General features: G+C 43.8%; 1 protein-coding gene, 3 long non-coding RNA genes and 1 pseudogene across 16 annotated transcripts; 3 read left to right on the forward strand and 2 right to left on the reverse strand.

Moving 5' to 3' along the window:
• The first annotated feature begins 21,449 nt into the window (after positions 1-21,449).
• FOXN3 (forkhead box N3) lies at positions 21,450-216,663 on the forward strand. Of its 7 annotated transcripts, none has more exons than XM_081862924.1 (7): positions 21,450-21,472; positions 71,229-71,785; positions 112,412-112,548; positions 142,671-142,735; positions 189,428-189,493; positions 198,980-199,088; positions 211,378-216,663. In XM_081862924.1, exons 2-7 carry the CDS (start codon positions 71,243-71,245, stop codon positions 211,934-211,936), a joined length of 1,479 nt encoding a protein of 492 aa, XP_081719050.1. In that variant the 5' UTR covers positions 21,450-21,472; positions 71,229-71,242; the 3' UTR covers positions 211,937-216,663. The 7 variants fall into 7 exon arrangements, with proteins under 7 accessions (XP_081719050.1, XP_081719048.1, XP_081719049.1 ...); XM_081862922.1 differs by lacking the exon at positions 21,450-21,472 and adding an exon at positions 50,818-51,267; XM_081862923.1 differs by lacking the exon at positions 21,450-21,472 and adding an exon at positions 65,454-65,858.
• LOC309345125 lies at positions 34,861-53,509 on the reverse strand. The gene is made up of 3 exons (XR_014158009.1): positions 52,660-53,509; positions 39,005-39,166; positions 34,861-34,981 (listed from the first exon to the last, which is right to left on the reverse strand). It is a non-coding gene; the product is annotated as an uncharacterized lncRNA (long non-coding RNA).
• LOC309344327 (lysosomal enzyme trafficking factor pseudogene) lies at positions 81,358-113,354 on the reverse strand (annotated as a pseudogene). 6 transcript variants are annotated; one of them, XR_014161674.1, is made up of 3 exons: positions 86,487-86,522; positions 85,890-86,099; positions 81,358-82,966 (listed from the first exon to the last, which is right to left on the reverse strand). The product of XR_014161674.1 is annotated as a lysosomal enzyme trafficking factor pseudogene (transcript). The 6 variants fall into 6 exon arrangements; XR_014161685.1 differs by having other exon boundaries at positions 85,884-86,099; XR_014161696.1 differs by having other exon boundaries at positions 85,890-86,094; positions 86,487-86,508.
• LOC309345437 lies at positions 86,667-88,195 on the forward strand. Its single transcript, XR_014158233.1, has 3 exons — positions 86,667-87,633; positions 88,012-88,076; positions 88,108-88,195. It is a non-coding gene; the product is annotated as an uncharacterized lncRNA (long non-coding RNA).
• A 1,472-nt stretch (positions 216,664-218,135) lies between the features above and the next one.
• Positions 218,136-220,628, forward strand: LOC309344974. Its single transcript, XR_014157960.1, has 2 exons — positions 218,136-219,002; positions 219,034-220,628. It is a non-coding gene; the product is annotated as an uncharacterized lncRNA (long non-coding RNA).
• The last annotated feature ends 67,730 nt before the right edge of the window (positions 220,629-288,358 follow it).

Genomic DNA, 288,358 nt, shown 5'->3' on the forward strand with positions numbered 1-288,358 from the left:
GTTGCAGCCCCGGGGCTCAATGTGAGCTCATCAAAGTCAATGAGGGCCTCCGGTGCATATAGAATGGATCATTGATCCACTGATAGGCTGGAAAAAACATATTTGTAATGTAGCAGACAATTGGTGCCTGGCTGGAGCTCACTATTCCCACATTAGCAGCAATCTGTTTTCAGAATCAGCGGCTAGGTCCACAAGCACGAAAGCTGCGTAAAGTATTATAATGAGGAACCAGGGAAATGCTTGAAATTTGCAGCATGGCTCTGCTTTTGTGAGTGTGAAACTTTTCAGACATGCACATAAGGAAGACAGGAAGGGAATGTCATTGGTCTACGAGCAGCTGATCTCGACATTGACTTTTAACCCTTTACTTATTTATTTGAAAAATGTTTATACAGCCTTGCAATTAATAATAATAAAAATAATAAAAATTCTGGGTGGTTTGCAATAACAAATAAAGGCACAATAAGGCAGTAATATCTAGTGCTAGAAACTCACAGCAGGGTGAAAACAAACAAACCTGGCAAACAAAAAACAAGGTATTTGCATAGCAAAGGTATTGATATAGATGCCTACTATTAAACAGCACCAGACCTGCCGTTAAGCAGAGATTTGGGGGTGATGAAAAGGCAGCAGATTGTTGCTTTTAATTTATTATGAAATTATTCACAGGGAGAATAATAATAATAATAATAATAATAATTTATTATTTATACCCCACCCATCTGGCTGGGCTTCCCCAGCCACTCTGGGTGGCTTCCAACAAAATATTAAAATACAGTAATGCATCAAACATTAAAAGCTTCCCTAAACAGGGCTGCCTTCAGATGTCTTCTAAAAGTCTGGTAGTTGTTGTTCTCTTTGACATCTGGTGGGAGGGTGTTCTACAGGGCAGGTGCCACTACTGAGAAGGCCCTCTGCCTGGTTCCCTGTAACTTGGCTTCTCGCAGTGAGGGAACCGCCAGAAGGCCCTCGGCACTGGACTTCAGTGTCCGGGTAGAACAATGGGGGTGGAGATGCTCCTTCAGATATACAGGACCAAGGCTCTTTTCTGGCTCAAATGCCAAAATCATTTGGCCAGCTTTGGATACTAGGCCACTTTGCTTGGGAAGGAAGAGGCACCATTTGCTGTTCCGCCTTAGACAGCAAAACATCGTGGCTCTGAGTGCCAGACAAGCCTCCCTGGGGAGAAGAGTTCAAAAAGCAGGGTGCCACAACTGAAAAGGCTCAGCCCCCATTGCCTTCTGCCTAGTTTCAGATGAGGGGGTTGCTCTGAGGCAGAACTCTGAAGAAGATCTTAATGTACAGGCAAGTGGAGTATCTGAGTCCTATGATGCTCCCTTGAGTATTGTTGTTGGGAACCGTCTATACTAGCAGAAGGTCTGGCTATCTGAATTCCCCTTGGGAATTCTTCTCTTTCTGTAAGGCAGTACTGTACCTGGACAGTGGGTCTGCTTAATTTTGGCCTGACTCTGCATACATGCAGAGATATATACTTGAGCTCCAACAGGGCCAGCCCAAGACATTTTGGCACCTGAGGCAGACCCCAGAAGGGAATCTCCCTCCCTGCTGGGGAAGGAGGAGTGAGGGACAATCTACATCCGGAACAAGGAGGAAAGAAAGATTGACAAGAGGATCTACTCCTGTGGATTCTGCTGCCTGAGGCAGTCCTCAGTTTGTCTTATGGGTGGGCCGGCCTTGAACTCCAACTTCTTGTTGCTTTAGAAAGGCAGTTTTGGCTAGGGAGAATTTGGAGCAAATAAGATTGGGGTGTGAGGCATGAATAATCATTTCCTTTCCCATCACATATTTGTTCTCAATCCACCCCCAGCATTCCCTTCTCCCCAGAGCCAAAACCATATTTGTAATAGAAACAAGAAAATTAAATACTCCCCCCCCCAGCAGCTGCTGTCTACCCCACAACTAGGCAGTAAGTTCCCCAGCGATGTCTGCATTGGTGTAATGTATTGTGTCAGCATTTACGTAGCAAGTCTAGTATGCAAAGGGATTTACAGGCTTCCTCTGGTTCACCCTCCAAACAACCTTATTAGGCTGGCATCCTTCCTTTTGAAGGACAGTGACTTTCCCAAGGTCAGCCAGAGACATATGGAAGGGGGAGAACATGAAGCCACTGGATGCCCGGTCCCACACGCCATTCATTGCACTGTCGATAGAGTCCAGATCCCACAAATGCTGCCCATAACAGCAAAATGTGGTAACTAATTTCTGTCAGGTTCTCAGAGCAGTTGTTAAAATTTTATGTTTTTTTACCGTAAGCAGTACAAAAGCACTTTTGTGAGGAAAAAATGCTGGCTTTGACCAGCCCATGCAGCTCACCATAATGCTCACCATGCCATAATATTGACAGCAGCGTAACCGCCTAGCTAGATTAGACAGGTAGGACTTCCTTGTCACTGAGGTGCAATACTTATGCAGAGCCCTAAATACTGGGTAAGTAGCACCGGAAGGTTAAATTGTCTTATTGGCGCATAAAGAAGAGGCATTGTGTCTCTTTCCCCCACCTCGAGATTTTACTAACTACTCTTCTGCATGGTAGAACAAGGGATTGTTTGGGGCCATTAATCTCATTAATGACCGCCTATCCCTACCAGTTGTCTTCGGAATGAATCGCGTCTGTGTTTTATGGCGTATTCGTTTGTTATCTTAATGATCCCTGCACTTCGTAGAGAGGAGCACAGTAGATTTTCATCTTATTTTAATCCATCAAAATCAAGTTAGTTGCGGCTGATGGGAGGGGCGCGAGGAATCTAATGGTTGTGCCCGGATATGTCATCTCCGAGCTGAAAGTTTGCCGGTTGCCTGGCAACCTTCTTAGAGGAAGATAGATGTCCTGCCATTGGTTCCTTTTTTAGCTGAGGCAGAATATATTAGTGTTACTGTTCCGCCACAGACAAAGGGAACAGCAGACTGAGCTTAGCTCGCAGGGGCTGTTAAACGCTCCTCAATAGTTGCCTCCAGTTTCGGGATTAGATGAAATGGGTTTTTATTCTGTCCTTGTTAAAGCTGTTAATTTACTTGACTTCATAATGCCAGTTTGCTAACAATGGCTTAAACCTTATTCATATCACTTTATGTGCAAGTCTGCGCTCCCTCAGGGAAATGGAGATTCTTAAATGTGCTCTGATTTAGAATATATATTTTAATACAAATGCCTTGTCTCCATAAATAAGACCAGAGGTTTCATATTTAACCCACCAACACTTATCTTTGCAGGAATGTTCTCCGATGATAGAAATCGGTACAACAACGCGTGTTTTTTCCCTCTACTCTGTGTATGTTTCTGGGAAATGGATCAAAGTTTGCAGAATATTTTCTTTAGGGCCTGCTTCGTTAGCTGCTCCTAAAACAGCAGGTAAATCCAAGGGCAATAGAAGGCTACATATACACTATAGCAATAAAGCATAATTGAAGCACATTTGTCCCCCTCAAGAAAATTGAGGGGACTGTAGAAATGGTAACTCTTTGAGTACCCAGTACCCAGAATTCTTTTAGGATGTGTCTCAAATGTGCTTTAAAGGTATAGTGTGTACACAGTTAAGTCTCCCCATGTGGGTTAGCAGCCTAAGAAAATATAGACATCAACTTTCAAAGGACTGTGGCTCTCCAGCTCAGAGTTGCCATCAGTCTCATCAGTCCCAGCCAGTGTGGCCAACAGTCAAGGATGATGGGAGTTGTAGTAGTGGTTCAGCAACATCTGGTGGGCAGCTGGTTAGCCAGAATCTCCTTCCTTGTAACTTGAAGTCATTGGTTCAGGTCCTAGCCTCCTATGCTCCATCTTCCATATGACAACCCTTTTAGATATTTGAATCCTATCTCTTCTCAATCTCCACTTTTCCAGGTCAAACATACCCAACTCCCTCAACCATTCCTCATAAGGCTTGGGCTTGGCTTTCAGACCCTTTATCATGTTGGTCGCCCTTTTCTACACACGTTCAAGCTTGTCAATATCCTTCTTAAATTGTGGTGCCCAGAATTGGGCACAGTATTCCAGGTGTGGTCTGACCAAGGCGGAATAGAGTGGGACTATTACTTCCCTTGATCTAGACACCATACGTCTGTTGATGCAGCCTAAAAGACCATTAGGGTGGGGTTTTGTTTTTGTTTTTATTGCTGCTGCATCACACTTAATGTGATCCACTAAGACCCCTAGATCCTTTTCACATGTTCTATTAGAAAGCCAGGTGTTCCCCATCTTGTCACAGTCTGTCTAATTAGGGGAATTTAATGTTTCTAGATAATAATATTGGTGGGGAAGGGATACTTTGTGCTGCAGTACAGAACAGTTAAATAAGTGCTGCATTATTCTTCATCCATGTACAACATGCATGGAGACTGTCTCTCTCTCTTTTAAAAAAATATGTATGTGCTTTTCAGTGGCAAGCTGTTTATCAACTTGCTATTGAACATGTTATTTCCTAAAGCATACAGCATGTCATCCCTGATTGAAAAGCTGCTGCGCTGGCTTCTTATCCTTCACTGTTACATACATTCTTTTCAGCTTGTTTTGTTAAATCTTTCAACTGCAGGATTGATAACTTCCATCAAGCAGATAGCAGAGTTCCGTTCAATGACAATACTGTTGTTGGTGCTATTTATGGAGTGTCTGAACATTGTCTTGCAGACAAGACAGGAGTACTAGCATGCAGAGGAGAACTGTGACTGCCTTGGTGAAGCTGAAAAGATAAGGAGAGGCTTTACAAAATGGCAATACCTGTCTCCATGTGGATAGGCTTGGAAATAAATGGAGCCTGCAGCAATATGGGGCTCATTTATTTACTTATTTTTATATTTATACCCTACCTTTCCCCCAAGGAGTTCAAGATGGTGTACATTGTTCTCCTCCTCCCAATTTCATTTTCACAGCAACCCTGGAAGGTAGGTTAGGCTGAGGGTGAGTGTGCTGGTCCCGTGGGTTAACTGTGAGGTGAGGTCCGAGTCCAGTCCGAGGTTGAGGGTGCAGTATGGAGGCTGTCTGTCAAAGCTTAAGCTGGGTCCAAGGCAGGGAGTCAGGTGAGGTCAGGAGCTCCGGCAGAAAAGCAGAACAGGGTGCAGGCAGGAACAGGCTAGCAACTATGTTGCTCCTGCAACTTGGGGCTGGCTGGCTTTTATCTGCCCCGAGGCATAGGGTGGCCCCGGTCCACAGGTGACTCACCTCTCCTGGCCTGGAGGCGAGCACTCCTCCTGCGGGAACTTAGTTCCCTCTGCCTCTCTGCCCTGAGCTCTGCAGCTCAGGAGAGACTGGAGGGTTACCAGACCTAGAGGCAACCTCAGCTTCCCCTGATGGGGCTGAGAGTGGAGCACCTGCAGGCAATGAGTCCTCTGTCACCTCAGGAGCCAGAGCAGACTCAGCTGGTGTCTGCACCTGAGGATCCAGCACAGGTGAGGACCCTTCAGGCTCATGGCCCAGCCCAGCTCAGCTGGTTCTGGAGGCAGGGAATCCTGCGTAGGCTGGGATCCCTCAGGTTCAGCCTCCGGATCCCAGGCCATCACAGTGAGTGACCTTCAGGGCTGAGTAGCATCTAATTCCAGGAAAAAATAATGTGACCATCAGGCTGCATTGGTAGCATGTGAACCGGGCCTCAGTATCCACTGCTTAAGTGGATGCAAGAAATACGCTTAGGAGTTTTTACACAAGACTTAAATCAGATTTCCTGTTAAATATGTCTGTAATTCCAATGTAAAACCTGCAGAGAATGTAAATTCAGTTCCTCTTCTGTATTCTATTCTGCAGCAGAAACAATCAAACACGGCGCAAACAGCAGAAGGAAAAAAGGGGATTCAGAGTGGGCCATCTTGGGTAAAAAAAGAGTCTAAGTTTTATTGCAGCACAAATTTTTGTAGGCAACATCCAGAATACTTCTCACTCCCCCACCCGCACTTTTATACCCTGTCTTTCCTTCTCATGAAGTTCTCAAGCTGGTTCACATAAAATATTTCAAATACAAATACATCTCTATAAACACTTCAAAACAGCCATTAAAAAAATCTCACCACTCAGCCAGACCCAATTCAGGTTACTGCTGCTGACTTATCAACCCCAACATGACTTGAAGGAGAGCCTCTCCATATATCTACCAGTGCACACCTTGAGATGCTCAAGGGCAGGCATTGGCAAACTCGGCCCTCCAGATGTTTTGCGATTACAACTCCCATCATCCCTGACCACTGGTTCTGTTAGCTAGGGATGACGGGAGTTGTAGTCCCAAAACATCTGGAGGGCCGAGTTTGCCTATGCCTGTTCAAGGGACACCCTTTTTGTGGTCCCATCAGTTGGCACTGCCTGTTGTGTGATGATCTAAGAGATAGGGCCTTCTCTGTGGTGGTGACCTACTTGTGCAACTCCCTTTAATTGTGGGTGTGTCAACAACAACAACAACTTTTTTATTTATACCCTGCCCATCTGGGCGGCTTACAGCATATACAAAAACATAATAAAAACATCAAGTGTTAAAAACCTCCTGATACAGGGCTGCCTTCAGATGTCTTCTAAAAGTTGGGTAATTCTTTATCTCCTTGATATCTAAAGGGAGGATGTCACTACCGAGAAGGCCCTCTGCCAGGTTCCCTGTAACTTCACTTCTTGCAGTGAGGGAACCAGCAGAAGACCCTCGGAGGAGGACCTCAGTGTCTGGGCTGAATGATGGGGGTGGAGACGCTCCTTCAGGTATACTGGGCAGAGGCCATTTAAGGGTTTAAAGGTCAGCACCAACACTTTGAGTTGTGCTCGGAAACATACTGGGAGCCAGTGAAGATCATTTAGGACTGGTGTTATCTGGTCCTGGTGGCCACTCCCAGTCACCAGTCTAGCCTCATTGTTGAATTGCTCTCATCAGCTTAAGATATTTTTATTCATACAGGCTTTGGGGATATCATTGTCATCCTTGCGCTTCTGCTATATTGATATTACTTATATATATCTGGGTTTCCATTTACATTTATGTTCCAGTGATTATGCCAGCATTGATTTATTATTGATTTATTATCAATAAATTGAAAATAGCCCTGCCCTCTTCTTGCTGTCAAAGCTGCTCCAGGTATAACTTTACTAATCGATGGAGGGTGATCTATAAATGAGAAAATTGGTGCAGGAGCAACAAACTATGATGCAGCAGCTGCACTGCCTCTCCTAACCAAATTGCACATCCTCCTTCCTTCCCCTTTAATTCCTGAGCTTTGCGTGTGAATTCCAAGTGGAACGACCAGAGATGCTGTGCCTTCTAACAAACAGAGCTTAACACCCACGTTGCTGCACTTAAACATAAGAAACACATAAAAATTAGCAGCCTACAGTCGGCTAGAGCCGAGAGAAGCATAGGGTGTCTACAACATGGTAGCATAGGAGGGACCCTTAATTATAATTTCAACGGTTTAATGTAATATTTATGGTATTATAATGGCTGTGATAACTTGTTTAAAAATTTAAAGTAGTGAATGGAGTGGATTATGAGTGAATAATACTTCTCTGTCAAGCTCCTGTTCTATCTTGCTTGCACATTACGCAGAACTGGTCTAGATGCATGCATTTCTGTGTTAACACCAGGAATTAGGTGCAACCGCACTAAACCTACACACTCCTTCCATCGCACTGCCAGGAGTTATTTTTTATTAAGCTGTCCCTGTAGAACCTGCTGTTCTACAGGTTGCCACTATGGACAGTTTCCTTGTTTAAACATGGAAGGCAAAGGGGCAGCTGCTTCTCTACAGAAGGTGTCAGTTCTAGTTAGCCTTGTCAGGACCTACTGGATCTATGTGGTGAACCACTGAGCTGCACATAGCAGCCTTCTCACTAAAGTCCTGACTCCGCCCACTCAGGCTGGTCGTTGGTTCTTCTGAACAGGAAGGAGTATAAACGACTTCCTGTTCTGCCTGATTCTTGCTTGGGCAACGCAGTTATCCTGATATTCAGAGTGTTGATGTGTCCTTGGCTAGCTCTGCAAGTCTGCCTCCAGGATTGTACTTTGGTTGTGCCTTGTCCAGTGGCTTTTGGTTCACGGCTTGACTGCTGGACCATAGACTGCTGGGCCATAGACTGCTGTCTATGGCCCATCCCCTACAATAGTTACTGAATTTTCAGCTTCTTTCATAAGCCACCCTGAGGGCTTTTTATTTACAGGAGAGCCTATAAATGCTGGAGATAAATACCGTTTGGCCCTGAAACAGCTATCCTTCAGGGCTTTGGCATTTGTAGAGCGTATCCTCTGTAATAGCGGTCCTGAGGTCTATTCTGTTTTTGATATATCAAAGGATATATCCTTACAGTAGCTTTCCTGCTGGGATATCCCTTAAGCTAAAAGAAACACCCACATTTTTACTAAATAAATTATTAGGCATCAGTGATTTCCTGCCCTTCTGTAACAATTCAGACAGAAGCATGAAAGAAAATTGCCACAATAATGCAAAGGCCAGCAGCTTTACCTTTTTGCATCTGTTCTCCTGTTGTCATTGTTCACTTGTTGTTTCCTCAATAAAAAAAAAAGGGTGGGTGGGTGGGAGAGGTTAATGAAAATGCCAGAGGGGGGGAAGGAATGTATGAATGGAGCAGAAAGAAATATTTGAATTAATTGCACACAATCACCAATGGCCTTGATTGCACTATGTTCAGCTGAAGAAAATGAACCAGTGCATTTATTTGTTTTTATGTCTTTAATTACACAGCTGCCTTATACTGAATCAGACTGCTAGCTCATCTAGCTCAGTATTGTCTTCACTGATAAGATACCTGTTGTCTAGGGTTGCCATATTTCAAAAAGTGAAAATCCGGACACAAAAAAAGAGGCCCCCCCCCAATGAGTTTTTGAGCTACGCTCAAAACATGGGCTGCCATACACCTGGATTTTCCCAGACATTTCAGCGATTTCCTCTCAGACCACTTTTTACTAGGATTGAATGCCAGTGATGTCTGGGAAATTCCGGATGTATGGCAACCCTACTGTGGTCCCTTCCTGTGGAGTGGAGCTGAAAGTGTGTCAGACAGGATTCTTCTCCAGCCCTCCTAGGGGAGATACCATAAATTGAACTCAGGGCTTTCTGCTTGCAAAATATGTGCTCTGTTGTTAATCAATTAATTAAACTAATTCGTTGCTTTTATTACAAAAAGTCATTCAAAGCTACTTTTAACCAAAAAAGAAAGAAAGAATAACATATACATTAAAACTAGGATACAAATAATAATAATAATAATAATAATAATAATAATAATAATAATTACTATTATTATACCCATCCCATCTGACTGGGTTGCCCCAGCCACTCTGGGCAGCTTCCAACATATATAAAAACACAATAATACATTAAACATGCTGAAGGCAGTAGTTTAAACTGCTCTTTTATCAGGGAAAGGAGTGGTTTATCATTAAGTACATTCCACTACACCCTACATTAGGGATGGCTAACCTGTGGCCCTTTGGTTATGATTGTTGTGCTCAAACCACATCAGGCCCACAGTCAGGGATGATGGGAGTTGTAATCTAGCAGCATCATAAGTTAGCCGTTCCTGTTTATTTATCTGAAGCACTGTCGAAGTGGTGGTTGCAAGTGGATGGCTACAAGAAAAACACTTAGGACTATGGAGGGAAAATAAATTCAGAGAATTGTACAATGTTATGGAAGCTTCAACCTAATGACGTAATCTGTTTTCATCACTGGAAAGAAGATTGTGAATGGAGACCGAATATTGAAGGTAGTGAAACTGTGCTAAAAGGATAAAGAAAATGCTTCTGTAAGATACTTAGAGGCAGTGTTTGCTCTGGGATAGGAACCATAGGGACCATTGTTCATACTTGGAGCCCATGCTTTACACACAGAAGGTTCCACTTTCAATCCTTGGCATTGCCAGGGTGTGTATGTGTTTGTTTTAAAGGATTCTGTAGCTGACAGTGTGAAATACCTCTCTTGCTTGGGGTGCTGGAGAGCTTCTGCTAGTCACCAGAGTCATAGAAAATATAGGGTGAGATAGAAAAACAATCTGTCCTGTTATTATAAGACAGCTTCTAATGTTCCATCTGAGTTTGGGACACGAGCGCTGTATACCGTGGATTGAGAAGGAATTTGTCCTCCAGCTCAGATTAGATTGGCTGGTAATCCTGCCTACATAAAACAGAGAAATGAATTACTTGCTGTTTATGAGGCCCATAATCCCAAGATCTGTGTCAGCAAGACCCACATGCAGTCAGGCTTGGGAGGGTTTAAATTGTTTGTTTTGGAAGCAAACAACACCGGGAGCTGACACCACTGCTGCTTAGAGAAGTATACCTAGCATACTGTACAGACTTGGATATTTTTACACAGTCTCACAAGGCAAGGGGTTGTGGCCATTGGACACTTGCTGTGTTTAGAAACTGCGAACTGAGACCGGTCTATGTGGCCTCATAGAAGAACTAGAAGACTGGACCACTTGCAGTTTCTTTAACTATTAGAAGCTCCTTTCCTACATCTTGACAAGAGAGAGTTGGGAGTCTTGGAGACTAGATTCCTTATCAGTGGATATTAAGTTCCATATTCATCTTGGGTTGTCTTGTATGTGATCTGATCTGAACAAAGCATGAGTTAGGAAGATGCCATTGTATACATTTATCTGATGAAAATAGGAATGCCCTATTCAACAACTACCACAACAATACTACTATAGTACTACTACTCCAACATATATAAAAACATAATAAAACTTTAAACATTTAAAACTTCCCCACATATTCTTCAGATGTATTCTTTTATATAATTTTTTATTAGTTTTTCAACATATCATTTTCAACAATAATTAAACATACTTTCATATCTTATACCATTTTTTTTACTTCCATCAATCATATCTGAAAATTTTCCAATCTATTCACTTAATATACATTCCTTACTTTCACTATTACATTTAAATCTCATAACTAATATCTCTATTCTTTCTCTACTTTGCAATGTTTCATATATTTCTCCTTACAAAACTTCTTGTAGTCCTACTAGCGTAATTTGTTGATTACAGTTGCTCTTCAAATAGTTCGTATACTTCAGATGTATTCTAAAGGTTGTATAGTTACTGAACTACTTGGCTCAGGGGCTGCATAACTCCATACCCTCCAACATTTCTCCAATGAAAATAGGGATGTCCTAAGGAAAAGCGGGACGTTCCAGGATGAAATCAGAAAGCAGGATTACTTCTGTAAATCCGGGACTATCCCTGGAATGTCTTTTGGAGGGACATCACCCCTTGCTTGATTAAAAGCTAGCAAAATCAAATGGTGATTTAACAATTTAAAATATAGGTTGCAAAAATATTTTTGAAAATTAATGTTAGACAGGCACCCTTGCTATACTTTTTTAGATGCCAGTCCAAACTTTTATTTCAGCAAACTTATCCAGACATAGATTATAATTACAGTGGAACCTCGGGTTACATACACTTCAGGTTACATACGCTTCAGGTTACAGACTCCTCTAACCCAGAAATAGTACCTTAGGTTAAGAACTTTGCTTCAGGATGAGAACAGAAATCGTGCTCCAGCGGCGCGGCAGCAGCAGGAGGCCCCATTAGCTAAAGTGGTGCTTCAGGTTAAGAACAGTTTCAGTTTAAGAACGGACCTCCGGAACGAATTAAGTTCGTAACCTGAGGTACCACTGTATGTGCATTTGTTCTTTAAATCCTGGTTTTTATCTGTGTATTATTGATTATCTTAGATTAATTGATGTGTGTAGATATTTTATTAAGTGTGTGTGTGTGTGTGTGTGTGTGTGTACATACATACATATTCTAAATGAATGAAACATTAAAAACAACTGTAAAAAAATAAGCCCCACAATATTTCAACCATAGCAGTAAAAACTATTCCAAATCAGCAAATTAAAATCAATACAATAAAACAGCCATCTGCAAACCCAAAGCCTTCTTTAAAATGAAGTGGTGTTTTTTTAACTAGCTATTTAGTTTATAAGGGAACAGCTGGAGACAACTGATTCCAAAACAAAACCAGTTAGGTAGTTTTAAACTCTGAACTTAATGATCATAGAGGCCTCCCTTTTTTATAATGTGCAGTACTTCAAAGTGTGCTAAGACAGTGCTTCTTATTGGGGGACCTTTCTGCTTATACTGTTGAATGATGCCTTGGACTCTTGCCCCAAGGGTGGAAGAATCTGTCAAGTTCGGTTTCTCTCAGTTTCTCATTTGGCCAATCTTCAGTGCAGTTCCATATCAGTTTTTGCTTGGTTTTTCTTTTCCTAGCTAGTGAAAATTCACCAGCATTTTGCTGTTCGTTTTTCCTAATATATACACATTTTTAATGCAGTTTTGTCTAAAGCATGTATTTTTGCAGACTGTTTTCTGCAATGGAATGTGTTTTCTTTAATATATGCATTTTTCTATATGCTGCCCCCATGGCCTTTTCGGTGGCTGCTCCCGGACTTTGAATGCCCCTCCCTAGAGAAGTTAGACTGGCTCCCTCCTTGCTGTCCTTCCGCTGGCAAGAGAAAACCTTTTTGTTCCAACAGGCTTTTGGGAACTGACTCCTTTTAATGGGGAAACTTGTGCTCTGCTGTTTTTGTTGTGATTTTCCGTAAGCTTTTAATTGTGTGTGTGTGTGGTTATAATTCTATTACTGTTTAATTGTTTTTTAATTATTGGTTTCCACACAACCCCTATGTTTTTAGCTCTTCTTATTTTGTCTGGCTTGGTCATGTACACAGAATGGAAGATGGCAGGATCCCCAAGGATGTGCTTTCCAAGGCTTCAGACATCAGGCCTGTTGGCAGACCATCTCTGCCTTACAAGGATGTCTGCAAACATGACATCAAGGCTGGCAACTTTAACCCCGCTGTGTGGGAATCCCTTGCAGATGACTGGAGTGCCCAGGGACAAACAGACAGTAAGGTTGAGTATTCGCAGCAGAGGAGGAACGATTGCTGGGAGGAGCACAGAGAGAAGAAACACTATGGTGCACCTGCAGCAACAAAACCAGGTGCCTTCATCTGCCCCACCTGCAATAAAAGCTATGTCTGCCATATTGGTCTCTGCGGCCACAGCAGGTGCTGTAAGTCTCCCAAAGCACATTCTTCCATTGTCTCCCAAGACAGACAGATGCCACCATTAGGCCACCTTGAGTCCTTGGCAGGCAAAAAGGCTGTGTGTGTGCATTTGTGTGTGTAGAATATATTTTGTTGCTGCTGCTGGAGACCTTCATTACAAATTTTGGAGAAGTGCAAAGTTCAAAGGTTAGCAGTTTTTTGTTTTGGCTTGGGTACTGTTATGGGAAGTGCAGATTGGCACATGTGAACCAAACCAAATCCCCCCCCTTTCCTAGCTCCTATATCCTGCAGCAAAGTGGGAAATAGAAAGAACTGTGGGCATGTAAGCAGTGGCCATGCACTCCTTTTGCTGTTCAGATAAAAGCTGGGTTTAACACACAGTTGCCACCGGCCATGTCTAGGCTGCCTCCCAATGAATTGGCCTTTCCTCAGCCTAGAACAGACTGCTTTTTATTTGTCATTGTGGGAGATCTTTAATTGGGAACCGTAAGCCCCAGTCAAATTGAGAGAGCCCCTTTGCCTATTCAGCTTGAGCTGCCTCTTCCCAGGCTCCTCTTTAGCGGAGGAGTGCACCTGCTTTTGCATCCCACTGGCAATTGGGCTTTAACAGTTGCAATCTTTTAAATGCACTTAAGATACCAGGAGCCCTAGGAACCCATTACCACACAATCTGGCATCTCTGTAATAGTTCTGTGTTGTCTCCGAGCCAGGAATCTCAGGTTTAATTATATCATTTTGCCACTCATTAAGATTTTGAGCCTTTGAGCGTGTCGGATAAGGATTCATATTTTGCTTTCTCACAACTCGATACCATGCATATTAATTGTGAGGGTCTCATCCTGCAATTTTTTACTCATTTTTAACATGCCAAACATCTTACATACTCCAGGGGGGGTGGGAGATTTGCTAGATGTCTCTGAAAGGCAGGCAAATAAAATTTCCTCCAGACTGGATTACCTGGGGGTGCCTGAAGCATGTGGCTTTGTTGGAACTGAGTCATCCAGTATATTTACTCCAGTTGCCCACTTGTCCTTCAAGATCTGCCTGGCATTGAGCCTATTATGGATCCTCTTGTTTCATGTTTATGAACCACTGTGGGGGTTTTTCCCCCCAGCAATCACAGGAATTTCAAGTAATATAAAACTGCATTCCATCAAAATCTGATCTTTGCCTCCATCACTCTCCCTCCAGTTGTTCATTTTTCTTCGTGTTTTTAGATCACCATAGTAAGCTGTCAGCAGATATTTGTTTCATATTGCATAGTAAATGTATTTTTAGTTTTCAATACCTATTTCACCCGTGAGTATAAAAGATCAGGGTGATTCATCGGCGTCCAAGAATAAGACCACAAAGGTGCACAAAAAAGCACCGTTGCTGGAAACCGCAATAGCAAACCTGAGTCATGGGGACTTGAGAACTGGCTTGATACCTTTTCAGAAACAGATCCAGACAATAGGATTGGGAGAGTCAGATCTAGAGAGCAGATGTGATCCAAATATGCATTTATATATTCCCAGCCATTTTGCCTAAATACATGCCTTCTCGAATTTGTTTCTGAACGTATACTTATGTGCTTGCCTCCTGTTATCCTTCTTAAGCTAAATCTGTGGACCATACAACATTATCTTATATGGAGTCAGACCATTGGTCCATCTATCTCAGTAGATGACTGGCTGCAGCTCCAATGAATTCAGACAAGGGACATTCCCAGCCTATCCGGAGATGCAGGGGGATGAACCCAGAACTTCCTGCTTGCAGGGCACAAGCTCTGCCAATGAGCTCAGGAGTTTTCTCAACATCATATCAACATCACCCCTAGCAGCTTGTCACACTTCTGATTTCTGACACCTGCTTCAGTGTTTCAGGTGAATGTTCAAAGGGCATGTGTTTAAATTAGTCTCAAGTCCCAGCATCTCTGTATCTGTCTCCCTCTCTGTCACTGAAATTAAGCCCAGAGTAGAAGAGCTCTTGGCAAATTATCCCTGGAAAATCACTGCATCTGTTTTGCTTCTAGGAGAGATTTCGGGTGTGCCTTTAAAAAATAATAAAGTTATTTAAATAATAAAAATACTTATCTACTTCAACCCAAGGTATGACTGTATCAGAAATGATATGGTACTGAATACCATCTGCTGGGGAGAACAAGTTCTGCTTGTGGTCTTCCCACAGGTATCTGGTTGGTCACGCCAAGAGGAGGATGCTGGACTAGATGGGCCTTTGGCCTGATCCAGCATGACTCTTCTTATGTTCTTATCCTTGGAGAATATCGGGGGTGTTCGTAATTATGCCAGAGGTTTCATGTGGGAAATGGTGGTAGGCATCTATATACTCAGCTCCATGAATAGTCAAAAGTGGAAATAGTTAAGAAGTGCTTTGCATTTGGTGTAACCAAAGCCTTTTCTAAGGCTGTATGCTGTTTCATTGTCTGTATCAATTCCTCATCTTGCCAGTTGGCCTGCCGAATAGAAGCAGAATTTCCTCTACCTTCTTGTTTCTGATGTAAATATTTTGAAAGTTCCTGGTATATTTTTCTCAGGCACTAAAAAATAAAATAAAAAATGCTGAGAGAGATTTCTCTCTGTGTATTGCTTAGAGCAGCAAGTGTCGTAGGAGGCGGGCTGTGAAGTCTGCAGATGGAAAGCAGATTATAAAAATCCCTCGAAAGCACATGTCAAATGTGTGATGAGAATGAACCAAAATTAAACACAGTTCAGTCTGATATGAATCATTATCTGGAAGTTTAATTGGAATCAAATGATCTGCCATTGTTATTGTAACAAAGCTGGGGTGGATGGGAAGTGGCAAATAAATCGTTCTTGCTGTCCAGATTATTTGATTGGCAAGAGAGAGGGATTTCAGGAGGATGGGCTTTCCCAGGGGTGAATTCTTCTAAAACACACAAACACAAAAACCTGGTGGGAGTTACTGATATTTGAGCATTTTTATCTTTGCAGATTCCAGTATGAACTGACCTAATCCACTATTTTCCAGACTGTAGTATGCAGATTGGGATTTACTTATTTCTTTAACAATATTTATATACTGCTTGATTAAAGGAAACAGACTATTGACATAAAATAATATAATATATATAAACAATATATATTTGTGTATATATATGTGTGTGTGTGTGTGTGTGTAAATAATACATATTTACATAAAATAATATAAACCACTCAGAAGAGAATTCCAGTAAAAGCAACAGTTTTTAAAAACAAGTAGATGCCATGCAATTATCCAATTAAAGATTAAGATCAACTTTTTGGAAAAATGATATGCATAGAGAAACTACATGTCTGGGAAGACTTGCCTAAACAGAAAAAGTTTTAGAGAGGTGTTGAAAACAGGTCAGCGAAGATGCTTGCCTCTCCAGCAACTTTTGCTCTTACCGAGTGTTCCAAAGCAGTTCTTGGCTCAAGAAAGAACTACGTCTGTGCATTTTGAGAGAGGGAGTAATAGTTGCAAGGCAGATATAAGAAATTAGATATATTAAGAAAAAGTTTAATTATGATAAAAGTGTGTATTGGCAATAAGTAATATGAAATCGAAATATGGAATAGACGGGAGGTTGGGTCTTTAGTGTTAAGACCAATTTATGTTTTATTGTTTGTTAAGAAAATTATGTGTCTATGGTTATTACTTGTGTAACTTGGTATTTGTGTTTTTTCTTTTTTCTTGTGTATCAATAAAAATTTTTAAAAAGAGAGAGGGAGGGAGTGCTTTTAGAAATGAGCATTTTAGAAGGAAATGTAAATGAGACAGTGATCAGATGTGACAGTGGCGTAGCCCAGAATGCTGCAGTCTGTGGTCCATAGTTTGTGGATTGAGATGGGCACAGTGGTGTCAGGGCCTGTGGCTAATTTGTGACTTGAGAAGCATCCTTGGAACACCGAAAGTTGCCTTACACCAATTCAAACCATTGGCCCATCTATCTCAGTATTGTCTACACTGACTGGCAGCAGCTTTCTAAGGTTTCAGCCAAGAGCCTTTCCCCTGCCCTTACCTGGAAGATGCTGGGGAATGAACCTGGGACCTTTTTCATGCTGCACCCCTGAACTATGTCTCACCCCTTTTTTTAAATGATATTGTAAGTTGACTTGAAGGCTCCTTGAGGGGCCAAAAGGCAGGCTATAAAGAATTTATTAAATAATTGAATAAACAAACAAACAAACAAACAGATCAAATAACGCCAAGAGCATCTCAGTGTCCTCCCTGTCCCCACCACCTTCAAGATGTGCTTCTTGCTATCACACCTGCCTGGTCCAGCCTTTTTGTAGGAATGATGAAGTCATATATTGCCTGCCCCGAGGTGGGAGTTACTTTCCAGTTGTTTAGTCCATTGATAGTCTGGGAACATCTCACTAGGGTAAGGGTGAGGAACCTCTGCCTCTCCAGATTTTTGGGGGGAATACAACTCTCATCATCCCAGATGGTTGGCTATGTTGGCTGGGGTAGATGGGAGTTGGAGTCCATGTGGAGAGGCAAAGGTCCCTCCCCAGTGTGGTGTAGTGGTTAAGAGCGGTAGTCTCCTAATCTGGGGAACCGGGTTCACGTCTCCGCTCCTCCACATGCAGCTGCTGGGTGACCTTGGGCCAGTCACACTTCTGTGAAGTCTCTCAGCCCCACTCACCTCACAGAGTGTTTGTTGTGGGGGAGGAAGGGAAAGGAGAATGTTAGCCGCTTTGAGACTCCTTAAAGGGAGTGAAAGGCGGGATATCAAATCCAAACTCTTCTTCTTCTTCTTCTTCCCCACTCTTCTGGGCTAGAGGAACTATGTGACTGGTGAATGACCTGATACCTGCCCATGCTGGCATTGGCTTTTCTGGGGCCAGGCAATGTTAATGTGGGAAGAAACCACATCTTTGTCCGTGCTCATTTCATCCCACCATCCAGTTGTTGCTGAAGTTACTTAGGATCAGTTAATGAAAAGGCATCTCCCGTGTGGCTCTGTCACAAACATGTGAAACCTTAGCAACACCTTGATTTGTTTTGCTTTTGCAATCTCCGGGCTTCTTCCCATACTTGCCTCCTCAGCAGTTTCTAGCCCCTGCTTTCAGATTTTACTCCTGGCTTCCAGTAGTTTCTGAACTCTTTCCCCCCATGGACCACCTGAAAATTGCTGAGGGTCTTGGCAGGCCACTTAATTTTCACTCTCTCGCGGTAATATGCTGCATGATTTTTAATTGTATTCCAATTGCTTCTTTTCTTACTTATAGATTAAGAAATCTTATACGTTCTATGGAATTCAAATTGTAATAAAATATAAGAAACAAGAGAAACAATAAGAATACAATTAAAATTCAACATGAATATGCCACAAATCCTCAAACACACCTCAGAACACTCAGCAGCCCTGAGCCCGGCTTCGGCTGGAGAGGGCGGGATATAAATAAAATTCATTATTATTATTGTTGTTGTTGTTGTTGTTGTTGTTGAATGAAACAGTGGGCCATGAGCCATAGATTAGGAACTCCTCTTCTATAGCTTTGTCCTGAAATTTGCCCAGAGTTCTACGCTGTTTCCATGTTGGTCCTTTAGGACCATGAAGAACACCTTGCAGAAAGGGATTGAGGGCAGGTTCAATAAAACATATAATTTGGGGGAGCAAAGTCAGGCACCTTCAATCTGCTGCTCCTCTTAGTTCTTGGGTGCTCTCATTAAAATTGCATGTGTGTCTGTGGCACAGAGTCCTTGATGCCTATTCATTTGGAAGCAGGTAAGAGATCTCTGTTGGCAAAACATGACAAGGATTCTGGAGATGAAGCCTGTTCACAGTCACATTGTTAATGCTTGTAGCCCAACAGAGTGTCTTCCAACGTGAGTATTTTTGAGTAGTCTTTCGCTTCGGTTACTGAATCTTAAATCTTTATTTTTGTCTGTGGTTTAGAGCAGTCCCGCTTATTTTATGACCATTGAAGTGATAAAAGATTGTATTTATCCTATGATGAATGGGTCTGGTTTCACCTCATCTGATAAACTGCAGCATTTATTGAGGGGAGGGTTGAGAATGTGGAGGTTAACACAGTATAGTGTTAGGCCTGTCTTCTCCAGCCTGGTGCTCTTCAGGTATTAGGGACTACATCTCCCATCATCCCTGGTCATTGGCCATGCTGGTCAAGACTGGTGGGGGTTAGGAGTCCAAAATATTGGGAAGCCACTCGGTTGGGAAAGCCAGAATGAAGAGCAGGGATCCACCATCACTCCTCAGTCGAGCTATTTTCATCCAGATGCCCCAACGAGTAAAGAGATCATGGCTTAAGCTTTTGACAGTCAGGACCTATTTTGTTAATTCATATTGCTAAGATCCTCTCGATTTCATTGGGATGGGAGAATTGACTCCTTTGAGAGGACACATCTGGAGGGCACCACATCAGCCACCCCTGAGGTATGGTAAAAGTAAAGGGACCCCTGACCATTAGGTCCAGTCGTGGCCGACTCTGGAGTTGCGGCGCTCATCTCACTTTATTGGCTGAGGGAGCCGGCATGCAGTTTCCGGGTCTTGTGGCCAGCATGACTAAGCTGCTTCTGGCGAACCAGAGCAGTGCATGGAAACACCATTTACCTTCCCGCCGGAGCAGTACCTATTTATCTACTTGCACTTTGACGTGCTTTTGAACTGCTAGGTTGGCAGGAGCAGGGACTGAGCAATGGGAGCTCACCCCGTCGCGGGGATTTGAACCGCGACCTTCTGATCAGCAAGTCCTAGGCTCTGTGGTTTAACCCACCCGCATCCCCTGAGCGCAATATACCCATCATTCTGGGTGTTATCCTTTGTTATACTAGCACAGAAATAAGAACCCAAAAGTTACAGAGGAAGATACGCTTTTGCCTTCTCTGCACGCATAGTATGGGCAACAGCAGCTGTAGAATGCTTCCTTTTCAAGCTTCAACAGTTGCCCATGCAGAATGTCTTGCAATGGATGGCTGCTGCCATGATTGCCATATTCAGCTTCCAGGTTCACAGACAGTTATGTCACTGAATAATATCAGCTGCTGAGAGCTACAAGAGAAGGTTATTGGCTTCAGGTTTCTTTTGCAGACTTCTCAGAGGCAAACAGGGTGGCTAGACCAAGTGATTCTAGTTTGATTCTACATCACCAAACCAAAATATGAGAAATTTGAGTGACACTAATATATTTTTGTGCATGCTATGGCTCATCAGGGACGCGGGTGGCACTGTGGGTTAAACCACAGAGCCTAGGACTTGCCGATCAGAAGGTTGGCACTTCAAATCCCCACGACAGGGTGAGCTCCCATTGCTCAGTCCCTGCTCCTGCCAACCTAGCAGTTCAAAAGCACGTCAAAATGCAAGTAGATCAATAGGTACCGTTCTGGCGGGAAGGTAAACGGCGTTTCCGTGTGCTACTCTGGTTCGCCAGAAGTGGCTTAGTCATGCTGGCCACATGACCCGGAAGCTGTACGCCGGCTCCCTCGGCCTGTAAAGAGAGATGAGCGCCGCAGCCCCAGAGTCAGCTACGACTGGACCTAATGGTCAGGGGTCCCTTTACTTTTACCTATGGCTCATCAACAGAGCTACCAGGAAACTGTTAAGCAATCTGATTGATTGATTGATTGATTGATTGATTGATTGATTGATTGATTCGTTCATTCCTTCAGTCTACTGCTGTCTGGGACTGATGGGAGTTGGTGCCCAGCCACATCAGGAGGACCTAGAATTTGCAACCCCAGTGTTGGTGCTGGATCAGAGCTAGAGAGACCCAAGCTCAACTCAGCCTTGAAGCTCCCTAGGTGACCTGGGAGCAGTCACCGCCTCTCAGCCTAACATACCTTGCAGAGTTTTCCTGAGCATAAAATTGAAGATGGGGGAGATCTGTGGACCCCGATTTGATTTCCTTGAAGGGAAGGGCAGCATATAAATGCAAATTTTAAATATGTGCTCAAGGACAGAACCTGCCGCTTTCCCACTTTCCCTGCCCCATTTGTGCATCTCAGGTGCCCCAGTTAGGTCGGGCGTAATTCTTTGCAACCCATAAAATAAAATTGGTGCGCATTAAGTCTTTGGTCCCCTGCAGAAAGTGAAGTTGTTTTCAGCATCCTCCAAAGTGAAGTTTTGGCAAGGTGTAAGAGGACAGCCCTTCTGCCTCTCGGTTTAACGCCCGAGGCTTGCCTTGTTCAGTCAATGTCTACCTGCAGGTGTTGCCATATCCATATATCTATATAGTGCATTTGATAAGATGAAGGGGGGTGGGGTGGGAAGAATGAAAGCAGTCAGAGACAAAAGGAGAATGAAGATGAATGTTAGTGTTCCCCTGGGGTTCATGGCTGAAGGAATTAACACAGCTTCGCTCTCTACCCTAGCTGTGTTTGTTTCCATGGCAACAGCTACGTACATGTTTCAGACTATCTACAGTGACACAGTTGCAGAAATAGTAGCTTGCAGGTTTCTGATATCGCATCAGTGGGCAAAGAAGCACATACACTATCTTAAGTAAGTGTGAAAGAATTTTTTCTCTCTCTCCTATATACCAATCTTAAGCTCTAGATTCAAATGTCTTAAGGTTAATTTTGTGCAAGCTCGTCTCAGGGAAACAGCCCCCGGACCCTTGCAATTCCGCTTGGGCCCTGCAAACGGCATGGTCAGAGTTGAAAGTTGCAGGAGGCTGTTGAGAAGTCTGCATTGATTCGGGCAAAAACGATCAAATTGGAGTGAATGTGGCTGAATGCAGACAAGGGTAATAGCTGCGGAATGAGATGTTTAAGAAGCATTGTGGTCACGGCAAGGTTGCAGAGGGTGTTCCTTTCCGCCTCTCGCTCCCCTTTTAACTGTGTAGACAGAGATTGCAAATTTGTTGTAGCACAATAGGGGTTGGCTGCAGAATGTTGAGAGACTTCAGACTTCGTGGTTGATATTGTGGATGTTTCCATCGCAGAGCTGTCTGCAGGTTAGAACGATAGCTGTCTGCCTGATCGCTGGCTTAATTTGGGGAGATTTGGAGCCTCGTCATCCTTGAATGCTTTTGTAATTTGTGAGTCTAGGCATTAGGCAATCCTGATTTTTAAAATTATTTTGCTGCTACTCCCTTCCCCCTCCCCAGGGGAAACTGTTAACTGCTAACTGTGTGTGATTTCAGGCAAGGAAATTCTCAAATTTATATGAATGATAGAGTAAGTTTTAGCTCTGTGGATTTTAACTGTAATGCAGAGTCTGTGAAATTGAGTTGTGTTGCTGTTCCATGTGCATGGATTCTTTGAATGTCAGGATGTGCCGTACAAAACCCATGCAGCTAACTTACTGTTTTGATTTTCCAAGAAGTAGCCATAAATAAGTGGTTGGAGAAGGAACAGGCTGGTCTCTCTCTTGACGGTTCCTTCCCTCCCCTTCGCATGGAATGTAAGGGAACTGTCTCGCACAGAGTCATTAGTCACTATTTGGTCCAACTAGCTCAACACGGTCTGCATTGATTGTTAGTTGATCACTAGTGTCTAAGGCAAGAGTCTTTCCGATGGAACCTGGGACTTTCTGCATACATAGCATATGCTCTGCTATTCAGCCACAGCCCTTCCTTTGCTCTAAGCACTACTGCTAATCCGCTTCTGTTCTCCCTTCCCCTAGACACGCACAGGGCATAATCTACATGGTGCCCCTTGTTAGCCTATGAAAGTTGGCAATCCCAAGCAAATATAGTGAATGTCCAAAACCTCAGGTATATGCCAAATGCAATAGTGGCTGACGTGTGATTATTTTCAGGGGTTCCCCGAATAAATCTGGAATTGCAGGAACTGGCATATAGGAACGCTGAAATTCACTGCAACGTAAATAGGAGCCCTCAACACCCCTGTTAATGATTATCTCTGCTGTGTTAAACCGGATCATTCCAGTCAGAGGCACAATTTCTCCCAGGTCCTCCTGCTGCATTGGGAGGATGCCTCAAACTTTTAATAGGGCGCATCAATTCCTATTGAACTTCTGCTTTGCGCCTAGCAAGTTGCAGGTTTCAGTGTCACTCTAATCTCTATCCCATTCTGGTGTAGGTTGTCTGCTGTACAGTTAGTGCCATTTTATTTGTAAGCCAGCATCAGTGTATGGCCTCCACCATTTATGGTTGGCACCAGCACCCACAAAAATTAAGTCCAAATGGTGTTTGAAGAGCCTTCCAAGCTAGCTCCTAGCTCCAGTAGAGTTCCAGATTTTGCATCCATGCTGTTCTACTGGTATATAAACAGAGAGGGTGAACCATCCAACTCTATAATATCCTTTTTGAGGTGAGGCAACCAGAACTATACACAGTTTTCTAAATGCAGCTGCACCATAGATTCCTATAACAGCATTATGATACTGGCAGTATTTATTATTATTATTATTATTATTATTATTATTATTATTATTATTATTGCCCCAATGTGCAGCCCTTTATACCTGTGTACATGAAATTGCATTTGCCATTTTCCCTCTCATTCACTCGGTCTGGAGAGGTCGTTTCGGAGCTCTTCTAAACTTCTTTAAAATGTTTTTTCTAACCCCCCTTTTTTTAAGCTCTTCTGTTTTGTCAGCTGTTGTGGCTACTTATCAATAGATGAGGATATACAGTCGCAATTGAAATTATTCAACCCCCAATGCAAATTGGGTTTATTATCAAAATTTACAGACTTTCAGTTGTTTGCAATGAGCAAATCAAACAAAAGCAATCAAAATAGTTCAACGCAACGGATGCTTCAAGTGGTTTCCCCAAATTCAGCTGAAATTGCAACTTATACTGGCTTCTTCAGTCTCACTGTTATTTAAACCCCTGAACGGAATCCCTCACAACAGCACAAATACAACAGTTGTTGTCTCAAGCACACCTGATGCAACTAATCAGGGGCATCATTGCTTGCACCAGGTGTGCCTGAGCTGGAACACATGAAATACCTGAACTGGCTAGGGGTTTGCTGAGTGTCAAATTGGGCTGCATGTTAGAAATAATGGCTAAGTCAAGAGAATGGTCCAAGAAGGAAAAAGAAGAGATCATCACCCTTCACAAACAAGGAGCAGGATACAAAAAGATCGCGAAGGCACTGAATGTTCCTAGAGACACTGTTGGAAGCATAGTTCACAAGTTCAAAGTTAAAGAAGGAACAGTGGTTCAGGAAGAGCCCAATGATGACTTTTCCATTTCTGGTTCCAGAACCATGACAGGCAGTGGAGTCACATGGCTCCATTCTGCATCTGATGCCAGATCTGTAGTTGAAGTTGCTGTTGTTGTTTAGTCATTTAGTCGTGTCCGACTCTTCGTGACCCCATGGACCAGAGCATGCCAGGCACTCCTGTCTTCCACTGCCTCCTGCAGTTTGGTCAGACTCATGTTTGTAGCTTCGAGAACACTGTCCAACCATCTCGTCCTCTGTTGTCCCCTTCTCCTTGTGCCCTCAATCTTTCCCAACATCAGGGTCTTTTCCAGGGAGTCTTCTCTTCTCATGAGGTGGCCAAAATACTGGAGCCTCAGCTTCACGATCTGTCCTTCCAGTGAGCGTGGTTGAAGTAGCTCCTAATAATTTTACTGTTGGGACACAGACTATGGGGGGAAAGTTTGATTTCTTAATTCCTCGAAAGGGAACATGTAGGTATAGCACATACAGTTTGCACTGGGCGACCTTCCTGCACCTCTAAGCCTTGCACATGGCCTAAGGCCCTGAAACTTTGCATGCACTTCCGGACTTCAGGCTTGTGCTAAACATTGAACTATTACGCGGGGTTACATTGCATTGACTGCAAGCTCCATGGTTGACTTTTTGCCCTTGGAAATTCAGATCCAGCTTTTCACTTTTGCATCTGTTCAATCTCAGCCAGGAAAGCGCAAAGGAAAAACAGTTCAGCTCCTTGGTTTATTTGAGTAATTGACGCAGCCGTAGCTTGCCTTTTAGTGACTAGCCTAATAGTTTGCCTTACATTAGACTGTAGTCCATTAGTTAAATAGGAATTCTGGGGAAGATGCAGCCTTTTTATAAGGAAACGAGCAAGAGAAAAACATGCCAACACCTGAATCATTTGATTTACCAAGTTGACTATTCTAGTGCAAATCACCACAGATCCAAATATTTACTGTATATGCTCTGACTAGAATCAGAAAAATACTACTGGGATCGTAACATTTATTATTTTTTAAGAAAAAGTATATTCTGAGCCTAGGGCTTGCCGATCAGAAGGTCGCGGTTCGAATTCCCACAACGGGGTGAGCTCCTGTTGTTTGGTCCCTGCTCCTGTCCACCTAGTAGTTTGAAAGCACGTCAAAGTGCAAGTAGATAAATAGGTACCACTCTGGCAGGAAGCTAAAGGGCGTTTCCATGCGCTGCTCTGGTTTCGCCAGAAGTGGCTTAGTCATGCTGGCCACATGACCCGGAAGCTGTCTGCAGACAAACACTGGCTCCCTCGGCCAATAGAGCGAGATGAGTGTGCAACCCCAGAGTCGTCTGTGACTGGACCTAACGGTCAGGGGTACCTTTACCTTTATGGTAAGTCTATTTCACATAACTTTCCAAAGGCCTTAAAAACACAAGGCAGGCAGGCACTGTGAAGGGTTGGCTGGAGCCTCCATACCTAGGCAAGGTAGAACTGTTGTCTCAGCAATGTGCTGAGGCCTTCTGAAGGCAGGCCAGTACAGTCCTGCTGTTGGCTTAGCACCCTCTGTTGGCTTAGCACCCTCTGCTGTTGTCTTAGCACCCTTCCTTAAACGGCTGTGGATTCACCCATTGGTTCCTGTGGTGTGGAAACAATAGGGGCTGCACCAGGAGTCTGACGAGTCCAGCAAAGCACCTTATTCTAGCATGGAAGATCTGGCAGTGGAGGAAGACAGTGGTTCCTGAAGAGGCGCCTCCTGCCATCCATGGCCGTTTCTAAGCTTGAGGCCAGTTGAGGGCAGAGAACATCACATCCATTCCTCTCACACTGGCATCTGTCCACTACAGGGACTTGCTGGGAACCCATATGGAGTGAAAACCTAGACTACATGGATCAGAAGTGCTGAAACAAGAGCTCCTGATTAGCACAATCCCATCTGAACACCCCATCTCAATTTTTGGTGGAAAATTGCCACCTTTTGTTATCTAAACCACAGTGAACAGAGCCATTCTTCATCTTCTGCTTATTATAACCTACTTACAAAATGGAATTTCCATCAGCCCCAGCCAGCATGGCCAAGAGTCAGGGATAATGGGACTTTTAGTCCAAAATGTTTGGAAGGCCACAGGTTCCCTAGCTTGTAGGCTCTAAGAGAGGCACATCGCTCTCCAGTGGAGCATACACTGTCGGTAGAAGATATGCATGTCTTTCATTTAAGCTTGTCTTCCGTTAGTGATCTTTCCATTGAGAACGGCCCCTTCCCAACCCACTATGGAACACGGTGTTTGAAAACCACATCCTTAAGTCGAACGGATCAGTAACAGTTTGCTCCACAGTCGCTTGTAAAGTTTGCTTATATCAGCCACTTGGGGATGTTTCAGTCCTTGTCCTTTGATGCAGCGCCTTGGCTGTGAGTAACTTCTGCAGTGTTGCACCATAGTAAGTGGGGTGATGTGTCAGGGGTGTTTGAGCAAAGAGAATGATGCACCAATGCAAGGGTGCGATTTAAATGATCAGGATCCCATGTTACGGTTTTAAAACGAATATTCAGAATTTCAAATTGTAGAAGGGTTCTTGTCATGAATAATCCTGCATTTTAAAATGTGCAAACATGTGAAAGAGTTTAATGGGAATGGGCTGTTCATGCAGCACTTATCAGTGATCCCGTGAGCCGAGGTTCAGTTTCTAGATAGCTGCTGTGCACTGGATGATCTATGAGGAAGCTGCATGGATGACCAATTCTGGCAATAACTGTTCATATGCAGGATGCAGATACAGAACGTTCTGCTGCTATTGGCCCAAAGCTGGTGGAGTCCCGGTTGTTTGACCTCAGCAGGGCTGACACAAAATTGTGTTATTGTATTGCATCTCAGCTATTGAAGCTCACTCCATTTTAATCTTTGTTCAAAGAATGGGCCAGAGTTCATTGGTTAATGTAGAAGTCACCTGTTTCAGTAGCCAGCATTTTCATTTTAAAGGTTCAGGTTTAGGGTTGTCATGTGTCCTCTTTTTCCAGGACATGTCCTCTTTTTGAGGGGTAAAATTTCTGTCGGGTGAATTTTTTACATTTGCCAAAATGTCTCTGGCTATACTTTCTGGATGGGACATAGACATAACTGGTGGTTGAAGACCTGCTTCCTTTTTTCCCCTGCCACCCTCAGCAATATATTGCAGCTCCTATACCCTACATATAGTAGGGGTATTTAAAATCAGAGTCATCAAAGCATCCTCTTTTTTGCTCTTCAAAACATGGCAACCCTAAATAGCTGTGGAGAATTATCTCTGCCAAAGATCTTGGAGAGCTGTTTCTGGTCAAGGGAGACATACTGGATGAGACAACTGATATTCATTGGGGATGCCTACTCTTTTAAGTTACCCAAAATGCAACACCCTGGTCCATAGATTTATGAAATGTACTGGTTTCACAGACGTATATTCTAGGAAGATAACCTAAAATGGTGCGCAGTCTCCATAGATGACAGATGAGTTTGGCTTTCATTCACTACTGCCCAGTTGGCTGCCCATCCACTACTGAAGTATATCTGTATATCTGTATATATGAGTGGTACCAACGCCACTACCAAAACAACAGCAAAGAATGTGGCAGCCACAGCCATGATCACGCCAAGCAGGACTAGGCTCTGTCCTGGTTTGGAGAATGTTGGGGGATTGTCAGCACTGTGCTGAAAGGCCCTTTGAGCTCGAACTGGTCTTTCAATGGAAGGCTGAATGGAAGGAGGCCTCTGCCCTATCCAAACCCCCTCCAGCCCAGCAGATCTCAGGCTTAATTTAGGGCTGAGCTGAAAAGGGAGGCTGCATTCACACTATACATTTAAAGCACAATAGTACCGCTTTAAACAGTCATGGCTTCCCCCTAAAAATTATGGGAGCTGTAGTTTGTTAAGGGTTCTAAGAGTTATTAGGAAACTTCAATTCTCCTCACAGAGCTGCAGTTTTGAGAGTGGTTTAACAATCAATCACTCTTCTCAGGGAATTCTGCCAATTGGAGCTCTGTGGAGGTAATGAGGACCTCCTAGCAACTCTTAGCGCCGTTAATCAACTACAGCTCCCAGAATTCTCTGGGGGAAGCCATGACTGTTTAAAGTGGTACCATTGTGCTTTAAAGTGCTGGTTGTTGTTGTTGTTGTTGTTTAGTCGTGTCCTACTCTTCGTGACCCCATGGACCAGAGCACACCAGGCACTTCTGTCTTCCACTGCCTCCCGCAGTTTGGTCAAACTCATGCTGGTAGCTTCAAGAACACTATCCAACCATCTCGTCCTCTGTCGTCCCCTTCTCCTTGTGCCCTCCATCTTTCCCAACATCAAGGTCTTTTCCAGGGAGTCTTCTCTTCTCATGAGGTGGCCAAAGTATTGGAGCCTCAGCTTCAGGATCTGTCCTTCCATTGGGCACTCAGGGCTGATTTTCTTCAGAATGGAGAGGTCTGATCTTCTTGCAGTCCATGGGACTCTCAAGAGTCTCCTCCAGCAAAAATGCATCAATTCTTCGGCGATCAGCCTTCTTTATGGTCCAGCTGTATCTATTTAAAGTGCTGGTATAGTATAGCGCTTTAAATATATGGTGAGAATGTGGCCTTTTTCTTTCTCCTTCCCATGTTTAAATACACATCCCCATTTCGACAATATTTCAGGGGGACATGAAGGAGGAGAAAGCATTCAGAGAGAGGAGGAGGATGCCCTCTGACAGGAATGCAGGTACGTCACCACAGCATTCCCTGGTACTTGGCATTCCAAGAGCTGTCTTCCAGACAGTGGCCTCTTTTCAATGCTGATTAGCTGCTGTTTTGTTTGAAATTATCTCTCTCTCTTTTTTGCAGAGGAATCAGAGATTTTGCACAGAATGTTCACTTCAGAACATCCAGTCTAAATACATCTAACAACATTTGATAGCAGTAGCAGTGGTATCTAATTAATATCAACAGCGGCCATAGAAACAATTCCCTGAAAGCCACCAGCAGGAATGCTAAAGATGTATTCACAGTGATATCTCCAGTGATAATTTGGTAGCAGTGGCTCATTTCATCAATCCCTTTAATGAGGAGGTTCATTCCCCCCCCCCGGTGCCTGAGAAACAAACAGGCACAAGCCAGAACCACGTTGGTGTACCTAACCCAAGAACCATCATGTAGACCTCATTCTCGCCCGCTTAATCCCATTTCTTTTCTGAGATTTTAGCTCAAAGCACCTCCACAAATGATAGCAGTAATACATGCTGATGTGCAAAGTGGTTTTGCTGTGCCTTAAAAAAAAAATCTATCATTTATTTTTTTAGCCAGCAGTAAACTTGATAGAGCACCTTTTAACTGGAATTCTTGTTTTGCTGTGTACACTTCTTTTCCTCTTCCCCGATAAAAGGGTAAAGTGCAACCCAGGTTTCAGAGAGGGATGGATGCCTGATTAATCTGTCTGCCAGGTGCATATGGAAATAAATTAGCAAATGTTACATCTGGGATTGAACTACTGCAGAGATGATAAATTATTGCCATCTTCCATGGCTGTATTACTGAGGCATCAGTGAGTTCTCTAGTTCTCACTGAAAGGCTGATCACATAAAATCACCATGGTTCTGGAATTAAGGCAGCATTTTCGGTGGTGTAAGCAATTCTTAAAGGCTCCGAGGCCCATTTTTATTAGACTTACGATGGGCTACTGTCTGTGTGCGCATGTGCATGCACAGAAGCAAATATTTATAAACAGCCCTTCAAACTTTCTTCCTCTACAGAAGAATCTTAAACCTAGAATTTTAGCATTAACCTTGCAGTGTTTGATGTCATTTGGGGGATAGACTTGCCTGCTGCCATTAAACTCAGACCATGATTGGAGTTTCGACCCAAGGATTCTCGTGTAAGCGTGGAAGGGAAATGATGGCATGCGATCATCTTCTCTGGCATACATCTCTGCAGTGAAACGGGAAACCATTCAGTGGCTGTAAAGGTATCAGCCTGGAGAAATTGCCCACAAGCTATATTGAAGAAGTGGCATCAAGGAGAAAGCCAAGCCCCCTGTGTGGCCTCATGCAAGCCTCCCAGGGGTTGCTCATGCTCGATGGAGGGATATTGCAAGCATTCAAGTAGGGGCAACCACAAGGCAATTTGGACTGTACCCTTGTATTCACGTGTCCAATAGGAACATAGGAAGCTGCTCTATACCCAGGCAAACCATTGGCCCATCTGCCTTAGTATTCAGACACTCCAAGTGTGCCTGTTTTCCAGGGACGGTCCCGATTTTACAGAAGCCGATCCAGTTTCTGACTGGATCCCAGAATGTCCTGCTTTTCCTTAGGGCTTTCCTATTTTCATTGGAGAAATTTGGGAGGGTGTGGAGTTATGTGACCCCTGAGCCAGGGAGATAAGTAACTATACAACCTTTAGAAGACATCTGTACAGGGAAGTTTTTACATGTTTAATTGTGCTTTTATACAGTCCTGTTTTTCTAGAAAAAGAGGTGCCGGAACTCACCATGAACGTCTCCCTTGTTCTCTTATAATGGCAATGGCGCCCACTTGAGAGGTGCCAGGACTCATTTCCAGTGAGTTCTGGCTGAAAAAAGGCCCTGTTTTTATATATGTTGGAAGCTGCCCAGGGTGGCTGGGGCAACCCAGTCAGATGGGCGGGGTGTTGTTGTTGTTGTTACTATTGTTATTGAATAGGACGTCCCTATTTTCATTGGAGAAATGTTGGAGGGTATGCCGACACTGACTGACAACAGCTTGCCAGAGTTTCAGATGAGGGACACTCCCAGCCCTAGTGTCAGGCTTCAGGAAATCCTATCCCTCCTGTGGGGGGGGGCAGCCAAGAAGCAAATAACAAAAAGAGTTCTTACCAAGCCCTTTATTCAGTATTCACAGAGAGAGGTTTTGAAAAGTGCCCCTCCATTCCAGTAATGGTGTTACTCCGAGTTAAGTCCCACCCCCTCTGTCTCTCCTATTCTACATCATCTCTGCGCTGGCTGATCTGTGCTTTCTGCCTCTGAGCTTTCTGTTCTACTACTCTCAATGCACGCCAGGTCCTTGGGGGGGGGGGTCTGGCATGCTTTCAAAAGACATTGAGTCTGTCTGCTGTCTCTCCCTTAGTGCTTCTTCTTCTTCCTGCTGCTGCTGTTATCCCAATATTTCCCAGCTTCTCCCCCCCCCCCGCAGCCTCTGAACTATGACCTTCTGCAAACCACTGTTTTAAATCTATACTGTCCTCTTCTTCTTGGGAAGGTTTGGGGGGGTGGTCCCCACCATTCCTCCTCGGTCCAGTCCCTGACACCCACTTGGAGATGCCAGGGCATAAACCTGGGACTTTTTCCATGCAAAGCTGATGGTCTACTGCTGAGTGATGTCCCTTCCCCCCAAATGGATACCATCTGCCCTGTAGGAAGGAAAAGAGGGTGTTGGAGGGAGACAAAGACTACATCAAGGCCTGCTGCAGCCTGACTTACCTCTCCCTGCCACAGAGCCAAATGATACCATCTGTTCTGTTGGATGGAACATCTGAAGCCGGCTCCTGCGTTTGTGGGGCTGCTGGTTTCATTTTGCAACCACGTGGCTCTCGGTGTATCTGTTGTGCTTTATAGATGATGTTACCCACCTAGAGGACCTCGTCAAAAACCAAGTTAGTGCTTCCCCAGCTTTGGAAAAGAGGTGGGTGGGCTCTAGGACCCTGCCAGAGCCTTGTACGTCCTTCCCAAACCCCCAACACCTCACTTACCTGGCTTTGGGAAGGCAGCACAAGGGCTGGGTGGGTGTGTCAAATTTCGGGCTTGCTCCCCACCCCACACATGCAGCCCACGGGTTCCATCTTGAAGTTCTCTTGTGGCCTACTTTGTATAAAAAGTTGGGTAGCCCTGTTCTACATATCTTGTTGCTGTTGGTCTGTGACTCTTTAAGTTTTTCATACAAATAAATCAAGTCAAGCAACAAGTGTGGGTCTTTTACACTTGAGCCCTAAGTCTCATTTAATTTGATGGAGCTCTGGGTAAGTGGTTATAGGAGTGAAGCCTTAGTCCTGCCAAGTGAGCCAAAGGCATGACAATGCCATTGAATGAACAGTCCTTTGCTGTTTGGCTTGCTTGACGAGTTATAAACAGTGTGTACATGTCTGTTTCCAAATGCACAAAGAGAACAAATTAAAGGAATCACATTGTGAATGGAAGTTTCTGGTCACAGCTAATAAAAACCATTCAATAATAACTCCCTCAGTATCAGCATTTAAGTGCGCATTTAAGTTGTGCTCTGGAAGCAAAATAAACTAGCCAAGAGAAAACATTCTAATAATTTATGTGCATTTATATGTACAAAGTTATGGCCCTGCTGCAGTTTTCTTTAGCAAATGGCTTGGAATATGCAAATTGCATTTATGAGTTTTCTTCTTTTGAGTCCCTTTCTGTAGGGACGATAGGAGAGGCTAAATCAAGCTGAACTAAAATCAAAACTGAAATTTGATGCCATGTTTAGTAAGTGTGAAAGCCAATTTAACAGATTGTTCAGTGTCTGATAACAAATGAGACTCAATTTTTTGGTTCTTTTCAAAATATTTGTAGCATGTTTTATTTTGGTTTGGTTTCTTAAACTAATTTACTGTGGATACTTGTGCAATCTGTCTAGAACTACATTCAACAATATAAATGGTACAGCTTCCATCTCTATACAGAAATGGTTCAAGGTGATTCATGATAAATAGTTAACCTTAGTTGCAGGGATACAAAGCAAATTTCTTATGGAAATTATAACAAGATGAACACATAGGACTCCTTTTGTTTTTTTCAATTCCTATTTATACAGATCATCCTCTTGAGAATGGAAAATGTGAGTGCCTCTCCTTATCCCCTGGTTTGGTATATTGAAACTCTAGTGCTAATGCTTCTTTTCTGTCAGTAGGTGTCACTATTGTACTGTTTGTGCAGAAAACAGCACTACTGTATAGCAGGATCAAATAACAAAAGAAAGAGCAGGTCGCATCTGCATACAGACTCTGTGGGAGGGAGGCAAAAGTCACTCATATTCCGGATGTGAGGTCACAGTTCTTTTGTACAAATAAAGGACCCATGAGTGAATGCCAAAGGCAAACAATCACATGATAAAATATTAACTGAAAAAAGGAGTACTCAAAAGTGTGATAGGCGTTTTCAACCACATAGGTTGAAAGAGATTGGCCCTTTAATATAGAATCACCAAAGTCAAGAGGAGCACTTGGCCCTTATTGCTTCTGCAACTTGCTAGTCAGAGTAGGCGAAAAGATACTGAAGTTGGAAGGTATCTCAAATTTCATCTAGTCCAACTCCTAGCCACCACTACAGCACACCTGATAGGTGGCTATCCAACCTCTGCTTGAAAACTTCCACCAAAGGAGTGTCCATCATTTTCTGATGCAAGATTTTGAACAGCTGCTGTGGATAAGTAATGGCCATTGTGGATATTTGAAAAAGTGGTCAACACAGCGCAAGAAGGATGTGATTGTAGTGCACAAACTTGCACAAGTTCCAGTTCTTCAAGTCCAGTGAGATAAAGTAGATTCTGCATTACATTAAGAATAATTAAAATATAGTATCAAAGTACCCATCACTCGGGGTGTTTATCAAGTTTATCAAAACACGCGGTAATAACAACATATAGATGAAGGGAACATAGATGAAGGGAACGCAGTGGATGTAGTCTACCTTGATTTCAGCAAGGCATTTGACAAGGTGCCCCATGATATTCTTGTAAAGAAGCTGGTAAAATGCGGACTTGACTATGCTACCACTCAGTGGATTTGTAACTGAACCCAAAGGGTGCTCATCAATGGTTCCTCTTCATCCTGGAGAAGAGTGACTAGTGGGGTGCCACAGGGTTCTGTCTTGGGCCCGGTCTTATTCAACATCTTTATCAACGACTTGGATGATGGACTCAAGGGCATCCTGATCAAATTTGCAGATGACACCAAACTGGGAGGGGTGGCTAACACCCCAGAGGACAGGATCACACTTCAAAACGACCTTGACAGATTAGAGAACTGGGCCAAAACAAACAACATGAATTTTAATAGGGAGAAATGTAAAGTGTTGCACTTGGGCAAAAAAAATGAGAGGCACAAATACAAGATGGGTGACACCTGGCTTGAGAGCAGTACATGTGAAAAGGATCTAGGAGTCTTGGTTGACCACAAACTTGACATGAGCCAACAGTGTGACGCGGCCGCTAAAAAAGCCAATGCAATTCTGGGCTGCATCAATAGGAGTATAGCATCTAGATCAAGGGAAGTAATAGTGCCACTGTATTCTGCTCTGGTCAGACCTCACCTGGAGTACTGTGTCCAGTTCTAGGCACCACAGTTCAAGAAGGACACGGACAAACTGGAACGTGTCCAGAGGAGGGCAACCAAAATGGTCAAAGGCCTGGAAACGATGCCTTATGAGGAACGGCTAAGGGAGCTGGGCATGTTTAGCCTGGAGAAGAGGAGGTTAAGGGGTGACATGATAGCCATGTTCAAATATATAAAAGGATGTCACATAGAGGAGGGAGAAAGGTTGTTTTCTGCTGCTCCAGAGAAGCGGACACGGAGCAATGGTTCCAAACTACAAGAAAGAAGATTCCACCTAAACATTAGGAAGAACTTCCTGACAGTAAGAGCTGTTCGACAGTGGAATTTGCCAAGGAGTGTGGTGGAGTCTCCTTCTTTGGAGGTCTTTAAGCAGAGGCTTGACAACCATATGTCAGGAGTGCTCTGATGGTGTTTCCTGCTTGGCAGGGGATTGGACTCGATGGCCCTTGTGGTCTCTTCCAACTCTATGATTCTATGATATACGTCTACAGGGTTGCTGATGTTCTTACTCTTTTGCTGGAGTTCTTCCTTTGCTTGGACCTTCTCACTCTTACATTTTGCATCACTGATGAGTAGCTATAAAAATTCTGTCATGGACCTGTAAGGAAAGGATGACTTAAAGTTTATTGCTCCACCCCTAATCAGTGTTTCACCTCTTTGCTGTGGATCAGCTAAGAAAGCTAAGAAATGGCTGTGCAAATATCAGTTCCTGAGAAACAAATTGCTCTCACTTGGCGGTTATCATGGTGAAATCAAAGTGTCTGTGGCCCTGCAGATGTTGTTGGACCACCAGTCTCACCAGCTGGACCTCCGTGTCCGGGCTGAATGACACGGGTAGAAATGCTCCTTCAGGTATACAGGGCCAAGGCCATTTATGGTTCTATAACGCCAGTGTTATATGGTCCTGGCAGCTGCCGCCAGTTGTAGTTTCTGAGTCATCTTCAAAGGTAGCCCCACGTAGAGTGCATTGCAGTAGTCCAAGTGGGAGATAACCAGAGCTTGTACCACGCTGGTGAGACAGAGCACAGGCAGGTAGGGACTGATGGAGCTGCCTTGAATTTAGAATTAACCTGTGTCTCCATGGACAGCCGTGAGTCCAAAATGACCCCAAGGCTATGCACCTGGTTCTTTAGGGGCATAGAATCACTCTGAAACCCAGGAACCCTCCATTGCAGCCCTAGATACACCCCCCTCCCCAGTCATGGCACTGGAGCAAGTGGGGCAAACAGAAACCTGGCTAAGTGAGACCCCAGCATCATGTACCCTGTTTGCCCATTGCCATCACTTCATGGTAGATATCCAGCTTGGAAGTGGGCAGGGGTTGTGGGCTGGAGGGACAGCTGTTTGGATTCCAGGCCAACTTACAACTTCAGCAAAACACGATCTTTGTTGTTGGGGAAACAGGGTTGCAGGCAGCGCAGCCTCATTATATGGCGAATAATAAAATGATCTTGGAAATTACTGTCATTGAGGATAAGTATTGAAAGTAATGAAACCTGACAAATTCGAGTTTAATAGACCTTCCTCGAGATTAGCTTGATCCATTAGGCTTGCTCCCTGCCTCCCAGATAGCCTTGTGGTCGTGAAGGACTTTTGAAAATCCAAAAGTAAATTTCGCTAACGGGTGATGTTAGGGCCACCCGGCTAAGGGCCCTTGTAAAGTGAGAGGGAAGGAGATTAGCCCGACTCATCTTCTCTCCAGGAAGGAGGCCTGCAAACGTGACTTGAATTCCATTAGCCAAGGACAGAACAATAAGACTCCCAGGGATGAGCTGTAGCTTAGTGGCAGAGCCCTGCTATGGATGCTCAGGAAGCTGCCTTACATTGAGCCAGTTCATTGGTCCATCTAGCTGCAGCGAGGCTCCTCACGGGGTCTCTGCCATGGGAGCATATTCACCCAGGGCTTTTCCAGCTGCATTGGCTCCCGGTGGAGTACAGGGTCAGATTTAAGGTTCTGGTTTTGACCTTTAAAGCCCTTCATGGCCTAGGACCCTCGCACCTATGGGACCGCCTCTCCTGGTATGCCCCACAGATGACCTTAAGGTCCATATATAGCAACACCCTAGAGGTCCCGGGTCCTAAGAAAGTTAGATTAGCCTCAACCAGAGCCAGGGCCTTCTCAACACTGGCTCCAGCCTGGTGGAACGCTCTGTCTCTTGAGACCTGTGGGATCTGATTTCTTTCCTCAGGGCCTGTAAGACAGAGTTGTTCCACCTGGCCTTTGGCTTAGAATCAGTTTGATTCCCTCCCCCTCTTTCTTTTTCCTTTCTCCTCCTATGAAGAGATTGCACCCTAATGTTTTAATGTTGTATCTTAATAATTTAAATTGTATTTTAATCAACTTGTTTTTATTATTGGTTGTTAGCCGTCCTGAGCCCGGTCTTGGCTGGGAAGGGCGGGGTATAAATAAATAAATTATTATTATTATTATTATTATTATTATTACTGTCTGCTCTGACTGGCAGCAGCTCTCCAGGGTTTCAGGCAGGGAATCTTTCCCAAGCATGCTGCCAGGGCTTGAACCTTGGGCTTTCTGCATGCTGCTGAGCTGTGGTCCTTCCCATGTTCAAACCCTGACCTACCCAATTAGGTGAAACATCGTGGGCAGCAGGACTGGGAACTGGAATCCATGTCTGAGATTAGACTGACTTGTTTATTTTCCACATCAGCCAACAGCAGCAACATGGTATGGTGCTGTTTCCTTCCGTTTCTGAGCTTCTGGGCCCATTCCAGAGCTAACGTTGACCCGGCTATATAAATCGAGAAACTGGTTAACACTGAATCAGACCTTTACACCATCTATCCCAGTGTGGGGCTAGAATGACAATAGTCCTGTCCATGCATTACTTGTGTGTATGGCATTAATGTCCCATGGCAGGAGCATGGCTGCACTCCTGGCCATGCCCCTGAGATTGTACCCTTGCAGGCACGCCAACTGTAGCAGGCAGAGGTGTCATCAGCCCCCTCAGTATTCCTTAGCAGGAGATTCAGCCCCCCCAAATATTGAGGGGGCGGAGGAGGTCGAACCACTTAGCTTAGTGTGGCGCAGCTAGGCTGTGGGGACCAGCACAGACTGGTGCAAGGTTGAACCGGCCTAAGCGGCATCTCCCAACATTGCGCAGGCTGGCACAGCCTTCCACTAGGCCACATTGGTTTGGCCTGCACCGCATTGGAAGATTTGTGGCATGTATCACGTGTGTGACATGTGTGCCACACACGCCAGCGCCTGCCCCCTCCCCCAATCTTGGGGGCAACCCGGCTCCTGCGACCCTTGCCTTTGCTGTTGTATAAACATTGGGAAAGACCCTGTGTGGAGTTCCTGTGCCTCAAATAGCCGTGTGGGAGTCCTGACTGAATGGAGATCCTAAGCTCCAAATCATGAGCAGCTGTCATTTTGTTTTCAGTTCCTTTCCTAATAGTCCCTAATATGCAATTCGCCCTTTTCACAGCTGCACATCTTCAACAAGCTATCCACCACAACCCCAAAGTTTTTGCCTTGGTTAGTCACCACCAGTAATTGCATCAGTGGCGTAGCGTGGGGGGTGCAGGGGGGGCCGGCGGCACCGGGCGCAACATCGGGGGGTTAGGGTTAGGGGTAGGGTTAGGGGGCGCAAATCCAGGGTTAGGGGGCGCAAATTACTTGCCTTGCCCCGGGTGCTGACAACCCACGCTACGCCACTGAATTGCATATGTGAAGTCAGGACTTTTTTGATCCAATGCACATCCCTTTAAACTTCCTTACATTGAATTGCATTTGAATGGCCATTCAGACAACGTGGAGCAACCTGCAAACCCTTTTTCTTGTTCTTTTTACCAGCTGAGGACTATATTGTACGCCTGTTCTCTGTGTTAGTGTCCAGGAGCCATTCAAACACCTCTTGCAAAAGTGTTCTAAGATGCCGCCACAAAAGCCTTGCTAATGAGACACATAAAGCACTGAGTGTGGCTCTGATGTTCTGGGCCTGAAGTTTTAGTGAGCAGTAAATGAATCTGCAATATTTTGCCCAATGTACTGTTGGGGAAAGTTGCAAGGGAGAACTGTTTCCGTTTTCAGAGCATACTTTTCTTCCTTTGGTGAACAGACATTGCTTAATGAGTTGTGAAATCAAACACTTTGATGGCAGGAAGATCAAATTGCTGAGTCTTAATCTAGGTTTGGTAATTTGTACAAAACTGCCTTTCTTCCCATACCATCTAAAAGTGGACCTTTTCAACTATGAGAAGAGGAGGAGGGAGCCCAAGTCTTGCTGTTCCTTATTCCAAGTCCTTCAAAATGGGGATAGCCAGCTCTCTAGATGCTGTTAGACTACAACTCCCATCAGCTCTAGCCAGATAGCCAGTTGTCAGAGATTATGGGAGTTGTAATCCAGCAACGTATATGTAGGTAACCACATTGGCTATATTTGATAGCTACTTGAAACAGATATGAACATAAGCTTTTATTTTTCTTACTTCAGAAGATATGTAATATCTGAACTTTCTGGTTATGTTGTTTAGCTCTTTCCTGCTCTAACTTGTGCTAATAGATAAATTCCCATCGATTGCAGTCAAGCACGGAGAGCAGAACCAATCAATTGAAAAGTAAAGTTAAGACAACAAGTACACTTCTTTTTCCACTTACCTTAATGGAAAGCTTTCAGGCCAGATCTGTCTTTGGCGCAACAGGACTTACAATGAGCAATTTGGACCAAGGATAATCTTGGCTCTTCCCATTTTGTTTTGACCTTTTCAGACTGTTGCTGTACAGGACTGATACAATTAAACATGCTCAGTGATATCCAAGCTTGAAAAATGGAAAAGGCAAAGCTGGAGTGAATGTTATTCTTTGTTTTCATTAAGGGATTGAGTTTTTTTATAATATAGATCTGGAAACACTAGAATTGGTTCCAGATAAATGCTAAAACTTCGTTTCGCGTTCCCCGAACAAGTTACAGTTATAGATTTGGCACAGCACCAGAACATCGCTGTGTTTATGCGCAACTGTCCAGTGAGGTTAAAGTATCTTTTCTGTATGTTTATAGCTCATGACAGTTTTGAGTGAGATGTCAGCGCCTACGGATGTGCTACTCACTCATTCATCAAAAATCTGTGCAAACTGGTTGCATGATTCAACAAAAAATACACGGCCGTCCTAAAGTGCACTAAGAAGGAACAAAATATGCTTGTTTGACAATATCAAGTGTTAGTCAAGGCTCGGGGATTTCACGAAAGCTCTCGCTTTACGCAATGAGATTACCATGCAGGAACAAGAAGGGAAATAATTGCAGATTTCCCCCCCCCCCCCCGCCCTACATTGATCATGATTACAATCTTTTTCATTCACTGATGGTGGGATAAAGGAATTGGGGAGGGTGGGGTGCTGCACCTCATTTTGACTATGAGAAGACTGTGTGGATTGTTGGCTGTAGGTTGCACACAACCACACAAATAAAACCCCACAAGCTAATATGAAAGCCAAAACATTTCCCACACCAGATGGATCTATGGTTGGAATCATAGAATTGTACGAGGCACGACGTGAGAACATTGGATTGGTTGGGCTATTAAGAAGGACCATAAGATTGTTTGTGACAGCAGTCAGACTATGTTTTCAAAAAGAAAAGGAAAAGCTCTGCTGCTGTTGCTTGTCCAAATACCCTCCCCACACCTCCCAAATGCCCCCTCCCCAATTTCCAGTAATAAAAAGAAGGAATCAAAAACATTTAGCAGAGATGTAGTTAAAGATATACTAAAAAAAATAAACATCCTACAATATATTAGCCATAGGGTCGCAATGCTAAAAAAAAGAAGCCATAAAATTTACATATGCTGAGTTATGGATATAGATGCACAGGCGATGCTGGATTTCACTGCCCAGGTATGAGAAGTGATCAACATTTTCCAACATTACACCACTGAGTTGGATTTGTGGCGCTGCAGAGGGGTTATTTTGTACTTGTCAGTGCAGCACTTCAGTTTTTGGGATGTTGAGTGATAAGCCAAGCTTTTCATAAGCTTCTGTGAAGATATTTAGAATGGATTCTGTGGAAGGATGTGAGGATCCAGAACTGGCCTCCACAGTCACGGACTCATTGTTCAAACCGTGTTTATGGAAGACAATCTCACTCGGCTACAAGTGATCGCAGAAGAAGAAGAAGAAGAAGAAGAAGAAGAAGAAGAAGAAGAAAGATGCACACTTAGAAAGAAGTACTGTAATTTAAATAGAAGGGCAAAACAACTCACCATAGCGAGCCAACCTGTGTACCTGCTCACCTTGTTTTGTGAGTGCTGTTGGTGGGTCACTTCAGGGTCCCTGGTCTTCCTTCAGAAATTTGACTTGAACCAGACAGCCTGCCTTAAAATGGAGGGCTCTCCTTGGAGAGTCCAACAAATGCAGGGCATTCCTACGTAAAGGAAGACATAGGGCTGCCTGCTTAACACCTCTGCAGCTGCAGCCTGTGAAATAACAGGCTGCGCATTGTCTGGTGGTGCTTCACTGTTCATGCGCAGGCATTCTCACATATGTACCTTGTAGACAAGATGGATCATCCCGTGCCCCCCTCCTGAGGAGTGAGCGACCCAAAACACCGATCAGAAGCAGAGACCGTCTTTAGTAAATAGGGTCAGCTGGGGCCACCCCACCCAAATGGGAGGCAGCATTCATGATTTATCTACTCGTTGTTTTTTTAGATGTAAGACTTTTATCACCGTTGCAGAATATCCTAAACCACATTAACTAGTTCTGTGTGAAGCATTACCATGAATAATTGAAGTTAATCTGCACTTGTTAACAAAATGCATCAGGAGATACATTATCCATGCCTTAATTGAAGCCGTGTGCTTAGGCCTCATTCTGCAAAGTACACAGTGCCCCAAGCCCTTAGTTACCATTGAAAACTGAAAATGCTCAGCTCTTAGAAACTCAAGGCCTATGCTATTTACTAAAGTGTGTTTGTGTGTGAAAAGTGGCCTTTAATGGGCGCAAACAATATTCTTATGGGAGCCCATTTTGAATCTGCTGCAGCAACACATTGTAGATTCTTTTGACATCATCCAGTAGTCCGGCTTTATTTAGCCATGGCAACTGTGTCAAATTAACTCCCGTCTTCCAGTAGAGAGACTGCAGCTTTGTTTCTTTTTTCCTCTCAAGGGAATCATCGTTATAAGATGCATTAATAGTCACCAGAAAAAAATGGGAGGAAAATTTTGAATAAAAGTTTAGCTTTTCATATTGTTCTGATTTATTTTCTTTAAGGTGGTAGTCTACCCTTTTCAGGATGCTGAAAATTATAGAGACAGTGGTTACATACAACCCTGGACAGGGAAATTGCTCATGGCCCTTACAGTTTCCATATGATAGTCATGCAGAAGTTGGGGCGCGGCAGCCATGTGAAAGCAGGCAAATGTTACATGAAAACCTAAGAAGAAGAATAAAAAAAACTTCGCTCCCTTTCCAAGTTACAAAGCTGATAAAATAAGAGAGGTCTAAGTACCGAGAAGTACAAAATCACTTTAGAAAATGAAGACGTTTATTATAATAATGTGTGGTGGAGTATATTAAAACTGTCTCACACTTGTAAGTCTTTGGTGGGAGGAAATGTTGTTGTTATTGCCATAATGTTCCTTTTCTGTTGTGAACATGCTTTCGTGAAAAATCAATAAATCACTTCTTTTTAAATGACCAAAATAATGTTTGTCTTTTTTCATAGGGATTTGCATCTATGCTACAATGTATGTTTAAATACTTATAAGGTGGTCGTGTGCTAGGGAGATATTTTATAGATTTGAGATCAGAACTGATTTGTGATACAGTCATACCTCGGAAGTTGAATGGAATCCATTCCAGAAGTCCGTTCAGTTTCGTTCCAATCGGAAGCTGCGTTGGACATTTGGGTTCCAAAGAAAGTTTGCAAACCGGAACACTCACTTCCAGGTTTGTGGTGTTCGGGAGTCAAAATGTTTGACTCGCAAGGTGGTCAGAATCCAAGGTACGACTGTATATGTCCACAGCTGGATGGGTGATGGGTGGGACACAGCCCATGGTAGTGGCAGGTGGAGCCACTGTCACAGTTAAGAGCTGGTGAGCAACCGCTGGTCAGCCATGATGCCCATGGACAGAAAATGGAGGTGCAATCCTCTGCCTGAGTGCCGTGGTACATTATTGGACTGACCCTGTTACTGGGGTTGCACATTTGATTAGGAACTCTAGAGTGCGTGTGTATAGCCCTTTTTGCCTTCAGCCGGTTCTGTGGAGATTGTAGGCAAGCCAGATGCCTGATCTTCTGCCCTGTCCATGCATTCGGTCAGTATGTCTAGTCAAAGGTGACATTAGGACTTATTATCATGCATGACTGACATGAAGAGGTCAGATTGTGCAGCAAAATATACTCTCAGAACACTCTCTGGGGGAAATTGTGGCCAGTCTGAGGATACCAAGCCGGAAAGATCTAAATGGTCCAAATAAAGCTCTGGTTAACGGTAATGCAAGGGACAGTTGGTCCCAGATGAGAGTCCAAACCCCCACCCATATCAGTGGGCACACTCATAAAGTTCACAATGTACAGTAGATACTGTAATGATTACATAAGCAACACCTCCAACCACTAGGTGGTGCTATTCCATGTTCGTTGAGGTCAGCTAAAGTTCCATTGGCTTGGCTTGTGACTGTGTTGTAAGGACCAGATTTATTCTAGAGACTTATGTTGCTGGTTTAGATTGCAGGTCTCTAATACTCTGTTATTTCAACCAGGTATTACATTACGCTGCTTCAGTCATTACACATGCATGGAGCTCCCTTGCTGGATTGGGGCAATTCCTCAACACACACACACACACACCCTTACTTGGTACCTGCATAATACATAAAAGCCACATTAGGCAAGGTGTGTGACTAGGCACCCCTGGCAGTTGCTGGTTCCTTGGTCTGAACCAAGTTCCTCTGCAGCTTTATTCTCCTTAAATACGACCCATTTAAGCTTGAATAATATTAAGCAGCATTTTAATAGGAAGTGAGCATTTCTCTTCAGAAGCAGAGCAAGAAAGCCGGGGGGCAAAAGCGGCGGCAGGGGGTGCACGTGGATGGTGGTGGGGAAGAGATGTAATAATAATAATGGAACCAAAACTGTGTGCCTTTTACAAGAGACCTATAAAATGTAATCTTCCTCCCTGAACTCTTGCCTTTTCAAAGGATGAAGATTAGACTTGCCACTTAGCTAATGCACTTGAGAGGAATTCTAGGTTCTACCTCATTTGGAGTTTCCATCTGAAAAATTCCATGTGTAGAATTGTGTTCCTTCTTCGCATGACAAAATTGGGACCGTATAAATTGTTATGAAATATGGACAGCAGTCAAAAGATGGAACCCCACCAGGAGTGTGTTACCCATAGAAGCTAGTGGCGCGGGACGGCCACTGGAGGGTGCAGGGAAGAGGCAGTAGCTGGACGTTGTGCCTCCCGGCATCAGCTCGCCTCCCTCACCCACCTCTGCCATGCCGCGCCAAAGCAGTGCCGCGCCCGGAGCCTCCATCTGTTATGGCCACCGCAGCACAAAGCGGCCAGCTGAGCCGGGAGGCGCCACGTCCAGTCTCCACCTCTTCCCTGCTGGAGGAGCCGCCCTCTAACCGCTGCCTGCCTCCTCTAGCCCCACCAGCAGCACCGTCCTCCCTAAAAAACTCTGGGAAACATTGGGGGGGGCGCCGGAGGGAGCTTTGCACCACAGCGCTGGATATGCTTAAGATGGCCCTGAACCTCACTCCAAATAAAGCTACAATCAAACCTTTGATGGCAGCAGGTGTGCTTGTGGTATTTAAAATGGTAGCTGTTCATGGCGACCGTGTACTATGTTCAGTAACTGAGACAATATCTACCAGTTTCTGGGGGTCCTGAGTGGGTGAATACTGTTGTGCTCTTGTCCTAATTGTGGGCTTCCCTTAGCCATCTAGTTGGCCACTATGAGAGCAGTGGTCTAGATTAGGCCTTTGGTCTGACCCAATGGAGCTCCCCTTATGCTCTTCAACTAGTGTTTCTTGAAGAGAACTTACAAAGCATGAAAGAGAAACTCATCTCTCAACTCATCTCTCAAACTCAACTCGTCTCTCCAAACACTCAGGAATGGGTTGATGGATGCATCTTGGAGGGTATCCTATTGCCTGCTGTTGAATATTTATATATGTATCTCCCTTATTCTCACAACAAACAGGAGTTTAAGAATAATGTAAGAAGAGCTCTCCTATGTCTGACCCGAAATTCATCTAGTTTACACTGCAGTCCACCCTGCCCAGGTGGAATACTCAGGTGTTCTGGGGCCTGGCAAGGATTCTGTTGGCAGCATGACATGTTTGTCAGGTGGAAGGGGGAGCTCCATGCCTGGGGGGGGGGGGTTGACACTGGCATTTCCTCACAGGGTGGACTGGGTGGAAGGACAGCCCTATTCAGTCCAATGCCTCCACCCTAGCTGGCTCAAAAGGGGGTTGAATTGCAGTCTTAGCATGCTTGGTTTCTCAACGAACTGCCTCGGAAAGGCAACAGCCAAGACCTGAAGTCAGTACAGTGGTACCTCAGGTTAAGTACTTAATTCGTTCTGGAGGTTTGTACTTAACCTGAAACTGTTCTTAACCTGAAGCACCACTTTAGCTGATCGGGCCTCCCGCTGCTGCTGCGCCGCTGGAGCACAATTTCTGTTCTCATCCTGAAGCAAAGTTATTAACCTGAAGCACTATTTCTGGGTTAGCGGAGTCTGTAACCTGAAGCGTATGTAACCCGAGGTACCACTGTAATACTCATGTGCCGACCCTGTAGGGCTGTTTCCCAAACTTGGGCCTCCAACTTTTTTTTATTACAACTCCCAGTGGTCAGGGATGATGGGAATTGTAGCCCCAAAACAACTAGAGACCCAAGTTTGGGAAACAAGGCCCTTGGGTTCGCCAAACAGCAGAGCAGCCACTAAAATGGGCAACAGCAATGGAAACGTCTGGCTCTGTGCAAGCCACTTGTAGTTTCTGCTGAAGCAAAGTGACACTGAGCCTGAGTCTTTGGCACCTGGGTTGATGATAAGGGTGGGAATAACATTGTATGTTATAAGAGGCTGAGAAGGCCATTTCAGGCAGCACAGCAGGCTGTGAAACCCTAACATTCTTACTGGTTTGGAAAAGATGCTTATGTGAATGTGTCTATGACTTGAACGGCAATGGAAAACAAAAGCAAGTTGCTTTTGGCTACACTCCCCCCCCCCGAAAGATTTTGAGTAGGGTCTGGTCCCATCTCTGATCATTATAAAGAGGGGTCTCCTTACTACACTTTCTCCTTTTCATTGTAGTGAGAATATTCCTTGGCTTTCGGCCTCTGAATACCAGTTGCTAGTTAAGGAGGCAGCTGTTACACTCAGGTCCTGCTGGCAGGATTCCCATGGGCAGCTGGTTGGCCACTATCAAAACAGGATGTTGCTGGACTAGGTGAGCCTCTGGCCTGATCCAGTAGAGCTCTTTTTACATTTACTGGTTCAGCTTTACTCACTAGGGTTCAATTCTGAAGCCACATGAATACCCACCTGCCTTTCCCTGTCCTCTTGAATACATTTCATATCCAAAGATGGACATAACTCACAGGATTTTCATTGATCCTCGGTTTTTCTGATAGTGCTCACTGTGTTGGCATCACCTGTGGCCCTCAGGTCCTGCTTTTAGGCTTCCTATGGACATCTTAAAAAGCAGAGACATCACCTTGCCAACAAAGGTCTGTATAGTTAAAGCTATGGTTTTCCAAGTAGTGATGTATGGAAGTGAGAGCTGGACCATAAAGAAGGCTGATCGCCGAAGAATTGATGCTTTTGAATTATGGTGCTGGAGGAGACTCTTGAGAGTCCCATGGACTGCAAGAAGATCAAACCTATTCATTCATAAGGAAATCAGCCCTGAGTGCTCACTGGAAGGACAGATCCTGAAGCTGAGACTCCAATACTTTGGCCACCTCATGAGAAGAGAAGACTCCCTGGAAAAGAACCTGATGTTGGGAAAGATGGAGGGCACAAGGAGAAGGGGACGACAGAGGACGAGATGGTTGGACAGTGTCCTCGAAGCTACCAGCATGAATTTGACCAAACTGCGGGAGGCAGTGGAAGACAGGAATGCCTGGCGTGCTCTGGTCCATGGAGTCACGAAGAGTCAGACACGACTAAACAACAACAACAACAACATTTGTGGCAGGCCACTGTGAAAACAGGTTGTTGGTCTAGTTGGGCCTTTGGCCTGATCCAACAGGTTTTTCTTACGTTCTCATGTCTATATTCTCTTTTAATAGCAAGTACTCCAATCTTCCTGTCTTGTCTTGGGGGCATTAACACAGCAGCATGTCCCCACCAGGGAAGGTGGACGAGCTCCTCTTTATATACTGTATGAACACATTTGTGTGGGCTGAAGAGCTATCTCTGCTTCTTTGGGGATTTGTGTGAGAGTGGCGATGCCTGTGAGCTTATGGGGATGGCTGTGTATGAGAGCTAAGCTGGGAGTGCTTGTGTGTGTGTGTATAATTTTTATTCCTGCAGAAAAACAACGTCAACAACAGCCAGTGGGTCAATCGCAGTCTGTAAATTCTATTACTGTAATTGCAGTAATGGGTAATCTGCAGGGATAGGTTTGTAAGTGTGAAACAGATGCCGAGAATGGAGAAAGACGGCAACACTCCACTCAGTTGTTATTTTCCCAGCGGCTCTGTCCCTACCTTTGCGTCCCCTCCTGGCCCCACCCACTTTGCACTGGGAACCATCTTGGCTGTGAGTCCTAGAATACATGCTCCCTGCCTTGCAGGACTTTCCCCACCCGGCCATTTCAATGATTGATTGAGATGTTGTATTGGGGAAGCCTACTTTGTGCATAGGCTCTCCCTGTGGTTTAGAACAGTGAATAGCAACAGAACAGGGCTAGTCAGTTTCATGAATGAGTTATTCAGATTTGTTGGAGTCTTCCCTTGCAATCTGCTTGCGCAATTAGTCTCCATGGCACCCTAGAGCAATGGTGTTGCCCCCTGGTTGGCTGTTTGTTTGCTTCTATGATTTCTCAATTTGTCCTCAGTGCAAGGCAAGAAGCTACTTTTAGGGTGCATACAATTAAATTGATTGATATAAGCAAATTGGGGGTGGTCATTTCTTGTTTCCACTGCAAAATATTGAAATTCCCCCGATCCTTTCATGCTTCAACTGTTCACTGGATGTTCATCCTTTTGCGGAAGAAATATATCCTTAATAAACTAAAATCCTTCTGTTTGCTTTAAACTTGTTGTCTCTCAATTGCATCAAATGACCGCCATTAATGATTAACGACCAAAGGCATAGTCAAGATCCCTATTGATTTTCCCTAGAGTAATCATGATTTTATACATCTGTTTTATTGCCTTTTGTGCTTTCATGCCCATACTAAAGAATACAATGTTTGTCATCTCTTCTGATATGCAAATTGTTCCATAGTTAGGTCATTATTTAAAAACAGTTGCTCTGCGTGCCTTCATATCTGCAAAGAGAGAAACCAAAAGTGTAACTGTGGTATGTCGAGAAAGAACCATCAGAGAACCACCAGAAGCCACGCATTTAATTACTCTTCATCAGCTTTCCTTTTCATGATGCTGGCTGGGCAGGTGGGAACTGTAGTCCAACAATAAATGGAGGGCACCAGGCTGAGGGAGCCTGCTGCCTGTCTATCATCGCTCTCAACCAGTAGTGGCCCAAACAAGATGTGACTTTTTCCTTTGGCTAGAAACAGGATGACTTCAAGTCAGATCATCCATGTCATGCCAAATTTGATCCTGAGCTACGTTACGTCACCTTCTGTGGTTTTCAACAGATTTGCTTAAAAACAGGACATTGGTTCTTGGGAAAGTCCTGACCTCCTAGAAATTATGCAGATTACAAACCAGAAAGGGCCAAACACCAGCCGCCCCTCCCTCCCTGATCAGGACCATCCACCCAAGAACAGAGATTTCAAATCAACCCAAGCAGTTCAAACCTCAAGCAGAGAACAGATAAGCTGACTGAAACACACAGAAGCATAGAATTGTATAATTGGAAGGGACCCTGAGGATCGTCTAGTCCATGGGAAGGCAAAGTAAGGCCCGGGGGCCGAATGCAGCCCAATTGCCTTCTCAATCTGGCCCACGGACGGTCTGGGAATTAGTGTGTTTTTACATGAGTAGAATGTGTCCTTTTATTTAAAATGTATCTCTGGGTTATTTGTGGGGCCTGCCTGGTGTTTTTACATGAGTAGAACATGTGCTTTTATTTAAAATGCATCTCTGGGTTATTTGTGCAGCATAGGAATTCGTTCATTTGTTTTTTTCAAAATATAGTCCGGCCCCCCCACAAGGTCTGAGGGACAGTGGACCGGCCCCCTGCTGAAAAAGTTTGCTGACCCCTGTCCAACCCCCTGCAATGCAGGAATATGCAGCTGTCCCATATGGGGATTGAACCTGCAACCTTGGTGTTACCAGCACCACGCTCTAGCCAACTGGAGAATGGGTTGCCAGGCCTTCAACAGCACAGAGCTATTAGCTCAAAAATATTCAAGCACGAAACCCAAACTGCACACATGGAGCATGAAAACTACATTTTTGTCTCTAAATGGGAATCTTTTGAATACTGCTGATATAGTATATAGTATTGCAAGCTGCCTTTCATAACACAGTGGTACCTCCGGTTGCGGACGGGATCCGTTCCGGAGCTCTGGTCAGATCCTGAGGTTTCCACAACCGGAGGGACCGCTTCCGTGCATGCATGCGGCACAGTAGAGTGCTTCTGCACGTGCGGTGAAACACTTCTGGGGTTGCCGCTTTTGCAATGCGAAGTTTTCTTTACCCGACGGTAACGTAAGCTGAGGTGCTACTGTAATAGCTTGTGGACATGTGGTGGTTACTGAGCGATCCAGGCTTTAAAGATCAGAACCAGCACTTTGAACTGAGCCTGGAAACTGATGGCTAACTAATGGAATTGGGTCAGTTGGGTCCTTAACAGTTTGAGAGGCCTAAGACCTGGCTGTTTGGGACTGGGCTCCAGATCTCCTACCTTTGCCCCTCCCCTTGGAAACTTTATTTACCTTTACCTTTACAGGGAAGCATTCCTTCTGAACTAAATTTCCACTTATGCATATAAAACATCACCTGTAAAGTTGAATGCTGGGTCTGGGCCCCACATCTTTTAATCAGACCCACAAGGTATATGGATTAGCCTGCTTATAGCACGGTAGTAAGTGCTGATGTTATACATTTACATTTAACCTGGGTTATCTACTTGGTACTGCATTTCTGTCTTTACCGGGTCCCCAGCTGCTTTTGTGGCATAACCCTTGCACCTTTAATAACCCCACAGCAAGCAAAAGCTTGGCCAGAGACACTTCCCCCCAAACTACATGCTCATCTACTTAATTTGGAGCTGTTAAGCATGTCTTTAAAGTACGATGCCACTGTGAGAAGAGGATGCTAGAGGTAACGGGCCTTTAGTCTGGTTCAGTAGGGCTCTTGCAGGAATCGCGCCAGACAAAAAGGCTGGCAACCCTAGCTAGGGAGCATATTAAACGTCAGTTTTGGATTCCTGCTGTGTTGTTGTGATGGAGATTGGTTTGACGAATGGCACCCTTCCCAGATTCAACTTGTGGCAATGCAAAATGTTTTGTGGATGGCAATTCCAGAGACTTGACACTGAGATAATTAATGTTGCTATCTTGAAAAGTTGAGGTTTATGCCTCAGTATAAATATTTGCAGGAACATTTGAGATTTAGTAGCCTGACATGCAGAAGTTAAGAAGCTGAAACTTTCCCCAGAGTAGAACTGAAGTCTGGAGGCAGGCGGTGATGTTTAAGAGAGCTGAAAGTCAATTCAGAGTCCTTTGTGGGGATACATTTCTTTTGTCCCGTTTTTGGCTTTGGTCAAACAGGTTCTGTGGGTTTTTGAAGTCATTCAAAACCTGCATACCAGAAATGGGAAGAATTTATGCATCCCAAAGAGTGATCAAACCCCCTTCAACTTGGTAAAAGCGGGACAGAAACACCTCTTTCCAACCAAAGTAATGGGGAAAGATTTGCCTTTAATTCAATGGTGTTGAAGGCACAGGAGCAGGAGCAATTAAAAGTTGACAGCCCGATCATCAGAAGGAAAGACTGGAAAAGTAGTGTTTTTCTGTAGTGAATGATCTTTTTTTAAGGTATGCAGTGCAGACCTAGATATGCCTACTGACTATGAGAAGAAATTTCCACTTTGTAAAATGGCACTTATTTCCAAATGGGCCTATACAGGATTGCGGCGTCTATTTAACTTGAATTTGTTCTTTGGTTTTTATAGCTGTTAGGACCCTATTGTATATCACAATTTTATCAGCCTTTCAGCTCTTTATGAAGCGTATTTCCTTTCACAACTCAAGTTCCACAGAGTTTTAAAACTGTTGTCCTGGCTTTGTGTGTGTGTGTGTGTGTGTGTGTGTGTGTGTGTGTGCGCGCGCGCGTGCGCACATGCTTGTTTTTAAATCAAACGGCTGCTGTGGAAAGACTTAGAACTTAAAGCTTCTCCATTTGCCACCAAATGAACTAGGATCTGAACTCTGCTGGTCAGACAGGTTGTTGAATGAGGGCATGTGACACAGTTTCAAAGCAGGATTTTGCCAACACCCTTCAGCTAGATGGGAGATACTGTACAAGAATCTTGTCAGGCATAGGGCTTCAGAGGAGTTAAGACTTGTGCTGGTACACAAAGATTGCAAAATACTTTGTTACTGTTGTCTTGATTCTCTCTGGTTCACACTCTTTCAAACTCAGCTGCTTTTCTCCCTTTCTACAAATGGGGACAATGGGAATTCCAAAGTGTTATTTTATGCTCCAGTCCAAGAAGTGGATGGAAAGAGCCATATTATTACAAGCTCAGTGTGGCAGTTCCTGGTAGGTGATCGTGCCTTTTAAAATTTAAAGAATAATGCAGCAATGTGCCTAAGAGTAACAAGCAGTGCAACTATTCCCCCCCCCCTCCAATAATGGCTGAATCAGAGTGTTAGTTGTGTGTGTGGACCTTTATGAAGTGCAAATGTTAAACTTCTCTGCTTCCCTTTGCATGCTTACTCGTTAGTTTATGCGTGTTGCGTAAAACCTCTTGCAAGCTGGATATTCCTGCAGTACTTCTAAAACTTGCTCCAGAGACTGCCTAGTTATTTCTTATTCTCCGAGTATCATCTGACATTCAGTCTGTATGCAAGTCCCATTGGCTTCACGGAGGGGAGAGGCGCTGACTTATTGGAGGGTGGAATTTGGCCTTCGTTTAGTTTCATTTTTAACTTTTGCACACTTCGTCCAAGGCTGACTTGCCCAAGGTTTAACTGCAGTTTCTAAAGCTGCGTGAGCAGCTTGCCTGAACTAGCAAAAGGGGCTTGGAAACCGACGTGCGAAGTTGGGCAAAGTCCCATTTAAGCAAATGGCTTACGTCTACAGCAAGTACTCTAACATCGACTACTACGTTTCAGGATGCTAACTGCACAAACACTGCCTTTGAGTTAAACAAGTGGATGAAAATTGCTCTTATTAATGTAAAGGCCTCAGAGGGGGAAGGGACAGGAAAGGCTGTTGCTACATTTATTATCTGGGCCAGAGGGGAAAAAAGAATGCAGGATTTGTTTTTCAAAATAAATTAAAATATGATTTAATTTTTTATTGCTATGCCCTGGATTGTGCAAGTCATCATGCAAACCGTGCCAGCCTGGGTGGCATTTTAGTATAACTCTGTTTCCTCAGAGCAGAAGCAAATGTAAAAAAAGAGTAATCAAGAGCTGAAATAATTGAAAGTGACTGTCGCTGTAAGTCTATTCCTTTTGGTCGCAGTGCTTCTCATTCATCACGTGTGTATCGGTCTTCTTGCATCCGTAGAGCTGGGTTTCGTTTTAAGGTCAGCCTTCAATTTCTGGAGAATATAATTTAAAGCTATTTATAGTGCTTTGCGATTGCCTGTAATAACTAATAGGGAGAAGGGGGACGAGCAGGATGCGTGTGTGAGAAAGGCCTGCTTTCTGCGGCCGAGAAATAAATGTGCAACAGCTGTGTCTGCCTTAACTTGATTAAAGTTTTTTTTTTTTTTAAGTGTAAACATAAGAATGACTCCGGACAAAAGAGCAGGAGCGAGCCGGGCTATCTGTTGTTATTGTAAGACTCTTTGCAGGCGTTAACTCTGGCTCATCGGGAGAGCGCTAGATTTCTGTGTTTAAAGTTTACTTTGCTGTTTGTCTGGAGTGGGGTCAGTGTTGTGGTGAATAATTTATAGGCAGCCTGAATGAGCTCATTAGTCACCTTTTCAGAGTTTAAATGAGTTTGGTGGTTGTCATTACATGGGCCCTTCTGTTCAGCCGCATGGCAAAATGACAGTTTGGCAGTTGGCTTGCTTGTAGCAGGCTAGGCCGCCTCTTTTCAGCGTGGGGTTTTCTTTTGTGTCCTATTCAAACACCCCATTCTGTTGCCCAGCGCTGGTCCGGTAACTCTCAGGCTTCGGGCGTTTCTTCAGCAGAGAGCTGGTGCTTGCACTATATGGCTCCTGGGTCCTTTTATTGTAGACTCTGGTGTCCTTCTGAGTTATCCGTCATTTTCATGCAACCAGCAGTTCTGGAGAATCCTGGTGTTTTTATGAGGAGACTCCAAAGCAGCCCATCTAGGACTGAGGATGCTCAGAGGCCACACAATACTGTTTGGATGTGGGGAGAAACCGAAAACAAAGGAGGAGTATCATGGAATTGTAGAGTTGGAATGACACCAAGGTTGGAACCCCCTGAAATACAGGAATCTTCAGAAAAAATGTGGGGCTAGAAGCCATGAGCCTGAGAATAAGAGTCTCATGCTCTACCGAATGAGCTATTCCAAGGAGTGGGGTGAAGTCTCCTGAAAAAGGGCATGGCTTAGGTGGCTTGGAAGCCTGAAGGAGAACGCTCCAGAACTGCAACGTTTTGTTGTAGGCCTTGCTTGTCAAGAGAGATCGCTTTACTCTGTGACGCAAATATGGTAGCGAAAAAGAAGTAACCGGAGTGAGGTTGCCATTCTTCTTTTTGCTAACTCTTCCCTGCTGCATGCAAAAGTTTAGCAAGGGAAGCTTTTCCTGGCGTGGAGAGGAAGTGATGTGAAAAACTCCCCCCCTCCTTTTTAATATAATTTTTTATTATCATTTTCAACAGTAATTAAACATACTTTTACATCTTATTCAAAACTTCCCCTGTTAACCTACGTGTGTTATTGTTAATACTTCTGTTTCTGTATCTTTAACAAGCTTTCAACCTCAAACCTCAGACAGCTGTTTTAGTCTAGGAGTGAAAAATAATTTGCTTCGAAGTTTGCTGTTGGATTGTTTGCATGTGGAAGAGTGTGAAGAGGGGCAAGCTTAATGAGCATATCTGTTTAGATGTTTCATCTCCGATCATCACTTGATCCAAGAATTATTTTGTACACCAGGAAGCATGCAAGTAACTAGATTAATATAACAACATAAATAGAGACTGCTGGATGAGGCCAGGGGCCCATCTAGTCTATCGGGTACCTGTGGGAAACCTGCAAGCGGGGCCTGAGCTGCAGTTTCCAGCAGCTGATATTCGGAAGCATCACTGCCAGACCCAGCAGTAGGATAAATGGATTGATTGCGTTTCTCCAAAGAGTGCAAGGTGGCGTATGTGGTTGTCCTCCTCAACAACAACCCTGCGAGGTAGGTTAGGCTGAGAGGCAGTGGCTGGCTCAAGATCACTCTGTGAGGCTTAATGTGAGGCTTAAACCACAGAGCCTAGGACTTGCCGATCAGAAGGTTGGCGGTTCGAATCCCTGCGACGGAGTGAGCTCCCTTTGCTCGGTCCCTGCTCCTGCCAAACTAGCAGTTTGAAAGCACATCAATGTGCAAGTAGATAAGTAGGTACTGCTCCGGTGGGAAGGTAAACGGCATTTCTGTGGGCTTCTCTGGTTCGTGGTTCGCCAGAAGTGGCTTAGTCATGCTGGCCACATGACCTGGAAGCTGTACGCCGGCTCCCTCGGCCAATAAACTGAGATGAGCGCCGCAACCCCAGAGTCGGCCACGACTGGACCTAATGGTCAGGGCTCCCTTTACCTTTACCTTTACCTTTATCCTAGCTGCTGCTACTACTACTACTACTACTACTACTACTACTACTACTATTCATTAAATTTGTATACCAGCCTTCATCTGCAGATCCCAAGGTGGTTCACAACATAAAATGACAACATAAAACCCACAAAATACATGGTAAAAATAAGAACAACAATAACAAACCAATAAACACAAGTTAACCATGGAAAGAGCCTGGTATGAACTTTGTGATCTGGACTAAAGTTCTCAAACTTCATTTTAAAAACCCACAACCTACCGCCACCAATTTATTTTATAACCTGAATACAGTGGTGCCTCGCAAGACGAAATTAATTCGTTACGCGAGTCTCTTTGTCTTGCGGTTTTTTCGTCTTGCGAAGCACCCCGATTAGCGAATTAGCGGATTAGCGCTATTAGCGGCTTAGCGGCTATTAGTGGCTAAGCGGCTATTAGCAGCTTAGCGGCTTCAAAAAAGGGGGGGGGAAGGGAAAAAACTTGCAAGACTCGCAAGACTCGTTTTCGTCTTGCAAAGCAAGCCCATAGGGAAATTCGTCTTGCGAAGCACCTCAAAAGACGGAAAACCCTTTCTTCTAGCGAGATTTTCGTCTTGCGAGGCATTCGTCTTGCGGGGCACCACTGTACTGCAGAGATATTCCTAGTCTAAGGAAAAAACCCACCTTGTCTGTAGAGTTTTAATCCATTTTAGCGGCACTTTGAAATATATATATATATGTGTGTGTGTGTGTGTGTGTGTGTATAATTGTCCAGTAGCACCTCTTTTGATTTGCCAGCAGTTCATCAGAAACAATTGATTGGCCAGAGGCACACTTCTTGTTGTTTAGTGGTATCCAACTCTTCGTGACCCCATGGACTATCAAATGCTCACAAGTTAAATGTACGCAACTTTCGAGTGACTTGTACAGTAGTCATACCTTGGGTTGAATATGCTTCATGTTGAGCGCGTTCGAGTTGCACTCTGCGGCAACCCAGAAGTAATGGAATGCGTTACTTCCGGGTTTCGCTGCTTACGCATGTGCACTCAAAATGACGTCATGCGCAGAAGCAGCGAAAAGTGACATGTGATTGCGCAGACATGCCGTCGCTAGTTATGCTTGCTTCTGGATGCGAACAGGGCTCCGGAACGGATCCCGTTTGCATCCCAAGGTACCACAGTACTTGATGCTGAATATTTTGTCAAAAGCTTCATCTTATTTATCAGTTTACCTGAATCAAATTTGGGGAAATCTCTGCTGCTCACTGGTAGAGCATCTGCTTTGAAAGCAGAAGGTCTCCACTTCATCTCCAGGTAGGGCTGGGAGAGATCCTTGTCTGAAATCCTGGAGAGCCACTGCCAGTCAGTGTAGACACTATTAAGCTAGATGGACCAATGGACTGACTCAATATAAGGCAGCTTCCTATGTTCTTAAATGATGTCCCTCCAGAACGATGTCCCAGATTATTAAAACAAAAATTAAAACAAAAACAAAACACCCCTGTTCTTTATCAGGTTCTTGGCTAAATCTGTATGTAGGCAAACTTTTGTGTTTTGACAATAAACTTAAATCATTTTGCTGTGGCTTTGGGTTTTTTGGGGGTTGGGTTTCTTTTTATCTTTTTATCCCTTCCTTTTCCTTCCTTGCCCTTTCCATCCTGCAGCCACTTGTGTGTTTTTTCTCCACCATTCATGAATCAATATATTCTTGATTAGGTCTGTAATGTTTACTGACAGTGAACTAGAAGTATATAATTTTAGGGCAAAGTATACAGCTTTCATTATAAGTTGGGAAGTGCGTGTAACTAGAATAGCAACATCCATCAGAGCAAGTTATTATAAGGAGACTGTTTTATACAAAAACACTTTACAGCGCATTTTGTTACGTGAAAATCATTTTTCTTTTTAAAAAAATGCACACAAGCCGCAGACGTATAATTTACTCCCTCTGATTGTTGTTGACCTCATGTATACTTGCTAAAAGATTTGCTGTGATGCTCATTTTCTCAGTAAATTCAGATCTCTGTAGATTTTCCTGTATCATGGCTTAAGTGTAAGTGATAACTTGAATGGTCCTTAACGGGAAGCAGTAGGGTGACTGTATAACCTTGATTATATACTAATCTGTCCAGAAAGTTATTCAGAAACGAGCTTTCTGTCAATAAATTAGTCTGCGTCTGGTTTGTATGAGTTTCCTGAATGACTGGAAATGGATTCTTCAGGTCAATTTACAGATATTTATTATCAGTTTTCACACTACTGGGCATGCTACAGGAAAAGACATTGGGGAACATCCAAGTGCTTTATACAGGTAAGCAGTATTTTGTGTCTCTTGCTGATTATTCCGTTAGGACACATTGAGCTCCAGAGGGGGAGTAACATTCTTCTCCTCTGCTGATGTCTATGGAGTATGAAAATATATTCTTCCTGCCTGTGGGATTATCTCCCTTTAACAGTGCATGGGATTACCTTTGCAATTGCTTTAACCGTCCTATTCTTCAGATAACAAATGGTTTTATAACTGAAGTTTCACAGTGTGGTAGCCCACCCTGTGATGTTACAGTGAAGGGCTGGTAAAAAATTGTAACACATTGGGTTGTATCCAACACACACATGAGGAACAAGACTTCTTCCTCTTCTCTCCCTCTGCACTCTTAAAATCTGCTCCAGAGGGTCCTCTGCCTTCCTGGAGCAGATTTTCAGGGTGTGCAAGAGGGTTGTGGGTGATGGGGGATTTCAATTGCGGAGGTCTGCTACACTAGTGGTAAAGGTAAAGGGACCCCTGACTGTTAGGTCCAGTCGCAGACGACTCTGGGGTTGCGGCGCTCATCTCGCTCTATAGGCCAAGGGAGCTGGAGTTTGTCCACAGACAGCTTCCGGGTCATGTGGCCAGCATGACTAAGTCGCTTCTGGTGAACCAGAGCAGTGCATGGAAACGCCGTTTACCTTCCTGCCAGAGCGGTACCTATTTATCTACTTGCACTTGACGTGCTTTCAAACTGCTAGGTGGGCAGGAGCAGGGACCGAACAACAGGAGCTCACCCTGTTGCGGGGATTCGAACCGCCGACCTTCTGATCGGCAAGCCCAAGAGGTTTAGACCACAGCTAGTGGGCGATGAACCATTTTCTTCTTGGCTTTTGGCACAGCAGCAAGGAAGCGAATGGCTGGTCTCTAATGTGTTGAAGAAGAAGAAATGTACTGCTTGCTTTCCATAAGGCAAGGGAAGCAGTGACAAAGCGACACGTTTGCTATTATATACACATACCAGTTTAAAACACAGCAAGGTCTCCCCCACTCCATTTCAGGTCACACCTTGCTGTATGCATGGTGTGCTTCCACGCTGGCCGCTGTTGGTCCACACCAGTGGGTGGACAGGGGTGGGGGGTGGACAAAGGATGTCTTCCCAATACCACTTGTCTGGTTCGTTTTCTGCTACTGATCTCAACTCAGATTGAAGCCGGCTTAGGGGGGAAGTGCATCAAACCACAGTATTTCACAAGAAATTGCAGGGTAGCTCTGCATCCTGGGTAATGTTGTGTGTATAAGAATTGGGGGGGGGGGAACAGCAGTAGGACCGCACTGGAGCCAGAGTAAACGGTAATGTGTACACAGCCTTAATTTCCGTCCCTAAAGGAGGAGTAGGAAGCTCTGACCCTCTAGATGCTCTTAGGCTCTGTCTCTAGGTATGCAGCTCTATATTATGAAGTTATAATTTAATTGTAATGATTTCACTGAAAGAATCCTAGGGATGGGGAGTGGGGGGGGGGGAAATTAGTCTCCTGGGGGAAAAGCAACATGTATTAAACCCATTTAAGTTTATAGTGTGAATTTGCTCTCCAACTGTGCAATGAATCCAGGTAAAGTCTTATGGGGGTTCTGCAGGTTTCATCTTAGCCGAGATTCTTTGCTGAGGTGGAGACAAAACACCAGCCTTGTCAATTTCATTTCGCTTGTCAACCTGCTGCCAAGGTAACCTGGATAATGTCTGGAGAAGCCATTTGTCACTTTCTTTACTTCATAGCGCTGCAAGTGCACATGCACTTCAAAACCAGTAGGTGCTTGTGGCAGTCATGCTGATTGTGCTATGCAAGCGAATAATTGCATTTTCCTTGCAAAAGTATTATTATATTTGTGCAAGGGAAATGTGGTATCTGTAACACCAGCACTGCAGCAGTATGAGAACATAGCTAGGTAACTCACAGCAAGAACCAAAGAAGAAGAAGAAGAAGCTATAATGGCATGTTTATTGCACAGAATCTACCCTCCAACATTCCTCAGATGAAAACAGGGACATTTATCAATCTCCCCGACCCCCAATTTTTTATACCCCTCACAGAGCATTTTCTATCAGAAGGAGAAGTGCCATCACCACTCCATCAAAAGGACAAAGCACACACACCCTCCACCGTCCTGAGAAAGACCCCTAATCCCGATTTTATCTTATATTTTTGGTAGATTTACAAAAAGTAAAACACACGCCAATAATTTTTTTTGAGAAAGTAGCAAGATTAGACACAGACGCACAAAGCATTTAAAAAGCAAACAAACAGATCAAAACTCCTTACACTCTGTTCTGCTCCCCCTTTCTTCCTGCCCAGGGCAGCCCTGCCCTCTGCCGCACCTCAGAGCGGCGCATAACCCAGAGCTGGTAGAGGCAGCCTCTCCCCATCGTTGCCTGCTAAGAGCTGCCCAAGGGAGGAGGCCACAGAGAGGCAACGGGATGCTCCCTCAGAGTCATCCCTGCCACCACCGCCGCTCAGGACAAGTGCTGGATTTCATAGTTTCGGGACTTTCCCTGGAAAATAGGGATATTTGGAGGGTATGGAATCAGGGACTGCCTGGAAAAGCCTAGGCTGCTCTTGCTTTATTTTCGGATTCCTGCTTTCCACCCACTGACCCATTTCGGGAAATTGGGAGTAAGGAAGGGAGGGTGTGAGTACTGATGTACTTTCTGTAATGCAATTGTTTGGTTTGGATTGGATTTTGGATTTGATATCCCACTTTATCACTACTTAAAGCAGCTCACAATTTCCTTTCCCTTCCTCCCCCACAACAAACACTCTGTGAGGTGTGTGAGGCTGAGACTTCAAAGAAGAGTGGCTGGGGAAACCCAGCCAGGTGGGTGGGGTATAAATAATAAATTATTATTATTATTATTATTATTATTATTATTATGTAAGTGTGACTAGCCCAAGGTCACCCTGCAGCTGCATGTGGAGGAGCAGGGAATCAAACTCGGTTCACCAGATTACGAGTCCACCGCTCTTAACCACTACACCACACTGTGTATATTAGCCAATGCAGGCTTTACGATCAAATTATCCTTGGTATTATGTCCTGCATTTACAACAACTGACAGGAGTGTCATTGTGTGAAAGCACCCTTAGGGTAGATTAGACATGTCCCTGAGTGAAGCGCATGTGTCTTTTAGAAAGCGTTTGTACTGTATATATGTCTATGTGCCTGTAGACTGCCTGATATTTGAGAGGGAAAGGGCTGGCAATGGGGGCAGGAAACTTGGAATGTAATTGCCTCATCCAATCAAACCTGGGTGTGATTCTAAGTAGTAATTTAATCACCACTTGCAACAATTAAGATTGTAGTCCTATACACAATGACCTGGGCAGGCTAGCCTACTAAATAAACATGCATAGCATTGCACTATAACAACTACAAAGTTGGTCAGACTGATTTTATAGCGTCATCCTTCATAACTCTTCCTCTTGTGTTCTAATTTAGGTTATAGAGAACTCTCCATGGATCTCCTTAGAATCAAATGGCTGTTTTCCCCTTTAAGATCAAATGGCACAGAACTGGTTCTTGGATAAATAAGACCATTCCAGTTTCCCCTCTCCTAGCTATGTATTTGAAAGTGTGTGTATGTACTCCCTCCCGCCCCTCCTCCGCCCATCATGCCCCAGAAGAGCCGCTGTTTATTGCCACTGAAAACAGTGGTCATTAAACTGACCTACATGTTTTTTGAGACACTTGACTTTTGACATCAGTGGCAAATAGAGGGACAACGTCTCCTCTTCTGTTGATTTACCTACTTATCTCTCACTGAAAGGGCTCTCGGAGCTCTTTCGAGTGTATACATTTCTGTGGGTGGGGTTAGCATTTGGTAACTTGGGTTGCAGTCTTAAAAACAACAAAATGGCCATGAGATAAGGGGTATTTGACTTAAGAATTCAAGGTCCAGCTTTAGCTTTAGATAAACAGGCATGCTTGTAGGGCAAGCAAGGATAAAAGAACAATGGTATTTTGCTTTTTGAGGGCCATTGTTTTATTTATTAATTCCTGTTGCTAGTAGGAAGTAAGATTGGCAGAATCGCAGGGGGCGGCCTTGGGCAATGTGGGAATCTGCTGTACATTATCCAGGACAAAGTTTCAGCCACTGTTCTGGAGTTATAAGATACAGGGATACAATAATAAAGCTATGTCGTTCATAGGCTCCTGCCTATCAGAATGGTGCTATTACTCCATTAGCAAAGGGTATTTTATTTTTCTCTGTGGCCTACTAAAATCAGGATCTGTTGTCCAGATCTTTAATTAGAAGATATGCAAAAGGGAAAAGGGTTTTGTTTCAGTTATTGAGATTTATTATGAACATGTGAGTGGTTAATGAGGTTTTAGAATTGTTTTTAGCAACTGCGGGGGGGGGGGTCTAGAATACCGTTTTCTGATAAAACATCCTTCAACGTGAAATATCAGTTCTGCATGTATGTATGTGACAGGTAGGAATGCAAGGAAGATACGTGCTCTATTTTACTTTGGTTTGTACTGTTGTATGTCCATGGAGATTTATACCCATCTGAGCAAAAGCATGTAGCATATGGTCTGAAGAAGCATGTAGTGTGTGAGGACATGCAATAGTTTTCATTAGTGGTGTTTGCTTTTTCTGGCATTAAATATATGGGCACATTGCAAAACTTAAGTAGTGAAGTCCAGTCGCAGACAACTTTGGGATTGCGGCGCTCATCTTGCTTTACAGGCCGAGGGAGCCGGCGTTTGTTTTTCTGGGTCATGTGGCCAGCATGACTAAGCCGCTTCTGGCACAAAGGAACACTGAAACCAGAGTAGCAGATGGAAACGCTGTTTACCTTCCCGCCGGAGCAGTACCTATTTATCTACTTGCACTTTTTGGCATGCTTTCAAACTGCTTAGTTGGCAGGAGCTGGGACTGAACAACGGGAGCTCACCCTGTCACATACCTCTCATTAAAATAAATAGGAACTTACAATCTCAACCATGAGTACTCAGAAGTCCCACTGAATTAAATGGGGCTTACTCCCAGGTAAACAGGCTTAGTTAGGATTGCAGCCTGATTTTAGGCATTTTGCTCAAAAGCTAGTCCCACTATGTTCTATTTGAATTTACTCCAAGTAAATTATGTATGGAATTAAATTACATTACAGTCAAAAGTGCTTTATCATTGGCTAGATCCTGCCCATACTGAACAAACTCTTTCCATAAAATTCAACGAGGGCTGTGCTCACACTCTCATTTGCTGTGCGCTCACTGCATTAACAGCACCGGGTTTAATCCATGTTTACACAAGGTTATCCGAAATGCATATATATCCTGTACTTTGCTATGCAGTGCTACTTTTTCAATGTGTTGATTATCAATCCAGCTTCTTACGCACAGCAGTCCTTAAGCTGTTCCTAATTTGTCTCTATCCAAAGTGTGGAACACCTTTGCATAAAGTAAAGATGCCCCTGTTTGGTCAACATGCCCTGGTGTGTACACAAACAGAAATGAATCTGATACTAATGAAGCAGTGCTGATGTGAACAATTGTGAAATGCACCCTGAAAAAAAACAAAACTGTGCTCTAAAACACCCTAAGATGCCTATACAGTGGTACCTCGGGTTACAGACACTTCAGGTTACAGACGCTTCAGGTTACAGACTCCGCTAACCCAGAAATCGTGCTTCAGGTTAAGAACTTTGCTTCAGGACGAGAACAAAAATCACATGGCGGCGGCGCAGCAGCAGCAGAAGTGGTGGTGCTTCAGGTTAAGAACAGTTTCAGGTTAAGAACGGACCACCAAAACGAATTAAGTACTTAGCCTGAGGTACCACTGTATGTGAATAAAAGGCCTTGGTTTCTTATGGCCTTAGACCAGAGACACTTGGTAGATCCCACCCAAATTCAGGACTAAATGCCAAGGGCACGACATCATCATCACGTCACTTTTCTTACAAGGGAAGCTCAAAGCAATTTACATTAAAATAGGTTAAAAATTACAACTAAATCCTAAAAACGCAGCATTCAAATGAAAGACTAAAAATGCAGTTAAATAAAAAGGCAAGGTAAGTCCTGCAGCACTGAAAGAGGCCTTCAAATTTAGGACTCATAATTGAAACATTAGTTTTGTAGTGCAAGTTTGGGGAAATCTGGGCTAGTGAAATGCATGATGAATTCATCCTGATTGCTTTAGCCTCTGAATGGAAAGAAATGTTAATGCACAGATTAGGCTGTTGGATCCTTTTCTGGATCAGCAGTTGACTCAAGGAGGGGAGAGTCTGGGAGAGATGGGAAAAGGCTTGCTTGATTAAAATGCGCATGGGAGGTAAGATGGAGGAAGATCTCAACCTCACCTTAGATGGCTTGGATGATGATTCTGAACAGCCATGGAAAGGCTGCTGAGAAAAATACTTCCATAAAAAACCCAGAGCCTAAGTGCCTGCTGTTTTTATGCTCATAGACTGACCCTGCAGCTTGTTACGGAACCCAATTGTTGTAGAATTGCAACACTTTAATATATTGCACAAGTCATAATTGAGCAGGCACGGAATACTGTGGGAGGGGGAAAGGGATAAGAAGTGCCTACACAACTTGTAATCCTTTCTATCCATGTCAACAAGGAAGGCCAGGGCTGAAACTGACAAATAGCTGTAGCCCCATGGAGCATGCCACAAACTTGTTAAACAGACGACATCCTCAGGCAGGGGCTTGGCTCACTCCACAGTAAGGCAACTTGCCAGGTGACCCGTGACCAATTTCAGGATACTTATTAAAGGGCAGCAAATTGTCAACCTGTACACTAATACCAATTTGAGGCTTCCTGTGCTTATGTAACTAAACCCACAGCAGCAATGCACGAGAGAGTAGTGGCAGAACTTACGAAGTAAGTAACCCCAAGTACGCACAAGTTAAGGGAAAAAAGTCTGGGGGGGGGACCCCAGTAAACAGCCTGACAGTAACTCTGTGGCACAAAAGACAGAGAGAAGGGCATGGGGAGAGAGAAACCTGATAATTGAGTGGGAAGGGAGAATAGAATGGAGTGGCTGGAACAAAGTTAGAGTTACGTCTTTGTCCCTAAAAGGGGGGGAAAGAGCTATTTCATTGTACGTACCCAGGGACAGAAGACAGCTGTATCATCAGTGGATAAATCCAAGATGTTAATGTAACTGGGAATGATCACAGCTGTCCACCCCACCTTCCAAAACCGAAAAAAGGGAGAAACCTAAAGGGAGAAACCTCCAAATGGTGTCATGAGGACATGCTCTGTAGGTACAGAAAGCTGAGTGCTGGGCGGGGAGGAAGGGACCAGGCAGAGCAGGCATGGGGTGGAATGGAATGGAGTTGTTAGAATCCTAATAGAAGCATCCCACACTGGAACATTTCGTTGCAAGGTCATACTTGTTTTGTCTGTTGTTTTTCCTACCATGGTGGGCATTTCTTAAATTTTCTGCTTCCGATGCTGATATATCTTGGGACATCTCTGCTTAATTAGTTGTGCTTGCTGCGTCAGATGTTCTAACCTTCAATACATGCACAGATACAGTGGTATCTCAAGTTAAATACTTAATTCGTTCCAGAGGTCTGTTCTTAACCTGAAACTGTTCTTAACCTGAAGAACCACTTTAGCTAATGGGGCCTCTTGCTGCTGCTGCGCCGCCGGAGCACGATTTCTGTTCTCATCCTGAAGCAAAGTTCTTAACCTGAAACACTATTTCTGGGTTAGCGGAGTCTGTAACCTGAAGCGTATGTAACCTGAAGCGTATGTAACCCAAGGTACAGTACAGTGGTACCTCTGGTTGCGAATGGGGTCCATACCAGAGGCCCGTTCGTAACATGAAAAGAACGCAACCCGCGTCTGCACACGCGCGGGTCATGATTCGCAGCTTCTGCGCATGCGTGTGATGTCATTTTGCGCGTCTGCGCATGTGCGAGCTGCAAAACCTGGAAGTAACCCTTTTCGGTACTTTCGGGTCGCTGCGGGATGCAACCTGAAAAAATGTTTCATGAAGCAAATGTAACATGAGGTATGACTGTATCTGGTTCCTGTATGTGCTTACTTGGGAGCAAGGCTCAATGAACTCAGTGAGACCTTCATTGGGTGTAAACATGCCCAGGATGGAGTATTTTGCTAAAATTTCAGCACTGGTGTGTGTGGTGTGTCCTTTATTCTCCATGGTGTATGGTCATTTTGGGGAGTTTCAGCTTTCCTGATTCATTTACATTGTGGCAAACAGGTACTCTTATAGTCCATAAAATACATTTTTTTCGAGGATGGAAATTAATCCTTGGGTTGAGGAGTGAAATAGCCTTCAAGAATCACAACTGTTTCTGCTGCATTCTTTAGCTGGTCTTTTAAAGTGAGAGTTTGAGGAGACAATATATAAATAAAAGACACTGCGAGCCTATCCACGTCTACTTGGAAGTACATCCAATGGAGCTTACTCCTGGGAAAGTGGTTATAGGATTGCAGCCTGAAACACTTGAAGATTAACTGTTTACTGCGAGTTGGCAACAGAACGTATCTCTTTGCATTTCAGGCCTTTCCCCCCCCCTTCTGTTTACAGCTCTCTCACTTGCTTATAAATACATAAAATCTGCCATCTGAGAACCCTTCATACATCTGATGAAGACACTATCCCATGTAGGCTTCTGCACAATGACATTGCAATCTCCACAAGTTTACTCAGAAGCCAATCTCCCAGTTTTCAGTGGGGCTTACTCAGTGGGGCTACCAGTCAAGATGTCTCTACACTTGTGAGTCGGAGGGGGCTGTTGCAGGTTTCCCAAAGGGCATCCTCTGGCGGGCTGCTGTGGGACTAAAACAGATCGGCCTTTGGGCTGCTCCAGCACCGCTCCTCTTAATGTGACCCAAGAGAGACACAAACACCCTCTCTTCTCTGTGGTCTTCTCCCCAAGTTGAAGCCGACTTTGAAACTTGCTGCCGGCTGTCTTTTTGCTGAAGGGTTTCGAAATACAAAACTATTGACCGGTTTCCTGTTCGAGAGGGGTGAAGCTCGCGCGCGTGTGTGCGCGCATACACACAAACCACACACCCAGGCGCGCTCTCGCTCTCTCCTTTCCCTGAAGTGACTTTCAAGCCCATACCACGTAGGCTGGTGGGAAGCAGGGTGGAGGGGAGACGGAAAAGCCAGTCGGAAGAAGCGAAGGAGGTGGGCTCGTGCAACGTTTCGGACTCTCCGAGTGGTGGAGAGGAGAGCCGGGGGAAGCAGGCCAAAAGAGGCGGCGGCGGCGGCGGCAGGCAGAAGCAGCCTGAGAATTTCCTGTGAGGGGATCACAGGCCTCAGTCGGGGCAGGCGAGGAGGAGGAGGAGGAGGAGGAGGGCATGGAGCGCCCTTTGCTTTGGCGACCTCCGCCGAGGGCTGCGTGCGCCCCCCAGCTCGGCGCGCCGCGGCGCTTCCTTTCCTTGCGTTTCTCCTGCCGCGCAATTGCGCTCGCGGCGCCCTAAAGGCGAGGGACCTTCCTCTCTCTTCCTCTTCCCCCGGTCCTAGCCCAGCCCTCTCCTCCTTCCCGCTGTGGCGGCTAGTCTCGGCTGGCCCTGCCCACGTTTCTCTCTCTCTCTCTCTCTCTCCCCGCTCCCTCCCCCCCGTGGTCATGTGTTGCCTTTTTTGTTGTTTGCAGTGGAAACAATTTGGCGTTCTTCGGCTCGCTCTGACCCAAACCGCTACTCCAACCGGGAGTAGTGTAGACAGGCGGGCAGACAGAAAGGCAGGCAGGCAGGGAGGGGGGAGAGGTAGGTTAGGGGGGTGGGGGGGTAGGTAGGTAGGAGGGCGAAGCGAAGAGGGGGGGGGAATTGCAGCAGGGTCCCATGCTCCCCCCTCCCCACGGCTCCTGGCTCCCCTTCTCTCTCTCTCTCTCCCCCCCACTCGCTCCCTTCGGCCACATTGTTGGCTCCAGGCTGGGGGAGGAAGCGATGCCTCGCTCAGTCGGATGAAAAGTTTGCATAATGACCATGGAAAAGGCAGCAGTAAAAATCTAGAGCTCTTCCAAGCCCCAGGTAAGTTTGGGGATTGATCTATATTTTTTATTATTTTATTTAAAAAAATACTTGTGCGTGCTTGCTGCTGCTGCTTGTTTTGTGTGTGTCTTGCTCTGTGTGTGGATTTTTGTTTTTTGAAAATTCATGGTTCCCTTGTTGGGAAGATTGCGTAAGATTCTCTGCAATGAAATCGGCAAGAAGAAGAAGCCGGAGTGGGTTGGGGGGGGGGGAGAAGGGAGAGACACGCACGCCTGAGAAGGTGGGTCAGCCCCACAAGAAGGCAGCCAGTTAGTTCGGGATGTCTGAAAAAGCAACGTGCTGGTCGTCTTAATTTCGACTCCCCCCCCACCCCGAAACTCCCGTATGTGTTGGGCGAAGGAAAGCAGGAAGCGGATCGAGCTGAGAGTTGCAGCCACGACCCGAATATGTAATGTTGCTGCTGGAGCTGCCTGATTTCCGAAGACTGTTGGCGAATAGAGTTGGCATTGTATGGAAAGTTAGGAAGGGAGGGGGAAAATTGTGCCCAGTCGAGGAATGCTCCAACCTTTAAAAGCATTTGTGTGCTATTTTTGCCCATGGGCTTGAGAGTGGTTTATCCCTCTGTAGTGCATTTATTACCCAACTCTTTTTTAAGGCGGGGGTGGGGAGTGTTGTTCTTTATTTATCTTGTTTTAAAATCCTCTCCTTATTCTCCAGTGGAGAAAGCCAGTCTTCATATTTTTCTTTTAATCTTTCTCATATATATATTTAAAAGTTCATTTAGTTCCTGAAGTTAGTTCGTAAGTTTGTTTTGAGGAATTTTTTTTGCATTTATTATGGTGTAATGGGGGGCAGTACAAGGTTTATGACATCTGAACAGCATTGAAGGTATGTTTGCTGCAAATGGCACTTTATAGGAGCAGTTTTGCAGTCTCCTAGCAACGCCATTGATTGATTCGAATCCTGGCCAATCCGCGAGCTCCTTCTCCCCTTCAAATGTTTTTGACAAGTACAGTAGGGAGTGTAGCAAAGTGCAGCGAGAAAAATTTCCCCTGGCTGGTTGTCCTTTTAGTCTCTTCAAAATGATGCCCCCGTTGTATGTTTTTAAAAGATACACATCTGTTTGAGCCAGGCCTGTAATGTATATATCAGTCCCGAGAAGCACTAACAGTGATCTGGCTTGATTCCCGTACTCCCCGCTTCTTGTCTGATTCTGCCATGTCAGTTTTACAACCGAGAATGCGAGAGATATTGTGCCTTTCTTCTACAACAATGAAGTTTGCTTTTAGACTTGCCCCTAAGCACTGCAGCTGTGGACATATCTGATGGAGCTACTTAACTGGCAGCAGATTAAAAAATGTTTGCTTAACTGCAGCACCTCCTCTGATTCGCGTGAAGTATGAAGTGCAGGAGAGAAGAGGCTGAGAGCTGGAGTCTGACGGTGGAAAAATTGGCTGGGGTTGGGAAACATCTTTTTTTTAATGTGTTTCTGAGTCCCCCTCCACACACTCTTAAATCCAGGGCTAGGATTTCTGTCCTCTAACGTAACTTAGAGGCTACGTGATTGTCTGTCCTCGCACGGTACTGGGAACTTTTCCATGTCCTCCGTATGGAATTGTGACGCAAGGCTCCTGGATTTCAAGGTGAAGGGGAAAAAGAAGAAGTTTTGAATCCCTCCTGGAAATGGTTGTCCTCCTTTATATTAAAAACAAAACCCTGCACGTCCTTTGCAGCGTTTGCAAAACGGCGACATGTTTCGAATGTTTACAGTGGAGTTAAAACATGTAGAACCAGCTGACTAAAGCAAGGTTGTTGCTGTTGAAATGTGTATGGCCTAATGCAGCTTCAGGTTTGTTTTGTTCAAATGTGACGTTTCCCGGTAGCATATTCATTGTTTTAACAAACTATTATTAGTAGAACCTCCAAGGCGTTTACAATGTGATCCTAAATTGAGTTCAGTTGCATTCACTCCTAGTAATGCATTGCTTTGGGTTGCTGCCCCAATATCTCATGCTTTAAAGTGGCAGATGTGATGAAGTTCCCTCCGCTGTGTCTGCTATACTAAAGATAAGTGATTTGAGGATTGCAGCTTTAACTAACTTTGGTCAGTCTTGCACGCCACCGTGCAATTAAGCTTGATGCTTGAGAGCTGCAGGATTTGGAGCCCCTGTACCCGTCTCTTAAAGATATGTCACTAGTTTTTGTGTGAAAATTGGTGGTATGATATGGCCCTTTGGGAGCACGCGGGCAAGTAAGCAAATTAAACTGAAAGAGAGCAGCATGTCGTCATAGCAACAGTGCAATTAAATTATGTTGTCAGCCATGATATAATTTTCCTATTTAAAAGCTTGCTCATGGGACATGCGTTCTGTTTGTACTGAACTCATTTGGCTACACTACTCCCAACTGGAAGTGGTGAATGGGGAGGAGGGTATAAATGATGTCTTAGGGACCCACACAAAGTGTGGTATCATTTAGGGCTTATTTTTCTATGCATCCCTCTCCCACCCCCTCAATACTTGAGTACTTCGATTCATTTAAAGGGAAACATTTTCTGAAATAACTTCCCATTAAATGGTAAGTACAAATGAAAAGTTTAAATATTACTAGAGCAACAGGAATATGGAAGTGATTTCTGGGGCATAAAAATCTTTTCCACCACATTGGGGGGGAACTGGGGTATGTAATTTCCAACTTTTTGCATTTTTAAACTACTTTTAAAAAACCTAATAAGTTACATTTTTGTTTTCATTTGCTGAGCTTGGCTTTACAGAGTTTGATATTAAATAACTTGTCCCCCTAAGATTTTTAATTTTCACCTACGTCATTGTCCAATTTTATCCATTCTTTATTGCATGGTAATCTTTCTCTGCCCTCCCCATCTCTAATTACCTCTTATGTAATTATAACATTCCCTTGTTTTAAAGCATCTCTTTGACAGCATCAAAACACAATTGAAAAGTATTGTGTTGGGTGGACTGTTCTCTGAAAAGTGTAATGCAGTGTTTTAAATTAGAGGTTCTGCTAAACACTTGTTTGACTCTTTTTTTTTAAAGAGCCAAGTTTCACTTCTCAGATGCTTTTTCTTTTAAAGCAGAAAGCCTTCCTCTTAGAGTATATGTTTGCTGACCTGTATAAAAATTGTATACCACACTTCCTGTTAAAAACTTTATGCAGTGTACGTAGCATGATGTATTTCATGAGAAAAATTGCAGTTGGTGCTAGAGTAGGCAAACTTTCAGTGTGCTTCATCATACAACTTTTGCAACCATACAAAAGTTTTTGTGCTCTTAAATGAATAAAGAATAGAACAGGTACCAACTCCTTTCTTAAATAATCAAATGGTTTGCCTTAGGCCTTTGGTAGAAGTGTAGCCTGTTGGTGCTGAAGGTAGAAAGATGGCCTAGAGAGCTACAGTCCTAACCCCACTTACCTGGGAGTAAGCCCCCTTGAGTTCATTAGGACTTACTTCTGGGTTGATATGCTTTGGATTGTAAGGTGGATGCTTAATCTTGAGCGCAGAAGTCAGACTTGATGCTTATAGGTGTACTTGGAAGTTGACTTTTGGGAAAGAAAGAACTATGAAGATTTGAGTATGGATGTTTTTGTGTTACATTAATTCAAGCTTCTTTGTATATGTGTTGCAGCTTGTTTTGTTTAATACTCTGGTTTGAGATAATTAAAATGCACTAAAGCCTTGTCTATTTTTGCTTATTATTATTCTCTGGGCTCAGTATAGCAACTCTACTGATTGGTGTATGATGTCATTCTTCACTCTTTCTTCTAAGTCATGCTTATCATATCCATCGCTCACTCTTGTTTCATTTAAATTTGTTTCACTGGGGTGGAATCTCGTTTTGTGTCTCCTTGTCCCCCTCCCTTTGATCCCTGGAGCTTGATTCTTAACCCATGCTGCAGAATCCTTCTGCCCTGCTGTTTTGGAGGCAAAAAGTTGGTAGCTGCAGAGAATGAATACTTGGCTGTAAGTGTGTGTGTGTGTGTGTGTAAACATGGAGTTTTGCCTGCTTGCGCACTGAGCCAGAGAGGCTATAATTATAATGTGGCAGTGTTCGTACTGGAAGTGAAACAGCTGAACTTAATCTGAAGCAACTGGTCTTAAGCTCTCAATTTTTTGTGCTTATTACAAGCAGTAGGAGTGACATGACCAGCGATATTTGCAGTCCTCCAAGCCTAGGCATGCTTGCTCAGAAGTAAGTCCCACTGATTCCAATAGCGCTTACTTCTCAGGTAAGTGTAATGTAGGATTGCACCCTTAAGAAGGACACCTAGAATATATGATGACCTTTCCCTCCACTTTAGAGCTTTGCAGGAAGGCAAAAAGGAAGCATCTTCATTTGTATGCCAGTAATTGAAATCTCATTTCTGCTCTAACCTCTGAATCCTCCTGCTTAACAAGCCTGGATGTGTGTTTATGTTATGTGAGTCTGTCTTCTTTTTTTAAAATGTAGGATTCATAAAAGGCCAAATTGTAGACTGGGGAAAAGCTACCAGAATGTTGTGATGCCAGCTAACACTCTTTTTTAAAATTTGGATTTATTACCAGGAGTCTCTGTCTAAATGGGTCCAGTTATGCCTCCCAGTAAGAAGCCAGAAAGCTCGGGAATTAGTGTTTCCAGTGGATTGAGCCAGTGTTACCGGGATAGAGACTTATCAAAGACGCTGCACGATGATGAGGACTTAGACTTTCCTTTACCTGCCCTCCGGCTGGAAAAAGGTCCCATGGAGGATGAAGAGCTCACCAACTTGAACTGGTTACACGAGAGCAAGAACTTGCTGAAAAGTTTCGGGGACTCGGTCTTAAGAAGTGTTAGCCCAGTACAAGACCTTGATGACGACACCCCTCCGTCTCCGGCTCACGCTGACATGCCCTACGATGCCAAGCAAAACCCCAACTGCAAACCGCCCTACTCCTTTAGCTGCCTCATATTTATGGCCATTGAGGATTCTCCAACCAAACGGCTGCCTGTAAAGGATATATACAACTGGATTTTGGAACACTTTCCTTATTTTGCAAATGCCCCCACTGGATGGAAAAACTCTGTGAGGCATAATCTGTCGTTGAATAAGTGTTTTAAGAAGGTGGACAAAGACAGAAGTCAGGTGAGGTTGGAGTGATACTACTCCGTATAACCCATTTGATCTGCTGATGGTGATTTCCTATTGTTTATATTCTGCCTTTTGTTCCTTCTCTTTTATCCGCGAGAAATAGCTTCCAGTGATTCTTAAGAGGATCTTTGTTCATAAATCTAGTCATATTCTCAGTGTATTTCCCGCCCCCGCCTAATTGCTCTCACTCTTCCCATCTCACTCTTCAACTACTGGGTCCTGCTCAGGACAAACTTCTTAAAACTTATAGTTAACAGAATATAGGGCAGGCTTTTGGGATGCAAATCCTTCCAGGATGCTTTGCAAGCCAGCAGTAAAATGCATTTTTAAAAGTCATTGGGGTTATACCCCCAGGGCAGCTGGTGTAAGTTGCTTGGGGGGGGGGAGGCAGAGAGTCCAGCTGGAACAGGAGTTGATGGCCCTTGGAGAGAGCCACCCCCTGACCCTCCTGAAATGACTAAAACCATACAGAACATCCCTTCTTCAGATTTGGAGACGATGTGCTGCCTGGGGCTGATGGGAGTTGTAGTCCAAAATATCTGGAGGGTGTCAGTTTGGGAGAAGTCTGGTCTAGAACGAGTTGTCTCAATCAATCTGAGTTGAGAGCTTGACTGCCATCTACTCAGAAGTAAACCTTATTGAGTTCAGTGGGACTTTATTCTAGGTGAGTTGGTATAGGATTGCTGCCTAAGTGTAGCATTCAGGTTTGTGATTTTTTTTGAGGATCTGACAGCTGAATGACTTAAAGAGCCTTTAAGGGAATGAATCCTTGACAATTCGTAAACTTCCTAGCTCATTCACTGCCTGCGTTTGCACATCATTTGCACATGGTTCAGTGCAATGTGCACGAGCCTGGGACTATACACTGCACACTGTTCTCTCTTTCTCATATGGCCAGGAGGTTGATACCAGACAGTTTCACCCTCAGCTCCAGTAAACCACAGTCTGCCCAGTTGTCTGGACCTGGAATTGCAACTCATGCTAACTGTGATCAGGCCAAACAAGACAGTTTCAGAAACCATGGTTTGCACAAGACTTTGTGTTCACCACATCTTCTCGCATCAGACAACACAGCAAACTGCTGTCAAGCAGAAAGCAAAAGCCTCCTCCCATCCATGTTTAAAATGCAACAAACAGTCCTGTGTCTATTCTTCCCATCCTCCCATTTTTAGTTCATTGCATTCCAAGAGCCAGTATTTGTTCTTGAATAGTTCATTTTTAACGGCATTCAAATCTTTGTCTAGACAGCTGTAAGAAAGTACTGTTTTGTATAAATGCATGTTGTACATGGCTTTAAGAAAAAACCTTCCATCTTGTATCTCCATGAATAACATGAAATATTGTCCTGGGGTGGTGGTTTCCTGCTATACTAGAATCCTGGAATTGTAGAGTTGGAAGGGACCCTAAGGCTAGTCTAGTTCAACCTCCCTCAGTGCAGGAATGTGGTCCCCATTCAATTTGAAACCATACTTGACCAGACACTGCTTAGCAATGCAAATGTGCCAGCAGTTTTATTGCTGCACCACTAGGAGTACTAGATGCATGTAAACTGCAGAGGTTGGGTTGAACATGGTTCTTCACTTAGTTACTTCTATAAACATTTTTTTTGGGGGGGCGAATCTTTCCTAGACAGGTTGCATCTCTGATAATTGGAGTAAACCTTGAAAATATTTGCAGTTCCTTCCTTATTCCTGGGATCAAATGTAAAGGTTTCTGGGTGACCTTGCATCCACTTTTGTTCTTGTTATGAACTGTTGGTTTACTATGCATGTTGCCTTCTGTTACATGGGGCTTTCAGTGGTGCTTAGGCTCAGGAGAGATGAAGCCACAAGTACTCTTGTACGTACATCCAGACCAGTGTGTCTGGGGGAAAATTTCGATTGCAGAATAAAGGCTTGGCCTGTTCTTTTCTGTGCTTGAGTTGAGACATGAGGTGGGATGAGGTGAAGTTCTGGTATCTTCAAGGAGAAAGTATTTCATGTACTCAACTTCTTTGCTAGTAATATTTCAGGGAGCTTGAGCTGTGTTCTTGCTTGGGATCAAATATCCCTTTGCTTTACTTAGGAATCTTCCTTGTGCTAGGTCAGACGATTTGTCCATCAGCTTCGGGTAACGTGGCCAAGGATGAAGGCAACACCTCTCCAGAATCTCAGGAAGAGGTCTTCTTTCATAACTTTCTGCCTGAGCCTTTTAACTGGAGATGCCAGGAATTGAATGTTGGACTTTCTGCGTGAAAAGCATGCACTCTGCCATAGGGCCCTCGTCCTTCCCTATAGTTTTAGCAGCTGAGCTATATCTTAGAATCATAGACTCATAGAGTTGGAAGAGACCACAAGGGCCATCGAGTCCAACCCCCTGCCAAGCAGGAAACACCATCAGAGCACTCCTGACATATGGTTGTCAAGCCTCTGCTTAAAGACCTCCAAAGAAGGAGACTCCACCACACTCCTTGGCAGCAAATTCCACTGTCGAACAGCTCTTACTGTCAGGAAGTTCTTCCTAATGTTTAGGTGGAATTTTCTTTCTTGTAGTTTGGAACCATTGCTCCGCGTCCGCTTCTCTGGAGCAGCAGAAAACAACCTTTCTCCCTCCTCTATGTGACATCCTTTTATATATTTGAACATGGCTATCATGTCACCCCTTAACCTCCTCTTCTCCAGGCTAAACATGCCCAGCTCCCTTAGCCGTTCCTCATAAGGCATCGTTTCCAGGCCTTTGACCATTTTGGTTGCCCTCCTCTGGACACGTTCCAGTTTGTCCGTGTCCTTCTTGAACTGTGGTGCCCAGAACGGAACACAGTACTCCAGGTGAGGTCTGACCAGAGCAGAATACAGTGGCACTATTACTTCCCTTGATCTAGATGCTATACTCCTATTGATGCAGCCCAGAATTGCATTGGCTTTTTTAGCTGCCGCGTCACACTGTTGGCTCATGTCAAGTTTGTGGTCAACCAAGACTCCTAGATCCTTTTCACATGTACTGCTCTCAAGCCAGGTGTCACCCATCTTGTATTTGTGCCTCTCATTTTTTTTGCCCAAGTGCAATACTTTACATTTCTCCCTGTTAAAATTCATCTTGTTTGTTTTGGCCCAGTTCTCTAATCTGTCAAGGTCGTTTTGAAGTGTGATCCTGTCCTCTGGGGTGTTAGCCACCCCTCCCAGTTTGGTGTCATCTGCAAATTTGATCAGGATACCCTTGAGTCCATCATCCAAGTCGTTGATAAAGATGTTGAATAAGACCGGGCCCAAGACAGAACCCTGTGGCACCCCACTAGTCACTCTTCTCCAGGATGAAGAGGAACCATTGATGAGCACCCTTTGGGTTCAGTTACAAATCCACTGAGTGGTAGCATAGTCAAGTCCGCATTTTACCAGCTTCTTTACAAGAATATCATGGGGCACCTTGTCAAATGCCTTGCTGAAATCAAGGTAGGCTACATCCACTGCGTTCCCTTCATCTACCAGGCTTGTAATTCTGTCAAAAAACGAGATCAGGTTAGTCTGACATGACTTATTTTTCAGAAATCCATGCTGACTATTGGTGATCACAGTATTCCTTTCTAGGTGCTCACAGACTGTTTGCTTAATGATCTGCTCCAGAATCTTCCCTGGTATTGATGTCAGACTGACTGGGCGGTAATTTTTTGGGTCCTCTTTTTTCCCCTTTTTGAAAATAGGGACAACATTTGCCCTCCTCTTATGACTAAAGACCTTTCTTTGGACCATTGTAATGACCTGGTAACATCTTGTGGCTTCTTCTGAGACTCTTATATTTAAGTAAATAAAAATAAAAATCACTATCCCAAGAATTCTGGAATGTTGTCTCTAATCTAATCAACAACATTTTCTTTAATTATTTGGCCAGGCGTAAAATTTCCCATCCTGTTTTTTCAAAATGCTAGAAAGTAGAAATGGCATAGTGGGCATTGGGTATGCTTCCCCACCCTCTCTCAATTGCCAAAAGAGAGAAATGGTTGGATAATGCTTAGTATGTCTTCTTTTGGCAACTCCTGCAGCCAAGCTGGTGCCAAATGGGTTGCTCTGCTTTCTTTTGGACCACATCAGTGAGGCCAAGAGGGGATCTTGTAATCTGGGCAACCCAGGACCTCCATGCACATTGCCCAGGCTTTCACCCTGGGGAGATCACTTCAGTGCTGCTGACGCAGCAGTTTGACTTCACCCCCAGAAGTGCTTTCCATTGTCTCTCGAGACAGACAGGTCCCAACAACAAAATCCTATGAGCACATTTCTGTTGCGTGGATCTTTCCTTTGTATAATTTGAAAGGTGAAGGGGTTGAGGTAGCTTGCTTGCAGAATGCTAGTTGCTTATGTAGCCGTGTTAGAAGCCTGTCCTCATTTCAGTGGGAGGATGCCTCTTGCAAACAGCTGCTGAGGCAAGATTTGCCTGTGTGCAGTAAGGAGGCTTCATTTAAATCAAAGCTGATGAAATTTAGGAACTTTATTTGTTACGTAAGCAAAGTAAGTGGCAGGTAAGAGTGGCAGGACTCTCCTGGTGACTAAAATGGTCAAGAACACTCTCAAAACAATTTAAAAAACAACATTTTCTTTAATTATTTGGCCAGGCGTAAAATTTCCCATCCTGTTTTTTCAAAATGCTAGAAAGTAGAAATGGCATAGTGGGCATTGGGTATGCTTCCCCACCCTCTCTCAATTGCCAAAAGAGAGAAATGGTACCAGCTATCTCTGCAGGCCTGAAGTGATTGTTGTACAGTGGTACCTTGGGTTACATACGCTTCAGGTTACAGACACTTCAAGTTACAGACTCCGCTAACCCAGAAATAGTACCTCGGGTTAAGAACTTTGCTTCAGGATGAGAACAGAAATTGCGCAGCGGCAGCACAGCGGCAGCAGGAGGCCCCATTAGCTAAAGTGGTGCTTCAGGTTAAGAACAGTTTCAGGTTAAGAACGGACCTCCGGAATGAATTAAGTACATAACCAGCGGTACCACTGTATTACTTCAGTTTCTATGATTTGGTGTTGGTGAAGGTGCTACTGTTCAGCATTCCAGTCAACTGGCCTATGTATGTGTGCCAGGAAAAATGAGTGGTGCAAGTACAAATCCTGGTTTTGTGGCAGGGGTCATTGATGTATTGCCCTCCAGATATTTTGGATTACAACTCTCATCATCCCTAGCTATTAGCCAAGATGGCGGAGAACGAAGGAGAGTTGTAGCCTGCAAAATCTGGCAGGTACCACATCGGCTAGTCCTGATTTTCGCTTGAATGTAAAAGCATGCATCGGATATGTGTTCTTTTAACCTTCAGTTAAGAGGATAGTCCCAGAAAACCTTGATCATAAATGGTATGTGTTGTTTAACTGTGGAAGGCAGAAGGAAGTTGAACTCTGCATACAGTAGTTTTATTCTGCAGTGGTCTTTTCTCTTCAACACCTTGCTTGGCACCAAGCATCCACACATCATTCACTTGCTCATCAGAACATGAGAAGAACCTGCTGGATCAGGCCAATGGCCCATCTAGTTCAGTATCCTGTTCTCAAAGCGGTCGACCAGATGCCTGTGGGAAACCTGCAACAAGCTTCCAGCACAGAAGTAGTCTCCCGTCCTGGGGTTCCCAGCATCTAGTATTCAGAAGCATCGCTGCCTCCAGCTGTAGAGGCAGAGCATAGTCCTTCCGGCTAGCAGTAGCCATCAGTAGCCATCTCCTCCATGAATTTGTCTAATCCTCTTTTAAAGTATTCTAGATTGGTGGCCATCACTGCTTCCCCTGGGAGCGAGTTCTATAATTTAACTGTGTGAAGAAGTCCTTTCTTTTATTTGTTCCAAATATTCCAAATATTCCATCTTCATTGGATGTCCACTAGTTCTAGGGTTAGGAGAGAGGGAGACAAACTTCTCTCTACCCACTTTCTCCATGCTACCAACTTTTATCGTGTCACCTCTTACTTGCCTTTCCCCTAAACTAGAAGTCCCAGATGCTACAACCTTCTTTTATTTAACATTAACATCCCCCCAGCTCTTGGTAGGTGCTTGGTGAAAAGAGCTGATAAAGGTCTTTTAGGAGTTGCATCAGGATGCAGATAAGAGGAGGGTGGGTTCTGATGGTTTTTTTTAAAAAAAATTAAGGTGATTCAATCGTGGTTTACAACAGCAAGAAAAAAGATTAGCTCTAAACCAGGATCTGCATAGATAGATCTGGGCATAGATAGCAGTGGTTGGCTGAAACCATTTTTGATTATTGATTTCTAACCGGACAGAGCCTTTAAAAGAAGGGTACTCTCTCTGTTGTCTTTGTCCATGGAGATTTCTTGGCAGGGATATTGGAGTGGCTTGCCGGTTCCTGCTCCAGGTGGATCACGTTTGGTCAAAACTCTCCACTATGACCTGTCCATCTTGGGTGGCCCTGCACGGCATAGCTCATAGCTTCTCTGAGTTATTCAAACCCCTTCGCCACGGCAAGGGCGATCATGAAGACAGGAGTGCCTGGCGTGCTCTGGTCCATGGGGTCACGAAGAGTCAGGCATGACTAAACAACAACAACAACAACACGCTGTTTCTTTAAAAAAACAAAAACATTTTCTCAAACAGTTGAAAGGTTATCGGATGATTGTTAATTTAATTTTATGCCTAGCTGCAGAAGGATATTAGTTTGAAATTATACACACACATTCAGAGGGCAGTGTTAGAAATTAGCCAGGTGCTAGGTGCATTTTGCTACTGGCATGGGTCCAGGTATGACTACATGGAGATTTCTGGGCACCTGGTGGGCGACCACAGTTTAAAAGCCTCTCATTCCATAGACAATTCCATTTCCGTTTCCACTGTGTGTGTTTCTCCTCCCGTATTGGGACAAGTGAATTGTTGTCAGAGCAAACTACAGTCAAGCAATGTAGTTGAGATCGTAGAATTGTAGCATTGGAAGGGACCCCAAGAGTCATGTGGTCCTACCCCCTGTTAAATAGACACCTGTTGTGCCAAATGTAACCCAGGTTTAATGTGCCATTCGCCCCCTAGCTTGTATATCTGTGTTTCTAACACTGGCAGAGGGCAGGATCCTACCTCCCAGGGCAGGGGTAGCCAGCCTGGTGTCCTCCAGATATTAATGGGATCGTAACTCACTTCATATTGGGACACGGGTGGCGCTGTGGGTTAAACCACAGAGCCTAGGACCGTTGATCAGAAGGTCGACGGTTCGAATTCCCGTTGCTTGGTCCCTGCTCCTGCCAACCTAGCAGTTCGAAAACACCTCAAAGGGCAAGTAAATAAATAGGTACTGCTCCGGTGGGAAGGTAAACGGCGTTTCCATGTGCTGCTCTGGTTCACCAGAAGCAGCTTAGTCATGCTGGCCACATAACCCGGAAACTGTACACTGGCTCCCTCGGCCAATAAAGCGAGATGAGCGAGGCAACCCCAGAGTCGGCCACGACTGGACTTAATGGTCAGGGGTCCCTTTACCTAACTTACTTCATATGACCGTGGTCATGCTGGCTGGCGCTGATGGGAGTTCAGCAACATCTGGATGACACTATATTGACTACCCCTGGCTTATGGGGCAAAGAAGACATTTTGACTGAGCAGAGGGGGGAGGTTAGAAGATGCTTAAAGAAATAGGCTGGCTCTGTGCCAGCACACTCACCTTTGTGTACATACCTCAGGGGGAGGGGAAAAGAGGCTCTGTTATGCTCCAGCTCAGCCTTTGCCAACCTGATGCCCTCAAGATGTTTCCGATTACCAAACAGTATGCTTGGGGCTGATGGGAATTGTAGACCCAACACCTGGAATGTGCCAGGTTGCCAAAGACTGCTGTATTGGGATCTTCCACATGAGGAGCGCAGGAGGACACTTGCCATTAGTCATGTTTTTTTAAAAAACTTTTTCTGATTGCATTTCTGTCTTGGCACACTCAAATTAATAATGAGAAAGGCGTTTAGTTGTAGACCCATGATCTAGAATTTTTCCAGGAAGCAACTGCTGGTAGGTACAGGTAATATGTGCTAGTAATGCATATTCATAATTTGAAAACAGAGCAAATTGCAGAGCTCAGCTAGTTAGTCAGCATAAGATTACCCCCATAGGCTTAGTTGGGTACAGGATCAAAGTGAGGCACTGGAAGATTTGCCAGTTCCTTATCACTATTATCAAGCCCATTAATTGATTTATTTTCAAAGTATGGCTCATTATATTTTGTGCCATATTTGTAATGGATAAGCTGAACAGGCAGATATTCTAAGTTCATTCTTACAGTCCTCACATAATGTATTTGAGACTGGTTGACATACTCAGTTTAAAGAAATATGTATTGGTTTTACTTTAACATGTTTGGATTTATTTTAGATGGCATTTTTAACTAGGCTTTTTTTTTTTTTAAAAAAAGAATACTCTAGCCTTTTTTTTTTTTTTTAAAGGAATTAAATCCTATTTAGTTTGAGCGCAATACAGTGCTTGTGTTGCTCCTGACACCAGGATGGTTTTAGATTGCTGGTTAAATTTAACGTGGCTGTTTATGAAGATGCTTGACTGAATGTTTCTCTAGTCGTTACTTGAATGCTGTTCCCTTTCCTGGTTGTGACTTTATGCTGTGTGGTTTGAAATATGGCTTCTGTTTTATTTTGAGGTTGTGTTTTGTAAGTTGCCTTGAGTTCACTTGGAGAAAAGAAATGGAATACAGTGGTACCTCTGGTTGCGAACAGGATCCGTTCTGGAGCCCCGTTCGCAACTTGAACAGAATGCAACCCACGTCTGCGCGTCTGCGCACGCGCGGGTCGCGATTTGCGATTCGCCACTTCCGCGCATGCGCGTGATGTCATTTTGCACATCTGCGCATGCGTGAGCGGCGAAACCCGGAAGCAACCCTTTCCAGTACCTCTGTGTCGCCACGCAACCTGAAAAAACATAACCCTCAGCATTCACAACATGAGGTATGACTGTATAAGGTGCCCCCCCCAATCCCCAATAAATGGGTTGCAGTGATGTCTTTGGGTATATGTACTAATCGTGTGAAATTTGTTAATTCTCTGAGGAGGACTTTTATTTGTTACTGCTAGTGTGTAGATGGTGACTTGATGGGACAGGAACGGAAAGATACAATTACATGCATGACGAAGATTTATGTTTGAAAGTCTGCATATCCTACTAAACTGGCCCAGTAAAAGATGACATGCTGACCTTATTTGCATTTCCTATATCTTAAGTGGTCCAGAGTTGCTATAAATAACAGGCAGAGTTGTTTGTTGGGTGAGATTGGTTTTCACTGTATGCTCTTGATACCCCTTACTTAATACTGAAGTGTACATTGCAGAGAAACAGAAGATGCTACACAGCACTGTGTCTAAATAGAAGTTGCATGTATATTGCATCTTGTCCAGTTTCAATTGGTAGAGGGTGTGTTTTTCCCCACCAGTGTTTTTCTTTTTATTAAACACAGGCACACACAATAGTAGAGTTTTTCCATTGTTGCTAAATATCTGCTTTTAGCATGGAAAAATATCCATTAAATGGAAAGTGGGCGTTTTACTCCAGGTATCTTAACATCAAAGTTGCTGTCATTTTTGTTTTGGGTGTGTGTGAGTGTGTGAGTGTGTGTGTGTGTGTGTGTGTGTGTGTGTACACATGCACACACTCTGTATATATATGTCTCTCTCTATGCCTGTGATTATCTCACTTCCTAACTTATTGTAAGTGTTCCTTAAGACACACTTATTAATCAGCTCTAAAATGTCTGATTCTCCCCACTCTGCTAGTTAAGAGCCTGCTCTCTTACCCAACATGTCCAGACGACAAAAAAGTAGCCACAATTGTCTTAGACATAATGCTCATGATCTTTCCAGTCTTCTGAACAATCTCGTGTCTGCTTCCGCATCCCCTTTGCTTCGACTTCTCTGTAGTTTCAGCAGTTCCAAAAATAATCTAATTCAGTTTAAACTTTGCATTTTTTGTGAGCGTTCCACTGTGTGGTTACGATTCTTCTGGTCTTTATTACGCACGTGGACTCGTCTTCTCTTCCACAATAGAAGCAAAGTGAGTACACAACTAACTTTAAATGGAAAGCAAATGCTTGTTTAGGATTGATCATTGTTTAGAAGTTGTCTGTTTACTGGGCAGTTCCTCTATATTTGCACTCGGGGCTGTAAATCATCCACTGATCCTACTCTTGAGGGAAGCTTGAAGTTAAAAGGGGGTGTGCACAGTGAAATAAGGTTTCAAATAGGTTTTCTCCACAAAAACTTCAAGAGTGTAGAAATTCTGCATTATAAGGCAAATATAAAGAATGTCATCCTCTAGTCTCAAAGAAAGCTCAGTTATTCCGCCAAATGGAATGCAACCATACTCAAAGTCAACTTATTCGAAAAATAGAAGGTTGATGCTCTATTCAGTAGTTAACGTGAAGAAAAAGAATTTCACATTCCGTTTGTATATTCAACTGATGCAGCCAAGATCCTTCAGGTTATCTAAAAACGCTCATCAGGAAACGCAGATGGGTTTAAGTGTCAGTCAGTTGTAGTCTGCTAATTTGGTTGGAGGCCTTCGCAAATGTTTGGTGACGTTTGCAAATGACAGCCAGGCAAATAGGAATGACACAGTAGCCCACCATTTGGGGATCAGCTCTTGTATAGGAATAAAGGAAGAGGAACATTTGCAAATAAGGGATCAAGAAGATAATAGTCCACAGCCAAAAGGGTACGGACAGCAGCCGTGTTTTTAAGGAGTGCATCCAGGTCGTTTCTTCTCTCAGCTTTTCAGGAGGTTGCTGGATGTCCTCCAGTGCTAGTCTGTTGTAAGTCTCATTGATTTCAAAGACATAGTAAAATGCTGCCACACTTGATATTAAGTATAATCCCACACCAATCCATCCCATCCTCTGACGGAAGTTCATCATTCTCCATGCTTTGAACCTTCCTCCGCTGGAAAACACGGGAACGAACAGCCAGGAGGAGGGAGCGCAGGTGGCCCAACCTCTGTCACCCCGCCGCCTCTCCTGCCGAGCCGCTCTTTGAGTCCATCCCTTCCATCGCCTACCTGGGGCCTGCCCCTTTCGAGCTCTGCTTCCGGTGCCGCGCGACATGGCTGCCGTCACGTGAGGAGGCTCCAAAACCAAGACTTTCTGTGCTTCACTTCAGACTGTTTCCCCTTAACAGGCAGTGTCACCTTCACTCTTGTCCGCAAGCTGATGAGCTTGACGTCTGTAATCTTCAATACTTGCTAAATAAATAAAAGGGGAACGTATAAGAAAAGAGCTTAGGAGATGACATATTTCTGAAATCTTTTGAGAGGCTGCAGTGGATGCAAAATAGCCTTTTACAGTTCTTGTCAGCTCTGAGAATTATGGGCACTGGTTAATTGTGTTTGCTTCTCTCAGCCCCTTCCTGGCGTAAAATAAATGGTTTATCCCTAGACATCAGTGCTCTATGGAGGGATTTCAGGTGCTGTCTTTTTCCTAAGACAAATAATGTAGCCTCTACAGCAGGGGTCAGCAAACTTTTTTAGCAGGGGGCCGGTCCACTGTCCCTCAGACCTTGTGGGGGGCTGGACTATATTTTGGAGGGGGAAAATGAACGAATTCCTATGTCCTACGAATAACCCAGAGATGCATTTTAAATAAAAGGACATATTCTACTCATGTAAAAACACGCTGATTCCCAGACCATCCGGGGGCCGGATTTAGAAGGCGATTGGGCCAGATCCAGCCCCCAGGCCTTAGTTTGCCTACCCATGCACTACAGCAGCGGTTCTCAACCTGTAGGTCCCCAGATGTTGTTGGACTACAACTCCCATCTTCCCTGAGCTCTGGCCTTGCTAGCTAGGGCTTATGGGAGTTGTAGTTCAACAACATCTGGGGACCCACAGGTTGAGAAAGGGCTGCACTACAGGATCTGGAAGGCAGGAAGGGCTGTAGGCATCTCTGCTCAACCCCTCCCCCCAAAAAAAATCTTTTATACATTTAAAGCCACCTTAAAACACTAGCCTGGAAGTCGTGGGTGAGCAAGAACTGTATGCAGGTGAATGAGCAGTCAGGCAGAGGAAGGAGCCCTCCTCTTAGCTCAGCCCCATTCCTGGAGGGTGGCGTTAACATTTTCCAAGCAAAGTGCTGTATTTTGCGTGATGTATTACATCAGGTGGCACACCTCAATGATATAATTACAGTGTGGATGTAGTCATGTGTTGGATGTGTTTTCACAGGCACTCGTGAGAGAGATAAGGCGTGCAAAGCACCCAGCGGCATTCTGTCAGTGGTTCAGGCATCTAGTTGTTCGAAGGCTGCGTGCCCTTTTGTTGTGTGCAACAAATATTGAGCAAAAGAGTATATTATTAATTATTTTAAAAGGTTTCTCATTGTTTTCAACTGTTTTCACTGATAGATTTCACAATTACTATAAACCATGGCTGTTAAAGTAGTATAATGTGGTATTCCTAGTTAACAGCTTATAACCACATAAGTGAAACATGGTGATTCAAGAAATCCACTTGTACACTTCAAAGACACCAGTAGACTAAAAGAAAATAGTGTCTCCCTCTCCACACCTATATTTTGCAGTTGAGACGACTTGTTCATCTTTCTGCAGTATTCAGTTTGAATTTATGCTGCCTCTATTTTGTAAGTGTAGCTACATTGGTATAATTCATTGCCACAGATTACCATTTAATGACTTGCCTGCTGAATGAGATTTGCAGCTAGACAATCTCTTCTAATATATCCAAGAACAGATGAGAAATGTTGTCAGGCTTTGCCTACTGACAATTCAGTATCCCATGTACTAACTGTGTACTAATTTATAGCACCGTCTATGCACAAGAAGGAGGTATCAGCAAGCTTGAGGGAAACCCAAAGGTTGTAGGTGTATAAAACAACTTTAACAGGGAACCACATCTGTCCAATAAGGACGAAGCATGCCCTGTGGCCTTTGGCTGACTGCCCTGGGGGAACTGGGGGGAATGAGGCAGAAATGGAATGGAGAATCCCACGAGAGGTCATGACTCACCGGCTGGAACCCTGAACACTGCAAACTGTTGATGTGTTTTAGGTCCCGCTTGTTATCTGCATGTTCAGTATTATTTCTGCATTCACACCCATCTTCTATCACTTTATTTTAACTCCCATTTTTTTCTCCTCCCCTCCTTTTTTTTTTTTAAGTTGAAAGTAAACTTGGATGAAGGATGGGTCCTTTTTTAAAATAAATGTGTGTAGTTTTTGAATTGCTTGTTGTACAGCTTCAGATCTCTTTTAGCTTGATGCTGGGGGAAGAGCGCTGAAATGCTAACAAACACCGACCTGATGGGTGGCAGAGAAGACAATTGCTGGAAATATGGGAGGCAGCTTTTTGTTTGTGCTCGGTCAAGAACATTAAGGTCGGTCGCCGAACTCCCAGATCCTGCTGGGTTGGTGGGAAAGAGGGCAGGACTGTAACCTCAGAAGATGAACTTGTTCCAAATGCAAGTTTTGTGCAGTAGTTAATTACTAATTCACAGTTGGGGCATTTGTCTCTCTACTACTTGAAACTGATGACTCTGTTCTGGAATTGTGACCTGTGTACCAAAGAGAGGCCTCTTCTCTGTATGAGCCCATCAGAATGCAAGATTCTGTTCAGAGTTGCATCCGTAAGGGAGGTTAGATTGATAAAACAGGGCCTTCTCAGTGGCGGCACTGCTTTCTGAAACTGTGGAAAACAGAGCAAAACAATATGGCCCCATTTGAGGCGGCGAAGATATTTTTGCCCTGTGTCAGTGCACTCTGTGGTTTGGGTGTCTCTCCTAAAAGGCAACAGCCCAAATATGTGCAGTATCTTCAGGCATATGAAAATTTCAAAAATAGCATCCAAATATTGCAATGAAAGAAAATAAGTCATGGATGTAACCTCAGATAAAATAATAAAGCCAAGAGAACAATTAATTAAAAACCTTGGGTAACAGCCATGTTTTTGTCCAGACATCTGAAAGAGCAAAGTCTTCTGATGTGTATTGTCTTACATATATTTATAAATCCCATTGTTTTCAAAGGAGCTTTCAAGGAACTAAATGTGTGGTATTAAGAACAGCATTGTACATAAACAGTCTTTCAACTGGTTGTGAAACAGGGTGATAGTTGGCAAACATTGGGCACTCAGTATGACTTCTTAAATACCAGAACCTTTCTTTAGTGCTGTGGTTCATCTCTTCCCCCACTCCTGGTTTGATCAGTACACTTTTTTCTGTGGAGTAATTGTGTATGTGTGTTGATCTGTTTTCCATGTAATCCATTTATACGTTGCGTGCTTATTTCCAGCCTTCCAGACTTCACTATGATGGTTGCAGAGAGTCTTCTATTCCAATATTCTTCTCCAACAAGATACATGCTAAACTTTTATTTAGATTTATAAAAAAAAATCAGACTTGGAAAATGATGAAGTGATTTAACAACAACAAAATGAACCTATTTTTAATAAAGTAAATGTTGTGGGAATGTGTGCAGAATGAAGGCTGGGGGAGAGGGGAGCATTAGTACCATTACAAACCTCCCTGTTAACACATGTCAGCGAGTTATACACAAGCACTAAATCTTAATGGTACCACCATGAGCATAACATGGGAGGTTCCCCCCCCTTTTTATATCTCTCCTTATTGCTAGACCTACATATTCAATTGCTCAGATTTCATCCTGTTTCCTAGTGCATAGATTTGAATGCCCTAGTATGTGTCCCATTTAGTACAATCCCTTTAGCCCATGACTCTTCCTGGCTTCCCTTACCATCTGGTCCTTGGCTATGGAGAGGAATTTTTCTTGTATATGCGTCTCCCTAGCAACGAGTTTGCAGTTGATATGGAAAGTAAGCAGTTGCCCTAGCAACAGAGTTACTGATGTGGCAGATCCTCGGCTTTCAGGGTAAAGGCCTGTGACGCTTCAAATGCATTATGCAGGTCTGCTGTAATTATGGAAGTGCCCACTAGCGCTGCTGCCGATTAAGGGGACCGTGAACATCTTTTGTTGCAGCCTTTGTTTTTTTGGGAGGCATGGAGCTGGCTAAAGTATTTGCCCTTTGGGGGCCTTTGGGTAGCAAGGTGTTGGCTGCAGACCATGTGGCTTTGTGTGTGTTTATAGGAAACGGGAACGAAGTTCACCGTGAGGACATTTGTTCCCATCCTTTGCCTTACTGATGGGAGTTCCCTTCTGAGCCTATGAGGCAGAGGCTTCCAGCCATAAATTTTCTGGTGCCTTTTATTGTCTCCCTCCTCCTCCTCCTTCCTCCCGACTGTCCTTCCTATGACTTCCCCTCTTGGCTTCTGTGAACCTCCCTGCAGAAGAGGACATTCCCCTTGCCCTGGTTTATTTCTCTCCTCTCCTCTTCCATGGTATCTCATCAAGTATTTAAGCTTCTAGGAAGTGCCTCCTGCTAAATGATGGAGAATTTCGGTTCAGTAAGGGGAGGAGAACATTCCAAAGCCTGCTGAGCATTTGCTATTTGACTTCCCACCCCCAGGGAAGTCTAGCTGTATCCCATTATACAGACAAATGCTGGGATCACCCTTTCTTTACAAGAATTGGTGCTTGCAGAGAAGCTTCATTTGAATGCAGTTTTGAACACCCAAACATTAGCATCCCTTTGTGTGTACCTGCATGCAAATGGTGACACGCACCACTATCTCAAGATTTGTGGGGTGGGTGGGTGTGGTTGCTTTGAGGCTAAAACTCTAGATTCCTTCTCCTTTACTGTTACTGTTTTGAATCTGTAGTGGAGGCAATTTTCAGTAAGCGTGTTTAGGAATCTGCATTCACTATGATCAAAGAGTTTGGCAGTCCATATAGAATCCTAATGATCTGAGCTTACATTCCTAAGAAGGAAAAAGAAATCTGGTCCTAGTGATTGCTGAGCTGTGAAGTTTTGTGATATGGGCAGGTGTTTTAAAAAGGTAAAGGTAAAGGTACCCCTGCCCATACGGGCCAGTCGTGTCCGACTCTCGGGTTGCGCGCCCATCTCGCTTAAGAGGCCGGGGGCCAGCGCTGTCCGAAGACACTTCTGGGTCACGTGGCCAGCGTGACAAGCTGCATCTGGTGAACCAGCGCAGCACACGGAAACGCCGTTTACCTTCCCGCTAGTAAGCGGTCCCTATTTATCTACTTGCACCCGGGGGTGCTTTCGAACTGCTAGGTTGGCAGGCGCTGGGACCGAGCAACGGGAGTGCACCCTGCCGCGGGGATTCGAACCGCCGACCTGGCGATCGGCAAGTCCTAGGCGCTGAGGTTTTACCCACAGCGCCACCCGCGTCCCGGGCAGGTGTTTTACTTTTTGCAAAAGAAGAGAGAGTTTCAGGTAATATTCATTCAAATCTGCTGTACCAGGTGGGATTGCCATTCAAATCTGCTGTACCAGTTGCTTCTGCCTCTATAAAGTATAATTATTTCCTACATGGTGCAGGGGCAGGTGAATTGTACCACTATAAGCAAGATACTCCCATCCCCTAAAATTTGTTCAGCTGAACATGTGAAAAGTGTTACAGCAAAACCTGGATCCTCCATTTAATTTCCTAGTTCATATTTCATCAAAAGGAAGTGAATGGCTTGTTGTTTTCCTGGTGTAAATTCCAGCAGTCCTCTTGAGCTCTCCTACATCAGCATCTCAGTTGGAAAAAAAGGAAGAGATATGCTTCTCCTTAGTCCTAGCCTTTGGACCCATCAAGGGATATTAGTGCATTGAGGGGAAGGGGCATAGAGTACCTTGGTGAGCAGTCACTAGAGCTCTGCTGCACTACTTTGGGAAAGATTCTTTCTAAATTAGATCCTCTGCTCTGAGGAATTGAAAACCAAGACTCATTGCTGTAACCTTGTTTGGTTCTTAGGGAGGTCTGTTCCTTGCAGTAGACCTGGTGGAAAAAGCTATGTTTAAATCCCTGACATCATTTTATTGTTCATTGTTACCCAAGTGGCACCATTTTGCATGGTGTAAAAGTGCTTATTCCTGTGTCCTTTATCCCTTAGTTAATAATATTCTGCCAGTCAACAGAAGGCAGTTTGGCCATATCTACCAAACAGTTAGGATAATTATTTTTGTGGTGTTCTGTTGCTTACTGCTTTGATAGCTGTGCATAATAATAATAATAATAATAATAATAATAATAATTTTATTTTATATATATATTCAAACTTCAGTTGGGTTATTTGTCAAGAAGGACTATTATTATTGTTATTTTATACACACACACACACACACACACACACACACACACACACCAACCGTAGGTATGTTTGGTTTGAAATAAGTACCAAAGAGTTATGGAAGGTTTACACCCAAGCTAGTGTACAATGGACTAAGAGCTAAATCAGGTTTCTCAGATGCGTCTCTGTGTGTGTTGGCTTGCTTGATAACGGGAGGGGGTGGGAAACTTGAATACATTTTCATCGAAAAAAGAGATTAGGTAGTCATGTAAGAACAAGCTGTTTGTTCCGTCACCACAACATGGGAAGACGGTTGCATAACCTTGTTTTGGGCAATCAAGTGGGAGAGTATTGCACTGAAATCTTGTTTGCAAGAGCAGGCTGGGATGGTTATTTTTTTTAATAAAATGATTAAAATTATAACAAGTTCCTTCCCTCGTCTTACTTTGCTCTATGAATGGGTTGTGTTGCATTATACCGCTGCTATGTGCAACCCACCTAAGTATTCATTTTATATCATATCTTTCAGTCAAATTATTCTCACAGTAGCCTACATGTTGTAATAAAACATACCTCATCAAAATTCCTCAGATACACACGTGTGCGCACATCCCTTCCAATCGGGATTTGAACCTCATCATGGGACTGAACCAGACTTGGTCCCGCTGGTCAATGATCTCCAGCAGGCTAGGGACAAAGGTGAAAGCTGTTTCCTCATTCTTCTGGATCTCTCAGCAGTTTTTGATACCATTGACCATTGTAGCCTTCTGGACCGACTGGAAGGGTTGGGATCTGGGGGCACTGTTATACAGTGGTTCTGCTCCTTCCTCCTGGGCCATGTCCAGAAAGTGGTGTTGGGGGATGAGTGTTCAAACCCCTGGACTCTCACTTGTGGAGTGCCTCAGGGCTCCGTCCTCTCCTCCAAGCCTCCCCTGAAGCTGCTGGGAGAGATCATCAGGGGCTTTGGGCTGAGTGTTCACCAATATGCGGATGATACCCAGCTTTATCTCTCTTTCAAATCGGAACCAATGAAGGTCCTGTGTGAATGTCTGGAGGCAGTTGGAGGATGGATGGCGGCTAATGGATTGAGGTTGATTCCTGACAAGACAGAAGTGCTGGTTTGTTTTTTGGGGGGGGCTCCCTGGTCCTGAATGGGGTAACTGTGCTCCTGAAGGACCAGGGGCACAGCCTGGGAGTCATTCGGACTCCTAACCATCCATGGAGGTGCAGGTCAATTCTGTGAGCAGAGCAGCTCCACCTGGTATGCAAGCTGAGACCTTCCCTGCCTGCAGATTGTCTCACCAAAGTGGTGCATGCTCTGGTTATCTCCCGCTTAGATTACTGCAATGTGCTCTATGTGGGGCTACCTTTGAAGGTGACTCAGAAACTACAAGTAATCTAGAATCATAGAATAGAATCATGGAATCATAGAGTTGGAAGAGACCACAAGGGCCATCGAGTCCAACCCCCTGCCAAGCAGGAAACACCATCAGAGCACTCCTCACATATGGTTGTCAAGCCTCTGCTTAAAGACCTCCAAAGAAGGAGACTCCACCACACTCCTTGGCAGCAAATTCCACTGTCGAACAGCTCTTACTGTCAGGAAGTTCTTCCTAATGTTTAGGTGGAATCTTCTTTCTTGTAGTTTGGAACCATTGCTCCGTGTCCGCTTCTCTGGAGCAGCAGAAAACAACCTTTCTCCCTCCTCTATGTGACATCCTTTTATATATTTGAACATGGCTATCATATCACCCCTTAACCTCCTCTTCTCCAGGCTAAACATCTAGAATGCAGCAGCAAGACTGGTGACTAGGAGTGGCTGCCAGGACCATGTAACACCAGTCCTAATGGATCTTCACTGGCTCTCCGTATGTTTCTGAGCACAATTCAAAGTGTAGGTGCTGACTTTAAAAGTCCTAAACGGCCTCTGCCCAGTATACCTGAAGGAGTGTCTCCACCCCCTTCATTCAGCCTGGACACTGAGGTCCAGCTCTGAGGGCCTTCTAGCTGTTCCCTCACTGCAAGAAGCGAAGTTACAGGGAACCAGGCAGAGGGCCTTCTCGGTAGTGCTGCCCTTCCCTGTGGAACATCCTCCCTTCAGATGTCAAGGAGATAAAGAACTACATGACTTTTAGAAGACATCTGAAGGCAGCTCTGTATCGGGTAGTTTTTAATGTTTGGTGTTTTGCTATGTTTTATATACGCTGTAAGCCTCCCAGAGTGGCTGGAAAACCCAGCCAGATGGGCAGGGTATAAATAATAAAATTATTATTATCATCGCATAGGGGGTCCTCAGTAATTAGCTAATTGGGAACCACTATCTTAAGCCATAGGCATCCACATCTAGTTTGGCTCAAGTTCCAATGATCTTCCTCCTCCTTCTCTCCCCAGCCCCTTCTGCCTGGGGGAGAGGGGGGCTCAGTAGGTTTTTGTAGGAAGCATAGCAGAGAAGATCATTAATTGTTGTACAAGGTGACCTGGCAATGAAGGTCTTTTTTTCTGGTTGAGTAGCGTCAGAATGTCTTTGAGAAGGGATTGGGCAAGGGAGGTATATATTTCTTTGAGGGGGACAATGGCCTAGGAAAAATCAGTCTCTGGGTGAGATGCTCCTAGAAACTGTGTGGAGACTGTAGTCTTAATCTGCTAAAGCATCATTTAAGGTACAGAAATGAATTGATATTTACAGGACTATAGACTTATCCCTTCTTACAGTCTGTAACTTGCCAAAACTGAGGTAGGAGAACGCATATTGTAACCAAGATGTCAGTTAAAAAGAGATATTTCGTGAAATGAAACATTATCTGGAAATAATCCCGTTTCTCAAACCTTAAATTTAGGATGATGCTTGCAGTTTGTATTAAAATGAGAGATGGGGACGCAGCAGTGTTGTTGATATGACTAATCTTGGCCTTCCACACTGGCAGATATTTTTACACATCGATACTAATTTTTGCTGGTTTCACATGCTTTCTCTGCCTCTTGTGGACTAAAAATAGACTTTAAAAGAACAACAACCCGAAAAGCGTTGAGGTGTGACTTCTTAAAATGTATTGCCCAAATTAAAAAAACAAAAACCTGAGTGAGATGCTTTTTCCTTCTGTGGCAATTAAGACCCGACTTTCTTGAAACAGTCCCTGTCCAGGAGTACAAAATATGCACCCCATTTTTTTCTTTTTAAAAAGAGGATTGTCTTAAAAAAAAATTCCTGAAAGAACATCTAATTTAGCCTTCAGTTCAAGCAGTATATCTGCTTGGTATATGTACAGGCTGTAAAATAGAAAATGGATATTTCTCTTTTAAGTGGCACCTTTATTGTGGTATAGCATGGTAGATGATATTCTTATTTCAGTATCCTTAGCATTACTCTTCTTCCCATTTTTTTGTCTTAAAAGCTTTTTGATGTGTCTCTGGATAATTTTGCCTTTCAAAGCAAAACACAAGTAGTAAATCTAATTGTGTGCTTTAAAAAAATAAATACATGTGATTCCTTGTTTACTTTTTACCTGTTAGGTTTCTTTAAAAAGTTACTTATGTAAATAAAATTGTCAGCTAGTAAAACAGAACTAGGGTGTTCATAGTTTTGATTTGGCATCCTTGGAGAATGAAAAACAAGTATTTTGAATATATTTCTGCACAACCTACTGTACATGGTTTCTGGGCAGCCCATTGATTCAGTATTCCTGGAATTTCGTTGCTGTTGCTGGAGGGCTTTTTCTCTCTCCCAAGAAGGATGGCACTAAATGGACGCCAGCAATTTTTAAAGTTATGGCCAGTTATTTTCTGCAGCTTTTAAAGTAATTGCAATATATTCTTTTCCTTAACGAAACACACTGCTCTTTTAACTTTTGCATTATGACTATGACATTGCATGAGCTGCTTCCTCTTCTAAGGTACTTTCCCTAACTTTGCTCCATCCAGATCCTTTATCTCACTTCAATTTGTCTATGGTTCTCGTCAGCAGCTAAGTTTAGTGAGGGAGAAATTGGACCCCGGTCAGGGTAGAGGAATATACACCTAGGTTCATAGTTTAGGGCATCAGTTTGTGTATATATGTGTACATATGCCAAGGCTAGTTTGTCCTTGTAGACAGCTGTCCTGGTGTTTCCTTAAACACCACAGAAGTGGAGCTGTTCTTCTGCTCCTCACGTGGTTCTCTCAGTTTTGATCCGCCGCCATTCAAAAAAATGCAAGGAAGAAAGTTTGCTTGTGGTGCAAAGAAAATTTCCAGAGCCGTTTCACATAAACAGTAGAGCGGTATCCATAGTCCTCATTTTGCCCCTTGGTGGGTAAGCCGTTATTAGTGTGCAGAAGGTGTTAGGTTCAGTTCCTGACATCTCCAGGTCACGCTTGTTCAGGCGAGGGGGGAAGGCTCCTGTCTGAGACTTTGGAGAACCATTGACAGTGTTGGCAGTGCTGAGTTGAATGATCTGGTGGTCTTATGTGGCATGTGTCAAGTTTCCTGTTTAGAAGTTTATGGGTGGCATTCGCCCAACGTACCCGGTCAGAAGACGTACTGCACAAGGACTTATGCTTGTGCAACAGGGTCCCCCGCATCATGTCTCCCCCGAAATTGGCTGAGGGGGAAGCAGTCAGTGCTCTTTTCTGCGTGTTTTTCGCAAAGGACTTGTCTGCTCCCATTTTAAAAAAGAACATTTAGCAGGAATACGGTCCACTCTACACCCTTTCCAAGACCAGAACAAATGTAATTCTAATTGTGTGGTTGGCAAATCCATCTGTGTTACAGAAACGAGTCCTTCCAGTTTTCATTGGGACCACAGCTCATGGTCTCTCTCTCCCCAGCTGAAATCCTGATGAAAATTGTGCCGCAAATGGGCTGCTTAGCCTTAGGGAAAATGCTCCCTTGGGGTCGACGGGAACCTCCCTGCCCCACCAGGTTAATTGCAGTGCTGCATTGGGAGTAGGTAGGTTTGCGACTGGGGAAAACAAAACTTCTACTCTCCTTGTGCTGGGATTTTGATGTAAAGCTGTTTCTTTTTGCCTAGTATTAAATTTTAAAACACATGTATACACCCCAGGTCTGATTGCTACCCAAGCGATTAGAGTGCAGTAAGCCCACAACTTACCGTATTTTTTGCTCTATAAGACTCACTTTTTCCCTCCTAAAAAGTAAGGGAAAATGTGTGTGCATCTTATGGAGCGAATGCAGGTTGCACAGCTATCACAGAAGCCAGAACAGCAAGAGGGATTTCTGCTTTCTCTGCGCAGCGATCCCTCTTGCTGTTCTGGCTTCTGAGATTCAGAATATTTTTTTTCTTGTTTTCTTCTTCCAAAACCTAGGTGCCTCTTGTGGTCTGGTGCGTCTTGCAGAGGAAAAAATACGGTACATGGGGGTTACGTTCTGGGGATCGTGCCTAAAGTCAGAATCGCATAAAGTCGAAACACATTGGGTGGGTGCAATGACAGGTGGGATTGCCAAATTCTTTTTTCCTGGACATTCACCCCCTTTCTGACCTTTAAAAAAAATCATTTAACACACACACACACACACACACACACACACCAGCAAAAAAAAAAGCTTGTAAAGCTGAAAGTTCACAAGTTAAATGTGTATAAGTTGTGGGCTTACTGTAATGTTTAGTTTGGGAAAGGGTCATGCAACTGTTGCCCTTCTCTGGTTGGTACTGGGTGTTTGAAGACCTGATCCTGTTCCTACCTTGCACATAAAAGTCTTGATCCTAGCTGGTTCTTGTTAGATAAATGTTACACGAAAATGACAAGCCTTTCTGTGATTGCAGTTCCAGAGGAATTCAGTTATTTCCGTCAGTATGTGTGCCATTTGCCTCTGCCTGCGTTGCAAACTGTAGAGATTTAAAACACGTACAGGCTAAACCACTATTCTGTAACATACTGTTTCTGCCATTATGCCTTACCTGCTTGGTGTTGTTGGATATAAAAAAGCACGTGGCTTCAGGTGGTGAGGGGTAGGTTTAGATGTTGGCCAAGCATCACTTTCGATTGCTGATGGCTGGCGCTCTTCCCTTTTACTGAATACAGTAAAATGTCCAAATGTGTGGAGGGCATGTTATGGTATCCAGAGGAGGGGGAAGGAGAGCCAGTGTGGTGTAATGGTTAAGAGTGTTGGACTATGACCTGGGGGAGCAGAGTTCGCATCCCCCACTCAGCCTCACTCACCCCACTGGGTGACCTTGGGCCAGTCACCCTGTGAGGGTTGTTGTGAGGATGAAAGGGAGAGGAGGTGAACCATGTACACTTCCTTGAGCTCCTTGGAAGATAAAGGTGGTGTATTATGTATGTATGTATAAATAAATGAATAAATAAGAGGGCCATAGTTGTGTTGGTAAACTGTGTGCTTGTAGTAGTGCTGCCCTTGTCATAGGAATTTAGGAAAGTGCCTTATGCCAGGGCACACATCTAGCTTTGATAGCACAGTTGATTAGAGTGTGGAGCTGACAACACCAAGGTTTCAGGTTGAATTCCCCATAAGGGGCAGCTGTATATTCCTGTATTGCATGGAGTTGGATACTAGATGATCCCCAGGGTCCCTTTCAGCTCTATGATTCTATGAGTTACCCTGTTCTATGAGCCCAACATTGCCTACTCTGACTGGCAGACAGGACGCGGGTAGCGCTGTGGTCTAAACCACTTGCCGATCGGAAGGTCGGCGGTTTGAATCCCTACAACGGGGTGAGCTCCCATTGCTTGGTCCCAGCTCCTGCCAACCTAGCAGCTTGAAAGCACGCCAGTGCAAGTAGATAAGTAGGTACCGTTGCGGCAGGAAGGTAAACAGTGTTTTTGTGCGCTCTGGCACTCATCATAGTGTTCCGTTGCGCCAGAAGCGGTTTGGTCCTGCTGGCCACATGACCTGGAAAGCTGTCTGTGGACAAACGCCGGCTCCCTCGGCCTGAAGCAAGATGAGCGCTACACCCCATAGTCGCCTTTTACTGAACTTAACCATCCAGGGGTCCTTTACCTTTTACCTTAGCCTCTGACTGGCAGTGGCTCTCCAGGGTTTCGGTCAGAGGGTCTGATTGGCAATTCCTTTTTTAGAGAGCCACTTGGGAGGAGGGGAGCCTGTTGCTCTAGGATGTTCCTCTCGGATGGGGAAAGCTGGCATCCATTGAGGGTCTTGGTTTTGGTTCTCAGCAGTTCACTTGCTGCCCCCATCCCCTTATGCTAGAGTAGTGCAGAGGCCGTGGTATCGCTGCTCACTAATGCTCAGTTTGTTCACCCAGGATCAAAGAACCAGGAGTTAGTTTTCAATCAAAGGTCTAAAGCTATGAGCTGAAAAGTAGCATTTCCCCACAAAAGTAGTCCTGCTAATGCCTGCGTGCTTGCAAACCTTGCTCCTGGCTGCCACAGAAATTTTGCCTCTAGCTATTGGAACTGAAGCAGTGTCTCTCTTCCCTCAAGCTATAGCTGAGTTCTTAATTTCTTAGGCTTCGTCATAGGGAGAGCCACTGGTAGCAGAAACACTGATGTGGTTTAAAGGCATGAATATATTTATTACACCTGATGCCTTTCCCTCCAAGGAGATTAGGGTAGGGTTCAGGGTTCAAAATGATCAAGGGGGATGGATTCAGGACAGATAAAAGAAAGCACTGCTTCACGGAGCGTATCGTTAAACTACAGAACTTGCTCTCACGCATAGCTGTCAACTTACAGATTTGAAAATAAAGGACCAGCAGCCTCAAAAATAAGGGATTTTAGTCAACCAGCAGCCAAACGAAGCCTCAAGCAGTGGTTCCCACAGCGCAGCAACCTGGCAAAGGGGATGCAGCAAGAAAAACCACCGTCACCTTTCCGCTGGGAAGCGCTGAGCAAAGGCGAGTCCCCAGGCAATGCGGCTAATTTGATTGCCACAAGGCATGCAAGCTCCACCCCCCAGTCGTTCTTAGACTCCTTATTGGGTGAGCAACGCAGCCAAGCAATACAGTTGGAGCCTCCCTCCTCCCTGGCCGGCAGGGAGGGAGGGAGAGGAGCTGCTTCTTTTGAAACCCGTGAAATTTAAGGGACATCATCAATAAGGGGCAGCAATGGGACATGGCGCTGGGATAAGGGACTTTCCCCGCCAAATAAGGGACAGTTGACAGCTATGCTCTCATGGGAGCCAGTGATGGTCACCAACCTGGTTAGCTTGAAAATAGGATTGGACAAATTCATGGAGAATAAGGCTGTCAAAGGCCTACTAGCTGTGATGGCTATGCTCTGCCTCCGCCAGTAATGCTTCTGAATGCTAGCTGCTGGAAACCACAAGAGGGGAGAGTGCTTTTCTGCTTATGTCCTGCTTTGAGGGTTTCCCACAGGGATATGGTTGACCACTGTGAGATCAGGACACTGGACTAGAGAGGCCAATGGTTGTTTATCTTCACAGCAACCCTGCGAGGTAGGTTGGGAATGAGAGATAGTGGCTGGTCCATGGTCCTTGGTTGAGTGGAGATTTCAACTCGGAGCTTCCCACGCCTCAGACATTCTGACCACCACCACCACCCCAACCTGGCTTTCCAAACGATAGCCAAGCTTGTAAGACAATATGAAACTTGGCTTCAGTTTTGAAATAAGCTACAAGCTTTTATGATGCGTCAAAGTCTGTGGGGAATAGAAGTATCCAAGTGCGTCCAGGATTGTGTTCCCAGTCTAGGCCCAAAATAGCGTGTGAACTAGGTCATATTCATATTGGATATTGCTCATTTCCAATGTTTGTACTTGTCTGGTACTACTGTCCACTTTTAAAAACTTTAATTCTGCCAAACCTATATAGACTGCATCAAGGGAAGTAAGCCTAAAAGGCTTGGCTTGGTTCAGTCTCCCTTCATTCCCCTCCTAATTTTGCAAGATATATGTGTAAAAGGGACCCCTGACCATTAGGTCCAGTTGTGACCGACTCTGGGGTTGCGCGCTAATCTCGCTCTATAGGCCAAGGGAGCCGGTGTTTGTCCGCAGACAGCTTCCGGGTCATGTGGCCAGCATGACTAAGCCGCTGCTGGCGAACCAGAGCAGCACACGGAAACGCCGTTTACCTTCCCGCCGGAGCGGTCCCTATTTATCTACTTGCTCTTTGATGTGCTTTGGAACTGCTAGGTTGGCAGGCGCTGGGACTGAGCAACGGGAGCTCACCCCATCGCGGGGATTCAAACTGCCGATCTTCTGATCAGCAAGTCCTAGGCTCTGTGGTTTAACCCACAGCGCCACCCGCGTCCCTAAGATGTATGTGTAGTAGAGGACAATATTAAATGTAGGGGTGTGTTGGAAGAGAATTTATATGCAGGAAGAACATCAAGGAAGAGGCTATTTACTAAGGCACCACGGGCCATAAAGGGATGAAGGAGCTTGATCAAATTTGCTTGGGGAAAAACTCCATCGCAAGCACATGGACTCTATCAGCCTTTTCCAACCTGGTGCCCTCCAGATGTTTTGGACTCTAATTCCCACCCCCCTTTCTGGACTTGCTTCCCGAACCATTAGCCATCCTGACTGGGGCTGATGGGCGTTGCGGTCCAAGACATCTGAAGAGCCCCAGGTTGAGGGTAGGCTGGAGTATATGAGTGCTTTGTCTTGGCATTCAGGAGGCTTGGCCTCCTGTTTGCTGGATACCTGACACTTCGCTTCTGCCTAATGTTTTCCCTCTGCATGTTGTGAAAACTTCCTGAGTGCTGCCGATGGGAACTTGCCCCAGGTATACCTTAGAAAATGTGCAAGGCGATTTGGTGGCTCATCTGAGTAGACTTTCTTTATGTACTTAAGGCATGACTGGGTTTTTTAAAAATCCCTTTAAAAATTTGTAATATAGGAAGTGGCAAAATTAAAATGAGGATCTCATTTGTTCTCCTGATATCAGTATTTGTTATCCTCAGAGAGCCTTGAAATAGTCAGCTGGGTTTGTAAGGTGCAGTGTATTTTAGGTTAGAAACCTATACACACCTGCATGTCAGTAAGGCTGAGTGTACCCACCATCCATTTAAAGGACATGATTTCTCCCAAAGACTTGGATCTTCATTTAACAAATTTACTGGCAGGGTCAGAAACACAGTTGGTTAAGCAGCAGCAGCAGCAGCATCAACAATGGTTGAACAGCTCTCCAAAAAAGAGAGAAAAGCCTATAGGGACATGGGACATTGCAAAGTCAGGCCATTGGATCATCTAGCTCAATATTGTCTCCTAAATATTCTCTAAGAACTTGTCCACACTTCTGCTTTTCCTGCTGCTTTCCCCCGGGAAAATCCGCTCGTTACTGAATTCATTTGCTGAATTGGAGCAAATGTCAATTGGGTTTTCTGCAGATTGACGTTTGCTCCGATTCAGCGGTAACAAGCAGATTTCCCCAGGGAAAGCAATGGAGCAAACAGAAAACCACTCAGACCCATGCCTGGAAGCATGGGACAAGTGGAAAACCTCTCGGACCTGTGCTTTCTAGGTGTTAGGCGAGCGGAAGTGTGGAAGAGCCCCCTCTCTTGAAGTCTTGAAGGGCGAAGGGGTCAGGAATCCTCTTGCACAAGATACCACTTTCTTAATTTGTAGGTTCTCCTGCCAGCATTCTTACTCCACTGAACTTCCCTGAACTTCCAAAGAATCAAGGAAAATGTGTCTGTGATGTAATTTTGCATAACTATTCAGAAGCACCCTCCCACCAATTGGCTCTTGCAACTGGCTTTTATGAAATGGTTTGTGGAGGTGGCATTCGGAGCAGAAGGCAAGCATTGTTTTGTTGTGCGCGTGTGTGGTGTTTTCCATTTTTTCATAGTCTCCTTATTTAAAAAGCACACTTTGTTCCTCTGCGCAAGTTACAGTGTGTTACTACTGCTGATTTAGATAAAAAGGCACCTGGTTTTTTCTTCTTAATAAAAACACTTATTGGAAAGTTATTTTACATTGTCTAAAATGTTGTGTTAATAACTGTGTGACGGAGCTTACAGACAGTCCCACTCCTATTAAGAATGCTTGAAAGGAGTGTAGAAAATCTATTGACTGCGTGAGCACTTTATAATTTGTATGTGCCATTACAGGAGATTGAAATGGCATGTAACTGGCGGTAATGGTTGGCAATTCATTTGTTTTTCTTTAGGAATTCTTCTGCAATTTTATTTGTTCTGTATTAGAAAAATCACAGACATATTTTGCTGAATTCAAATGAATATCTGTTTTTAAAAGATATAAATACCTTAGTTGCTTTGGGCAGCCTCAGCATTGATATGATATGAGGGCCTCAACAATTGCTTGAGAAATAGGTCCAATTTATTTTTGTGTGCCTTACTTGTAATTAAACACCCTCCAGATTGTAGCTTGAGAGAGAATGCAGGCTGCAGTCTTTGAGCAGTGTTATCCAAACATAGGAAGAATAACTACAGTCAAACCTCCAGTTGAATGTGCTTCGGGTTGAGTGCGTTCGTATTGCGCTCTGCGGCAACCCGGAAGTAACGGAGCGCATTACTTCCGGGTTTCGGCGTTCACGCAGACGCTCAAAATGACGTCATGTGTGGAAGCGGCGACATGCGCCACCGCATCTTGCATTCTGTTTGGGATGCGAACGGGGCTCCGGAACAGATCCCGTTTGCATCCCGAGGTACCACTGTACTTTGGAAGCAAGTACTGTACAGTCGTACCTTGGAAGTTGAACAGAATCCGTTCCGGAAGTCGGTTCGACTTCCAAAACATTTGTAAACCAAAGCTCGACTTCCAATTAGCTGCAGGAAGGTCGTGCAGCCAATCGGAAGCCCCATCACACATTCGGCTTCCAAAAATAGTTTGCAAACTGGAACAGTCACTTCCAGGTTTGTTGTGTTCGGGAGCCAGAACATTTGAGAACTAAACTGTTCGAAAACCAAGGTATGACTGTAGTTTGTAGACTGCAGATCAGTTGCCTTCAGCATAATAGTACCAAACTCTGTTGTCTTAACAGGTTACCAATGTAGATTTCCCAGTTTACTGTTTATAGAAGCAGAAGTTGGTCAAAACGTCACATTTTAGAAATTCTAAACGATGGCGACTTGACTATTCGAAATTCAAAATATCGCTAAAGAAAGGATAACTGCAACTCTTTCATGCTGACTGGCAAAAACTGGGTATTGGTTCACAAATGGTGTGAAATCAGGTTGTGAATTTATAAATATACCCTACATTCTATAGTGTCCAGTACCAAATTATTGTACCATTCGGTTTGTGATATGCTGGTCCCCCACTACCACCCACCCACCCAAGCTTTTAAGGCATCGCAGAATGAAAGATCTCTTTCTTGCTCGACTGATGGAACTCAAGTGCGGAAGAGATTGCTGGAAGGAAAGCATGTTTTGCTCCCCCCCCCGCCTCTTTGAGAATCAGTAGGACAGCGTTGGCTTTTAAGAGAAGCGTTCATCACTGCACAAGTTCCCTTTTGTATGTGGCAAAGCTTCTCTGCCCTTGGCAACCCTGGGCCATGGTTTCACTGATACAACCAGACATAAATGGTCACAGTGGGCCTGATTTGTTGAATTACCACCCTACGGAAATGCTGCCCCCCCCCCGAGTGCTGGTGTTTCCATGAGTTGCACATGCTAGTGAAGGAAGCCCAAATCCACTCTGGTAATTCTTATTATTTATTTTTTAAAAATCGTTTTCGCATCCTTTCCTTTAGTGAAAAGCAGATGCATTATTTAAGCCAGCATTTCTTCCCCAAAGTGCATTTCTGAGAGATTATTGCATGCCTCAGGTGCGCTGAAAAGCTCAAGGCATCATTTCTTTAAGCATTCAAGAGCCACAATTTCCTACATGCTGCATTGCCCAGAAAGTCTTAATTCAATACAAAATGGATATTGTTATTATTATTTTAAAAGGAGCAGCTGAACAGCCCTGTTGTTGCATTTCTCATGAAATTGTTATTGGAAAAGCCTTCGCAAATTGGGAAAACTCTGCTTCAGTGGGAAAGTCTTTCCATAATTGAGATGAAGGAAGACTGCAATAATGCAGAGTGGTGTAATCCTCTGCTGACTTTTGGCCTATTAATGGCTCTCAGTTGTACTCCCCACCCTCTCCTTTTTGGATTTGGTGTGCCAGTAAGGTTAGCTTTTATGGCAGCTGTGGCGCAGTCAATACGATTAGGGGCCACAAACTGCTCTTCCCTTAAAATCTCGGAATGGTGAATAAGCTCAGCCGGTGGATTCATGTTCTCATAGCAACCCTCTAATGTGCTCCCATCACCAGATGCATGGCCAAAATTTTCACAGCTGAATGCCTGAAGTCAATGGGGGACCAAAGTGGTTAGCGTCTCTGAATAATCCATCTGGCTGCTCTGTTTTGATGATTAAATGTGTGTTTCGGTTCTGCAGACACCCATGAAAATTTTGGATGCCCGGTTTCCAAAATGTCAGTCAGAAGGCACAGTATGGCTTCACTTAGCTGAATGGCTTGTGAGACAATATCTACAACATGCAGATAATCAGAAGTTCATGCCTCCTTGTAGGGCATTATGACATGGAGCGCTGGAGATGGCGGGTGGAGCATGCATTGAATTAAGAAGTAGGAATATCAGCTAGTTTGGGGTGATTTTTTAATGCCTTAGGAGCCAATATAAAACACAGTTCTGTAAGTAGGGTTGAGCTTTATATCAGCATAGAGTTTGCTTAGGATGGAGCAGGTAGACCAGGAGCCCTCCAGCTGGTCTACAACTTCCATCAGTTCTAGCCAGCAAAGCCAGTGGCCATAGATGATAGGAGTCATAGCCCAAAACATCTGGAACACACAGAATGGAGGAAGGCTGATACAAAATTTGTTTGTGGCCTTTCAGATATAGTTAAATTTGTATAGGGAAGTTATACCATTGACCCTAATGTGCACACACTCTTTAAATTTGCTTGAAATAGATGTGCATACTTACTATTGCTTGACGTGAAAATACTGTGTGTTTATGAGAGAGAGACAGAGAAGCAAGTTAAGCATTTGATTAAAAAATATTTTGGAAGCAGGTAAAGTTTGGCAGAGGAAATTGACTTATCAGCTATTACTCCTGGATGTAGTAGTAAAAACTAGATTCTGGAGTAGGTGAAAATCTGGCACAAACTAACCCCTGTGTGCGGTTGTCCACACCAATATGACATGCCTTTATTGCTTCAACTCAATTGTATAGGTTTTGGAGAAGGAGCGCTGAATGAGTTTGTGACTGTTGGACTTTAGGTTTGCTTTCAGTTCTTCAGCTGCTGTGTTGGGTGTGCCAGACTGGGACATGGACCAACCTAAATTAAATTGCACCTAGAATCCAATCATTTTCTTTTGTCCCCCCCCCCTTTTTGGGGGACAAAGGTAAGGTGGGGGAGGTAATGCAGAAAAATGGTGGTGTTGAGAGAAGTAGAAGGATATCATTGTTCTACAGTGGGCTGGTTCGCATGACATGGCAAGCTAAACTATGAGTAACTGTGACCCCCTTGTAGTTAGGGAGGAGAGCTTAGCCACAAGCCTGGGTTCGAATAACATGCTCAGCCCAAACCTTGGTTTAGCTCAGCATGGCTCAGGATTAAAAGGGACCAGTTGTTTGTCTTTCTGTGTCATACGACCCAGGCCGTAGGGTCTGATGGAGAATGCTCTCGTAGGCCTGCTTTTCTGCAGATGGGGTTTTGCTGCTCTTGATTTCTTTCTGAAAGCTGGCTTCCCCTGCCCAACCCCCCAACCCCCCAACCCAACCCCCCAACTGTTTTTTTTTTACATCATTTGATCTTAGTGGCCACTTTGAACAATGATTGTAATGAGATAGCGAGATAAAAATATTTTAAATGGTTAAAAAAATAGACAGTAAATTCCATGATTGTAGGAGGTTGGGGTTAAAGGTGGACCCCACTCTCTCTCTCAAAAAAAAGGGGGGGGAAAGCTGTGGGCAACTGGCATTATGTGTTTGATAAAACTGATGTTTTGAAGCTCACATATTTTCAAGTGCACCTTCCCTACATTGTTGAAAGATACTGCTGGGAGCCACAATGAGCTCTAAAGCTCCCTAACGTTGTTCTGCAGCATACACAATACTGGTTTGAAACTTATACATACATATATATATATATATATATATATATGCAGGTTTTGGTGTCCTCGGGTGTCTTCCCGTGTAAAAGTTGGGGTGTCTAGGCGACGTTTCGACGAGGTCTCACTTGTCATCTTCAGGCTGGTGCTTTCGGCTTCTTGTTACTGGAACAGAGCAGGATCTCAGTGTTTGAGTTCCTATAAATACTGTAGAGGGGGTGTGGTGTATAGCCTCCAATGTTCTGGGCAGAGAGGAAGTTCCCAGGCTAGTGTGCCTTTTCTTCTTTTGTTCCTTAATTACTTGAGAGATATCTTGAGTGATTTCTTGAGTGATATCCTGAGTACCACTTAGGTGGGTCATTAGGTGTGGATTAGTTGTTAAAGTCTTTGTGTCTTGACCTCTTGAACTTTGTGAAGAGTTTTCCTGAGAAGATGGCTGTACTGTACTTAGTTGTGCTCTGGCTTGGCTTCGTGTATAGGGGCGAGCTGTGGTTTTGTGGCTTGTGTCAGCCAGATCTGTGTAGGGATTGCAGGGGGGTGCAGCATCCGGAGGTGCCACCATGGATTGGCTACTGGATGGTGTCTGTAATTCATCTGTGGAGAGGGTCTGGGTTTGGGTCTGGTGTGGTTGATTGGTGTTGGCGTTCTGTGTGCCTCTGGATCTGGTGTCAGTTTTTGTGGGGAGGGCTAATTTCCAGATGTCTGGCAAGCGGGATGTGTCGTCACGCTTGTTCATGTTGTGAGGGTGTTTCTCTATCTCGATGGCTTCCATGGAATAATCAGGGAATAATCATGGAATAATCCATGGAATAATTCCATGGAAGCCATCGAGATAGAGAAACACCCTCACAACATGAACAAGCGTGACGACACATCCCGCTTGCCAGACATCTGGAAATTAGCCCTCCCCACAAAAACTGACACCAGATCCAGAGGCACACAGAACGCCAACACCAATCAACCACACCAGACCCAAACCCAGACCCTCTCCACAGATGAATTACAGACACCATCCAGTAGCCAATCCATGGTGGCACCTCCGGATGCTGCACCCCCCTGCAATCCCTACACAGATCTGGCTGACACAAGCCACAAAACCACAGCTCGCCCCTATACACGAAGCCAAGCCAGAGCACAACTAAGTACAGTACAGCCATCTTCTCAGGAAAACTCTTCACAAAGTTCAAGAGGTCAAGACACAAAGACTTTAACAACTAATCCACACCTAATGACCCACCTAAGTGGTACTCAGGATATCACTCAAGAAATCACTCAAGATATCTCTCAAGTAATTAAGGAACAAAAGAAGAAAAGGCACACTAGCCTGGGAACTTCCTCTCTGCCCAGAACATTGGAGGCTATACACCACACCCCCTCTACAGTATTTATAGGAACTCAAACACTGAGATCCTGCTCTGTTCCAGTAACAAGAAGCCGAAAGCACCAGCCTGAAGATGACGAGTGAGACCTCGTCGAAACGTCGCCTAGACACCCCAACTTTTACACGGGAAGACACCCGAGGACACCAAAACCTGCATTCCTGTACCCGTGAAAATCTACGAAAGCATATATATATATATATATATATATATATAGGGGGGGGTATGTGAAGCAGCTTTTAGGGCCTTGGGATTCAGCTAAAACTTTTTAAAGATTTGAGAGACCGGGGCAAGGGGGGTGATGAGGAGGGGTTGATATATCGTAGCAAAATATTTCCCCCCCCCCTGTCTTAAATTCACCATCTGGGCATTTCACATTTGTAATATTATTTCTCTGAGCATATGCAAACTGGCGAGAGAAACGTAGTTAAGGTGCCAAGCTTCTTGAGGTTGCCAGCTCTAAATTTCAAGTAGCAAAGGCATAATGTGGAGCTGTAATACCAAGAGGATTTGGCAGAGCCACAGAGGAAACAATATGTGACTTTGTGCTTAAACATCATATTCCATGGGGCTGATCACTTTTGTCTGTTTCGGCATCTTTTGGGGGGCAGGGGTGTGTGGCACTGAGGATCCCATCAAAATTATTTTGCTATTGCCATCTGAAGTGGAACCCATTGTTAGGATGCACATCCTAAAAGATACTGCCTGATGCTAAATATGTTTTTAAAAGGTAAAGGGACCCCTGACCATTAGGTCCAGTTGTGACCGACTCTGGGGTTGCGGCGCTCATCTTGCTTTATTGGCCAAGGGAGCCGGCATACAGCTTCCAGGTCATGTGGCCAGCATGACTAAGCCGCTTCTGGCGAACCAGAGCAGCGCACGGAAACGCCGTTTACCTTCCCGCCAGAGTTGTACCTATTTATCTACTTGCACTTTGACGTGTTTTCGAACAGCTAGGTTGGCAGGAGCAGGGACCGAGCAACAGGAGCTCACCCCGTCGTGGGGATTCGAACCGGCGACCTTCTGATCAGCAAATCCTAGGTTCTGTGGTTTAACCCACAGCGCCAGCAGTGTGCTTAGCATCACAGCCTTAACCTGTCTTTCTGCAATTTGATGCTTTTGTTTGATTCTCAGTGAATAAAACCAAACTATTGTTGCCCTTCTATCTCCTGAACATCTCCAGGACTCGCATAATATTCCTACATGCTAAAGCAGATATGTACCATCGGTCCCAAATCATGCTGGAAACAGTATATGGGTCTGAAGCCCTGTTCTACTTAAGGCATGGCCAGTTCCTGTCCAATCAGAGAAGGAGATACTGTAGTGGTCAACAGGTTGGGCTACAACTGGCAAGACACAGATTCAAATCCCCCACTCACCCATGAAGTTTGGGCCAGTCACTATCTCTTGTCCTAAACTTCCTTGCAGGATTGTTGTGAGGTCATACCATCTTGAGTTGGGTGGGTGATAAGTGCAATTAGTAATAATAATCTTCTGGCACAGCTGAGGGTGATTCATTGTTTAAGGGAAAACTTCAGGCAGATCTGAACTTAGCATCGTGGTCCTAAACATTCTGTACCAGGGCTATGTGTTCTTGCCCATGTGTTAAAAAGAAAATACAGTTCTGATCCCAAGCGACAGAAATTCTGACCCAATTCTTGGTCATATAATTTGTCTACATTATGCCAACTGACCATAAATTTACATTTTCTTGCATATTTCTTTTTTCTTGCATGATTTTGCTACTTAGGATTATTCAGCTGCCTCCTGCCAGTCTTAGGTTAATCAGCCCAGTTTGCATGCTTGGTCACCCTGCTGGGTACACTCTGCTCGTCTTAAAGAATGCTGTGCAGGGCTAAAAGGGGGAGGGACCTTGCGCAGAGCGCATTGTGCACAGAAACCCGTGGCTGTTTGTGGGCTGCTAATGCAGTTCCAATGCCTGTTTGTGGAGGAGGACTGAATCCAGTAGCCTCTCCTTCCTCTTGTTCCCAACAGATGCTCAACTCTGACACAGAGCTGGTACTTTCAAATTGATCTTGGTTACCTACCGTATTTTTCGCTCTAGAAGACACACTTTCCCCCTCCTAAAAAGTAATGGGAAATGTGTGTGCGTCTTATGGAGCGAATGCAGGCGGGAAGCTCTGCTAAGCGCTCCCTTTAAAGAGCCGCTTGGAGCATGTGTGTGGCTCTTCGGGGCTTCCCCGTGAGCCTGGACAGCCAGCGGGATTGCTGCGCTGCGATCCTGCTGGCTGTCCTGGCTTCTGGGATTCAGAATATTTTTTTTCTTGTTTTCCGCTTCCAAAAACTAGGAGCGTCTTTTGGTCTGGTGTGTCTTATAGCGCAAAAATACTGTATAGGGCTGTCTGTTAAGGTCCCAATAGAATCATAGGATTGTAGGGACCATGAAGAGTCATCTAGTCCAACCCCCTGCAGTGCAGGAACAAATACAGTAGCTTAGTCCTTAATTCAATAACCTGTCTGTGTTCAGCTCCATATGGATTATGAGTGTGTACTGTGCACAAAATTTGAATCCGCAATTTAATCTTCCCCTCTTGTATCTGTGAGGATATACCTTTCAGGTAACTTGCTGTAAAAAAAATAAATTAATTAAAAAGTCACTTACTATTCTGTGATTTGTGCTTTGATCAGGAAACATGCTAAAAAAAAATTCACATAAAAATATTGGAACTTGACCATAATAGATATATTTATTTATCACTATAATCCACCACTTTTCTAAGGAGCTTAAGGTGGTGTACAAGGTATACCCCAGACAAATACATGGTTGTAACAACCCTGTGAGGTGGGTTAGGCCAAGACATAGGGACTGACCCAAGAGGGTTTCATGAATGATTCGGATTTTACCTTATCCTACAGTCTTAACCATCATACCACATTGAATTTCAAGTTTCAGTTGACTTTGGTGGAGTTGCAAGCTCCCCAAAATTGTTCGGCCATTTCTGGGACCAAGCAAAGGTGTAGTACCAAGGAATTTGTAGCTCAGCAGTAAAAGAAATATGTGAATGTGGAAGGCCCAGGTTCAGTCCCTGACATTTCTGCTTGGCAAATCATCTCAGGTAGTAGAGCTTCATCAGGCCTTCTGTCAGCCTGATACCTTGAGGACTATGATACCTATGATACCACTTTAAGAGTCCCGGCTTCCCCCAAAGAATGGTTGGAGTTGTAATTTGTTAAGAGACCCCCTATCTCCCTCACAGAGCCCCAATACCCAGAGTTCCCTTCAAAGAGGGATTGCTTCAGATGAGAGAATCAGAAAAATCAGATGAGAGAATCAGAAAAAATGGATGCAGGCAACTAAGTAAGTTCAAACACGTGGACCAGTAAATGTTTCTGTGGCTATTTGTGAGTTTGGAGCTGTGACCGAGAAAACAACCAGCACCAGTTTTCTTTCATTAATCATTGAAGGACAAGTAAAGCAAATGGATGAATGACTGTAGCAAGGCTTGCAGTGTTGTGCTTGAGGAGTTTGAAACGTTGTGTTGCAAAAGTCATCCTGGAGCTCTTGATCCACTCCATAGGCACTACTTGTTGCCTTGGAGACAAATGTAATCAAAGGGCTCTTCCTTCCCACCCATTTCCTCACTCTTTATCATAGATGCTGTTGACTTATGGTTTTCAAATTGTGGTGGAGTATCATGCAAAATGTTGGAAAGGGGTTGGGTTAACCTTCAGTTTGCGAGCAAAACTAAATTACTGTGTCACGAAATGATGCAAGTCTAAAAAGTGTGTCACCAACATGAAATGTTTGGAAAGCTCTGTTTTAGAGAAACCCACGTTGGGTCCTACTAATTACAGCATCCTTTTCTAAGTGCTCACAGACCAACTGTTGAATTATCTGTTCTAGGACCTTTCCTGGTACTGATGTCAACCTGGGTCTTCTTTTTAGCCCTTTTTGAAGATGGGAAAAACATTTGTTCACCTCCAGTCCACAAGGACCTTATCTGTTCCTCAAGAATTCTCAAAGAGACTCCTTTAGTAGTACCCTTGGGTGCAACTCATCAGGCCCTGGAGATTTGAATTCATTTAAAGTAACCAGCTGTTCACTTACTACCTCTTTTTCTGTCTTGGGCTGCAGCTCCCTCCTTGTATAATTTATTCTGTTATCACCAGGTAGAGCACTGCTTTCCTTTTGAGTGAAGACAGAGGCAAAGTAGGTGTTGAGCAGTTCTCTCTTCTCTCTCTCTCTATCTTTCCCCTGCAGAGGACCTACTACTTGCTTGCCTTCCTCTTGATTCAAACATAGCAGAAGAAACCTATTATTATTATTATTATTATTATTATTATTATTATTATTAACCTCTCTTGTGAACCTGAGCTCATTCTGAGCTTTGGCCCACCTGACTTTCTTCCTGCAACTAATGGATACTCATGCATACTCTTCCTTCATGATTTCCCATTCTCTCCCCCCCCATTTCTTATACGTGCTCTTTTTTTAAATTTTGGCTCATCCTCAAGCTCCTTATGCAGCCATCTTTAGATGCTTCAGAGTTTTATTTCTTGTTAGAATTATCTGTCTTTGTGCCTTCAATATTTCACCTTTAAGAAACTCTCTGTTTTCTCATCCTTTCGTTGTTGTTTTGTTGTTTAGTCGTTTAGTCGTGTCCGACTCTTTGTGACCCCATGGACCAGAGCACGCCATCTCATCCTCTTAGTGAACCCCTAATAATTTACTCAGTTGAAAGTGATTAGGATTTTTCTCCATGTAAGTACAGAGACCCAAAAAGGCTGTGAATTAATTTTTCATCTTGTTAGCTTCCTTTTTAAACAAGGGCCTTTCCTACCATTGTAAGGTGCTCCTCACTGAGCTTATTTCTTTTGGAATCTTAGATCCCTTTATCATTAAAACCTTATTGTTCATTTAAATAAAATCTCTCTCTCTCTCTCTCTCTCTCTCTATATATATATATATATATTTAAAATGGCTATACAGTCATACCTTCAGGTTACGAATGGCGCGGGTTGCACGTTTTCGGGTTGTGGACCACGCCAAACTCGGAAGTACTGGAACGGGTTACTTCCGAGTTTTGGTGCATGCGCGGAAGCGCAAAAATGACATCAGGTGCATGCGCAGAAGCGCCAAATCGCGTCACACGCATACGCGGCACTGCGGGTTGCGAACGTGCCTCCTGCACGGATCATGTTCGCAGCCCGAGGTATGACTGTAAGTTGTTTTGCTTTCCCTTTTTAATGTAAGCCTCCTACCTATGTGTATGTATATATGTATGTATGTATGTGTGTGTGTTACTTTAAATTCCTTTAAAATACTTTTTAAATCTGTGCTTTTATTAGTGGTTCTGAGAAGCTTTAATACTGCCTCCTCTCCTGAATATTCCCATCCATAATGGTCATTAGAACAACTTGTAACTAGATGTGAACCCAGGTTCACTTCTTTCCTCCTTCTCAATCCATTTTCCTTTTCTGTCGTGTCTTTTTATTGTAAGCCAGGGGACACAGACTGACTTGACTTTATTGTGTTGTATTGCATTGCACTGCATTGCCTTGTGGTTATTTGTAAGCTGCTTTGGGAGCCTTTTATCAATCCTCCTGACATAGCAAAACCTACCCCAGTTGCCTGCTATATTTCTGTGTTAACTGTCATGCCAAATATTTAATAGACAGGCTGCTGAAGCTGTACAAGAAACCAGGCTACTGTAGCATTCTAGGTGTTTCTCCTCACCAAATCACATCTGTTTCTTCTACCCTGGATGCGTCTTGGAATTTTCACCAGCTATATTCCTTGTATGATATCACAAAAAAGAATGGCTGTAGTATCTCTTACTTGTGAACTTTAAGAAAAACGGCTAAGATTTACTCATTGCTAGTTCACATGGCTATTGAGTGCACAGCCCATCATTTCAGGTTATTCTAGTTTCACTCTAGTTTACTTGTAGTAAAGTGGTGCTCTTTAAGTACTGATTTTGATCATAGGTTTATTAGCGATGCCCTCAGCCATTACCCGTAGTGGAATGCTTGGATGGTTGCCTTGCCAAAGTAAGATAGAGTCATCTGTATGAATTGTAATTGATTTGGGGATGGAAGGGAAACATTCCCTACGCAAACCTTCCTGACTGACCTGATCTGGGAGTCCCTGAAAAGTCGTAATTCCTTCTAATAACAGTGGCACATTCCCAGTAGTGTAATAAATGGGGATAGGATGTGTTGTCCATCCTGGTATTTTTTTGATCAGAGAAGATTAGGGGAATGAGAACAGACCCCGTTGTGCAAGCAAAAGTCCTTACGCTAACAGGAGGCGGACTTCATGGGATACAACCCACTGTGCTTGGTTCCTGAATCAATGTTGTTTCTGCCACTTGAGAGTGCATTTTTTCTGTTAGTGCAAGAACTTCCCCTTGCACAACAGAATTTCCCCTCCCTGCCCTCTTCCACATGTAATTCTGCTCCCAAGTTCTGCTTTCACTGACAAGGACAAGTTGGTTGAATGCCACCCATAATTACCAGTTGCAAGGGAATAGAAGTGGAATCCTCTGAACTTGAAAATAACTAGTAAATTTTGTTTAAGCCTTACCTGTTGCAGGCGAGCTAAACTGATTACAATTCTCTCAGGCTAAAACTGAAATTCTAGATCTCCCAAACAGAAACCTAGGCTTCATATATTCAGATTTATTTTAATTATTACGCTTGGTGTGAACCAGACATAGTAGGTGGAGTTGAGGGATTAAGTTTTTTGTGGTAAGGTGGCACCCATGCTTTCTGGTATTAGGAACACTTAGTTTTTTAAAAAAAGTTGCTTAGGGAGCTTAAGCCCACCTTCCTCCAAGTTTCTTTTACAAGACCTAGAGGAGAATAACAGTTTTAGTTTCTTGTCTGCGAAGCTTATTTATCTTCCAACTTGGCTGTGAAGAATAATTATGATATTTCAATATGTGGTATGTGTGCTGCATTGACAGAGAGGGAGAGATAATTTCCAGAAAACTGCTGAACAGAGCACAGTAGTAGCTATTTTCACAGTTTACATACAATATCAGACTGCCCCAATTCCTTCTAAACATCAAAACTGAAATACAGCTGCACCTAAACTAGCATTTGTAGCAGAAAAATGAGATCTGTTGTTCTTCATAAGCAGGAAGGAATATTCTCGGTTTTCTGAAAAACTTAGAGATACACTTACGTCATTTAAAATGATATTTTTTTTATCCTCCTTTGCAGAGTATTGGGAAAGGGTCTTTATGGTGTATAGACCCAGAATATAGACAAAATCTTATCCAGGCTTTGAAAAAGACCCCCTATCACCCATATTCGCATGTGTTCAGCACCCCTCCAGCGTCTCCTCAGGCATATCAAAGGTAAGAAAACTTGAATATAATTTTAACATGGGCAGTTGCTTTTGTCTTGTCTCAAATACTGGATCAGTCAAGGTCTAGAAATCGGGGAGGGCTGCTAACAACATTATGTAGTCTAGCTTTTACTAGAATGCCTCTGCTTGATGGGCTAGCAAAGGCGATTACTGCGCTTATCACAAATTAGTTGTACTTTAACTGTTGAAAGATCCAAAGTATGCACTCTTGGTATGTAAATTTAGCTCTAGTCAATTGACTTGTGCATATTTGGGATCTTTTAAGGCACAACTAACTGTGATAAGCGATCCCAGGTATGTAATCTCGCTTAACAGCACAGGATGCACCTTAAACCAAAACCCACCTAATTCACTCTTTTTTTGCAAGAAACACAGCAACCTGTTAGCTCTCAGTGGCCCGCTGGAAACTCATTGGTGGCCCAGTGGAGAGAAATTAGACCACAGTCTGTCTTCTGCCCTGCTATAAAGAACTACAGCAACTGCAGAAAGCATGGTAGTTCCCTAAACTTATTGGTACTTAAAAAGGTTGGTTAGAGCCGCAGTATGTCTTACCGGTTTTGGAGGAACCGACCTGTTCATTTGCAGTTTGTCATTGTAAGTTTCCAGTGCTCCTTTGGATGTTTCTGAAAAACATTCTGGCTGCTTGTGCTCAGGGCCATAGCTGGAGTTTTAAAAGGGAAAGGAAACCGGCTGGGTTTTCCTCTTTGCTTGCATGAATAGATGTTTACCTCTTTGGAAGCAGGTCGCTGGTGCTTTTTGTCCTCCTAGCTCCCTACTTGGTAGATCGCTTTGTCAAGGCAGCTATATAAACTTTTGCTTCTAGGTAACAGGAAGCTTCCCTTGCTGTTGTGGTTACCTGCTCTGTGAGGCGAGTGTGTCTGTTCATGGTTATGCCTAGTTGCCATAGCTCACTCCTGTTCATCTTGTAAAAAAGGTGAACCAGGACTGGTGACTTTGAAATGTCATTGGAGGGGGAAAATGGAAGTACTACTTGAACAGTGATTGTTTGTTTCTTGTTTGTCCTACTCAGGGGAAAGTATGAGATAATTACGGGGTATCAAACCGCCTGCTTTTCATAACAACCATTCGGGAAACGAATTATTTGTTTCTAGAAACGGAGGATCAAATCACATCTGCACGTAGCACAACAATAGGCAAATTTATAAATAATAATAATAATTTAGAAACTTGTGTAACCTGTTGCACAAATTAGATCTAAGCTACACCCACCCACCTGCCTGGCTGCAGATATATATGTTAAAAGCCGATAAGGAATTTTAAATGTGTATTTAGATGGGGATTTTGGGGGTGGTGCAATACTTTTCTGCCCCCCTCCACTCAAGTTATATCACTTCTTCCCTGCTTTTTAGAAGCCAGCAACATGCAAAGTAATTTCGTTTTGGTAACGTTAATGAGGTTCTCGTGCATCTGTGTTGATCCGCGCGTTCCGTCACATGACCCAGACAATCAATCTTCAGGCAGAGATTGGGAGGAACAGCTGGGCTTTTGCAGGAGACGGCTGTATGTCTGCCCTTGCTAGGCGATTAGCGTGATGGTAACCATAGCGACTAGAACGTCTCCATAGCAACGCATAGCTGAGACAGGTGCAGTTGCATCACAAGGCTGTTGCCTGGCAAAAGGACAGGCCATTAGTACTAAGATATACGCTGTTGCCTTGGTAACGGATAACCCTACATAGCAACTACAGTGGACTTGCAGCATTTTTACCCTCCTGATTAAAGAAAATAATAATAATAAGAGACACTCTACCAGGTTGTTGTTGTTGTTGTTGTTTTAATCTATGATCAGCAGCACCGGGAGCTCTCACTGCCAGGTTGTCTGTTGCTAAAAGGTGTACTGAATGTGAGATTGAGCACTGATGACAGAAGGAGGTGAAGAGCTGCGCCTAAGGAATTGATACTAGCTGTAGCAAGTTGAATATTGGGGGTTAAGGCTGCCATCTCATGTTTGCCACCACTGAACTTAATGAGGTTTATGCCTTGGTAGAAATTATTAGTTGAGACGCGGGTGGCGCTATGGGTTAAACCACAGAGCCTAGGACTTGCCGATCAGAAGGTTGGCAGTTCGAATCCCCGCGACGGGGTGAGCTCCCGTTGCTCGGTCCCTGCTCCTGCCAACCTAGCAGTTCAAAAGCACGTCAATGTGCAAGTAGATAAATAGGTACCGCTCTGGTGGGAAGGTAAACGGCGTTTCCGTGCGCTGCTCTGGTTCGCCAGAAGCGGCTTGGTCATGCTGGCCACATGACCGGGAAGCTGTACGCCAGCTCCCTCAGCCAATAAAGTGAGATGAGTGCCACAACCCCAGAGTCGGTCACAACTGGACCTAATAATGGTCAGGGGTCCCTTTACCTTCACCTAGACGTTATTAGTAGCAGCAGCAATAGTGAGATCAAGCATTTTTGCCCTGCTCTTTTGTAAAATGTTTCCAGAGTTCTATAGGCAGGTTTGCGCTCAGGCTTACATTCTAAAATACATGACATACAAGGGGAAAGGGATGGAGAGGGAGGAGGAAAAAGGCAAGTTAGGGCACTAGTTCTTATGACGACCACCTGGGAAGGAAACAGTTTAGGGCAGGGGTTTTCAACCTTTTTGAATCCATGGCTCCCTAGACCAACTTACATTATTTCTGCGGCAACCCTGTGAGGCTCAGGAGCCCAGTTATGTCCCCCCCCCTTGCCCTTTTCCAAACACCTTCCCTTGTGGAGTGTTCCCTCAGCCTCCTCTCCTCTCTTTGGGAGTCCTCTGGGCAGTCAGAGCTACCGCTCCTGGTCTCTGAGCTGCCCCCCCTACCCCAAAGAGAGGGGCCTCCTCACACTGCCCCATAGGGGCCTGGGAAGCACCCCCTGGCCAGCCCCAGAGGCACCATTCGCCTGGGGAACTTGTAGCCAGGGCTGCTGCAACAAACAGCTGTGCAAGCCTTTGGGAGGCAGAGACGCAAGAGGGTATCAGAGGAGGGAGGGAAGGAAAGAGAGACAGAGGCCAGTGTTGCCCACAGCACACCCTGACCATCATTCGAGGGACCCAGGGTGCCAGGGCACACTGGTTGAAAACCTCTGGTTTAGGGAGCCTGAGGGTGGAATGGCTGCAGCTAGGTGATACAGTGGTACCTCAGGTTACGGACTTAATTCGTTCCGGAGGTCCGTTCTTAACCTGAAACTGTTCTTAACCTGAAGCACCACTTTAGCTAATGGGGCCTCCTGCTGCTGCCGTGCCACCGGAGCACGATTTCTGTTCTCATCCTGAAGCAAAGTTCTGTAACCTGAAGCGTATGCAACCCGAGGTACCACTGTAGTTGGAGGGGGGGACCCAAAGGCAACTGGTATCAGCAGAGGCAATGGAATAGCGCTGGTTCCCATCTCTACTCTGTCTTGCAGCCTGATGGAGATGTACAGTGGTACCTCGGGTTACAGACGCTTCAGGTTACATACGCTTCAGGTTACAGACTCCGCTAACCCAGAAATATTACCTCGGGTTAAGAACTTTGCTTCAGGATGAGAACAGAAATCGTGCTCTGGCGGCGCGGTGGCAGCAGGAGGCCCCATTAGCTAAAGTGGCCCTTCAGGTTAAGAACAGTTTCAGGTTAAGAATGGACCTCCAGAACGAATTAAGTACTTAACCTGAGATACCACTGTATATGGGTTTGTTTACCCTGGCATATATAAGATTGTGTTGTTAATATCTGCTTTATCCTCTCAAACGTGCCCCCCCCCCAATAAATTCCACAATAGTCTCTTTGATGTTTGTGTTTTTTTCCTGTATCCCTCCCTGAATTAGTCACCAATCTGCTCTGGCCCAAAGTAACTAAATGTTTTGTAGCCTGACCTTATAGAGCCACAACAGTACAAGCCAAGCCTTACGCTGCAGCAGAACAACAGCAGCAATATCTTATCTCTGCCATGCATAGCTCGACCCTAAGTGGCACTCACAGTTTGGGAGGGCAGGAGAGAACTGTCAGGGGCAGAGGCATTTAAGAGGGTGCATGAATGGGTCCGAATTTTATCCACACCAACTCGGCACATGAAGCTGCTGCAGGGCTTGGCTATGGTGTCATTTACTGGCATAGTAGTTGTTTGTTTAGAACAGGCATCCCCAACCTGTGGCCCTCCAGATGTTTTGGCCTACAACTCCCATGATCCCTAGCTAACAGGACCAGTGGTCAGGGATGATGGGAATTGTAGTCCAAAACATCTGGAGGGCCGAAGGTTGGGGATGCCTAGTTTAGAACTAGTTGACTACAGTGATTAAGAACCCGATGAGATGGTAAGATCCCAGCTCCCTTATGGGAAGGGCTCCTGGTGATCCTGGTTATAACAAAATCTTGTCCCTGTGATTTTATTGATGTGCTTTTGTTATTTGTAAATCGCCGTGGAATAATTTGTAATCAATTAACATTCCCTCTACCACCTCATTTGTTGCCAAGGCTTTTTTTCAGCCAGAACTCAGTTCCGGCACCTCTCAGGTGGGAGCCATTGCCATTCTAAGAGAACAAGGGAGGTGTTCATGGAGAGTTCTGCCCCCTCTTTTTCTAGAAAAATAGCATTGGTTGCCAATGTTATATAGATAACTGGACCACATAATTTCAACAGTGCCCTTCTATGGAGGCGTTTGCAGAGCTTGTGTTAAGATCGGGATGGGAATTTTGTTAGAATAAAGTTATAAACTGAAACAAAAAAGTAGTCAGTCCCTGGCCCCTTACGGGCCTGCTTCCATGGATAGAAGGTGCTTTTGGAGCCCTCCATTAATGGAAGAGATGGTGGTTTTGACTAATTTCCCCCCTTTCCACCAGTGTTAGAAACTGGGATAGAAAAGCTAGGAGCCAATTGCCTCCTGGGACCTGGGTTGTGGGCGACAAAACAGTGTGTCTAGTTGCCATTGGGAGGTGGAGTTTGGCAACACTTTCTATTTATTACTTTGATATTACGCAATTCACATAAGTGACACAGTATCACAGTTTTAACAGAAGTTGTTAATACATGTTTAATTTGGAGTTTACAGTAAAAAATATTGGTACTGTACTTCAGTTTTCAAAACACTCTACCCTTTATTGTTAAACTCCTTAACGTATTAATTGTCCTTAACATATACTTCAAGGCTTCAAATCACATACATTCCAGTAATCCTTGAGTGTCAGCCAGGCGCAAAAAAATCGCACCCAGACTTTTTTAGGTGCTCGCAAATGGAGAATCTTTAGGCGCAAAAAGCATCTGGCGCCCTGCTAATTTCTAACCCTGCTTTCCACACCCTTGCTGTTCTGGATTTTTTTTCTTTCTTCATGATGGGTGGGGGAGAACGCCTTTGTAGAGGTTACCCTAAGCTCCTTGGAGGAAGGGCGGAATAAAAATGCAATAAAAGTATGTACAGCGCCCCCACCCCACCCCTGCGACCGCAATCCCTCATGCTTGGGTTGGGTTACAGTCTAAAACATTTATTGGGAGGAAGGAGTCTGAATAATGTTTCCAAAAGTGCCTCTGACAATTTGGGACCAGGTTACCGAAAGGTCATCTGCCCCCTGTATAGACCTGTAAGACCACTTAGATTATCTGGGGAAAATTCTGTTCATGGCATTGCACCCCACTGAATGCCATACAGCGGGGACCCCAAACCAGGTGTTTTCTGTTATTGTCCCTGTGTTATGGAATGCCCTACCCTCTGCCATATGTGAAGCAACAACCATCAGTTGCATCAGACATCTTGTAAAGACTTCTTTTTTAGCCCAGACTTTCCCTCACCCGTAAGGTCAGACTCTATTTTATGCGTTTGAATCCCCTGAATGCATATTTTATTTGTTTTTAATATGCTTTTATGCTGTTGCTAATTGGTCTTGGGTTGAATTTTTGTTTTAATAGTTTTGTTTTTAAATGCACACCACATAAGAAAATTTACAAACACCAAGCAGTTTACAAATGCTTTTAACTAAACTAAGTCAGTTATTGGGAGAAGCACCTCTGGGAGTCGTTGCAGCCTGGCCCCTTAATTTTCCATGTGAAATCAGATTGAAGAGGAGGTTTCTGAAGGACAATTCATTTTTAGGCTTTATAGGAACTGCCGTCTGCTATACCTGTCTTGGCAACTTCTCAGCTTTTTTATTTGAATGCTGTGAACTGTCCTTGGGGTGTACTTGAAGGCTGCTCAGAAACATCACCAGGTGCCAAATTCTGCCTGCAGTGAATACACTAATTATTTATGTATGTGTTTATTTCAGGTGCTTATATTCCACTTTTCGTCACGCGGTGACCAAAGCAGTTTCCAATTTATTAAGCCAGAACACCGTAATTTGAAAATTTAAAAAATGCTACTAAAATCATCAACAATTTAATTTATAATAAAAATAACTATTGCAGAACAACCCCTCCCCCTCAACTCAGAGCAATCCAAATCTTACTTCAGACCAGCACTGAAGGAATTTCAGTGGCTGATGCCCAAACTCAACTTGAGGAAGTGCATTTGACCTTCTCAAAGCCCTAACAAGCTTAGATTGGGCAGATTTTTGAGCTTATCTACTCCCATGTGAACCTCCTGGTGATCTTCTGGTGATGCTTTGTTAGTTGTTCCATGTCCCACCTCCTCCATGGATTTGGCCAATAGCGTCCTTGCACGAAGTTTTCAAGAAAAAGGATGGGGTATGAGTCGAAATAACTGGTCACTGGAGAACAACAGCAGCTGGTTTGCCGTTGTGGGAAATGGAATGTCATACTCAACAAGGCAGCTGTGGGGAACGTTTGGCCCTCCAGATGTTGCCAAACTACAATTCCCATTGGCCATGCTTGCGTAGCTGATACAGGTTGTAGTACAGCAACATCTGGAAGGTCAGAGGTTCCTCACACCCACAGTAGGCCTCTTATCCACCAGGAATCTTAGATCATTTCAACCAACAGCTGGAGTGACCTTGAGTGGAGTTAACGGTAGAAACGAGAGCTCATGCTTTGCACATGTAAGTTTCTAGGTTCAGTCCGTGACATCCACAATTAAAAAGGATCTTAGGAACATGGGAAGCTTGTCAGTGCCTTGTACTGAATCTGACCATTGGGCTGCCTTTCCTACCCTTACCTGGAGATGCCACAGAGTTAACCCAGGACCGTTTCCGTGCAAAACATCTGCTCTACCATTAAGCTGTAGGTTCTGCTATAACCTGGAAGAGTCGCTGCCAGTCAGGCTTGCTGTTGCTAAATTGGCCAGTGGCCTGACTTTGTGTTAAGCCAGCTCCTTATTTGAATCATGCCATTCTTTAATAATAATAATAATGATGATGATGATGATGATGATGATAATAATAATTTGTTATTTGTACCCCACCCATCTGGCTGGGTTTCCGCAGCCACTCTGGGCGGCTTCCAACAAAGATTAAAAATACATTAAAATGTCACACATTAAAAATTTCCAATGAGTTTAAAACCGTTGGAACTGGGTTTCCTTCAGGCTTGGGTTTCATTAGTATTTCCTCCCTCCCTCCCTCCGTAACTGATCCAACCGCCTCAGAGGAGTCTGGAAGGGTCTGAGTTAGAATTGATTAACGGATCTGATACTCTCTCATCAACAAGCTATAGGAGTGGCTTTCTCAGCACTGAAAGTAACTTTCCCACTTTAGATGGTTAAATTAACAAAGCATGGAAGATAGCATTAAACCCAGGGGCTGTGGGTGTTAGCCCCGCCCTGCTCTCATTAGATCTTGTACTCCTTTTCTGCGCTGCTTAGAATTTAGGGTCGTGAACCTAGACCTATATCTTGCTGTTTGTTTGTTTTATCGTCCCTCTGAATATTCAGTTTCTACCTTCCCCTTCTTTTCTGTCTGTTTGCCAGAGGTGGGGAACCAGAGACCAAACGCCGGCCTTCAGTACTCTCCTCAGGCCACACACCCCTCCCCAACCACACCTCAAACTAGCCATGTTTCATACCTTTCTTGCATGTCTTTGCCTGGCTAGAATGTGCCCTTAAACTTTGGATAATGATTTTTGCTGACCGGCTGGAGGATGGAAATGGGTGTGTGAGTGTGTGCAGAAACTTGGCTTCTGGACAAAATGTACATTCATAGCTCTGCCGGCTCCGGCCTCTGGTCCCACACACCACTCGCATGTGGCCCCCTTACAAGTTGCTCAGAAAGGAGTGTGTCTGAAAACAGGCTCCCTGCTCCCTGCTACTCATTTAAGTAGCTGCATCATGTATCCTAGAAAATAGACCAGGCATAGGCAAGCTCGGCCCTCCAGATGTTTTGGGACTACAATTTCCATCCCTGACCACTGGTCCTGTTAAATAGGGATGATGAGAGTTGTAGTCCCAAAACATCTGGAAGGCCGAGTTTGCCTATGCCTGAAACAGACTCTAGTTCACACAAGTTTATGCCAGTGAAAATGCAACAGCTTTTAAGATGCTACAGGCAGTCTTACTATAAGAAGGCACAATTCGTTTCTTTTGAAACATTTCTATCCTGAATTTTCCTTAACTGGCCATAAAAAGAATAAATTACGAAAGGTGTTAAAAATAAAATTGTCATACTTTCCCTTCCCTCGTTTGGAAAACTCGAGCAGTCCTTGGCATTTTAAGCAATTTCTAGTTAAGATTCTGGGATATTGGATTACCTCCTGATTGGTAAAGCACTTCATTTCTCGTTTACTGAAATTGCTAATGCTAGTGCCGTTGCACAAAGGGGCTTCTGGGAAGCTGTTAAAAGACGCAATTTGACGCTGAAATAATTTCACCAAATGCTGGCTGTCAGTTCTTCAATAATGGACGTGCTTATCTATATAACTTTGTGTGTATATAGGAGAAACATTCAGCTTGTCCAAATTGTCTTGTGCTGGAAACTTGTATAACTAGTTTTCAGAAACAATTAGTGTCTCCAAAGGAGGAGCAGGCTCCCATTTGCCAGTCAGCGTTTTGTAAGAAGTTGCAAAGTGAAATTGTGGTTTTAGGTGTGCAGATGCTATCTTCAAAGGAAAGTTGCATGGCAGCATTCCATCGCCTCCCCCAAAGCTCCGAAAGACCGACACCTTTGGCTCCATAGCTCAGTGACTGAAATTAATAAACTACACGCGGAATAACTTTTAATTCCCCCAATATTAAGATGCCTCTAGGGGGCTGGATTAACGGAAGGAATTACAAGGTTTATACAGCTCTGCTGGCAGGATCCCGTGGAGGCAAATTGACCCACTGTTTGTGTCTTTCAAACCTCTCAGAGAAACAAATATTGAAGTTTGTCGCCAACTGTTCCAGAGCTCATTCTGCTGAATACTTAGCTGCCATGCATTGTTTTCTATTATAGTTCTCTGCGACATTTTGGAGCAGCGACAGCATCAGAACACAGGACTCTGCCACATGCTAGATGCTATTGAACACTATAGCTCTGCTCATGCAACAGACATCTCTGTATCCTCTCCCTCTTTGTCCCTTCCAGTGCCTCACATACCCTTAAAATCAGTTCCATAGGGCTGCAGGATCCTTCAGAGCAGATTTGAGGGCGTGTGGGAAAAGAGTATATGAAAGTCCCATTGTTCATGTGGATTTTCAATCATGCAGCATTGGATGCAAACCACTGAATTTTCCCAGTCTGGTGCCCTCCAGATGTTTTGGACTACACCTTCCATCAGCCCCATCCAGAACTCTGGTCGTCACTAACCTTTGGAAGGTACCAATTTGGGAAACTATGGTCTAAACAAGAGGCAGCACAGCCTAAGGAGCACATTCCCTAGTGAGTAGCCTTCTGTGTGTCTGCATATGGGTGGTGGAAAGGAACAATGGGTGCGATTTTTGTACATTAAGCATTGTACATTGTACATTCCAGCCACCCAAATTCAGAGGTTTCTACACATAACAAACAGCACACAGCACCCAAAATTTGGAGACCTACTAAAGGTAACCAAAGCAAAGTTACACAGCAGCAGCAGTAGCAAGGAATAGCCCTTGGAACGAAAACCCCCCAACGTGATAGGGAAAAAAAATACATAACTGCAGATCTCTTGGGGAAAGAGAATGCCATCCATTGTGTGAGAACTGGAAGATGGGGGGTGTTTTTAAGTGTTGCTACCTCTCCTAAGCCTCATAAGGGGTCAGGCATATTAGTTAGAATTTGAACCAATAGAACAAAAATCCACCCACATTGTCCTTCTGAACTTACACTGTAAATAAAGCAAAGTTATATGATTGCATTTTCCTTAGCAGCTGATGCCATTGCTGAAGTCAACACTTCTTAAAGTTAACTTCTGGGAAATACACCTATTTGCAGTGTTTGTAATGTATCCCCACAGAATGTATATCCTTCCTATAAAAAGTGTTTGCAGAGCTAAAGCAAAGCTATTGACTCACTAGCTGACTTCTCTTTGTAACTTTCTGATGTCCCAACGTTCATTTTCTTTCCTCAGAACAAATTCTTTCGGTTGTAAAAAAAAGAAAGAAAAGAAAACATGCTTGCACTTAACAAGGAAATGGGAAAATCTTTCAAAGTAGCTTTCCTTTCAGAAAAAGAAACAGCATTTTGCACCATCCCACATAATTCAAAATATATGCTATCAAAGTAAGTGCCAATACATAATAGTTTGGGTGAAATGCACTGTATTCATCTTTTCTCATATCCGTATCATAGCTCTTAAATCTCAAAGGTTGGCTTGATGGAGACAGTAATAATAGTTGTAAAAGGCTTTCTGTGCTGAGTTTGGCAGTGTTTTCCTTTAGCCCCTTCCCACCCCACAAATCAACCAAAATGATCTTGGGGTTAGAGGACGTTCTCTTCAATTTGGCTGTTTTCGTGTGTGTAGGCAAAAGGCAGCCAGGGTGGCAGACTTGACATAGACGCTTAGAAAATTAGGCATGTTGCAGTTATTTGTTTGTTTGTTTGTTTGTTTGTTTGTTTGTTTGTTTGATTTCTGGTTAGAGGAATGTTTCTCCCCCCCCCCCAATGTTTCAACTCTGAATCATCCATTTGAAACTGGTTGGCAATAGATTAAGGGCAGAAAATGTATAGCCAGCTTACAGAATTCCTTGCCACAAGATGTTGTGACAGCCGCTAGTCTTCGATAGGCTTAGGTGGAAATGTATGGAAGGCAGACCTACTAATGGGAATCTCCCAAGTCCTACTTTAGGAGACAGGATGCTGGACTAATCTAACTGGGCTGCTTTTCCTCTTCTTCTTTCAGCTTAGTTTGGAATAAAAAGCCTTTGTTTCATTTTGATGCTTTCCCCCACTCCAACTTCTGAATTTGGTGATTTGATCAGCCTCTAAGAAGTATTTTTAAAAACTTCTGAGTTGCTCCTTAAGCTGCTCATGTGCTGAGTCTCAAAGCCAGCTCACTCAAGATTATATCCTGTATGAGGCATAGGCAAACTCAGCCCTCCAGATGTTTTGAGACTACAGTTCCCATCATCCCTGACCACTGGTCCTGTTAGCTAGGGATGATGGGAGTTGTAGTCCCAAAACATCTGGAGGGCCGAGTTTGCCTATGCATGTCCTATACGGATACAGATTTTGTGTTGAAAAGCCATGTGTGGAGACACAACTTTTAGTGCTGAAGACCACAATATATATGTGGCGTGTGTACATACTTCTTGCACACCGCGGGCTAGGAACATTTTTCAGCCTACAGGACACATTCCTTCATGCGCAATCTTCCAGGTGCCATGTGGTATAATAGCATTTGAAGCATGCAGAAGTCAGAGGTTTACACACCCTTACCTGTTCATCCTCAAATCAGGGCAAGTAAGAGGCAATGTCATAGCTCAAGGACGCATTTCTTCCTGGCAAAAGCATTAAAGGAGAGCATGTAGCAGAACTTCTGAGTGGTATGACCTCAGGAAACACCCAAGGACCAGGTCAGCTTCCAAGTGCCAAATTCGGGTCCTACCTCTGAAGTTGCCTTCCTCTCTCCTATACACCGGGCCGTCTTACCTATAAGCTCTAGGGGTGCCAGGCCAAGAGTCTGGGGCCCGAGAGTTGAGTCTGGGGAAGAGCCCACCCGTCTGTCAGAGCGCCGCAGTCAGCTCTTCTGCTGCAGGCACCTCTCCACCCCAACCCCCCGCCCTCCTGCCCAGCCTCTGATGGCGGTCATCGTGGTCAAAGTCTTAAGGTCCCATGGGACCAAAGCGAGTGGGCACTCTGGGTCTCCCTATGCGCTTTTGCGAGCCATCCACAGAGTCTTGCCACTTTCCTCCTTCCCTTTCTCTGCCTCCCAAATTTATGCGCCTTGCTGGAGATGGAGGGCAACATGTGAGCAGGGAGAGGAATGCAGGCGACCAAGAAATAGGCTCGGCCATTTTATTTGATTTGTAATCCTCTCCCTGTTGCCAACACCCGGCATCCGACTGAGCTCCAGCTGCAGCAGTTCCATCCAGAAGGTGGGGGGGGGGGGGACCCCCCGCTGGGCGAAATTTTGCACCCCGGTGCCACATATGCTTAAGACAGCCCTGCCTATACAAGAAGGATATGCTGGCGGGGGGACCTATTTCACACAAAGCTAACCTCTTGACTAAAGAACACGGGTCTTATTTACTTCTGTAGGTACCCTGTGCTTTTGAATACATGAATAATATCACTTGTGCATTGGAAAGAGCAGTATTGTACTTGCTAATGCTTCCTTTTTATAGCACCAAGGAATGAAAAGCTGTTTACTAGTAAGTTAATAGTTTAAGTGTCTGAAGGACCACCATCTGGAAATTCAGTTGGATGACATATATTTTGCAGCTTGTGGTTGTAATAATTTTCTATATAAGCAAAATGCTTCAAAGCCTACAGGGCGAGGTGCTAATTTAGTCTCCACTATTGGTTATAATTTTGAAAGTGGGTGTAATTTACACCCTCTCTTTTTAGAACATTTATCCTGCTTTTTCAGTTGAGGGCACCGGTCAAAATATGTTGTTTTTCTGGCTTCAATAAAGTTAATGGATTTTAACTGTGACATTTTCCTTGTTTGAAGTGTTGCTGTGGGACTGAAATTCTTAGAACAACCCCCAAGATCATCACTACGGTAACTGGTGTGTGTATCGAAGAAACAAACAGTTCTGTTATTTTTCCAAAAATCCTAGTCCCATGAAGAGCACAACTATGAATTATTATTTTATTTATTTTTGTTTGTATCCCTTCATACCACACAAATGGGCTTACAGAGCAGCTTTCCACAGCTAGCTGTATGAACAAAACCCATTTAAACAAAAATATGTGTCAATTAAATATTTATATTACATAACAATATTAAATAATATATTAAATACTTTTCAAATGCCAAAGGTACACAGAAGTCGAGATTAAGGGACTTTTTGCATTTATAGTGGAACCGTTGCTGTTTTTTCCAAGTTTTTTGGGCATGTTGCCACACAAAGCCAGTATCGTTAAGCTAGTATTCGGGAATAATGTATTCAAAAATGTTTTGGGAGCTTGTAATCAAATGGGCAGCCCGTTTTTGCACTAATGAAGTTATTGAGCAGCCTTCAGCATGAAAGAAAACCATTTACAACAGTGATCAATAATGAAATACTTAACGACACGTGTGTTTGTGTTTCAAACTGCAAAAGTACAGAGCGAATTACTGATGTCCAGCCTTGAGGTTACCAAACCCCTTTTGTGTCAGGGGACCAGGCTTTCATCACCTTGGAGTGGCCAGAGCTGGTACTAAATGTTAGTGGCTGATCCTTGAGACTCCTGGAGTAATGCTGAGTTGAGCAGTTGCCTCAGGTTTATGCACCACCCAGAACCAGGGGAGCAGCCAACCCCAAGACCAAGCACACACATACGCACCTCTGCTTCTTGTCTGAATTGAACTTGACCTTTATTAATTCAGTATAATCCAGTTCACCACTGTCCCTCAGGGACTTCTTGAGAGTTTCCATCGTTTCATTGGATCGTTTAGAACAGGGGTCGGCAAAGTTTTTGTGGCTTGGGCCTGTTCACAGTCCCGCAGACGCCGCGGTGGGCCAGAGTGTGCGCAAACGCTAACGCTATTTCTGGCGCGAAGGAGGCGTGCGCAGCTTCCCATTGGCTGCAGGAGCTTCCTTCAGCCAATGGGAAGCTGGCCAGCGTCGCGGAAGGCAATCCCCACTCTGCTCCGCGCTGGCTTACGCGGCGCACGGGAGCCGACCAAGCAGGCGGCGAGGGTCCATGGGCTGGTTAAATGACCCCCATGGGCCGCTTGTGGCCCATGGGCCTTAGGTTGCCGACCCCTGGTGTAGAAACTTAAAATACTACAAGCGTGGTGTTGGCTCCTCACCTCAGATTTGGCTCTCCCTGGTTTTAGTCAGAAGCTCCAACCCAGGCAGTTGAAACCTTTGGTCCACAGTTTAACGTGGCCTCTCAATCCAGCTCCCGGCCCTCTCCCTAGATCCCTCCTGGCCATGTAGGAAGCTGGCCATGTAGGAAGATTGAATCTTCCTTCTTTTCCTGTCTGGCCAGATCATTGCGTTCCCTGTCTGTGCTCACTTGAGAGAGTAGAGCCCAGAAGGGGGGAAAGGGGGGCGGGTTGTAGTCTAGGAGGAGGCCTTGCCCTCTTTGGGCCAACCTGCTGCCATTATGTAGTGCGGGTGGCGCTGCGGTCTAAACCACAGAGCCTCTTGGGCTTGCCGATCAGAAGGTCAGCGGTTCAAATCTCCACGACAGGGTGAGCTCCTGTTGTTCTGTCCCAGGTCCTGCCAACCTAGCAGTTGAAAGCACACCAGTCCAAGTAGATAAATAGGTAACTCTGCAGCGGGAAGGTAAACGGCGTTTCTGTGCGCTCTGGTTTCCATCACAGTGTTCCGTTGCGCCAGAAGCGGTTTAGTCATGCTGGCCACATGACCTGGAAAGCTGCCTCTGGACAAATGCCAGCTCCTTTGGCCTGAAGCAAGATGAGCCCCACACCCCATAGGTGCCTTTGACTGAACTTAACTGTCCAGGGGTCCTTTACCTTTTTTATTATGTAGTAACTTGAGCCATTTTCTCCTGAAAGCATCTGACACTTGGGACGGGGTTTCCCACCCCTGTTCTAACCACTGCACAGAGATACTTTTCACAGGGAGTAGGATATCCCCTTCTCTGAAGGGAGAGACTTTGATCATCCCTTTGCCAATACTGGCTGTCCATTTTGGGTTTCCCTTTGAGCACTAGTAGCTAGTGCCAGTCTGGGACTGGAGAGGTCCAAGTTGAAATTCCCCACTCAGCCATGAAGCCGTAGAACCCTAGAATTGTAGAATTGGAAGGGACCCCAAGGGCCATCTAGTCCAACCCCCTGCAGTGCAGAAATATTCTTGACCAACGTGGGAATTGAACCCGCAGCCCTCAGATTAAGAGCCTCATGTTCCATTCCAGCACCAGTCACTGTTGTCTTAAATCCAGCCTACCTCTTAGGGTTGTTGTTAAGCGGGGAGAAATGTGAACACAGCTTGCTCTTTTGGGAGGAAAGGCAGGATATTAAATGTAATGAATAAATAGCTGAAAGAAGGAGATGCTATGAGTTCTTTAAAAAATGAACACCTTACAACCCCAAATAGATTAACTTATTTGTAATGTCTCCTTTCTCCATTTTTCTTCCCTCCCTTCTTGCATTGAGATCTTAAAGGTTTGCTGGATTCAGCTGCTGTTTTTATCTCTTGAGCAGCAAAAGAAGTGGAAAAGCAAACTTTAAAAAGCCTGCCTCTGTTAATAAAACTAATCTGCCATAACATTCTGTGCAGGCAAATAACTGAAATCTCCTCTTTGCCCCCAACCCCAAACCCTTAATTGACAGTGAAGCCTGCCTCTGTAAAATCTTGGTGCTCAAACTGTGAGACTTAATAATTGGTAAAAAGAGTTCTGGTGGGGTTCTTTTTTTAAAAAAAGTTACACCCCCAGGGCAGAGAACCCCTCTGCTTTGGCACCCTGATCTTCTGAGCACCTAAATAATATTAGAAAAGGAGGAGGGGAAGGAGGGTGGAAATGGCAAGAGGCTGGAATTCTGGCACCAATTAGTCTTGAGATTACTTAAAGAGGATTGCAATTTCAAGGCAAAAAAGAGTAGGGAGTGGGGTAAAGGGATTTGAAATGAGATTATGGGACCTAAAAGTGCCTTTCTTTTGTTAAGGAAATAATTCAACAGTTTTGTTCAAGCTGCTGCTGCGACAATCCAGTTTAGAAAACTTGTAAGTGTGAGATCAGCATCCTGTGGCTTTGGAGATGCAGCTGATGCCACTTTTCGTTTCTTTGGAAAAAAACCCCAACAGTTCTCCCACCCCCTCCAGCAGCTAAGCAAGCTATCCTAAAAGACTAGTGCCTTAATTAAAGGCTTTGTTCTTTTTCATTTAAGGAAAGGGTTTTTTTTATCTGAAGTGGGGAGATGGGAAATGATATCTGGACCTCGCCTGCCCTGTTGCTTCATTTTCTTGCAGGTGTCCGGTTTGGGTCTCACCCTTCCCCCACCAACCATACGTTTTAAAAACATGTCCTTGAGTCCTTAAAAGTGTGTTTGGTGTAAATATTTTGTCCCACCCGAAGATCCACGATGGACAGCTTTCAGCTTCTAGTTCAGCAGTAGTGTTTGTAATCCTTATCTCAGCACCGAGGGCTAAGCTTGAGTCTTAAAAAAAACAAAACAAAACAAAAAAACCTAAAGCCAGACAAAAATACAGGATCAGCAGATGAGAAATCAAAAGTGTTTATCTGGATAATCTGTGTCTGAACCTCTCTACTTGTTTTAAGGTCACTTGAGGACTCTTCAAGACTTCTTTTTTTTAAAAAAAAAAAAGAAAGAAAAGAAAACTTTTAATTACTATAACGTGTTTCTCAACCCAAGATGAGTTACGATTAAAACGCACAAAAAGGTACCATATAATTAATTAGGGATATGTTGCAGGTGTGTGCATGATTGTGTATGTGAGTGATTTCTTGAGACTCCTGACCATGTTACAGTCCAGGCCAGGAGTTTGTGTGAGTGTCTTAAGCAGGGGTCAGCAAACTTTTTCAGCAGGGGGCCAGTCCACTGTCCCTCAGACCTTGTAGGGGGCCAGACTATATTTTGAAAAGAAAAAGAAAAAAATGAACGAATTCCTATGCCCCACAAATAACCAGAGATGCATTTTAAATAAAAGCACACATTCTACTCATGTAAAAACACCAGGCAGGCCCCACAAATAACCCAGAGGTGCATTTTAAATAAAAGCACACGTTCTACTCATGTAAAAACACGGCGATTAGGCCAGATCCGGCCCCCGGGCCTTAGTTTGCCTACCCATGGTCTTAAGTGCTGGAGCTCAGCCTTATGACATAATGATGGTAAAGAGGCTACCCTAAAGAACAGCCCTCCTGTTTTCAGATTGCAATTCAGGTTTTTTGACTTCCGTCAAGTCTCCAGTTGTGGATTATTATTTTCTTGTGGATGGGTAGGGGGATTTTTAAGATTCCACCACCAACCTGCCGAGATCTGAGGAAAAGAGGGCGGCAAGGTCAGTTCTGCTAATAGATTGTGACTGATATTCAACTCTACCTGTCCCAAAGCGGAACAGAATGGACTTCTGCTCATGCAACTGAGCCTTCCTTCCCTTCCCTCCGCCTCCCCCCCCCCAACCTTCTCTGCACAGTTGGGATGCCCTGCACTCTAAAGAAGATTGGGCGGGGGCATGGTGGAATAATAATAATAATAATAATAATAATAATAATAATAATAATAATATATTTATTTGTACCCAGCCCATCTGGCTGGGTTTCCCCAGCCACTCTGGGCGGCTTCCAACAAAGATTAAAATTACATTAAAATGTCACACATTAAAAACTTCCCTGAATAGGGCTGCCGTCAGATGTCTTCTAAGTGTCAGGTAGTTGTTTATCTCTTTGACATCTGATGGGAGGGCGTTCCACACCAGGAAGACCCTCTGCCTGGTTCCCTGCAGCTTTGCTTCTCGCAGGGCGAGGTGATGATTGGGGAATCCCCTTGCACAAGGTTAGCTGTTACCTTATGATGTTTGCAAGTAGGTGCTGGAAGGTATTTTCAAGGCCACTGCACACATGTGGCACATCTTTTGAGAGAGAGAAAGGAAGAGAGAGATTTGGATTGGATGAGGTGCTTGCATACTGTGCAGCGTGATCCCCCTTTTCCCTTTTGGTAATAGCTAATCAGTCATCTGAAGAATTTTGGGCAACTGAGAGGAAGTTGACCCCTTCTGCATAAATTGTGGAAAGGTCACCCCTGTTTAATGAATGGCGGCCTTACCTGCGTGATTAGTGTCATTTGTCTTGGGGAAAGTATTAAAGTGCTATGAAGTTAGTAGCGAAATAGACTTTTAGCATTCTCAGCCGGCTGACGGCAGGTTTGAGAACTGCGGTGCATACGAATGAAACCTGCACACTAAAGAGGGGGTGGCCTTAGTTTTAAAAGTGAGACAAGTCCTCCTGTTAGTCTAGCAAACCCAAAAGATAAGACACGGAAGAGGGGAAGGGGGAGAGGAGGGATAAGGTGGAAACAAGCTTTTAAAGGCCAGAAGAAAGTGTTGAGCTGCACACATTTTCTATCTAGTTCGGACCAGGCTGATCTTCCCAGACTGATTGTTCTCCTTTGAAGAGCAGTTGGCAGTTCTTCCTTTGGCCTTTCCCCTTGCCTTCTGCACTCCCAAGGGCAACTGGCAGTTAGAGACTTCCAGGCAGAGAGGAGGAAAGGAAGGAGCTGGAGCTCCTCTGCCTGATGGATGGGGCCACAACGATTTCCCCGTTTTTGTCAGCCTCCTGGTGGCCCTTCATTCCCTGATGGATGCCAGAGGCCCGACAGTGCTTTCCCTTCAGCTCTGAAGTCCCAAGGCTGCAGTCATGTAAATTTACTGCATTCATTTCAAATTGTCAGGTATGGGTGGTGCTTGCTCGTGAGTAACCAGGCAGGACTCTGACCAGTCTTTTACAGGTTTTATTGTGCAAACTACACTGGTACCTCAGGTTAAGTACTTAATTCGTTCCAGAGGTCCATACTTAACCTGAAACTGTTCTTAACCTGAAGCACCACTTTAGCTAATGGGGCCTCCAGCTGCCGCCGCACCACCGGAGCACGATTTCTGTTCTCATCCTGAAGCAAAGTTCTTAACCCAAGGTATTATTTCTGGGTTAGCGGAGTCTGTAACCTGAAGCATATGTAACTTGAAGCGTATGTAACCCGAGGTACCACTGTATTTGCAGTGCAGAACCACAAAGTACATGTCCATCTTAGTCACCTGCAGAATCTGGGAGTGGCCCCTTTCGGCTTCTCCCCCAGCATAAGAACTTCGGTACCCCAAGCCTCCGCCTCCCCTCGTTGCGTTTCACCCCTCTGCACAAGCTGGGCAACGGAAGTGGTGTGCGTCTGTCCTGGCCAGCCTGGCTAGGTGAGGTGCTGGGCCTCTCGGCAGCATCCTCGAGCCCTTTCCTCGCTTGTCTGGCCCCTTCCCTTTCTTCTCCACTGGAGGTGTGGCTTTTCCCACTGCTGGAGGAGGAACTGCTCCTCAGGAGTTTCGGAGGCTCCCTGTATCCCTGCGGGCCCCCTGCCTCCCTCTCCTGTTCCGATGGCAGTCCCCTGACACAAATATTATAGGGGTGGAAATCCAGCCTGGTCATTTGTGTTACTTACGAATGCAGCAATCAGATCTAAATGAAATTCTCCTCAAAAAAACAGCCAAACCCAGCTTAAAATAGTTCACAAGAAACTTCAGCCCATTAACACCTGCTTTAATGCACTTGCTTCTTGAAATGAACAAACGGAGGCCACTGTCTGAGCTACCTAATAATGTTGTTGTTGTTTAGTCGTTTAGTCGTGACCGACTCTTCGTGACCCCATGGACCAGAGCACGCCAGGCACTCCTGTCTTCCACTGCCTCCCGCAGTTTGGTCAAACTCATGTTGGTAGCCTCCAGAACACTATCCAACCATCTCTTCCTCTGTCGTCCCCTTCTCCTTGTGCCCTCCATCTTTCCCAGCATCAGGGTCTTTTCCAGGGAGTCTTCTCTTCTCATGAGGTGGCCAAAGTATTGGAGCCTCAGTTTCAGGATCTATCCTTCCAGTGAGCACTCAGGGCTGATTTCCTTAAGAATGGATAGGTTTGATCTTCTTGCAGTCCATGGGACTCTCAAGAGTCTCCTCCAGCACCATAATTCAAAAGCATCCATTCTTTGGCGATCAGCCTTCTTTATGGTCCAGCTCTCACTTCCATACATCACTACTAGGAAAACCATAGCTTTTACTATACGGACCTTTGTTGGCATGGTGATGTCTCTACTTTTTAGGATGCTGTACCTAATAATAGCTGAACATAATAGCTGAACATAAGAAGAGCCTGCTGGATCAGTCCAATGGCTCATCTAGTCCAGCATCCAAACAGTTGCCTGTGGGAAGTTCTCAAGCAGGACCTGAACACAAGGCCATTCTCCCCTCCTGCACTTTCCAGCAATTGGTGCTCAGAAGCATTACTGCCTCCAACTGTGGAGGTAGAACATCATGACTAGTAGCCATCGATAGCCCTATCCTCCATGAACTTGTCCAAACCTCTTTTAAAGCCATCACTGCCTCCTGTGGCAGTGAGTTTATGCGCTGCATGAAGAAGTGCTTGATTTTATGAGTCCCGAACCTTCCTAACATTCAGCTTCATTGGATGTGCACAAGTTGTAGTGTTATGAGCACTTGTTCTTTAGATGTCCCTTTGATGAAGAGGCACGTAGTGAGACCATTGATCCCCTGCTGGTGAGGCTAGCTGACCTCCCGGAAAAGCAAAAAAATGACCTTTTCCTGTTAGGCAAAGATCATAAGACGACCCGGATGGTCACCAGATTCTGTGTACAGATCTGTAGGCGCAGACCATCCCCCGACCCAAGCTAGTTCTTTAAGAAAATCCCCAAGCTCGGTTTCATGGGTGACTCTGGGTCATCTCTCTGTGGTAGCTTATCTTAAAAGTTTCAAGTGTCTATACACTTATCGCATTTACAAATTTTAAATTTATTGTTGCACATTGTTTTAAATGTTTGTTTTCCTTCTGGGATTGTACCCCCAAGTGTGTTTTATAAGTTGGTCTCCGACCGTAATAAGTTATCTAAGTCTAAGTCTAAGTGTTATGAGGGAGGGGGAAAAAACCCCCTTTTCCTACCCACTTTCTGTGTGCCATGCATAATTTTATAAGCTTCTATCATGTCGCCAAGTGCATCTTCCCTCACCCCTGGAATGCTTTGGACTTGAGCCATTGGCCTGCAGATGACTCTTCCCTGCCAGGCTTATGAACTCCTGTGTTCTCTTTAAAATAGGATAAACTTTTCTGGCTGTCTTTAAACACACACACACACACACACACAAATGCAGCGGAATTTTTTTTATTAGTTATTATTTAATAGGTAATACCTATGCTTTATTGCTAAGCATGGCCTTCTGATAGTTTTTGTAGATAGCAGGGCAGAGGCTGGTACTTTGCCCCCTGCCACCTCAGGGCCTCCTGGAATAGGGAAAAAAATGGATTGGTAGCACTTATCATAAGTAGCTGTCACCATGGTTATGCATACCATCACTGTAACATGATACAAAGCATGTGTCTGTGAAATATAAACAGAACACAAGCTGCTCCTCTAGTAAGCTCTGTGGAAGTTTGGAGGACCTGAGCAATGCAGTAGCAGAAGAGAAGAGAGACCACTTCTTAACTCTGCACGACAAAACGTTGCGCACTTTGCAGCAGCTACCTTCTTTCTTGAATATGCATGGTTTGATAGTGTAGTGGTTGCTTAGGTCATGATTAAAGAAAACTCCATGCACTTAACATACCTCCAGATTTCCAAGATTAACTGTAAATATATAGGGGCTGTGGCTAGGTCTAGATTATTATTACAGTGGTACCTCGGGTTACATACGCTTCAGGTTACAGACTCCGCTAACCCAGAAATAGTACCTCGGGTTAAGAACTTTGCTTCAAGAGGAGAACAGAAATCATGTTCCGGCAGCGTAGCAGCAGCAGGAAGCCCCATTAGCTAAAGTGGTGCTTCAGGTTAAGAACAGTTTCAGGTTAAAAACAGACTTCCGGAACGAATTAAGTACTTAACCTGGGGTACCACTGTATTATAATACACACACACACACACACCCTGCCCATCTGGCTGGGTTTCCATAGCCACTGGGTGGTTTACAGCATGTCTAAAAACATAATAAAAACAACAAGCATTAAAAACCTCCCAATACCGGGCTGCCTTCAGATGTCTTCTAGGAGTGGGTGTGAGCAGAAGATCTTGTGGTATGGCTTGTTCATGATGTCAAATTTTGGAGGTTAAGTCAGTGTATATATAATGAATAAATAAATCCAGGGTGTTTGAGCCATGCTACCTTGATAACAGTGTCAAAAACCGAGATAGAAAAGCTAGGAGCCAAATGGCTTCTGGGACCAGGGTTGTGGGTGCCAAAACAGGATGTCTAGTCTAGGGCGGCAACACTTTTTCTTTATTATTTTGGTAAGCATGAATTAATATGCAATTCATATAAATGATACATTTTTAGCAGAAATGGTTAATACATGTTTAATTTGGCCTTTACAATAAAAAAGATAGGTGCCATACTTCAGTTTTCAAAACACTCTACTCTTTATTGTTAAACTCCTTAACATGTTGTCTATCCTTGACCTATACTTTGAGGCTTCAAAGCACATACATTTCAGTAATCCTTGAGTGTCAGCCAGGCACAAAAAATGGCACCCAGACTTCTGGAGGTGCTTGCAAATGGAGAATGGATCATTCAGTGGCATAGGTGTTGTAGCCTGTTGAAGCAAAAACAATTAAGACTTCTGGCACATTAAGGACAAACAAATTCAGTAGGACATTTTGTGGACTCCGGTGCATCAGATGGACAAAGTGGTCTCTTAGTTGCCTTAGGATCTTCCAGTTACTGATGTGGTTCAAATATTGCCTGACTTGGACTTGGACTTGTCTTCTAGTTCAAACAGCGGTTTCCAATTCTGCTTTGAAGGCAGACTGATTAGTGTAACGATCTTTTTGCCCATTCAGGATGTAACAGAAATGTGATAGTTGGTGCAGATCAGCAAGCAGCAGAAAGAACTGGAGCCTGTGTTCTTATCTGGTGGAGGAACTGACAGGGCAAACCACAGGTCTCTGGCTGCAGCCCCAAGGAGTTGCACGATCCTAGCTTCCACCTTCAGTGATAGATAACCACGTCCCTTAGGGGCAACTCGCAAGAAGGGCACGATCGGACATAGCCATCCCATGATACTGTTCCCAGCGACAGATAATCAAAGGTACACAACTTCTGAACAGAGAAGTTTGATGATTAGTTGTACAGTGGTACCTCGGGTAACAGACGCTTCAGGTTACAGACTGCGCTAACCCAGAAATAGTACCTTGGGTTAAGAACTTTGCTTCAGGATGAGAACAGAAATTGCGCAGCAGCAGTGGGAGGCCCCATTAGCTAAAGTGGTGCTTCAGGTTAAGAACAGTTTCAGGTTAAGAAGAGACCTCCAGAACGAATTAAGATCTTAACCCAAGGTACCACTGTAATGGCTAGTAGCCATGAGCCATGGGAGACCCAGATTCAAATCCTCATCCACTTCACTGGATGTCCTTGATCCAGTTGATCTATTTAGGCCATGGGTAGGCAAACTTAGGCCTGAGGGCCAGATCCGGCCCAATTGCCTTCTAAATCTGGCCCTCAGACGGTCCGGAAATCAGCATGTTTTCACATGAGTAGAATGTGCCCTTTTATTTAAAATGCATCTCTCGGTTATTTGTGGGGTATAGGAATTCGTTCATCCCCCCCCCCCCCCGCTTCAAAATACAGTCTGGCCCCCCACAAGATCTGAGGGACAGTGGACCGGCCCCCAGCTGAAATAGTTTGCTGACCTCAGTATTAGGCTAAATTACCTCCCGGTAGTGTTGTGAGAATAAGATGGGGTTTGGGAATGAGCCCCTTGCATCCTGCTATGAGGGCTGGTGGAATTTTTTAAAAAAGAAATAATAAAATAGATTTTTTGTACAATGGCTTTATCTAAGTTGTCTTAAAAGATACTTGCGCTAGAGGCCATGTGGCAATGAATTAGGTAAGTTACCGATAATTGCCTGCTGTGTTGAAGAAGTGCTTCTTTTGTTTGACTCAAACTGGCTGACAGTCAATTTATGTGTGCAACTCGGATTCTAGTGTTTTGGGAGAAGGGATTTATCTGTGCTCACTTTCTCTGCACTGATCTTAATTTTGTTAACATCTATCATGCTCCCTCGTCCCGCTGCTGCTGCTGCCCTTGGTCGCTTTTCTAAGATATACAAAACAAAACAAAACAAAAACCTAACAACTTTATCAATCTAACTTTATTTGCAGGGGAAATCTCCATCCCTTCCTGATAATTACACTGAGCTTCATGGATGGGGGAAGGGTGTTTTCTTTGCGTGTTTGGCAGCACTTTCGAACTATTTCAGTCTCTTTCCTATGTATTTGCTAATGTTAAATGTATGCCCTTTGCGGGGAAAGGGCCAGGCTGGGAGAGACGCATTTCTGAAGTCTTGCAGAGCCTCTACCAAGTCAAGCCTATTACTTGTGAGCACATTTGTGCACAAATTACGGGCTGTTGTTTTCTTTAAAAAAAATTGTCTGCAGAAGGAAACATTTCTAAACATTGTTTCATTAACCCACATGTCTGGCATCCTAATTTTCCCTTGGCAACTTCCCTACAAATGCCACCGAAGTAAAATGTGGTGGTGGAGAAGGAGGAGGAAATGCTTTCAAAGAAATCTTAACAGCGCTCTCAGAAACAAGCTAAAAAGAGGGGGAAGCTTTAGTCAAAATGCTTAAGTGTTTGAACTAGATAGCTTGATTTGAAAATACATTTCTCCAAAGTTATACTGGATATGTTGTAAGCAACCCAAGAGGGACTCAGGTGTTTTCGATCCTTTGCTCACGTCTTCTGAAAACTATTTTAAGAAAATGGCAATGGCTAGAACTCTGCTGCAGAACCAGAGAGTTCTGCTCTTTGCCACTATGCCAAGCAGTATATATAAATTTGTTCTTGAAGTAAGTCGTTTCTCTGACTTCAGCAGCTTCCCGCTGATGGGACACAAACTCAAAACTAGTTAGTACTCCTGTTTGCTGTTCATGGGAAAAGAGGCATGGGCTCCTCCCAAATTTATATAGGCATGATTCCAGTAGCTTAGATCTTAGTGTGTCACCCAGCAAGATCGCTGTACAAATATGAAAATAGGAGAATTGCATGCTAACAATGGAAGGCAGTCTGTCATTGAAGAGGGGTGGAGGTGAGAAGATTTTAACTTGTTTATTTCTAATTAGTTTATATTTCTGGAAGAAGTTTCTGGGGATAATGAGAAATTGTTAACCCCAACATTAGTTTATTTTACAACGTAGTAAAAATATTATGAGCTCTATCCATCCTGAGTTCAAGCACTTTTAAATACTCAAAACAGTAGACTTTAAACGTGTTTGAACGTTAGATGGATTGTGCCCTAAATGTCTTGGCATAAACACATTAAAATATTGAAATATATTTTAATTAGTCCAGTTACTTTTCTGTTTCTTCTCTTCCTTGACTTGTGAAGAATACTGCTAGCTGTTGCTAGGTAACACCTAATTGTGATATTAACTGCCAGCAGCTGTCAGAAGGAGCGGTAAATTCTTTTATCTTGTTAACAAAATTTACTAAAGCGATGGCAAGACATAAATATTCATTTTTAATTTCAAAATTTTATAATGCTGCAATGTAGACTAGGCTGTGACTAGCTTTTATATATTAGTAATTCTTTGTAGAACTTCTGGCTAAAGAAACAGTCTCTAATCCTACTTCTACCTCGTTCCTGCCCTAAACGTTAGCAGATCATTGTATTGTATGTTGTTGAAGGCTGTTTTCGGATTGCCAAGTGATTATTTATAAACATAGATATGAACATTAGTAAGACCTGTTGGCGTTCACAAGTGTAGATGGATTCCTGATTGCAAATCCTTCTCTCCTGCTTTGATGACTAGCTGTGAGGACTAAGCTCCTTTCAATTCCTGCCAGTCATAAAGTATTGGGCTTGGTTTATGTTGGAACAGTAGCTGCTGTTGGGCAAGATGCAAAGAGCCCCATGCGCACTCAGAAAGCAGTTCTGCAATCAAGATGCAGACAGGCTGTAACTCAGAGGTAGAGCTTTGGCTTTGCATGCATAAGGCCCCAGATTCTACCCCTGGTATCTCCAGGTGGGGCTGCAAGGGTTCCCTGCCTGGAAAGCAGCTACCAGTGGGAACTATATACTAAGCTTATTGGATTAGTGAAGTGACTTGGGTATGTAAGAGTGTGGCAATTTCCCCATATTCTGGCTGCAGTACCTTTTCAAGAGACTGCAAAGGGAAGGGCTATAAGACCCCTGGTGTCAAACACAAGTGGCTTCCTTACCCAAGTCAGATAGCCTTCAGGGCTGGAGTTGGGTAGGTCAGCAACCAAACAATAAATCACCATAGGCCAGTGAAGTTAACTCTTTATTCAAGGAAGCAAACCACAACTGGAGGTCTTGCCCCAATGAAGCATTTGCAAGGACAGAAGGCTCACTAGATCTCCTCCTCTCCGAGGTCTTTCTCATGCAGTCTCAGCCTGCTTGATCTGGCTGTTTCATTATACTCCTGTGTGTTCTAGGAGACCAGGGTGGAGGGGAGCTTGTCGCAGCAGGAGGGGGAGGGCTTCTTCTGCAGCCGACCCCCCTGCCTCCTGGCCCTACTCCTCCCCAGCCCCGCTTCTGCCTCGGTGTCTGAACTGTTCCCTGCTGCAACATCTTCCTGTTCACTAAACCCTGTCACTACATCTGCTTCCGACGCCAACGCCTCCTCCTAGCCTGCTCCTTCTCCCTCTGACCACTCATCACCAACCCACCACCAATCCTCTGGCTCTGAGCCTTCTTCCCGGGAGGGGGGTTCCCTGGCTGGTGCCTCCCACCGCTCTTCTGCATACAGCCAGTCCATGACCCTGGCATAGTATCATCTGCATTGACTGTTGGTGGCTCTCCGGGTTTCAGGCAAGGGTCTTTCTCAGCCATATCTGAGGGGTGGGGAGGTGGGAGAGACAAGGATTGAACCTTGGACCCTTTGTGTGCAAAGAATGTGCTCTTATCATTGAACTTTGGCCCCTTAAACCCCCTGCCAATATACAAAAAAACATACAAGATAATCTACAAGACTTCGAGTAATCAGAATGCCTTGGACTATGTATGTACTGGGGTTTTTTCCTCCCTTTTGGTGAAATACCTAAAGTTTGATTCCACTCTGAACCGCTCCTCCTCCTCAAGCAGTAGTTAGCCCTGTTGTTAGTCATTTTGTCTCCCATGGATGGAAATTCTTTGGGGCGTGACACCAGGATCTCCCCCAAAATGGTTGCTTTGCTAGCCTTGCCCAGTGCCATCTTGTGCTAGACCTTGTGACTCCTGTACAAACAACTATGAAGCATTGGGTGCTTTGCCAATGTGCAGGGAATTCAGAGAACTCTGGGTTAGCAGGGGTGGGGTTTAGGTTTCTTGGAAAGGGGTTGATTGTTCTTGGTGGCTCAGTTTCTCCCCCTCGTGACTCAGATAAAAACCTGTTTTGCACGAGTGCTGCCAATATATTATTTACTTTTGTCATTTCCCTTGAGTGCCCTCAGTTCACTGCCCCACCCCCCTAAATCACAAATAGATTTGTTGAGGTTTGGGCCAGGTTAGATGTTCGTATTGCTGCCTTAAGAGTGGAAAAAATCAGGAAGTCTCCAAAGTGCCTGTTGATTTTTATGATTTTACAACCTATTTAAGAGGTGAAAGTTGAAAAAGACCATATGATCACTAAAACCATTATTGGTTTTAACATGCATTGGCTTTAATATGTGAATAATATGCCATCACTTGTAATGCATAGAAAATTTAACTTTTCAACTCTGCGGTGGGCCTGTGTATCTTGTGTGAAGTTTAAGAGGAACTTCATGAAAATGATGACAACATCAGGCCCCTTTTTTCAACACGGAAAGCAGTTTGTGCTGTACTTGGAAGTTTTTGCTTCTTCTTGAGTAAATGCAAATAATAACTGAAATTAAAACCTAATTTTAAGGAGAAATAGTGATGACTTGGATAAATGGAGGGTTACAAACAAGAGGCTTCTGTTCTCACATTATTAGCTTAGTATGTCACTTGACTGTTGCAAGGCACCCAGCTGCAGTGACTGAGTGTGTGCATGTGTGTAAAATCTTTCTTGTGTAACTAGTTGTGGTCAGGCACTAATAGCCTTTTCCTCCTCTTCTTTTTTCTGAATTGAATTCATTTTCCTGGGAGGGAAATACCCACCCTTCTATATTTAGGTAGAAGATGCATCCCATTTAAGGGAATATTTTTCAGTCTGTTTTGAAAGACCTTGATTCTAATGGATGCTTTCTTCTTTTTCCTTTCCCCCTTAAGCTTACCATTTCCAGGTTTATAAGCCTGTAGTAGGCTGAAGGGAAGTCGGGACAGAACTCATTCATGAAGAATAAGGTTTCAATGGTTGCTAGCCGCAAAGACTGTTCTGTGAAACCAGTCAGTGGGAAATGCAGTTGGAGAGAGTGCTGTTGAGCTTAGGATCTGCTTGTTGGCTTCCCACAGGAAGCTGCGTGACAACAGTGAGGACTGAATGCAACCCAAAGCGACATACAACAATAAATAAAATAGCACACATTATTTGTTGTTGCTTTTAACAAACTAGGCAATATGTACTTTGGCTGAAATGGTGTGATAGAAAGGATTTGGCATATGAATATAGATGCAGGGCGTATTTGCATGCAGAATGCAGTGTTTGACATGTGCAAGGCAGTTATGTTGGCTATTGTGGCGGGGGGGGGGGTCCTCAGCTGTTGCTTGTAGAAGCAGCTAATCCTCTCTAATACACCTGCTATGACTATAATTAAAACCTGCCCAGCAGTGGGTATGAAGATGTGTGAAGGTTGGGCTGAATCATCAATCTAAAGGTGGTGCAAATTGGCGGTAATGTGATGATTGTTCCGTAAGAAGATGATGACTGTTTGTGCCTCCATCTATTTCCTTAGCTGCAATTTATTCTATCTATTAAGACAGAGCAGAGCAGGGATGTGGCAGATCGTAAACCTTGCCTGATTCAACTTTCAGATGTCCTCGTGTCAATGAAGTTAAGAAAATAACTGGACATAGTTCCATTTATCTATTGGATCAAATGTCTTTGGTTAGTTGATTTAGTGCTGATAGTGTGCCGCAAACCTGAAATTAAGCTGCAAGTCTCTGCATATCAAGAGTTGTTTCCTAGCTACAGTGATGCCATTGATGATTAGATAGGCCGCTCTCAAGTTGGCCCCAAATCTCACAGCGTTGTGGGTGGGTGTTTTGCCTTTAAGCATTGTGTGATGAAGTGGCTTCAGGGTTTAACCAAGAGCATCTAATATAGCTTTAAAAAACCCTTTTTCTAAGCTGAAGAGGAGATAATGTCTTTCTCCAATTCTGATACCCCAAAGCCTTTGAATTGGAGAAAATTGTTAACCTTTGTAGAACATCATGCGATTTGACCTGTGCACATACACATTTATAGACATGATCCATCAACACACACACATAGTTGTTGACAGATTTCATAGGCAGAATGCCTGTGCACACACATGTTGATATAAACACGTGCAAACTTTGAAATTCACACCGCCACCTGTGAAGCCTATCTTCCAGAAGATTGCACCCGGAAAGACCCACCTTTGCCACTATAAGAAGTTGTCCTCTAGGTTGCAATAAAACAGCATCTGGTTCAGGGTTGGTTTATGCAAGCAACAGATGCTGCCTTTGGTTTATACTTTTTAAAATGGGAAGTGTGATCTGGCTTATAGAGTGTGAGTGTGTAAACCATTTTTGCATTTCAGAAGTAAGCTTAATGTATGTTTTGCCAGGCTTTGAGTTTATTATGTTTTTTAAATTGTGTGTGGGAGAAATATTTTTGTTTATAGATTTCTCTTCCCTCCCTTCTTAAAAGTGTGTGGGCCGATATTGGGCTTAGTTTCTTCTTGTGAATAGAATGTGATAGTTAAATAATTATTTTTTTTAATGAGGAGGTAAGCCCTACTCTTTAAAAACAAAATGCTGTGTTCTTACCACAGTGAAACAGATGCCACACTTTAAAAAAAAAGGAAGAAGAAGGTATAATTACGCCAACTGCGAAATTACATAAAGATTTTCTTTACACTTCTTTTTTTATTGCCTTCAGCACATCAGGTCCACCTATTTGGCCAGGAAGCACCTTTTTCAAGCGAAATGGAGCCCTTCTACAAGGTAGGTCATATATTCCATTTTTCTTCCTGTGACATCCTCCCTTCTCCCTCCCCATCATTAATTCTCTGGAGAATTATCATGATTTTCACAAGCTTTCTGGAAAGAAGCTGTGGTGGACTCGTGTGTGTACACACCACAGATATAAATATATATATTTCTCTGTGCCTACCTTTATAACATGCAAAACATTTATTGGAAAAGGTTACAGTGTGTTGTGAAGGTGGCTCTCTTCTTCCTCCCCTCTCTCCTCCCCTCCATGCACATCATTGATTTTGTTATCTCCCATTTCTAGCAAAGTCAACAGAGTTTATGCAGGACATGTTCCGGTAACTTTCAATTGTGTTGATAAAGATAATAACTTTGCTCCTTATTGCGCCTGTGCAAAAAACTTGCAGCAATTGTCTGCCAGCTCTACAGCAGCAGAAGGTGATTGATATAAAGGCACAAAGTCTTCCGTTTTTGAAATTTTGTTATATTCTGACCGTTTCCCCCCCTATTCAGTACTGGAGAGATGTGTATATCTGTGAGGCTTCTTTTTTCCATTCAGAATAATCTTAACTAGTACATTATGCATTTGTAACTTGGAAATTGGATCTGATGCAACTTGGAGCATCACTTTCATGCTTGTGTGTGTGTGTGTGTGTGTGCACGCGCCACATTCTGAATCATAATTGTAATCCGATCTAGACTCGCACTATCTTTTGGGTATAGTTTTATCAGCTGTACTTCCAGGCTGCTATTCTGTGAAATTTGATTGCACATATCAATAGGAGATCTGCCTATCTTTCCATAACTCTTGGGAGGCAGTAATCAGAACACGTAACCAAAATCTGGCAGCCAGCTATGGCTACTGCTTCATTTGCATTTAGAAAAGACAAGGAGGCTAATTTTCTAGATTAATGGAGGTACTTGTCTTTTGTGTTTTTCCATGGATTGCATTTGCTGAAAATGTCTGTAAATATCAGGTTGTAGTGATAGATTACATAGTACTTTATGGAGATGATGATGCTTAAATGAATTTGATGCCAAATGAAAATTTGAAGGCCAGCCTCCCTACCTGATGCAAAAGCAGCACTCAAAACAGGGAAACGGCCATGTTTTAAGCAAGCAATTATTATCTATGCATAAGGCACAGTGATCACGGTTCCATATCCAAAGTAAGATTACCATTTTGGCTTTACAGTGGTACCTCGGGTTACATATGCTACAGGTTACATATGCTTCAGGTTACAGACTCCGCTAACCCAGAAAAATTACCTCAGGTTAAGAACTTTACCTCAGGATGAGACCAGAAATCATGTGGCGGCAGCAGGAGGCCCCATTAGCTAAAGTGGTGCTTCAGGTTAAGAACAGTTTCAGGTTAAGAACAGACCTCTAGAACGAATTAAGTACTTAACCCGAGGTACCACGGTATAGCCTTGGAATGTGTGGACGCAAAGTCTGGGGGACTCATTATCCACAGTTTCAGCTGTATTTTTCCCTTTAAGCTATTTATAGATTGCAGTTCATCCAAAAATACCACAGTGCTTCACAAATTTTAAAAAGCACCTAACGAAAACACCACTGAAATAATGCAAAAGCCTGCAAAATAAAACCCAAACAGCCGAACAATGAAGCAGCAGCAGCACATACCAAAAATAGCACAGTTGTCTAGCAATAGCTGGCCAGCATACGGCCAAGCTGACTGCTTTTGAATCCCATGTTACAATCTGTGGCTGGGAAAGTTTTGCTTTGATATTTTCCCTCTTCTAGTCCATAGAACGGACTGCCCTGAAAACACATTCAGATTTCTTGTGTGAGCCATATTACAGACTGGTTTACAAATGGCTCTCTCCTCTTGTTCTCTCCACGCCCACCCCAGCTCACCCCTCCACACCAAATTGTAAGAACTTAATATTGTGGATTAGGAGGAAATGGAAGGTGAAGCAGAGTTTGGATGCTCAATGAAATGGGTAGGTTTGAGCAGCTAGCTAGGTGGAAATTCAATAACCACTGTAGAATCTTGGGAATATGAATGTGTTAAATTAAGTACCAGGCAAGTTTTCATCATTTAGAGGAATAAGCACGTCTGGGCTTTTATTACAGATAGGTAGCCGTGTTGGTCTGCCATAGTCAAAACAAAACAAATTCCTTCCAGTAGCACCTTAAAGACCAACTAAGTCAGTTCTTGGTATGAGCTTTCGTGTGCATGCTTTTCGTGTGCATGCTTCTTCGTATCTGAAGAAGTGTGCATGCACACGAAAGCTCATACCAAGAACTGACTTAGTTGGTCTTTAAGGTGCTACTGGAAGGAATTTGTTTTGTTTGGGCTTTTATTAGTTTAGAATTCTAGTTCATTTGGACTAGGCTAGAGTGCAGTATCTAAAGAAAGCTGAATTTTAGCAACTGTACCTTCCACCATCCATCATGTGGCACGTGCAGGAACAGCTGCCTAACCCAAAATTCTCACCTTGGGACAACAATAAGGGCATAAAGCCTTATTTTATAAGACATCTTGACAATCTTATTTTCAGCTGTGTGCCAAAAAACTATTTTATATATTAATGATGATGGCAGTGTTCAAATGCCTCCTGTGAAAAATGCTACTCTGTGAAATTCTTAGCAGTCTTTCCAGCTTCAAGTAACAATAAGACCTCAAGTCATAAGACCTCGAGGGCAATACTTATAAATAAAACAAATCATTCTTTAAAAAGTGTACAGCTTCTCCCACACCAATAATTATTTTTTCTAGGGATTGTGGATGAAACAACCCAAATTTGTATATATGTATGTGTGTATATATTTTATTTTAATTTTTATTCATTTATATTGTCTTTATTTTTTTATTTCTTTATTATTTTATGTTACTGAATTACATGTTCTTGCATTTATTTATTTATTTATTTAAATACAATCTTATTTGAGCTCAGTACTGCCTCACAGTAATTTGAGGGAGGTTCATAGTAGTGGCTGGTTATAACAAGCAGAGAGTCCTTGCTCATTCCAGCACGTGTGTGTGTGTTGAAAATACAGATCGGCAAATCAAAACAATACAATCAGTCTTATATAGTCAGCAGCCTCAGGGTACTTCCCATTGAATATGATACATCCGTTTTTCTTAGGAATTATCCACAATCATAAACACATGGTACACACAAACACACACATATACACACAAAAAAGAAGAAGAAACACTGTGAAAGATTTTGAAGTCCTACAAATAGATTCCCTTGGAATGTTCATATGGTCAGTAAAATACATTAACATTGCATGTATTCTCTCCTGTTGCACTACTGATGCTACCACACTTTTGCACTCTCAGACTTACAGTTCTGTATTTTCAGTTATTGATATAAAATAATTATTGGCAGAGCATTAAATAACCAACCAGTGACACCATCTTCCTTGTAAAGTTGCTGTTCAAAGCCCAAGTACACTTAATATACCGATGGAGTGGTATTAAAAGAGAAATTTCCAGTGTCAGCTTCATGATTAAATATTTGGTGGATTAGTTCTGTTTTGGGTTACCATTGGAAGAGAGGTCAAAGTTTTTGTTATCCATGTCCTTGCAATGAACCTAAACATCTCAGAAAGCTTTACTAAGACGGCACATCTTTTCACACTTGCCTGGAAATGAGCTACACTGAGCACAGTGGGATGTGAGTAAAGCTCTGAGTAAACATGGATAGGATTGCGTTTTCCATGCGTGTATGCATAAGTACATGGACTTTTGTACAGCTTGCAGTTGAATGGATGAGAGCTATACAATGTGTTGAAGAGACGTGTTCCTTGTCCGTTATGATTATGGTCAAAGTAGGCAGAACGTAGTTTCAGAAGAAGGGAAGAGTGGTGCAGCACAGCAAGAACCATGGATGGAACAAGACTCGGCTCGAACTATGATTTTCTGGTGATTAGGACAGTTCGTTCCTGTGATAAAAATCTGCGTCTTGAGACTTTCTAACACCCGTATTCTTCTGCACATTTGGAACAGGATGAAAAGGTACAGAGGTGAACATTGAAGAAAATGTCAAGGAACGTAGAACTGGATCTGATCTGTAATACATCTAAAATAAATGTTAATAGGGCAGAGTATTTTTAATAGGTCAGTATTTTAAGTTCAGCAGTGAAGGTAGAGGTATTCTTGTTAGCACAGTTGTAGGTTTAAATATCAAAGGGACTGGCCTTGGTACAATGGTCTCTTACTTAAAAATATTTCGCTTACCCATATTCGAATGCTAAGTTCTTACTACTAGATTGGCTGTTCATCCAGTGGCCCTAACAACATCTATTCAGGTAAGAAAACCACCAGATTCCTGTGGAGTGGCAAACTTTCACCAAGTCTATATTACAGTGAATGTTGGTTAGAACTAATGACTGGCTACTTGTGTTTATTTCACTGTGGCTTTAGGCAGAGTAGTTGCAATTGGAGGGATAACTTGAGCAGGCTGCACAGATCCTGCGGAAAGCTTTTGAAATAGAAATGTAATTATTTTCCTCTTGATTATGGTAATTTGATATCATATTGGTACATGGATGAGGTGGTGTATGGTTTAAAAGGGCTTTTATTAGGTTTAAGTGATATTTTTGTGAGAAAGAAAATATACGAATAGTAGTAGCATTGTGAAATACATTTGCTTGTAACCAATTTACGATTGCAGAAATTTAAAAAGGGTGCCCATTTTTTAATAAAACAATCCCATCTTGATACTGTTTCCTTAACACCAATATAGGTGTATTCATTCCTCAGAGTGTATTCATTTATTGCTTGGGATTTTTTTCTTGCTTTCAATATTTAGAGCTAAGTGTTGCTCAAAGGTAGGCCATCATCCATGTAAGTCAATAGCATCTAGATTTACAGTGTATCCTAAAATCTTTATTCTCCTATAATTTTTGGTGATTATGTTTTTTTTAACAAGAAGTTCTTGGCTGATAGCAGTGTTTCTTTTTCTTTAGCTTTTTTGCTGATTTCTCCCATAGGTTGTCACCTAGCATTTTCTTCTCCGGTCTTCTCTATTAAAGTACAGTTTTGTTCCTTTGGGTGTATCTCTGTGCCAAAATATGTTTAAATTGTGTCTCTTTAGCAGATGCATATTAATTTAGTCTGTTAACTTTGAATAATTGATTTGCAAAACATGGTCAAGGAAGAGCATCACTGGATCTTCTCATGTACCATCCTAAATCTTCATATAAATTACTTTGGTTCCTTGGCATGATACAGACTATAACGTAAATATGCTAACTCATCCCAATAATTGTTTTGCCATGACAGAAAACATGGCCTCCATGGTGGAACCTCAATTTTGAATCTCCCTTTCTTTTGAAGATACAGCTGCCTCCTGCACTCATGATTTTTAGGTAACAACTGAAGACGCATCTTTCCCCCCACAGCCATTTGAAGGTGGATTATGAGTCTAGCATGGCTTTGGTTTGCATCCGCTGCTGAATTATGGAATGGTTTTAAGGGTATATTAACTTGATTTTAAAGTTTGTTCTTTTCTGTTCGTTGCACTGTCATCCTCCAGGATGAAGGGTAGTCTTAAAATATAATAAAATATAGGAAATGTTGTGTTGTGTTTTAACTATGGTCATTAGTAAGATGGGGCAAAATGGAAGGGGTAGCTAGGGTGGGACAGACAGTTTTCAACAGTAGGGAGCATAATATCCTATCTGTTTTTCTGCCTTTCCTTGAGGAAGTGTGCAGTAATGTACATAGGGCTATTCCATTTTGTCTTCACAATTTCTCTTGTGAGATGTCGCAAGCTTAGATAGAATGGTTTGCCCAAGTGAGTTTCATGCCTCCTGCAAGTTATTTGTGGTTGTGTTCACTTTGCTGTCTGGTGGAGGGTAGGCAGTAGACTCTCCCCTGCCTGAGCTGTGCTCCGTGGAACTTTTGTGTTCCACGCCATCTTTTCAGCAGAATTATTGAAGGCTTCCTGTTCTGCAGCAAAGAGTGGAATGATGGGAAATTCCCCACACAGTTAAATCCAGAGGACGCAGGTGTGAGATGGGGACGATTTGTCTTAGCAGAGGCAGGCTGAATTCATTGGAAAGAAAAAAGGTGACAGGACAGAATATCAGAATGCCACGAATGCATGTTTATAGGTGTGCAAATGTGATAGCTCTACAGTCAACACACCATCCTAATACCGTTTCTTGAGGCAGCCAGTGATGCTTCTGGCATTTACTGGGATTTTGGACAGTTTAGAACTAGCTGCATCTTCGGAGATCATAATATAGCTAAGCTGGCTACAAGGCAAAAACATTCTTCACTAATTTCAAAACTCTGTCTGAGTTTGATTTGTGTACCAGCTGACTACCGTAGCCACTTGCCAATGCCTCTGGGCAAAGTTTGCTGCCTTTGTTTACATTACCTTGACAACCGAGGGGAGTGGTTGGTACTTCAGGTCAGGTCAGGGTACACCACAAACGTTAGGTAGGGGTGTAGTTATCTTGAAGCCAGGGCTCCTGGATGAAGTGTTGAGCAGGAAAAGGAAAAGCTTTGCTGAAATGCATGATGAAAAATAGTTTTGCTGATGACAACATTGTTCTTTGCAAGCCCCTGCCCAGCCTCTCTGATGTTGTAATCTACAAAGGGCTGTGGGAAAGCAAATAAAAATTATATGCTTAGATCATAAGGTAGAGCAATAGCTATAGAAATCTGAAATAGGGTAATTAAATGGTTTGTTCACTGTGGCCACATTTGGTCTAAAAGAAGCAATATGTTTGTTAACTCCTTTTCCAAGCAGGTTCACTGGTGTTATCCATGTGTTTGAATCAGTGTGTGATTTATAACTGCATCCAAGGCATGTTCCTTCTTTATTTTTGGTGGCAGATAATTGATGCAGTTAAACAGGTAGTTGGACTGCCTTGTCTTTCGATTTTCTGTCCCTAGCTGTGACCTGGGAAAAAATGGCGTCAGCGTTCAAGCACATGTAAGCCATGTGTTTGTAGTTTCTTTTTCCTCGTTTCAGATGAACTCAGAATATTTTTCTCCCGAGGTCTTTGTGCTTCGTATAGGCTAAAGTCAGTGTGTTGTAAACTCTTGATAACTGGGGCTTTATTTATTTTTCTGCGGCTAAGATTGGAATGTGAGAGTGATCTACCTGTGACATTTGTCACCCCGTTGATCACCAGGGTCAATTTGGCTAATTGACTGGCTAGGCGGGCATCCCCTTCCTCCCTCACCGCTCCATGTGCATCCCTCCCAAAGCTGCGTGCTCGGTGGAAGAGGACAACCATCCCAGATAGGTGGAGTGTACTGTTCTTTGGTCAAAGGTATAGGATAGCTAAGATTGGTGTCACATTCCACTCTTATCCTTTCCCCCATCATTCCATGAGGTGGAGGGTGACTGTTTGAAATGGAAGAACCCTTCTATACTTGTAAAAAAGATACCTGTGCATTTTAAAAACTGGAAAATGTGTGGGGAGCCCCCAGCAGTAGAGCAGCTCACCAGTTTACACCCACAAACCAGCTTGGGAACTGGATTGACTACAGGGGATGGAGGTAATGGAATCACTTTAATATATCACCATCTGAGGATCATTGCCAGACTCTCCCATATGGTAAGTTAACCTGGAACCTGCTTGCCTTAGGAGGGCTGTTGTCTGTAACCATTCCACCCTCCCCTTTGTTCTCAGATGGTCCTTGGTTTTCCCCATAGTGATCAAGTTAGCACAGGCTTCAGCACACCAACCTTGTGTGTCTGGAGGCTTTTTGCAGATGCAGGATCCTGGAAGGCCTCTACATTCAAAGCCTTCTCCACACCAGATGCCACTGCTAACACACACACAGCTTGGATGGGGCGGGACTGAGAGGAGCTGTGTGGTCTCATTGGCTGCATTGCTTAAAGGCATGACCCATGAGCCCGTTGTAATATTGTTTTGCCTCTTCATGCACGTTAACACGTGAAGATCTCTAAGGTGTGCAGGCATTATGATAGTTGCCTATAGGAAACCCTTAAACAAGACCTGATTGAAACAGCACTCTCCCTACCTGTGATACAAGCATCTGTCTACAGAGGCATACTGCGCTGTCACCTCTATTCCTAAACATTTATGCTGGCATAGTGATGATCAAAACATATCACGATTTGCAGCTATTTACTAGCGCTGTAGTCTGTAGACCTGATCCAATGCAAGTTACAGCATTTGGGGTGTTTAGTGTCTTTATGAAACTTCTCTTAAGCAAGCAGCACAACACTATTGTGTGTGGGTTTTTTAACGGATGTACAGAAAAGTTGTAGTTGCGTGCTCAACCTCAGGCAGAAATGCAAAAAAAGTAGTGTATCCCATCAGTAGTGTGTCTAGACAACCTGCTTATTAAGCAGTCATTTTGATTTGTTTGGAGGAAGAAAATAAGACAATGCATCAAAGGAAGTGTTACCCAACACTTTCCAGTGCATTTTCCTGTCACTTATCCTTACTGCAAAAAATCCAATATTTTGGAGAAGTAGATTTCTTGAGAAAGAGCTCCCAGCCAGCGATAATTGTGCAACCTGAGTTTGCTGGTATATGATTGCATCCCACCCAAAAATAGCACCAGTCTGGAAGCACCCCAGGTGTAAAGAACATATGTTTTTAGATAAAAGTGTGTGGCTTTTAAATTACTTTGAAGTAGCAGCCAGGAAATGGCACACCGTAGCTTCTGAGTCGCCACCCTCTTCTTCTTTGAAGGACACCTAAATCTGTGGCTTGGACCCTAATAAATTTTCCACCTCTTCCTACCCCTGCAGCTGTCATGGGGCCGCTCTTGACCAATGTGAAATGACTAGGAGAGGATGCTGCCAGAGGGGGAAGTTGCCCCAAATTGGATGGTGCTATTCCTGGTTTTAGGTCAGTTTCCACCTTCCACAGCAGCTCCCATTGCACAGGAGCTACCACACCCCAGTCCACTGAAGATATATTTTCATGGGTGCAGGAGGGATCAGAAAACTGTCTTTCCATTCACCATAGTTCTTGTGCATGCCCTGGTGGATTACGCATGTAGATTATATTTGAGTGTGTCCACCAGACTGCCAGAGGTAAAGGGAGGCCTTAATTACAGATAGGTTCACTAACCATTACTTAGTTTTAGTTCATGTAGTTGAAGTGCTGTAAGTGATTTATTCCTATCAAACAACCACCACCACAACCGACAGCGCTGAAAGATTTTCAGAGCTCTTATCTCTTGCACCAAGTAATAAAAGTGAGGAGGTTAGTTTAACAAATGCCCTCTTCAATATCTGCATCTGAAGCCAATGCTACTTTCCTGCACCACAATTTGTTCATAGTAGACATCAGTAGAAGATAAGATCGGTGGCAGCTGCGGTAGCATAGTGGCTGAAAAACAGAGCCATAAATCTTGAAGCCTCTGGTTTGAGTCTCACCTCTGCCACAAATTCAGTAGGTAGCCTTAGGCTGGTCATGCTCTCTCAGTTATGGGAGGTAATAATACTGTCTTGCCTAGCAGTGTTGCTGCAGCAATTGCAACCTGATAAAGCTGGTGAACCTTTTGAACAGTCTTTGCAATATGCATTTAATGAACAGAATCAAAATTGGAAAGGATGCCCAAGGGAATTTAGTGCAACCCCTTCTTCTTCTTCTTCTTCTTCTTCTTCTTCTTCTTCTTCTTCTTCTTCTTTGTATTATTATACTATTAGTATGATCTGAAATCATATGGAGCCACCACTTGGTTGAAGCTAAGCAGGTCTGGGTCTGGTTGGTGCGTGGATAGGTTCCATGGTAGAAGGAAGATGGGACATAAATGTAAGAAGAAAAGTAAAAAAAAATGTTCACCTGAAGTTAAATAGCAGACTTGTGCCAGAGGGAAGATGCCACTCAAGTCATGGGGCCAAAATAATTCCAGCAAGGTTCAGTTCAGATCCTTTATGGTGATAGTTGTGTTTGTTACACTAGTTTCCATGAGACTTGGCATCACCACGCTCCTCCTCCAAAGAACTTGCCATTTTACCTGTAACTGTTACAGTATGTAATTATAGAGTTCTAAGACAGTATTTTAGAAACTTTGCTGCTGCAGTGAGGAATTTATTTTACACTGACAACACCCAGTTTCTCTTGGTGATTATCTCTCTTTCTTTTCTCAGCAAAGACAACATCCAAACAGGGATTGCTGTTGTATTTGTTACCGTTAAGATATTAATATATTGCATTGATCAACCTGGACTATGTATAAAGTTGAGTGTCAAATTTGCTCTCAAATGAAAGCCTGCTGCTTACTTTATTTCTACCCTGTAGGGTGCTGCTTTGACTATATATATATATGAAAATCTTTATATCTTCTTCACTCTCGTTCCACACATTTTGTGATGGCTGGATTTCAGAGCACCTTTTGGGTTACAAGCTGAAACTGCTGCTACTGGCACATTCCAGTAAACCATATTTTTACCATGAGCATGCCCAAGAGGGCTCTTTGTCTTATCCCCTCATTGGCGTTATGTCTGAACCAGGGATCTTGATTTGTTTTGTTCCTTTAAAAGCCACAGTCAGTAAATTTAGAACAAATATTGGCTGGCAGAGAGAAGTGAACTAACTCTGATGTCCAAACACACCAAGTGGCCATATTTGCATGTAACACCATGGCATTGTTTTAGCACTGGCATCCCCAACCTTCGGCTCTCCAGATGTTTTGGACTACAATTCCCATCATCCCTGGCCACTGGTCCTGTTAGCAAGGGATCATGGGAGTTGTAGGCCAAAACATCTGGAGGGCCGCAGGTTGGGGGTGTCTGGTTTAGCAGGAACGTGCTGTCTTCCAGGGAGGAGATCACAGCTGTGTGACTTAGTCTGTCATCTGAACCTGGGGGTCGTGGTTAAGCTCTCTTCTACGTAAGTAAGATTTGTAACTAAAGTTTGTTCTTGGCTTAGCTGCTGTGCAGTGCTGAGTTATAAGGACCAAGGATGAGCAAAACAAGTGTGAGCTCCTCCTTGGGAGTCAGCTCATTTGTGTAGTGACATGTAAACCAGACCAATGTATGCAATCTTAAGAGTGCAGTCTTCTGTTAAGGGTGCAGTCCTTTTTTCTTTTTACAACTTGTATATATATTGAAAGGCATATGTTACGGTTGTGGTTGGTTTTTTTTTAAAAAGTGGATGTGCATCATGTGCATCTAAAATTTGGAAAATATGGATGTATCGAATGCTACACTGTTCTAGGCATGTTACATATGATTAGAGTTAAGTTTGTGATAACTGATGCAGAAATTCAGTTCAGTGTAGAAAATGGTTGCATAAATAGATGGTCCTTATTTGCAAATAATACTCTATTGATGTATACACCTTTTTAATAATAGCACAACAGTGGGAGAGGTTTTGTACACCAAAATTAGAAGTTATCAAGACACCACAGTTATCTCTTTGGTGTGCAATAGAACCCCTTTTCCAACCACATCTTTCACCAAGATCTATCTGCTATATTAGAAACATGACTCCCACCTTATATTAGGGATGCAGAATCTGTAGTCTAGATCAGTGTTCCCCAACCTTGGGCCTCCAGCTGTTTTTGGACTACAATTCCCATCATCCTTGACCACTGGTCTTGCTAGCGAGGGATGATGGGAGTTGTAGTCCAAAACAGCTGGAGGCCCAAGGTTGGGGAACACTGGTCTAGATGATGTTTGACTGTCACTCCAACATCCCTGACCAGTGGCCTTACTGGCTGTGGTTGGTGGCAGCTGCATTCCCACAGCATATGGAGAACTGTTCCCCATTCCCACCTCATTGTGCTTATGGTGTTGAACAGTTGCTGTATGAAGTGGGGTGGGGGAGAAAGACAAGTGAGTGACTTGGGGTGAAATGGGCCTCAAAGTATGTGCTGGCAGTGGGAGAAAGAGCTGCAACTGGCCCTTCATTCCACCTTCCCTTCCAAGAATGACTCCATTAGGACATAATAATAAACTATGGAAGCCTAGGCAGACCTTGGGTTTACACTCTTCTCCTCCCCCTTTTCTCCTCCGAGATTGATAATTTCTGTCAGGTGGCCAAAGTATTTTAGGAATATAGTCAATAAAGTCAGTTCACAGTAGAATCTGGGATCTTGCCAGACTGGAACATTAAACCCTCTTTCATGCAGCTGCATAAATTCAGCCCAGGGTTTCCTTTTGCAAGGCAAACAGGAGTGTTAACATCTACTGGATTTGCTGGCGTTTTTATTTATCTAACAAATGGGAACAAGCTTTGGGAATTCTGCCTTGCATGTTATGTAATGATGAGGGGGGTTTAGGATGGGTATGACGTCAACTGCCTGATCCTTATCTAATAAACTGATCATTAAATACAGTCCAACAATTAACTTTTGAGCTGGACACTAAGAGTAGCTTTGAAACCTTTTTAATTTAATTGCAACATCTGTCACAAGAACAGTCAGCTCTGTTCTTAATAATATGTGATTCATTTGCATATATTAACATTAGGATCATTGGCAATTCCCCCCTCTCCCCCTCGCCGCTCCACAGCATCACTTACTAATAAATAATAAATGAACTTTGCTACTGTTTTTTTGTTTTAAACTTTTCTCCCTTCCTTTATCCTCCCCCCCCCCCCACACCTTGGCCTTCCACGTTGTCACTGTAAATAGATTGCTGATGACCTGGCTGGAAGGTTGAAGCTGCCTATGTCAGAGTGACCTGGCTTTTGAACAGCAGCAGGAGATAAAATAGGTGTATACTAAGGTTTTGGGGACTTCGGTCACCCTTTTGAAAAGAATGCAAAGTTAAGTTTTCATCATAATCACACCAAGGTTAATATTTGTGAATGGCACCAGAAACTATTCCCAGCTTTAAAGCTAAGCAAAGAAAATTGCCCAGTGACAGATAAAAGATTGAAACAGAATTTACTTTGTGTTACTTCCCTGCACCTAAAATGCAGTCTGGAATTACATTGTCCGAATTGTATCACTTATATCTAAAAGCACAGGGTTTTATAAACCACAGAAAAGACTGGTTGCTTTTGGGGGAGTGGAGTGTGGTGTAAATAAATATAGGGACAGTATTTATTACTTAACTTTTCTATCCCAGTATTCTGTACTAGGTGCAGAAGGAGGCCAACAACAAAATCTAAATTAAAATATAATAAAGACAGACATACCATAAATATAGCCAGAACAAAGAAGAACATTAGCCAATTAAACTAAAACCAACAGTTTAACCATTGTTACTCCAGCCAGCCAAAAGTGTGCCTCAACTTACCTATTTTGGCAAGGCCTTTGGAGAGGGTGGAGACTGGTCTCCCCTAGAGAATGCAGCTGCTGAGAAACCTTTTCCCAAATGGAAAGCCTTGGCTCAGTGGTAGACAATGCACTTTACATGCAGAAGGTCCCGGGTTCAGTCCTTGGCATCTTCAGGTGAGGAAGATCTCTTTCTGAAACCCAGGAAAGGTGTGTGAGAAAGAGCTGCATGGTAGGAACAGCACTGTCTGTGGTTGTTTGGCCCAGATGTGTCTAGTCTTCAAATGCTGGCTAAGGGAACAGGATCTAGATTCAAAGCTCTGCAAGACTATTTGCATATTCTTGGCCTTCTAAAGTCTAACATCCACGGTGTGTGAACTCCTCTTTGTCCGACTCCCCATGGTGTGTGCCAGTTTTTACTGTGCTGAATCACATGCTGCAACTTAACCGTCCAAATGGTTCAGTGGCTATGATGCCCAGTGTTTTCTATATTCCAAGAGCTAATAACTTTTTTGGTGGATGTGCAAGGGAGGTTACAGTTCACTTTTCCCTTGTGGGGTTTTGCTTCCTGCAACAGCACATTGATGAACCAATAAAGACTAAATTTAAAGTCAAAGTGTAGTCTTTGTGAACAAAGTATGGATTTATTAAAGCATTGTTCTGTTCTGTTGCTGGTGCTTGGGGGATGCTGATTTCTCTGTTTGCAAACAGAGACATTCCCAAATTATTATTGACATCAGTGGAAATTGCACATTTGTTTAAAGTTCTGACAGTTTTATTGAAATTGTGAAAATCTTGGTTTGCCAGCAAAGAACAAAACCACCGATGGGATGTACTTAACTACCTTAATGTTCCTACCAAACAGTATTTAATGGATCACCTCTTTACATGATTATTGCAGCTGCTTTATTCTGAGCATGTCACGTAATATATATTTCTTTTAAATTAATGCAACTGCAAAAGAGAGGCTTTCTCTTATTTATAAGATTATATCTGGATGCAATGAAATCCACACACATTCAGAAATTTCAGGCTACCTTGTGAACTCTGTGCATGCACAGAATTAACACCAGGTGTTGTGAGTTACGATTTCTTTAAACTCAATTCCAGTGCTCGAATGCTGGTCTGCAGCAATAAAATGATGCACGTTTGGTGTGACTCTTTGTGGCTAATGAGCTTATTTGTGGCTTACTTGGTGGTGCAGAATGGAAACTGAGAATATACTTATTTCTCCCAATTTGTAGCTCACATTTCATCACACCACTGTGATGCCAGGACTATTGCCCAGACCTAATGACATTTTAATATGAGAGGCTGCATGTGACCTAGGGGAGGGCAGACTTCTACTTTGTGTAGAACCCCAAGCTCCTCCAGCTAGAACCAGGTACAAAACTTAGAATAGTTTTGTACAGGGATATGTTCTGTGTACCATAACTAAGATTAGTTTACTGTCCTTCCACATGCAAACCTAGTTACTGAAGCTTTTTTCATTTCATCTCTCTAATTAATTTAGGGGAGGGAAAGTCATTTCTATTTTTAAGCAGTTTGGAGTTGAAAATCCTTTCTGATCTACTGCAGATCACCCAGAGACCTGCCAGCATATCCGGATCAACCTCCTTCCCATTCTTGGTCTACTTCATGCATCCAACCAAAGCAGTCTGTTGCATATGAAAGCTTGCACTAACTAGTGCTTTGTATCTGTGGGTAAAACCTCAGCGCCTAGGACTTGCCGATCGCATGGTCGGCGGTTCGAATCCCCGCGGCGGGGTGCGCTCCTGTCGTTCGGTCCCAGCGCCTGCCAACCTAGCAGTTCGAAAGCACCCCCGGGTGCAAGTAGATAAATAGGGACCGCTTTATAGCGGGAAGGTAAATGGCATTTCCGTGTGCTGCGCTGGCTCGCCAGATGCAGCTTTGTCACGCTGGCCTCGTGACCCGGAAGTGTCTGCGGACAGCGCTGGCTCCCGGCCTACAGAGTGAGATCAGCGCACAACCCTAGAGTCTGGCAAGACTGGCCCGTACGGGCAGGGGTACCTTTACCTTTACCTTTATACACAGAGGTGCCCAATGAAATACTTAAAGCAGGGGCCAGCAACCTTTTTCAGCCGTGCGCCGGTCCACCGTCCCTCAGACCATGTGGTAGGCCGGACTATATTTTGAAAAAATAAATAAAAATGAACAATTCCTATGCCCCACAAATTATCCAGAGATGCATTTTAAATAAAAGGACACATTCTACTCATGTAAAAACACACTGATTCCCAGACCATCTGCGGGCTGGATTGAGAAGGCGACTGGGCTACATCCGGCCCATGGACCTTAGGTTGCCTACCCCTGACTTAAAGTAATGCCCAGAGTCCAGAGTTAGGTTTTGATTATAGCAGGAAACATCTGCTATACAAAGAAGCAAATTTGTCGACCAGTCAATATATGTCTCGAGGTGTTTTGTGCAACATAATATAAAAACAGCCAAGCATCTTTTTTGCTGGATTTTTCTCTTAATGTAATTTCCTTCAGTAAGAGAATAGAGAGCATGTTCTTGGGATCATTTTGCTTGGCAGCACACAGAGAAGAAGAGAAGGGCTTTTTTATTACTTCTCAGCTCCTTTGCACAAAGAAATATTGTTCTGCTTTTTATTTTTTAAAAAAGCTCAGTTACAAATGCCTCCTGTCACAAGTCATAAGCGTTCTGCTGTTTTGATATGGGCTGTAGTTGATACTGCAGCTTTATGAAATTATAGTACCAGACTCAATGAGCAAAAACGCCGATCACTATAGGGCTTGTGCTTTTCTTTGTTTTTTTTATTAGTTTACAGTTGTTTTCTTTGTGATGTGATTTTTCAAAAAATGTCTTAGCACTATTGGGCGCTATGGCTACAAATTACCATACATTAAAATATTTCTCCCACACCAATGGGTTGGCTTTTAGTAAAGCAAACATTTGATATCATGCCTCAGGAAAGAACGTATTTTATCATGCAAGATGTGTTATAAACCTAAAGAAAACTCTCTTAATTACAAAACTGTAGCTGCCATGCTGCTATTAACATTGCATCACCATTTTTATTATAAAACTACTGTGTCCGTTACATAATGCCCTCAAATTTTTGTTTTTGTTGTCTTGGTTTTAAATTCAATTTGAGAATGCCATCTATTAATACAAGCACATCTCTATATGTTTGGTTGAAGGTTTGAGTGTTGTTGTTGTTTACATTTATATACCACCCTTCAGGATGGTTCACAAGATAAAAACACAAAATAAATAGTTAAAAACAAAAGACAATAAAACAAAAACACCTCCCACATTTAAAAGGCCACAGAATATTAATCAGCCACTGGCCTGGTTGAAGAGGAATATTTTCAACTGGTGCCTAAAGATTTATCATGAAAGCAGCAGACAAACCTCCCTGGAAAGAGCATTCCACAGTCAGGGGGCCGCTGCAGAAAAGGCCTGTTCTAGGGTTGACACACTCCAGACCTCTTGTGGAGGAGGCACATGAAAGAAGGGCCTCAAAAGATGATATCAGGGTCCGGGTTTGTTTGTATGGGGAGAGGTGGTCCTTGAGGAGAACTGTCAGTACAGTGGACCATAAGTGTAGGTCACAACATCCTTCCTAAGGGTTCTTCATCCCCTCCTCCCTTTGTTGTTGTTTTTCTAATTGATATGGGCTTGATCTCCTTGGATAACCTGCTTTGGCATCACACTGGACCAACCTTGGCTAAGGAGTCACTGCGCTTGGCAGAACTGACCTGATGTCGCTGACAGACTATAGGTCCCCTTGACCTAGGTAGCTTGTGTGCCAAGAAGCTAACAAGGTAATTTATAACATGAACTCTCAAATCGGTGAACTTCCTGTATAATCTACGGCAGTCTCTTGGGGCTTCCGGATGATACTCTTCTGCACAGACTGAGAATACATTTTTTAAGAAACATGATTTTTATATAGCATTGTGTGGGTGTGCAATTCAAAAGTGGTGAGGGAGAGCGAAAATTGTTACGGGACCCTTGTAACGCCTCATGTCTGCCGAAAACTGATTCATGGCCTCAAATCTAGACCTGCACATCGTTCATTTTCCATTACAGTCAAAAGAATCAGGATAAAAGGCTGATGTGTGCGTGATTTGATGGATAGATTCTGATTGGTGGGCCGACAGGGTTTCCCCACCCTTTCAACTGCTAGATCCAAAATACTGTGCAGGGTCTTTTGTTACCACACAGAACAATATATGTGTTCTGACAGCAATATGGTTCTTATAGATATAATTGTCTAATGGAACATGAAGAGAGCTGTGGTGTTCATATTGGAGGGGGTGGGGTGAATCCAATTTTGCTCCTGATTGGATGGACAAAGTAGTTGTTAAAATTTGTGTGAGGGGGATCCTCCTGGATTATGTTTGTCAGGGTAGCTAATGAACACCCCTCCCCGAATATTTGCTGAACTACAGCTCCCATCATCCCTTATTATTGGCTGTGCTGGCTTGGGCTGATGGTTGTTGAAGTCCAACAACATCTGGCGGGCAACACATTGGAGATACCTACTACAGATCTTCTCAGAAAACAGATGGCGTAAAAGCAAAAGCTTGTGTCACAACAGCTGACACTTAAATTCTGGTAATTAGATCATGAAAGAGAACTACGGAATAGTTGTTCGTAGGTTGTGGGAAGGTGCTCAGGTTATCACAAGCTTAGTTGAAACACATCTCTCCAGTAGAGAGATTTAGAAATAAGCAGATAGCAGTTGAAATGTAGTGTTTTGCTCTGAGCTTAGGCGAGGAATTCTGATTAGCCCTAGGCAATTTTTCAGTAGACAAAAATGGATCCCCCCCCCCAGTTGTCGAACTGCTGTTTACAACTAGGAAAACTAAGTGAATGTTTTATGAGCAAAGCCTTATGGGGCAGCTGCTGTTTGGAAAGGAAGGCAAAAATTACATTTTTTTGTTTTTGCAAAGCACTCGCTTGGGGTCCACAGAGAAAATGTTGATCGTAAATAAAACCGCCACCAATTGCACACAAATAGCAACATTTTACTCTGAGCCTATGTGTGGGTCTCCTTCAAATTAGGTGGCTTTCTAAACGTGCCGTGTGGCATTTCCTGTTCAGCCTCTGTTTTACATGATATAGCGCTTGTGGTATGTGAAATGTTACTGGTTGCCATAGCAACAGATAGCTGGCCTGCACTGAGGAAGGAAATGCTACCGTCAAGATGTCTTGAACTGGGAAACGGCTGAAACTGTAGCAAAGGTATCATATTATTGGCCTATATTACACACTTTGGAGACTCTCCCCAACACATCTAGGGTGTCCATTCTAATGTCTGAATCTGCCAAGTGGTACAGTAAATGTTCTTTTTTTAGATTTTTAAAGGACTGCAAGGCTTCCATGCTACACTTCTCTGCTTTGACTTGAAAAACAAAGCTGAATTGTCAATAGGCGACATTCCTGGCATTTTCCTATTATGTATTATTTCCTATTTTTCACATATAAGAGAGAGTTGCTATGTCTTTGCAGTATACATATAATACGTACATTTGGTTTCTTATCCCCAATAATTAATTTGCAGTAGGTCACTCTCAAGGTTAAAATCAGTATTCTGTTTAAGCATCCTTAATGGGCTAGGTAAGTTGTCCCTGGCTTGATTTCAGAGAGTTCAAGATACTTCTTGGTATGCAGGGAAAAATCTCTTCCACATTTTGGAGGTGCTTTGCCTCTGCATGCCAGTTGCTGCGGGGGCCCAAGCAGGGAGAACCCAACAGCCCTGCTTAACCATAGTTTATTAGGCTGCCATGCCCAGGTGCTCACCAAGCTAACAAAGGCACAATCAGATAGAAAATAATCCAAACTTTGGAGAAACAAGCTGTGGTTTGATGGTTGGTTGGTTTGCTTATCGGTGAGATGACTTTTAGTTTGTTGAACAAACCATGGTAAAAACAAACCATGGCTTAATCAGGACCATCCATGCAGTGTCCATGGGAGCACTGGCAGAGACCTTCCCTGGCAGCCATAGGCCCCCCATCCCTTAAAAAATTAGACTTGAAGGAACTATTCATCTATAGCTAATACAATAGATTACACTGTATTCTGGGTTGATTTGTGTGAGTGGTGCCCATAAGAGTTGGCATTGCCTGTGTCCAGATGCAGTCACTGTGTGCTATGGATTATACTGTGAAAACAGTGAAGCTAAAATAATTAAGTATAAGAAAGTGCTACAATGCTGTTCTTACTGTGTGGTTTATTATATACATGTTGTCTATGTGTTGGATTTGGTTTGTGGTATGTGCTTGTTTTTAGTTTTGCCAGCACCCATTTTCTTAAAATATTTGAAAATAGCACATATAGAAATATGGCTGTACTGCTTTAGTATTCAGTCAACTATGCACAATGTTCCGTCAGCTATGAGGCCAACAAGGGTTGTATTATTATTATTATTTTAATGGCATTAGTATTCCAAGCAGCAAAATCTCTGGTTGGAGAAATGTCAAAATGATGATTGCTCATTAGCAAATAGAATACAGATGTTATGTTCATTTTGCCCAACTGCTTCACATAAACACCTTCAGGAAGTGACTGGTAGAAGATGGAAAATATGATCATCTAATAGAGCACCAAACATGTCTGTACTGGTAAGTGAAAATTTACCAGGCAGTAGTATCGTAAGCCTGGTGGGCTTTAGAATGCAGTTGGAACAAATTGTGTGCCACATCCCAAAGATGATGCTTGTCTAGAGCAGTGTTTCCCAACCTTGTGCCTCCAGCTGTTTTTGAACTACAACTCCCATCATCCCTGACTAGCAAGACCAGTGGCAAGGGATGATGGGAATTGTAGTCCAAAAACAGCTGGAGGCACAAGGTTGGGAAACACTGGTCTAGAGAGTTTTTTTTTAAGGGTACTTCCTTGCTTTGATTTTATATTAACTTCCTGCCAAAATTGTATATTGGATATGTCTAGATGCATGTTTTCCCCTAAAAATAAGTAGGGTATTTGTTAATAGAATACTGGATGGTACCCAACTAAATACTTCCATTAGCACAAAGACTTTCATCTGTACCATGGAACTCTCCTTTCCCTTTGCCCGCCCCCATGCCCCATAATCTGTTCTTGGGTGGGGGGAGGTAACCCTCCAAAGCAGATTTATGGGGGCCACAAAGAACAGTGAGGGCAAGGAATTTCTATTGCACAGCAAAATGTATTTGCAGAACTGTTTAGTTGGCTACTGCCCTCTGGGTTTAAAGAACTTAAAGCATAGATTGGAGAGACCAGGGAGATGCTTAAAAATTGTGATGAAGTCTTCAAACTGCTAAGTGCACATATGTGAAGGGATAATTTGATGTCTCAAAACAGGGTGGCCATTTATGCCATATTTTGTGTAAATCCACTGTTTAAACACAATAATTCTGATCATGATCCCACGTAGATTTCTTGGCTTGTTTCAATACCACAAAATATGCACTTACATCTCAATTGTGTACAGTTAGGCTTAGTTACCCTATATCTTGGTTATCATCTAATTAATTCTGCATATGTGTCCCATTAGTGCAGCAGCTATATAATACTGTGTAAAAAAAACACCCATACACTGTTCTGCTCCCATATTTTTCCTTACCTCCCCTTCCTCTGTTGACTCCCCTGTGCCAAATTTTATATAATAAATTTCTTGGATCAGGGACCTGTCCTCTTTTAACTTTGTAGAGAAACATGCACACTGAAACATCAAGGGACACTTTTCATCTCACATGATTTTAAACATTTTTTATGGGTTTTGCTGAAAATTCGTGCCATAGTACCTAACACATTCAAAGCAATTCCCCATTTTTTTCTGGGGGACTCTGCTTCCTACCCTAGAGATTACCTTGTGAAGCTGAAAACATTACCTCTCTGCTCCCCCTGTCCCAAAATACATAGTAGCTATTGAAGGGCTTAGAGCACACACAGGGTTTGATTCACACTTGATGGGCTGCCTGTTCAATGAACTGCTGCTGTTGAAAAAGTATTGTCTTTGAGTTGACACTGTGCAATATGAAAGTTATGTTTCTGGTGATCTGTGGTGTGTCATTTGTGCACTGAAGGTGTTTTTTGTTGCTGCTGTCGATGGATGGTCATATGTTTGTGAGCCAGCCCTTAGACCGGGGCTGAAAATTTTGACCAGCTAGATCAACACAAACTACTTGAAGAGCATCTTTTCACAGCCATGATTTGGAATGTACACACCAGAAACCTCTTAGTCAAAGGATCTGTTTGCGCTCTCTTTTGCCTTGCTGCAAGTGACACACAGGCAGAGTCCCAATTTGGAGTCGGTTAAATGAACTCAAGTCACTTATTTTCTGTTTAGTTGTTGTGGCAGCAGGACCAGTGGATGTAAAAAATTTAGCCAAACAAAAGACCCAAGCCCTGCCTTGTTCATGCTGCTCAGAAATAGTGCTTGAGGTTGCAGAATAATGGCCTTTGGAATAAAAGCTTCTGGGTGACCGGTCTTTCTGCATAGTTTTGTAGAAATAATGAGCCTTTCATTGCTGTTTAAGCCATGAACAAACTTTCAGCCTAAATAACAATAAAAGGAATAAAGGTGCTTTAACGGGATAAATTACAATTCTCCCCCCCCCCGAAAACCACAAAATGGTTACAGTGGGAGGCAGCTGTGGCTGTGTTGTGTTGGATGTCTTTAGGGCCCATGATTATTTTGAAAAAATGCACTAAAAGAAAGAAGACTGCATAAATATTTCCGAAGGTACATCTGCCTGTGGTGTTTATTTTATTATATTTATGTCCCACCTTTCTTAAATCATGTAACTCAAGGCAGCATTCATAGGTCATATTTGTATGTAACACTAAACCATTGTTTAGTGCTATGGACATGAGCTGGCACAAACTCAAGAAAAGCATTCACTTTCAGTTTTCCAACAAATTTCAATTTGTTGAGTGGAAATTGGGGGTTGTGCTTTATCACAAATTCTGGTAAGTTCAGCAAGAACCCATGCATGCTTTGAAGTTGGCCTCGATTTTGAAAATGGCATCCCCATCAAATTCTCCCCTAAATTTCCACTGTAATATCAAGGAACCGTGGCAGTCCATTTCCTCCCCACCAGCACCCAGTTATATGGAGCAAGGATGGGGAAATATCCCTGCAAGCTGTCCTTAATGCCACGAGGGAGATGTGAATGTCATCTCCAGCCACATCTTTGTGTCATGAAAATCACGTGGTTCAGTACAGAGCTTATACACTTATTGCCAGAGCTTGGTCAAATACTTGCTGGATCCAGGTAATTGTCAGTCATGTTTGTGAAACCTTTAAATTGTTCTTGCTTTGAACCCTGATAAATGGGGGAGAGAGAGCAAGAGAGCGCTTTGCTAATATTTGTAGTAGTAGTAGTAGTAGTAGTAGTTGTAAAAAAAATAAAAATGAGGTACCAGTACTCATATGTACTCATTAAGTGCTGTGCATGCCAGCACAAAATGACTGTGATGGACAGCAAGAAAAGAAAAGAGGGGTGATGGTACTCCTCAGCAGTGTGTACACAAAAAAAGCCCGGATTATAAACCTGGCCACTGCGACCCAACTGCTAGATGTGAGTGAATCACTATAGCGTCTTCATATTTGTAATACGTCTATATTTGAGCTAAATAATGTCACGGATGAACTGAGACCAGCCAAAGCAAAGAGATGACAGTAGAATGAAGACGTTGGTAGGCTTTTACCTGTTTAAGCTCTTGCATAAAGTAAGGAAGAAAAAGGCCTCTGGCAGTTCAGGGAGAGACATCATTTCCAAAGAGCACTTAGTGCTGCCTAGCAAAATATGCTGGGGTTTTCTTTTCTTTTCTTTTTCTGTTGTGCTTATAGATTAGAGAGAATAGAAGGAGGTGGGAAAGAATTGCTAGGTCATTTCCGTTGGTAGTCAGATGACAGAGGGATGGGAGGGCCACACAGGAGAGGCCTATTTTATGTGTTTCTCTCTCTCTCTCTCTCTATATATATATATGATAAATGAGTAGAAAGGATGTAGGACCATGACCTTGGGTTCAGTGTGATGTCTGGAAAGGGAAGTCTACATATGAAAGTTCCTCCTCCAGGTGCTATGCTAAACATACAGGTGTTGAGGGCAGCGCAGCAGGGCTAGCAAGCAAGGACACAATCCCACTTTTCACACATTTAGTATACACATGGGAACAAGCATCTGAATGGGCTCTTGCATGGCCAGATGGTGTGACCTAAGGTTCGTTCTCCAAAGGTCTCAGATTTTCACTGTCATGAAACTGTGAAAAGGAAACCAACGTGTAACCAACACAGTTGCCTTAGCAGATCTTTGTCTTGGATAAGTCTTCCCCAACCTCATACAGAATCACAGACTCGTAGAGTTGGAAGTATGAGGGTCGCCTAGTCCATCCCCCTGCAATGCAGGAATATTTCACCCAATATGGGGCTCGAACCCACGGCCGTAAGAGTCTCACGCTCTACATCTCCCATTACCCTCAGCCAACATGGCCATTTGTTGGGAATGATGGGAACGACAGTCCAAAACATCTGGAGCATGCTTGGTGGGGAAAGTCTCTCCTGAAGTATGCTGAAGCTTCTGGAGGACCTCTTATGAAAGGATATCCTTGTCACAACAATCCATGCCATGGTAACCCCACACCTGGGCTACTGCAGTGCACTCTATTTGAGGGTGCCCTTCAATTCAGAAGCTGCAGCTGGTGCAGAATGCTGTTGTCTGGTTATTGAATGGCACACCGTTTGAGTCACATTACACCTATTCTTAGTGATCTGCTGTGACTGCCTATTTGTTTCTGTGCCCAGTTTAAGGTATTGCAATTGACTTAATAAAAAATTAAATGGCTCAGGGCCCCAATACTCGACAGCATGTGCCAGCCCAGCCCTTGTGATCATCCTTTCTAGGATGCTTCTGCCAGGTGAAGCCTTCTCAGCTGTGCTGCTCTCCCTGCTCTTGAAGTCCATCAGAAACCATATTTACTCCAATTTCGTTTGACTCTGACCTTCAAGATTTATTGAGATAGTTGCTAGTTAGGCTCAGGAAAATTTGGTTTGTGAACAGTGTGGGATCATTTACTTGCTGCTGTTTTTAAGGCCGAAGATGACTTTCTAATTTTATTTTCCTCTGTTAATGCATTTGCCAGTGTTGACATGTCAAGTGCTTTGTTAGTTTTGAATTAAGAGCAGTTCATAAATGAAGGTAAACAAACAAACACCCGTACTCTTACTGCATGGTAGCCAATAGCTCATCAACCTATTACTTTACTCAGTCTGCCACAGCTTCTAACCCCAAACCTTCCAGGCAGCTGACCAAAATTCCTGAGCAAAGCAGAACTAAGAATATTTCCCCTTGGAAAGCAAAGAAGTCAGTGGTTACTTGGGATACCCAGGCACTTGCCTTGGTATTTGCCAAAGCTTCCTGTCATAGACTTGCAGACTGCAACTTTGCCCAACCAGCAGGCAGAGGTTTTCAACCTTTTTGAGTCCATGGCTCCCTTAACCAACTACATTCTTTCTGTGGCAACTCTGTGGGGCTCAGGAACCCAGTTGTGTCACCTCTTGCCTGCAGAGCTGGCAAGAAAAGCACCCTCCCTAGCTGAGGCCTCCTCTCTTCTCCTTTGGGAGGCAGAGATGTGAGAGGGCATTAGAGGAGGCTGGGAGGGAAGGCAGGAAAGAGAGACAGAGACCAGTGTTGCCTGTGGCACCCTGACCATCATTCAAGGCATCCCAGGGTGCCACAGTACATTGGTTGCAAACCACAGCAGTAGTGGCTTCAGATGAGTTTCCATCTCAGAAAACAACAAACTCCACAGCCAGCACTCAGCTAGCCACAACAAATCTCAAGTGTGCCAGAGGAGCCGGTACAGTTGAGAGAAACCATACTGTTTCCTTTATGCCAATGGCATTGCTGCCACTTACTGTAGAGTTGCCATATTTTGAAGAGCAAAAAAGAAGATGCATTTGCTGACTTCTACTTTTAACCATGGGGTGCGGGTGGCGCTGTGGTCTAAACCACAGAGCCTAGGGCTTGCTGATCAGAAGGTCAGCGGTTCGAATCCCCGCGACGGGGTGAGCTCCCGTTGCTCAGTCCCAGCTTCTGCCCACCTAGCAGTTCAAAAGCACTTCAAGTGCAAGTAGATAAATAGGTGGGAAGGTAAACGGTGTTTCTATGCGCTGCTCTGGTTTGCCAGAAGTGGCTTAGTCATGCTGGCCACATGACCCGGAAGCTGTTTGCGGACAAATCCCGGCTCCCTCAGCCTATAGAGCAATATGAGCGCCACAACCCCAGCGTCGTCCGCGGCCGGATCTAATGGTCAGGGGTACTTTTACCTTTACCTTTTTACTTTTAACACTGGATCATTATGATGACTCTCATTTTGCACACCCATGAAAAAGAGGACACATGGCAATCCTAAGTCTTCCTGGCACTGTGTGGAGGTGGAACAGGGCAGCAGTAAAGTCAGGGCTGTGTAGGCACAATGATGGGAATGGCTGCTGGCCTCCACTGATGTGCCCAACTTCACTGTCACCCTGCCCTTCCCCACCCTAGTATGGGGCAGCATTGCTCCTTTCAGGAAGTTGGCACCGCCCCACCATGCCTGCCACTCCTTTCCATGCTCAGATCTTTTCTATTCAATAAACAGGAAGAAGTTGTGCTCCCTTTTGAAAGAGGTGACTTGAAGGGGGAATCATTTACCGAGTCTTACCATTCATTGAGCCACCCACCCACATATCCCAGCTTGGGATACCATACTTCCACTATTGCAAGGAATTGCCCTGTGCTAAAAGCTGGCAACATACCAGTAACATTGGAGCACCTCCAAATCTCTTGGAACAGTCAACCATTGTTTGCCAAGGTTTTATTCATAACATTTCAGATGGCCAATTGTTTTGCTCAGGGAATTGGCTTACAATTTGAAAGTTAAGGGATTTTGGGGCCAAATAATGGAAGTAGTGTCAGTCATCCTGCCTGTGCGCTAAGCACTGTTCGCTATCACGTCTTGGATTACGCATAGGAAAGCACAGGCATATTGCAGTGATTTTCACACTTGGATGGAAATAAACTGGTCTGAAGGAAGCATCTTCTCCTTTTCAACTATATTTAGGTATGCAACAGACTTCTGTGGCAATTACAAAAAAAATTTGATACAGCATCCAAAATAGAACCTTCCTTGGTTAGCACTGAAATGTGTTTTTGAGTCATTATTTATAAACCTAAGCTGTAATTTTCGGCGACTCGTAAGGGATTTAATATTTATCCATGTTTCCATATTTGCTGAAAGTTTTCACTGAAGCTTTGAATATTCTAATCAAAATAAACTCCCAACCTCGTAAAACAAGAAACCTAAATTGCCCGGTGCTTGTTAATTTGAAGTTCATGAGCTGAAACTAGTGCACAGCTGTGCAAATCCTGTTACATTTAAATAATGTTGCAATGTGTTGAAAATGGTCACTTTCCTAGGGCATTCTTCTCTACTTCCTAAATGGAATTTTCTGTGAGAAGGAGGGATGTGGGGTGTGTGTGTGTGTGTGTGTGTGAGAGAGAGAGAGAGAGAGAGAGAGAGAGAGAGAGAGAGAGAGAGAGAACACAACTGCACATCTTTTCTGAGTGCAGTTTACTCTGACTGGCAAAAGCTTTCTAAGCTTTGCTACTTAAGGCCTTCTCAAGTAAGGGATGGAGAACCTATGCCCTCACAGGTGTTGTTGGACTCCATCGCTCATCATCCCAGACTATTGGCTGGTGCTTGCTTGGACTGATGGGAGCTGGGAGTCTATCAACATCTGGAGGGCCCATCCCTGTTATGTGGAGATGCCACAGACAGAATTTGGGATCTCTATAAAAATATGTGCTGTACCACTAATCTATAGACCCTCCAATGCTTCTCATTTGCAATAGGTAGAAAGCAGCAAACTCAACATATGGTAGTGGGGGAATCTTACCTTAAAACTTGCCTTCAACAATACTGATTTCACAACAATAAAAATCTGATTTTAGGTGTGTGGGTGTGGAGATTATGACCTAGTTCTCACATAACACTAAGTTCAGCATGAATGTGTGGGTTCACGGAGAGGAGATTTCAGGCACTTGGCGCCTCATGCACCCCATGGGTTCTGTGTCGTAAGTACTCTTGCTACCCACTTGGTATGAAAAGTTGGAATTTCCCTGAGATAGAAGGACCAACCGTCCGACTCAGGATAAGGCAGCTCCCTATGTAGGAGAGGGAGGGTGCCTCTTCAGTAAAGCAAGCACTGAGAAGATGAACTCTTTTAACTGTTGGTTTCAAGCAGCGGGGCGTTTAGATTAAACAAGGCAAGTACACATCCAAGGCAAGTACAGTATTTTATGTACCTAGTGGCTTTAACATTCTGAATCCTGTTAAACCTGTTGGTGAAATGAGAGCCCTCAGTCCCTATTATCTCCCATTCCCAACTGTGTTGCTACGGATTTTATTTGAATCACATAGCAACAGTGCTTTATTTCCCCAGGGCTTGCCTTATAAAACACAAAATTTCACCTGGTGACACCAAGCCACAGTCCCCAGGAACAGATTATACCTGGCTTCATTCTGTAGACGCTAGGAAGAGAAATCTGTAAAGGGTTTTTGCCCTGTTTGGTGACCCACTCTTTCTGCCAGATCTTCCTAAATTGCAGCCATTGCTTTCGGATTTAATCCTGTAACCCTAGACGTACTGTCAGGGTTTTAGGGAGAGAGGAGACAGAGAGCGAGGGCGAGGAGGAAGAGGACGACAACGAGCCGAGGTTGTCCCAAAGTCCGTCTAGCGAATCAGAGGATTCCCAGAAGGGAGCCCCCCTGGTCAGGCCAAGGGGCAATAGAGAGGGAATCAGTCAGAGAGAGGGGAACGAAGAGGGAATCCCCAGTGGGAGTGGCAAAGCGGGACCAGCTCCCCCGTCGGAACGGAGTAGAGGGGGGGGAGTTGCCAGTGTGTCAGAAAGAGCAGGACAGGAAGGAGGAAGGGGGAGGAGTTCGGAGCAAGACGTCCTGCCTGAAAGGGAGGAGTGTAGTACCGAGAGCAGCGTAACTGTAGAAAGGAAGGTCAGAGGCAACGTACGCGCGCCAAGTTCAAATATAGAGGCGCGCGGAAATGAGGAGAGCTCTGAGGAGGAGCCTGGTGCCAAAGCACGAAGGAGGGGGGAGCAGGCGGGAGAAGACTCAGCCTCTGGGGAGTCCCGGAAAGAGGGAAGACAGGGGGGCAGGAAGACCCTGCGGAAAAGGAAAGAGAGGAAAAGGTGGAGCAGTACAAGCCTCTTAAATTGGTGCAGGGGAGGGACGGACTCAGAGGGGACTTCTAACATCTAAGGGTAACAGATGCGGAGCCACGGAGTTTGGATGTAATGACGACAATGATCTTCAATAAAACCTTTTGTATATAGCTTGGACTGGACTTTGGTCTCTTGTGAGCTGGGACCCAGGGTGGCTCTGACAGAAAGTCCCCTCCAAAGAACGCAAAATTTTTTTTTTTGCAAAGCTCACGAACGGTGACAGCCATGACTGCGGAGGAGCAGTTGACAGCGCTGCGAACTACAGTTTCCGAACTCACTGCTGCAGTCCTTGCGTCTCAGAAGAAGCATGACGAAATGGAGAAGCGCTGCCAGGACCTGCAAACAAGGTGGGAACGTGCAAGCAGGGAAGGGTTCCCAGGGTCCAGATCAGAGGGGATTGGACTTGGACGGAGGGGGGGCAGCCTAGTCACCCACTTCGATGGGAACCTGAAGCACTACCCCAGTTTCAGAGCAGACGTTTTGTATGCATTGCACTTGCTTCGTCATGACTTTAAAGATGAGGAGGAGAAAGTGGGGTTTATTGTTTCTCACTTGCATGGGCCGGCCAGAGACTGGTTGCGCAATTTGTGGCGTGAAGATGGCCCTGCCCGCCGCGATGCAGATGAATTCATTAAAGCGATGGATGCCTGCTTCCAGTCTACTGTAGATGTGGATCTTGCACGCAGGGAAATTTTTGGATTGCGGCAAGGCAAAGCCACTGTGCGTCAGTACCATTCTAGATTTTTTGCTTTACTGACTGCGCTAAGCTGGGAGAAGGATTGTGCACCTGTGAGGGATTTGTTCTGGGAGGGGCTCAGCGGTCCCATTAAGGATGAACTTGCCAGGGGAGACAGACCCCAGACCCTGGAGGAGCTTGTGCAGAGGGCTTTGGCGATTGGGATACGGCACGAGGGACGTCCTTGGCACACTGAGGAAGAACGTCAGGTGCGTCCACCAGCGAGGACGTCTTCTTTCATCCCCAGGGAGTTCAGTCAGTCACATCCTTCGCCACTGGGAAGGCAGGGGGAGGAGCCCATGGAACTTGGTGGTGCTAAGGCTCAAGCAACAGCCAGAGCCCCAGCTTCCGGTGCAGTGAAGGCAAAGCCTCCTAGAGGGACCAGGAAGTGTTACATTTGCGACAGTGCACAGCACAAGGCGAAAGAGTGTCCCCAGAGGCTGCAGAAACACACTGCAGCTTTAGCAACTGTTGCAGCAGAAATGATGCAAGCAGAGCAACCTCAGGGAAACGACAGTGCCTGGCTGGAAGCAGAGCTGCTGGGGCTCAGCCAGGCGAATCTGTAGAGCAGTCCCCAGCGCTTTTGCAACGCACAGACCCTTTACCACCCAAGCCAGCGGTGCAGCTCACTGCAACACTTCAGTTGCCGAATGGAACCACCCTGGAAGTCCCCATCACGATTGATTCTGGGAGCAACGCAGATTTTGTGGGGACGCACTTTGTCAAGCAGCATCGCATAGCGCTTCTGCCAGCGACAACACCTCTGAACGTAGTCACGGTGGATGGCAGGAAATTGCTAGGAGGACAAGTTGTGCAACAGACGCCTCCCATGGTGATGAGGATTGGAAATCATCGAGAAGTCATCAGCTTCAATGTCACCCGCCTTTCAGACACGCCTATAGTATTAGGCATGAGTTGGCTGGAGAGACACAGTCCTGCTGTAGCGTGGTACCAACGGCAGATCACCTTTTGCTCATCGTACTGTGCTCAACATTGCATCCAGTCCAGCCAGGAGGAGGGAGCTGAGCAGCAGTTGCAACTTGGCATGGTGCAGGCAGTACCCCGCAAGTACGAGGGGTTCCTGGAGGTTTTCTGCGAGAAGGAAGCTGACCAGTTGCCGCCCCACAGGCCTTATGATTGTGCCATCGACCTGGTGCCAGGGGCGCAGTTGCCGACTGCAAAGCTGTATTCCATGTCTGAGGACGAGATGCAAGAACTCAGGGAGTTCATAGAGCACAATTTGAAGCGCGGATTCATCCGAGAATCGAAAGCGGTGGGGGGCAGTCCTGTTTTCTTTGTAAAGAAGAAAGACACGCCCCAGAAAAGACTCATTGTGGACTATCGATTCATAAACAGTAAGACCAAACCCAAGGCCTTCCCCATGCCCAAGATAGATGATCTCCTGGCAACCGTAAGGAAGGGGAAGATCTTCACCAAATTGGATCTGCGTGGAGCGTATAACCTCATACGCATCCGGGAGGGCGATGAGTGGAAGACGGCCATGTTCACGCCTCTGGGCACGTACGAATACAGAGTTATGCCATTTGGTCTCCAAAATGGATCTCACGTCTTCCAAGCATTTATGCATCACGTGCTAGCGGGACTTCTCTACAAGAAATGCGTGTGTTTCCTCGACGACATCCTGATCTTTTCGGAAACGGAGGAGGCCCATGAGAAGGACGTAAAGGAAGTCCTGCAGAGACTACGGGAGAACAAGCTCTACGCCAAGTTAGAGAAGTGCCAGTTTGATGTGACGGACGTGGATTTCCTAGGCTACAAGCTGTCCGACAAGGGGCTGGCCATGGACAGCGCCAAGGTCCGCGCGGTGTTGGACTGGAAGAGCCCTCGCAATCGGAAGGAAGTCCAAAGATTCATCGGCTTCGCCAACTTCTACCGCAAATTCATCAGAGGTTTTGCAAAGGAGACGGCAGCGATCACGGACACTCTCAGTTCCAAGAAAAAGAGGTTCGTGTGGACGGAACAGGCGGAGCGCTCTTTTCAGAAGCTTAAAAGCCTTTTCGCCTCCGAGGAGCAGCTGCTGTACGTGAATCCAGGCAAGCCCATACGACTAGAGACCGACGCGTCAGACAGAGCGGTTGGAGCCGTACTCCTGCAAGAAGATCCACATGGAAACTGGAGACCCGGTGCCTTTTACTCCAGAAAGCTCAGCAAAGCGGAGCAAAACTACACCATATGGGACAGGGAGCTGTTAGCCATTCACGCAGCTTTCAAAGCGTGGCGACACTTCCTCATAGGAGCCAAGCACACAGTACAGGTCCGCACGGATCACAAGAACCTAGAGTATTGGCGCACGGCGAAGCTCCAAAGCCAGAGGCACATGCGCTGGGCGGAATTCTTCGCGGATTTCGACTTTCGGATAGAGTACGTCCCAGGAGATTCCAACGTTATAGCCGATGCGCTATCCAGGAAACCGCAATATCTCGATGAAGCGGCGCCTGTAGCAGCCAAGCACATTTTCGCACCGCAGGCGTGGTCGTGCGCTGCCGCCACAGTAGATCTGGACGCGGTGCGACGCGCGTTGCAAGTGGATCAGTTCGCACAGTCCAAGATGGAGGAATTGCACAGAGGTGTGCAGAGTGGCGAAGAGTTCCAACTACGCGATGGGCTGCTAACTCGCAAAGGTGCCCTCTACGTGCCAAGCGACGAGCTTCGCGCAAAGGTTCTGCAGCAGTTGCACGACGCCCCCAGTGCGGGCCACTTCGGTAAGGAGAAGACAATAGAACTGGTGGCAAGAGACTTTTGGTGGCCCCGGATGCGTGGAGAGGTAGCGGATTACGTCGCCAGGTGTGACACTTGTCAGAGGTTCAAGCCAGTACACCAGAAGCCAGCGGGGCTGTTGGAACCGCTGGAAACGCCACAGCAACCGTGGGAGAGGGTAGCTCTGGACTTCGTTACTGACCTGCCCAGCTCCAGGGGGAAGACGGCGGTACTGGTGGTTGTGGACCTGTTCACCAAGATGGCGCACTTCATTCCATGCGCAAAGGTGGCGACGGCGGAACAGACTGCCAAACTCTTCATCGATCACGTGTTCAAGGTGCATGGGCTGCCGCAGTCCATCCTGTCCGACAGGGGGCGCCAGTTTGTTTCCAATTTTTGGCAGAAGCTTTTAGGTATCCTGAACGTCAAGATCAACCTCACGTCGGCGAGACACCCACAAACCAACGGCCAAGCTGAGAGGGTCAACGCGATCATGCAGCAGTACCTGAGATGTTACGCCAACCAGCGACCAGCAGTTTGGGTGGACTACCTGCCGATGGCAGAGTTTGCCTATAACAACACGAAGCACGCGTCCACGGGGGTGACGCCGTTTTTCGCAAACAATGGTCGTCACCCCAGAACCTTCCCGGGGTTCGTGGCACCGGGAGAGGGGGTGCCGCAAGGAGCCGACCAGTTTGCAGCGGAGCTGCAGGAGGTGCACGAAGAGTTGCGGAGACATTTAGAGCTGGCCAAGCAAGCATATAAGGTGCAGGCTGACAAAAACAGGAGAGAGGGAGAGGAGATCCAGGTGGGGGACTGGGTGTGGTTAGCGGCCCAAGCGATGCCAGCCAAGTCGTTGGCCAAGAAGAAGCTGGGGCACAGGCAGTTAGGGCCGTACCAGGTGGAGGCTAAAATCAACCCTGTAGCCTTTCGACTAGCCCTCCCCGAAGGTTCCAGAGTGCACCCGGTCTTTCATAGATCGGTGCTCACTCCCTACAAGGCACCGCACAGGTTTCAGGAGTCTGACACAGTCACGCAACAACACACTAAGTCACAGGAGAGGGAGAGGGCGCCTAGGGCCGAACCACTCAACGAGGTCACAGAGATCCTGGACTCGAGATGGGGGCAAGAGGGAGTAGAATATTTTCTAGTCAGAGAGGGTGCCCCAGTCAGTGCCAATGGTTGGGTGCCGGGCTACGCCTTAGACGAACCTCTTTTAAAAGACGAGTTCCATGCCCTTTTCCCTCATAGACCCATGCCAGCCGAGTACTTTGATGACTGGCTCTTTACGCCCACATGTTCAGGCAGCACTTTCCACGGCTTTTCTTCAGCTGAAGAAAGGTCGCCGGACTCCAACTCGCCCAGGGGATCGTGTTCGGGGGTGGACACAGAACCCTCTTATTGGTGGGACGAGCAACCAGAGGAGGACTGGCGCAGGAAATGGCTGACGGGACCTTGGCAGGCAGCACCGGACCAGGTACCAATGGAGGAGGGAGAAGAGAACACCTTGGGACAAGAACCCGAATTCGAACACTCGTACAACGAACTGCAAACAGAGGAGATGGAGGTGCAGAATCTGTATCCTGCGTCCGCCTCCGAAGAGCGGCAGCTTCCACAACCTGCACCCGATGAGCGGAAGGGGGGAAGGGGGGGCTTCGAGGGGGGGATGGATGTCAGGGTTTTAGGGAGAGAGGAGACAGAGAGCGAGGGCGAGGAGGAAGAGGACGACAACGAGCCGAGGTTGTCCCAAAGCCCGTCTAGCGAATCAGAGGATTCCCAGAAGGGAGCCCCCCTGGTCAGGCCAAGGGGCAATAGAGAGGGAATCAGTCAGAGAGAGGGGAACGAAGAGGGAATCCCCAGTGGGAGTGGCAAAGCGGGACCAGCTCCCCCGTCGGAACGGAGTAGAGGGGGGGGAGTTGCCAGTGTGTCAGAAAGAGCAGGACAGGAAGGAGGAAGGGGGAGGAGTTCGGAGCAAGACGTCCTGCCTGAAAGGGAGGAGTGTAGTACCGAGAGCAGCGTAACTGTAGAAAGGAAGGTCAGAGGCAACGTACGCGCGCCAAGTTCAAATATAGAGGCGCGCGGAAATGAGGAGAGCTCTGAGGAGGAGCCTGGTGCCAAAGCACGAAGGAGGGGGGAGCAGGCGGGAGAAGACTCAGCCTCTGGGGAGTCCCGGAAAGAGGGAAGACAGGGGGGCAGGAAGACCCTGCGGAAAAGGAAAGAGAGGAAAAGGTGGAGCAGTACAAGCCTCTTAAATTGGTGCAGGGGAGGGACGGACTCAGAGGGGACTTCTAACATCTAAGGGTAACAGATGCGGAGCCACGGAGTTTGGATGTAATGACGACAATGATCTTCAATAAAACCTTTTGTATATAGCTTGGACTGGACTTTGGTCTCTTGTGAGCTGGGACCCAGGGTGGCTCTGACACGTACAAAATAAAAAGACTCGGAATGGTGGAGGTGGTTTGTGCCTCTGCACCTACAGATTCCTTTCCTTGATAGGCAAGCTTCTACCGATCAGATCTTAAGGTATATAACATGGTCACCACCCGAGAAAAAGCAAATGTGAGGAAAATGTGCAGGTAAACAATGTGAGGAGAGCAATAAATTATGAGAAACAATCCAGAAATGTAGGAAGGAGTTCAGCAATATTGTGTTAGAAATATTCTGTTAGTGCAAGAATTTCTTCTTGCCCAGTGGAACAACTTCCCCTCTCCTCCCCCCCCACATTGTTCCGAGGGATTCTCCTGACTCCCCCCAAGCTGATTTGGAAGATGCAGGGGGCGGGGAGCCTTGTTCTGCAAGAAGTCCTTGCATGGGGCTATCATGACCAGTTATTTGAATCCAGGTTTGTAATTTAGGGTTGTAATCAACTAAGTCCTGCTTAGAGTAGACCCGTTGAAATTAATCAGCCTCACTTAGTTATGCCCATTAACTTCAATGGATGTACCGTATTTTTTGCTCTATAAGACTCACTTTTTCCCTCCTAAAAAGTAAGGGGAAATGTGTGTGCGTCTTATGGAGTGAATGCAGGCTGTGCAGCTATCCCAGAAGCCAGAACAGCAAGAGGGATTGCTGCTTTCACTGTGCAGCGATCCCTCTTGCTGTTCTGGCTTCTGAGATTCAGAATATTTTTTTTTCTTGTTTTCCTCCTCCAAAAATTAGGTGCGTCTTGTGGTCTGGTGTGTCTTATAGACCAAAAAATACGGTACTCTGCATAGCATTCAGTAACACCCGTAGCTTTATCACACAGGGTGGCTGTAGCATGGTGGTTATTTGAGCCAACAACTATGTTGAGATTATTCACCATGGCCAGCTGCTCTTGAGAAGCCCTTTCCTCATGGTGCCAACCCAATGGTTTCCTGCATTTTTCAGTCATGTTAAATTCACCCAGAATTGCCTGGGGAGCAGGTGCCACGAGGGCAAAATGGTCTTCACCCAGTTGCATTTTGAAGCAGCAGCCACACCGCTGGTTGCAGAATGAGGGCAGACACCAGATAGCCTGTGTATCTCCAAAAATCTTTCCAGTGCCCCCGACAGCCTTTCTCGATTTGCAGTATTATTTTTTTAGTAAAACATTTCATTTTTGCACATACTGCGGCAAGGATGTTTTACTAATTAAGGAAGACTAGAGTGATGCTCTTGGTGACAGGTGATATATTTTACCCAGACAATGCAAAACTCACTTCTAACACATTTGCCAGGCTAGAGGAAATGCTTCTGAAGGATTGAAAAGGACACAGGAGACAGTGAGTCATGTCTCCAACGATCTGGTGAGAGCTTTTGCTGTTCCAAAGTATCAGATAGCAGGTTAGGTTTGCTTTTGTATAGCAGAAAAGGCTGAATTAGCACAATCAAAGCAAAGTTGCTTGATTGTAAATATTTTAGAGCTCTTCATTGTACACTGAGATTTTCCTACCCCCTACTGGACATACAAAGAAACAAGCCAGTCAATCTTTCCAGGAATGGCAACCGCCGTCTTTCATTAGATAATTTAAGTAATTTGAAAGTTACCATACTGCTTAGCCTTGAAAGGGTCACTAGATTAGTAGGTCCTCTGTTGTGCTGAGGTCCTTTCAGAGTGCATTTCATTTTCTCATGAGCCTGAATGCTGAAGATTAGCATTCAGAAAGGGTAGACTTAAGAGTGTTAAGGTTAATGCATTGTCAGTTCTCTTCATTTTACGCTAAGAAACTTTTTTTTTAATCAAAATGATAGTTGAGCAATATTTGGATTGGATTTAATAGACAAACATGCTTTTATTTTCAATAAAATAACATAATCGTCCTGGCTGTTAGGCCTGGAAGACCTGCTCCCTGCCTTGCTGGCTTTTTTCACCTGGCCTGAGAGGGTGGGGCCCGGACTGACTCCAGCTACAAAAGCTGAGGCGGCTAAACAGACTCTTGGGTTTGGGTATTGTTTGGGGGGTTTTGTTGGGGTGCGCTGGGTTCTGCATCTGTTGTTATTTCCCCAATTGTTTAAAATGTTTTGAATGGTTTTTAATGGCTTTTTAACTTGCATGTTTTTAAATTTGGCGGTTTTGATTTTTGAATTGTGGGGCGCAGGATGTGCCTGGGGGAGAGAGCGGGGGTAACCCCAATCACAGTGGTTCTGGGCAAGAGGAGGGATAGTGGAGTAATGGGGTAGGCCAGGTAAGGGGCACACGACACAGGCATTTAGTGACTGTGCCCATATGCCAGCCCCTCCACCTCCAACCGGGAGAATTTCAATTGCCCTTGGAGCCAGCCCTTGGGTCTGCAGTTGTTGTTCCTAAATGCCAGGTCTGTGCTGAGTAAGACCTCCCTCATCCATGAACTGATTCTGGTTTGTTTTGTTTTTGTTTCATTATATATTTTGTCTTCTCATTTTGTATTTTTATATTGTGAACCACCCTGTGGTCTTTGGTTGAAGGGCAGTATCCAAATTTAATAAACAAAAACAGTTTAATAACCAACAGTAACATTTTGTCTCAGCCATACATGGTTCAGACTGCAATTTAAACCAGCTGTCTTTCCCTCAACTATCTGCAAATGGAACTTCCCCGATATGTGATTTAAAAAAGCAACCCCAAAACTACTAGGTTTTCCCTACTCTTATATATATCTTGGGGGGGGGGATTTCTTTCACAGCTTCAGTTCACTGTGGAATTAACTGATATTTCTAACCAGCGCTGCTAAATTCTGTAGATGTCCTAGTGGGAAATTAAGACCCGCTCTGGAGAACAGCTGAAGAAAAGAGGAAAGCCACACTGAAATTAAAAGTGCTTTTTTGTTGCAGCCTTTCTAATCTGGTTTTATAAAAACCCTCATGAAAAATTTACCAGTCCTAGTGAACTGGAAGCCAATACAATCCCTGCAAGTTGGAAAGCAGTATATGCCAATAGAAGCTGTAGGATGTGTTGAATTGCTGAAGTCTGGAAGGATTTCCATGCGTAAATTGGTCAAAATCCCTTCTTAGAATCATAGAGTTGAAAGGGACCCCAAGGGTCATCTAGTCCAGCCCCCTGCAATGCAGGAATCTCAACAAAAGCATCCATGACAGACGGCCATTCAACCGCTGCTTAAAAACCTCCAAGGAAGGAGAGTCCACCACCTTCCAAGGGAGTCCATTCCACTGTCAAACAGCGCTTAGAACAGCACTTACTGTCAGAAAATTCTTCTTGATGTTAAGCTGAATCACCTTTCTTGTAACTTGATATAATTATATTTGTCCGTTTGTTTATTAAATTAATAATGCATTTGTTTAGAGGAACAAATAAGGTAATTTTGGGAGATGGAGTATGCGCAACTACATGAAATTTTGGGGAAACAGCAATTCCAAACTGTTGATGCAAGATTACTGCCGCCCCCCCCTTATCTGCTCCAAAGAAATAATTAAAAAGCATCTTATCCATTCAACATTGCTCTCCCTGTAGAGAACACTCAACGTTCTATCCTCCGAAGAAATGTGTATACAGTGGTGCCTCGCAAGACGAAAAGAATCCGTTCCGCGAGTCTCTTCGTCTAGCGGTTTTTTCGTCTTGCGAAGCAAGCCCATTGACGGCTTAGCGGATTAGCGCTATTAGCGGTTTAGCGGCTTTTAGCGGCTTAGAAAAGGGGGGGGGAACCCTCAGGAACTCGCAAGACATTTTCGTCTTGCGAAGCAAGCCCATAGGAAATTCGTTTTGCGAAGCACCTCCAAAACGGAAAACTCTATCGTCTATCGAGTTTTCCGTCTTGCGAGGCATTCATCTTGCGGGGCACCACTGTATTATATGTGTCCTTATAATACACTTAGCTTCTGTCTCCAGGATTCAGCAGCAATGCAAAACAAGGATTGTGAAGTGTTCCAATGGGAAATGGGCTTTAATTTCCATTAGTACTTGTTCTAAGAACTTCTGATGTTTCTTCACATTGATATTTTTTTTGGGGGGGGTTGGGGGGAGTCAGTTTGCCCTTTCACAGAATTAATGAGTGAAGCCTCCAATAGGATTATCTTCTATAGGTATATTACCCTTTCTTATTGTACTTAATGCTAGTAGGAGCTACTTTTTTAAAAAAATATATATTCCAAAATGAGCCTTATGTTAATGAATTCTTTGGCACTTAGTTGCTTTGAAGCTAAACCTTTAGGAAGAAGTAATTTTTTAAAAAGCAGCTGACAAGTTTCCACTGCCTTGGCTGATTTGATGCTCATAATTACGTATGGGAAAAAGACTTTACACATTGCCCATATACACCTAAAGCACATCAAGCCTTTTTGAAACTGTGGGAAATGATAGAGAAAATGAATTTTTCAATATGCATTTGTTGAAGTTGCCATATATTCAAATACTGGGCAAGTGGTTCTACGTAAATCACAGTGCAGGGGATTCCTACATCTGACTGAAATAATATAATAACCATAACACTTCCATAGAATAACTTTACCTGCTTTCTCATGTTACAATCAATGCTGGCATCAGTCTCGACAGACAATGGCTTGCTCCTCCAGGGGTGAAGCCAAACCAGTGGAGAATCACATCACCTGCTCTGGCTGCAGAAAACGGTCACTTGTAACTTGGAAGTGACCTGAGCAATATGTATAGAGGTCCTAGGCTGCCCAGATGACAAGGCCTCCCTTTCAGCCTTGCGGATGTGGTCCAAAGGAAAGCAGAGCAAAGCATTTGGCACCAGCTTGGCTGCAGGAGTTACCAGAAGGAGGTATCACCTCCATAATGCAGAGGAGACTGAAAAGAGAGTGTCTTCACCTAGGACCACCTAGTGAATTTATTGCAGAGGTGAGATTTGAACTGATTTTTAGCCTAGTTCCCCAGCCATTATATATATTTTTGTTCTTGACTTTAAAATACATGTTCCTCTTTCTGTCTGGTCACTGTTGGGAGACTTTTACTACTAGAGCAGCTTTGGACAACAACTATCAGATGCAATCAGGGGCTGATGGGAATTGTTGTCCAAAGTGATTAGAAGGCCGCAGTTTGGCAAAGGCTGCTCTAGATACTCTGAGGAATATTTTCTCCACCTTCCCTACCCACTAAGGAGGATAATTTGGTGCTTTTTCTGTTGTTGCACCACAGCTGTGGAACACCCATATTCAGGAGATTCATTTGACACAGTCCTTGGTTACTCGCTGAAAGATTCTCCCATATTGGAAGACATTTGGAGTGGTATGGTGTTTTCGGATTATGCTATGTTTTATCACGATTTTAACTGTGTCCTGTGGTTTTATATGTCTGCTATTTCCAGCTCACTCTGTGTATCAGACAGATATAACAATCATTCCTCTGTGTAGTTCTCCTTTGCAAGCCCTGTCAGAAAGAATGGGCAGTGTGCAGCAAAATTGCACTCCGTCCAAGTGCACGGGAAAGTTCCTCAAGGTTTCTGTCCCATCCTCAACTTTTTTCAGGTTTTCAACTCAATACCCAAGCAGCCCAGATTATTTGCCTCCTCCACCCCCCACTCTGCAGGTTCCTCCACCGCTTAGCCATGGAAAAAGCCAATTGAAGCACAGGTGCCCAGTTGCAGCCACAGATTATGGCACCACCTCCCTTTCAGGGGGACTCTTGGGCCATGCATCACTATTGGCAGCCAGAAGATCAGTGTTGTAGTGCAAGGACTTGAATGAGCTCCATCTCAAGTTGTAGCTACCTTGAATTGGGGACACAATAAAGCAAGTGGGATTTTTTTTTTTTTTTATTTCTGAGCACCTGCACTTCAAGTAACCATCTAATCTCTGAGCGTGGTTAAGGCAGTTTCCCCAGCTACCAACTGATATGATGCATATGAAGGTTTCACATTTTCTACAGGCAGGGCTTAGCTTGGCAATCGACGTAGTTTCTGTATGGATCTGGGATCTTAAGTAGAGTTAAGGCAGCAAACCAATGTTAGCTGTCATAGCCATGGTTAAGCGTGGCACCAGACCAAGATCTTCAGAATGTCTCAGCTTCTGTATGTGAAAAGTAAGATCCTAGATGACCCTTCGGGTCCCTTCCACCTCTGCAATTCTGCAATTCTGTGTTCTACTCCAGTCTCCTCTAGCATGTTACACTATGAGCAGATCTCATTCCACATGCAGATGGGTTTTGTGGGTCTAGGAACAGTGAAGCGTTACTAGCCTGCTGACCCACATACTAAGTGGTGCATTGTTTGGTCATGGTTGGGGTAAGAGGCTTGATATAACCATATTATATGCTAAATGGACAGGAATAGCGGAGATTATATTCATTTTATTATACACTTTGTTCGGTGTACATCTGCCACATTTTTAGACAATCTGCCTCTTTATGAAGGTTTTATCCCTCAATTGCTGCTGCATCTACTATTGGCCCGCTAAAGCACCGATGATCTGCTCTTCTGTGATCATGTTCTGATTAAACATTTTCACTCAGTTGGCATTCCAGATAATTGAGGGGTCAGTTGATGTGGATTTAGACTGGGGCAAAAGCAGAGAGGTTGAAGGAAGAAAGCTAATCTCTTCCATTAGCAGTAGCTTTTGTGACTTCATATTTTTAATTCAGTAATAAAATGCCACCATTGCATACTAAATATAATTCATCAGCAATTCTTGTACACAATGAAGAAAAAAAAACTGGGAGAAAGATTTCTGTTATCAGTGTTACATATTGTTCAGCGACGAACTTTATGAAAGCTGTTCTGAGAACACCAACAATGGCTCACTTGAACCTGGGAATTGCTGTCCTAGAAAAGATTAATGGTCTACAAGCTTGGTATCTCCCAGCACAGTGTCGTGTACTGGAACGTTATGAGAAGCATATAAAAGCTGCCATAATTTCTGGCCAGTTGGTATCATGGTGTAGGCCACAGAAAAACATTTCATCTCCTCTTGGCAATTGAAAGCGATTGTGCTTATATATTGCTGCTAGAGAGCCTTTGTATATTTATCTGTTGCTTTTTTAAAACTAAAGGTTTGCATTTGGAATAACACTCATATCAATTAGCAATGCTGCATTTAATGTAATTGCATTTTTAATTAAGTCTGTAATATTCTGTCTTTGATTTAGGTCACTTTGTGAAAGGCAAGGTGTGTCAAAACTCAAGATCATCTCAGTTTATACACACACAAACATTGAAATGTGTTGCACAACTAAATTCATTTATATGGCTTACATTTATCAAACATCCTCATTTCTGCTCCATGTACTCCTTGAGTGCTTTTGCCTGTCTAGAGCAGGGGTCAGCAACCTTTTGCAGCCATGTGCCAGTCCACTGTCCCTCAGACCATGTGGTGGGCCGGACTCTATTTTGAAAAGGAAAAAAAAGAACGAATTCCTATGCACCACAAATAGCTTTTAAATAAAAGCACACATTCTACTCATGTAAAAACACCAGGCAGGCCCCACAAATAACCCAGATAAGTTTTTTAAATAAAAGGACACATTCTACTCATGAAAAGCACACTGATTCCTGGACCATCCACAGGCCGGATTGAGAAGGCGATTGGGCCGCATCCGGCCCCTGGGCCTTAGGTTGCCTACCCCTGGTCTAGAGAATGGTCTAGGGGGCATTTGGAGGAATGCATGTAAAATGGATTGCCTAGAAGGAGGAAAGAGATGTAAGCCTCTGGTTTTTGCATGGCAGGAATGTAGCCTGCTGTGTGAAAGTGAAAGTCACGTATGTTGCTCCACCCACTTTGCCCCTGGCTCCACCTACCACTGCCACATGGTCCCTAGAAGGGAATGCAGCTGACAGGCTGAAAGTGGTTCCTCACCCCTGATTTAGGGACTCTGGAGTTGTGGTACTTGAATAGCAGACCCATCCAATGTGCCATAACAAACCATTGCAACTGATGGGGAGTTAAGGTTTGATTTCTAAGAAATGAAAGCACAGATTGCTGTTGCGGAATATGCGAGCCTTTGCAGTGTGTGTGTGTGTGTGTGTGTGTGTGTGTGTGTGTGTGTGTAAAGTACGGTAGTTCTTTGGTAATTATCTGTGACTGTGGTGAATATGGCCCACATCACCCGTATAAAGACATCCTCTTTCTCAAATGAACTTCTCATCCAATAGCCTGAGTTTTCTCCTAACACAGTCAGCATTCATAATTCGCATTGATGTCATAGTCATGAGAGAAATGGAGGCATTTCTTTATTTCTTTCCTTTTTCAGGACAGTAGTAGATGGCATGATGGAGCAGCAGCTCTCACCTGACCTCCTGACAGCAGAGTTGATGCTGCTTACCTTCAGGCAGAGTGGCAAGGCAGCAGGAAGGGCAGTGTGGTGCAGATGCACCAGCAGAGTTAAATTTGGAGCTCCTGCCACTATGATTTCTCCGCACTGCCCTCCCTGTTGCTTTGCCCCTCTCCTTCTCAGTAAACAGAAGTGATTCTGCTTTTGGGAGGTCAAGTAAGAACTGCCGTCCCATCCCACCCCACTGTTTCAGGATGTATGCATTAACTTTTGAAAGGAGAAATGTGAAAGAGGGGTTGTTTTTCAAACAAATACGGCATTGGGTTAAATTTAAAATCAATATGAAATGACACATTTGATTGGGATAGGAACCACACGTTCCATTCATTTCAGCGTTTGTTTTTTTATTTAGGTAGAACTCCAGCATATCAGAATACGCTTGCATAACTTGAGAGGTGACATTTTATATTCTAAGATGCGTTTGGTTTTAATCTCCACCCACCGCATAAATCTCCATGTCGTTGCCGTTGGACCCACACCAGTAGCAAAATGCGCCTGGGGATTTTCGAACGCTGCCTGTATGTGCACACAGTCTAATGCCTTTTTTTTTTACCTGCTTTTTGCTTTATCATCCTGTACTCCAAAGTAAACTGTGTTCTGCACTGACATGCAGTTGGCATAATTAGAAGATTGCCTTTCCTTCCAGAACAGGAAGCAGCGCCAGTCAGAGCAGAGGGGAAACCGCGTGGTTGCAAGTCGTCCCACACCCAACCCTGTGTTGGTTTTCTTCCTCTTTGGTTTTTCCATCTCTGTTGGGGGGTGGGGTTCCCACACCCACTTTGTATGTGGCTTTTAAAAAACAACAACGCAAAAGATTTTCGGTAGTTCCTCAAACTTTGATGCTTCCCCACGCACGCTGTTACTTCCCTCTTGTTTCTGAGTAACCGTATTTCGGCTCTGTTGATGTTAGCACAGTACCGGGCCCGGGGTGTGTGTGTCACTGAGTTTGCTATTAGAGGGAGTGAAGCCTTCATCTGTAAAGGAGGATGGCATAGACATCAGATAAATAAGTCCATAAAAGGTGAAAGAAATTGTGTGTGAGAGGATGGGCGGGTGTGGGAGAGAGAGAGAGAGAGAGAGAGAGAGAGAAGAGTGGCCATTACAACCTCTTAGGTTGTGTGCAGTCTGTATTTATTAACAGATTGCAGGGCTTTCTACTCCATTACGTTATTACCCTTGAAATTGAACTGCATTTATAACAAATATGAAATATGTATTTTTAACACTAAAATGTAATTTTCCAACATAATACCCAAAATAAAATGCCAAGAAGCTATTAGCAGCAAATTGAATTTTTGCGGTATGTAATTTAGCATAAATAGTGACAAGTGTTTCACCTCCCTCTTCTCCCCTGCACCCCCCCCCCCCACCACCTTAAAAATGATCCCATTAGTCATTCAGTTTAGAAGCACAGAGGCAGCAGTCGGCAAGGGTGTGCATTTTTATGTCTGCTTCAATTGCACACTTCATTTATTTGAACATGGCATAGGCGGCTTTCCCTGTCACGCAGCATCACTAGGCGATTAGCAAGTTTCGCCCTAGGGCAGCTGGGACGCTTTGCTGGGGCAGATGTTCTTTTCAGCTTATTCACTGGCCGTTCTTGGTTGTTTACCGTTGTCATGGCTACCCCTATTTCCACAGCAGCCGCGTGGCCTCCTCTTGGAGGCAAGTGAATATAGTTATAAAAGGATCATATTTTGCTCTGTGTCCCTTACTTGCCATCTGTCAACCAACTGCGCATGATGGATTCAGAAACCGATTAGGGATAACGGCAGACAAGTGATGATCTTTCTATTAAAAGTAACAGTGGTCCTGATGCAAATGGCTTTGTGGTGCCTTTGTGAGGTTTGTGCCCCCCCCCCAATACATGGTTCTCAAGCTCCCTATATAGGCACGGAATTTTAATTCTTACTTGCTGGGGCACGGGGGTGGGGCATGTATGATGTCCTATTGTTGTGTTTGTGTACACCCTACGTACTAAGACTTAGACTGTCCAGTCTGCTCTTTTAGCTCACACACTTGCTACAGCTTTATGATCTGATACATATTGGTAGGGATTTCCCCTCAGGAATAGCACTTACACACAGTGTTCGAAACTCCCATTGTTCTAGGCGCATTTTGTGACAGGGAATTTCATTAGCGCAAGCAGTTTCTGAGCTCTGGGCACACAGTACTGTGCCTAAGATTTCAGATTAAAACCGCAGAGTGGAAGGAAAGGAGGACCTTTTTCTGCCTCCTCACTTCCAACTACTCTGAAGACTGGAGAAGAGACCCTCTTAAGAATATTAGGGGGACAGGCAGGGGAAGGACTAGACCATGTGAAAAATGAACACAATAACTTAGCTCCAGTTCATTCATTTTCAGCTTTGTATTCTTGTTATAAAAAAACCGCGCACCTAGATATTCCGTTGTTGCGCCCCATAACCTGGGTTTAAGGTGCCATTCAGCTTCTAGCTTTCATATCTCAGTTTCTAACACTGCTTTCACACTGAGTAATTGCCATAGAGCTCAATGAAACTCTTGTAACTAGTATTCCAGGCAAAAGGGAGGGTTGAGTGGAGGTGTGGAAAGCACACAGAGACTTCTCAGTTCCTGAATGGACTGCATGACTCAGAGCTGTGAAATAAGGAAATGGGGGTCAGATGAACCCTATAATAAGACCTCTGCATGCAAACACTGTGACTTTGGGGGACTGGAGTGTACCAGGAGTTTCACAGAAATCTCCCATCACAACTCTGAAAGGAATTCATACACACACAGAAAGAATCTTGTGGTACATATTTAATCTTTTGAAGGTGCCACAATACTCCTCCTGTGTTTGCATGTAATGCAAAAAAGATGTTTGGACCACATGTGCCATCACCCCGATTGTTGGCTATGTTATCTGGAAAGGATATGATTTGGACTCCAGTGATGACACAAGGCTGTTGGGGGGTCCTTAATAAGCTAATATATGCATGAATTATGTGAACCCTCAGATTGGACCTTTCCTGCCGCTTTGCTTCTCTCTTCACAAACCAGGATTCAGCACTTGGCCATAGCCTCCTGTTTCATGACACACTTGAGACTATGATTACTGTAGCTACTTCAAAACAAGCCGGGATATCAAGCCATGGTTTAGTTGACTTAATATCCTGGCTTGCTTGGAATCTGCTAACTGTAGTTTCTGGGTGCACATGTAATGGGAAACAATGGTTTAGTGCTGAATCCTGGTTTTTTCCCGCCACTTAAATGCAGAGAGGAGCAAAGCAGCAGGAAAGGAGCTGTGTTGAGAGTACCGTATTTTTTGCACCTGACTGTAAGACACACCTACATAGTGGCTGGATTCCTCTGGAGTAAATAGGGGGACGTGTGTTCGGGTGCTGCTCCGCTCCGCTTTGGACATATCTTAGAGGCTGCCAAAAGTGCCCTGCAGGGGGCTCTGGCCACATCTCCGAGCGGCTGATCTCCCCTGCAAAGGCAGCCAAGACACCAGCTGGCGGCTGGTTGGGAAGTGCATGCGTGCGGGAAGTCCACCTGATTGACAGAGGCGATGCTGCTGCTGCTGCCGCCTTCACCGCCACTTCTACTGCACAGCCCAGCCTGGCCTGACTCCGGGGAGGAGGTGGTGGCGCAGCAGCGCTCCGACGGGAGGGCTCTTCCCCTGCGCCCCTGAACCCCAGCAGCCTCCTCTCTGCAGCCTTCCCTCCTTCGTGCCGCACGATCCGCTCTTCACCCCTGCACTCAGGCGATTCGTCTCCAGGAACCACACATTCGATCCATAAGACGCACAGACATTTTCCCTTACTTTTTAGGAGGAAGAAAGTGTGTCTTATGGAGCGAAAAATACGGTACATCCCCTTTGTGCATACCCTAGTTCAATAAACCAAGGTTTTTGGTTTAGTGTTATCTGAGAACGCAATAGCGGCATGGCTATCCCAGCAGGAAAATGCAGAATGGTGGCCAATTCTGTAGCATTGGGACCACATATAATAATAAATAATACACAAACTTTTTATAAATGCGAGGATCTTTCTTTTCCCAGTTATATATATATTGGCAAATTTAATCTTACTTTTTGGTAACACTCGTCACTGTGGAGATTCCGTTCATTCTTTAAATTAGTGGGAGTGGAAATTGGTCCACTTGTAAATTAATGTATTTATTGGTTGATTTTTCCAGATCCTGACATTGATGCTGCCACTGCCATGATGCTTTTGAATACTCCCCCTGAGATACAAGCAGGTTGTGAGTAGATATTTCTATAGCCTATAGCACCATAGATATGTAAGCCTAACCTTCTCTTTCACAAAGCACACAGACTAGCAGGCTTAAAAATAATCATTAAAAAAAATGTTTCTGATTGAGAAACAAGATTTCCCAGTTAGACCCTTGGAAATTCTCTACTTAGTATAATTTTGTGGGGTGGTTCCTGTGCGTAAAATTCTATATCTAATGAGCGACAACAATTGTGTACATCCGATTCCCATGACTAGTGGCATGTATTAGATGTATACAATTGTCATTCGTAATGAAGCAGTAGTAGCCTGATAAGTACTTTCCATCTACAGCACAGGTAAGACAGTCACACCTAGGGCCACCACTAGAAAATTATGTTATGCTTTCTGTTTCCACTTTTTGGGGTGCCTTTGAGAAACTTGAAGAAAGGAAGAATTAAAATTATATTCACTCTTTAATCTGAATGTTAAACTTGCATGGCTGAATCAGATCCGTTTATTAAAAAGATCAGAAAGGTGGCTTTGTCAAAGGAGCACTTGAACAGGATTTCCCCACCAGCGTTTTCCTAGTCCAGGTATTCACTCTTCTTTTGAAAAACCTATTTCTGCACTAGAGAGCTCTTATCCAGATTATAAAACTTACTACATCAGAACTTTAATAATAGATACTAGTTCAGACAATATATTTTGTTTTACATGCAAACAGTCCCAAAGCCTAATAGCTCCAGGTACATGTGGACAAATGAAATGGGAACCAGATCGTTACAAAACAGAGCCAGTGGAAATTCCTGTGATGGTGGTGGCTAGAATAAATATCTCTTATGGGATTCTCTGCCTGCCATGTGCCTGGTTACCAGGTTCACACATTGCATTGGTTCACATGAACATGTGCTCAAGGAGTGCCAGGATTGTTGCTTGTAGGAGAAAATGGACTGTGTAAAACAGCATATAAATATTCCTTCTCTAAACAGAATAAACTGAGGACAGTTCCTTGTTATCACGTGGAATAAGTCCTTGATGAGTCTTGGGTAACAATCCTGTTGTTGTTGCTGTTGTTTTTACTGGAACTGCTTTTCCAATATCTACAGTGGTACCTTGGGTTAAGAACTTAATTCGATCTGGAGGTCCGTTCTTAACCTGAAACTGTTCTTAACCTGAAGTACCACTTTAGCTAATGGGGCCTCCCACTGCCACGCGATTTCTGTTCTCATCCTGAAGTAAAGTTCTTAACCCAAGGAACTATTTCTGGGTTAGCGGAGTCTGTAACCTGAAGTGTCTGTAACCCGAGGTACCACTGTAAAGGTGGCCTGTAAAATTAATATGTACTATGTCAGTAATTCCTAAATCTGTCCCCTAACCAGAGACGGCATCACAATATGGCATCTGCTGAGGGGCCATTGCTGCTGATGGTGCAGCAGTCATTGCTCCAGTCATTGCTGGGCAGCCATCATTGCTTGTAGTTGTTCGCAGTGGCCCCAGAGCTCTGTGACATTGTGGCAATTGCAATAATCCACATCAGCCACCACTGCTGTCTCTGCTCCTCTTTAGTAAGCCACCCACCCACCTGTTCTGCAGAGATAAATAGAATAAACAGGAGGAGAGGGGGTCATCAGCTACCATGCTTACATCAGCTAGCAGGGGGCAGGGATGTTGGCACATTAGGGAAGCCTCCTGAGGGGGCTTCCTCAAGCCTGACCCTGAACCTTTTTGTTTCTATTTTATTTGCTAGAAAGCATTAATAATAGCTTGGAATCAATTGTTCTGTTTCTGAAGCTTACTACTACATATGGAGCTTCATTTACCAGTTGACTAAGCCCGGGGGGGGAATGGCTGGGATCCAATTGTGCACTAGCGGAAGAGGGGGAGGGGAGCCCTTGATTTCTGCTGATTTCGCTCTCTCCCCACCACTGTTCCAGCTACAGTCCTGTGAACCAAATCCAGGCCATTTCTCAGGGTTCCTGGCCCTCGGGATCAGCATTTGGGGAAAGTGAGAGGTTCTAGTGTGGACAGAGAGACTAGACCCCTCCCTCCAAATTCCACAAGCCGAACGCCCCTTGCAGTAGTTGGAACCCAAATCTATTTTGCCTAGTTTATCCTGCTTTTAGATTCTAAGCAAATTTCCAAAGCGGCAAACAGTAAGTATCCGTAAAGCACAAACTAAGTTTAGGATATATCGTGGAGTGAAATCAAGCACAGCAACATCACCAGACAACATCATCATCAACAATAAAAGTAATAAGCGTCAGATAAAAATGTAAATAAAACAGTCTTCGCAAAAGTTTTCCAGAGTTAACAAAGTGTTTAGTTTGACCTTTTGAAGCTTGGGAAAAGAAAACAGTCTTAATCAGATACCTAATGCAGCATGGAGACGACAGCTGGGCCTCTCTGGGGAGCACATTCCCTATACAGACTGTGCCACCTTTCTCTGGTCGCTAAATTCCTCGCAGGGCAACAAGAGAAGGGCTTCTGGGGCAGATCTTAATGCCTGGGCAGGTTCATACGGGGATGAACAGTCTTGGGTACCAACCATTTCACTTTGAATGGTCCTTGGAAACAGGAAGCCAGAGAAGCTGTTTCAAGACTGTGCAAACATAGGAGCACAACAAGTGTATTGTTAAAGGGGAAAGGATATGTTGCTCTTTTCCCCTCCTGGCACTGTTCCTTCCTCCCCGCTAAACTTTCATATTTTTCTTCTATCAGTGTTTCCAGGGTGTGCGTGTGCATGTGTGTGCGCGTGCTTCCAACCATGTATGATAGTTTCCAGATAAAAAAGTGTGCAAGAACTGAGTGAGCTGACCTGATATTTTATTTGATTTTATTACTATACAGATTACACCACAGCACATTTGACCATCATCTTTTGCACACAGTGGATATAAAGTGCTAAGATAAAAAGATGGCTGTCTTTCCATCCTCATAGCTATAATTGTAATGGGATTTCTAAGCTCAGTTGGAGATACAGAATGGTAGTTAACTCTCCAAAGCAAGCCTATGCCTTTTCTCATTTAAACTATCTGACGTGGTTCAGAATTTGCACCCTGTTTTGTCACCGAAGAGTCACTTCTGGAAACTCCAAGTAACACGCAAAATGTGGCATGCCTTCTTAATTGTGCAAAACAAACCATAGTTGCAAATCACTGTGTGGTTCCTAAGGCTTTGTAGAGGGGATAGTTGCAATGAACAAGTCTTGTTGTTCATTGTTATCTTTAGTACTGTACCATCAATGCATGTGGTGCTTTGCAGAGTGGTATAAGGATCCTGCTTCCCCTCCTGTCTCCTTACCTGGCTGGCTGGCTTTAGGATGGTGTTGGAGATGCCCTGTTTGGTTCCTCCCCTTCCACTTGCCAGTGCTTGATTGAGCATACAGTGTCAGGCTGAACACATCACGACTGTGCACTTGCTTGCTTCAGAGATTGCTGCTGATTATTTGGTGGTTTGGATGACAGAATAAGATTAGAGAGAAGCCGTGAACTCAAAAAAAACCCTGGCCTGTGAAGTGAAGTCAGGGTTTTGGAGAAATACGTGCAGAAAGAGGTGTAGCATTATACTGGTCAGCAAGTTATTTTCTGCAGGGCTATTTTGAAATGGAAATGTTGTCATAGCCTGTACCCCCACCCCACAAGCTCCATGTAGGGTCGTCTTATTGTCACGACTGGCACCCCTTCCTCATCTGCTACTTGGTGGGAAACTAGGTATGATGGGGGGAAAGGTGACATTCTTCTTGACATCTGGATTTGACCTAACTGCTCACTCGTAGAGTTGTGGTTCCAACGCAGAGGGGAACAGCAGAAGAGAATGGATGGTCATAGAGGACTTTGACTGCTGAGGATGGAAGCAGCATGACATGGTTATGTATTCAGCAAGAGAGAGATTTGGTAGTACTAGACCAGCCTTCCCCAATGCAGTGCCATCCAGGTGTTATAGACTACATCACCAGCATGGTCAGTTGTTGGGGATGATGGGAGCTGTAGTCCAACAACATCTGGAGGGCACCAAGTTTGCTAGGTGAGAGCTTCTATGGAACTCTATGCTAACATGGTTAATGGGTATCACTAAGCATAGGGAGGGAGCACCCCTGGAGGTATTCATTTAATTCTCATTGTATCTTTAAGGGATTACCTTGGTACCACCTCTGTGGGTTTCATACCCTTGATTTCTGTTACTAGAGCAATTTATTCATGTTAAAAGACATTTTTTATCTTACTGGTCCCAGCACACTAGGGTCTTCTGCGCTGACTATTTCATCTTTCTCTGAGAGAAAGGAGTCATTTTTCAGAAAATGGCTGGGACTTGGTCCGGGCCTTTATAGAGGCAGGCTGACAATGGTTAAGTGGTTGGAGATGCAGGGGTCACAAACAGGGCTATGCAGGGAAGTAAGGACCGCTAAACAGGTGTGGAAGACCACAGACATCTTTTAATGGACCCCTCCTACATCAGTGCCTCTGTCTTGGTGGACTTCCCTACTGAGGCAAGCAGAGCTACTCTTGTTTCATGCAGAATATCGACATGAACATTTGCACTAGAATAACAGCCCCCAGACCTCTTTTTATCTTCAGAGTTGTTTATACATTCCAGGTGTAAAACAGTGGGTGAAATGGCTGAACTTTCCCTGGCAAGTTCAGTGTTCTTACCCATCACTTTTGGTTCATTGTGATAGCCACATGAAACTGCCATCATAGATGAGGGAAGTCAGTGGTTCCATTGGGCTGGGCTGGACTGGAGGGATAATGACCAAAGTACATGACTGGAGTCCTCTAGATAGATTATTGTCACTAGATAATAATTCTTTAGATCTCTAGATTCTGTAGATAAAATATATCTAGTTAATTATATTTTAGAATTACCCACTTTAGAATTACTATAATCCTATTGGCTCAGTTGAATGCCATTATTTATATTTTTAAAAATGTTTAAGTTAAAGGGAACCACCTAATCTCTAACACGCATACACAACCTTACTACGCATGTGCAGTGGGGCTTATCTTCCAAGCAACTTCCATATATAGTACATGGCAAACCACTTTTTGAGAGCAGGAAAACTTAAAACAGTGAATGGAGGACCCCACTGTTCAGAGGTGTAAAAATACCTGCTAGAGATGTTTGAGGAGTTTGCTTTCTGTGAATTCCGATGGGAAATTGTTTGATATGCACCTCCCAGACAAATGTGTGGGACGGGAAATGAGAAATTTATCCTTTAGTTTTTCACTTCCCTGAATTTTGCAATAGTACAATTTCCAGCTTTGAAAATGCACCCAAGCAAAACATGTGTTTTAGAACATGCATTTAGAATTGCGTACGTTGAGAGAGAGTAATATTTGAAGATCATTTTCATGCAGAGTAATGTGAAAATGGGAATGGAACTGTACGAATGTACACATGTGGAATTGACGTGTACTGACAAATTGATGAATCCATCCTTAGCTGGTGTACACTTATCTCTTCCTGTCTCTCTCTGGATGATGGTTCTAATAATCAGTGACACTGCTAACTGCATAGGCATAGGTTGTCCATGCCACTTGTTCATTATCCACTGTGTGGAGCTGCTAGCTCGTGCATTGAGATCTGCCAAATCCTAAATGGCATGGAAAGCGCTACTAAAAGGCAAAAACATTTTTAACACAAATTTTCATTTTGATTTGCAACGTACCCTGCACAAATTGCTGAGAGCTTCAAAGAATCTCAGGCATTTAAATAAAAAAAATCCTGACCTGGCAGCCCATAGTGTAACACAAAGAAGAGTAGAATGGAAAAGGGAAGACATAAACAAATATAAAATGTAGACATATGATACAGATTTGCAGACATGTTGCTGACACAGAGGTTCTTAAGCGGCTGCTGACAATGTTGCTAATAAAAAATAAAAAATGATTCTCCAAGGATTAGGTTTGAGGAGGGATTTATGAGGCGAGTGTTCAAAAGAAAGCTGAAGCAAAAGACCAGATAAAAGTAAATAGAGTTTGGAGCGGAAGCAGTAATAGTGAGCATGAGGGCCAGCCTGTTATGGCCGATGTCCCCAAATGGGGCAACAGGGACCATTAGGGACTTGAAGGGCATTTCCCAGGTTGAGACAACACAGGCTGGGACAGGCAGCTGAGTCATTTGATAGTTTCTTTCATTCGTTTTCCTAAATTGGTATCCCACATGATGCTTGCCATGCTTAAGGTGGATTGTAAAAAATCCTTTCCTGGGCTGCAGCAGATGTACAGCTCCTTATGGCTTTACCCCAGTTAGCTATAGTGTGCTACAGTTAAACGTGGCTAAGCAACCAGGAGCAGGCAACAGGATCTCCTGCAGCACAAATTTCAATTAGTAAAAGGTAAAAAAGGTAAAGGACCCCTGGACTGTTAAGTCCAGTCAAAGGCGACTGTGGGGTTGAGGCGCTCATCTCGCTTTCAGGCCGAGGGAGCCGGCGTTTGTCCAAGTCATGTGGCCAGCATGACTAAGCCGATTCTGGCACAATGGAACACCGTTGACGGAAACCATAGCACACGGAAATGCCTATTTATCTACTTGCACTTTGACGCGCTTTCGAATTACTAGGTTGGCAGGAGCTGGGACAGAGCAACGGGAGCTCGCCCCGTCGTGGGGATTTGAACCGCTGACCTTCTGATTGGCACACCCAAGAGGCTCAGAGGTTTAGACCACAACGCCACCCTTGTTCAGTTAGTAGCAGTATGTGCAGGTAGGGCAGAGCTGCCCTCCTGACTCCATCAGTGCTGCTTATCAGGTTGTGGTCACCTGACACTTCCATCACATGGCCCTTATCTCGCCCCATCCCAGTCCAGGTTTGCAGCAAAAGTGCTGGTGTCAGGAGGGTGGCTCTGCTCCACCCTACAACATCCCCTACTACAGATATGAGAAGTACCACAAAAAAGTTGCAGTTTCAACCTCCAGCACCTACAATTAAAATAATATTCAGTAGCAGGACTACGGGAAGACTCCTGTGCCTACTACCTCTGTGCAGGAGGCCGGGAGTTGCTGCTAGTCGGAGCAGATTTGTAGTGGGCTTGGTAGACCAAAGGTCTGGCTTCTGTGTCCCAGGTTCCAGCTGCACTGATGTTGACTTGCTTAATGCAAGATCCGAAATAATGGCTTAAAGTTGATTTCAGATTCTGGGCTAAGTGGGAAATCTATTTAGCTTTAACCATTGTTATAGTCGGTGCTGATGTGGTTAGACTTGTGCTTCTGAATGGAGGAGGTGGTGGGCGAAGGAAGTTTGCAATCCCACAGCCTGATTAGGAACATTACATCTGCGCCTGCATAAAGCAAATGTCATTGGTGCAAAAGTGGCACACAGTTCAGCAGCCGCCTTGGGCATTTGATGTCCATTTCAATTTGAGTGCCATGAAGCCTGAGCATTGGGAGGCAACGTTTTCCCATGGAACAAAGACTTTTCTATTGAACACTCTTGAATAGATTATGTTTCCTCCAAATGATCCCCCTTGTTGTGTGATGGGCACCCTTACACTGCGGAACATCTGCTAGAAATATCAGCAAAAGCCTAATTGTTTTAATGGGCTCGAAGTGACATTTCCTTAGGACAAAAAAAGGAAGGGGGAAAAAGATTATTTTGCAGGAAAATGTACAATTTTCTGTCATCTGATGGGTGCAATAAGAGTTAAGGCGTGTAAATTATATCTGTCATTCCTGGCAATCCTTTGCTTACAGTGTATGCTAGCGGCTCATGCAATTAATGGGTGCCTTATGTATTCTGTTTCCTTCTGGCAATAGAAACTAGAAGGTGGATTCTGATGGTGCAATTACATGTTACAGGGCACGGATGGGGAACTTTTGGCCCACCAGATTGTGTTGGACGTCAGCTGCCACCAGCCCCAGCCAGCATGGCCAGTAGTAAGGGATGATGGGAGCTGGAGTACAGCAACATCTGGAGAACTACATCACTAGGGAAGAGGAGGTTGGCAGCAGTCATGTGCCCCCCATAACATCTGGCTAGATCCCATGACTGAAATTTATTAGAAGACGCTATATATTGTTGTTCTACCTGCTTGTCTTGTGGTAAAAAATGGGGGGAGGGGGAGATTGGACCACAATCAAGAAACTGGGTTCCACAGAGATGCATGATTACTTTTTCTTTCATAGAATCTCTTAGCAATTTGCATTTGTTTTTAAAGGTGGGCATTACTTTAAATAGGATTTCTAATGAATATGTTGGTGGGCTGACTGTTTTGTGGCGAATTTTTCTGCTGTTTTATCCGTTTTGGCTATTTTCCTTGTTGTAACAGTTGTAGAATGTGAATTTGGGATGTGTGTGTGTGCTTATCTTGTAAGCATCCTTGAGTACCCTTTTGGGAGCCGAAAGTCAAGGTAAAAATAAACAAACATTATGCGAAACCTTGCCTTCATTTTAATGTGAGTAGGGAGTTGCTTTGAGCTAAACAGGTGTCTGAAACACAAGCACATAGTTTTACAAGGGAAATGGGGGAGAAGTGGGAGCATATAAATGAATTGCCTCAGTTTTGCTGATTCTTTCTTTCTAAGCACAGTTCACTTCATTTTCACTCAACTAACGTTTAAGGTTGCCTCTTTCAGATCTTTAGTCAAATTGTGTCCATTTCTTGAGGGGTGGGGTTATGTTGGGGTAGTTTGTTAATGTATTTTTAGAAGCTAAGAAGAAAAAGGAAAAAACAAGCAGTTTATTTGAGAAAGTGCCTCTCTGTTTCTGAGTAATCACGGTGAGGATTTTGATGTCACCCTTAAGATTGCTCACCTTTGGAAGGAGTTTCCTTTGGTGTTATATATGTGTTTCCTCCTCACAAGTAAACTATGTGAGATCCTGTTATCTTGAGAGGCCATGGATTGAATTTGGGACCTTACAAGGATAGGTCCTCTTCTCTGACACTGGGCAGAAGATGCATCAGGGTCAACTGGTAAATCTCCTGAGTGATTTGGCATACATCGGCAAGAGTTTTTGTTTCCCACTTGTTTAACAAACATTCCCCCCCACACCTAAATAAGACTGTTGAAATGAAGAAAGCCAAGTAGGAATGACCTTTATGTGTGAAGGGACTGTGAGCTCAGTTCAGTTCTGGTACAAAAGAAGAAAAAATCTGGGTTCAGAATATTCTTGGAGAGTAATTCTGTGTATCGTTTGTGTGTGGCTCTAGCTGGTCAATCTTCAGGTTCTAGTAAGAAAACAGAGTTGATCTGGCAAGCATTAAGTCTTTCCACTCTTATTCCACCTGCACATGTTGACTTCTCCCAAGAGGTCAGTTGCTGGAGTGAGATTTGATCAGAGGAGCTCTCATGCTTTGTCAGTATGTTGCACTGACTGATCTATCACAACTTTCTGTGGCTACACTTGACTCATGAAATATCACATGCAACTCTTTCCTAAGTTGTTTTTATATATATATAAATTTATGAAGCAGCGATTCTTCTTTCCCCCTGCTCCAATGAAGCTTGATATTTTAATAAACATGTCAGTTTCACAACTGAGCTAATTTGTCCTCCTCTTTTTCTTGCAATTTGCCTCCAGTTCCTCCCGGAGTTATCCAAAATGGAGCTCGCATTCTGAGTAGAGGAATCTTCCCAGGAGTCAGGCCACTGCCAATAAACCCAATCGGAAGCATGGCTACTGCAGTAAGGTAAGTACAGAATCAGTGGTGCAGCGGGAGATGGCAAAGAACCTTGAAAGAACTCTTTGAGAGAGCGCTGCTGAACTTGCAACAGGTTTATTTGCAAGATCATTGACAGATTTTCAGTGCAGCTTCTACACCACAATTTACTTCCTTTTGAAGCAAAATCTAGAGGTGTCCTTTCTCTGTGGCTGTGGCCACACTTTGCACACAAGTAATGCAGCTTTTCAGATTCATACAGAAACATTTACTAGAAAAACAAATTTATCCAGCTTTTTACTCTGTTCTTATTTGTCAAGGGGTGGCTCTAGCATACAATTCTCCCAGAAGCATGTCAGGCAAAATATTAAATGCATATTTTTTATTTTATTACATTTTTACAAATTTCACTGAATATTAAGACATGTCTTAGATTTGGGTCTTTCTTTTCTGGTCTATTCTCACTATTTCAGTACCATCAGGGAATGCTTTGTCCTTGTCCCCCCCCCCCCAAAAAAAATTGCAACTGGTCAAGTGCCCATAGTCTACTTGATCACAAGATTATGTACAAATGACTACTTGTGTGCTCACAACATAAGAAAAATGCAGTATTTCAGCTAAGTATTTAGCCAACATGCTTAAGTACACTTTTTTTCTCTGTGTGTGTGTTTTGTTCATTACATCTCACAGTTGTAGCCTGTTTAAGCCATTTGTAGACTGTTCCCTTTTCAAACAGTAATTGAATGAATGAATTTCATTGTTTCCCAGTTTCTGTGCAAGCTCACTTGGCTGCTGGCCCTTGAGCCAATTAGTTAGTGATCTTTTGCAATCATTTCACCTTTGAGTGTCCAACCCAAGGTGTTGTGAATTGTTTGGATAATGTGCATTGTTCGAAAATACTAAAACCCAGGGCGAATTCGCCACTTGACATACGTAAAGATTAGCCATGGGAGATTATGTCATTATGCTGCTGTTGTCCTTTTGGCTTAAACCACATAAATAGATCTTTTGTTTCAGTCTAATCTGTAAATGGAAATTGACTATTTTTAGTGTGTTGAATCATCATTATTTAGCACTAAAGCTGCCCCAACAGAACATGGTTTTTTTGACAGCAGCTCTTATTTCACTATATCCACACTGCTTTTCTGTTGCTGTTATTTTTGCTTCCTGTTTTTACTATTCTGTTGTTGTTTTTAGCAAGCCCATACAAATTATAAAACATCATTATATTGTTCTGAAGAGCAATTCTTGACTAGTATGAATTGGTAGTCCGTGGTCAATTTTTTACAGGTGAAATGTCAGGTTGACAAGAGTGGTCTCTAAAATTTTCTTGTAATTGCTCCTTTTAAAATGTGCTCCTGTCTGGTGAACTTAAGCCATAATCACAAAGAAAACATTTGCCAACAGCAAGGGTTTTTCTATGCTCCCATTCATTACATTTGGAACTTACACATGATGCCTTCCCAGAGAAGAGTGCCCATGGATCTTCCTTCCCCAACTTGGAGCCCTCAAGGTGTTTTAGATTACAGCTCCCATTAGTCCATGACTATGCTCGCTAGGGCTGATGGGAGTTGTAGTCCAAAGACTATGGAGGGCACCACATTAAGGAAGGCTGCCATAGATTGTATTGGGGAACTTTCATGTAATGGGATCTCCTACTAAATGGGACCATATTTTTGTCATTGCCTCCATTGCTACTTTTTTGAGGTGGAGCAATGATGTAAAAAGGTAATGGGAACGTAATAAAAGCGAATGATTGCAAGGATTTTTCATTGTGAATGGAAGCTAGAAGCTTAATGACCAAGAGCCTGAACCAGGAATCCAGAAGTCCCTGGTTCAGATTTCATTTCTGCCATAAACAAGCTGTTCTCTCTGTTCCACCGTGTGCATTATAATGTATAAAGGCCAAGATGGAGGTGTGAATGGGACCAGTGGCGGAGGAACCCTCTCCAGCACCCGGGGCAGGATGCCAAGGAGCGGGGCAAACCGCCCATGGGCGCACGAGTGGCAGCCTGTATGGTTGCCATGTGAGTGGCAGCCCATACAGACGGCACGTGAGCGGTGCCCATACTGACTGCATGTGCGCCCTCGGCCACTCTACAGCTGAGGGGAGGCAGCGGGCCATCTTGTCACACACACCCCAGAGTGGTACCCAGGGGGCGCCCCCTTCATACGCCCCTGAATGGGGCATCTTTACAACCCTAATTGCCGCTTTTCTTCTTCTTTTCCTTTTTGGTGGCAGGGGGGTGGATTGGAAGAGGCAGTTGCCAGCCCAGATTTTTTTCTAAGCCTAGCTGCTTCACTGGAAGGGATTTTAGCGGGGGCGGATGGCAGAAGGAAAATTGGTGCCAAGGTACCAGCTCTGGCCCCACCCACTTTTGGCCTTGGCTCCTCCCATGTCTCACATGAGGGAATTCCTGAGGGGGGAAAATGTTTACCTCCTCCTGTCTCCCTCCCCACTACAAATGTTTGGCATTCCTGCTCAGTATTTAGACGTGTTCACTTACACTACCTTGCATACAAGGAAAAATGAGAGTGTACACTTCAGCAATGTAACACTTTTCTGCACCCTCATGCTGAGAAAAACATGCAGACTATGGCACCTGTTTTATTCTGCACTGTTGAACTGCGGTCAGCAATTAGTTTTTCATGAGAACCAGTTGGAGAAGGGTGGGTGGGTAATAAAGCAAAGGCCCAACTGTATTATTTTTACCTCAGTTCTGCTCTTGGTTTGGTAAAAAGAGATCAATTTGGCTCTGGGATTTCATTTCCAGCTTCTGCTTTGAGGCCTGCCTTCTGTCATTATTTTATACCCATACCTATTTTGTACAAATTTGATCTTTCTTCATAAATAAACAAAATATATTTATTTGCCATTCTTTACATGCTTCCCCCCTCCCATTCCTTTTTAACTGGCCATTTTGACACTTTGAGTAGCACCAAAGCAAAATTAACCATTGTAGCATGTAGTGTAGTTACCAGGCATACGCAGACCTGACCACATCTTCCCAAATGAGAAGCCAGCAAGTGTTTTTGCAAATAAATACATCTGGACGATTTAAAGGGTTCCCCTTGTTCAGTCCGAAAAACACTTTATACGTCGCAGAGCAGAGGTTGCTTTGGGGAATACAGGATTCTGGAAACATATGCCGTGTTGATACCAATGCTCTCAGGGGTGAACTTCCCTCCGCATTGACAGTGCACACCTTTGCATTAATGCTACATCTGTTCTGATAATAGTCAAAGCCCCGTTTTATTAGCAGATCATTACACAGGCTGTGTTTGCAGTGGAGCTTTGCATATATAATTATGATGTGAAATCCCTCCTGTAAGTTTTCCTGCCAATAATACAGCAGACTTAGCTGCATTGATTTGTACTCTTTGACCCACTGGGATGGGACCTGATTATGCCAGGGAATACTGCTTAGTGCTAATTTACTCCCTTAGAACCAGAAGTGCCTGAGAAAACATTTCTCCTGCTTTGAAATGGAAACTCTTCCACGTCGCTGCACAGAAGTGTGGGAAAATATGGAGTAGCGAAAGCTACTAACTTCCCAGATTCACCAGCGACTAAAAGCTGCAGTCTTCACAAAGATTATTCTCCAGAACAATTACATTTGGCCATACAATAATATACTTTGCTCTTAACCAGAATCAATAGAGAGGGGCCACTGTGCACACACAGAGAGAGGTGTCAGAACTAAGTTTTAGGCAGCTGTCAGAGGATAGCTTCAAACCAAGAACCAGGAGCTGAAACCAAGAATTCAGAACCAAGATCCATCTAGAAATATACCAAGGAAAACCTTGCTGCTCAGGAAAATTCCCAGCCTGTTTATAGCCCTTCTTGTCCAAAGCCCAAGGACAATTCACTGCTATGAAGATACAGTGGTGCCTCGCAAGACGAAAAGAATCCGTTCCGCGAGTCTCTTCGTCTAGCGGTTTTTTCGTCTTGTGAAGCAAGCCCATTGACGGCTTAGCGCTATTAGCGGTTTAGCAGCTTTTAGCGGCTTATCAGCTTAGCGGATAAGCGGCTTAGCGGCTTAGGAAAGGGGGGGGGAGGAAAAAAACCCCGCAGGAACTCGCAAGACATTTTCGTCTTGCGAAGCAAGCCCATAGGAAATTCGTTTTGCGAAGCACCTCCAAAACGGAAAACTCTTTCGTCTAGCGAGTTTTCCATCTTGCGAGGCATTCGTCTTGCGGGGCACCACTGTAAGCAATGCTGAAGCTTCGGTTTGTCACCACAAGCGGTAGGCTGCACACACAAATGATGGTTCCTGGTTTACATCTTTGCAGCTCTTGACAAAAAGGCTTTTTCAAGAGTAGGAAGAAGTTGCTACTTATTTAATTTATTACCCGCCCTTCACTATCCCAGGACAGGTCACAACCATTTTAAATTCAATATTCGAGCCGATTAAAAACAAATTAGCAGTCACAGGAGTTGGATGGGCCCTGAAAACACATATCCCATATGCCAAAAGCCAGGGTAAAGAGGTCCATCTTGAGCATATGGTGGAAACTATACAATGAAGGTCCCTAGCGCACCTCTGTGGAGAAGGAATTTCACAACCTAGGGGCTGTCACAGAGAATGCCCAGGCAACCACCAGACCCAGACTTCTGAAGATGGTGAAACTACCAAGAGGGGCCCCTCCACTGATTTTAATACCCAAGAGGCTCTGTAGGGAAAGGAGATAGGCCCCAAATATCTGAAAGACGAAGTCCTCTAGGGCTTTGAGCACTAAGGTGAGTACCTTCATTTAGACCCCAGAAAGAACTGTAACCAATGCAGCTGTTTTAAAACAGAAGTTATATGAATGCTAAAAGGAACCCCAGAAAAGTTGCCTTGGGGTTCAGGGACTAACAATGAATGGGTGCCAATTGCAAATAAATATCAGGCAAGCCTGATTCTGAAATGTTTAGTTTTGTTTAATAAATACAATTAAATAGTCATGCTACGATAGAACACTCTATAAGCCTAGAGCATCAGAAAACATACCCTAATTTGCATTTGCAACTTGGTATTTTCAGGAAAAGCCACATCACCGTGGGCAACCCCACTGCTCTCCTCTGTGCAACCAAGCCCCTACTGTTCAAAAAAGCAGCAATCTTTACGTGGTCAGATGGTCTTCTTCCATGGGATGCCAGTGGAGAGAAAAATGTTATATCGGAATGGAGACTCCATGTGGACTTCGGGGTCTGATATAACTCTTTCACAAAGATTTTTATGTGGGTGGGTGTGAAATGGGGGGGTGTACATGTGGCAACATGTATTATTTTTAATTTCAGTCAGGTGTCAAAAAGAGTACACTTTCCATGCAGACAGCCCCAGACTCAAGCCCCAGCATCTCTAATTCAGAGGATTGGGTACCAGGTAGCAGGAAGGATCTGTGCCTGGGATCCTGGAACAGCCACTGCCTCTCAGAGCAGACAATATTGTGCTAGATGGGCCTACTATATAAGGCAGCTTCCAAGGTCCATGCAAGCTGCAATTGCCAGCATCCAGGAAGCTTGGAGAAATACTGGCTACATGCCGTGGGGCAGATTGCTAATGTCGTTAGTGGAGGCACCCCATGTTCTTCTCCTGTCGGGCTAAACAGGTGGCCCTTGCTATCTGTGCTCCTCATCTGTCTAGCCCAGTGGGAGAGAGTTGAGAGGGGAGTGGACCTCCATAGGGTTGGCAGAAGGGAAGCAGCTTCCCAGGGCTCTCTTAGCAACTTAGATCAGGGTGGGTTGCCCATTGACTGTTAATGGTTTGTTCACAAATCAGTAGACTAGTATATGTTTCACCTCAGTTATCCATCTGCAGTTTTGGATATGAGGAGGCAACCTGGTTTGCTTCTATAAACACATACACACACCCCTTACCATCTAAGCACGTTCGGTAAAATTAAAATATGGTAGTGCACCGATTGGCTTGTAAAGCTGGATATGTTCTCTCTTACACAGAGTCTGCCATGCTGTGCAACTTCCCACCTATTGTGCTCAATCTCTTCACTCCCTCGACTCCCTCGGAGCAAGAGTGTTCTTGCCAAGTGTCGTGCAAAGCCTCAGTGGCACATCCTCTTGACTGTGTCGCATTAATTCAGGCAAAAAAATAATAATGATGACCCAAGTCACTTAAGTCTTTCCCCTAAATTGTGCTGATCTGGAGCATCATCTTCAAAACGTACCATTTTGGCTTAAAAACCAAGAAATGTGCCACTTCAAAGGGCGTCACGTGCTTCTTCCTTAATGAATGGTTTTAAGGAGCTGGTTTTAAATGCACCGTACCATTGTTTTGAATATGGATGACTTCTTCTCTAAAGCATTTGGCATCGTTTAATGACAACCCCTGCAGTGGTGACACCGTCTCAGAGTGAATGCATCTGGCGTGCTGCACAATCATGAATGACATTGCGTTTAGCTATTAATAATTGAAAGAGCTTTGTCTTTGTCTTTTCCCCCCCCTGCTGGGTTCTGCATATAATTTATGGATCATAAACTACCTCCTAATGTCCAAGGAAAAAAAATGTTATTGAGCAAGAAAGGATGGAAATTTGGAAGGGGAGGTGGCAACTTGTGGTTTGTTTTTTTAACATTTGTCTCTCTCAGGAAAAGAAAGGTCTTTGCAATCTTGCCAGCTTCTCATACGTGTTTATTTTTGGTTTTATCATTTCAAAAGCTTAACATGATAACTAATAGAAGTTTCTTTGTGGCAAATGGTGATACCATGGTTAAATGTAAAGTGTATGAGCAGCTGTGAGCCTCAGACTCATATACTGCATCCTTTCCTAGCTCACCATGATCAGAAGCGCATAATTTTGCAGTGTGTGGCAAACCATAGTTTGCTGTTGTGTCACAACACAGCAAACTCTGGTTTGGGTTTGTTTGGTTTTTTGCAAAACAGGGCCTCCTCTCCCTGCACACGCACACCCGTCTCTTCTGGGTTTCACCCCAACCCTTTGGATCAAAATGGGATGCTCAGAAGCTGTGCAGGAGAGGAGAGAGAGAGAGAGCGGGGAAGTCCTGTTGCACAGGTAGAAATCCTGTGCTAAATAGGACAACTTTGTTGAATACAAGCCATAGTTTGGTGTGCTGAGACACAGCTATAATTAATACAGATTCAAAGCAAAGAAATCAGGTGTTTTCTCATACAAATCTTTATTGTTTTAGCTCATTGTAAGCCAATTAGAGTTTAGTTTCATTTTTAAAGTTGTGCGTGCATATATTCAACTTGGGCAGTTCACTACCATTGGATAGCTAAAAATATCACTGGTTTCAAAAAGATCTAGATTGAGCTCGTGTAGAATAAGGCAGTACTTTTGCTACATACTTAAAAAAAGACTTAAAGCACAGGCATAGGCGTAGCCAAGGGGGCAGGGGGCAGCTGCCCCCCCCATTAAGTAAATAAATAAAAAGTACTTAACTAACTGAGGTTCTGCCCCATAACATAAAGCCTGCCCCCCCTCTAATACAAAGCCTGGCTTCTGCACTGAGTAATATGATGTGTCTGTGGTCTTGCTAGAGTTACGTACAATGGTGCCTCGCAAGATGAAAATAATCCGTTCTGCGAGTCTCTTCGTCTCACAAGACTCGCAAGACGTTTTCGTCTTGCGAAGCAAGCCCATAGGGAAATTCGTCTTGCGAAGCGCCTCGCAAAACGGAAAACCCTTTCGTCTAGCGGGTTTTTTGTCTTGCGAGGCATTCGTCTTGCGGGGCACCACTGTACAGTGGTACCTCGCAAGACGAAATTAATTCGTTCTGCGAGTTTTTTCGTCTTGCGATTTTTTTCGTCTTGCGAAGCACGGATTTTGGAAAAGCTTCAAAAATCACCAAAGTCTTCAAAAACCTCAAAAAAGGCTACCACACCGCGTGCTATGAGTTGCTCCTCGAAGTCAAGTCGCAACTGCACCCCCTGAATGCACGGTTTTAAGAAAAAGGAAACAAGCTTGCAAGACAAAGGAAACAAACTTGCAAGACGTTTTCTTCTTGTGAAGCAAGCCCATAGGGAAATCGGTCTTGCGAAGCAACTCAAAAAACGAAAAACTCTTTCGTCTTGCGAGTTTTTCGTCTTACGAGGCATTCGTCTTGCGAGGTACCACTGTATTGCAACTTACCTAGCCCTAAGCAAAGTTTTTTTAAAAAATGTGAGGCTCAGTGTAAAACACGGGGCTTGGGGACCCCTGGAGTCTACCCCCAAAGTGCCCCTGCTAGTAGGGTACAAAAAAGCAAGGATGATACCCCCTCTGCCAAGTTCCTTGTCCCTCTTTTCCTCCCCCCTCCCACAACAAACTACAAAGCACCATATTTCCAGATCGTGCAAAATACTTTCTTCACTTATTTCTCCTTGAAAATATTTTTGTGTTTCACCACTAAGAACAGGTTCAGCACTGTCTGTTTATTAAGATGATTCGAGGAAATGTTTGTTGTTGTCTCAGTCCCTATAAGTATTTTGCAAGGAATGGATCAGGTGTTGGGGAACTTTTGGCCCTCTAGATGTTGCTGAACTACAGCTCCCATCAGCCTCAGCAGGCATGGTCAGTGACCAGGGATGATGGGAGTTGTAGTTTAGCCACAACTGGAGGGCCAATGGATAACCCACCCTTGGAATGGATTCTTCTCACCTTTTCTCCTGGCTTCTTATGCTGTTGCTCCATGATAGCCTTCCCCAGCGTGGTCCTGGCTGGGGCTGATGGAAGTTGAAGTGCAAAACATCTAGAGGGACCAGGCTGAGGGAGGCTGCCCTATGGTCTATCATAATGGCTGAAGCCAGATACAAGATTGGTAGATCCAGCCTGAAATCTGACCTAATGACCACTTCTGATGGTCTTAAACATCACTTCCGCGGAAGATGATATTAAGACCTGGAGTGGCTTCTCTCAAGTGTCATCGAAACGCTTTGCATTTTCAGTGCTTCACTGATTAGTCATACAGTCTGAGAATCAAGGAGGGCAGAATTAAGGGCACTTGTAAATCACAGGACCTCACTTTATTAAACTGACATAAGAGCGAACGTATATTCTCCAGTGTACTTCAGGACAATCCCTTTGAGTTAAAATGAAGTATCAACAGGTTCTTAATGATTATTTTGTGTTTTATGCAGCAGTGGAAACCCAGTTGTGTCAAGGAGCCCTACAGTTAATACCTGTAGCTCTGGAAGTTTGAGGGAATCTGTTTTTAAATGTTCCTATAAGAAATTTTATTCATTTTATGCCTCTTATGATAATATGCACATCACACTTTTGCTGACCACTGGATTTAGCACTTCTCTTTTGTAGTTCTCAGAAATTTGGAAAAATCAAATATTTATTTAGATATGTACAGAGGCGGATTTGGGGGAGTGCGACTGGTTCAGTTGCACTGGGCACAGAGCCTCGAGGGGCACCACAGAGGGCGCTGCAACAGTGATGTAGAATGGAAGGCGGGGGGTGCCAGATTTTTGGCTTTTCAAATTTGAGACCCCAAGGTATACCACTATTAATCTTGGATTAATATTGAGAAGAATTGCTTCACAAATTACAGATTGATGCAGAAGCGAAATTAGACAGAATGAAACATGCAAAAGTGACCCTGATCCAAAATGGAATGGTCATCTCTACCTGTAAAAAGAAAATGGTCTTGCCTTATTATATAGCTCAACTGTAAAAGTAGTATTTGCAGGATGCCTCATACTAACAAATTTGCAGTTGCGACGACCCTCGTAATACAGCGAGGGGAAGAAGTATTTGATCCCCTGCTAAATTTGTCTGTTTGTCCTCTGACAAAGAAATGACCAGTCCATAATTTTAATGGTAGGTTTATTGTAGCGGTGAGAGATCAAATACTTATTTCACTCATTATAATGCACATCAATCTCTGACTTTTGTCTTCTGGGTTTCTGGGGGTTTTCCTGTTGCTATTCTGTCTCTCACAGCTACATTAAACCTACCATTAAAACTATGGACTGGTCATTTCTTCGTCAGAGGGCAAAGGGGCAAATTTAGCAGGGGATCAAATACTCTCCCCCCCCCTCACTGTAAGCTAGAATCCATATTTCCCCCAGAATGTGGCTAAATGACAAAATGACTGCAGAGAACTTCTTTATATCTTAGTCTGTTGTATAGCAAAAATACAATACAAAGTACATTTGTCAGTTTTATTTTTTTAAATTCCCTTATTATTACTTTTTTCTGTTCAGACTTCCCTGTTCTTGTGTAAATAATAGACTGTTCTCCATATGCTATGGAAAATCCCCTGTGACAGTATATAACATTTTCCCCTCACAGTCCTGCACGTGATGTGTTTGGACAGAAATGTGGCTGAATCTTCAAGCACCCCTCCTCCCCAAACAAGATGCAAAAAGCACATGACACTATACTGCATTGATTTGATTTTATCTGTTTTTCTTGTTTTGAATTTTATTTATCGTGAGCCATCATGGGAGGGTATCTACCCTGAAAGGTGGCCTAAAATTGTGCAACAAGTAACAAAAAAACCCAGGAATATTTGTGTGTTCGTACATATGCAGTCTGGTATTGGGGCCAATAGATAGTTTATTAGAATGCAGTAGTTACCCTGTAACTTTAGTGCTGTTGTGTTGACATGTTTTGTGTAGCAATCTGCTCTGATCTGCCCTGTTGAAGTAGGTACTTTTTTTGTGGGGGCAAAAAGTTTTAACACCTGAGTGGCAGTTGCTTTTCAAAATATCTCCAGAACCTTGATCCACAACCCAGTTAAATAGCAGTTATTATAACTTAGGCTGATTTTAGCACACATTCAGTAGATTTCACTGGGACTGAATCATCTCTAAACCAAATCAGTGTGGTGCGGAGGTTTAAGTACCAGACTAGAAGCAAAGATGCTCAGGTGAGGTTCAAAAGCCCACCTGGCCATAGAACTCACAGAGTAATATTGAGCTAGGATTACAGCAAACAAAGAATATGGGGCAAGTTTCTTGTATACGGTATACTGCTGTGAGCTCATTGGAGGAAGGGTAGGGTAGAAATGTCACAGTACTTCTGCTACTAAGTATGCAGGCTTAATTTGTTTGCAAATTCTGGCATTCTTAAATGGTCCAAATGATCTTGAAATGGTGCAAAAGACTCAGTAACATGAAAAGGCTAGGCACTGAACTTTCAATTCAGCCAGCTGATTAAATGTGTTTTTATTTCAGTTAATTGATTTACATTATAATCAAGCAGTTGGTTAATTTAAATAAATTTGCATACTATGATAGCTCCAAAGTAGTTAATTTTTCAAGGCTTTTGAGGTAAGTATGAGAATTTGCCATTTAGTAACAAATGCATCCCATCCTTCAGACCCACAACTGGGATGAGCGTCTTACGGGCCACACTCCTGGGTGAGTCACATGACACACATCTCACTCCCGCCCCACAACCAAAAATGCATGTTTTGGGGCACCACACAAGATCACAGCCCTGAAAAAGTACTTTTTTGGCGGGGGGGTGCTTTTGGCACCTAAAATGGCCGTCACAATCTTTTGTGAAAACATGGGATGACCCTTTTTTTCTGGGGCACTTGACAGGTATGCAAACATCTACCACTCATTGTTAGAAGATAAGGTCCGTATTAATATTTTCCGTACTATAACTATGCACCAAAATAATAATAAAATGACTTCAAAAAAGAAATGTGTGCCCCTCAGTCTCAGCCCAACCAGTCAAAATGCATCAACTTGCCTCCATCAATTGATACTTAGATAAGGAAGATACCCATAGATAAATCAACCAAAGTTTCAGTAAATTTGCTGGTTGATGGATTTATAAAGCCAGTTAAATTATTCATTTTCCATAATTTTAAATACGCTCTAACATCTCATGGCCCCACTGGCCAGCAAGATTGTGTTGCCTACTGCAGTTGCCACAGGCCATGACTGTACTTTCCCTACGATCTACAGTGAGGCCCAGATTAGACATTTTACCCAACTGGAAGTGAGTGCTGGGGGGGGGCACTCCTTTTTACAGCCACTTTTTATGGTGCATGGCCATCAGCCTTGGCCTTTAAAATGTTAGGTTTGGCTATACAGTGGTACCTCTGGATGCGAACGGGATCTGTTCCGGAGCCCCGTTCACATCTTGAAGCGAACGTAAGATGAGTCTGCACATGCGCGTGACGTCATTTTGACTGCCTGTGCATGCGCGAGTGGAAAAACCCGGAAGTAACGCACTCTGTTACTTCTGGGTCGCCACGGAGCGCAACCTGAAAATATTTAAGCTGAAGCGTCTTCATCCCGAGGTATGACTGTACTCGTTTGTATTCAGGGAAAGCAGTTTTCTCTTGAAAAATACAGTTTTATAGGGGAATTTGATTTGATTGTGTGTTTCCTTCTCCTCCCTCCTCCAGGAATGGAATCTCAAACTGTCGGATGCGGACAGACAGCGAGCAGTCCTGCGGCTCCCCGGTGGTGAGCGGCGACCCAAAGGAGGACCACAACTATAGCAGTGCCAAATCTTCCAACCACCGGAGCACGTCGCCCACGAGTGACTCCATTTCCTCTTCCTCCGCCGACGACCATTACGAGTTTGTCACTAAAGGCAGCCGGGACAGTAGCGAGGGCAGCTTCCACAGCCACGAGAGCCATAGCGAAGCGGAAGAGGAGGACAAAAGGCAGAGCCGGAAAGAGACCAAGGATTCTTTAGCTGATAGCGGCTACGCCTCTCAGCACAAGAAACGTCAGCATTTGCTGAAGGCAAAAAAAGTACCGAGTGACACGCTGCCTCTTAAAAAGAGGCGTACGGAGAAACCCCCCGAGAGCGACGACGAGGAGATGAAAGAAGCGGCCGGATCGCTCCTGCACTTGGCGGGAATACGGTCTTGTTTGAACAACATCACCAATCGGACGGCAAAGGGGCAGAAAGAGCAAAAGGACACCACGAAAAATGAGAACAAATCCATTGATTGAACTTATAAAACAATTTCGTTTCAGCACGTCAGGTGAATTCTAATGATTTGTGGCAATATCAACAAATATTTTCTTTGTTTTGTTTTTCTTTTATTTCACCCCCTCCTCTTCTTCTTCTTTTTTTGTGTGTGTGTGTTTTCTTTTTTTCCAACCCTTGAGATTTTTTTTGTTTTTAAGTTTTTTAAAGGAGATGGAAGCCATAGAACTCATACTGATACTCAACTAATTTTACAAAAGCTTTTCATTACATGAAGACAAAAAAAGAAAGAAAGTAAAAGCCAAAATTGCCATTGCTTTCTCCAGCTTTGTCAGAAATGCATGGTTGAATATGCTGTGACGTCACCAGTTAATGTGAGAGGAATAAAAATTTGGCATTTGGAAATCTCTTATAACCTAGAAGAAATTGGATAATTTGGAAATCATTCAGGCCAGGCTGTAAGAATTGAAAGTGGAAAAAAAGGCCTTATGATTGGGTTTGTGTGTGATGTGTCTAGAGATTTGGGGGAAGTCAAGAGGCACACACAATATCCTCAGAACCAAGGATCATATATAGTGGCATTTGCTTGCGGTTGTGCCATAGAAATCTTGGAATAGCCACTAATGACAGCTGCTCATACAGTAATGATCTATTAGTGCTTCATGTACTGTATATGGCTCAAAATGTGAAGACTTAACTTATAAATTATGGAATACTGAACTGTGTATGCAATGAGTTTCAGTGAAATAAAGAGGAAGGGGTGGAGGGGGAGGGGGACTAGTGATATTCTTTAATCAATTAATTGTCTTCTATATTTAAATTAAAAGAATGTTTTATAAAAAGCCATAAGCCTGAAGATTGGCACTGCCTGCAAAAATATTATGGGAAAACAAGCTATGAGTTCTTAACTGCCTGAGTGAAAAGCAATCAAATCTGAAGAAAATTATGAGTAGATATTTAAGGAGGATCAAAATGAGAAAACCTTTTCTAGAAGTCACAAAGATTTGATCTCACTAGGGGAAAAATGCTACAAAACCTGCCATTAGTATTATATTGCTTTTTTATTCTTTCCAAAAAATAAAATCCATGTTGGCTAGGCAAAAATATAAAGAAATTGTGCTCCTCAAAATGAGGTACCCAGTTAAGGTCAGTCAGGATTCATCTGTGCAAAAAATGACAATATATTTCCAGTTTTAACCACTGCAACCAGCTGAAAATTCTGATCCACATTGCATGGATTCCTTTCTGGGAGGGACTCGGAGTACAAAATAATAATAAAAACAAACCCTTTTTATTAATTCAAAGATAACAAAAGTTCTTGTAAGGTAAATAATGTATTTAGCATGAAGCATGAATTATTTTCATATAAATATAGAAAAATAGAAAAAAGGCTATGCCTCTAATTTTTAAGCCCTTAGGCTTAGTTTGTTTTTTGGGTTTTTGTTTTTTTGTTTTTTCCTCTCTTTTTTCCCTTTTTCCTTTTTTTTGGAAGCAGGTGTTTTTTAAGGTTTAACCTTTTTCAGGGATAAATACTGACTGTTGGGGAACTTACTCTGCAATATTAAAAATAAAACTTCATGCTCGGGTAGGGCTTGGATGGTTGAATTATATTGCCTTGTCTGCACATTCAGCCCCCTTCCCCTACTTCTCTGTTTTTTGAACACGTTTGTCCTTTCTTTGTCTTTACATGTATTAAAACATTACGCAATAATTTTGAGGGCAAGGCAAGTAGTGAGTGTGTATGATTTAAGGAAGACGGTGGAAGACACTGAATTGTGAACGGTGGGGAAAACTTGGCCATTTGATTTGGGGGAAGATGATGACCACGCAAATCTTCTCATCTGCCAGTGAGGAAACAAGTAACGAAAGGGCTTTAGTTTGAGTTCATTGGGGCGGTTTAAGAGATGCATGCTGAAGACATGTTCTGTTTACAGCCATACTTGGTTTGCGGTGATGGCTCCATTAGCAGATTGAAGGCTTTGCAATAAGGCAACCTCTTCCGACTGATCTTTTCTTTTTCAGTTGCAATGGTATCAAAGGCCATAATCCTGGGACTTCCAGTCCTATAGGCTGTGATCCATGGCTTGGCACATGGACCAGGTCTCTAGGGGTCCACCATCCTAGCTGTGGGTCACCATAGGAAAAATGGGGTGCTCCTAGAACAGCACAACAGGTTACAGCCAGAAAGAGAAATTGGCAACCTCTCTATGGAGCGGATTCGGCGTGTGTAAGAGGCTCTTTGGGTTCCAGACCTGTAGGTAGACTGAATACAGCTTTACACTGAACAGAAGTCGTGTTGTTTGCTGTTTTGGCGCTCAGGATTTTTGCCTTGTGTTGGGCTTTGGCAGGAAATGCTGAAAGCATCTTGGGGAATTCCGCTTTGCAGGCTTGGATATTCGAGAAAATGCATACAGTATGAGTTAGACGCTCATGCCAACAGACCTGTGAAATACTGGGAGTGCCGAATCAGGCTTGGAATGATGCAGGTCCATCAGCAAGTTCAGCCTATGTGTTACCAGTTCTCTCAATACGTCTGCGTCTGCCAAAAGAAGGGGGGAGGTAACACTTGCCTAAAGAGAAAAGAAACCATGTCAATCAGTTTAAGGGTTTTCTCTCTGAACTAGAGTGCCATATGCCTGTTTATTTTAATTGCCATGGAGTTCTACCAAGCATGAGCAAAATTTTAATAGTAAAAAGATGTGGTAGCCTCTTTAGTGGAATTAAAAAGATATTCCACCATGAGCCATAAGACAAAAATGGGAATGGTTCTTAATTCTGATTAGTATTGATTATGCCAATATTTCCATGCTCGAATCAGCCCTGTAGCCTATATAGACAACCAGTGGAGTGTAGCATGCTGAAGAAATTCTTTCTTTATTGCTCATTGTCTAGAAACTAAATCTTGGAATTGACCAGAATTCTGGCTTTGTACTGGGTCAGTCCTCAATGCAGAAAGTCTTTACCTAAGCCATGGGGGGGGGGGAGTGAACATTGCAGCTGTAGATTTATGTCCCATTGCTACATCTGGTATGCCTGCGCACACACACACACATGCACACCCTGTCCCAGTAAATACATCTGTAAACCATGGACATCCAAAAGGTGCACTGCAAGCTGAATTACAAATTCAAGTGTCATTGTACCTGCTTGTCCTCTAAATAGGGAAAACCCCTCAGGCCCATCCTCTGCACAAGTTAAAAAAAAACGGTGGCTGTGCAAGTCTTGCGCATCTGCCTTCCTTTCTGTGAGGTTTGAATGAGGCTTAATGAGGCTTGTTTAGAAGAAACATCATGCCTTAAACACATTTTAAATCACGCATGTGTCCCTCTTCACCCTCTGGTGCCCTTTGGGGCTGATGGGAGTCTTTAGTCCAAAACAGCTGGGGGGCACAAGGTTGGCAAAGACTGCTGTAGTCTGCCTTACACTTCTTTGACATGGAGGCATGCTAATCATACATTTTGCTTAGCAACACCAGTGTAAACCCAGAACAACTTCCTTTTCTCCAGTGGTTCCTTTGCAATAGATACTCCACCATTGTTAGCACGGATGTTTTGTGTACAAAAATGCTTTCCCCCTTGCATTTTGATGGACTGTTTTACCATTTACCTTCTTTCTGGTAAGAATGGTCCACAAAACAATTAAATAATCTAATTGGACAGTACTTAAAAAATAAAAACAACAACAACCCAAACTTCAATTCCACCACGGGGATTCAGGTTCCATAAGGATATCTGTACATGAATCAGGCACCCAAAGACTTGCGGCTTGGAAGCTTTTGCAGGTGATGTAGAGCCATATGTTCAAATCCCTGTTTTTGTGTCCACAACATACTTTTCCTTCTATCTAGTTTTGGGATTCATTGCTATGCTAATCATCCTGTGAGTAGTACCAGACCTCATCTGTGGCCTGCCTACAATGTTCAGGGCAATATATAGGGAGGGTGGGAAACACAGTGTTTACATCAGTAGCTAATGTACTACAGCAATAATCTTCAGCTAGAGTGTTTCATAAACAGGAAAGAGCAGTTCTGATATGACTCATTGCTTACAGGAATGAAGGAGCACTGTTCAACAGATGAGGCACAATTAAGCCAAAGTTCATCAATTGGTCCCATAGCTTTCCCACTGAAATTAAAGTATACCCTCCACTTTCCTACTAAAAGCCACAGAGACCTAGGCACTCCTTACACTTAGATGAGTCATGCCCCATCTATTGACCACCTATGGGTCATAGCTTGAGTAAAAAAATTGTCTGTGCTGGGTGCTTCCTTTAATCATCACTGTACAGAAAGCAATTGCAGATGATCTTTTTGCAAAAGATGTCATGTTACCTTTTCTTGGAGGCAAAGGATGTCTCATTTAAGTATTCCAATTAAGTACCTAATTCCTATTAGTAATGGTTTTGAAATGGAGAAGATCCGATGAAAGCTTGGCTAGTCTCTTGCACAGCCACCTCCAATAAACGGTCATCTTTTATACACACTCCAGTGTTAGGCCCTACAGTGCCAACTTCTCACTTTGATGCCAAAAGTGGATTAAAGCAGTTGGGTCCAATTATATAGACTTCAGCTGCAGGGATGTGCTTACTTCCATTCAGCACATGGTGGATCGTTTCCTCCACACTTCTTGAGCTTCTTACCTGTGTGCCACATCCATTTTGAAAACAGTGCACAGAGGGAGTGTTTGTTTTGGAAATACTATTTTGGAAATACTTGATTATTTGTTAGAATTTAGATGGGGATTTTTTTTTTTAACAAGAAAAATCTGAAGTCACAGAATTCATGACAACTTATGAATTTTATACACAAATTTGTCCTGTTTTGTGTATGACCATTTTACTGTGGAAATTGCCTGTAATTGAGGGTTTTTCATAAAGTTGGATGTAAAATGTGATCATAGCTTCGGTGCTGAAGACATGTGGCATGATCCAGACACCGCACAAGCCCAGAGCATTTCCTGATATAAGGACTTAATGTAAGCACCTCCTGAGGGCCATGGACTTAGCAGGCCAAGCAGGGTGAGAGGAAGCTGGAAGAGGTAACATGCAGAGGACTCATGGACCTTGCATTGCAGGATCCGAGCTAGCACTAGGCAGGTGAGCAACTTGGCCTCTTGTACTGTACAGAACAACAGTCCAGTAAGTCCTTGACTCCCATGGGAGGCTGAGAAGTATTTGCTCTGTCTTGGAGCACTTAACTCATGCCTCAGAAGATTCAGGCCCTGCTCAGCTGCATTCTTCCTCTATCTAGACCTTCAGTTAGTTTGAAACTGGATAACATCTCAGAAGGTCTTCAGGATGCATAGATGGGGTACGGAGGTCCTTGCTGAGCTGGCCATTCTTTGAGCAGTGATGAGGATGCTCTGCCCATTCACTGTGGCTGAATACAGGTTTGGGGCAGGTGCATCCAGTTTCTCTTAAGTAGCTTCCAAAGTACTCGGGCACTTGGGTAAAGCCTTTAAAATAAGAAAATGTTTAATGTATGCCACCAGTCTTTCCAGGTTCGCTTACGTTTATCTTACAGTCTGTTTATCATCCACATTAACAGATGCACAAGCAGTTCTCTGCAAACCTTTCTGACAGCCAACCTGACGCTGGCTGCTTTCAACAAGCTTGTGCCTCTCAACATGTTTTCAGATCCTCCTCAAAGAGCAAATCGGTGATAGAACTGATGCTACACCAGTGAATCAAGGGCTCTCTCATTCACTTCTTTAGTGGTCAAAGGTTTGTGTGTGTTTTGCACACTTTGAGCTGTCCCCAACACAGAAGCAAATGAACTTTGCATCAGCTTGCACACAAGTTCATGTGCATGGTGAAATGGTCTGGATTGGGGCTGATGCAGGCACATCCTTTGTCCAAACTAAACATAACCCCAGTACATGGCAGGCATAATGTAGTGTATAATCTCAATGTAGTGGGGCAGAGCTTGTGAACCATGGGGTGGCTGTTGAGGCTTGCTGGGCACAAATATTTGCTCTGAGCTTGTGGCATGCATTGCCCTTGCTGTGTTACATTTGCATGTGGTCTTGGGTGGCTTGGCAAGATGGCAGTAACATCTGTAAAATGCTACAGGCCAAATGGTGGTGATCAGTGCCATTGGCTATTCAATTCTCAGTTATATACCAGGTGGTTTTCCCATTCATTCTGACCATCTGCCTTCAAACTGGAGGATAGGAGGGTGATTAGAGAGCCCAGGTACCTTCCTACATTAAATGAAGGAACTACTGTTAAAAACAAAGGGTGCACTACCAGTTTATACCAGGAGATTTTTTGGCTCTGGATAACCTGCAAAAAGTGATTAGGTTTTGCCATTAATAAGTAAAATTAGGCAATTGACTTCAGTAAGCTGCCCAGCTAATAGTTTTGTTGTTATGCCCATGTTTGTTTGTTACCATTTTTAAAAAGTATTCTTCCACCTGAGACCAGGCTCATTCATAGTCAAGTCTGTGAGTGTTCTTGCCAGCTCTCCCTATAATATGTAAAACACTGTTATGCACATAAATGCAGCACTGTGATCTAATTTAAATAACCTTATTATACTGCATATGTAATATACTTTTAACATTTTGCTACAGTGATAATCTTCTGCCAACATCCGATGTCTCTTTGCTTTCTATTGTAGGGAATAAAAAGATGCTGTTAATAACACCCAGTTTACTTTTCCTTTGCAGAACACATAAATCAATTTATCGTTTTTGGTGTAGGCTTTGTATTAACTGAATTTAGAAAAAACATATTTACGCAATAGTCTGTGTGGTTCGTATGAACTTTTCTCATCGCATCTGTTCATACCCCGTATCTTTGATTGTAGTAATCAGCCGCAAACCAGGAGGGGAAGGGTTTTTGGTAGGGATACACGCAACCTTTTTGATGCTCTTTTTTTCTGGAATGAAAGTTCAGAATCAGTGGGTTGATTTTACAATGTGAACTACGTCCACGCAATCCTATAACTCAGCAAGCAGCCACTTGCCTTGCTGACTAGAAACCAAAACCAAAAGTGAGTAAACTTAGCACATGCAACGATAAACCATGGTTTAATGCTTCCATGAGCCTGAGAGAGGTGACAGCCTTACACACTCCCCTCTCTTCCTTGTTAATAGATAAATGGAGGATCATGGTTTAGAACATTGGTTAATGGCCAAACAAGTCAACTTTAAACTGTGAGTTATGAAGCTGGCTTGTTTAACTAACCGTTGTTTGTTGTACAGCACAATCCCCCATTTTGAACATAATGCTAAATCAAGCTTCTTGGAAAGCTAATTTAAACTTGGAAGAAATTCTCCTCTTGGCTATGCAGGAGGAGGGGTTTGTAGAAGTTTGTCCACCGCGCACCAAACCATAGATTTTTACATATGTGAACCAGGCATCTGTCTATGATGCTGTGCTTCATTGGTCTATGTTTAAAACCACAAAAGTGGTTTAATACAGACTTCCTTGTAGATGCACATGCTATCAAGTTGCACTGCATTTTATTTCTAGTGAGTACAGGGGAGAGACTTGAGAAATTATAATTAGTAGTTCTAGGAACTCCACTTAAGACCTTGGCTTCAACAGAGTGGGTACAAGAGAACCAGGGCTTTGGACATGTAGACTTTTTAAGAAAGTTGGAATCGCATCCATCAACTTTTTTGTTGGAAGCAAGTAAGCTCCCCACAAACAGCCAACTGAAATTATTTCAGCTTAAAAAAAGGGGGGGGTGACACACAAGTGCTGCCCAGGCTATTGGATTGGGAAGGAGAATGATGTATTTGCACACATGTTTTCATGTAGCGCTCAGGATCTGCATGCAGAAGTTGGATTAGGGTGTTATTGAAATGACCATGAGAACTCTCTGCCCTTTTACTGAATTCAGACTTCTGATATGACTGGTATGTTTTGTATGATGTGACTTTGCTGACTGTGGGTCGAAAGCTGATAATTTTCTTTCTCTGGTTCCAGTTCAGAGTGAGAACTTAGTGCTTTTTGAAAAAAGTTTATTGATAAGTTTTTCCTCTACAGCCCTTCCCTAATGCACCCAGTATTTTGGGGAAACAATTGTTTTTGCTTTACTGGTTTCGCGTCTGCATTATACACACTCACTACTTCAGTTTGCCTTGGTGTCAAATGTTGGAAGGGATGGGGATAGGGAATGATTTCTGAGTGTATGAAAAGCATTATGAACTTGTACATTTTTATACTCTTCTGTAATATTTTTGAAATATTTCTTTTGTTCTGCAGGAAAAAAAAGTGATGAAGCAATCAAAAGACCAATAAGTACAATATCAATGCTTTAGGGTCATGAGACCTTCATTGGCCAATAGATTAATTTAGTACAGCAATAAGCCATTTTTTCCTCTCTTTTTTGTTTCTGTTTTTTAATTCCTTTTTTGTTTTTGTTTTTAATGCTGTACTAGGTAAATGGAACTGCCAGTTTCATTGACATAAAATGAGAACTGTGATGGGGGGCATAAACAGTGATGTTAAGTTGTATTTGTGTTTACCTAAATGAGCAGTCGAAAGGCAAGTGCAATCAGCCAGAAAAACAAGGAAAAAAACGTTGATCTAGAGGCATACTTGCATTTTACGTTTCTTGATGTGTAATCATATTGCCAAAGACAAACTCTTTCATCAGTTATTATTGTAAATAACACTTTCCCAAAACCTACCATAAAGTTTCTGTGATGTATTGTCTTCCAGTTGCAATAAAAATTACTGAGTTGCATCAATTGAATAATTGCACTTACGGGTGTTGGCTTTTATTGTTTCATTCATTCATTTATATATATTTTTTGCTCGGCCCTTGTTTGAGGCAGGCAATGCTGCTGAAAAAGCTACCCAATTTAAAACATCCTTATTTAATTTGGATTACCCCAGGACCTGCTTTTTTCTTTTCTCAAGGTGCCTAAACAAAGAGGGTTTGAAGAAATTGTTCTGCCTTAGACTTTTCATGTAGGATATGGCTATCGGTGGCTGCTGGCTGCAGTTGATATGTTTTGCCTCTGAATACCAGTTGCTGTGAGTCACAAGTGAGGAGCACTGTTGGGATCAGGTCCTGCCCATGTTCTTGCCATAGACATCTGGTTGGCCACTGTGAGAACTGGATGAGATGGGCCATTGACTTGATACAGCAGGCTCTTCCTATGGTTTTTCTTCACTTGTCACATTTATTCTCTTCCCAAGAAAGGAGTTTTGGAAGATGAACATAGGGTCATCCTGTTCTACCTTCTAAACAATCCTGAGATTGGTTGGACTTGGGTGTGTATGACTAAACTCCACTGGCTTTGAGCAAGTCTGCAGGAGAAGATAGTTCATATTTGTAGGGCAATCACTACCAGCTTTCTTGGACTTGGCACTCACATGGCATTGCCTGGAAGCAACTCCTGCCTGATCATAAATCCTTTGGAGAAAAAGAGGTTTTGAAGTATTGGACTATGAATTAGCTATTCTCATGAATTTACTTTTAAGTGTTGTTGAATCGGTTGTTGCTCACTCACAAAAGTGTGAGCCTTCTGTTTTCACCATCCTAGACATCGTCCATACACTTTCCTCATTATTATTATATTGCCAGAGGGGCTGACGAATTACCATAATTGAAGACATTACATAGTTGGCTTTTCTCATTGCTCTGCTGCTTTAGTGTATCCAGTTTCTTTAGTTAAGAATGTTTGGTATCAGATTAACCATTAAGAATTGGGCACCGATTCAGAAGATTAATACACTTGCAGTCATACATTCATAATTAACATGTCCAAATAAATTATTTTGTATTAATATGCTGTTTACCACTTGGGGGCCTTTGGGTCAAAAAGCTATATATAAATAACAAGGGCCATGCAAAAGGCCTCTATACCAACACAAAGAGGGCCTTGTCCATATCCCACTGTTTCCATTATTATTATTATTATTATTATTATTATTATTATTATTACTACTACTACTACTACTACTATTTGTACCCCACCCATCTGGCTGAGTCAGAAGCAAGAAGACCTGCACTGACAAAGCACTAGGAAGTTGACATCAGATTGGCTCAGACAAGTCCAAAGTACTTTATTTTATTATTAAGCTTATTTGCTAAGTCAAGTCAGGCTTTAGGACAGGCATAGGCAAACTTGGCCCTCCAGATGTTTTGGGACTACAACTCCCATCATCCCTAACCACAGGTCCTGTTAGCTAGGGATGGTGGGAGTTGTAGTCCCAAAACATCTGGAAGGCTGAGTTTGCCTATGCCTGCTTTAGGAGTTACCAATCCAGTCAGCTCTCCTAATCCCGCTCCCCCCCCCCAAATGGTGTGATACTCAAGATGCCAGCTTGGAAGAAGGGACTCATGGACTCCTGTACTGGCTTTTACAGCAGCAGTGACCAAGCTGTGGACAGCAGGTGCTGGCCTACAACTCCCATCATCCCTGACATGTTGGTTGGGGCTGATGGGAGATGGAGTCTATCAGTCTCTGGAAGGCCACAGGCTGCTTGCCACTATATCTGCAGACTTTCCTCCCTCCAGGCAAGCAAGAGTCATCAGAATTTAAGGGTTCATGCCAGCCCCTGTGAAATACAGGTGGTGACAGATGTGGCCTGGGGAGAGATGGTGGAAGGGAGGAGTGGTCCAGGGAAGTCCCTAGAAGTCAGATAGAAAGACTTGGGGGCCACCTTTATCCACCAGCTCTGAGGTCCCCCACTTTTGTGTTACAAGACAGGACTGCATGCCACCCCTTCTTCCCTTGTTCCACCACTGGTGTTGAAATTAGGTCTGACTGCCAGGCCAGTCGCCCCTTGTACATGAAAATGCTGTCTTATCCTTCAGATCGGGCAGCTCAGTGTCATGGGCCAGTCCTGGCTGCTTGACTCACTCTGTCTAATGGTAGGGCCAGCCCAGGCTGAAGTTAGCCCTCAGCAAGGAGTTCTCAACTTGGCCAATATGGAGAAAGTGAAAATTCTAAAACTATTTGAGATTTTTATTTTTAGCATCTGACGTGGGGGTGGTGGGGTAGCTTTCCTATGCATGTGGCTGATGGGGACATTGAATTGCACCTTTTTTTTTTCTGAGCCATAACACCACCTTAGCTCCCTGTGTTTTTAGCTGATTAGACAATACACACACAGGATGAGACCCCAGCCCTCTTCCTAGGGTTGATTTGGAGAGCATGTCAGTCTCATTGCTCATCAAAGCACAAAATGTTCTCCCTGGTAGAGTCAGTGTATTAATAACCAGCAAAGGCAAGTAACTAATCATTTATTGCAATCCCATGCTGAGTGGGCTTTTTAAAATAGATGACAAAGTGGTTTCCCTACCCGCTTTGACCCTGCTTTCGGTGTGATTTCCATTGTGAAAATGTTAGGTTTCTGCAGGAACTGCATTGACTGTGTTTACTTCTGCTTACTTAGCAGGGCAGGCAAACAGCGAATGGTACATTAACAAAAACACACAGGGCATCCTTGAATCGTTCGCCCTCTCCTACTTTGCGCAGAGGCACTCTTTAAAAATACAGAGCATAGGCCTTGGTTTGAATCACACCAGTCACAGAGATCAGCATGATACAATGATGTAAAATTAGACTGCTGGCCTTGCCTTCTGTGTGTCGATAAGGGCTCTTATTTTAATCTAGGTCACTGGTGATCTAGGTCAGTGTTCCCCCAACCCCCGGGCCACAGACCGGTGCCGGTCCGTGGATCAATCAGCACCGGGCCGCCCGAGGAACTTCAAATCATTTCACTGTGGCGGGTGGCCGAGGCGCAGAACATTGCGCCCTCTCAAGCCCGCCCATTGTGTGACAATAGCGAATGAAAATTCGCTATTGTTACACTGATGCTCCTCCTGGCCAATCAGGGAGCGGGTCCTCCCGCTTCCTGATTGGCCGAAAGGCAAACCTCACGCCATTGACCGAGGAGGAGGCGCCACGGGAGGACTGAGGACTCAAGGTCGGAGATGCGGGGACTGAAGAGACGCAACCGTGAGGTAAGTGCACGGAGGGGGGGACTCAGCACTATCAAATGGAAAGAGGAGCAGCAATGGTTTTATTAGAATGCCCTCTCATTCACCCAGGCCTATTGCACTTACTTAGGTCAACAACTCCTGGGTCGAATGTGTTTGTGCGGGTTCAGGCATAAGTGCACGGAGCGGGGGGCGGGGGTTCTCTGCTATTGAGGAGACTCAGCACTATGGCGCGATGATCTCTGTATTGAAAGGGGGAATGCTGGGGCATCTCTGTATTGAATGGGGGAATGCTGGGGCATCTCTGTGTTGAAAGGGGCACGCTGGCATCTCTATTGAAAGGGGAACACTGGCATCTCTGTATTGAAAGGGGGCACAGTCATCTTTTGTGATTTATATATATATTTCACAGTTACTTTGATACACTGGTCATATATTTAAAACACTGATCACATTTTTGTGTTGATAGTTTTTTTATTTACATTCGGATTTAGGTGACATCTGTTCAAGTCACTGGATGGTTATATATCAGAAAAACTGAAATGGTCCTTTTGTGTCAGCAAATGCACAGACGGAGCTGCTGCCATGACCGGACGACTGTCTGGTTTAACTGCTCGGATTAAGGAGGTTGCACCTGAGAGTGAATCTACGCATTGTCTCATTCACAGGGAAATGCTGGCAAGCCAAAAAATGTCACCGGAATTTAACAGCGTATTGATGGATGTCGTTAAAGTTATTAACCACATCAAAGCACACACACTTAACTCGCGCCTGTTTGAGCAGCTTTGTGAGGAGATGGACGCAGAGTACAGATGCCTTCTCTTATACACAGAAATAAGATTGTTATCCAGAGGAAAATCGCTAACCAGAGTATTTGAATTACGAGAGCCATTGCAAAGATTTCTCTCAGAAAAGAAGTCACCGCTGGCAGCACATTTCAGTGACAAGGTATGGGTCGCAAAACTGGCTTACCTGTGTGACATATTCAGCCTGCTCAATGAACTCAATCTGGGCCTTCAGGGGAAAATGACAACTGTTTTCAAGTTGTCAGACAAAGTAGCTGCATTTAAAGCCAAACTGGAGTTGTGGGGATGGCGCGTGAACAGAGGCATTTTGGACATGTTTCAGACATTAGCAGGGATTGTAGGCGAGACTGAGCTTGAATATTCATTCTGCCAGTTGGTGCACGATCACCTGTCTTTGCTTTTAAAAGAGTTTGAGCGCTACTTCCCAACCACAAAAGACCCACGAACTGGTAAGGAATGGATCCGCGACCCATTTGCCAACAAATCAGGCGAATCTAGCATGTCTATGCAAGAAGAAAAACAACTGCTGGAGATTGCAAATGACGGTGGCCTTTAAACTACGTTCAAGACAACAACTCTGCCGATGTTCTGGATTAAAGTCATGGCGGAATACCCTGAGATTGCCACCGCAGCACTTAAATCCCTATTGCCATTTCCGACAACCTATCTGTGTGAAGCGGGGTTTTCTGCAGTGACAGCAACCAAAACAAAACAATGGAATAAACTGGACATAAGCAACACGCTTCGCGTGTCATTGTCTCCTATTACCCCCAGATGGAACCATCTCGTTGCAAAGAAACAAGCTCAGGGTTCTCATTGATTTGGCATTCTAGTGAGTTAAATAAAAGAAAACACTTTATATTCATTTTTTGGAGTAGCTGTATTTTATTTTGAAGGCATGTTTAAATACAATTAAATTAAAATTATTAAATCAAAACAGGCGGGCCACGGAAAAATTATCAAACATTTACCGGTCCGCGGCGATGAAAAGGTTGGGGAGCACTGATCTAGGTCAACCGGCAGCACTGTTGCCACTTAGAGCAGGTATTGGGGGCACAGCTGCGAAAAAAGGAATATGGCCTGGGCACTTGACTCTAGCATTCAACAAAGCTGGCCCTACCATTGGGCAGAATGAGACACCTGCCTCAGGTGGCAGATTCTGAGGGCCAGGGAGTGAAGAGAACTCTGTTTGCCTGCTCTATACTTCCTTAGCTACTTTACTGCCCTCAAGTGTAGTGCAGGACATTGTCTATTTGCCACTGATGGAGTAAGATTCAACTACCAATCTATTGTGTGTGGATTGGGAGGAGGTGCCATTTTGTCTCTTACCTTAGGCAGCAAATTGTCTTGAGCCTGCCCCTATAGCCAAGCTCATCCACCCAGTGACCATGTGAAAGAGGGCGGCTGGTCCAAGGTCAACTAGTGAGTCTCATGGCGGAGCGACGTTTTGAACCTGGATATCCAACAAACTAAATTCATTGATTTTTAAAGCTTGTGCATGAAGATTAAGTAGTATCTCTTTATTTGCATACATACAAACAAATTGAGCATCAAGTGGCATGCATGGACTTGGACAGAGCATGCTAGTACTAGCCCCACCCCAAAGTAAACTGCATATTCTTAGAGGCTTGAATCAGCTGCAATAGCTTTCTTTCTTTTTTCTTTCTTTCTCTACTGGCTTCATTTCAACTTGAGGTTGTTCCTCTACAGCTGCATGAACATAGGCAGTGTACTTGCATTAGCTCCATCACTGTTTAAAAGGTGTGATCAATAGCCTCCGGCCATCAAAAGCCACTGAAATCAGTACTAGTGGCCTTCCGTGTTGTTTGAGCAAACATATATGGGTATTTATTGCATGAGAGCCAGTGTGGTGTAGTTGTTAGATGTGTCAGACTAGGATCTGGGAGATCTGAGTTCAAATCCCCACTCAGCCATGAAGCTCACTGGGTGACTTAGGCTGGTCAATGACTCTCAACCTAACCTACCTCATAGGGTTGTTGTAAATGAGGAGACGGAGAACCATGTGCACCACTTTGGAGAAAAGGGAGGGGGATATAAATGCAATAAATAAATAAAACAACTGAACAAAAGGCTAGAGAGGTATCCAGATCCTGACTTGAGGAGTTCCTATATCCACACCCCAGCATCTTAAAAAGCAGAGACATCACCTTGCCGACAAAGGTCCGTATAGCTAAAGCTATGGTTTTCCCAGTAGTGATGTATGGAAGTCAGAGCTGGACCATAAAGAAGGCTGATCGCCGAAGAATTGATGCTTTTTAATTATGGTGTTGGAGGAGACTCTTGAGAGTCCCATGGACTGCAAGAAGATCAAACCTATCCATTCTTAAGGAAATCAGCCCTGAGTGCTCACTGGAAGGACAGATCCTGAAGCTGAGACTCCAATACTTTGGCCACCTCATGAGAAAAGAAGACTCCCTGGAAAAGACCCTGATGTTGGGAAAGATGGAGGGCACAAAGAGAAGGGGACGACAGAGGACGAGATGGTTGGACAGTGTTCTCGAAGCTACAAACATGAGTCTGACCAAACTGCGGGAGGCAGTGGAAGACAGGAGTGCCTGGCGTGCTCTGGTCCATGGGGTCACGAAGAGTAGGACACGACTAAACGACTAAACAACAACCACATGTCGACACCCACCATTGCTATGGCATTATAAGCACACTGCTCTCTCGTGCATTTCACATGCATTCACAGCAGCGCTCGGTTCCTACTGCCTGCTCTGAATTGTGGATATATTCCCACCATATGCTTATCTGAGAGGAGAATTGCCTTACATAACCTCAAGAAGTTGGAGTCTAACCCCTTGAAATGCCAGACCCTCTTGAGGTCCTGTTCTGTGTCTTTGTTCAACCAGGAAAGTAAACAAATGGGGGAAGGTTAGGCTTTTGCTGATGTTCCATGAATGAAACAGCTAATCGCTCAGACATTTAACTCTCCTGGGCAGGCAGAATTTTCACTGTCGTGCTACTCCCTTCAAATCTGGCTGCAGTGAAATTCATGTGCTGTGACAACAACGCATCGAGTAAATTGCTGAATTCCACCCACAATCTCCTTGCAAGTATACAACCAACCACACAAAATATGGGTTCACATTAAAAAGGCAGCATGCTGGGCTGCCAGCATTGAAAGTCCCTAAGTAAACCATTTAGAGGTTTTGATGATTAAATGGGATATAAATCCTGTTAAATGAAAAAAATAAGTGCTGTGACAAAAAGGACAAATTGATAACCTGGCATCAGCAATCAGGTCTTTGAGTATTTTTAACAAATGTTTTGGAACTAATGTGTGCAAAAGTGCTTTGAGAATTAATTACCCATCCCTCCTCTGTGTGGTATTGGAATGCAAGATCTCAGGAACCATCATGCAAACTATGGTTATGATATCTTCAGGTGCCATAAAGAACAGACAAACAGTGAACTTTTGAAAATGTATGGCAGTAGATTATGAATTACTTTTATTTTATTTTAAATACTTATAAAGTACTTTAATATTAAAACTCCCAAAGCACTGCACAAAAGAATAAAAAAGATGTGATTCTGTATTAGTGTGGCAGCATCTACCCTATGCAAGTCCCACTCATCAGACAGGCACCATCTCTATTGTTTTTGCAGCATATGTTGTAGAATTTTCTCTTTCAACATACCTTGTAAGTGGAGGTTGGTTGGTTGGTTGGTTGGTTGGTTGGTTGGTTGGTTTTAAAAAAGCAAAGTCAGTATCTGTCCTGGATTTGAATCTGATTTTTTAATAGGTAATTGTTTTAACAGTTTTCATGCATGCCATTGTTATATATGCGACCAAGATGACAAAAGGTCTGGAAATCAAGCCTTATGAGGAACGGTTGAAGGAGCTGGGTATATTTAGCCTGGAAAAGAGGAGAGAGAGAGAGGAGATACGACAGCCATCTTCAAATATCTAAAGGGCTGTCACATGGAGGATGGAGCAAACTTGTTTTCTTCTGCTCTGGGGAGTTGAACTCGAACCAATGGCTTCAAGTTACAAGAAAGGAGATTCCAACTAAACATCAGGAAAAACTTTCTGACGGTAAGAGCTGTTAGACAATGGAATGGACTCCCTTGGAAGATGGTGGACTCTCCTTCCTTGGAAGTTTGAAAGCAGAGGTAGGATGGCCACCTACCATGGATGCTTTAGTTAAGATTCCTGCATTGCAGGGGGTTGGACTAGATGACCCGTGGGGTCTCTTCCAACTCTATGTTTTTATTGCACTGTAACATTTCTTCAAGATACTTCCCAGGGAGCGATTCATAAATTAAAATTATTAAATCATGTGAATACAGCTTAAAATACAATTCCACAGCTTCCCAGTGAATGCTAATTTGTATACTGTATAGGCATTGGTGAAGGGCTGTAGCTCAGCGGGAGAACATCTTCACATGCAGAAGCTCCCAGTTTTGGTCCTCCACATCTCTGGCTAGGACTGTGTCCCCTGACTGACACCCTGAATACTTACTGCCAACGACTGGCTGGAGACTGATGAGTGGGCACCGGGAAAATGTGTGAGAACCTTGAGGAAGGTAAGAGAGGATATATTGTTTAAATATTATCCATCCTCACTTATGTTAGTGAGCGAGCAACAGAGCACAGTCCCTTGCAGATTGTTGGAAGCAAATTGATGATTCGTTAGAATCCTTTAAATTAAGCAATCCAATCTGGCTTGTCCAGTCTGGATTCTTCCTGGTAAGTTTCCCCTTGACAGTGGACGCTCGGGTTGCAAACGCAATCTGTGCGGGAGTCACATTCGCAACCCGCAGCATTTGCAACCTGCAGCGCCGCATCTCATAGAATCATAGAGTTGGAAGAGACCACAAGGGCCATTGAGTCCAACCCCCTGCCAAGCAGGAAACACCATCAGAGCACTCCTGACATATGGTTGTCAAGCCTCTGCTTAAAAACCTCCAAAGAAGGAGACTCCACCACAATCCTTGGCAGCAAATTCCACTGTCGAACAGCTCTTACTGTCAGGAAGTTCTTCCTAATGTTTAGGTGGAATCTTCTTTCTTGTAGTTTGGAACCATTGCTCCATGTCCACTTCTCTGGAGCAGCAGAAAACAACCTTTCTCCCTCCTCTATGTGACATCCTTTTATATATTTGAACATGGCTATCATATCACCCCTTAACCTCCTCTTCTCCAGGCTAAACATGCCCAGCTCCCTTAGCCGTTCCTCATAAGGCATCGTTTCCAGGCCTTTGACCATTTTGGTTGCCCTCCTCTGGACACGCTCCAGTTTGTCAGTGTCCTTCTTGAACTGTGGTGCCCAGAACTGGACACAGTACTCCAGGTGAGGTCTGACCAGAGCAGAATACAGTGGCACTATTACTTCCCTTGATCTAGATGCTATACTCCTATTGATGCAGCCCAGAATTGCATTGGCTTTTTTAGCTGCCGCGTCACACTGTGCACACACGGGTTGCGATTTGGCACTTCTGCACATGCGCAAAGCACAATTTAGCACTTCCGCATATGCATGACCGCTGAAACCCGGAAGTAACTCATTCTGGTACTTCCGGGTTTCAGTGCATCCGTGACCCAGAAAAATGCAACCTGAAGCATCTGTAAGCCGAGGTATGACAGTATTTCCTTATTAGAATAATAATAACACAAGACAGTCTTCTTTAAAAGTAAGAGTTTTACTTACATTCACGGCAGTCTTTATCTTGTGGTTACAGTTACTTCTGCAGAGAAAAGAAGTCTGAACTACACCTCAAACTTTCTACCTTGTGGCTTCCATCCTCTGTAAGGATGAGCCATGTGCTGGCTAAGAGCCAGAAGAGGAGGCCTGAGAGAGAAGTCCGAAAACAGAACATGGAAAAAGGGAAGGTGGCCCTTTTACATGGTCAGCTTGGGTCACACCCATCTACCTGGTCACATGCAAGTGGAGAAGGCTCCAGAGCAGGTATGACAAGAAGTCCTCCCTGTCTGGAGCCACATTCCCCTGTGGGTCCCTTCTAGGCAACAGGATAATGTTGTACTTGACTGCTTCGGTGATGATACATCCCCAAAAATGGGAGGGTTGGAGACTAACTTGGAAGAACGGATCAGTAACCTGGAGGAGCCTGTAACAGCCAGGAGACAAGAGGCAGGAGAAGCTGCAGGATTGGAGAATGGAGAGCAGGTGCAGGAGGAGGGAGAATCAGGTCAGAGCTTTCATACCTCTTCCTCCTGCCCCTGCCTCTGCTGCTCCACTGTCTCCCAGGACCAGAAGAGGATTGAAGTGGGAGGGGCAGAAGCAGGTTGCATGCAGACACAGTCTCCACCTGCTTGCTCTACGCGGGGCTGCCCTTGAGACTGACCCAGAAACTCCAGCGGATACAGAATGCCGCGGCGAGATTCCTTATGGGGTCCTTGCTGTGAGATCACATTCAGCTGGTGCTATACCAGCTGCACTGGCTCCTGGTGGAGTACAGGATCAGGTTTAAGGTGCTGTTTTTAACCTTTAAAGCCCTATACGGCCTAGGACCCTCATACCTACAGGACTGCCTCGCCTGGTATGTCCCACGGAGGACCTTACAGTCTTCAAATAAAAACATATTGGAGATCCCAGGCCTCAACCAGAGCCAGGGCTTCTTTGGCCATGGCCCTGATCTGGTGGAACGCTCTGTCACAAGAGACTAGGGCCCTGTAGGACTTCTTTCTTGCAGGGCCTGCAAGACGGAGCTGTTCCACCAGGCCTTTGGCCAAGGCACAGTCTGGTCCCCTCTCTCCTTCTGTAATCCTCATAGAACTCTAGCCCGATGCCATTAATTTGATTCTGAATTGATTTTAGAATGTATTTTAATTAACTGACCGTGATTTTATGTAAATTGTGCTATTTTTACTGTTGTTAGCCGCTCTGAGCCCAGCTTTGGCCGGGGAGGGCGGGATATAAATAAAAATTTATTTTTATTTATTATTATTGCATGCCGCTCAGACAGGGGAGATACATACGTCGTGGTCGGGGGCATGGCCTCTCTGTTGCAGCAACTGCCTCATCAGGTACACACCTAGGAGCAGCTGAGAGGTCATAGACTGATAGACATGCCTTTTCCTAACTTGTGTGTGTACTTTAGACAACAGTCAATTCCTCACTCAGGACATTTCTTACCTAACAGCACGGTGACAGTTGCAGCCAGTCAGAACAAGCATTACTGAGCTAGATGGACCAATGGTCTAAAGGAGAACAAAGCAGCTTCCTGTGGTTCTAACCAATATTACTAACCTGAAAATCCTTAGGTGAGCGAAACAGATTTCAGCATACATTGAAAACAGAGTTAATGCATGCCTTATTTCCAAGGGGCAAGTGTTCCAGGTGGCAGGTGCCACCACACTAAAGGTTCTGCTTACCCGGCTAGCCACAGGGGCCTCTTCATATGATTTTGGTGACAGGGCAGGCCTATAAGGGAGAAGGCAGTCTCAGGTAACCTACTTCCAAGTTGTTTAGGGCTTTAAAAGGTAAAGGGACCCTGACCATTAGGTCCAGTCGTGAACGACTCTGGGGTTGCAGCGCTCATCTCGCTTTATTGGCCGAGGGAGCTGGCGTACAGCTTCCGGGTCATGTGGCCAGCATGACTAAGCCGCTTCTGGCGAACCAGAGCAGCACACGGAAACGCCATTTACCTTCCCGCTGGAGCGGTACCTATTTATCTACTTGCACTTTGACGTGCTTTCAAACTGCTAGGTTGGCAGGAGCAGGGACCGAGCAACGGGAGCTCACCCCGTTGCGGGGATTTGAACCGCCGACCTTCTGATCAGCAAGTCCTAGGCTCTGTGATTTAACCCACAGCACCACCCGCGTCCCTTTGTTTAGGGTTTTAAATACTAATAATAAAGCCTTAAACTTGAACCACTGGCATATTGGCAGTCAGTGCAGATATTTGGGCAGAGGTGTTACGTGGTGGTGAAGGGATGCTCTGCTCAGCAACCTATCCACTGCCTTCTGCACCAGCTCTCTCTGCCTTGCTCTTTAGCTTTTCCCCACCACCTTCCCAAATGAATGGATTATTTTTATGCAGTTCCTGCAAGCACACTCTTAAACAGCTAACCTGACAAGCTGGCCTCCCTGCTTCCCCAGGCCTTCTCCCAAATTCTCTCCTCTGGCTTCAAGTTGTCTCATTATATGCTAAAGGACTCTCTTCCAGGAAGGGTCTTGCAGATCTAATTAAATCTGCTTCTGTATCAACTGTGCTTTTAAGAAGAAGAAAAAAATAGTATTGATTGGTGAAGCTTTTGGACCCACTTTAATCTAAAGTAATCTAAACAGGGCTTAAGCTTCAAAAGCCTGGTGGTTCTCCGAGCTTCAAAAGCTCTTACTTACTTCATTCTGGATGCTTTAATGCTCTCAGCAACCCTATGGATTTTAATGTTAGAGGCTGCAGTCGTGGCTCTGACACTATTCCCTAAATTCAGCCTCTATTGATTATCATGTAAAGGCAGAGAGTGAGAACTGCTTGGAAGAAAACAAAGGGCTTTGATTTTTATTGAACAAGACTGATTCATTCACTCCAGTTGCATCACTCCCTTTGGTACGGGATCTTATTAGGAGCTAATTTAGTCCCTTGTTCAATAATGGTTTTATTCAGGCATCAAGCATTTCATTTTCTGAGTGTCTCCTTCTTCCCTCCTCTGTAACTGCTCTTTCCTTTTCGTATCGGCAAATTAAAACAAGTTGTATCTACCACCAGTCGGTCTGTCTCTCCATGCAACTCATGAAATGAGCTGTCTTCTGCAGTTGTGACAAACTGGGTTCAGAAAGGACATGATTGGAGCTTGCACCAGTTACTGAACTGGTGGTTACCACTTTGTTTCTGTGATCAATTCAGAGTGCTGCTTTTGATTGATTTTGATTTTTTGAGGTAGGAAAGGGGAACCTGTTACGTACTGAAGTTCTCACCCTGGGCCAGCAGGGAGATACTGTAGATAGTTTTCACTCAGGTCCACATATGCAAATAAGGAATTGAAAGTGACGTTCAGTGATTGGATAGTTACAGAAAGTTGTTACTGTTGCTTTGTAGTTGAGCTCTATATAAGCAGGTTGGCTGAACCCTTCAGCCCAGTTCTGTTCTGGGCCTGTGAATAAACAAGAGCTGTTTGAAGAATCACTGTGTCATCTGATATGTTCACCCACAACTTAACAGAACCTTTGTCCTCCTTGCTGCTGTTGGATTGCTCCTCTCCTTCTCCCTGACCATTGGCCATGATGGCTAGGATTGATGGGTTGGAGTCCAATAACATCTGCAGGGCTGTAAGTGTCCCATCTCTGCCCTGCACATTATCTTCAGAACCAGTCTTGTAGTATCCCATGGGTTCGGAAAGGGTACGCAGGGTGTGGGAAAACCTTGCAACAGACCTGCCCTAATACCAAGAAGCAGGAGAGCTTCAATAGTTGTGTTTATTCGTTAACAACAAAACAGCAGCTCTGTATATCAGATAGGACTTGCTGCACAGGCAAGACCAGGGGTCAGCAAACTTTTTCAGCAGGGGGTTGGTCCACTGTCCCTCAGACCTTGTGGGGGGCCGGACTATATTTTATTGGGGGGGGGAATGAATGAATTCCTATGCCCCGCAAATAACCCAGAGGTGCATTTAAAATAAAAGGACACATTCTACTCATGTAAAAACACGCTGATTCCTGGACCGTCCGCAGGCCGGATTTAGAAGGCGATTGGGCCGGATCTGGCCCCCCAGGCCTTAGTTTGCCTACCTATATGGGCAAGACTAAGGTTCCAACTAGTTCCCAGTTAACTAAGGAGGGGAAATGGGAAGGGTGGGGTTCTATTATATACTAGGCAAGACAGGCCCCAAGAGCCCATGAAGACCCGTCTGAGGCAGTGGAAGTAGAAGAGGCAACTTTCCGTGCTCCCCAACACTTCCGCCGCCAGAAGAATGCACCCGCTTCACCGGCAGAGAAGCCTAGTGGCAACACTTTGTGGAACACCCCAGTTCCCACTTAGTTCAGTGACAGCCGGGGCATTCCAACAGGGGAAATGGCGGCATTGCCATTTTGCCTCAGGTGGCAAAACAGGATGGGCTACTCCTGCAGGCTCCACACGGACACACATTAATGGTCTCCACCAATCAGGGCAGATATGAACTCTGGAGGGCTTTCCCCTTGTCAAGTGTCATTTGAAAGGCATGGCAGGCAGGAATGGGGGGTTCGGATCATTCCAGTAAGGATTTTTGTCACTTGTTGAGTCCCCTAATGTAAGCTGAATCAAAATGGAGGGACTGGGGTGGTGTACATACTACCAGCTTAAAATGCAGCTAGGTTGCTCTTTTTATCAGTTTTGGCTGAAGCTAGCTTCGGGAAAACCACATCAAAATACAGTATTTCCGAAGAAACAACAATACAGTGGTACCTTGGGTTACATACACTTCAGGTTACAGACTCCACTAACCCAGAAATAGTACCTCGGGTTAAGAACTTTGCTTCAGGATGAGAACAGAAATCGTGCTCCGACGGTGCGGCAGCAGCGGGAGGCCCCATTAGCTAAAGTGGTGCTTCAGGTTAAGAACAGTTTCAGGTTAAGAATGGACCTCCAGAACGAATTAAGTACTTAACCTGAGGTACTACTGTATAGATACAGGGCAGATATGGGTTGTGGTTAAACCAGCTGTGGGAGTACACTGGATGCAGAGTAAACTGGAATGTCTACACAGGCTGGGAGTGGCATTATTGCTGGATCAGTACATCCATTTTAAATCAATTCACTTACTTAAGTGCACATTTTCTAACATAACCGAGCCGAGTGGTAAAAAGGCCATATTCCAGACTGTGAGCTAATTTTGTTTGCTTCTTTCTTGCTATGTCTTTCCTTTTCATATTCTTTCATGCGGGGAAGAGAAATGATTGCTAATGAATTGCAAGTATGGGGTATGTGGAGATCAGTTTACAGGGCCCAAATACCCTGCAATACAACTATGCCAAAGTGATCGAGCTACGATAGGAAATTGACCCAGAGTGCACATTCCACTGAGAGAGCCTGGGCAAATGTAAATTAATGTGACTGGATGAAATCCGAAAAGTCATAACACGGTGGGGTGCTTAACACATCAGATGGAATGTGAAAATTATGCTTTTCCTGACATCATAGTCTTGGAGAAATGAAAGTGGTGTTTAAATTCTTCTACAAAGAAAGGAGTTGGGTGCCAGGAAAACAGATTTGCTGGTGCTTATTAAAATGTACACTGCCGTTCATGACTCAGGCTGATTTTTCAGAAGTCCTCAGATTTATTTGCCTGTCCAATCTTTTACTTTTGTTCACCTTTCTCTTGAGTTAAAATCTCCCCTTTGAAATCTCCTAGCAGTATGAAAAGCAAATATGAAACTACTTCAGAATCTGCTCCAACTGCCTGTGGTGTTTCAACCAGCTTAAAAAAACCATTCTTACTAGACATTCCAGCTGTGATCTTACTCTGAGGTATGTGTTTCTTAAAAGTACCATCCATCCTCAAAAACATTTATATCTGCTTCTGGAGGTTTCTTCTCATCCAGTTTTATAAATTCTACTTTGGGAGTTTCTACTTTGGGAATGTTATGCAAAATGTAAGTGCTCTAAACAAGCAGACAAACAAACAAACAAATAACGAGTAAATGTAACTGGATACAAGGTTGCAGTTTAAAGGAGCATGGTTCGAAGCATACTGCATATCCTTCAAAATGTTGAAAGAAGAAAGCTGGACACCATCTTTTGGGATGCCATCTTTCTGCTTTTTCCTCATGAGAGCATGGCAGCCATTTTGGGTGCTGTGATCTTGTGTGATTTCATGCTGTCATTCCCCCTGAAAAAAACACTTTTGGGGGCCATGAAACCCAAAAATGTGTGTTTTGGGGTGCTATGTGAGATCAAGGCCACCAAAATGCACTTGGGGGGAATCATGGTGCAAAATTGGGAGGGATCACCAAAATGGCCGCAGTGCTCTTGCAAGAAAAAAACAAGATGTCCTGGTTTTCCTGGTATGATAGTGGGGCACACATACATCTTTGCATATGTGATTAGAGGACTTGACCCTTGGGAAAGTTGTTAAAAAGTTCTCATTGAGGTGGTAAACTTGTGTCTGAGCTGTACTAGTTCAGGTACCAAACGGGGTCTCACATGATTAAATGCTCTTCCATCAAATACATCACCCACACATATAAAATTGGTATATCAGGGTATCAGGGTTCTCTTTTCCCTCATTGGTGTTTTGTTCTTGGTTGTTTGTTAGTTTAGTAACTTTCTATATCCCTCACTCATAGAGAATTTTCAGCAGAATTTTCTCAGATAATTTGATATATGGTTTTGTTTGAGCAACATACCTCTGTACCACACCATAAGCAACTTTTGAAACTCTCCATACTGAGAGCCAGTGTGGTGCAGTGGTTAAGAGCGGTAGACTCATAATCTGGTTCGCGTCTCCGCTCCTCCACATGCAGCTGCTGGGTGACCTTGGGCCAGTCACACTTCTTTGAAGTCTCTCAGCCCCACTCACCTCACAGAGTGTTTGTTGTGGGGGAGGAAGGGAAAGGAGAATGTTAGCCGCTTTGAGACTCCTTATAGGGAGTGAAAGGCGGGATATCAAATCCAAATGTGATGGGATGATGAGCGGCTTGTGCGCAAAAGCTTAGTCCCTCAGAGCTTGGGTCTGGTTATCAAAGCTCTGTCTATAGCGGAGCCCCTTAAACATGACTCCCTCAATCGCTGGTAGAATCCGACAGTGGGCGTTTGCGGAATCTCTTCCAACATAAAAGCTCCTTAACGGAAACGCGTCTTCGGGATTCTCGGCGCGACAGTTTCCGGCGAGGAGTGGGTGTACCTATAGGAGGTCCTGAAACTTCTCCACTGTTTTCGCTGGAAGTCTCCCTGAGCCATCCCTCCGACTCACTTTCCCTTGGAACTCCCTCTCTCCCCCTGCTGGTTCCCTCCCCCGCTGCCGAGTCTCTCCTAGCCTCCGTGAGCCCTTCCACCACCTGCCTTTCCGATGGCAGTTCCCTGACACCAAACTCCTCTTCTTCAAAAGTAGTTTTGAATGTGTGTGTGTTTGTGGGGTAGTGCTGTTGAAAAGCCTTGCTGTGAACACAAAGTCTTATAGTATGCAATAGCAGTATAATATAAAATATAAGATAATAAAGTCCAACAGCAGTTCATATATACGGTCTTCTTCTTCTTATTTGGCAATCACTCATAGCCGAGTAAGATTGTCTTCCATGAACATGGTCTTAACAATGAGTCCGTAAGTGACTGTGGAGGCCAATTCTGGATCCACACATCCTTCCACAGTGGAGACATAGGTTTCCGGGTGGGAGTTGATCATGGTGAGAGTTTGCCAAGCGTGCCTTCCTCCTAGCACATTTCTCCCTTGCGTCCCGAGTTCGAGTGTCTTCAAAGTCCATGACAACTTTGGTAAAGGCTGTACCCCAATTGTAGCACTTGCAGGACAGTGTTTCCCAATTGTTGGTGTTTATACTACTATTTATTTATTTTTTTAGATTTGCCTTGAGAGTCTTTATTTTTTTTAAAAAAATAATAATACTGTATTTATTACTTTTAAACCTTACAAAAAAGAAAAAAAAGAAAAGAAGAAGAAGCAAAAGAAAGAAAAAACAATACAATACAATATATAAACAGTACACAACGCAACATTAACACATTAGACTAAACAAAACAGAGCAAAAACAATTTAAAAACATACATCATACCATTTCAATGCCTAATCTTTCATTCCCTTGTTTCATCGACCTCCTCTCACCTCCCTTTTTGTATTCCACTTCTATTAATTGTTTCAGCAATTCCTTTCTTATCTTAACTTATTTTAACCTTATTTTCCATTAATACTATAATACTTATTTATGCTTAACTCCTTATAACATTTCTACTAAAGCCATATAATTTCATTCCAACATTTTTCTAACACTCATTAATTTTACAGTATTTCTATAAATAAACTTTAAACTTTTTCCAATCTTCTTCCACCGTCTCTTCTCCCTGGTCTCGGATTCTGCCAGTCATTTCCATCAATTCCATATAGTCCATCAACCTGGTGATCTTCTGTCCGAGGCTCTTAACTCTTTTCCAAGTCCCTTCTGCAGGTCTTCTTCATATTTATACATGCACTTTACTTTGTCTTCTGCTGATCTTGTTCTTAATTTCCTTCCTTTTATGCTGAAGAGTAGATCTCGGGGAAGCTCCGACCTAGCAATGTTTTTATTCCTTCTCGACAGGTCAGCCAAATCTTCATAGTTAAAACTAAAATCCAAAAGATATTTCAGGACGTGTTTCAAAATCCCTCCAAATTTGAAAGTCCCCACAACTCCAATCTCCTCCTGACCCAGGTCCAGGTCCCAAAGGTCAGTAAATCCCTGCATGAGGTGATCTATCCAACTTTCCTTCTCCAGTCCAAGCAGGGCTCCAATCCTCAAAATCTGACTTTCTCTGAATTCAATCATAGAAGGCAACAACTTATAGTCATCAAATTGCCTCTGTAAGGCTGGGGCTCTCTCCCTCTCCACTTGTATTACTTTAGGTTCAACATCAACAACTTTCTCCCTCGCCTTCTCCACAGTTTGCCATGTCAAAGTAGATTCCTGTATCGATTCCTGAATAGTTTCTGTATAGATGTTCACTTTTTGTCCCAAATTAGCCACTTTTTGTCCCAAGTTATCCATTTTGATAGTCATCAGACCCGTCTTCTTGTGGAGCTGTTCCAATGAATCACTTATCTTACATAATGCAATCACTAAGGCTTCTTCTGTCGACATTCTTAACCTATCCAAGGTTCTCATGGTTTTTTATCTTGCAGCTGGAGATTCCACCAGCTCAACTCTTGTAACAGTTTCAAAGGCTCCCTCTAGAGGGAAACAATTTCTATTTGTATCAATCCTTTTAAGCACAGTTCAAGCAATAAAATTAGTTTCAATTTTCAGTTACTTTTACTCCTTTTTAAATGCAGAAGGACACAATGGAAACAATGTATTTCTCTTATTTAACTAGCTGTCAAGATACGTTTTATTCACAGTCAATGAACTTTCCCAAAACGTCAGTCTTACTAGCAGCCCGTTTCCAGGTTCAGAGTGGTGGTAATTTAACTTTCTTCACTCTCTCCTGCAGGCTTACGCGATCCCAAATTTCCCCCCCTCTTCTCCTGCTTCCAAGGGGGGGTTTAATTATTTTAGCCGATGGAAGTTTAATCCTTTACAGAGGACTTTCCAAGACTTTAGCTTGCAAGCTCTTTGCTTCAATCTATTTACAAAAGGGGAAGGCGGACTTCCTGTTTGAAACCTCCCTGTTTTGGTGCCAAATTAAGACGTTTAAAAAATCCAATTTTCTGTTCTACTCACGGGTAGTTGTTTAGGATCAAATTGTCCACAGGAAAAAGTCAGCGCTCTCCGGCAACAGCAATGTGGCTTCACTCCGTGAAAGAAGCAGTCAATTCAAAGCACTGCGCCGCTCACTCCATGTCGCTCTGGATCCCCGAAATCGGGTCTCCCCGCGAGTAGGGGAGGCGCAAAAGGTGCCAGCCGAATCCCACGTTCACAAGCTTCTCCCGCCCGTGATTTTTAGTGGGTCTCCGCCTTCGCCATGGCGGCCAAACCCTGGTTTCCACGGAGCAAATTCCTCCCGGTCAGAGGAATTCTGCCATTGTCGGAGGCGCCAACCCAGAAGTTGAGAGTCTTTAAACCTCTTTTGCTGACCACCAGCATTTTCCATTTTTAAGTTTGGAATAGAGTAGTTGCTTTGGAAGATGATAATCAGGCATCCGCACAACATGACCAGTCCAACAAAGTTGATGTTGAAGAATCATTGCTTCAACACTGGTGATCTTTGCTTCTTCCAGTACACTGGTATTAGTTCACCTGTCTTCCCAAGTGATGTGTAAAAAAAAAAAAATTGAGACACCGTTGATGGAATCTTTCGAGGAGTTGGAAAGTGGAGTTTATAAATGGTCCATGTTTCCCAGTCTTCAAACTCTCAGTGCTTCAAACAGGAGAAAGCTGTGCTTGCAGAGCTCGGGTGATGCTGGATTTTGGCATCAATGTTGGCCCTTGTGGAAAGATAACTGCCCAGGTTGGAAAAGTGATTGACATTTTCAATGTATAAGACATGTAATAAGTGTTGGAAATGTAAAGAGAAAGAAGGCTCTATTTACCATATGTGGTGGGAATGTAAGAAAGTGAAAGGCTTCTGGGAAATGATATATAATGAATTGAAGAAGATACTAAAATACACATTTATAAAGAAACCAGAGGCCTTTCTATTAGGAATTTTAGGAAATGAGATAAAGAGAAAGGACTGTAATTTTTTTCAATATGCAGTGACAGCTGCAAGTGTGTTACTGGCTCAGAAATGGAAACAACAGGAAATATCGACGATGGAAGAATGGAGAATGAAGCTGTTAGACTATGCTGAGTTGGATAAATTGACTGGGAAGATTAGATACTAAAGAGACCAAAAGTTCATTGAGGACTGGGGAAAATTTGTGGAATATCTGAAAAGTATAAGTGAGGGACAAATAACGCTAGAGGGATTTAAAGAAGCACTGTGAAATTTGAGAAGTTTTGTTAAAAGGGAATAGAAAAGAAAGGTTTAAATAATGACAATACGAACTTAAGGAATGCGTAACTTAAATAATGACTATGGATGATTCACGGAAAAGCTGAAGGAAGTCCAGAAAATAAACACTTTGTGAAAAATTGGATGTGAAATTATTGTGTTTTTGTTTTTGTTGTAAATTAATAAAAAAAATTATAAAAAAATAAAAAAAGGAAAAGTGATTGACATTTTCCAATATTACACCATTGAGTTGGATTTGTGGCACAGCAGAGGGGTTGTTTTGTGCTTTTTGGTGCAGCACTTTGGGTTTTTTGGATGTTGAGCGATAGGCCAAGCTCTTCGTAAGCTTCTGCAAAGATATGTAAAGTAGTCACAGAGTGAAAAATCAGATGTTTAATAACTTGTACTTGATGGCATTAAATTCTAGCAGAATATGGACAGAAGAAGCTTCTTACTAATATTTGCAGCAAATCTGCAGTATCAATGAAAAATATGATTGCTTAGTGATGTCTGGTTGGGATCCAATTATGTGAGATGTATTTTAAATTTAGATATTTTTCAGGGACAGAATAAAAGAAGAATTGGCTGAGCAGTGAATGGAAAAATTAATGACTTGCATTACACTACCAGAGAGGCTGGAGGCTATAGAGCAGGGGATTTGAAAGAAAATTACAGCCACAGTTATTTACAATGTGGAATATAGATAGCATGTCGTGTGGCTTGAAATATTGGCGCTTACTAGTCAGATAGCTTGCTATTTTATCAGTGCTTTGAGAGGAGTTGGCATAAAAAACTAAAAAGGCCCCATGCAACACCACATTAGGTGTGAAATGAACACCTATTAGCCTAAAACCTAAAACCTGTCTAGTCTATTAAAAATAATTTCCACCCTGATACACATATGGCCAGGTTCCCTTACAGGAAGATCATGGCGAATATAAGGCAACTCATTTGACATGCACCCAACTACTGGAAGTTAATCTGCAGTTTAGCATTCAGTAATAAACTTGGAAATTGGATTCTGGACAATGGAATAGTTATTGCCAGTCGAAATTGGCAATTTTCTGGCTGTGGATGTACATTCCTTACTGGCACTACTACATATATGTTCCTCTGTTGCAAGCTGCTCATCTAGGCCTTTGTGAATTGGAGGGAGACTGAGGGTGCAGCACTGGTGAAATTTAGCCTTCCTCCTTTTCCTGAGTCCCCATTCTGGCCTAGATTCTATGTTGGTCCTTGAAAGTCCAAAACTGACACAACATTTTGTTTTTCTTAACTTGCTGCACAGATGATCCATACATTTCAGAAGAAACATCTACAGAAGGTCACACACATCATGGATCTACCATGAAATTAATGAAGTTTAAGTTTCAGGGCGCATAATCCCAGAGGGGCCCCAGAAGCGACTTCAGTCCACATTGCTTAAATTTTTGGGGCCTAGTAGACCCAATTTGAGTTGCAAGACTCAAATCTTTCTGTGATGCATTTTCCTAATTTTCCCTAACTTGAAAACTGTAAGGCATAGGAAATAAAACTATAAGACATAGGAAATTGTTGTTCACATCAGTGACTTTGACATGTGAGTTAAACCAGTACAGTGGTACCTTGGGTTAAGAACTTAATTCGTTCCAGAGGTCCGTTCTTAACCTGAAACTGTTCTTAACCTGAAGCACCTCTTTAGCTAATGGGGCCTCCTGCTGCCGCTGCGCGATTTCTGTTCTCATCCTGAAGCAAAGTTCTTAATCCGAGGTACTATTTCTGGGTTAGCGGAGTCTGTTTCCTGAAGCGTCTGTAACTCGAGGTACCACTGTACAGCAATTTTATTCAAAATCTGAGATGTAGTAGTAATTTAAACAACAACTGTGGTGATCTGCCATGGAACAACCCCCTTGAAAAAGGTAACAGTGGTTACCCAGACCTTGTTGCTGGTTGCAAAGGGTCCCCATAACAGTTCAAGCTTCAGGACCCCCCCCCCAAAATGTAGGCCCACCACTGTCTCTCACACACATAGGGAAATTGAAGGATTTTGTTGCAAATCTGGTGGATTTCCTTCTGTCCACCTGTTCAGGGGTGCCAACTTGAATAAAATATTGGGAGGGCACAGCCTGTATGCACTAAGGCTACCATTCTAACCATGGCTACTCCAAAGTAAGCCCACTATAATGTCTTTCTTAACTGCCCAGGCACTTCAAAAGCTGTGCAATGTGGAAACCTTCCTCTGATGGGTAAGTCTATTCAGAAACACATTATGCCAGAATTTACAGTCTTTGCTAGCTTCCAGGATCTATCTAGTGTCAGTTGAAGGCAGGGGTCTAACTCTGTGGTTAGAAGGTCCAGACATTCATGGCTGCTACAGTGTGAACACTGAGTGCACAAACAGCAAAATATGGCAGCTGTTTGTGGGTAGCATTGACTGGCAGAGACTACCTGTCTGAAACCCCCAAAAGCTGCTACCAGTCAGTGCAGACAATAATGAACTAGATGGACCAATGTTGTCTGACTATGTTCCTGAATAGTGAATCAAGCAGATGTGGAGGTTTCATGGTGTGTCTACTCACAAATTCAGTTCGTAAATATGTAATTAAAGTTTGGTGCCCAAAACAGCTCAGAGACGTAAAATTGTTTTCCGGGGTCTTGGAAACAAGGGGATGTTATAAAGGAAAAAGTGTGCTCCCCTCCCCGTGGTTTTCATTCATTCATATTATCCTCTGTGCTGATGTTACCCAACATGAAAAACACAAGTCAGGGTTTTTTTTAGTACTATGTATATGCAAATAATTTTCAAACATGCAAATTAGCTAATTATATAATTTAAATAAAACACCCCTCACAGGCAACTGCAACTTGGCAGCTACGAATTAAGCTAAGCTGGCTACATCTCTTTCCCCCCAGCTGCTATTTTTCATATCCCGTTCGCTGCTTTTCTCTCGTTTCCAAACACACCGCATACATACGACGTCGCCTATTTGACGTTTGGTAGAGCCCTTTATCAGCAGCTGCTTCCCCCGTTTCTTTACAGAGAAAGAAATAAAACTTTTAGCTTCAGAGTTGAAAGGCTTATTCCGAACGAGAGATTTCACATGAAAGTAATGCCTTGTTCGCGTTTGAAGCCCATTGCACCTTCTCCCCTGGCCCACCCTCCCTGACTCGCGTACGTTCCGTTGATCTGATTGAACAGCTTCCAAAATCAAAGGAGCCCAGGGAAATGTGCTGTCAAGGTGGCAGTATGCAGAGTGGGCTGCTGATAAGAGAGCAGTTTAAATAATTGCACAAGCGTTTATTGGGCAACATGATTAATGGTTATGGAAATATGATGACCTGATAGCAAAGGGGAGCATGATATGATTGATGGAGCGAGATTTGCAAGGCCAGGCTCACCGACCACGTGTCTAGAAAGTCATAATTATTTGCTAAAGATCTTTACCTTTTCACGCTCACCTTCCTAAGAGAGGCTGAATGATAAAATGTGTTCTCTGCCTTGAAAGGAAGGTTAGATTTTTCTCCTAAGGTCCTTCATTATTAGGACAGAATCGTATACGATGGAGATGTGGAGCTGTAATCAAAATCGTTGAGTTTCCCCTCTTTTATAACATAATTCTTCGCCGTCCTCACAAGGGGTAGTCAGAGTGGCAATGGGAAAATGCACAGCGTGGTGTATGTTGATTATTTGCTTTATTTAAAATATTTTTTAAAAATTAAATAAATGCAACATAAAAACAATTAAGGCAGCATCATAAAAATTGATATGCAACATTAAAGCAGTAGCATAAAAAGGAATTCAGTAATAATAGGGCCCAATCTTATGGAAAAGGAAAAGTCTAGGCAAAAAGGTCTGTATTCACAAGACGTCAGAAGCAACAGATGGATGGTGTTTTATGTATGCAGGAGCAATGGTGGAAGCCCATGTTTGGGTCACCATCCTCTAATATTCTGGTGCTACAAGTAATCTTCCCCAGATGATCTAAGCAATCTTACAAGTCTATACAGGAGCAGATGATCTTGCAGGTAGCCTGTTCCCAAGATGTTGTTAGTATTAGATTTTGTAAGTGATTCTTGATGCTCTGGAGGAGAGGGAACATACCATGACCCATGTCTCCTTTGCAAAACAGTGAATCTCAACATTGTTGAGATTGGATCCTTCTTCTGAACGCTTTGTACCTGGAATGCCCCCTCCAAATCAACAGCAATATTCTGCTTAATAGGTGTGCAGCCTCCTACTTCTGCACATGATAATCTATGAATTTTGCATACTTACCCAACAGTGGCATTGGGAGATAATTAGGATATATTAGGATAGACAGAGATCTGAAGGCACCTAGAACAGTACGCTTGCTGAAGCTAAACTAGATTGCTTCTGGTTAGACCCTGGGTAGATCATCTGGGAACAGTGAGTGGAACAAAGGACCAGCTGCTCTTTCCGAAACTCCTCCTTCACAAATAAAAATAGGATAACAGGGGAGCTGAGGATGCAGGCACCATCAGAAATCCACTCCAGCCTGGAACTTGGCTTGGAGGTGGATCAGGAGGAGGAGGACGAGGAGGGAGGAGGAGGAGGTTCCCACCTGCCCCAGGATTCTATCTTTCTCTGGAACTTTGAGCCCCAACCTCAGGTATCCAGTGTTTGCTGCCCTCCCCCCAAAGAGGGGAGATGCCTCAAGTTTGGTGGTACATGCAGTTCTGCCTCCAGTGAATTTTTTTGCCCTGCTGGGAAAAGGGAGGTCTATAAAATGAATGAGATGGTGTACCTGCACAGATATTAGCATTGCTGTGGAAATAATGGGAGAGATTCAATTTGCTGTGAACCAAGTCCCCAGACAGGAACAATTAATGACTGCCTGCGGAGTTGGGAGGAGGTAACTGGTGGCTCCCAAATAGGTCTGCAAACAAGACATGAAGGCTGGCCACAGCAACATCAATTTTTTAAAATAATAAACAAATGCTTTTAAATGTGTTGTTTGGTGGAGGGGGTTATTAGTCTGTTCTTGTTTTTATTGTGTATTTTGTGTTCTCGTTTCATATTTTTACATTGTGAACCACCCTGAGGTCTACAGGTGGAGGGTGATATACAAATTTAAAATAAATAAGATAAAACAAACCCTGCAGTATGGGAATCCCTTACAGATGACCACAGTGCCTGGAGACCATCGGTCAGAAGAAGAAGAGTCTGGATTTGATATCCCGCCTTTCACTCCCTTTAAGGAGTCTCAAAGCGGCTAACATTCTCCTTTCCCTTCCTTCCCCACAACAAACACTCTGTGAGGTGAGTGGGGCTGAGAGACTTCAGAGAAGTGTGACTAGCCCAAGGTCACCCAGCAGCTGCATGTGGAAGAGCGGAGACGCGAACCCGGTTCCCCAGATTACGAGACTACCGCTCTTAACCACTACACCACACTGGCTCTCTGGTCAGGTCATGTAGCCGCAGTAGGGACCAGAGGAGGCTTGACCGCTGGGAGGAGCACAGAGAGAAGTGCCATGGAGCATCTGCAACAGAGAAACTGGATGCCGTCATCTGTCGAAGCTGCAACAAAACATGTCTCTCCCGTATCAGTCTCTACAGCCACAGCAGGTGCTGTAAGTCTCCAGCTATTTGACTTTACCCTCAAAGGTGCACTTCTCCATTGTCTCCACAGATGGATGCCAACGACCGAGTGTACCTCCACCACTCCAAAAATGTCACTGTTTTCTTCTGCCTTACAGTTGCTGTTTTTTTGATGTGCGACAAAATGACTTACCCTGAATAGATTTCGTGGGTCTTTTCAACTTTTCTGCTCTGAAAACCACCACCAAAACAAATAATTGTCATGTAGCCTGTTGGCTGAGGTGTGTGTATTGAGTTCCATGTGCTCTTCTATAGTGCTACAGTTGAAGCTTTAACTATAATCAGCATCATAATCACATGAGGTGTGGAGAGGGAATTGGTGTCAGCTGGGCCAATGCAAATACCAGCTTCTGAGTGATTTTCCTGAGGATAGTATCAGGATTCCCTCTCCATGCCTGCTGTAATCTCAATAATCATCAGCCTCTCGCATCCTGGCGCTATCTGCATCTTTTTCAAAACGAAGAAACCACTGTTAAACGCATTGAGGTGTTTAATGTCTCTTGCAGTATGTCCCCAGTGATGTTAGCATTTTGAAACTGGGGTGGTCCCCAAATTGCTCGACACCTCATAGTGCTTAATTCAAATTTCCCTTCTTTATGTTGTCGCACGACACCCCAATCTCCAAACTGTAGAAAAGTCCGTACAACTTGAAAACAGAGATAAGGCATGTACTTTGGTAAACCAAGAAAATCTTTCATATTTTTTTTAAATAAAACAATAAATCAATATAAATGAAAACAATAACTTTTACCACTGTTAAGAAAGCCTTTAGAGAAGATACTACTATTGATTGCAACATCTCGGTTGATCGGTTGACTTTTGATCCAACAGACTTCTCCCCCCCCCCCCCCCGGAAAGACAAGCATTATGGCAAAGGCAGTGTTTGGCAAGACCAAGTTAATATTCAATGCATTACCTTTGACATACTTTAATGGGGAGAACAGCTGGCTGGCTGTGTCAAAGAAAATTACCTGTTGACCCCTAAGATGAAGCGCGGTTCCTGTTCTTAACAGGATAGCTAAGAAATGGCGTGGAAAATCTCATTTGAACACCCCTTGTCCCGTAAGGGGCTCACTCCATATCAGCAGGCCTATAAAGAACAACTGGTTTTGGCATTTTCATTTGAGAGGATATTATTTCATAGGCACCAAGTGAATACCTGCTGAGCCTTGTTCCTGCCCCTCCCCCCACTCCCTAATGAAAACATGGGCCTCCAATGAAAGACAATACAAAAGGAAACACAGAAAGTCGGGGGGGGGTGCAGAGTTAGAAATGTGATGAGGTGGTTTTATTGCTCTATAAACGAAAGCAGTGAGATTGACCAATGCCCCCTGGAAGGAGGCAAAACCGTCAGGGGAAAATCTGCCACAATCAAAATACAGGTTTTGCCGGCTGCATGGTCTTATAAACTGCAAGAGAAGTAAAACGTGTCCCTTTGGATGGTCAGATATATTGGACTTGAGAGGAAATGAATCCCAGCCCATGAAAGGCATTTGCTAGTGTCTGAAGCTGTTACTGTTTCAAAGGATCAAAATGGAGGTTTCATTTGATCTTGAAGAAACAACGTTCTGAATAGTCCAGATGGCAAGTGGCTGATTTAGGATACAATCCTATACCTACATACCTGGAATGAGCTCTGCTGGGACTTCCTTCTGAATAGACATGCATAGGACTCTGCCTTTAGCCTAGTATTTTGCTGATACTGGATGTTAATTAAAACGCAGTCAATTGCCAGTGGCGGTAGTGCAATGTATTGCTGGTTTTTCCATTTCCTTCCATGGACATGGGATGAATTGATGTACTTCTTGTCTCGATCCCTCTAGGAAGATAATGCAGGATGGGTTACAACACAAGCCTATGCAATATCTACCCAAAAGTCAGTCCCACTGAATTAAATGAAACATACTCTCTGGTAAGCACATTTTAGTTTGCAACCCTAGGGACACAGCTAACAAGCATTGGAACTGGAATAGTTCAGAAATGGCCAGGGATGTGGGGGAGAGGCATCCTTTGAAGTCTTTAATGAGGGGAAATGGTAAGAAATATGTTACCAACATAAAATTCTGGACTTTGAATTAGAGGAACTCATCAGGTGGCTTTGGACAAGCTAAGCTTTCTGGCATTCAGCCACCCCTGTGTCATCTTCAGGTTCTGAAGAGCCCATAGGCAAGACCACCTCTATAAGCTCCCTCCCTCGGTGAGTCAGCCTAGATTCAGGGTCAAAAGATCCTAAAAAGGAAGAGGTTGCATGTGAGAGCTGCCGATTTGCAGACATATAGCATCCTTCATAACCTAAGCAACTCACTATAAGCAAGCATGCCCAAAGGCAAACAGGAAGGCTGTATTCATCAGGAAAGAAGAATAGAAATTCAGCCTGTCCCTGGGGGAAAGGGGATAGTTTGGAATATACGTAGAAACTGGAGTGGAAATTGCCAGTGTTTGTTTATTCATCCCATGACCAGAATGGTAATCAGTCCAGTGACTACAATCAGTATTTGCTGCTGTTTATGTTTTCAGTCCACAAACAATATGTAATGGGTGGCTTTTTCTATATGTACAATTCCATCGCAGCAGACAGCAAGACATGTCAGTTTTTTAGAAGCCGAACTGCAGCTGAATGAAAGCAGCACTGCCTGTGATGAAAATGGGTCAGGATTGGCATCAATGCCTTCTTACATCCATATACGATCATCAGATGAAGACTTCTTACATCCATATACGATCATCAGATGAAGACGATCATCAGATGAAATCTGTCAACTTACAGATTTCAAAATAAGGGACCAGCAGCCTGGAAAATAAGGGAACAGCAGCCAAAATAAGGGATTTTAGTCAACCAGCAGCCAAACGAAGCCTCAAGCGGTGGTTTCCACAGGGCAGCAACCTAGCAAAGGGGATGTAGCAAGCAAAACCACCGTCACCTCTCCACTGGGAAGCGCTGAGCAAAGGCGAGTCCCCAGGCAACGCAGCCGATTTGATCGGCACAAGGCATGCAAGCTCCACCCCCCAGTCGTTCTTAGACTCCTTACTGGGTGAGCAACGCAGCCAAGCAACACAGTTGGAGCCTCCCTCCTCCCTGGCCGGCAGGGAGGGAGGGAGAGGAGCTGCTTTCTTTGAAACCCAGGAAATATCATCAATTCAGGACAGCAACGGGAAATGGCGCTGGGATAAGAGAGTTTCCCGCCAAATAAGGGACAGTTGACAGCTATGGATGAAGAGCCTGGGGTGCAGAGCTCACCCCAAAGTTCTTTAGTTGGTTGTGTTTTCCTGGGTTGTGAGGATGGGCAAAGAGAGAATCTGGTGGTGACAGTGGATGAGCATGCCAGTACTGGCTTGGGGAAGGCGGTAGCTCATTGGTGCATGAGATAGGTCGCAGGTTCAGTCCTCGGTGTCTCTGGAAGATCCCCCTGTCTGAAACCGGAGAGCTATTGCCAGTCATCTAATAGACCAACTCAGTATAGGGCAGCTTCCTATGTTCCTAAGGCAGATGGTTTGATAACTTTGGGCTAAATATTTAAGCAGCCTGCACAATCTCTGTACTAATGCAGTGACATCAAAGGTCAACACCAGCTGATAAATCATCAGTTGTGGAGCGAGATGCCTGCAGTTTTGGCTTGGGTCCTGATCTGTAAAGCTACTTTTCTATTAGCCATGCTGCAATCTTTGTCCAATATGTGCAGAGCCAGATTACTCTTCCAGCAGGCTGGGTTATTAATATTCCCAGTGTTAATGTTTTTGAGGCCCCCTTTAAAAAAATAAAAAAATAAAAGAAATACTCTAATAGGAGGAAGGAAAGCCATCTTTTAAGTTCTTGCATGTAAGGCCAGCAACCATTACAAACTGACAAAAATAAATGCAGTGGATTCTCAGAGATATTACACCATATGAAAAGGTCATTAAAAATACATTTGAGAGACTTGCCTTGTCAATACTAATGTACTGAGAAAACCAAGAGTATGTCTGAGCTCAATGTCTGAGGTGAAGCATTAGCGATGACACTAACAAGATTTTATAGCTTGAACTTCACCTGCAGGCTGGTCACCTTTCAGAGGGGGTGGGGAATGTTGCTTGTAATTAAAAAAGTAATAAACCACAGGCAAAGTTGTACAATTGCTTCAGTTTTGTTGCAGCCCAAGTCAACTTCTAAGGGATGCCCTCAGAAGAAAGCCTGACAGGTGTCAACACACTGTTCCTTCAGGAACCAAGTTGAGACCTTAATCTTCAGATAAGCCTTTCGACCCGTTTGATGTAATGTTCTTATTTTTGCTAATAACTGATATTTTGTTTTTTATCCTTTTATTACTTTTATTTTCTCTGTTCGTTTATGTTTTATAAAATCACTTCATTGCTTTGTTGTTGTTTAGTCGTTTAGTCGTGTCCGACTCTTTGTGACCCCATGGACCAGAGCACGCCAGGCACTTCTGTCTTCCACTGCCTCCTGCAGTTTGGTCAGACTCATGTTTGTAGCTTTGAAAACACTATCCAACCATCTCGTCCTCTGTTGTCCCCTTCTCCTTGTGCCCTCCATCTTTCCCAACATCAGGGTCTTTTCCAGGGAGTCTTCTCTTCTCATGAGGTGGCCAAAGTATTGGAGCCTCAGCTTCACGATCTGTCCTTCCAGTGAGCACTCAGGGCTGATTTCCTTAAGAATGGATACGTTTGATCTTCTTGCAGTCCATGGGACTCTCAAGAGTCTCCTCCAGCACCATAATTCAAAAGCATCAATTCTTTGGCGATCAGCCTTCTTTATGGTCCAGCTCTCACTTCCATACATCACTACTGGGAAAACCATAGCTTTTACTATACGGACCTTTGTTGGCAAGGTGATGTCTCTACTTTTTAAGATGCTGTCTAGGTTTGTCATTGCTTTCCTCTTCATTGCTTTATATGTCTATAAAAACAGTGGGATGGGCAACAACTTGTTGTGATGGAGGAGTCCTGCTAAGGCTTCCAGCCAGCTTCCCTTTCCTGGAATACTCCAGTCCGTTCTTCCTTCCCCCGCTGCTCACCTGCAGTTTTTCATTTCTTCCCTTTCCACAATCACTAAGCATTCAGTGCTCCCAGAGTCTGCTTAACCACCAGTGAGCTGTTTTGTCCCTGTTCCCTGCAAAATAGGTAAAGGTAAAGCGACCCTTAACCATTAGATCCAGTTGTGACCGACTCTAGGGTTGCGGCGCTCATCTTGCTTTATTGGCCGAGGGAGCCAGCGTACGGGTCATGTGGCCAGCATGACTAAGCCGCTTCTGGCGAGCCAGAGCATCGCACGGAAACGCCGTTTACCTTCCCGCCGGAGCAGTACCTATTTATCTACTTGCACTTTGACGTGCTTTCGAACTGCTAGGTTGGCAAGAGCAGGGACCGAGCAACGGGTCCTCATCCCATCGTGGGGATTCGAACTGCCGACCTTCTGATCGGTAAGCCCTAGGCTCTGTCGTTTAACCCCCAGCGCCACCCGCGTCCCTTCCCTGCAAAATAGGGACTTTTAAAAAGATAGATAAATAGATACTTCTGCAAACCTGAGTAGCACTTAAAATTGATTTCTACAATGTGCTCTACACGGGTCTGCCTTTGGAGACTGTTTAGAAACTTCAGCAGCTCGAGAACGTTGCAGCCAGAAGGTTGACTGAAGTCATTTATAGGGATAACATGGCTGTTAGATTACAGCAGTTACACTGTCTTCTGGTCTGTTTCTAGGCACAATTACAGCTATGACTTATAAAACCCCGAACAACTCGTGACCTAACTGAAGGACTGCCTCCTATTGTATGATCCTGCATAGATGCGGAGATCAGAGGAACTTCTCCCTGTTCTGCCAACACCTGGCGTGTGTTTTGCATCATTTACTTCGAAATGGGGGAGCTGGACCAGCTGCGCTGCATTGGGGGGGGGGGGTTGCCCATGCCCTGATGCCTTCTGCTGCAAAAGGTCCCTTGGCCTTCAGCCACAGCGTCCTACACTGCACAGCGAGTGCTGTTAGTATAATGCCCAAATGAGAAGTCCATTCCTCTTCCGGATGAGCCACTGTCTTGCAGAATTACGTCGGTCACATCAGTCCACCAGCCCTTTAGGAAAGGCAGGAAAGCGGCCGCCCGCTCTTGACTGCCTTTCCTCTGCTTTGATGTGGTGCTGCTGCGCCCTCCAGCGTCTAAAAGTCGCTAGTGCAACAGAAGGAACCCGAGTTGTATTTTTGCAAACGACCTTAACTGCGTCCTTTTGATCGTCTCCTCCGTGGCAGTCTTCTAAACCAGAGAAAACAGCAAACGGGGTCGTCGGGTGGAGTTGCACGGCTGCATCCTTCCTGCGGGCTCTCGAGGCTTGCTTGGCATAGTCATTGTGCCGCAGCCACGTCGGGCAGAGGAAGGAGGAATTCTTAGGAATACAGGCTGCTGCTGCTGCGCGGATGGCATTGCATTCCCGAGCAGGGTGGATCGGCTTCGGATCCCGGCGCGGAACCTGGAAGCAGCTCCGGCAGTTGCGCCTGCAGTTCGCGCTCCTTTCCGGCCTCAGCGTCCGCCCCTCGAGCGACGCTAACCCAGGACGCCGCTGCTGCTTTTAAGCTCTTTTGTTGCAGCAGGCAAAAAGCCCTTTTGCAAGGCGCCTGGGGACGTGGAGCTGCTCTGTGCCTGATTTCTCGCGTTGCGCGACATCCTTGCACATTTTAGAGAGGCTGCAGCTCAATCAGCGCTTGGAATGCTTAGGAATCGAGAGTTCGATCCTCGCAGAAACCTAAATTGAACAACAGAATAATATGGGAAGATTTCCCCCCTTCCTTTTTTTGCGTCGGTTTAAGGAGCCACTTTGTAGGGGAGGAAGGTTTCCTTCTGTATTCTTACTACCAAGGCTGGCTCGAAAGGGGGGGAAATGCAGGAAATGCAGAAAAAGTTAAGTAAGATTGGAGACGATAGAGGATTATAATTCTATGCATGTATCTATTTGCCCTCAAATTTATCATCATTATATTTAAATAAAGGTTGGTTGATTATTCATTTCTATGCTGCTTTTCATTCAAAGGAATCCCAGAGCATCTAACAAACAATAAATAATAACAACATAATAAAACCTCACAAATGTAACGTAAGTCATGTAAAGTAATTAACAAATCGCCAATAAAACAGTTATAATCTATAAAACATTATCAACAAAGCAGCAACTAAATACCACAAATCATATTACAGTGGTACCTCGGGTTACAGACACTTCAGGTTACAGACTCCACTAATCCAGAAATAGTACCTCGGGTTAAGAATTTTGCTTCAGGATGAGAACAGAAATCGCGCGGCGGCAGCGGGAAGCCCCATTAGCTAAAGTGGTACCTCAGGTTAAGAACAGTTTCAGGTTAAGAATGGACCTCCAGAACTAATTAAGTACTTAACCTGAGGTACCACTGTATAAAACTATAATCTATGAAACAATAAGCACTTAACCTTTTCTAAGATATCAACAGCTAAGAAGACAGATCCTACTCATAGGCTCACAATCTAATAGACATGATACAAAAGGAATAAGGAACAGGGAGGGAAGAGGAAACAACCATTGGAGCAGCTGCACTTTTATGGGCTGATGGATGGAGCCAGGTTGGTCTGCATCTTGGCAGGATACTCAACCTGAGAGGCAGGGAGCACAGTCTCCCATTCTCCTGGCCGGGGACAAATAACATTTCCCTTCATCTCCAGAGTCCCAGGGTAACAGAGTAATAGAGCATAGGGACATAGGACTGCTACTGAGTCAGAGTATTGGCCCATCTATCTACACTGACTCTCCAGGGTTTCAGACTGAGGTCTCTCCCAGCCCTGCCTGGCAATCCTGGGCTCCTTCTGCATGCAGAGCAGCTGCTCTACCGCTGAGCTAGGGCTCTTCTCCAACACCAGTCATTTTCCTGCCACAGCTATCTCACGGACCATGGCATTTGCATCCATAAATTTGTGACAAACTGTGAGAAAAGTGGATATAAAGAAACAAGGACCAAACTGGATGGCATCTGTCTGTCTTGAGATGGAAGAGTGCGCCTTTGTGGTTGAATATGCACACAGCAATGCACAGGAACATAAAAAGATGGACATGCATGAAGGAATGTATGTAAACACTTTGATGCAAAGCCTAATATGTATAGAACCACGTTTTGAGGATGGGTTGTATTTCTTTAATTAGGTATTCAATGAAAGGCATTTCTAAACTGCATTTTTTTTTAAAGTATCTAAGCAGTGTACTTTATCTGCAATATGCATTAAAACAGAAATATTCTGCCGCAACAGCAGGGACTGCAACCTTCCAACCATTTGACTTCACCTCCCAAAGGCGCTCTCCTGCATTGTGTCCTGAGACAGATGGATGCCACCAGCAACAAGCCTAAATTCAGTAAAAGATAAAATCATATAAAAAGAAATAAAACAGGAATTCAGGGTATCAAAAAACATAGGCTAGTGTGAAATATGCATATATTTGTGAAAATAACATACAAAAATGCATTATATTAGGGAAAATTGCATACAAAAATGCATTATATTAGGGAAAATTGCATACAAAGATGTGTTTAGTGGGAGAAATTGGTACAAAACTGTTATAAAAATGTGGAGAACTGAACTTAAGATTGGCAAGATAGGAAACTGAGGGAAATGGAAATGGACTTATTCACCCATTGCTACTCACAGTAATCATGTGATACCCCCTTCATGTGACTAATGCACAAGAGGGGGGGCTATAGTGCTCTATAATCCAGGAATGCCCAGCCCTTGCCAATCCTTGCTTGCAGGCAATTGGACAAAATGGGAAACCAGGATCAGATATTACTGAATGTGGTCTGTGAGGGGAGCATGCAAGCCAGAGATTCCTGTGTGCTCGTTCCTGTAACAGCCAAATGATGGGTTATGAAATATACTCAGAGTCACAAAGTGATTTCATGCTCTTTATTCAGCTCATAGTGGTGAGGAGGAATGAATAAATGTCCCCTCAAAGTATCTGCTTTATATACATTATTTACACAATGGGCTGCACATGATTGGCTAATTCCGGAATTCTACTCTAAGCCAATCAGGTTGTGGATTCACTTCAATCTGGAGCATGATTGGGTGGTTTCTGCCAACCAATCATACTGCTGCATTGTTCTAGGACCAATCAGACTGCTGCATTCTGAATCCTATTGTTCTAGGACCAATCAGACTGCTGCCTTTTGGATCCTATTGTTCTAGGACCAATCAGACTGCTGCAGTTTGGATCCTATTCAACTCAGTACATAACAGGTTAATATTACATTGAATGGCCTCAGTGCTTTTTGTATGCCAATATATAGCAATATTATCTTGCGGCTCTAGGTGGCACAGCAGAGTTAGGTTTTTATTTTTTAAAAGGCACTTTGCTCATAAAAATGCAGGTCAAGAGATTTGAAAGGATAAACCGATAATATGTAACAATGAGACCGTGTTTCGCTCTCAGTCTGGCTGGCTGCTACATGGCTCCCTGCTTGGGTGCCCAAACACAATGTTCCCTCTGATTTAAATATATGACAGGCCGCTGCAGAAGATTTCTTTTGGATGGCTCCATCTCACCGGGCTCATTGATATTAATCTCTGCTTTTCATAAGTGCCCCTCCCAGGTCTGTCTCTTATACTATCGTCTCGTATCTTAAAAGTGCTTTGATCCAGTGACATCAGAGCACACACAGGCCTTCCATGCTCAGGATGCTGTGCAAACAGGATGCAAGCATTGGACCAGGGCCTGGGAGAAGACCACAGACCCTCCAAGTGTCCCTATCTTCCAGGAACAGTCCCAGATTTACAGAAGCTGCCCCGATTTCTGATTTGATCCCTGAATGTCCTGCTTTTCCTTAGGTTGTCTCGATTTTCATCAGAGAAATGCTGGAGGGTTCAGAGTTATGTAACCTCTGAGATTCAACCTTTAGAAGACTTCTGAAGGCAGTCCTGAATAGGGAAGCTGTATTTTTTTAAATAAAAAATGTTTAAAGTTTTATTATGTTTTTATATATGTTGGAAGCCGCCCAGAATGGCTGGGTAAATCCAGTCAGATGGGTGGGGTGTTGTTGTTGTTGTTGTTGTTGTTGTTGTTGTTGTTGTTGTTAAATAGGGTGTCACTATTTTCATCAGGGTATGAGGCAAGGGTTCAATTTCCCCCTCAGCCATGAAGCAAACTGAGTGAGTTTAAGCCGGTCACCAACTTGCGGCCTATCTTACCTCAAAGGATGTGGATAAAATGGAGAGAAGAAATATAAACATTATTATTATTATTATTATTAGGCTTGCCTATCAGAAGGTCGGCAGTTCGAATCCCCATGACGGGGTGAGCTCCCATTGTTCTGTCCTAGCTCCTGCCAACCTAGCAGTTTGAAAGCATGCCAGCGCAAGTAGATAAATAGGGACCACTGTGGTGGGAAGGTAAATGGTGTTTCGTGTGCTCTGCCTTCCGTCACAGTGTTCTGTTGTGCCAGAAGCAGTTTAGTCATGCTGGCCACATGACCCAGAAAGCTGCCTCTGGACAAACGCCAGCTCCCTTGGCCTGAAGCAAGATAAGCACCACACCCCATAGTCACCTTTGACTGGACTTAACCACCCAGGAGTCCTTTACTTTTTACCTTACCACCATAACAACAGCCCATTAAACTCTCTGTAGCTTTATATCACCACAGAGCCTGTCACACAGGCCTTTCCAACACTTGATTACTGAGGAACACTGAAAGCCAGTTGCTTTTTTGTCCCAACACTGACCTTCCCACCTTTGCTTCTGTGTCCAAGTACATCTCTTGCTTTGGGCTTCTGTACGTATCACAATTAAATAACTTTACCCTTTGACTTTTCATCTTTTGTCCCATTACAGCAAGAGGCCAAGCTGCCCAGGGGGCCACTGTGACATTTGTCCCAAGCTGTAACCTGGAAAGGGGGACAGCAGTCAGCTGCTGGGAGATGCCTGACAATGTCCTTAGCACATTGCTTGGTTTCCATATGCAGCAGAATGAGGTGATGGAGAGCACTGTAGCTGGGTGGGGCGGGCAGGTTTTTTATTTAGATGGCCTTGAGAAAGTCATTAGGTATCATAATCAGTCTCAGTTTCCCAGTCTATAGAATGGGAATTCAATGAGTGCCTCCCTGGACAGTTGTGAGAATGAATGAGAGAAGGATGATAAAACATTAGGACTGAACCCTGAAAGAGTTCAGGGACATTATTGTATCAAAAGACATTATTGTATTAAAATGAAAACAGCAATAAGACATCGCCGCCGCCGCCGCCGCCGCCGCCGCAATATTGCCAAAATGAGAAACATCTCACAATTTTCAGATTAATTACCCAGATAATAGTGCAATCCATTAGGGATGGTTACTAAGCAAATCTGTTAAAATTTTATGGGTCTTAAATAAGAGTGGTTGTGTCCCAAATCCACAAGGTGAATTTGTTTTGCCACTAAAGCCAGAATTCAGCTTTGAAGATTTGTATAGGAACATAGATTGAAAATCACCAAAGTTGCTAGATTGGGGGTGGAGGGGGGGAGAGATAAGAATATTTGGCTGGTAAGCTGCTAGCATCTGGCTTTGCACAAATAATGAGTGTGTGCATTTTCCAAAACCTTCTATAAATACGACTTCAGAATATGGGGGTGCTGGTTGCCAGGAGCTGAGGCGGCCCCGGAGTAAGCAAGTAAGCAGGTGAGGGAGCCCAGCCAGCCAGTCCGCCAGCCCTTGCTGTTGGGAATGGACAGACAAGTCCCTTTGTGGGGCAATGTGAGGAGGCACCTCTCTTCAGCTCAGACCAGGGGCGGCAGAAGTGGTTGCCCAGAGGACTCCCAAGGAGAGGGGAGCGGAGAGGAGGCTGGGGGAACGCTCCACAAGGGAAGCTATTTGAAAAAGGGTGAGAAGCTGCCAGCTCTGCAGGCAAGGGGGGAGGTAACTGGGCTCCTGAGCCCCACAGGGGTGCCGCAGAAAGAATGGAGTTGGTTAAGGGAGCCGTGGACTCAAAAAGGTTGAAAACCCACACCCACCTACAAGCGTGCCTAGAGGAGTTCTGGAATTCACTAGTGTGTGATAATATTGCAACACAAAGAAATTTTTAATGGATTTATTAGGATCTTTTGAGGTGCTTGTTTGATATATTTATTTATTTATTTATTTATTTATTTATTTATTTATTTATTTATACCCCGCACTCTCCAGCCACTCTTCAGGCCTGCTAACACCAGGTATAAAAACAATTGATTAAAATACAACTTAAAAACAAGATTAAAATACAACATTAAAATGCAGCCTCATTTCAGTAGAAAACTAAAATCAAAAACTTTTTGGGGACGAAAACGTCAAATCTTCACCAAGGCCAACTATCCAGACTGGTCCTACATGGGCCAGAAAAAAGCCAGAGAAGTCCCCAAATAGGAGTTCCATCACAGAAGGAGAAATGAAAATTGAAAGAGGGGGAGGGGATCAAGATGATTCCAAGCCAAAGGCCATATATTGATTAAATTTATCTATAATAAATTTCTAATGTGTGATTCCTTTAAAATGAATAGTGATCATTTTGAATTCTTCCATTGCTTTAGGTCACCTGTTGGGCCCAGCATTTTCATTTTCAGGAGGTGTGTTTTATAATTTTGGACACCAAGTATTGGCTCCTGCTTTCCATCTGCAGCCTGGGTCAGGCTGGCATACATTACGGTTCCTGACCTGCTGTGTTTTAGTTCACGAGTTCAAACCAGCTGTGACTCTTAGCTTGCAGCTCTAAGCAGCTGAGAATATCCAGCTGTGTTATTCTCCAAGCCAGAAGGGGTATTACGGTACTTACTTCCTTAAAACAGCTGGTGTATCCTTTGAAATAACTTTGGCAGAGAACTGTACTACAATTTTAAAGATGTTTTAATTTGTAAGTATTCTTCTTTTTAAGTATAAGCTTTCCCAGTGTGTCTACCAGAAATAGAATAATAAGCTGTGCATTGCCCAGGATGGCAGAGAGAAAGCAAACTCATTTCTCTAATACTTAGGATTCATCCTGGGATAGATGCACACACAGGGGAAAACACTAAAAATAGGTCAGAAATTAAATTGTTATAACAAAAGGGGGAAAATGCTATGGAAAATCGCATAGAATTTCTTTTTACTCTCCAGCACTACCTGGTGTTGCAAGTTTATAACGCACTCAAAACACTGTTTCTTTACTAATGTAGCATGAGTCAGGGTGGCCAACATGGTGCCGTTCATCAGCCTGGAAGGAATAATGGGACTTGTGGTTAGGAATGACTGGATCTGTCAATATCAGATTCTGTCCATTTCTAATTTCCCAAACTCAAATATAGTTCTCCACATTTTGGCAGCAATATGCAATTTTTAAAAAGTCATCATGAAAATTCACCTGTATTTTAGTAACACATAGTGGTTTGGACTGTGCAAGTGAATTGTTTGTGTATATTTGTGACTGACTCAGAGACAGACAGACAGACAGAATGAGAGGAGAGAGAGAGATTTCTCCTGGACCAACCTTAGGATAAAGAACCTGATTTGATGACCTTCTTGTATCTTAAAGCCCTATAGTCCTATTGGATACTGTGAAGTGGACTACTAGACTTGTGAAAATCTGCTTTAACTGCCTAGCTTGCAGCAATGTCGAAGCTCATTTCCATTTTCTCTGCATCCTCTGAAGCAAGAGAAATGGTTGAGAACATTTCCTTCTACCCTACTAACTTCCCATAATTATTCTGCAAAGATTCCTGCACAAAGCCCTAACCCTAAGGCACAGTGACAAGGCTGCCTGTGCAAAACAGATAATCTATTTCCTGTGGCAAATAAGAAGAGAAAGGTCAGGTTAGATACATATTTCATTAGCAAATAATATATTAGAAGCACATTCTCAGCTGTGTGGACAATTCAGTATTTTTTTACAGGAGGAATGAAATTATGCGATTGAATACTGGACTTTACAGAAAATAGATTTTATTGTTAAGGAGTTGGGCCAGATGTCCTCTTGGAACCCTTCCAGCCCCATGGTTCTTGACTGTAAGGGTGGGGTTACTAAAGTGGTTGAATTAGTAGAACTGCCAAAGATTGTTTCTATGACCTAGGCAGGCTGTGTGTGTATTTGAAAATGACATTGTTGCAGCTGAAGTCAGTATGAGGAAAGATCAGGGTTGGGTGTTCCTTTGGAGCTCTGAAGATGCTGGGTGTCCCCGCTACAAATCTGTTGGCAGAGCAAGGTCTGTTGGGGTGTTACTGCTGTGAACCTCTATGTATGCTCAACCTGTATGTTCTTATATAAATGCAAGTATTGCAAAAGATCATCAGTCTCCAGTGACTTCCTTCAAAGGAAACCAAACCTATGGCAGCACCTGCATCTCTGAAACTTCACCACCAATAGAACACCACTTCTAACACCAGTGTTGCATCGAAGCAAAAAGGTGGGATATAAGTATTTGAACATTCAATTTAATTGCAGGTAAATAAGCACACATTACCTTCACCCAGTTTTCAGCCCTACAAGAGTTTGAGCGCAAAGACCTGAAATAATTTTAGAACACTGCAGACTCACGGCTCTAAATCACATGATTAGAGGAAGCCTCCCACTTTGCCCTTAAACTTGTGGAAGGCTGGTCAAAGGCAAAACATCAGAAGGAGTGGAGTTTGAGAGGGCACCTCTGCTCTCCTTTCCTCTTTTTTTTTAAAAACACAATCAAAATTGAATTCCCAAATAGGACTTATTCCACAGGTATGTAAAGCAGATGTTTGCTTGTTTACTCAGAAGGAAGTCCCACTAACATCAGTGGGGCTTATAACGAGATGGGGAGAAATTCAATTCACTTCACACTTAAGGGTTGTGCTGGTCCAGGGGGGAGGTTACCGTGGGGCGAGGTCCAGGACCTGAGTTGAGGGTTGGCAGACAGTCCTCCTCGGGCGAAGCGGGGTCCACAGAGGGAAGCCGGGCAAGGACAGGAACTCTGGGGGAAACAGGACTGGATGCTGGCCGAAACAACTCATCAACGATGTTGCTCCTGCAAGCTGGGACCGGGCTGACTGGCCTTTATCTTCTCTGAGGCCAGGGGCGGTCCCGGCCCCCAGGAGACCCACCTCTCCTGGCCTTAAGGCGAGCACTCCTCCTGGGAGAAACCAGTTCCCTTCGCCTCTCTGCCCTGAGCCTCTGCAGTTCAGGAGAGGCTGAAGGGTTGCTGGGCCCAGAGGAAGACTCACCTGTAGGCACTGAGTCCTCAACCACCTCTGGAGCCAGAGTGGATTCACCTGGTTCCTGCTCCTGAGGATCCGGCACAGGTGCAGGCGCTTCAGAATCAAGGCCCTGCCCCAGTTCAGCCGGCCCTGGAGGCGGGGACTCCTGTGCAGGCTGGGATTCCTCCGGTTCAGCCTCTGAATCGGATTCCCAGGCCATCACAAGGGTGAACTGAACAAATTTGCAGTTTCCAAAACCATATATGAACAAAAACAAAGCCACCCTTTGAAATTTGATTGTTTCTGAATTTTGCAATACAGTTCCCCAGCCAAGCCATCTGTGCAAAAATGCACATATTAGAACAAAGTTTGCGTATAAATGCAGATGTTATGAAAATATACATTATATTACAAATAACTTACAAATATACATTATATTAGGGGAAATCACTGTAGAACATTGTAGTGAGAGGCAAATTCTGAGATTTGAGAGCCCAAATTTCCACCTCCGCAAAAATGGGTTCATTAGGAGAAATTTTCACTAAAATGCTGAACAAATATGGAGAACTGGATTTAACTGTCAAAAGAAAAGAAAAAAGGAGAACTGACAGGACTTGCTCTACTTACAACGAAGCAAAGGTGCCAAGAACTGCAGGTCAACAAATCCTGTTTGTTTGTTCAGAGGAAAATTCCACAGACCTTCCAAATAAAGTGTGCAATGTGATTTCATCTTTAGTCAGGCAAGCAGTTCCATTTATATTAATGGGATTTTGTTATTACTTTTGGCTCACAAGTTTAAAAAACACTTCTCAGTTATGGTTAGACAGGTCCCCCCCCCACACACACACACTGCAAAAAATTACTAATTCAAATCCTTTTATATAAATTCATGCCTTGGCAAGGGCCACTTTAAGCAACCTAATATGAATGAAGAGGTAATAAGTTAATTTGCTTGGCCCTGTTGTAGAAAATTATTGCTTTTATCTCTCTCTCGCTTGCTCTCGCTTTTAGTTGTCTTGGAGTGCATTGCTCTTCATGACATAACAGTGGTTCTCAGACACCACCGTTTCACAAACTTTAAAATCCTGGGGTGTATCCATAGATCACTAGTTATTTTCTTCAGTGCCACCATCACAATCCAAACCAGTGATTTATTATGAAAATCACAGGCCTTAGTCCAAGCTGTTTAAGAAGGTCCAGTTTATGTTCGTTTAGAGGTTTAGAAGGTCTTGTTTAATGGGCAATGTTAAAAAGAAAAATTGCCTAAGTGCTGAAGATCACGGGCCCTTGGTTTGGCTCTCCATTGCTGAGGTGTGTGAAAATCAAGTGCAGGACCAAATTCAGACATTCTCAATTATTCTGTAACCTTTGAGCAGGCCACTTCAATGGAGTTCAGACCACAGCTTCAAATAGTAATAATAATAATTATTATTCCTGTTCCTATATTGGATAAGTCCTTTCCAATTTCACCAGCAGAACTTTATTAAGCTTTTGGCAAAACCTATATCAGTAACGATTATGTCTTTTACCATATCACATCCTCTTGTTTGCTTAAATTTGCAGCCAGTGTGGTGTAGTGGTTAAGAGCAGTGGACTCGTAATCTGGGGAACCGGGTTCGCGTCTCCGCTCCTCCACATGCAGCTGCTGGGTGACCTTGGGCCAGTCACACTTCTTTGAAGTCTCTCAGCCCCACTCACCTCACAGAGTGTTTGTTGTGGGGGAGGAAGGGAAAGGAGATTGTGAGCTGCTTTGAGACTCCTTAAGGGAAGTGAAAGGCAGGATACCAAGTCCAAACTTCTTCTAAGCTGAGGGAGTGTGTCATGATTTGCTGCACAAAAAAACAAGTTGCAGAACTTATTAAATGTAAAAAAAACCCCCACAAAAAACCCACGTGTCTAAATTTGAGGCCCAAGCTAGATGGACCATGGGTCTGACATCAGTTCAGGCCCTTGCAGGGGTGGGGGGCAGCCCTGAGCCTTGGAGGGGCTAAGCAGGCTGGACGGCCCCATCAGCAACTGGCTGCTTTTTTGTTTGAGTTTATAACTTTATTCTAAGTGACTCCTGCCCCTGGCATCAGACAACTTCTGCATGGGCCTGCACCGACCCTTCTGTAGCAAGGGAAAGGGGCAGGGGAAGAGAAAAGGGAAAGACTTCAGTTTGAAACAGAACTCACTGGTTGCCACCTGGAGCTTGTATCGAAGGTTGGAGCTCAGACCAGAAAATGGCATAAAACAACAACAATGGATAACCTTCACCTGGGTGCCATTTTTCCACACTGGAGTGCCCAAGAAGCTCACCCAAAAAATCACTGCATATGAAATCTTAATTGCAATTTATTTATTTATTTTATATCATCTACACCCTGCCCTGCTTTTCTACATTTACATGTACTTAAAATGGTTTACGTGCTTTATATAAGGAACAGATCGAGAGAAAACAATTGATCGAAAGAAAAAGAAAAGTCAGACACACCGTTTAAAGCAGTAGCATAAGCCGCTGCAAGGTAAGGCACATTGAGAAACCCTTAGTTCAAGGGTGTTCACTGAAAGAGCTCCGATTTCTGCATCCTTCTAAATGTGGCCAGTGAAGGGGTGAAGAATACTTCCTCTGCAATTTTGCTTTCTCCTGTCATTCTCTCTCTTCCCAATGTCCCAAAGGCTCTGAGAGCCATTGTATATATAGAGAATACATATCTTGTGCACCCCCCTGACACCGGTGGGTATAGGGGGTATACAAATTTAATTAAGGGACCTGGGTGGCACTGTGGTCTAAACCACTGAGCCTCTTGGGCTTGCCGATCGGAAGGTCAGCTATTCGAATCCCTGTGACGGTGGTAAGCTCCCATTGCTCTGCCCCAGCTCCTGCCACCTAGCAGTTTGAAAGCACACCAATGCAAGTAGATAAATAGGTACTACTGCAGCGGGAAGGTAAACAGCATTTTTGTGCGCTCTGGTTTCTGTCATGGTGTCCCATTGTGCCAGAAGCGGTTTAGTTATGCTGGCCACATGACCCGGAAAGCTGTCTGTGGACAAACGCTGGCTCCCTCGGCCTGAAAGTGAGATGAGCGCCACAACCCCGTAGTCGCCTTTGTCTGGACTTAACCGTCCAGGGGTCCTTTACCATTTACCTTTACAAATTTCAATAATAATAATAATAATAATAATAATAATAATAATAATAATAGCCAAAACAGTACCAGCCATGCACACAAGGGGACCCAAGTACAAAAAGGCTTTAGGGGAAACAGTTAAAATGGGAAGGGGGGGACCCTACTACCACTGAGGACTGAGCATGCTCAGTGGCCATGGAATGCTGACTGACTGTTGCTGGGAAAGGAAAACCCAATAGAGGAGGCCCAGGTTTATGCATTTAAAGCAAAAGCACATGGCTTCCCCCTCCCCCCAAGAATCCTGGGAACTGTAGCTTGTTAAAGGTGCTGGAAACTAGCACTGTGAGGCATAAGTTGTAGTTCCTAGGTGAAATATACTCAGAGTCCTGTAGTGATTTCATGCTCTTTATTGCAGCTTGTAAAACAGTGATTGAACTGCCCCCCAAACCTCGAGCTTTTATATACATTATTTACACAATAAGTCCTGCCTGATTGGCTGAGTCTGCTTCCCTCCTGGAGCCTGATTGGTCTTTTCCTGCAGGCCAATCAGTTGTTGCATTCTATGATCCTACCAGCCTAATAGGCTGATTAACTTCCTCCTGGCGCCTGATTGGTCTTTTCCTGCAAGCCAATCAGTTGTTGCATTCTAGGATCCTACTTGCCTATTGTTCTAGGATCCAAGCTGAGTACATAACACTAGGATTTTGGGGCTGGGGAAGCAATGTGTTTTACATGCATTGTGTGAATGCGGCCAGAATGGAACAGACCAGTGGCAGAGCAAGATGCTGCAGCCCCCAGAGCGGAGGACAGGCGTGGGCGTGGCTGGCACGCGTCCCGTGGTTGCGCATCCTGGGGGGGGGGCGGTTGTGATGGCACCCTTTCCCCAAATGGTACCTGGTGCGGCACACTCCCACCCCCACCCCTTTGTACACCAGTGGAATAGAGTGGCTGGAACTCCAGTGACTGCAACATTTTAATTGCAGGTTCCTGTTGCCAGTTCAGTCAGAGCATAATATAGCAAGTGAAAAACAAATCAATAACAATTCATCTCCATAATATTATTGACAGGATTATAACCAAATGTGAACTTCACAATGAAGAACTTAATTTCAAACTGCAAGCCTAACAATATCAATTTAGTTATCACTACCGGTATTCAAAGCCAGCAAAATAAAATAAAATAAAATAAAATAAACCGCATAAGTCAGCAGAGAAGAAAAAGAGCACCTGTAAAACGAAATTCAGATAGATTTAAATGCAAAGTGCATTTAATTAAAAGAGAGGGTGTATCTGAGAATGTGCCAAATAAAAATCCCAGACATTTTGGGATGTGGGAAAGGCACCAAGGGCAGGCAGGTTGGCAGCCAAGCAGCTTTTACCCATCACTGCCTCCCCTTTGAGAAATGAGGTATCCTCCAACATTTCTCCAATGAAAATAGGGATGTCCCATTCCATAATAATAACTTTACTATTTATACCCCACCCATCTGACTGGGTTGCCCTAGCCACTCTGGGCAACTTCCAACATATATAAAAATATAATAAAACATTAAATATTTTTTTAAAACCTTCCCTAGACAGGGTTCCCTTTGTTGCCAACAAAGGTCCGTATAGTTAAAGCCATGGTTTTCCCGGTAGTGATGTATGGAAGTGAGAGCTGGACCATAAAGAAGGCTGATCGCCAAAGAATTGATGCTTTTGAATTATGGTGCTGGAGGAGACTCTTGAGAGTCCCATGGACTGCAAGAAGATCAAACGCATCCATTCTGAAGGAAATCAGCCCTGAGTGCTCACTGGAAGGAAAGATCGTGAAGCTGAGGCTCCAATACTTTGGCCACCTCATGAGAAGAGAAGACTCCCTGGAAAAGATCCTGATGTTGGGAAAGATGGAGGGCACAAGGAGAAGGGGACGACAGAGGACGAGATGGTTGGACAGTGTTCTCGAAGCTACCAGCATGAGTTTGACCAAACTGCGGGAGGCAGTGGAAGACAGAAGTGCCTGGCGTGCTCTGGTTCATGGGGTAACGAAGAGTCGGACACGACTAAACGACTAAACAACAACAGACAGGGTTACTTTCAGATGGCTTGGGGCTGGATAACTCCATACCCTCCGGCATTTCTCCAATGAAAATAGGGACATCCTGAGGAAAATCAGGACATACCAGAATCAAACCAGAAAATGAGACTGCTTCTTTAAAACCAGGGCTGTCCCTGGAAAATAAAGACACTTGGAGGGTCTGGCAGCATGGCTGGACAGTTTGTAATCAAGGGCTACAATCCTGGTACACACTTACCTGGGAGTAAGCCCTACCAAACCCAGTGGAATTTACTTCTGAGTAAACTTGCATAGGTGTGGATTACAGTCTCTTAAACAGTACCTTTTATTTTAGTTCAGTTTAGTATATTAAATTGTGCCTCATTATTTTGAACCTCACTGAAGTCCATGTGAGTTGCTCAAGTGCTGGCTTTGAGGATCAAGCATGAAAAGTACTTTAATCTTGCAAGGGCAGAACACAAAACCAAATTGTTCTGCCAGCAGGTGGCTTGTGCATTTAAATTGGCTGTTTTCGGTAACTCTTAAAGCGCAGCAGAAAGAAATGAATATAATAATTACAGCTGTACGCAAAAGGCTGCAGGAGAGAAGTGGCAAAGAGAATGAATATGTATAACAAACACAGTATTACCGTTAAGACTTTTTTAGGTTAAATAAGAGCCCTGCTGCTTTTGATACGATACATGGCTCTAGAGCATGTGGATAAGAAATGTTAAACTGAAACATGTTAAATAAAGGCATTAATGCTTTGCAGCAAACCAGAATTCAAGTGTTCACAGAGTGCAATTAATGCAAAGAAGTGATAGGGGCTTTCAGTATTATTATTTTTAATAGCGGGGGGCGAGGAGAGGGCTGCAGCAATTGAACCTGATTCGATCTCTGTCAGAGATCTAACAAACCCACAAGGGCAAAATATACTGTTGTTCTTTTCTTTTTTTGCTTCAGGTGTGAAACAAGGATTAGGCTGTTAGAAACTGGTAGATTCTTAAAAGAGCTGACAGGAACAATGCACAGTTCGTTATCAGGTTTGCCACATTTTTTGCTTCAGAAATTCCTGGTTCCTTTAACAAGATTCAGAAAGCTTCCCTTATGTACCAGAATGCCAGGAAGGGTCACCTCAGATATTTTTAAGAGACAGTTTGCTAAGTTCCTTGCAAGAATTTTGCTAGCTGCAGCTTAATAAAGAGATACCTCAATAGCTTCTGTAATCTGTTCTATCATCTTTTTAAAGGAGATTGATAATTTTAGCATCTCTAAAGTCTGCTGGGATCTCTTCTCTCCCAGATTTTTCTGATGAGCATGTGAAGTAGTTTGTAAGTTCAATTCCGCCCACTTTGTTTTGTTTTTTTAAAATAATATTTATTAAAGTTTCAACAATTACAGAAAGAAAAAATAAACATACCACATTAAACAAAAACAAAACAACACACCACACCACAATATAAAAAAGAGGGGAAAACAACAACAGAGAAATAAAACCCATTAAACAAAAACAAAAACGCAAAAAAGAAAATGCATCATATCTCCTCATTACCATTCTTTCATTAGCTTATTTCCTTGACCTCCTCACACCTCCCTTTTTTGTATTCTAGGTCTATCATCTATTTCAGCAAATCCTTTCCTTCTTTTAAAATTTTTGTCCTGTAAATTGTCTTAATATAATGTAGCTTTACTTTTCCTCCTTTCACCAATTAACAGTCAGTTATTCCCAAATCCTTTATATCCTTCCTGCTAAAATCATATAATAGTGTTCCAACATCCTTCTAACAGATATTAATTTTACAGTGTTTCTGTAAATAGTCTTTAAATTTCCTTGAGTCTTCCTCCACCGACTCTTCTCCCTGGTCTCGCAATTCCGCCCACTTTGAAGACTTCATCAGGTATCCCATCAGGTATACTGGTTTTGTTGTTTTTCATTTGGTTAATAGCTGTACACAACTGTCCCAGATTTGGAGATACATCTCTAACTTGTTTTTGTGGACTTTGTGAGAGGACCTCACCAGCTACAGGAGAGTTGCAGTTAAGGAGATGTTGGTAATGTTCTTTCCAGCACAGTGCAATAGCTTCTTTATCTTTTAGAAGTGTGGTACCGTCTGCTCTTTGTGGCTTTAAAGAAACTGTGCATCACGAGTGTCAGCTAAGTGATGGATTTCTTGAGCTTTTTTTATCCACCAGGTGTTCTTTAGTGCTCTAATTTTTCTTTGAACCTCAGCCTTAGCGTTACTTAGGGAAGCTTTTCATAGAATAATAGAATCATAGAATCATAGAATCATAGAATCATAGAATCATAGAGTTGGAAGAGACCACAAGGGCCATCGAGTCCAACCCCCTGCCAAGCAGGAAACACCATCAGAGTACTCCTGACATATGGTTGTCAAGCCTCTGCTTAAAGACCTCCAAAGAAGGAGACTCCACCACACTCCTTGGCAGCAAATTCCACTGTCGAACAGCTCTTACTGTCAGGAAGTTCTTCCTAATGTTTAGGTGGAATCTTCTTTCTTGTAGTTTGGATCCATTGCTCCGTGTCCGCTTCTCTGGAGCAGCAGAAAACAACCTTTTCCCCTCCTCTATGTGACATCCTTTTATATATTTGAACATGGCTATCATATCACCCCTTAACCTCCTCTTCTCCAGGCTAAACATGCCCAGCTCCCTTAGCCGTTCCTCATAAGGCATCGTTTCCAGGCCTTTGAACATTTTGGTTGCCCTCCTCTGGACACGTTCCAGTTTGTCAGTGTCCTTCTTGAACTGTGGTGCCCAGAATGGAACACAGTACTCCAGGTGAGGTCTGACCAGAGCAGAATACAGTGGCACTATTACTTCCCTTGATCTAGATGCTATACTCCTATTGATGCAGCCCAGAATTGCATTGGCTTTTTTAGCTGCCGCGTCACACTGTTGGCTCATGTCAAGTTTGTGGTCAACCAAGACTCCTAGATCCTTTTCACATGTACTGCTCTCAAGCCAGGTGTCACCCATCTTGTATTTGTGCCTCTCATTTTTTTTTGCCCAAGTGCAATACTTTACATTTCTCCCTGTTAAAATTCATCTTGTTTGTTTTGGCCCAGTTCTCTAATCTGTCAAGGTCGTTTTGAAGTGTGATCCTGTCCTCTGGGGTGTTAGCCACCCCTCCCAGTTTGGTGTCATCTGCAAATTTGATCAGGATGCCCTTGAGTCCATCATCCAAGTCGTTGATAAAGATGTTGAATAAGACCGGGCCCAAGACAGAACCCTGTGGCACCCCACTAGTCACTCTTCTCCAGGATAAAGAGGAACCATTGATGAGCACCCTTTGGGTTCGGTCAGTCAGCCAGTTACAAATCCACTGAGTGGTAGCATAGTCAAGACCACATTTTACCAGCTTCTTTACAAGAATATCATGGGGCCCCTTGTCAAATGCCTTGCTGAAATCAAGGTAGGCTACATCCACTGCGTTCCCTTCATCTACCAGGGTTGTAATTCTGTCAAAAAACGAGATCAGGTTAGTCTGACATGACTTATTTTTCAGAAATCCATGCTGACTATTGGTGATCACAGCATTCCTTTCTAGGTGCTCACAGACTGTTTGCTTAATGATCTGCTCCAGAATCTTCCCTGGTATTGATGTCAGACTGACTGGGCGGTAATTATTTGGGTCCTCTCTTTTCCCCTTTTTGAAAATAGGGACAACATTTGCCCTCCTCCAGTCTGCCGGGACTTAACCCGTTCTCCAGGAATTCTCAAAGATGACTGCCAGTGGTTCTGAGATCACATCTGCCAGTTCTTTTAATACTCTTGGATGCAGTTCATCTGGCCCTGGAGACTTGAATACATCTAAACTAGCCAAGTATTCTTGTACTATCTCCTTAGTTATTCTGGGCTGTGTTTCCTCTGCTGAATCATTTGCTCCAAATTCTTCAGGTCGGGCATTGTTTTCTTTATCGGAGAAGACTGAGGCAAAGAAGGCATTGAGGAGTTCAGCCCTTTCTGTGTCCCCTGTTTGCATTTCACCATCTTCTCCTCTGAGTGACCCCACTGTTTCTTTGTTCCTCCTTTTGCTACGAACATACCCACAAAAGCCTTTTTTGTTGCTTTTAACCTCTCTAGCAAGCCTGAGTTCATTCTGTGCTTTAGCTTTTCTGACTTTGTGTCTACACATGCTGGCTATTTGTTTGAATTCCTCTTTGGTGGTTTCCCCCCTTTTCCATTTTTTGTACACATCCTTTTTTAATCTTAACTCAGTTAAAAGTTCTTTAGATAGCCACCCTGGCTTCTTTAGGCACCTTCCATGTTTCCGTCTCATTGGTATTGCCTGAAGTTGTGCTTTTACTATCTCCCTCTTAACAAACTCCCAGCCATCATGAACTCCCTTTCCTTCCTTTTAGTATTACTGTCCATGGGATCTCACCCAGCACTTCCCTAAGTTTTATGAAGTCGGCTTTCTTAAAGTCAAGAAATTGAGTCCTAGTATGCTTGGCTGCTCCTTTCTGCTGTATAGTAAACTTCAGAAGAGCATGATCACTCGTGCCTAATGATCCTTCCACTTCTACCTCACTAACCAGGTCATCAACATTGGTTAGGACCAGATCTAAAATGGCTGTTCCTCTTGTTGCTTCTCCCACTTTCTGGACAATGAAGTTGTCTGCAAGGCCAGTGAGGAATCTGTTTGACCTTATGCTCTTGGCTGAGTTTGACATCCAGCAAATATCCGGGTAATTGAAGTCCCCCATTACTACTATCTCCCTTCCTTTTGCATGCTTGGCCATCTGTTCCAGGAAGGCATCATCTATGTCCTCCGTTTGGCTTGGGGATCTATAGTAAACTCCCACAATGAGGTCCCTGTTATTCTTCTCTCCCTTAATTTTGACCCAAATGCTCTCACTTTGGCTTTGAGATTCTAAATCTTGGATCTCTTCACAGGTATACACATCCCTGACATATAACGCCACTCCTCCTCCTTTCTTGTCTGGTCTGTTTCTCTGAAATAGATTGTATCCCTCCATTATTACATTCCAGTCGTGGGACTTATCCCACCAGGTTTCAGTGATGCCTATTATGTCATATTTAGTTTGCTGTACCAAGAGCTCAAGCTCATCTTGTTTATTTCCCATGCTTTGCGCATTAGTGTACAGACATTGAAGTCCATTAATCATTCCCCTGTGTCTCTTATTTAAGGATTTTTTCCTTCCACCACTAGGTCTGCGTGCTGTTTGCTCCATTTGGTCTATGACATTTGGATGATCATCTTCATCAATTGATAGACTCCTACCTTCAGGAGCACTGTCTCCCTCCCCCACATTAGTCAGTTTAAAGCCCTCCTGATGAGGTTTCTGAGATTTTTGGCAAAAACATTCCTCCCAACCGTTGTGAGGTGCAGCCCATCGCTTGCCAGAAGTCCATCTTCAAGAAACTGCAGTCCGTGATCTAAGAATCCAAACCGTTCCTGTTTATACCATTTGCGAAGCCAGCTGTCCACTTCCACTATTTTTCCCTCTCTCCCTGGGCCACGTCGTTCAACTGGGAGGGCAGATGAGATGACAATTTGTGCATTTAATTGCTTCAATTTCCTGCCCAGAGTCTCGTAGTCTCTTTTGATCTTCTGGAGGCTATTGCTTGCAGTGTCATTGGTTCCCACATGAACCAAGAGGAAGGGGTATTTGTCAGTGGCTTTTAATGTTTGATGTTTTCTTCTGTTTTTAATATTCTGTTTGGAGCCACCCAGAGTGGCTTGGGAAACCCTGCCAGATGGGTGGGGTATAAATATTATTATTATTATTATCAGTATTATTATTATTATTGGGGTTTTTCTTAGTGCTGCAGTTTCTATCTCTTGGCCAGATCTGAAAGGCCTTCCTTTTCTTGTCAATAATGTGTTCAGTCTCACAGTCATTCTCATCAAACCAGTGGTGAAGCTGCATGCTCCGCTACTGGGGGCGGAGAGAAGGCAGGAGCGTGGCTGGCGACCCCAGAGGGCATGGCGCATATCCCAGGAGCATGGTACACCACTCGCAGGGGCGTGCCACACTGCCCGCGGGGGCGTAATGTGCGTTCTGGGGGCGTGACGCACCACCTGTGGGGGTGTGGCGCCCGGAGCATGCAGGGATGCATGGTGAGTGTCCAGGGGGGCCACCACGATGGCACCCTACCAGAATAGTGGTGCCAGGGGTGGTCCGCTCCCTCCGCATCCCCGTTCCTCTGCCAGTGCATCAAACCAGTCCTGGTGTTTCTTGGTTTAGTATCCAATAGTTTGTTCACAGGCTGCAATAATGGATGTTTTTAGCTTGACCCAGTGTTCCTCCATGTTGTCAGGGAACTCCGAAAGCAGATAGTCCTTAAGAGTCATTTGGAAGCAATCCCACTTAATAAGATCTTGCAGGGCTTGAGTGTTCATTTTGCACCTTGGTTTCCTTCCTTGAAGCCTGCGTTGAGGTATAATCTTGATAGCCATACAGGAACGTATTATTCTGTGATCTGCAGTCGTCAGCACTCGTCGTGGCTCTGGTAAGGAGCACATCATGGAAATCTTCAGCTTGGACAATTACATAGTCTGAGAGGTGCCAGTGGTTCAACCGAGGGTGCCTCCATGATATTTTTAATTTATTTTTTTTGTTGAAGGAGTGTGTTGGTAATAACAAGGTTGTGTGCTGCATGTATAGTAAAAAGGAAGATTCCATTCTGGTTGCTGTTGCCAGTTCCTTCTTTCCCAATAGTTCCAGGCCACAGATTGAAATCATGCCCAACTCTCGCATTAAAATCACCCAGGAAGATAATTTTATCCTCCTTAGGCGGCTCTGATATGATGGCATCTAGCTGAGAGTAATTTTTTAATGCCTTCATTGGCATCCAGTGTTGGTGCTTAAGCGCTTAGAATAGTAGCTTGTTGGTTTTTGGTGAGTTTTATTCAAAGGATTGAAAGTCGCTCATTTATGCCAGTAGGGACTTCTGACAAAAGCTTCACAAGATCGTTTTTGATAGCAAAGCCTACTCCATGTATTCAATGTTTTTGTTCAGATAGACCTTTCCAGAAGAATGTGTAACCTCCTTTTTTCTTCCTTCAGTTGTCCCTCTCCTGCTCTTCGAGTTTCTTGAAGCGCTGCAATATCGATGTTAAAACTTCACAACTCTCTTGCAATGATGGCAGTCCTGTGTTCGGGACGCTCGTTATCTGTGTTATCCAACAAAGTCTGTATATTCCATGTTCCAAAGTTCAATGGTCTATTAGGACTGCTGGGTGTTGATCTCACTGGGCCTGGTAATCCAGTCAGGGAAAAAGGGAGGCACGCTATGTTTAGGGCACCTTTTCTAGCCCCTCCCCTTTTTCAGGGTGAGCAGAGTGGATCCTAAATAGGACTGCTAACTCATGGATACAGCTGCTGAGCTACTCAACTGCCTCATTTCTTGAGTCCGAACAAATGAATCTTTATCCACCACCCATGTGCCGGTTCATGACTAGGGGCTTCCAGATTTCCACAGTCCTGCCCCTGTTACCATTTGCCGATCGCTGTGGGACTTTTTTGGTTTGGGTTTGGGATGGGATTTGGGAAGACACCTGTGTGTGAATTTGTTTTATGTCTGTAAGATCAGTGCACACTGACCAACACACAGTCTTTGCAGTAACACTCTATTCCGATGGCATGAGTATCACGACGGCTGGTATATTCTTATCTGCTGCTGTCTTCATCTGCCTTCACAGCCGTTGTAACATACTGCTTGTTATCTTCCGCCTGTTCTGCCGTCGAGGACTTCTTGGATCATTCTTTGTCTATCTCCTCCCCTTTGACCTTACCTCCTTGGGTGACCCTGCTGGGAATATGAGACTCCCGACGGCTTTGCTCTCAAGGGTCATAGCAACGTGCAAACCCACTCACCACGACAAGGTGATGATCCAGCGAGTTAAGGATACTGTATTCCCTAAGCAACTGAGATATCTAGGAGTGTTGTTTGGGGTTTTTGTTGTTGAGGAGTTTTGTTGCTGCTGTTGATGTTGGTTTTCTGTATCTTTATTTTAGATCTTGTGATTTATGTGGAAATTGTTCAGTTTGGCTGTGTATTTCTTAAATGTTTTATTTATTGTTTATGACTACTTAGGTTGTATGCCAATTTGACCATGGTTTCAACTGTGGAAAGGCGGCATACAAATAAAATTATGTATGTATGTATGTATGTATGTATGTATGTATGTATAAAAATCTGAATAAAACTTTTGTAGCTAACTGGGAATCTCTGGGTGACGCTTCTCCCCCCCCCCCAAAAAAAAGCTAACTGTGGTCCAGCTTGGAAAGGGATCAAGTGAGACCTGGAAAGTTGGAGCAAATAATTTTCTTTCTTTTTTGATGCATTTTATGTTGTGAACCACCCTGAGCCCCGTATGTATAAGGCAGTATACAAATTTAATTAATAATAATAATTTCTCATTGTGCTGCTGTTTGGAACTTACAGTTTTTGCATTACATCATCTTATTTCACATTGTATTTGTCCTTTAGGAGGTGTAGCTGGAACATACACGGTCTCACTTGTACTTTTAGTTCTAACCAGGTTTTCTCCTATGGCTCTTTTAGCTGCGATACATGCAATAGTTGCATTGTGTCAGGTGTGTGTGTTTCTTTTTTGCTTTTTAGGGGGAGCATGTTTTTGTATTTACAGTAGTTTGTGGTGTTGTTCCCATTTTGAAAAACCCATGAATATCTTAATAAAAAGAAAACGAGCGCACCAGGAAAAAAGGTTTAATGTATCTCTGTCCCTGATCTGCAGCAGTATTACACGCAGGAGGCCTTTTCCCTTGAGATATCCAGAATTCTGTAATTTTGGCACTCCACCTTGTTCTGTGCAACTTGTAAACTGGCTTTCAATTAATACAGATAATTAAGTATGTAAGTGCTCCCTTCCAGTTTTTCTCCTCATGAGTACACACACATATAGACCTGCATTTTATGCATGCCACCATTGATTTAGAGTAATTGCTTGTGGGATTTTCATACAGTTTTCCCGTAATGGTTCCATACATCAGCTGTCATAGCTTCTGCAGGGCTTTAATATTCTGCAGTTCAGCATTAAGAAGGCTTAGAAGATCTTCTTAGATCATTTGTCAGTAGTCACTGCAGAGTTTTCATTATTTCTAGGGTGGATTATGGAGACGCAGACTACTCTTCTAATGGCTTTCCTTTGAAATTTGCTAACAGTGTCTTATCGGGAGAATTATGCATGGCTGTATGGTACCTATAGCATAATGCTATAATGTGCACTGAACAAGACACTGACATTTGCTTTATTCTGGATTCTAGGACACAAGGGTATTAAGGCAAAATGAAATAGCAGATGCAGCTGTTGCAGGCATTCCACCCCCCCCAAAGGAATCAAGCTAATAGGATATATATCATCATCCAAAACTCAGTTAATTTTTAAATCAGAGGATTAAAAAATAATAAATCCACATAAACACTACTGCACCAGACTGTGTCAGATAATTACAATAACATGGGTATCTATCAATAAGAAAACTGTAAGGAATGGATGATGTTCAAAAGTAATATACCCATGAATACCCCATGCTGTGAAATAACTGTTGCCTTCATGACTGTATATTGTGGGTTACCCTGAGTTATCTGCTTGGTCGCTATGGGAAATGAGTTGCTTCACTAGAAGAGTGACACTTGATCTGATCCAATAGGATTCTTCTTTTGATGCTGAGATATTTAAGAAGAGCATGCCAAGAAACAGAATGGATCATCAGGCAGATAATTGATGTAAGACCCTATGTGTATCTATAAACATCCAGCTGTATAGATTCAATCTCTCCTTCTCCCCTTCCCTCCGGATAGATAGATATATATAGATATATAAATATAGATGTGAAGACAGAGAGAGAAAGAGAGAGAATGCTGTAAATGCATTACTCTCAATGGAAAACAATTTCACTATTTGTTCAAGGTCATGTATTAAAAAATGTAATCTATTCTGTGTGATTAAGCCTTGGATGAAATATGGTGAGGGAAAATGAGAGTTGCCCAAACTTTAATTCAATTTTTAAACCAGTTCGACGGCAGAAAACAGTTTCAGTTTCAGCTTTCCACAGGGGGCAAAATTCATTTGGATTGGATTTAGCTTAACAGCAGCAACAACAAAAAGCCCTGAATTCTCTGCTTTTTCTTCAAAACAATTTGCTGCTCTTCCTTTTTAATTAATGAATCTCAGGGAGATGTTCTTGGGGTGTTTTTTGTTTTGTATTTTTGCACAGAGGAATAAAACTTCAATTTTAAGCTGCTTGGGAAGTCCCTTCTCTGTTTATGTTCCAGTGGTTTTATAAGGCACCATTTTCTGCTTTAAGCAGATGGGCTCTCAGCTGGATGGGCTTGCTTCAGAAAATCTCTCACCAGGAGTCCTCTTAAGCTGTGCCAAGACAGTATGGAACTTTTGAAGGCTACCTCTCCAGTAGCCATTACATGCCTTAAATGCACATATCTATGTGTTGTGGTATGCGCAACAATCATGTAAGCAGCGTCAAGTCATTTGGTGGTTTATTCTGAAACAGCAGTTCTACTGTATGACTTGATTTTACTTTGCAAGATGTTTTGAATGACTTTGTAGTGAAAAGCCAGATATAACTAACTAAATTAATAGCACGTCTACATAAGCATGGCGCAGACCAAGGGGTGGAGTAAATAATCAGTAGTTGTGATACAGAAAGGACCTGCAACTGAATGTTGTTCAGTGTTCCAGTCAGCCATGACATGCTCCACAATACGCCATACTGTTTTCACCTTATCCCCAGTTTTCCATTCATCCCTCCCTGCAGACACTCAGGAGTCTGTGGCCGCAGACTCGGTCCTCATTAAAGATGGACACGCCTGTCAATTTTAGTTTCTCACCTGCTCGCCATCTTAAATTCACTTTGCAACATTTCTGCATCGGTTTGTGGGTTTGTCCGAATGAATTTTTTTCAGCACATTTCTCCTAATATATTCACACTTTTGATCATGAATTTAAATAGAAACAATGTATTTTGAATATAAAGCACCATAACAACCATCTTAGTAAATAAAAAGAAATGGCAACAACACTGATCACCAACAATATTCAGTTGGGAAACAAGGCCTGAGGCAGCTTTGACTACTCAGAATATCTAAAGGCAGAGGAAAAAAGGGGAGCCACCAGAGCAATATATTCCATGTAGAAGGTTTAACCCTCAAGGTTAAACCTTAAAGCAGAGGTAGGGAACCTGTGGCATGGGGGGCAGATGCAGTGTCCCCCCAACACCTTATAATTTTGTATGCCTTCTGGATATTTCCAGAAACCCTTCACTGCAGCTCAGGACCAAAGAAGTCAAAGAAGAGAAACACCCCACCCTAATGTGTGTGTGTGTGTGTGTGTGTGTGTGTGTGTGTGTATATGAGACTCTTGAGAGTCCCATGGACTGCAAGAAGATCAAACCTCTCCATTCTGAAGGAAATCAGCCCTGAGTGCTCACTGGAAGGACAGATCCTGAAGCTGAGACTCCAATGCTTTGGCCACCTCATGAGAAGAGAAGACTCCCTGGAAAAGACCCTGGGAAAGATGGAGGGCACAAGAATAAGGGGACGACAGAGGACGAGATGGTTGGATGGTGTTCACGAAGCTACCAGCATGAGTTTGACCAAACTGCGGGAGGCAGTGGAAGACAGGAGTGCCTGGCGTGCTCTGGTTCATGGGGTAACGAAGAGTCGGACACGACTAAATGACTAAACAACAAAATACACAGTGGTACCTTGGGTTAAGTACTTAATTCGTTCCGGAGGTCCGTTCTTAACCTGAAACTCTTCTTAACCTGAAGCACCACTTTAGCTAATGGAGCCTCCCGCTGCTGCTGCGCCGCTGCCGCGCAATTTCTGTTCTCATCCTGAAGCAAAGTTCTTAACCCGAGGTACTATTTCTGGGTTAGCGGAGTCTGTAACCTGAAGCGTATGTAACCTGAAGCATATGTAACCCGAGGTACCACTGTGTATATATATGTGTGTATATATATATTTGTGGTGCTCATAATAAAGGTAGGGGAGGGTTATATAACACACACACACACACACACACACAGAGAGAGAGAGAGAGAGAGAGAGAGAGAGAGAGAGAGAGAGAAGTAAATGAGCCTGTGGGCAGGAAGCTGGTTGTAGTAATTATTATTTTATAATAATCCATCATAATCCATTTTATAGTGTGTTTTCTGGGAATCAATAACATTTGTATGAATGTACAGTGCTTAATACATTATAGGCGCTTTTAAAAGTATTTGGTGAGAAATAAAGAAAGATTAGTTCTGTTGTCCCTTGCCGGGTAGAGATGGCAGTGTGGAAATAGTATCAGGCTTCTGTAAATTATAAATAAATGTTTTCATATTTGTACAACACGCAACAAACGAAGGGGCCAGTAGGTTTCACCGGGACACAGTTTTCAGGATACACTTGTAACCTGAACAAATGTTACTGTATTTAAAGGGACTGCCATGTCTGTCTCAGTTACCTCCAGGAGAGATGCAAGTATATGAGGTGCTAAAAGTAGCTTCCTTTTATGTGATCCTCCGTTATCTCATTACCATGAATTAATAAAACAATAACTCGAACCGAGTTGGGTGGTTGCAAAGTGGTGCCAAACAGGTAATTGGGAACCGTCCTCTCATTGCTTTGCAGAAAGAAATGCCCATCCATCCCACAAAAAGATTACAAAATGGGATGGCGTGATAACCTTGTGTAGTTATAGTGCCTGTAATGTAAGTCACATCAAGATGCCTGGATAAAGTTTCCGCCAGAGTGCAGAACTAAGCCTTTGACCACAATGAAGTCAAAGCAGTTTGGCCACTGATTAATGTGGAACAAGTGATGGGATTTCAAGAACACGTAAATGATTAGGGGGCGGTTTCAATAAACTGTTGTACCACGGGACCTTTCTATCCCGTCAAAGCACATAGCTCATCGTACATTCCCATTTGGGCTCTTTTCTAACGTTCTAGGAACCAGTGAGCCTGAAGAGGACCAGCTCAATGCATTTTAGTGCCTGAGGCAAAGGACAAAATGCTGTCTCCCCACAACACATGTACAAAACTCAGGAAGACCACAGCTGAATGTTACTTCAACACTGGTGATGGGTCACTGTCCTCTGCTGCACCTGACTGCATCCAGGGCACAAGGAAGGTCACATGAAACCCATGGCTCTGTCTGCTTCCTGCCCCATCTGGTGCTGGAGGCAGCTGCCTCATGTTGCCTAATGATAGGGCCGGCCCAAAACCTGAGTCATAGACAGACCACTAGAGATTACTATACTTCTGAAGGTATGCTTGAGAGACCATGATTTCTTCTCTGGAATTGAGGATATTTTTTAAAGGTTGCTTAAGCAAGAAACTGCCACAGTCTCTTCTATTAGACTATGATAGTAGGAATGGGAATCAGTGGTGCAGAATCCCACCAAGCCAGCTCCATTATCGATTAAGTGCACCACAAAGCAAAAGCAAGAAGTCATTTATCCTTAGTTACCATGACGCAGGGATGTCCATGGTAACCAGAAACAACACATCCTTTAGCACTAATCTGAGTGACCTATGTTTGTTCCAGAAAGCCAGATGGAACTGCAGCACAGCAGGACTGGAAATGAGGACTCTGATTAGAGGCCATTTATACAGAGGAAAATAAAACAGCAGACGCCTCTGTTTGCAGCTTAGTAAACTCCACAGTGCTCATAATAGTTAATTTATTAAGAACCGCGTTGGACATTCTCTCCCTTTTCCCTTCTGCTTTCAAATACTTATCCTTTGATGCATCCATCGTCTTTTAAAAATAGAACTGAGCGCAAGTCTGTAGAATAACCAGGAAAAATAGGTTCCAGGAGCAGGGAACCTGTGGCCCTCCAAACTGTTCTTGGACTCCAGCTCCCATCAGCCCCCACCATAATGATGGGAGTTGTAGTTGCTAAGACCTCCCTTCTTGGGCAAGTTTGCAGAGGACAGGGTTGTCTCAATTTTGTTCTGTCCTTTGGCTTTCTCTCTGCTGTGAATATATATGAAACTATTTCCACTGTGTTTTAGTCTTATTAATGTCTTGTTTTAATTGATTGTTGTATGTTTATTGTGATATCATTGGCCTTATTTTGTTCATCACCTCAAACATTTAATGGAAAAAATGTGCAAAATGAATGAAAGACAGACAGACAGACCTTGTGCATACTGTCAGTCCCACTTTGTTCAGGGGGAAGTGCATCAAAAGTAAACACGCATAGGATTGCAACCCTCTTGATGTTGTCTCCATGTCCTTTAGTAGTAGAGTAGTCTTGGTTTTTGGGGACGTGGGTGGCGCTGTGGGTTAAACCACAGAGCCTAGGACTTGCTGATCAGAAGGTCGGCGGTTCGAATCCCTGTGACGGGGTGAGCTCCTGTTGCTCGGTCCCTGCCAACCTAGTAGTTCGAAAGCACGTCAAAGTACAAGTAGATAAATAGGTACTGCTCTGGCAGTTAGGTAAATGGCGTTTCCGTGCCTTCTGGCGGTTCCCTCACTGAAAGAAGTGAGGTTACAGTGGTGCCCACCGTGTGGAATGTCCTCCCATCAGATGTCAAGGAAATAAGCAACTATCTGACTTTTAGAAGACATCCGAAGGCAGCCCTGTTTAGGGAAGTTTTTAATGTTTGATCTTTTATCACTATTATTATTAATAATAATATTCTGTTGGGAGCTGCCCAGAGTGGCTGGGGAAACCCAGTCAGATGGGTGGGGTATAAATAAATTAGTAGTAGTAGTAGTAGTAGTAGCAGTAGTGGTAGTAGTAGTAAGGACCTTTTTTAACCTTTGCACATTTAGCAAGTCATTATGATGCTTTATGTTTTCAGTAATGTATTTATAGGGTTCCCATTGAGTTATTCAGCTGGCACTGCTTGTTATCCACCAACACATTAATTAAAGGATATCTTATCAGGTAGAATCGAGCCAGTTTGCTCTCTGTCTGTTGTGGTTTTTGGTCTCAATGACATTTCTCTTTATTTCTCTGACAAGATGTGCAGTTTTTGATAATTAGCTATATTATGTTTCATACATCGCATGAAGTACACTAGAGCAGCCATTTTAGTACTTGAAAGCCTTAGAAACCCAAGAAAAATTAATATTTGCCTTTTGATCCCTGTTCACTCAAAGTGTAGACTTCCTGAATAAACTGTAACATTAATTTAATATAAAAAGGGTCCGTATAATGGATGCCAGATGTTGTGAAGTGACTAATTTTGGCTTGTCATTCAAATAAATAAATAAAAATCAAGCCCTTTCCTGCAGGCACAATCCTTTTACTTAAGCTTTGATTAGATTTAAGGAAATGCATGTTTGAATTGCTGAATCACTGCTTTTAAGCATAATTTTAAACCCTAGCTTTTAACGATGGGGATCAATTCTTTTCTGTGTGCCTCTTGAATAAATAGATGCAATGCGATTCTTCCAGTCTCTTCTATCACTTATAAAGCTGTACTGGTGTTTTTTTAAAAAAAACTGGCAAAAGATCCTGTCGTATTAATTTTAACTACAATTGAAATTAAACATCTTTTAAAGCTATAGTGCAGGGCACATTCATCATACACCCAATGAAGCAGATACTTGCCTATGAAAGCTCATGCCACAATAAAATATAGTCCTTAAGGTGCTTACAAGACACTTTCTTGCTTTTGTTGCAACATAGTAACACGATGATCTGTAAAAGGTATTGCTTGGGTTCCACTGAAAATGGTTAAGTCCAGTTCTCCACATTTCTTAAGCGGCTTGGGAGTTATTTATTTTTTAAAGTCCTTATGCAATTCATTAGCACTTGAGTGTGGATTTCTCCTAATAATACACATTTTTGTATGCAATCGGCCCAATATGCTCAATTTTGCAAAGCAGTTTTCCCCAATATAATGCATGCTTGCATGCTGTTTTCATTAATGTACCCTTCATTTTACTATATTCATTTATACAGACACCACTTGGCTGGCGAACTGCATTGCAAAATTCAGAGGAATATTAATTTCAAAGGATTGCTCTGTTTCACTTTGCATAGTTATGCCTTTAAATGTGGACTGAACTGAATTCCTCCCACATCCCCAATGGAAAAGGACTGTATTCTTGAATATCATACGGATTCACCTCAAAATAGTATCCTGCACGAACACATGCACACAGAAACTGTTGGGTCTGTCTGTGTAGCTGCGCCAGCCCTGCCTTTTTCAAAACATTCTGACCCAACTTCTCAGAACTGTTTCTTTTCATACTAAAAATCTTCCCTGCTACGTGTAAAGTATGAAAGGCATGCAGACACTGCAGAGGCTTGTTAAGCAGGTTCCTTCCTTCGTTTCAAGTTGCCAGGTAATAGGAGAACGCATGAGGATTTCTGTCTTCTTCGTAAACGGATCACTATTGGCAGCATCCACCCTCCTGCTTAGGAAAGATTGTGTCAGCGCTTCTCGAGGTTTTCCAACTCAGGCGCGAAAACGTGCGATTGGCTGAAATTTGTCATATGAGATCTACGCTCGGAATGGAAACATGTTGGTTACAAGAGTGCAAAGCAAAGGAACACTTGTCAGGTTGCTGAGACTTGGTTTAGAACAGGTGCTTCGCAGTAGACCAGAAAATGCACACTGCACACTTATCAATTTTTCTATTGCCCTCTGAATTTTTGACAGTCTAAATGTGTGTATCTCCTAGGCTAGACATGTCCAAAGTCCAATTCGAGGGCCTAATTCAGCCCGCCGATTTAATCTGGCCCCTGTGGTATTGGTCGGCCCTCACGCATGTTCACTTCATCAAATCTGGCCCTCTCTGAAAAAAGTTTGGGCACCCCTGTCCTAGGCAGAAACAACAGGGTGAGCATCAACACTCAGCATCCTTGAGCCGTTTTCAGGGTCCATAACTGCCTTTCTTTCTGCTTCCCTGCTTGCCCATCTTCCCCAACCCAATTTTCCCTTGTGGCAAGCAGCTGCAACCTACCCACCATTTAACTTTTTTGATAATGCCCCCAAGCAACACTACATTGGAGAGTTGTGGGAAATTTGCATTGTCAGCACCTCTGTCTGCTGCTGGTCTGGGGCTCACAAGGTCTACACATTTGCTCCTCAACCCTAATGCCGGCCATGAGAACCAAGTACAGTAGTACCTCGGGTTAGGTACTTAATTCGTTCAGGAGGTCCGTACTTAACCTGAAACTGTTCTTAACCTGAAGACCACTTTAGCTAATGGGGCCTCCTGCTGCCGCCGCGCCACCAGAGCACGATTTCTGTTCTCATCCTGAAGCAAAGTTCTTAACCTGAGGTACTATTTCTGGGTTAGCGGAGTCTGGAACCTGAAGCATATGTAACCTGAAGTGTATGTATTTAGTTACTTGGCCTCTTCAATATGTGCCAAAATCTGCAGTTAATCTTTAGCTGCATATATTTTTCTGCAGTTTAGACCCAGTTACCAGAATACTACCATTTGATTGTGGGAAGCCACAACTCTTCAGGGCAGCTTGAATAATAGAATGCTTTCTTTTCTCTAGTGAAGAAATTTAGTGCATTGATTTTGGCAGCGTGCCATGACATGTATTTTTGATTGATGGCTCTTTCCTGACAATCTTTAAAATATACATTATGACACTTTCCCATTGCAAAATAACAAGTGATAATCTCAGAGAGAGACTATTTCATTCCCGTTACTTTGGAGATCAGCACTTCCAAAATCTCCTGCTTCTACAAAATGGTCTACCACTTACGATCTACTAACAAGTCATGGAGCATTGCTGGGAATATGGCTCAATTCCAAATCTCAGCCATAACCCTGATATTCCCTTAAATCCCACCCCATGCAAGATCACTTATGAAACAAGGACTAGTCCGCCTGATCTGTTAAGCTGGCAGTTTTCAAGGACCCAGTTTATCTTCAAGCAAATTTGTCTGGTTTGATAGATTCTGGGTTCACACATTATGAAAGCTCTAAACATTATCAGTGGTAGCTAGGTCTGAGGACTACACTCTATACTGCTACTCAACAAGGATGCTTGACATCCCATTTAAAAGATGCTTATCGCATGCTTTCTCCATGGTAGCACTTATTCTGGACTTTTCTTCCAACCAATACATGCCTAAACCAGTTTTTGCCCTTCTTAGCAAGCAGATAAAGTCTTAGGCAGATAAAGTCTTCTGCCCTTGGTATGTTCATTTTCCACCTTTCCATTTTGATTCTCTGGCCCCATATCTGCACAAACTTATTATCCCAAAATACAGATGTGCTTTTACACTTGCAAGACTGGATGTTTTGCCATCTGTGGTACTTGAGGGTCAATTCCAAAAGATCCCGCCTGAGAAATGTCTTTGCATCGAAACAGTGGCACACGTCCTCCTGTCTTGCACTCTCTACAAAGACCTGAGGAACAAGATAATCACCCCACTCGTACTAACCATCCCAGGGCACTCAACCACTGCCACAATGTCCTTTCTTCTATCAGATCAAAATGATAGGTTCATAGCAGGGGCAATCAGAATAAGGGCCACTAACTGACTGTTGATTCAGGACTTTAAATTGTGCTCTTATATCAAATTTCCCTTTCTGCGTATACGGTAACGCTTTATTGTTGCTATGGCCATTGGCTAATGCGAATAAAGTTTTATCTATCTATCTATCTTAGGCAGGCTTTGGGCTGACTGGCATTTTTATTCTTGCTTGATCACTCTGTTAAAACAAATCTTTTGTGGTGCGTTATTTAATAATAATAATAATAATAATAACAATAATAATAATAATAATTTTTATTTATACCCCGCCCTCCCCAACCAAGGCCGGGCTCAGGGCGGCTAACAACCAATAATAAAAACAAGTTGACTGAAATACAATTAAGAAAAACAAGATTAAAATACAACATTAAAACATTAAAATGCATTGTATGGTGGGAATGCACAGGACACAGCAACTTTGCTGATTTAGATTGATCTCTCTGGATGGAAAGGGACGCAGGTGGCGCTGTGGATTAAACCACAGAGCCTAGGACTTGCCGATCAGAAGATCGGCGGTTCGAATCCCCGCGACGGGGTGAGCTCCCGTTGCCCGGTCCCTGCTCCTGCCAACCTAGCAGTTCGAAAGCACGTCAAAGTGCAAGTAGATAAATAGGTACTGCTCTGGCGGGAAGGTAAATGGCATTTCCGTGCACTGCTCTGGTTTGCCAGAAGCGGCTTAGTCATGCTGGCCACATGACCCGGAAGCTGTACGCCGGCTCCCTTGGCCAATAAAGCAAGATGAGCGCCGCAACCCCAGAGTCGGTCACGACTGAACCTAATGGTCAGGGGTCCCTTTAACTTTACCTCTGGATGGAAGACATCGCTCCCCCCCCCACCAGAAGCCTTTATAGGCTACTTCAGATTTCACACAAGATAGGCAAGATATGAATTATGCAGCTCCTTGCTTGGTCTCTGTAGCACCATCTTCTCCAAGTGGAGTCTGCTCACACGGAGATCTTAATTTGAGGCTCTTCTTCAGGTGCTCCAAGAAAAAGATGGCATCTTTAGGGTGATGCCCAATGTATGGGAATCATCCTTCAGGGAGGCTTGTCTGGTGCATTGTTGTTGCAGCAGCTATGATTTAAGTGCAATTTTTATTTGCAAATAAAACTTTGTACTCTAATGTCTTGTTGGCACCTTTTTACTTCACCCAGGCCCCTTTAAATCCATTTTATATGTAGTTATTTGTAAAGGGAATCCTTGTATGAGTTTATACTTTGATGATCCCTCAGGAGCCCCTGCCACTTCCAGGTTAGGCATAAGAGCCATTTTTCTTCCTCCTGCAATAGGGCTGCTTTCTGCGATACTGGAATTTGAATAGATATAAACGGGGTTAGATACTGAGTCGTACACACCATTCTGTCACTGCCTTGCTTCAAGTCTTAGAACCTTTCTGCTCTAGGACTCCTGATCTCATTCTGCCTCCTGTCATTCTGCATTGAAATATTCTCTTCCCCTCTGCCATAAAAAAACCCCAACAACATTTTGTCCTCGTTTTCCAGTGGTATCTCATGTTCCATTCCCCTGTCTGGAGCTTAGTGTCAACTGACATTATGGATGAATAATACAACAAACTTAAACGAGGGCCTCTGGCAGAAGCACAACTTTCCAAGGCAGGCAGGAATGATCACATACCATAAATTTTAAAAATGAAATGTGTAAGATTGAACAGACTTCACCAATCAAGCCTTGCGTTCTTGCCAAATACTATTTGAAAGTATTAAGTGCATTATTGAACATCTTGTCATACTTACGTACACTGTACCACTCTCCAGTCAAGATTTACTGGGAGTAAAAAGACGAGGAGTCATTTGTTTTTATAATTTCTGGTATTCGTAATGGGTTCTTTATAGACTTGAAAGATACATTTCTCAGTTGGAACTTGGGATGTTAACAGTGCTTTCCACCAAGATGTATATGACCAAAAAAAAGTTTCTTTTGCCAACAAAAAGACAGGTAACAACATCCTCTTGATAACAGCAGCCAATTTACAGAAAATCTTATCCAAAGAACACATAATGCACTATGATAAATTACAAAATATAGGGTCCTGTGATCCAGGAGGGGCAAATGGGGAAATCCTCACACAGGGCTTAGGGAAAGTGAAAGAAAGCACAAAGGGATATACAGTGGTACCTCGAGTTACAAACGTCTCAGGTTACAAATGCTTCAGGCTACAAACTCCGCTAACCTGGAATTGACCTTGAGTTGAGAACTTTGCCCCAGGATGAGAAGGGAAACCGTGTGCTGGCAGTGCAGCAGTAGCAAGAGGCCCCATTAGTGAAAGCACACCTCTAGTTAAGAACAGTTTCAGGTTAAGAACGGACCTCCAGAACGAATTAAGTTCGTAACTAGAGATACCACTCTAGCTGAAATATTCAGAATGAACAATGAAATGTTTTTTTCACAGATCTCTAATCATAAGAAAGGAAGTGGGGACTGTTTAAAAAAAACACAAGTATGTTTTCTGTGTACTATCTGAACAAATGGAGGCTGTAATCAGAGTGATAAAAGCAACAGCTCCCAGCAGAATAACTAAAGGAGTTGGCCACAGCTGCGTAGATATGCTTAACAGCTCACTGAGTCAGCAGATCCCCTGTGAAATCATTTCCTCAAGTAGCTGCTTCTTCAAGCCAAAACAGAGAGAGGACAAAGTGCCCACCTTCCCTTTTCAGCTGATTTGATGCATTTGTAGCAGCTGTTCAGTCCAAACATTCCTGGGAAAGGAAGAAAAGCAAACCAGTCAACCACTCTTTCAGCGCTTAGGCCAGGGGTCGGCAACCTAAGGCCCATGGGCCACAAGCAGCCCATAGGGGTTGTG

The sequence above is a fragment of the Podarcis erhardii genome, assembly GCF_964252035.2.
Source record: "Podarcis erhardii genome assembly, chromosome: 1".
In the NCBI taxonomy this organism is placed as follows: domain Eukaryota; kingdom Metazoa; phylum Chordata; class Lepidosauria; order Squamata; family Lacertidae; genus Podarcis; species Podarcis erhardii.

Excerpts from the sequence above, each read along its gene's own strand:
- FOXN3 (XM_081862924.1), top strand. The coding sequence starts at position 71,243 with ATGGGTCCAGTTATGCCTCCCAGTAAGAAGCCAGAAAGCTCGGGAATT. Across the intron at positions 71,786-112,411 it reads TGGACAAAGACAGAAGTCAG|AGTATTGGGAAAGGGTCTTT; the intron begins GTGAGGTTGGAG and ends CCTCCTTTGCAG. Across the intron at positions 112,549-142,670 it reads TCTCCTCAGGCATATCAAAG|CACATCAGGTCCACCTATTT; the intron begins GTAAGAAAACTT and ends TATTGCCTTCAG.